The sequence below is a fragment of the Anomaloglossus baeobatrachus genome, chromosome 3 (assembly GCF_048569485.1).
Source record: "Anomaloglossus baeobatrachus isolate aAnoBae1 chromosome 3, aAnoBae1.hap1, whole genome shotgun sequence".
NCBI classification, from domain to species: Eukaryota; Metazoa; Chordata; class Amphibia; order Anura; family Aromobatidae; genus Anomaloglossus; species Anomaloglossus baeobatrachus.
The window spans coordinates 122,802,497-123,090,854 of record NC_134355.1 but is presented as its reverse complement, the minus strand read 5'-3'; the positions used below and the strand labels follow the sequence as shown (position 1 = coordinate 123,090,854).

The 288,358-nt window shown below is 45.9% G+C and overlaps 1 protein-coding gene across 1 annotated transcript; it reads left to right on the top strand.

Moving 5' to 3' along the window:
* The first annotated feature begins 73,828 nt into the window (after positions 1-73,828).
* On the top strand, positions 73,829-244,870 carry ACSS1 (acyl-CoA synthetase short chain family member 1). Its single transcript, XM_075339418.1, has 14 exons — positions 73,829-74,368; positions 99,118-99,214; positions 130,872-131,071; positions 133,271-133,446; positions 140,498-140,650; positions 140,726-140,873; positions 151,659-151,796; positions 154,400-154,492; positions 175,104-175,216; positions 180,527-180,653; positions 186,873-187,000; positions 207,201-207,264; positions 235,041-235,162; positions 243,566-244,870. Exons 1-14 carry the CDS (start codon positions 73,993-73,995, stop codon positions 243,740-243,742), a joined length of 2,112 nt encoding a protein of 703 aa, XP_075195533.1. The 5' UTR covers positions 73,829-73,992; the 3' UTR covers positions 243,743-244,870.
* The last annotated feature ends 43,488 nt before the right edge of the window (positions 244,871-288,358 follow it).

Below are 288,358 nucleotides of genomic sequence, written 5' to 3'. Positions count from 1 at the left end.
CTGCAATTCTGTCAGATAATACTCAATTTCTTCTTGAAAATGATTGCAATCACAAATTCTTTGGTATTATTATCTTCATTTAATTTGTCTTCAATGAAAAAAAAAAAATTCTCATAAAGCCAAATTGGATATAATTCCACACCAAACATAAAAAAGGGGCTGGACAAAAGTATTGGCACTGTTTGAATAATCAATTGATGCTTCACTAATTTGTGTAATTAACAGCACCTGTAACTTACCTGTGGCACCTAACAGGTGTTGGCAATAACTAAATCACACTTGCAGCCAGTTGACATGGATTAAAATTGACTCAACCTCTGTCCTGTGTCCTTGTGTGTACCACATTGAGCATGGAGAAAAGAAAGAAGACCAAAGAACTGTCTGAGGACTTGAGAATCCAAATTGTGAGAAAGCATGAGCTACATGCTTCAAGGCTACATGTCCATCTCCAAAGACCTGAAAGTTCCTGTGTCTACGGTGCGCAGTGTCATCAAGAAGTTTAAAGCCCATGACACTGTGGCTAACCTCCCTAGATGTGGAAGGAAAAGAAAAATTAATGAGAGATTTCAATGCAAGATTGTGCGGATGGTGGATAAAGAACCTCGACTAACATCCAAACAAGTTCAAGCGGCCCTGCAGTCCGAGGGTGCAACAGTGTCAACCCGTACTAGCCGTCGGCGTCTGAATGAAAAGGGACTGTATGGTAGGATACCCAGGAACACCCCACTTCTTAGCCTGAGACACAAAAAAGCCAGGCTGGAGTTTGCCAAAACTTACCTGAGAAAGCCTAAAACGTTTTGGACGAATGTTCTCTGGTCAGATGAGACAAAAGTAGAGCTTTTTGGGAAAAGCCATCAACATGGAGTTTACAGGAAAAAAAAGAGGCATTTAAAGAAAAAAACACGGTCCCTACAGTCAAACATGGTGGAGGTTCCCTGATGTTTTGGGCTTGCTTTGCTGCCTCTGGCACTGGACTGCTTGACCATGTGCATGGCATTATGAAGTCTGAAGACTATCAACAAATTTTGCAGCATAATGTAGGGCTCACTGTGAGAAAGATGGGTCTCCCTCAGAAGTCATGGGTCTTCCAGCAGGACAATGACCCAAAACACACTTCAAAAAGCACTAGAAAGTGGTTTGAGAGAAAGCACTGGAGACTACTAAAGTGGCCAGCAATGAGTCCAGACCTGAATCCCATAGAACACCTGTGAAGAGATCTCAAAATGGCAGTTTGGAGAAGGCACCCTTCAAATCTCAAGAACCTGGAGCAGTTTGCCAAAGAAGAATGGTCTAAAATTCCAGGAGAGCATTGTAAGAAACTCATTGATGGTTCCCGGAAGTTCGCAGTTATTTTGGCTAAAGGTTGTGCAACCAAGTATTAGGCTGAGGGTGTCTGGCCCATTTTTGGAGTTTTGTGTGAAATGATCAATGATTTGATTTTTGTTTCATTCTCTTTTGTGTTTTTTCATTGCAAGCAAAATAAATGAAGATAATAATACCAAAGAATTTGTGATTGCAATCATTTTCAAGAAGAAACTGATTATTATCTGACAGAATTGCAGGGGTGCCAATACTTTTGGCCAGGACTGTAGCTACTTTGAAGAACCTAGAATATAAGACATATTTTCAGTTGTTTCACAATTTTTTGTTAAGTATTTCATTCCACATGTGTTAATTCATAGTTTTTGATGCCTTCAATGTGACTCTACAATTTTCAGAGTCATGAAAATAAAGAAAACTCTGTGAATGAGAAGGTGTGTTCAAACTTATGGCCTGTACTATACAGTCATATGAAAAAGTTTGGGCATCCCTATTAATGTTAACCTTTTTTCTTTATAACAATTTGGGTTTTTGCAACAGTTTCATATATTTAATAACTGATGGACTGAGTAATATTTCTGGATTGAAATGAGGTTTATTGTACTAAGAGAAAATGTGCAATCCGCATTTAAACAAAATTTGACCAGTGCAAAAGTATGGGCACCCTTATCAATTTCTTGATTTGAACACTCCTAACTTCTTTTTACTGACTTACTAAAGCACTAAATTGGTTTTGGAACCTCATTGAGCTTTGAACTTCATAGGCAGGTGTATCCAATCATGAGAAAAGGTATTTAAGGTGGCCACTTGCAAGTTGGTGTCCTATTTGAATCTCCTATGAAGAGTGGCATCATGGGCTCCTCAAAACAACTCTCAAATGATCTGAAAACAAAGATTATGCAACATAGTTGTTCAGGGGAAGGATACAAAAAGTTGTATCAGAGATTTAAACTGTCAGTTTCCACTGTGAGGAACATAGTAAGGAAATGGAGGAACACAGGTACAGTTCTTGTTAAGCCCAGAAGTGGCGGGCCAAGAAAAATATCAGAAAGGCAGAGAAGAAGAATGGTGAGAACAGTCAAAGACAATCCACAGACCACCTCCAAAGACCTGCAGCATCATCTTGCTGCAGATGGTGTCAATGTGCATCAGTCAACAATACAGCGCACGTTGCACAAGTAGAAGCTGTATGGCAGAGTGATGCGAAAGAAGCCGTTTCTGCAAGCACGCCACAAATAGAGTCGCCTGAGGTATGCAAAAGGACATTTGGATAAGCCAGTTACATTTTGGAAGAAGGTCCTGTGGACTGATGAAACAAAGATTGAGTTGTTTGGTCATACAAAAAGGCGTTATGCATGGAGGCAAAAAAACAAGGCATTCCAAGAAAAGCACTTGCTGCCCACAGTAAAATTTGGTGGAGGTTCCATCATGCTTTGGGGCTGTGTGGCCAATGCAGGCACCGGGAATCTTGTTAAAGTTGAGGGTCGCATGGATTCAACTCAGTGTCAGCAGATTCTTGACAATAATGTGCAAGAATCAGTGACGAAGTTGAAGTTACGCAGGGGATGGATATTTCAGCAAGACAATGATCCAAAACACCGCTGCAAATCTACTCAGGCATTCATGCAGAGGAACAATTACAATGTTCTGGAATGGCCATCCCAGTCCCCAGACCAGAATATCATTGAAAATCTGTGGGATGATTTGAAGCGTGCTGTCCATGCTCGGCGACCTTCAAACTTAACTGAACTGGAATTGTTTTGTAAACAGGAATGGTCAAATATACTTTCATCCAGGATCAAGGAACTCATTAAAAGGTACAGGAAGCAACTAGAGGCTGTTATTTTTGCAAAAGGAGGATCTACAAAATATTAATGTCACTTTTATGTTGAGGTGCCCATACTTTTGCACCGGTCAAATTTTGTTTAAATGCGGATTGCACATTTTCTGTTAGTAGAATAAACCTCATTTCAATCCAGAATTATTACTCAGTCCATCAGTTATTAGATATATGAAACTGAAATAGCTGTTGCAAAAACCCAAATTGTTATAAAGAAAAAAGGTTAACATTAATAGGAGTGCCCAAACTTTTTCATATGACTGTATATATATATAATGCTCTACCCTATGGCGCTAATCTGTGTGTCTTCCTGTCACATCACACTAGTCCCCTCCTGGGGCGACAAATAATACTTATTTTATATAAAGAGAACCTGTCAATCAGCGTTTCGGACTCCAGGCAAATAATATCTATGTGACGCCCATGGTCAAAATTGTTGTTACCTCTCGTTTCATGAAAGAAAAACCCACAATGGTCACAGAAATATCTTGAATCTGACAACAGTACTAATAAATAAAAATTCTTTGAAAATGAAAATATGAAAGTTACACATTGCTTTTCAACCATGCTTCCACAGAATTTACAAAAAAATAAAACTCATGAAATAGGCCTGGACAGAAATGATAGTACCCTCCTTAACTTTTGTTGCACAACCGTTTGAGACAATGACTGCAATCAAACGATTCCTGTAACTGTTAATGAGACTTCTGCATCTCTTGACTGTTATTTTGGCCACTCCTCAAGAGAAAACTGCTCCAGTTGTCTCGTGTTTGAAGGTTGCTTTTTCCAGACGACATGTTTCAGCTCTTTCCAAAGTTTCTCAATAAGATTTAGGTCAGGGCTCATAGAATGCACTTCAGAATAGTCCAAAGTTTTCCTCTTAGCCATTCTTGGGTGTTTTTAGCTTTGTGTTTTGGGTCATTATCCTGTTGCAAGACCCATGACCCGTGACTGAGACCAAGCTTTCTGACACTGGGCAGCACATTTCTCTGTAGAATCATCTCTTGATAGTGTTGAGATTTCGTTGTATCCTGCACAGATTCAAGACACCCTGTGTCAGATGCAGCAAAGCAGCCCTAGAACATAACAGAGCCTCATCCATGTTTTACAGTAGGGACAGTGTTCTTTTCTTGATATGCTTAATTTTTCCATTTGTGAAAATAGAGCTAATGTGCCTTGCCAAAAAGTTCAATTTTTGTCTCATGTTTCCATAGAAAATTCTCCCAGAAGCTTTGTGGCTTGTCACCATGTAGTTTGGCAAATTCCAGTCTCGCTTTTTTATATTTTTCTTATCAACAATGGTGTCTTCCTTGGTCGTCTCCCATGAAGTCCACTTTGGTTCAAACAACGACGGAAGGTGCGATCTGACACAGATGTTCCTTGAGCTTGAAGTTCCCCTTTATTCTCTTTAGAAGTTTTTCTGGGCTCTTTTGTTACCCTTCGTATTATCCGTCTTTGATTTGTCATCAATTTTCCTCCTGCGGCCAGGTCCAGGGAGGTTGGCTACAGTCCCATGGATCTTAAATTTTTGTATAATATGTGCAACTTTAGTCACAGTAACATCAAGCTGCTTGAAGATGGTTTTATAACCTTTATCTTTAACATGCTTGTCTATCATTTTCTTTCTAATCTCCTGAGAAAACTCTTTCCATTGCTTCCTTTGGTCCATGTTGAGTGTGGTACACACCATGTCACCAAACAGCACAGTGAGTATCTGTAGCCCTACATACAGGCCCACTGACTGATTATAAGATTGTAGACACCTGTGATGTTAATTAGTGGACACACCTTGATTTAACATGTCCACTTTGTCACATTATTTTCAGGGGTACCATCATTGCTGTCCAGGACTATTTCATGATTTTTATTTTGAAAAAAATTCTGTGGAAGCACGGTTGAAAAGCAATGTCTGACTTTCATTTGTTCATTTTCATAGATTTTTTATTTATTACTTTTGTCAGATTTAACTTTATTCTGTGACCATTGGGGTTTTTTCTTTCATTAAATGAGGGGTACCAACAATTTTGACCACGTGTGTAAGTCACTGTAATGTTGAATAAATCCAGATTTTGTTTTAGCAATCCGTGTTTTACATTTCAGATACATTTCAGAGGAACGCCTTGTCCAATTTTTATGTTGCTTAGCCACACGTAAAGGGGGCTGTATTTGCAGTTACAGGTCTCCAGCCTCTCTGCCTCTTTCCATGCCCACCGCTGAGCTCCTTTCATGACTGACAGGCCCCTTTTCTCTCATTTACCTGCTTTCCTGCCTGAGATCTTGCGCAGGCGCAGCAATTCCTGGGGGTGGTGGAAGAGCAAATTGGTAATCCAGCATTCGCAATGTCTCAGGACCTTAATGCACATGCGCTGCCCCAGGAATGATGGCGTGTGCATGAGATCTTGGGCAGGAAATCAGGTCTTTGAGAGAAGAGTGACTTATCAGTATGTGACGGGAGGCCGGTAGTAGGCAGGAAAAGAGGCAGAGAGATTGGAGAGCTGAAGGTGTGAAGCTGCAGGGCCAAGCCCTCGAAAAAGACAGAAATTTTACCAGTGTGTTTTGTGTGCACTTTGTGATATAAATACATACTACAGTAATTTGGGGCAAACCCATAGTTATTTAGTATTTTTATAAATTACTACTTTTGCACAATAAAGTCACTTGTTTAAAAAAAAAGTATTTGTTTTTGTGTCAGCATAACTTTATTTTTTTGTTGACAGGTATGAGAGCTTGTTTTTTGTTGGTAAAGTTCTAGTGTTCATTAATACTATTATGAGATATTACATTTTCATCACTTTTTATTCCATTCTTTGGAAGGCAATATAAATGTATACAACAATATTGGATTTTTAAAATTCATGTAGTTCACTGTATGTTATAAACAACACGTTCATGTTTTTTCTTCAAGTCGATACTCCTACAGCAAATCTATATAGTGTTTTTTATACATGAAAACATTTTTAACATGTTTGCTTCTGTTTTGCCATGTTTTAGGTCAGATTTTTTTATTGCTATGTTGACGGAGTGAGGACTTTTGTACTTTTTGCAGGACAAATTTTACTTTACATCGGTACAATTTGAGGTACATATGACTTTTTTTTAAAAAAAAAAAGTTACTTTATAGAACTAAATGAAGAAATTCTTGAAATTTCATTCATTTTTTTCTGTTAAATCGGGTTTACTATAATTGACAAGCTAACTTTAGTTGATACATTTTAGCACATATAAAAGAATCACATAAAAATAAGTATTTTTGTTTTGCAATATTGTGAGAGGCATTTTGATTCACTTTTATTCTGTTACTTGGGAGGTGGGCACTGCCTGTTTCTCACCCTTTAAATCCTATGCCGGATTCTGGCCTTTACTGCTGGGGCTCCTGGGTTGTGTCTACTGAGTAGCTGCTGACCATAAAAAACATGTTAAGGGGTTAAATCCAACATGTTAGGTCAGTATCAGAAACAAATGGACAGGAATAAAAGTGAATCTGAATGCATAGTCAAGAAATTTAAAAGGTCAATCAGGAACAATAGTCAAGAATGTCAGGCAGTCCATAGCTGAAACCAGCAAGAACAGTCAATCAGATCAGAAGAGAGAATAGGTATCACAAGTATCTAATAGCTGTAACAGTTGATGGAAGATTTATTTGGAGGACCTAGAGATTCTATTAGCCACTTAAACATTTTATTGGCCTGCTGACTCGATCTAGTAATTGGCCGGTTTGCCAGACCACCTGATTGACAGAGAGAAAGATCAAACAGGCTGAGTGGTCTCCTCTGGACGGTGCTTGACAGAGACAAGTTGGAGGAAGGTAGGTTGAGAACTGTTGCTTGATATCAATGTTGCATACTTATTATGGTGCCCATAGGGTTCTTAAAGGGAACCTGTCATCAGAAATTTAGTTTGAAACCTAAAAGTTTCCCCCTCTGCAGCTCCTGGGCTGCATTCTAGCAAGGTTCCTGTACTTTTTGTGGCCCCTTTTAAACCAAATTAAATACTTTATAAACTTGTACCTTTTGCTATGTAAATTTTGTAAATCGTCCATGGGGGCGGGCTCTCTGGTGACTGTTGCTGTTCCTCCAGCACATTGATGCCGCCCCCCCACACTCCATTTCATCCATCAGGACGCCGCCCAGTGCGCCCGAGGTGCCGCCCACGCCAGGATCGCTGGTGACGTGTGTCACAAGCACCAGATTATGGGCGGCACTGTGATTGCATCGCAAGTGCCCGCCCATAATCTCGTGGACGCGCTTTCCCCCACTGCCTCCAGCGTTCTGCGCAAGCGCTCGCCGGCCAAATGACCTGACATCACCTCCTTCCCATCTTACCCTGCAGCAGGGCAAGATGGAAAAGAGGTGACGTCGTGTCATCTGGCCAGCAAGCGCTTGCGCAGAACGCTGGAGGAAGAGGGGAAAGTGCGGTCACGAGGTTATGGGCGGCACTTGCTGATGACACTCACAGCGCCGCCCATAACCTCGTGCCTGCGCAAAACGTCACCAGTGGTCACACGTGCACACAGTGCACAGTCCCGCTACAGTAGCACAGTGCATACGTGGGACCACGGGCGCCCAGGGGCGGCGTCCTGAGATATGAAATTCAGCGTTGGGGGGTGGCGTAAATCTGCTGGAGGAACAGCAAAGGTCACCAGAGGGCCCGCCCCCATGGACAATTTACAAAATTTACATAGCAAATGGTACAAGTTTATAAAGTATTTAATTTGGTTTAAAAGGGGCCACAAAAAGTACAGGAACCTTGCTAGAATGCAGCCCAGGAGCTGCAGAGGGGGAAACGTTTAGGTTTAAAGTATAATTTCTGATGACAGGTTCCCTTTAATGTGTTTGGTTTTTTTTAAATCAGGGAACCCAGACATTTGTCATGCTAGTGGGGAACTGTGTAAAAAATGTTGTACTTACTGCTCTCTTATGTCATATAAAAGACATAAATAGAAGTGACAAGGACCTCAAATTCAATGGTCAGTATGAGAGCCCAAACAGCCCCCCTACACACAGTATAATAACCCCCAAAAGCCCCTCACACAGAATAATGGTTTCCACAGACCCTCATACAGTATAATGACCCCTGCAACTCCCCACCATCACAGCCCCCCAAACAAAATGAGGACCCACACATCACACCACTCAGTATGAGGGCCCCCACTCAGAATGGAGAGTATAAGGGTCCCCACCAATCCCCTACTTAGTATAACGGTCACCACAGCTCCACACATAGTATGATGCTCCCAAATTTACTGACATTAAAAAAAAACAAAAAAACATTACCTCAGCACACTGCTTAATCAGGCTCACAGAAACAGGTTGAACGGTGGATCACAGAGCTTTCAGCTCCCTGATTCACCATTCTATTTAACGATGAACATGTCCAAAAGATGCGAAGTCCACTAAAATTGTAATGATGGGGGAAACAGCGGGGGCCCGGTGCTAAGCCACACAACGCCACCTCAGATCAAGGGCCCCATAGTGACTGCCACTATGGACAGTATGTCCTTGCATCATATCCAGCATGCTGTATTATGAATGGCAGGCTAGAAGACTGGATGTGTGTATATCATGAAGCATACAATATATACACTATTTATTTATTTTTATTTTACTCACTTATATAGGGCAATTAATTCCACAACGCTTTATAATCATTATCTTCACTGTCCCCATTTGGGCTCACAATCTATATTCCCTATCTGTATGTCTTTGAAGTGTGTAGGAAACCGGAGAACTCCGAGAAAACCGACACAAACATGGGGAGAACATACAAACAGAGCAGATGTTGCCCTTAGTGGGATTTGAACCCAGGATCCCAGTACTATATAGTGATGTATGTTCTATTACACATCTGTCTACAAGCACTACATAATATAGTCAGGGGCGCCATCAAGACAGAGTGATAAACTTTCATCACATCCTATTTCCAGCATTGCTTATTACGATAATGACCCTTTAAGTTTATATGTGAGATGATTAGAAAAACAAGTTCCATAAAAAACAGCCACAAAGTGCCTTGTTATCCTGGGGAAAGCAATGTGTAATTAGACTGACAGTACAATACAGGAGCCCTGAAACATTTCCAACAAAATCCGCTGGCCAACTTGTACATGAATAAAGCACAAAAGCTTTATTAATTGAAATCTGGGTAATTCCCATTTGGATTGAATCCCAAAACAGTTCCACACATGACCTGCATGTTAATAAGCTGACCCATCTGCCTTTAGCTTTCTTCACTTACATAGGACACAAACAGCCATAATTCATGGCTGCTAATTGTGTTTATATTGCGCCGTAGGAGCTACAGTTGTCCATAAATTACCTATTAGAGGACTGATTAATTAGACATTGGTCACACTGCTCAAAAACAAGCTGGAGAATATATAGGTTTCTATCCTGACAGTATACATGAAACATAATGAATAACCTTTGACCAGACCTGAGTAAATTGTGATCTGCTAACCCTTTGGCTTTCCCTGTTCCACCTAAAAACAAGAACAGAAAAATGGACAGAAATGAGATGCAGCATTGGTGCTATGGCGGTTGTAAGGCAGTGGGCACCTTACCCACATAGAGGCGCATTGCCTTTCATTATAAGTTGAAAAATGTAGATGACAATACGTAAACACATCCTGAAAAGGGGTTATCCGCTACAGAAAGCCCCTTTTAGACCAGTGGGGGACACATGGCTCAGTGTCAGAACGATGCAGGTGCAGGAGGTGAGTATACTCTTTTTTTATGAAAAGATGTTTTCCAGTTTTAGCTTTCTTACCTGTCCTCTAGACTCTAGTTACTGGCTGCCAGTAATGACATCATGACTACAGAGCGCATCACCTCTGCAGCCAATCACTGAGCTTAGCAGCTGTCTTGACGTAAACAGCATGAGCCATAGAGCTCAATGATTGACTGCAGCGGTGATGTTCTCTGTAGTTGTGATGTAATTGCTGCAACCAATAAATTGACACCAGAGCAGGGAGGCAGCGCTAGACTCAGGAAGGGTAAGTAACATCCGATTTTATTTCTTTAACCCAGCGGTTGCTATTAGAAGCCAGAAGCCTATAATGGGAAAACACATTCATCCATGTGCGGGCAATTATATATATGTATCTAATACTGCTCTATACAAATTACATGTCATGTGTGCCGCCCCTGCAGCAGTCCGACTGCTCGGATCCAGGGTTGCTGTGGCTCGAGGGTCTCCGGACGCGGCGGCTTGGGGTTACCCGAAAGTCAAAGGGGGGGTAATTTACAGGGGGGGTAAATGTTCGTGACGCCACCCGTGGTTCATGGTAAAGGGAGTACCGCCGCTGCCGATGGGAGTTGGAGTGGGGCAGCCAGATGATGTTCCCTCCACGGGTAGGGGAGGCCCCGGGACTCTGGATAGCGGAGGTGTAGGGGAGTGTGGTGCACACCAGGCAGGGAATTTCAGGGGGAGAGCAGCGTACTCACTCAGGCCGTATGGATGTTGGTGTGACCATTAAGTAGACTCTGACACAGAAGTAAACCAAGTCTCTGGGTGCCGCTGCCACTTTAGGGGGTGCTCGTCCGGGAATCCATTCCTGTGGGTATTGCTGATGGTTCTGGACTTGTCTCCATGCACTAATTTAGAGTGTTCTGAGTGACCCCTCAGCCTGAAGCTTTCGGGGTCCCGCTCCCTATGGTTAGTTAGAGGAGCTGTGCTCTCGATGGCTGACACTTTCGATCTCAATGGGCCGCATAAGCTGGAAAGGCCTATCCCCCTCGTTGTGTTGATGCCTTCGATTTCTGAGCTCTTGGGGAAAGTTCATAAAGAGACTATCCTCCACAGGTTAATTATCAGGTTGCATGAAGCTACTCCCTGATCTAGGGTCCAGTACCCCGACGTGCTCGGTACCAGTTTGGTTACGAGATTTTACAGTGCCGACCGTTCTCCCAAACTAAGTTTGGCACCCCTCTCTAATACCCTATGACCGGGTTTCTGACTCCTCCGGTCCCACACCACGTCTGTGACCTAGCCAACGTCTCCCAGGGAGCTCCAACTCATCCAGCTCCTCACTCTTTGAGGGCTACCACTGTTCTGACTCAGCCCTCCCACCAGTCTGCTTGACTCCTAGGCGGGTGGCCCTGTTCCAGCTAGACCACCCACTGGTGTGCTTGACAGGGTGTGGTGTGAGGTGTGGCTAGGATTTGAATGCTGTTGGAGCAGTACCAAAGGTTAGGATCCCAGAACCATGGGGGATTGAGCTCTGCACAAAAAGAGAAAGGAGTGCAGTACCCTGTGACACCCTGACTAGTTCAGGGGCGTCACGCATGTACTTAATATTTCATATTCTTCTCACTCAATTAACATCATATCATTACTTATCACCCTTAACTCTAAGGTAGACACAATGGCATATCCACAGCCCGCTAATACCACTTACAAAGTGCACTAACCTACAGTCTGCACCACACCGGGTTACTTAGGATGAATAGCGCCATCAGTAAAACCCTATGGCTATGTGTGCACGCTGTGTTTTGGTGCGTTTTTGGCTGAGTTTTGCTGCGTTTTTGTTCACTGCGTTTTTATGCGTTTTTTTATCAGTGAATAATGCCATTAAAGATTGGTGAAGAAAAAAAGATGTAATTTCCTTCATTAATCTGTTCTTCATTCTCCACTAGTCTATGCAGGAGAGCAGACAGCTGCAGAACTACAAGGCTCAGTATGCTCCATCCAGGACTGTATGCTGGAGTGAGAGGCAGGGGGAACAGAACTACAAGGCTCAGCATACTCCATCCACTAGTGTATGCAGGAGAGCAGACAGCAGCTGCAGAACTACAAGGCTCAGCATACTCCATCCACTAGTGTATGCAGGAGAGCAGACAGCAGCTGCAGAACTACAAGGCTCAGAATCCTCCATCCAGGACTATATGCAGGAGTTTTTTGCCCAAAAACGTAAAGCATTAAAAAGAAATGACTTGGGCTTCGCCATATTTTTGTATGGTAGCAAGGTACAGCAGGCAGGTACGGCTGCCCCCAACTCCCAGCTGCCTATATGTACCCGGCTGGGAACCAAAAATATAGGGAAGCCCTTTTTTTTTTTTTAATTATTTCATGAATTTCATGAAAGAATAAAAAAAAAATGACGTGGGCTTCGCCCAATTTTTGTGTTCAGCCAAGTACAACTAGGCAGCTGGGGATTGGAATACGCAGTGCAGGGTGCCCAAGCTTTCTGGGCACCCTCACTGCAAATTACAGTCCGCAGCCACCCCAGAAAATGGTACTTTTATAGGAGCGCACTCTTATGGCGCTGTATCCAACTTTTCCAGCTGCCCTGGTGCCGGGTGGCTCGCAGGGTAATAAGGGGTTAGGGCTAGCTGTGTATTATCAACTGGTCCTAAGCCCGAAATTCATGGTGTCATGCCAATATTAGACATGGCCACCATGAATTTCTAGTAAAGATAAAAAAAACACAACACACAGAAAAATATTTTTATTAGAAATAAAACACAACACAATTAGTGACTCCATCTTTATTGAACTAAAGAACCCCCCTCCCTCCGCAGTAATCCTGGGTCAGAGTCCTGCGATGTCCAATCTGGATCTAATATCATCTGATCGGTTTGCTGGAAAAAAGGCAAAGCGATCAGATGATGTGTCAGGTTCAAGGATGTTAATCGGCGTTTATACAATCAGCTGATACATCAGTAGAAAAAAAAACTACACACCTCTGTGCAGACTCCCGTCCGATGCAGGACCCGGTGGTAATCAGCTGATGCGGTCACCTGACCGCATCAACTGATAGTTTTAGCCGGCCGGGCGGTAAAAAGTCGGTCTCACCGCTGGACTTATACTGTCAACTGATGCCGTCAGGTGACAGCATCAGCTGATCACCGGCAGGTCCTGCAGCCATCGGACGTGTTCTGGGAGTCTGCAGACAGGTGAATATGATATTTTTTTTTGTACTGTTCACTTTTCATTTTGCAGCTGCTTCCACCTACCGGGAGTATTCACGCTTCTGTGTTTACCAACACAATGAATCCTCTTCCTGTACACATGACTGTACTACCCACCCCTTGCGTTTATAGCTGTGTTTTTAGTTATAGAAACACAGCTATATTTGCAATTTGCGTTTTTCATTGCGTTTTTGAACATCCCATGAACTCAATGGGTGAAAAATGCAGGAATAATTGACATGCTGCGTTTTTGTGGGCACCACAAAAACGCAGCTAAAAAAAAAACGCTGTGTGCAGACAGCAAAAATGAAAACTCATAGACTTTGCTGGTGAAGCAAAGTCATGCAGTTTTCTAAACAAAAACGCACCCGGAAAACGCACAAAAATGCGGTAAAAATCACCTAGTGCGCATATTGCCAATTCATGCTATCACCACAAGAACATAAGCCTTCTTAGGCCCATTGGTTGCTAAGCACCAGCGCTTCCTCACATGCCATTGCCACAGTGTGATATATAGTTAGGTCCAGAAATATTTGGACAGTGACACAATTTTCGCGAGTTGGGCTCTGCATGCCACCACATTGGATTTGAAATGAAACCTCTACAACAGAATTCAAGTGCAGATTGTAACGTTTAATTTGAAGGTTTGAACAAAAATATCTGATAGAAATTGTAGGAATTGTACACATTTCTTTACAAACACTCCACATTTTAGGAGGTCAAAAGTAATTGGACAAATAAACAAAACCCAAACAAAATATTTTTATTTTCAATATTTTGTTGCAAATCCTTTGGAGGCAATCACTGCCTTAAGTCTGGAACCCATGGACATCACCAAACGCTGGGTTTCCTCCTTCTTAATGCTTTGCCAGGCCTTTACAGCCGCAGCCTTCAGGTCTTGCTTGTTTGTGGGTCTTTCCGTCTTAAGTCTGGATTTGAGCAAGTGAAATGCATGCTCAATTGGGTTAAGATCTGGTGATTGACTTGGCCATTGCAGAATGTTCCACTTTTTTGCACTCATGAACTCCTGGGTAGCTTTGGCTTTATGCTTGGGGTCATTGTCCATCTGTACTATGAAGCGCCGTCCGATCAACTTTGCGGCATTTGGCTGAATCTGGGCTGAAAGTATATCCCGGTACACTTCAGAATTCATCCGGCTACTCTTGTCTGCTGTTATGTCATCAATAAACACAAGTGACCCAGTGCCATTGAAAGCCATGCATGCCCATGCCATCACGTTGCCTCCACCATGTTTTACAGAGGATGTGGTGTGCCTTGGATCATGTGCCGTTCCCTTTCTTCTCCAAACTTTTTTCTTCCCATCCTTCTGGTACAGGTTGATCTTTGTCTCATCTGTCCATAGAATACTTTTCCAGAACTGAGCTGGCTTCATGAGGTGTTTTTCAGCAAATTTAACTCTGGCCTGTCTATTTTTGGAATTGATGAATGGTTTGCATCTAGATGTGAACCCTTTGTATTTACTTTCATGGAGTCTTCTCTTTACTGTTGACTTAGAGACAGATACACCTACTTCACTGAGAGTGTTCTGGACTTCAGTTGATGTTGTGAACGGGTTCTTCTTCACCAAAGAAAGTATGCGGCGATCATCCACCACTGTTGTCATCTGTGGACGCCCAGGCCTTTTTGAGTTCCCAAGCTCACTAGTCAATTCCTTTTTTCTCAGAATGTACCCGACTGTTGATTTTGCTACTCCAAGCATGTCTGCTATCTCTCTGATGGATTCTTTCTTTTTTTTCAGCCTCAGGATGTTCTGCTTCACCTCAATTGAGAGTTCCTTAGACCGCATGTTGTCTGGTCACAGCAACAGCTTCCAAATGCAAAACCACACACCTGTAATCAACCCCAGACCTTTTAACTACTTCATTGATTACAGGTTAACAAGGGAGACGCCTTCAGAGTTAATTGCAGCCCTTAGAGTCCCTTGTCCAATTACTTTTGGTCCCTTGAAAAAGAGGAGGCTATGCATTACAGAGCTATGATTCCTAAACCCTTTCTCCGATTTGGATGTGAAAACTCTCATATTGCAGCTGGGAGTGTGCACTTTCAGCCCATATTATATATATATAATTGTATTTCTGAACATGTTTTTGTAAACAGCTAAAATAACAAAACTTGTGTCACTGTCCAAATATTTCTGGACCTAACTGTATTACTGAATTCTGTCGTCTTTTTCACAGTTATTGATTGTAAGTCAACAACACTGCTACCGTCACAGCTTGACCATGGACACTCACCATCTACACTCACTATATATATATCTCTCGCTTATATGTGTTGTTATATTTAGTGCTGATGTGACAGTGCTACCTTTGATCCACCCAGGCTGCCATAGTCCATTCATCATTAGCAGTGTCATAGCATGCAGGCACTCTTATTTTGATGTGTTTATACATTATCATTATTACCTATATACCATGTTGCCACCTGAACCACATGAAAGTGGCTACATGCTATTTATCTCTATGTGTGCCTAACCCGGACATGCCCAGGTTTCCCTAGCCACAGAAATGCCCAGTGGATTAGCCCTGCTTTCTCAAGCCCATTTGCCTATATGACAGTTTGTTTTTATTGATCTGTTAAATAAACGTTTGCATGTATATTTTCCAGAACTTGTGTATTGTTTATTAGTGAACACGTACACTTTTTGTTTTATTAATCTTTTATACAAACCATATGATACACCCACCTGATGATATCACAGGATTGGCGCTCCTTTAGACTATTTAAAGGGTTATTTCCAGCTTCCTATGTTAAAGGTGTTGTCCAATCAAATTAATGTTACTGTAGCCACACACTTTGCGCTTTGAGGAGTTGCTGGTTTCAGGTATGTAAGGCTGGTTTCACATCAGCATTTTTTTGCCTTGAGGCAAAAAAATGCAAACTGCATGTGACTGGATCCTGTTAAATTTGAGTTGAACGCATGCAAACGCAAGTGTTAGGCTGCTTTCACACTACGTTTTTTTAACATGCGTCATGAATGTTTTTTTAACGCAAAAATGGATCCAGTGCAAATGCGTTTTCATTTCAATGCATTTGCAATGGACTCGCGTCAACATGCGTTCACATGCGTTTGCGTGCGTTATAGTGAGGATCCAGCGACTTGCAGTTTTTTAACTTTTTTCAAAAACGCTACTTGTAGCGTTTTTGAGCTGCGTCCAAATACTGTTTTCACTGGATCCTGACTATACTGCACGCAAACGCATGTGAATGCTGGCATGCTGATCCTGCTTGCTCTACTGAGCATGCCCAGAAACCAGCCTGGCGTGATCAGTCTCTCTCTCTCCTATCTCTCTCCTCTCTCTCTCCCCCGCCTGAGAGCAGCGGACGCTCGTAACCAAGGTAAATTTCGGGTAACCAAGCAAAGCGCTTTGCTTAGGTACCTGATATTTACCTTGGTTACGTGTGCAGGGAGCAGGCAGTCCGGCTCCAAGCAGCTGCGGACGCTCGTAACCAAGGTAAATATCGGCTAACCAAGCAAAGCGCTTCGCTTAGTTACCCGATGTTTACCTTGGTTACCAGCGTCCGCAGCTGCCAGATGCCAGCTCCCAGTCTATCATGTTCAGTTCCCCTCACTCCCGATTACATGACTCCAATGCCCGCCCATAAACTTGAAGTGACAGGATCCTTCAAAATAACACATGCGTTTGCATGCATTTTTCTTTGTAAAAACAGGATCCACTTTTACAGCAAAATAACGTTCATGACACATGTTAAAAAAACGTAGTGTGAAAGCAGCCTTATTTACTGGATACTGTGACTTGCAGTTTATGAGTCATGTGGTCGGGAATGAGCTGAATGGGGCTGGGCGGGCATTAAAGTCATGTGATCGGGAGTGAGCTGAATCTGCCATGACAGCGTGGATGCAGCTCTGGATGAGAGAGTGAGTGAGAGTGTGTAAGAGTGTGTGTGAGTGTGTGAGAGTGATATTCAGGCCATGTTCTGTACAGCAAACAGGATCTTCCTGCAGCATACAACTGCAACTGTTAAAACCGGATCTGGCGCCCATTGAAACACATTGTAGCTACTGCCGGAATGTACAGGATCCGGTGACATGCAGTTTTTGATAAAAGGTAAAAAACTGCAACTCACCGGATCCTGAGACTACCGCACGCAAACGCATGCAAACGCATGTTGCCGCAAGTCCATCGACATTGCATTGAGCAGACAACGGATCCGGTAAGATGCGTTTTGCGTGTTTTTGCCGACCGGTGTGAAACCAACCTTATATGCATACTCCCGGCCAGAATCCGACCAGAGGGGCAAATCCTCACTCAATGCAATGCAGAGGGGTGCGTTGTTGCACAATGTAAGTGTATTGTGATATGCAGACTCCTTGCCAGAATGTGACCAGAGGGTGCGTCCTCACTCAATGCAAGTGTATTGAGCAATGCCGTGCCCCTCTAGTGGGATACTGACTGGAAGTGTGCAACTGGCAACTCGTAAGTGTCTTCAGACTTATGGAATTAGATGGGACAACACCTTTAAGATAGGAAGCTGGAAACAACCATTTAAATAGACTATAAAGGGCACTTTTGCAGCCGTTCTTGAGATATTGCCACTTTTCTTTTGTTTACAACTTGTGCCTAGGAGACCGACCACCTTTAATATCTAGCTTGAAAGCACTGAGCTAAACCTAGCCAGCATTAGGAGGTAACAACGCGTCTCAGCAATCCTGGCCAGCTTCACAGCAGTGCTGAAAAGCTCAATGGAAAAGAGCTTGTAAGCACTGTGCATGTTCTGCTGTCTAGCAACAGTGGTCATGCTTCATGTCAATGAGCTGTATACAAAAGAAAAGTGTTAATGTCTCAAAAAACAGCTAAAATTGTAATAAACCATATATAGCAACATTTCTTGCTTTTACAAACTTTACTATATCCATCTCTGAAGATGGGAATAATCCTTTAAACCTGTAATGCCAACATGGATAGATGATGTTCTCATCCTGATGAAGGTTGATCTGACCCTGAAACGTGCTGATGTATACATTTCCAATATAGACCCTTCTACATGTCTTCTGTGCCAGCCGATCATTCTTCTGTGGCAGGGCAGCTGGCATATACGTCCTGTTCTTGGATCCTTCCACAACTTTTGCGCACTCTGCACTTGGAAGGAGATGTCACTAAGAGTTATTTGCATTCTTCTTTATTGAATAGCTCTGTACTATTTTGTACTAGCATTTTATCTCATCTTGATAAGCTGCTTTAGATGGTAAGATTACAATAACATACTGGAATAGCTTTACAATAGGTGGTGCAGTGCGCCCTCTAGGGGTAAATCTGTGGTATATTGCAGTAGCAGGAGTGGAAATGAGAGTTCAAGATTTAAGAATTCTATCCGCAGCATAAAGTGAAAATCCGCACTGCAGGTCAATTAATATTGCAGATTTTTAATTAAATCTACTTCTATTTTTTTCCAAAAATCTACAGCAGGTAATTCTCTATATAGAAATAATATAGGTATAATTTTGTGGTGGGATTTTATACATGCCACAACATCTAGAAACCAGGCACTGAATCCTAATGCTAGTTTATTGCTCCATTCAAGGGGTATTCTCAAGTTTGTAACATAGCACCATCATATTCCACAGCGCTTTACAGACATTGTCATCACTGTCCCCATTAGGACTCATAATCTAATTTCCCTATCAGTATGTCTTTGGAGTGTGGGAAGAAAGTGGAGCAGACCCACGCAAACCTGGGAAGAAGATACAAACTCCTTACAGATGTTGTTCTTGGTGGGATTTGAGCCTAGGACCATAGTGCTACAGAACTACAGTGCCAACCCCTGAGCCATCAGTTAACCCCCTCCCTCCACAGGCAGTCCTGAAACATAGCTGGACTGGGGTATTCTCAAGTTTGGAAATTATCTGATATCAGTCGAATATGGGATAATTTCTCAATAACAGTAGGTCCGAACGCTGATGCTCCTACTCATCATGAAAAGCAGGGCAATGAAGAACCCTGTGTGCATGGAGCGTTGGTCCATTATGTGCACATCCACTCCATTCATTCTAATGGGGGTGCCGAAGACCAGCCGAGAGCAGCGCTTGGCTATCCATACCTTTCCATATGAAAATAAAAATGGATGCTCAGCTTTTAGCTGTTGGCCAAACAAGTAACCCAATAACAGGCATGATGTATAAGATATCATAAGATGAATTAGGAATTTTTGCAGTCCTATATAAATTACACATAGTGTACTGCAATATTAATTGTATTAAATGGCAAATTCAACGATATTGATAACACTTCAGGAAACACGAAAATGGCAGAGCCATACTGATGTATTCTACTAATTTGAAAGGTGTGTAATTTGATTCACTAGGGGGCGCTGAAGTACCTGTAAAGCACCTGATTCTAAACCGTATATTCTTTTTGCTGATATCCACTAATTGCCCATTCTGTTCTTTCTGGACACTATAGCTAATTTATTAAATTTATGGGATCTGATACAAGGTACATGATATACAGTACAGACCAAAAGTTTGGACACACCTTCTCAGTCAAAGAGTTTTCTTTATTTTCATGACTCTGAAAATTGTAGATTCACATTGAAGGCAGCAAAACTATGAATTAACACACGTGGAATGAAATACTTAACAAAAAAGTGTATAACAGCTGAAAATATGTCTTCTATTCTATGTTCTTTAAAGTAGCCACCTTTTGCTTTGATTACTGCTTTGCACACTCTTGACATTCTCTTAATGAGCTTCAAGAGGTAGTCACCAGACATGGTTTTCCAACAGTCTTGAAGGAGTTCCCAGAGATGCTTAGCACTTGTTGGCCCTTTTGCCTTCACTCTGCGGTCCAGCTCACCCCAAATTATCTCTATTGGGTTCAGGTCTGGTGACTGTGGAGGCCAGGTCATCTGGCGTAGAACCCCATCACTCTCCTTCTTAGTCAGCTAGCCCTTACACAGCCTGGAGGTGTGTTTGGGGTCATTTTCCTGTTGAAAAATAAATGATGGTCTAACTAAACACAAACCGGATGGAATAGCATGCTGCTGAAAGATGCTGTGGTAGCCATGCTGGTTCTGTATGCCTTCAATTTTGAATAAATCCCCAACAGTGTCACCAGCAAAGCACCCCCACACCATCACACCTCCTCCTCCATGCTTCATGGTGGGAACCAGGCATGTAGAGTCCATCCGTTCACCTTTTCTGCATCGCACAAAGACATGGTGGTTGGATCCAAAGATCTCAAATTTGGACTCATCAGACCAAAGCACAGATTTCCACTGGTCTAATGTCCATTCCTTGTGTTCTTTACCCAAACAAGTCTCTTCTGCTTGTTTCCTGTCCTTAGCAGTGGTTTCCTAGCAGCTATTTTATCATGAAGGCCTGCTGCACAAAGTCTCCTCTTAACAGTTGTTCTAGAGATGTGTCTGCTGCTAGAACTCTGTGTGGCATTGACCTGGTCTCTAATCTCAGCTGTTGTTAACCTGCGATTTCTGAGGCTGGTGGCTCGGATAAACGTATCCTCCACAGCAGAGGTGACTCTTGGTCTTCCTTTCTGGGGCGGTCCTCATGTGAGCCAGTTTCTTTGTAGCGTTTGGTGGTTTTTGCCACTGCATTTGGGGACACTTTCAAAGATTTCCCAATTTTTTGGGCTGACTGACCTTCATTTCTTAAAGTAATGATGGCCACTCGTTTTTCTTTACTTAGCTGCTTTTTTCTTGCCATAATACAAATTCTAACAGTCTATTCAGTAGGACTATCAGCTGTGTATCCACCAGACTTCTGCACAACACAACTGATGGTCCCAACCCCATTTATAAGGCAAGAAATCCCACTTATTAAACCTGATAGGGCACACCTGTGAAGTGAAAACCATTTTGGTGACTACCTCTTGAAGCTCATTAAGAGAATGCCAAGAGTGTGCAAAGCAGTAATCAAATCAAAAGGTGGCTACTTTGAAGAACCTAGAATATAAGACATATTTTCAGTTGTTTCACACTTTTTTGTTAAGTATTTCATTCCACATGTGTTAATTCAAAATTACGATGCCTTCAATGTGAATCTACAATTTTCAGAGTCATGAAAATAAAGAAAACTCTTTGAATGAGAAGGTGTGTCCAAACTTTTGGTCTGTAGTGTACGTGGAGTGTAAAATTCTGTCTTTGCACACACCTTGTCTTGAAAATGCATGGAAGGTCCAACAGCTACGGTATGTTGGTGAAAAAATTTGGAACGGTCAGAATATAGGAAAGCAAAATCTAAAAAATTCTTCAGGTACTAAAGGGTTAATAATGGGACCATTAATGATAAAAATATATACTTTTTTTGTATATTAAATGAGTTTGTCTTTGTGGATTACAGTGACTTTCAGCATCTTCATTTTAATAAAGGAAGACTAATGTGCGTGGGAACAGGATGGAAGATAATGTAACAGTGTGAGCACCATGATACAGCAATCAAAATAGGGGTGCAGGTAAATTTTTACTAATTAAAAAATTAAGTATATATTTTAGATTTTTAAGAAATTTGCAAGGCTGTAATGACTAGTGATGAGCAGACCCGGACTGTAAAAGTCCAGATCCGTGTGGTTTCAAAGATACCCGGGTGCCGGACCCAGCAGTGGAGAAATTAAAAGAAATAAACGAAAAATAAAGAAAATAAGAATGAAACGAGTGCTTCATACTTACCGAGGCTCCGTGTCGGCTGTACGCTGCTCTTACGGCCTCTCCTTCACTTCATGGGCAGCTCATCATTGCTCATCCATAGGCACTGCTTTCCCCGCCCACCGGCTGTTCTGGCATCTGTGATTGGTTGCAATCAGATATGCTCCCAGCCTGTGTGACAGCGTCTGACAGCAACCACTCACAGGTGCTGTCTGCATGTCAGTATCATGGTACAAAAATAAATAAAACAATTGGCATAAGGTCCCCCCATATTATAATACCAAGTACAGATAGACCCCCTGATAAAGGTATCCGAAACGTACGTTGGGGTTGGAGTCCACCATGGTCTCACATGAGTGTTTTGTTCCTGTAGGTAATATCTTATACTCTCCATATACTCAGATGTATCATTTGGACTTATGTATTTTGAATCAGCTGCAAGTATTTACTGCAATCTGGCATAGTACTATCCATTTGAAAACTATTTGTACAATGAGTTTCCTATATGCTCCAGGGTATTTATCCTTATAAGTGCAATAGGAACTGCTTTCCCTTGATTCAGTATCTTTTGGTGCAATATAACGCTATACTATGTGTAATATTCTTAACCCCAAAAATTATTTTAATTTTTTATATATATATATATATATATATATATATATATATATATATACACACACACAATTATTTTGTGCAATATTAATTGTTTTTTTCATGGGCAATATTATTGGGTATGATATATTAATATATAAATATTTATAAATATTTTAACTTAATGATTTGTCTATTCATATCTCTTACCTGGTTTAATATTTAATATCTATTTGCACATCTGCGCCTTAATTAATTAATTCTTTAAACTATCAATATTTGCGCATCGCCTTTGCACTTAGATTTATTTTTGCCCTCTATGTTATTATGTAGTATCTTTCATGTGTGCATTTATTCTTCCACGCATGCTTTTTATTAGGGATTTTTTGTTGTTGTCACTTAACCATTTGATTTCCAGTTCTGTTCATTTAATATATATATTTTTTGTAATAATTATTTTTGGACCATATCTCGTTTTATTTCTTTTCTTGGTTTGGTTTATCTAATGTTACCGAGGGTCTACTATATTTTTTTGTGCAGCATGTTTACATCCCTTATTTAGTTTTATTTTAAACTATTTATATTATTTTGCAGTGGTGGTTGTTACGAATGTTTTTGTTTTGACAAAAATCATTGTATACCAGCACAGATTATGCATATGGCTAGAGAGTGCAACGCCCAGCCATGCGTTTATCTTGGCTGTGTATCAAAATTAGAGGAACCGCATGCTGCTTTTTTTTTTTTAACTATTTAAATAAATAATTTAAAAAAAATATTTTTATACCCAGCCATGATAAAGCCCGACAGCTGGAGGCTGGTATTTTCAGACAGGGGATGCCTATGGTTATTAGGCCCCCAAGCCTAAAATAACAACCGGTAGCTGCCCGAGATTGTCTCATCCATTAGATTTGACAAATTCGGTGCTTTACCAGGCTCTTCCCAACTGCCCTGATGCGGTGGTAATCGGGGTAATGAGGGGTTAATAACAGCGCACAGCTGCCATCAAGCCCAAAATTAGTGATGGGAAGGGGTCTATGAGACTCTCCCATCACTAATCCTATAAGTAAAAAGAAATACACAAATACAGAGAAAAATTCTTTATTTGGAATAAAATACAAAAAAAGACCGTCTTTCACCACTTTATTAACCCGAAAAGTCACCAACGCAGGTCTGACATAATCCACACAAAGGTCACACAACAGTCCTGGCTCTGCTACATACCAGTCTGGAGAGACTGAAAACATGTCCAATCTCTCCAGGCTCTGGAAAACATTGACAAGAAGGACCCGGCTGGCAGCAGTTAGTTCATCGGAGGTCATACTCATACTTGGATTCCCACGGTATAACCTCTGGTGACCTGAAGCACTCCGGCTTAAAGTATGGGGCCATGGCCTGCACCGCACCAACCCTTTAACACTGACAGTGCCGCGCGAGCGTCGGGGAGCACCCCCCTGCTGGCACTGCCACTGTTAAAGTGATACACATCTAGTCATGAACCAGGAGGCTCAGGATGAGTAGATCTCTGCGCCCGCTCACAGAGGAGTACTGCATGTCTCATGAACCAGGAGGCTCACGATGAATAGTGTGCTGCCCCGCTCGCAGCAGCCGAGCTGCTCGGATCCAGACCTTCTATGGGTGGCTCGAGGGTCTCCGGACCCGGGGGTCTCGCGTTCACTTCGATCAAGAAGGGGGTTTGTAGTGGTGGATGTAGGACGTATATGTACGGGCTGAGCCGTATTAAGTTCGTGACGCCACCCACGGTATGTGGTGAGGTTGGACACCACCACTGCAGTGACGGGGCACCCGGGGGAGATGTTATGCAGCAAGTTGTTAACCCCTCCGTGGGTAGGGATGGTGGCCCCAGAACCCGTTGGGGATTGGTGCAGGGAGCTGGGCGACCGCAGGATGCTGGTGTATTCACTATTGAAGGAAACACACGAGTCTCTGGTAAACCAAGGTGATGGTGGTCGGTGCCCGCAGCCGGCTGCGTTCTGGTCCCCCACCCGGCTGGTGGTCTCTGTCTTTCTCCTGCACCTTTGTGTAATGGTGGACTGTCTGTGCTTGCAACTTCAGGAGTCCGCTCCCGGTTGGATGTGGCTTAATGAGCCCTTGCCTGCAGACTCTGGCCCGTGGGATCTCTGAGCCCTGGCGGTGGCCTTTTATCCCCCTCAGTGGGCTGTTGTCTTCTAATAGAGACTTTGACTGGGACAGGACCTCTAGTCCTGGCCTCAATCGGTGAATTAACAAGTTCCAGTAGCTTCTGGACTTGGCTTCAGGGTCTGAGTACCCCCCTGTGTGCTCCGGTTTCCGAGTCGGTTCCGGCGGGCCACTACCCTATCCCGGTCCACCTCGGTTCCACCGAGCCATCTTCCCGGCTCCTGCAGATGGAGACCGCCGTCTGCCTTGTAGCCAATGGCACTAGGGCTCCTACCCAGGCACCGTTCAATTTGGGGTATTCGCCTCTGCTGGAGCTGGGCACAGCTCCAGCCCACATTCCTCTCCATCTTGAACTCTAAACATATCTGTATACTTTCCCGCCCCGGGCTGTCCAGACTCCTTGGTGGGTGTCTTCCAACAGCTTGGTTCCGCCCCCTGGTGTGTCCATCTAGCCCTGAGGGGGGTGACTAGGGCTTTGAGGTTGGCTGATGTCACCTGTGAGGGAAAGGTGTAGTGCAGGGGCCTATCTGTGACTACCTGGCCCGGCCAGGGCATCACACTAGCTCTGCTCATCCTGAACCTCCTGGTTCATGAATAGATGTGTAGCACTCCTCTGTGAGCGGGCACAGAGATCTGCTCATCCTGAACCTCCTGGTTCATGAATAGATGTGCAGCACTCCTCTGTGAGCGGGCACAGAGATCTGCTCATCCTGAACCTCTTGGTTCATGACTAGATGTGGCACTCCTCTCTGTGAACCAGAAGGCCCAGGATGAGCAGATCTCTGTGCCCGCAATGTTTCCTCCTGTCCACTATAATCATGCAAGGGGGAGCCCGTACATTCTAGTATCTACTGTACCTATATTGTTCTAGACGCAGGCAGTGAATGTGTGACCTGAAAGCAGCTTGCCGCCATGACATGGAGCCTTGGTGAGTCTATGGGGACCAGAATCCACCAACATTTTTAATTGCTAGATTCTGGTCCCCAAAAACTTATATGGGTACCGGATTCCAGACCAAATCCGGATTTTTGAAAAAATTTAGAAGGGACCTGCCAGTCCCAGTGATCTGCGAGTCCGCTCATCTCTACCAATGACCCAAACAAGGCAATCTGACAGTACAGGATTTAAGTTTTTAACGAGTTATCTTAAGACCAAAATATCCTAATGGAACCCACAATCACTCCGTCAGAGAAGGATAAGCAAAAGTAAGTTTTTTTAATCACTGGAGTGAGAAAATAAACAAATGCCTGTAGCTAATCCTGTGATCATCGAGGCTTTTAGTGGTCTAAAGTCTTTAACCCAGATAGACTTGAAGAAGGGTTCACTTTAATGGACGTGATCTCTCCCTACATCCCTTGATCTTAATAATGCCTTGAACTATTTTCAGTTCTTTTCAGCTGTTCCTGACCAATATCCTATAGAGACAGTCAGTGACGGCCTGGGGGATTTCAATTAAGCCTTCATGTGTTGATTCAATCAGGAAAACTTAAGCTGTCCGATTGCAGCCAACAACTTTGACAAATCTCCAGTAAATGCACCAACACGTAGGTAAAAATGCAATAAAAGGAAAAATACTTAAATAAAAAGTTGTATACTCTCAAATTATATAAACTTGAACGTTAACCAAGCAGTAACATTAACAGGGCACCTAATGAACAATAAGTTTTACAATTAAAAAACATTGTTTTGTTTAAAATTGTTAATCAGGTAAATGCTGTAGGTGTCTCCAAAAAAATCCATATAATAGCTGTATTTATGCATACGTACAGTCATGGCCAAAAGTTTTGAGAATGCTACAAATATTAATTTTTACAAAGTCTACTGCTTAAGTTTTTCTAATTGCAATTTGCATATACTCCAGAATGTCATAAAGAGTGATCAGCTTAACAGCAATTACTTGCAAAGTCAATATTGGCTAAGAAAATGAACTTTAACCCCCAAAACACATTTCAACAGCATTGCATTCCTGCCTTAAAAGGAGCAGCTAACATTGTTTTAGTGATTGTTCCATTAACACAGGTGTGGGTGTTGAAGAGGACAGGGCTGGCGATCAATCAGTCATGATTAAGTAAGAATGACACCACTGGACACTTTAAAAGGAGACTGGTGCTTGGTATCATTGTTTCTCTTCAGTTAACCATGGTTATCTCTAAAGAAACACGTGCAGCCATCATTGCTCTGCACAAAAATGGCCTAACAGGGAAGAGTATCGCAGCTACAAAGATTGCACCTCAGTCAACAAACTATCGCATCATCAAGAACTTCAAGGCGAGAGCTTCCATTGTTGCCAAGAAGGCTCCAGGGCGCCCTAGAAGGACCAGCAAACGCCAGGACCGTATCTTAAAACTGTTTCAGCTGCGGGATCGGACTACCAGCAATGCCGAGCTAGCTCAACAATGGCAGCAGGCTGGTGTGAGTGCTTCTGCACGCACTGTGAGGTGGAGACTGCTTGAGCAAGGCCTGGTTTCAAGGAGGGCAGCAAAGAAGCCACTTCTCTCCAGAAAAAACATCAGGGACCGACTGATATTCTGCAAAAGGTACAGGGAGTGGACTGCTGAGGACTGGGGTAAAGTCATTTTCTCAGATGAATCCCCTTTTCGATTGTTTGGGACATCTGGAAAACAGCTTATTAGGAGAAGAAGAGGTGAGCACTACCACCAGTCTTGTCTCATGACAACTGTTAAGCATCCTGAAACGATTCATGTGTGGGGTTGCTTCTCAGCCAAGGGAATCGGCTCACTCACAGTCTTGCCTAAAAACACAGCCATGAATAAAGAATGGTACCAGAATGTCCTCCAAGAGCAACTTCTCCCAACTGTCCAAGAGCAGTTTGGCACCCAACAATTCCTTTTCCAGCATGATGGAGCACCTTGCCTTAAAGCAAAGGTGATCACAAAATGGCTCATGGAACAAAACATAGAGATTTTGGGTCCATGGCCTGGAAACTTCCAAGATCTTAATCCCATTGAGAACTTGTGGGCAATCATCAAGAGACGGGTGGACAAACAAAAAACAACAAATTCTGGCAAAATGCAAGCATTGCTTATGCAAGAATGGACAGCTATCAGTCAGGATTATGTCCAGAAGTTGATTGAGAGCATGCCAGGGAGAATTGCAGAGGTCCTGAAGAAGAAAGGTCAACACTGCAAATATTGACCTGCTGCATTAAATCATTCTGTCAATATAACCTTTTGGTACTCATAATATGATTGCAATTATATTTCTGTATGTGATGTAAACATCAGACAAACACAATTAAAAACCAGAGGGCAACAGATCATGTGAAAAAATAATTTTGGTGTCATTCTCAAAACGTTTGGCCATGACTGTATATCAAAGGGGTTAAGACAAGTAATGTGGCATTATACGGTCACCATTCAAGCACTTGAACATAATTATGTATACAGTTTGTATTATGAAAACTGTTGACAGATCTGTTGTAAAGGAAACCTGTATAGGGATGAGTGGACCCAAGTTCGACCAGACTTTAGTCCAATGTTCAATCTGGGTACCCAGACCTGAACCCCATATAAGTAGAGATGAACGGACCCAAAGAAGTTTAGGTTCGCCGCTTTCAGCCAGACTTTAGATAAAGTTCAGTTCGGGATCCAAACTTGACCTGAACTTGATCCTAGAGTTCGAACCCCATTGGAAGTCAATGATTGGGCAGTTCGGCTCTATACCCACATCCAACCAGCCATAAACAGAGCATTTTCAGGGGAGGGAGGGTGGAATTTTTTGGTTTGGGGGGACACTACATCTGAAAACGTTTTTATCCCCAGTAAGAGCCATTCAGAGACTTCTATTGGCTGCCACTGGCCCAAAAACTGAGCATATCTGAGCACCCCAATGCTCGATTGAGTGGTTTGCATACATACAGCACTCAAACACCAAGCTTAGACACTGAGTTTTTTAAAAAGTCCATGTTCACTAATCTCTACATAAAAAGTCAATGGGGACCTGAACTTATGTGCTGTAAAGTAGTTCTAGTAAGGGCTAGGGGGCTGCAAAAAGAAGCAAATGGGGGTAAGAGCAGGACAATTATACATACTGTGTTTCCCCGAAGATAAAACAGCAGTCACATTGCTGTACTGGCCCGCTGTTTAAACAAAATGCATAATCACTTCTTCCCCCATCCACCCTCTGTGCTAGCGTCTGCGATTGATTGCAGTCAGACTACTATACACACCCTCCGCTGTTTAAACAAAATGAATATTCACTGCTTCCCTCGCCCACCCTCTGTGTTTTCTTCTGTGATTGGTTGCAGTCAGTCTGCTGTTGTAGTGCCCCTGAGACTGGTCGCTACAGGTTATATCATTATATCCTTTCCGGGCAGGAAGAGGTTAACCCGGTAAACCGAAAAAACATATATATAGGCTCAAATGCACATCATACCTGCCAAAGTATATGGTCCCAGTACCACGTCCGTGTCCCGACCCCGACACGTGTTTTGCCCTAGCGTCCTCAGGGGGCGTGTGGTCAATAGGGCACATGGGGTTCCCCTTATTTATGATAACCATCCAAGATAAAGAAGACAGATGGGACTGCTATTATCAGGATGGGAAAGGTTATTGGGCCCCTTCCCAGCCTTTGCTTTTTAAAATAAAATATTTTTTTTTCTGTGTCAATATTTTTTATTAACTTTACATTTGCCGAGTTAGTAATGGGGTATCTGATGGGGTATCCATTACTAACCCCTGGGATTGATGTCAGCTGTCAACTCATAGCTGACATCAATCCAAAAGTATTACTCCCGAACTTGAACACAGACTTCCCTGGGAAAACTGTGTTAGCGCTTGAGACACAAACACTAAGCATCCGTTACGAATGCCAAACTTTACCGTTCAGGTTTGGCCTTCACTAAACCTGTCTATCATGCTGTACAAAGGCTAGTAAGACGTAGTACAGCGTAATCCCCACTAGGTGTCAGCAGAGTAGTGAAGGAGAGACAAAGAAACACTGTAACGGAAAGGCAGCTGAAGTACAGCAGAGTAACTTCAGCAGGCAGTAAATAGGCAAACCACCAGGGGGCAATAGAGTAGTCAAACAGTCAGGGTCTAGCCAGGAAAGTTGAGTCACTGCAAAGGGAGGATCAATATATCAAGTCAGAAAACAGAACCAAGTCGGAAGCCATGAGATCAGGTATGCAGAGGGAAACACAACCACAGACAGGAGAGGAAGGCCAGGGACTGGGACAGGCAGATGAACGGCGAAGGGTACCAGTCAGGACACAGTAGCAGGGAGGCAGGACAGATTGGGAACACTCACCAGAGCCAGTATACAAGCTGCAAGGCAGAAAAATATCACTAGCACGGAGCCATAGGTAGAGAGGCAAGATATAGTGTCCTGGGATCCAGAACAAGGCAAGGGAAGTTAACCCCTGACATGGCCAGGCCAGAGCTGGGTGTAACCATCAGCAGGGAAAAGCCGGCCTGGATCATGACACAGTCATAAAAAAATGCAATAAATCGAATGCGGTGCTTCCAATTATATCCAGCCTTGATAGGGTCTTGTTAGATTATTTTAATAAAAAATACATATGTGTTTATATAATAAAACAACACGTTTCGGCTCTATTTCATAGAGGCTTCTTCAGGTTGAAAAAAAAATATGAAACAATGAATAATGTGCACCTAAGTGCTATACCAAATAAATGCAGCATCATTATCAGGTCTAAAAAATCTGTTTAGTAATGTATGCAGTTTGTATTGTGAAATATCTGCATTAAATTTCTAGACAATAATATAAAATCTTATATGTACATTGAATGTACATGTACATGTAGTTTTGTTACCATTTCTCACCCATGTTATATTTTCTCAATGTGTTTTAATAATTTTTATTGCATGAAAAAAACAATTCCGTATAGAACATTAATCAAGATTAAATAGATATAGCGGTAAATCAATGTATGTATGCCATTTGAAATCCTTCTCAAATCCAGTATGCAGTGCAGTAACCTTAATGATTGTCGTAAGTAAAGTCCCTTAATTTATAGTCACAGAAAACACATTTAATGTATTCTCTGTGTCTGTGTGAGTAAAATGTGCCAGCTAACAAAAAGTACAATCATATGAAACAGCAGTTGTCCTATCTTGAAGCCGAGTCTATAAAGTCAGTATGCTCAGCAATTCATGTGATAAGTCCAGATAAAGACTCAATAAGCTCCCAGTGGTATGTAAATTACAGCATTAGTTGTAATATATTATTATTGCTTGAAGGTAACTAAAAACTCTGTGTATTATATTCTAATGTACAATGTTTTTGCTTTTCCTTTGCTTCCTAATTAGTCATTATTAAAAAAAAAGTCTACTAATTTGTTACTCCATAGTGACAGTCCTTTATCTGCCTGATTGCTTGTTAAAACTGATAGAAATCTGTCACTGGCCAGGTCTAAATTATCTATCTACTTCACCCTCTCCTTCCTCTCTGTGTTTGGGCCCCCAGCCTGAAAATAGCAGCCTACAGCCGCCCAGAATTGTTGTGTGACACCCTGGCAAAACCAGATTGTCACAGAGGTTGCACAAATCTCTCAGGTGCAGGACTCCATCCTCCTTCGCATACCAACACAAAGCCACACCCAGGTGCACAACACCAGCCAGTAAAGCCTAGTCACCCTCCATGACAATAAGGACACACCAGTGGGCGGGACCAGGCGGATGGGAGCGCCCACCTAGGGGTCCTGAGGTGTTCTGGGAGGGAACAACATACAGTCAGGGCCAGAAATATTTGGACAGTGACACAAGTTTTGTTATTTTAGCTGTTTACAAAAACATGTTCAGAAATACAATTATATATATAATATGGGCTGAAAGTGCACACTCCCAGCTGCAATATGAGAGTTTTCACATCCAAATCGGAGAAAGGGTTTAGGAATCATAGCTCTGTAATGCATAGCCTCTTCTTTTTCAAGGGACCAAAAGTAATTGGACAAGGGACTCTAAGGGCTGCAATTAACTCTGAAGGCGTCTCCCTCGTTAACCTGTAATCAATGAAGTAGTTAAAAGGTCTGGGGTTGATTACAGGTGTGTGGTTTTGCATTTGGAAGCTGTTGCTGTGACCAGACAACATGCGGTCTAAGGAACTCTCAATTGAGGTGAAGCAGAACATCCTGAGGCTGAAAAAAAAGAAAAAATCCATCGGAGAGATAGCAGACATGCTTGGAGTAGCAAAATCAACAGTCGGGTACATTCTGAGAAAAAAGGAATTGACTGGTGAGCTTGGGAACTCAAAAAGGCCTGGGCGTCCACGGATGACAACAGTGGTGGATGATCGCAGCATACTTCCTTTGGTGAAGAAGAACCCGTTCACAACATCAACTGAAGTCCAGAACACTCTCAGTGAAGTAGGTGTATCTGTCTCTAAGTCAACAGTAAAGAGAAGACTCCATGAAAGTAAATACAAAGGGTTCACATCTAGATGCAAACCATTCATCAATTCCAAAAATAGACAGGCCAGAGTCAAATTTGCTGAAAAACACCTCATGAAGCCAGCTCAGTTCTGGAAAAGTATTCTATGGACAGATGAGACAAAGATCAACCTGTACCAGAATGATGGGAAGAAAAAAGTTTGGAGAAGAAAGGGAACGGCACATGATCCAAGGCACACCACATCCTCTGTAAAACATGGTGGAGGCAACGTGATGGCATGGGCATGCATGGCTTTCAATGGCACTGGGTCACTTGTGTTTATTGATGACATAACAGCAGACAAGAGTAGCCGGATGAATTCTGAAGTGTACAGGGATATACTTTCAGCCCAGATTCAGCCAAATGCCGCAAAGTTGATCGGACGGCGCTTCATAGTACAGATGGACAATGACCCCAAGCATACAGCCAAAGCTACCCAGGAGTTCATGAGTGCAAAAAAGTGGAACATTCTGCAATGACCAAGTCAATCACCAGATCTTAACCCAATTGAGCATGCATTTCACTTGCTCAAATCCAGACTTAAGACGGAAAGACCCACAAACAAGCAAGACCTGAAGGCTGCGGCTGTAAAGGCCTGGCAAAGCATTAAGAAGGAGGAAACCCAGCGTTTGGTGATGTCCATGGGTTCCAGACTTAAGGCAGTGATTGCCTCCAAAGGATTCGCAACAAAATATTGAAAATAAAAATATTTTGTTTGGGTTTTGTTTATTTGTCCAATTACTTTTGACCTCCTAAAATGTGGAGTGTTTGTAAAGAAATGTGTACAATTCCTACAATTTCTATCAGATATTTTTGTTCAAACCTTCAAATTAAACGTTACAATCTGCACTTGAATTCTGTTGTAGAGGTTTCATTTCAAATCCAATGTGGTGGCATGCAGAGCCCAACTCGCGAAAATTGTGTCACTGTCCAAATATTTCTGGACCTAACTGTAGTTGAAGTTGGAGAACAGTACTGACATTTCAAGTGAGAGGAGTGTGGAGTGACAGCAGAGTCAGGGGTTGGGGCCCCTGGACTACCGGACTACTGACTAGGTGGCAGACGGCAAGCAGGACCACAGGCGACGGAGATCCGGTCACGGGAGACCTTAAGTGGACCGGGGCAGGGTTGTAGCCCGCCAGTGTCGACAGCGAAAATCCGGTCCGGAGGCCGTGCACATTCGGGGTGCTTGGACCCTAGGGTGAGGAAGGTTTCAAGCCCCTTGTCAATTAGCCAGCCGGGGACAAGGTTCCAGACCTTGTTCCACCTGTAAGCCCAGTGAGCAAAACGGAAGCCCAACGCGGGAGATAGGGTGTCCTCCAGAACCCACAGAGATCCCACGGGTCAGATTTCGCGGGCCACAGCTCCCAACATACAAAGTTACCGGGAGGGACTTCCCCGTTTCAAGCGGAGTTGTCCCATTGAAGACACAAACACTGAGTGCAGGAGGAAGGGACTTGTTTGCTACATCAGGGTGTGGGACCCGAATACACCCGCCGGAGTCTACCGGTCACTGGCAATTTGGTTTACCACTGGACTCTGTGTGCAATCCTTTGGAACTGTGAGTACACCATCCATCCCTGATCCAACCCTGCATGACACTCTCTGCAGCCATTACTCCCGTTCACCTGGGCCCTAGGACAACACCTCCCCTACCCGTGGAGGGGATTCCATCCTGCTGCCCCACTTCATCAGCCCCGGGCGTCCCATAACCAGGCAGCGGCGGTGCTACCAACTCTCACCACAACCCACGGGTGACGTCACTGACAAACTATTCCCCTGTAAATACACCCTTCCTACGGTTGTGAGGATGGACGGCTGCACGAGCCCAGGTCCGGCTGTCACTTGAGCCACAGTAACGAACCCGGATCCGAGCACCCCCTTGAAGTGGTCTGGCCCCCGTCCGCAACAGTTGGATCCATCAATTAGATGCAACAATCCCAGCACTATACCCGGCTCTTCTTGATTGCCCTAGTGTGGTTACAATCAGGGTAATAAAGGGTTAATCGCAGCCCCCAGCTGGAACTTAGCCCTACATTAGTGATGGGGAGGGTCTTTTACTAATTACTAATCTGTAAGTGAAAGTAAATAAACACAAACACCGAAAAAAATCCTTTATTTGAAATAAATTAGAGAAAAACACCTTCTTTCACCACTTTATTAACCCTCAAAACACCCCTACAGGTCCGACGTAATCCACACGAGGTTCCACGACAATTCCAGCTTTGCTACATCTGAAGTCACATGCTGTTTTTTTAAAATTATTTATTTAAATACGTTTTTTTAAAAGCCGCATGCGGTTACTCCTATTTTGATACACAACCAAGATAAATGCACGGCTGGGGGCTGCAGCCTGTAGCCGTATGCTTTATCTGTGCTGGGTATCATAATATGCATGATGTATTACTGGACCCGCAAACAGCATCTGTGATTGGAAATGTCAGACAAGCTCTCACTCAGCATGGGGGTTCATCTGACTGCAACCAATCACAGATGCTGGTGGGCGGGGAAAGCAGTGCATATGCAATGAAAGTAATGAGCGACCCCGGAAATTAATAAGTGGCCAGGAAGCAGTTACAGCCACTCTAGAGCCTCGATAAGTACAGCCCGCTTGCTTCATTCTTTATTTTTCCTTTATTTTTTTTTATTTCCCAAATTTTTGGATCAATAACTGGAATTCGCTGAGAATTTCGTGCCCAGGTCCGGCACTTGGGTACATTTGAAACTGCGCGGATTTGAACTTTTACCATCGGGGTTCGCCCATCACTAGCAGTGACACAAGTGACTTAGGTAACCTATGCATTTGCCTCTTCCTTCAGGTTCAGAGAGAGGGAGAGGCAGTTACCCAATATTGAATGCTCTGCAGGAAGTGATGGCTCATATCAACAAGAAAACCAAAGGCTAGGACCTTTAACACTAGAACTACTGGACTCGTGACACCTATATAGAAATACATGGTGCAAAGTAGTCAAAATGACTACCTCAGTAGTTCTAGTGTTAAATGCAGTATTAAGAAACCAGCTAGTTGTGGGCCTAAGAGACATTTACCCAAGACAGGCCCTGAAAGAATGATTGCTCCAGAGTCCCAACATGAGTTCCTTGAGGTTGGAGCAGAAGCCAGAGTCCGAGAACAAGATGCTCTGACTGTGGCGGGTATGATCCAAAGTCATGAAGTAACTGCTACAGAGGTATCAAATGTCAAGCCAGACTAGGCCTGGGAGCTATGGTAGGAAGTGTGAGAGATCAGGGGAAATTCTAGAGCATAAGAAAAGCCCCTGCAACTACCCCAGAATCAAATCATGTATCCCAGTTTGAGGAACGACCAGAGAGTATCTATCCCCATCCCAGGGAACAATAATATAGCTCTAGGTCAGAGAGCATACTGCAGAGCTAGTTTCCTGAGTAAGGAGGATTAAAGGCTGCAAATAAGTCCCTTCTAAAAGTCTTACAAAGTGGGTCAAGTCAAACAGATAGAGGATTCGTGTCCTATTGAACATGGGGTCCAGTGACCACAATGTCAGAAGTATATTTCCGTCAACACTTACCCAAAGTCACCCGATCCAGTGGAGACTGAACTATAGACTGATGGCTGCCAACCAGTTTTCCATTCCAGTGGCGGGAGTAGTATGGATGTAGACATGTCTGTGTTAATAATTTGGAAACGTAGAGGATCATGCTAATGAAAGGCCTCATCGGGAGTGGACCTATTGTGACTTTGCAGGTGAATGTCCTGATGGAAGTGGGACAGTAGGACTCAGGACCACCCCAGTAGAAAAGTATTCCAACAGCTGATCTGGGGTAGTCAAAGCCAGAGATTGCTAGAGGCATCTCAGCCTCTAGGAAAAGTAGTGATAAGGCCGCTTTACACGCTGTGATCTCACCCCCATCGGTTGTGCGTCACGGGCAAATCGCTTGCTCGTGGCGCACAACATCGCTCGGACCCGTCACACTACTTACCTGCCTAGCGAGGTCACTGTGACCAGCGAACTGCCTCCTTTCTAAGGGGGCGGTTCGTTCGGCGTCACAGCGGCGTCACTAAGCGGCCGCCCAATAGAAGCGGAGGGGGTGATGAGCGGGACGAATATCCTTCCTTCCTCATTGGTGGCCGCAGGTAAGCAACGATATTTGGGAACTGGACAGCGTGTCAACGAGCAACGATATGGTGAGTATTGTCGCTCATTAATGGTCGCTCCTGCGTGTCACACGCAACGACGTCGCTAAAGAGGTCGGATGTGCGTCACGAATTCCGTGACCCCAACGACATCTCTTTAGCGATATTGTTGTGTGTAAAGCGGCCTATAGCCTCTAATACCACCCTGCTTTTGCCACATGGTCAGAGGGTGCTCACTATGCTGTTCCGGGCCTTGACATCCTTGGAAGGAATGGATGGTCAAACCTCAGAGGACAAGTGATGCCTGCACTACTCGTTGCCTGCACCTTAGGAATTGTATATCAAGGCTGTGCACTGGTGAGATGCCTTAATTTCAATGGGACAAGCCCCGCAAAAGCACAGCGGCTGTGGAGAGAAAGAGACCGTTTGTACCTGCGTCAGGGCAAATTGTATAGAGGGCTCATTAATCGTAAGACGCACGAGAAGGTCTGTCAGATTGTAGTGCCGCAAGCGTATGTGTCCGTGGTTTTGAAAGCTTACCATGATGGAGCAGGACACTTCAGCTGGAAGATGTTAGAGATGCTGCTGAGAGAGCGCTTCTACTGGATCGGAATGAAAGCGTGTATCGAGGCATGGTGTAAGGATTGTGGTCCCTGTGTGCTAAGCAGAAGGGATGGAACCAGCCAGAAAGCCCCGTTGCAGCCAATTATTACCCACCAGCCACTGGAACTTGTCGTTTTGGACCACGTCAAGCTCACACCAAGCCGAAGCCGCTACACCTACGCCCTCACCATCGTAGATCACTACTCCAGGTTCATGGTGGTTTTACCCGTCAAGGATCTCACGGCTTGCAATGCAGCCAAGGTCTTTCAAGCATACTTCTGCCGGTCGCATGGTTACCCGGAGAGGGTGCTCACTGACCAAGGCACTGCCTTTCAAGCGGAAATCTTTCAGGAGTTCTGCAGTTTGCATGGGTGTAAGAAAATCCGTACCACCCCATATCACGCCCAGACCAACGGGATGTGTGAGAAGATCAACCACCTGGTCCTCAACCTCCTCAAGACATTACCTCTCGAACAGCGGAACCAGTGGCCTGAGAAACTACCTGCTCTGGTAGACATGTACAATAACATCCCCAGCAGCTCCACTAAATGCACACCTGCATACCTAATGAGGGCGAGGCCCGGAAGACTGCCAGTGGATCTGGAGTTGGACGTAGAAGCGCCTGAGGCCATCCCGTCAATTACGGGCTGGGACGCCAAGCATCGGAGGCAGTACCAGCAGATCCAGGAATATGTGGAGAGGAACTTGCGCCAGAGCAGAGAAAGACAAGAGCAGCGTTTCAATAGATGAGCCCAGGCTGCCCCCTTTGGACCTGGAGATGTAGTATTGAAGAGGAAGAGAAGACTGCACAAATTGGATGACCAGTGGGAGAGGACCCTGAACGTTATCCAACCCACTGGTCGGGAAGATCAGAAGACGTACCTTGTCAGTCGTGACCAAGGGAAAACTACGACCACTGTTTCCAGGGACCACCTGAAGGAGTGTCCAGAGCCCCTGAAGATGGTGGAGAAGGTTCCCGCTCCCACGCCAGGCGTGGAAAAGAAGAAAGAGGTGATCCACACTATTATGGATTTTCCAGCTGATTGGCCTATGCAGAATGGAGCGGTGATTGTTCCCGTTATAATATTCCCACAACCTGTGGAAGATGCAGAGTCAGAAAGGTCTAGCAGCAGCATGCCAATCCCAGCGCCCAGGGATGCACCTACACCAAGGCCCCGTAGGTCCTTACCAGCTATACCTGACATTAGGGAAGCGGAACCCGTAGTTCACTCTCCCCCACCAGTCCTAAGTGAAGATTGAGGGCTCAGAAGGTCTACACGCCCTAACTTAGGTCAGCCACCACTCAGGTACAGTGAAACTACAATCTAGTGAGTGGTGTCTGCTTGTTGTGTAAAATGAATACCAATCAACTGAATATTTCACCTGATTAAAAGCCAAGATGGTTAAGGTAGCGGTTCCCGGCTATCCCAGTTAAAGTTGAACCCCGTTACCGTTTTACCGTTCAAATATATGAACCATGGCTTTGGACTGGAAAGCCAACCCAAAAACGTTTTGGCCTTGTAAATACCTCCCGACCACCGTTTTTGTCCCGCAGCAGTCTCTGGAGATGCTGATTGAAGGAAGGACCTGTGGTAGAGTCGGCCGAGGCCCAGTCACCACCAAAACTGGTGACTACCCTTCAGGCCAGGGGTCCTCGGACATGGGGCATTTGAGATAGACTGCCGGGTAGGGTACTTTTTACCCGGCCCGTGTGGGCGTCACCCAGACCCGTTCCTGGACTTGGGAAAAGGGGTGCCAACCAAATTTTAGAGGTGGCACCAGGGTCAGGTTTGTTTGGGTGGGCGCAGCAAAAAGGTGGTCCGGTCCGTCCCGTTATGTTTAAATGTGCAACGTTCAAGATATGTGCCTCCCGTAAGGGAAGAAATTGTATATATGTTATTATAATTGTAACCTGTTTTTACCTTTTTCACAGTTCCGGTTAAAATAAAAGGTGGTGGTTGGACAGCTCACAGACGGTCTGTATTAACCAAGGGGGAATGTGACACCCTGGCAAAACCAGGTGGGAAAACAGCCAGTTAAGTTGAGAGGCGTTTGGAGGTTTAAGTGGAAGGAGAAGCTAACAGGTGTCAGGTCGGAGCCCTGACACATTGGCTAGGTGGCAGATGGTGGTCACCACCAGCAGGAGACGGGAAGATAGCTAGGCAGATCCGAGGTGGACCGGGGCAGAGTTGTAGACTGCTGGTACCAACACCGGAGAACCAACGCGAAAACCGTGTGCACCAGGGGGTACTTGGACCCTGAAGCCAGGACCGGCACCGACGGCCTAGCTAATTAACCGATTGAGGGCAGTATTCCAAGTCCTGTCCCAACCTAATTCCCGAAAAGTAGACAACCACCCCCAGAGAAGGATAGGGCATCCGTCAGGGCCCGGTAGATCCCACGTGTCAGCGTCTGACGGGCACGGCTCCCAACCAGAAGACCGGGAGCGAACTCCTGCGTTACACACCGGGAAGTCTACACAAGAAAACACAAAGTGCAGAGGAAAGGGGCAGTGACCATCAGTCCGGGTGTGGGACCAGATACACCCGTCTGCGGCAGCCGGCCACCATCACCTTAGTTTACCAAAAGACTTGTGTGATTGATTCAACAGTGAGTAACTTTCCCGGCCTGACCGGGTGTTCCGACCCCTGCCATTATCATCCCCTGCACAGAGACATTGGGCCCCCCGGGCATCTATCCCTGCTCATGGAGGGGTTAACATCCAGCTGCCAGCCCATCGCCCCTGGGAGCCCCACAACAGCAGCGGTGGTGCTACATCTCACCACGCACCGTGGGTGGTGTCACAGACAGTTTTCAACAACCCCCGTTTAAATACGTCCCCCTTTTTATTGGAAGTGTCCGCGTGACCCCCGGGTCTGGTAGAGTCCCTCGAGCCATACCACAGATCCAGATCCGACCAGCACGGCTGCTGTCACGGGGGAGGAACACCCATGTTCGACGAATAGTTCGCCGCTATTCGACTATTTGCGAATATTCGATGCACAATGTAAGTCTATGGGAAATCCAAATAGTTGCCGAATAGCAACTATTCGGGCTTCCCTATAGACTAAAGGGGGCTTTACACGCTACGATATCGTTAATGTTTTATCGTCGGGGTCACGTTGTTAGTGACGCACATCCGGTGTCATTAACGATATCGTAGCGTGTGACACTTACCAGCGACCTTAAGCGACCTCAAAAATGGTGAAAATCGTTCACCATGGAGAGGTCGTCCCAAAGTCAAAAATCGGTAAGGGTTGTTTATCCAAGTGGTTCATAGCTCCTGCGGCAGCACACATCGCTATGTGTGACACCGCAGGAGTGAGGAACGTCTCCTTACCTGCCACAATGAGGAAGGAAGAGGTGGGCGGGATGTTTACATCACGCTCAGCTCTGCCCCTCCGCTTTGATTGGCCGGCCGCTTAGTGACGTTGCGGTGACGTCGCTGTGATGCCGAACGTCCCTTCCCCTTGAAGGAGGGATTGTTCGGCAGTCACAGCGACCCCGCCGACTAGGTAAGTGCGTGTGACGCTGCTGTAGCGATAATGTTCGCTGCGGCAGCGATCACAAACAAACGCATGCACGACAGGGGCGGGTACTTACACGCTCAATATCGCTACAAATTGCTAGCGATATCGCTACCGTGTAAAGCCCCCTTTAAGCCCGCTTTACACGCTGCAATGTATCTTACAATGTGTCGGTGGGGTCACGTCGTAAGTGACGCACATCCGGCATCGTAAGGTACAATGCAGTGTGTGCGATTGCGATTGAACGGTAAAACGTTCATCGCACACACATCGTTCATTTCTCTAGAATTGAACGTCAGATTGTTCATCGTACCCGTGGTAGCACACATCGCAGTGTGTGACACCCCGGGAACGATGAACAGATCTTACCTGTGTCCTGCGGCTCCTGGCCAGCAATGCGAAAGGAAGGAAGATGTTTATGCTCCGCCCCTCTGCTTCAATTGGCCGGCTGCCACGTGACGTCGCTGTGATGTCGAACGTCCCTCCCACTCCAGGAAGTGGACGTTCGCCGCCCACAGTGAGGTTGTATTGACGGGTAAGTACGTGTGACAGGGGTTAATCATTTGTGCGGCACGTTCAACAAATTGAACGTGCCGCACATACGATGGGGGCGTTGCAAATCGCATACGATATCATATGCGAAATTGCAACGTGTAAAGCAGGCTTTACATTGCGCATCGAATATTCGCATAGTGGCAACCTATTTGTCGAATATTCGCGAAGCCGAATATTGCCGAATATTTGTGATATTCGATCATGCCTAATTGTTAACCCTTTCCTAGTGACTGCTTCTCCCTGCTTTATGGTGGTGTGAGGTGTGAGTAGAACTTACCAGATTAACATCTTCCTTACCGGGGAGGATATAATGATATACCCTGTAGCTACACAATACTCTGTGGTGACTGAAGCCTCAGGGGCGCCACAAAAACAATCCGTTTTTTGGGGGGGCATTACTACCCTCACCTTGTTAGTTATTCCATTCTGCATTTCTCTTATAAATAGTGTTCTTACTTCCATGAATATGAACAACAAACCCCTGTTTTGACTCTTTAGACTCAATCTTAAATGTTAGATTTCCCTCTGCTTCTTTCTCCTCTATGCTCTGCTATCAAATCGTGATGAATCAGCACAGCATCACATGACCAGAAACCAGTAGCATCAGTGCCTGCATTGGTAATTGTGTGATTATCAGTGTGGCTTGCAAACTTATGTATTTTGGCTCAAATACCGACCAATACCTCCTATATTTTATTTATTTTTTTCTGCACCTTATTTTAATGCAGGAAGCACACAAGCTTATCAATGGCTGCATTATAAAGTAGGTGTCTCTCCCTGTGGGCTACACTTATATAGTGCTGGGTAGCTCACCTGATCTAATAGTATGGGCAACAGTAATAGGCTGTAAAGCAGACACAGTGCACTATATGTGTGTGCTAAACACCATGTACAAGCCCTATTTGTGTACAACCTCACTAGTAAGCAACCACCCTGTAAGGGAGTTGGTTAAGGCTGCTTTAACACCTCCGGTTTTAGCAGAGCCGGCCAATCCGGCTCTAAAACCTATGCAACGGATGCGGCGACAAAACCGCATCCTTTGCATAAGTTTTTGACATGCGGCCCATCCGGTTTTTGCCGCTTGCGGCACTCTACTGAGCATGTGCAGTGGAAAAAAAACGCATGCGGCGGCCGGATGCAGTGTTTGCCGCAGGACGCCGCATGCGGCGTCCATAGTCATGCATTGCAAATCGCGCCGCATCGGCCGTAAGCGGCGCGATGCGTTTTTTTGCCAGACAAAAAAACGTGCCAGGCAACGTTCCATCCGGCCGCTGCATCGGCTAAATCTGCCGCATGCGGCAAAAACCGGACCGAACGCAAACCCATGCGGCACAATCCGGCACTAATGAAAGTCTATGCAAAAAAACCGCAACCGGCGGCAAAAAAAAACCAGTTGCGTTTTTTCTGCAAAGCGCCGGATTGTGCCGCACAGGAAAAAACGGATGTGTGAAAGCAGCCTAAGCAGAAGACAAATACTGTTCTGTCCCCACTTAAAGGCGATGGAAGGTGCATAGTTGTGAGAGGTTGTGAGAATCTTACCTTCGTTTTTCCTATAGGTGGGGCAGACAGGACCAGAGTGCTCCAGAGTGAAACATGCACATGCTGAGATGAAACAATGGTGGTTTATTTTCTCCAAAGGTTAGGACATGCAGAGTGCAGTAATCCAAGTACTTGGAATTGTAATTCTCCAGTGATGCTTGCCTCTGAAGCTACTACGTGGTCAGAAGACTTTGCTCCTAGTAGCTCCAATCCAATAAGGGATGTTGTTCTCACAAACTCTGGTTTGGAATGAACCTACCAGGATGTGATGCAAGAGGGTCATCAGACACTCCCATGGGCTGGACAAAAGAAACAGAGGAGCCAAAAGGTCTGACCAGTAGATGGCAGCAGAGACAAGCATGAAAAACATTAAATAACAGTTTTAACTAAGACAAATAGAAACAGCACACTCCCCGTCTGAAATTCACTTTGGGGATTTCACTATTAAGTCCATAATACAACCTGAAAGGAAAGGCATGTTAAATGCAAAAACAAGCTCAATTGAGTCCAAAACAAGAAGGATGGCTCAAAGTTCAGGTCCGGTAGCGTTCATCCTGTAGGGACGCTCTCTATGGGCAAAAGCAGAACAAGTTCGTGGATTGGCCTTGCAAAGGTCTTCGTCTCACCTTTCCTGATGACCTTTAGCTCCACCTTCCGAACATGCCGTCCTGACTAGGCAGTATCCTAGTAATTAGTCCCATAGGCCAGTCAGTCCTTTCTGTGGTCTGCTCTTTCATGAGGACTAGGTCTCCTTCCTTGAGGTTCGGCTTGGGATGTCGCCACTTCTTTCTTCCTTGAAGAATGGTGAGGTATTCCTTCCTCCATCGGTTCCAGAAGTAGTCAGCCAAGTATTGAACCCGTTTCCAGTGTTTTTGATAAGTGTTCGCGTGGGTGAACTCTCCGCTGGGCATTACCGCGTTGTCAGTTTTTTGGGTAATAAGAATAGTAGGAGTCAATATGGTTGGTGTTTGTGGATCCATGGTCACCGGCACAAGGGGTCTTGAATTGATAATGGCTGAGACTTCAGCTAAAAGAGTGACTAGAGTCTCATGTGTGAGTCTTGAGGAATTGACGTCCATTAGCATGGAGTAAAAGATGTTGCGTGAAATCCCGATCATCCTCTCCCAGGAGCCTCCCATGTGAGAACTGTGAGGGGGATTGAAGATCCAGGTGCAACCTTTCTCTGTCAGCTGATCTTGAATAGGTTTGGTGTTGATGTTCAGTTCTCTACATGCACCGACGAAGTTGCTTCCACGGTCAGACCTCAGCTGTTTCACTGGTCCTCTGATGGCAAGGAACCTTCTCAAGGCGTTGATTAGGCTGGAGGTATCCATGGACTCTAACACCTCAATGTGAACGGCTCGAACACTCATGCAGGTGAATAACACAGCCCACCGCTTGCTGTTTGCTTGGCCTCCGCGAGTTCTGCGTGTGGACACCATCCATGGTCCGAAAACGTCTAGGCCCACGTAGGTGAAAGGTGGCTCTGTAGAAAGTCTGTCTGTAGGCAAGTCAACCATTTGCTGGTACAGTTGTTTTCCTCTCGCTTTACGACAGTGCACACAATCGTGTAGTATTTGTGCTACACGTCTCTTCATTCCAATAATCCAGAGGCCTGCAGACCGTAAAGCACCTTCTGTAATTTGCCTGCCTTGGTGTTCAGTCTTTTCATGGTGGTGTCGGATCAGCAAGACTGTAACATGGTGTTTGTTGGGAATGATGAGAGGATTTTGTTCTGCAACTCCAAGATGAGCCTGATTTAAACGACCACCAACTCTCAGTAAGCCGAAACTGTCGATGACTGGGTTTAAATTGGCGAGAGGACTTCTTAATGGAATCTGCTGTTTGTTGTATAAACACTTCCATTCTATGGCAAATTCACTCTGTTGGAGGTGGCGTATTATGAGGGACTCGCTATAGGAGATGTCCTCAGCAGAAAGGGGTTTGTGGCAGACATGCCAGCGATGACAGTCTTTGTTTTTAAGGTCCGTATGATAGCATCTGGCGATGTGCACTAACCTAGCGACAGTCCTGACGAGCCTCATCCAGCTGGAGAAACGTTCAAAACGTTGGCAACCGAGGTTGGAAGTTTTTTCTGCGCTGGTGGCCAGGGTATTGACTTCAGCTCGGACATCTGGATCGTTGTCTGGATCTAGGATGCTGAAGGCTTCCTGGACACCTTCTTCTGACTGTCTCAGCAGGAACTCTGGACCTGTAAGCCAAGAAGAGTTAGCAAAAGAACTTATAGACGTAGGTCTAGTTGCGTGATCTGCTGGTTTCAGTTCGGCTGGTACAGGTTCTGCTAGGTTGTTGCAGACTTCCTTGTCCATAAAGGCGACGCTGTGTTCTCTCATTGCAAGCTTGCTGTTCATAGAACGCTGAGGAGAGTTAAATCTGGTCTGAGCTTGAGCTCGGTTGTTTGGGAGTCTTACCCTGGTAGATCGGAAGGGTAATAGAGAGACCCAATGGTTGGTTTTGTCTTTAGAAAACTCACAATCCATTATTCCGATGAATTCTCTGTCCTCTACTGACAAGGCTACTTTATCATCGTCCTTGGTTGTGAGAAAGACTGATCTTCCCAAGTTGTCGATATGCAGAGAAAAAGCGATGTCAGGTAGCTGTATTGGGTCTGGAGACTTCTCTTTCACTCCATAGTGATGAGGACATGGCTTCAAGCAGGTTGTGCGCCCATCTCCATGCACATAAGTCTTGAAGGAATCAATTTCTGATCGATCAACGTACACATTTCCTATGACTACCCATCCCAAGTCCAGTCTCTGGGTGTATGGTGCATAGTCAGACCCATTACACTGCTGTCGCACCTTGTGTACCCTTAGATTGTCTCTGCCGAGCAGGAGTAGAATCTCTGCGTTATTGTTCAGAGGTGGGATAACACTAGCAAGGTGTCTTAGGTGTGGTTGATGAAATGCAGCTTCTGGGGTAGGAATTTCATTCCTGTGGCTGGGTATTTGGTCACATTCAACGAGCGTTGGTAGAGGTATTTCAGTCTTCCCATTGATAGGAGAAGCAATGAATCCCTGGGCTCTTCTGCTGCTAGTCTCTATGCGACCCGAGCAGGTGTTCAAGGTGTAGGGTTCTGATGGTCCATTAATTCCGAAGGCTTCAAAGAATTTGGTTCCTGCCAGGGACCGGTTGCTTTCGTCTTCTATGATGGCATACACCTTCATTGCCTTTTCTGGATGTCCCTCGGGATAAACCTTGATGAGGCATATTCGGGCACAACATTTCTGTGTTTGGCCCTCTCCACATACCTCTGAGCATGAGCAGGAGACGGCTGTGGTGGTGTCAGTCTGATTCTTGGGCTCCCCGCCATGACTTGGAGTGGGAGTGGTGGTGACTGCAGCCGGTGTGTCTCTAGCTAGCTGGGTTGGGTGCATGGCTGAAACGTGTTTTTCACTATGACACTCCTCACACTTGACGATGGATTTACAGTCCTTGGCAATGTGCTCAAGTGATGCGCAGCATTTGAAACAAATCCCAAGCTCTGTGAGGACTTTCTTGCGCTCCTGTAGGGTTTTGGATCTAAACCCTCTGCACTTGTTCAGTGAATGCGTTTTTTTATGGATGGGACATTCTTGATTGAAAGACTTATCTCGTGATGAGATGGTGTTCTGTTTATCTGTGCGTGCTGCAGGTGATGGTAGCTCAGTCTTCCTAACACTCACAGTGTTCTTAATGTCTCTGCATTTGTGTATGGCACCTTCATACCTTGATGATGATGTTGCAGCTGCCGAAGTGTTGAACTCTAGGAAGTCGAGGCTGGGGTCGTTCCTCATCTGGGCCTGCTCGTCGATGAACTTGCAGAACTGAATAAATGGGGGAAAGGTGACGTCATGCATTCTTTTTTACCTTGAGACTGACGTTGCCCATTTCTCCTGCAGACTGTATGGCAGCTTCACCACGATTGGGTTCACTCCATGGGCTGTATCCAGGTAGCACAGCCCAGACAGACAAGGATCTCTTTTGGCGAGCTCCAGCTCCATGAGCAGATCACTTAGGTCTTGAAGCTTGTGGACTTCTTTAAGGTTGATCTTTGGGATGTCCTGCAGTCTCTTGAATAGGGCTTTCTCTATTGCTTCTGCGCTGCCAAAGGTGCATTCCAGTCTCTGCCATGCAGCAGCGAGACCTGCTTCTGCTTGTCCCACATAGACGGTTCTGAGGCTCTTGATACGGTTTGTAGAGCCTGGGCCCAACCACTTGATCAGGAGGTCGAGCCCTGTTCTGCAGTGAAGTTGAGATTGGCGATGGCTGCCTTGAAAGTTGCTTTCCAGGCCCTGTAGCTCTCTGCACGATCATCAAATTTCGTGAGACTAGTGTTGATTAGCTCTCTGCTCACCATGAACCTGGCAAACTCAGACATATCTGATTTCTCACCACTTGTTGCCATGACGACTCGTAATGCCCCTGGGGCGTATGGGCTGCCTGGCGTGAATGGATGAGATGTTCCCGGGTAAAATGACGTTGCTGCAGGGTTGAGCTGTGGTTTAGCCTCTGTAGATTCTGATGACCGCTGCTTGAGCTGTGGAAGTGGGTCAGGAAACACTTGGTTGTCATCTTGCCGTGGTGACTGTGTTTGAGAGGGCACCTCTTGGTGACTGTTATTAATTTGCTCGGGTGCTTTAGGTGGCACCGGCACTGGTAGAGGTAAGTTGGAAGTTTCGGTGTTGTCGGCTTGGACAGTACTGCAAACTGGGGTTGCTACAGGTAACTGATTCAGTACATAGTCTCTTGTGCGATCAACTGGATTGTCTGCTTCCAGTGGTGGCGAGTGAGCTGGATCAGGACCTTGGATCGATGCTTGCTCAAGTAGTCTCACTTTAGCTAGTGCAACTTCCTCTTCCATCTGTGACCGAAGAATCTTTATCCGAGCCTCCGCTTCTGCCCTTTTGGCTTCTGCTTTAGCAGTTTCTGCCTTTGCAAGGGCTTCTGCTTCTGCCCTTTTGGCTTCTGCTTCTACCCTTTTGGCTTCTGCTTCTGTCCTTTTGGCTTCTTCCTCTACTTCTCTTTCTGTGAAGGAACGTCTCACCTTGGATTCCTCTGCTCATATGCGGGCCTCTAGTATCCTGTCGCTCAGGGCTGAGCTTCTTGAGGATGATGACCCGGATGACCGAGAGGAACGTCTAGATGAGGTTGATCGGTGTGATCTGGTTTCTTGCTGGTGAGAGATACGGTGTTCGGCCTTGTCTATGGCATCTTGCACCTTGGCATCTCTTTCCTTGTCTACCTCTTCTGCCTTGCTCAGGTCTGAAAGAGCTTCATCAACTTTAGAGTCTTTTAGAAAGGTAATGTACCTTGTTGACAGTCTCTTGTATCTTTCATGAGCTGTGTTCAGCCGTTCCAGAGCGGCTTGTAAGCATGCAGCATCACCTGATGAGGATTCAAGTCTTGACATGTAATAGGTGACTCGTTCCCACTGTTCTTCCAGGTGTTCACATGGCTCATCTTTCATAGTGTGATCGTTTTCTGTGACTTTTATTGTGGGTTTGGAAGAGCGCTTCGGTCGGACAACTTGGTCTGCTGAAAGCGTGGGCTCTGCCTCCTGGGCTTCATAATGGACAGTATCAGGTTGTATTTGCTCTGTTTCAGCAGTGGGGAACTGTCCAAGGTCTTTTTTGGCCATTTTGATTTAAGGTGTACTGTCTCTTTAAGAAACTTGACTTTTGAATAGGGGTCCAAAAATTGTTGTGCAGCTCTGCAAGGACTCCCTGATGAGATTCCCAAGGTGTCTTTAGCAAAACTTGGGGTTCGCAGTGCAGCAATGTGCAGTAATGGGGTATAATGTACTGCAAGTCTATAGAAGGAGTATAGCAAGAGAGAAACAGCAGGTGCATAAACTGTCCCTTTACAATGCAAGCAGAGGTGACACAGGACGTGGCAGATGGGAGAGCTTCCCCTTAGGCTTGTCCAGGCATGCACTGTGCAGGCAGACTAGTGCACAAGGCTTGTTGCTAGGCAGATTACATGGGAAGTTACAGGGCTCTTAGGGAAGTTTTTGCTTTGGGCTCTTAAGCAGTCTTCTGACTGTTCTGTCCCCACTTAAAGGCGATGGAAGGCGAATAGTTGTGAGAGGTTGTGAGAATCTTACCTTCGTTTTTCCTATAGGTGGGGCAGACAGGACCAGAGCGCTCCAGAGTGAAACATGCACATGCTGAGATGAAACAATGGTGGTTTATTTTCTCCAAAGGTTAGGACATGCAGAGTGCAGTAATCCAAGTACTTGGCATTGTAATTCTCCAGTGATGCTTGCCTCTGAAGCTACTACGTGGTCAAAAGACTTTGCTCCTAGTAGCTCCAATCCAATAAAGGATGTTGTTCTCACAAACTCTGGTTTGGAATGAACCTACCAGGATGTGATGCAAGAGGGTCATCAGACACTCCCATGGGCTGGACAAAAGAAACAGAGGAGCCGAAAGGTAGATGGCAGCAGAGACAAGCATGAAAAACATTAAATAACAGTTTTAACTAAGACAAATAGAAACAGCACAAATACCACTAACCTCTCATAGTGTCTGCAAGGAAACATCACTATCTGCTGTCCTATAGAAAAAAAAGAGAACAGAAACTAAAAGAGTTGAGTGTGTGTTTAATGGAGAGAAGGTTTTAGGAGACATACCAGGACAAATGAGAGTTGTGTCGCAGGGACTAAATAAGGCCTGATTGGACCAAGAGGAGAGGCATTGTTGCCAGAATCCTATTCCAGGAAGGTCTTGTGGCAGTGAAGTGGGCTTACAGCCCCATGGCCACAAAGGGTCCTAGAGCTTTCAGATCCCAGAGAAGGGCTGACTTTAAAGGAAGATTGGTGACCTAAGCCGAAATGGAGATCCATGACCTGAGCTGAGAGGAAGCTCGGTGACACAAGTTAAGTAGAGGACCCTAGTGCGTGCCAATTGTAGCCCATGATCAGTGCCAGTAGAAGTCCATGATCAGTGCCAGTAGGAGCCCATGATCAGCGCTAGTAGAAGCCTGTGATCCATGCGAATAGAAGCTCGTCATCAGTGCAGATAGACACCCATAATCAGTGCCAGTAGAAGCCCATGATCAGCGTCAATAGAAGGCTATGATCAGCGTCAGTAGAAAGCAATGATCAAAGCCAGTGGAAGCTCATGACCTGCGCCAATAGAAGTACCTGAGGAAAACCAGACTACGCCGGTCAAGGTCCAGAGCCCCAACGTCATGGTCAAGCCACAGACTACATTGGTCAAGATCCAGAGCCCCAACGTCATGGTCAAGCCCCAGACTACATTGGTCAAGATCCAGAGCCAGGCCCTGAGACTGATACGGTATTGAGTGGGGACTTAGGTTATACTTCAGAAAACGAAGTTTGCCAGCAAATAGAGGGTGTGCAGAGATCTCCCAGTTTGGACTTGCAGCCTAGCAAATAGCGTCTCTGACACTGCTAGGACCTGTACACTGTATACTATAGCATTGTTTAGTTAAGTAGGCTATAGTAAGAAATAGAATGATAATAATATTTCCCTGCTAGAAGGATCTGAAGCACAATAACTCAACAGTGACCGTTAGTGATAGGTGTAATACTGTGTAAATAATACTGTGATTGTATTCCAATTATCTGTGTTGCTGATTTATCCTATGTGAAGTAAAATGATTTATCACTGTTACCTGTGTCATATCATTATCTTTCATAATCCTTTATTTGTATAAAATTAATAAAACCATTGTCGGTTCAGTTACCACTGACTTCTCATTCTCTGTGCCGTTGCATCTGATCCATTGCTTTACAACCCACTCTAGGAACTGGTAGGTTGTGAATGCTTGTTTCATCAGCATTTTGCACCTGTGTTGCTTCCACACTTATCATAGAGGGCTGATGCATCCTGCTAGTACATTTGTTTCTGTGACCTGAGCAGGTAAAAACACTTGCCCTTTCTTTGCTGTCTTAAGTAGAGATGAGCGAACCGGTCGTGGTTCGGCTCGAGTTCGGTTCGCCGAACGGGCGTCTCGTTCGAGTTCGGTTCGGCGAACGTTCGACAAACTGAACTCGAACCGCATAGGAAACAATGGCAGGCAATCACAAACACATAAAAACACCTAGAAAACACCCTCAAAGGTGTCCAAAAGGTGACAAACAACTCACAACACAACACAAACACATGGGAAAGTGACAAGGACATATACTCATGCAAAAACAAAAGAGCTGGACAAGGAAAAAGAGGAGGAGACACAGATATATGATTATATGCAAGGAAACATCGATGCCATTAATGTGCAACTTGAGCCCTGCTCATTTTAGGCTTCCAATCTGGATAAATTGCCTGAGCTTGCCACGTACGCCTTGGGGATCTTGTCGTGTCCTGCAGCCAGCATTCTCTCTGAACCTGTCTTCAGTGCTGCTGGGGGTCTGCTGGCAGATAAGCACACGTGTCTGTCCACTGACAATGTGGACATGGCTCTCCAAGGACTTTTCTTCCCCTGGGTCAGCCAGGGGAGGCGAAAGGCACGCGTATTTTTGAGAGTGCTTCATGCAAATCATCTTTTTCTTTTTCAAAAGGGGGGTCAACTGATGCCAGTCAAGTGGGGTGTGTGTGGCCCAATTAGTGGCAACAAGGGAGACTGTGGTTGGAGTCCCCTCGCTGTGTTTCTAAAAGAACCAAGATGAACAAGTCATGGCTCTCAGAGGACTTTTCTTCCCCTGGGTCAGCCAGGGGATGCGAAAGGCACGCGTATTTTTGAGAGTGCTTCATGCAAAGCATCTTTTTCTTTTTCAAAAGGGGGGTCAACTGATGCCAGTCAAGTGGGGTTTGTGTGGCCCAATTAGTGGCAACAAGGAAGACTGTGGTTGGAGTCCCCTCGCTGTGTTTCTAAAAGAACCAAGATGAACAAGTCATGGCTCTCAGAGGACTTTTCTTCCCCTGGGTCAGCCAGGGGATGCGAAAGGCACGCGTATTTTTGAGAGTGCTTCATGCAAAGCATCTTTTTCTTTTTCAAAAGGGGGGTCAACTGATGCCAGTCAAGTGGGGTGTGTGTGGCCCAATTAGTGGCAACAAGGGAGACTGTGGTTGGAGTCCCCTCGCTGTGTTTCTAAAAGAACCAAGATGAACAAGTCATGGCTCTCAGAGGACTTTTCTTCCCCTGGGTCAGCCAGGGGATGCGAAAGGCACGCGTATTTTTGAGAGTGCTTCATGCAAAGCATCTTTGTCTTTTTCAAAAGGGGGGTCAACTGATGCCAGTCAAGTGGGGTGTGTGTGGCCCAATTAGTGGAAACGAGGGAGACTGTGGTTGGAGTCCCCTCGCTTTTGAAAAAAGAACCAAGATGAACAAGTCATGGCTCTCAGAGGACTTTTCTTCCCCTGGGTCATCCAGGGTAGGCGAAAGGCACGCGTATTTTTGAGAGTACTTCATGCAAAGCATCTGTTTCATTTTGAAAAGGGGCATCAACTGATGCCAGTCAAGTGGGGTGTGTGTGGCCCAATTAGTGGCAACGAGGGAGACTGTGGTTGGAGTCCCCTCGCTGTTTTTTACATGATTTTCGAAGTGCATGACATGCCTAAGAAGTTTAGTTTCAGCATCTCAAACTTGTTAGCTACAGAAAGGCTGCCTTTACACCCTTTTGTCACCGAGGATTTTCGAGACCTTATGCCCATTGCAGTGCCCCAAGAGCCGATGGCCATTTGCCACTCCTTCTCCAAGAAAGGGGTGCCCGCGCTAACACAGCAGGTTGCACACAACATCACCGCTTCCTTGAGAATCTCTGTGTGTGACAGGGTGCATTTCACCACAGATACTTGGAACAGTAAGCATGGACAGGGGCGTTACATGTCGCTGACTGGGCACTGGGTAACTATGGTGATAGATGGAGAAGTGTCTGCTGTACAAGTCTTTCCGTCCCCACGAGTTGTGTGCTTAAATCCTTCCTCTGTATGTACAAGTTCCTCCACTGCTTCTGCCTCATCAACCTCGTGTTGTTCCTGCACCTCAGCCCAAACCCTGTGTGGTCAGGCCACCCTTCCTTGTAACTGCACCCAAGGAATCCCACACACCTCCTTACTATGCTGGCAGCAGAGCTCAAGGCCATCAGGCGGTCAAATGTTTACTTTGAAATGTAGGGGAAATGTGAGACACCGCTGAGGAATTGTGGACGGTTAGCTCTGTAAAGTGAGACCGAGTTTCATCAATGGTTGTCTCCACTCAACTAGCAGCCAGGGAATGCCGGGTGCGACAATGATGCTAAACAGTCTGCGGCCCTTCTTCAGGGCAATGTGACACACGTGCCTTGTATGGCTCACGTGTTGAATCCGAATCTCCAGCAATTTTTAAAACACTATCCCGGCCTACATGTCCTTCTGTCGAGGGCACGGTGTAACACCTGCCTGGATTGACACACTCAGACAGGCTGTAAAGGATAGGCTAGAGGGAACCCACTCACCAAGCTGGACCCCCAAAACCCTGAAACCCTTTAATCCCTATACAGTGATGTTGAATGACACAGGGCCCAAGTTGATCAATACCTGTGGAAGGCTGCAGTTCCAGAGAATAGTAGTCATGCAGGGTCAAAACATTAATTGAGGAAGAGGAACAGAATGGGAGGGACAGGACTTAATCAGAAAACAAGCAGAGGTGAAATGCAAATCGGCCAACGAGGTACCTAAACAGCAAGCAGGAAAAGTAGTCAGGTAACAAGTGTGGCGCCCTGGACAAGCCAGGGGCCACAGAGCACAACACCCACACACCCCACACTCCCAGCAGGCACATCAAGGTCAGACACAAAACCCTTGTTGCCTTCCTCCAGGGGCTGATGATCACACCAGGGGGTGGGCCAGGCGGTTGGCCCCGCCCACTGAGGAGTTCACAGTCCTGGAGGCGGGAAAACCAGGCAGATTAGTTTTGGAGAGGAGTGAGGACAGTTGAGAAGTGAAAGTGAGAGAGGAGAAAAGTGACAGCTAAGCAGCCTGAAGTTGGTCCGGGTGTGTGGCCCGGACAGAGCAGCAAGGTTGGCAGACGGTGGTGACCGTCTGCAGGAGTGGCTGATTGAAGTCTACCGTAAGGACCGTGGACGGGCGGCGGCCCGGCAGTACCGGACCGGTACACAAAGAGAAGCCAGCACCATCTGGCAGGGGCTTTTCGGACCCCGGCAAGGCTAGGAGTCGCCGTGAATTTGCCAAATCCATCAGTGAAGGGGACCTCCTGGGTTTCCAAACAGTCAAGTCCCGACAGAAGGCAACCGTCTAACCGAGTGAGAGAGACACCGCCACCGCCAAGGCAACCGTTTCTCAGGGCCAGCGCCTGCGGGCAAAAGGGGCTCCTCCGGCCCATATCCAAGCCGGGGAGCGGGTTACCGGTGGGAACCCATTGGAACCGTACAAACATCTTAGGTGCAGGGAAAGGCAGTTGCCACCAACCTGCCGGGAGCAACAACACCGCAGCCGTCTGTGGGACCCGTCCATCCAGCCGTGTGTTTTACCGAGAACTGTGTCTTCATCATTGGGCTGAGTGAGTACCACTGTGCCGTACGGCACAGCGCTGCCCTCGCAACCCTGCACCTCTCCAGACCCCGTAACCTGCCTGCTATCCATCCCTACCCCATCACCGGGCCCCGGGACAACCAACCCCCGACCAACGGAGGGGAGAACTAACAACCAAGCTGCTCCCAGTCACCGCTCCCAGGATCCCCGTCTAGAGCAGCGGTGGTGTCACCAAAATCACCACAACCGTGGGTGCCGTCACGGACAATATCCATAATCAAAACCCCCACAACCAATCACCCCCTTTTCACTCACGGACGAGGAGCGCCGCTCGAGTCCCCGGGATCCGGCCCACCGCTCGAGCCACCACCGAGCAGCAGCAGCCGCCGCAGCAGCAGCGGCAGCCGGGCCCGAGCAGTGGGAGAGCGCAGCGTCCCCTCCTCTGCCCGCGACACTTGCACACAAACTCATAAAACTAAACTGGGGGTAACAGTAACCAGAGGTTCATAGCTATGTCTGGCAGTGGTCTTCAGACAGGAGGGGCCTAAAAAAGGGTGTTGTGTCTTCCCATTGGTTGTAGCTGAATGATGGTACTTCATCTGTGAGATACCCACCACCTGCATTCAGCCTGTGGTTCTGCATCTGTCAAGGTAACGCATCCCAGTGGGTGAGCATAACCTGTGTCCACCTGCGCCGCTGGCGTCGACTCCTCTCCCATCATCAGCACTATGCACGAAAGGAACACGTTGTCACCTTGCGACAGGAGTACAAATTGGCATAGCGGACTACGGTGGTGACTTAACAGCTGTGTGCGGCAATGATGCAAACATGGCAGCGTGCCTTCGTCAGGCCCATGTGACACACGTGACTTGTATGGCTCACGTGTTTAATCTGATTCTCCAGCAATTTTTAAAACAACATCCCGGCCTACATGGCCTTGTACAGCGGGCACGCTCGCTATGTGCTCACTTCCATCGTTCGCACCCAGTAGCTCAACAACTTTCATCACTCCTGAAGTCTTAAGGTCTGGCGGTTAAACGTCAGAAATGCGATGTTCCGACATGCAGGAATTTTAATCTGCACATGTTGCAGCGTCTGTGGCAGCACCGCAGAGCCCAGCTGAAATACGTTATTATGACGTATACCCTGGGCTAACCTGATCCAGAGGTGGTGCAGATCACGCTGCTGGAGTGGTGTCAGATCAAGGACATATGCACCGTTCTACACAGTTTACAAATGTCGACGCAGATGTTTAACACTGGCGATGACATTCTCAGCGTGACAATTTAGGTCATCTACATGATGGAGCACACTGTAATTATTATTCGGAGTCAGGTGTTGGTCCAAGAGGAAGGGAGGAAGTACTGGAGGAGTCATATGCGGAAGGGATAACGAGATCTACAAGGTCCAGACGTTCAGCGGCACTTTGTCGGCAGTCATGGTACGGTGGGGGAGAGGGATTATCAAGGGAGCATAGCATCAACAAAACAGTTGAGGAAGGTGCAGGAGCCCAGGAAGAAATGGAGGACGAACTGGCGATGGGCATGGAAGAGTCAGCAGATTAGTGAGAACTTGCTCACATTTTGGTTGTGCGAGGTTGTGGGGAGAGGGCAGAGGAAGGAGGCACGATTCTCACCTCTCCGCCACCTTGCTGCACTACTTACAACATGACCCTCGGATTGTACGAATTACAAGTCATGCTGACTACTGGGTTGCCACACTGTTAGATCCCCGGTACAACACAAAATTTTGCGAAATAACTCCTGCCATAGAAAGGGACGCACGTATGCAGGAGTATCAGCAGAAGGTGGTACGCAATCTTACATCTGCTTTTCCACTAAACACCAGTGGTGCACAGAGTGAATCTCATCGCTTTTTCATCGATAGGAGGAAATGGTCTTACTTGTCCACATCTGAGGGACCGAGGGCTGGCTGCTGTGCTGAGACGGCGTTGAGTACGGTGTCTCTGCAGAGTTGCATTTTTGGTCATATACAAACTGAGTTGAAAAAGGACAGATACTGGTGGAAAGGGGAACAGGTGTGTTGGAAAGGGTAAAAAAGTTTGTGTCCGTGGGTTTGGTGGTTAAGCTACATTAACATTTGCTGAAGAAACAACATCTGGTATGGTGGGACTGGCAGATTTGGATAAGGTGGTACATACTATGTTACCGCTATATCAAAAATATTAAGAAGAAAAGAAAGAGAAAGGTAGATATCCCAATCGCCATTCGGTGTCCACCGTGCTCATAGATGGAAAAGGAGAGGTTGGCAACTGGAAGGTTAGGTGGAGGATACAGAGCAGGTTGACTCTCAAACAAATAGTAGCCTGAACTGAGTTAGACGCAACTCGGATCTGGAGACTTGGAGCCCTGTTAGCGTGACAGGGTCCACACGACCACCCAGCCCCGGAACTCCCTGTTAAAAACACAGGGGCCATTGGTTACGCAGTCCGTGTGCGTAGGGGACACACCTGTGGACAGCAGGCGCATCAGCAGCAGCAGGCCTGTTTATGCCACTGGGCTGCACTAGCAGGACTGGTAGGACAGGAGCTGTTCTTAAACGTTCTGCGTTACCAACTGTGGTGGCGGCCTGCATCGATGACCTATCCCTGCCTAACTGTGGCCTAAAGCCGCAATGGGTTCAACACATGGAGGTGTGCTCTTTCGGAGCATAATAGAAGACTGGGTACCTTCTTCTTGGCTCCATCCCCTTTTATAACCTGTGTCCGTCCCAAACCAGGGTGGACCACAATGCACCTCCTGGAGACAAAAGCAGAGTGACACGTCATGAGTGGCATAACTAGCGTCCTATTTTGAACCGCCACTTGAATGATGACCTCATGGCTGCCACAACCAAAACACCTCAACAGTCATCGTCTGACCAACAACAATGAGGTCATAGGGGCGGCCCTCTGCAAGCCTGTTGGGAGTAGCCTGGCCAAATTGTCAGGACACCAGATTCTTTGTGGTCTATATGGGCTCCCCACATCAGGGGCAGGGCCAAAGAGTTCATTACCTGACCTAGCCTCTGATTCAGTAAGTGCCTGAGCATGCTCAGTAGCATGAAATACAGTTTCTGAAAAAAAGACTATCCGCTTCAGCATGCTGTCTAGGCACAACACAGGACTTAGACCCGGCACGGAGTGCAAGTACCTGTGCAAAGAGGCTTTTCTCAGTCAGTGGGAAGCCCCACAGGTGTTGTGTTGGTGCATAACCTTCAGGGACTCCACGTGGAGGAAGAGTCTGGTCACACTTAGGTTGCTTCTTTATATGTATTTTCGTGATGCCACTCTCAGTATTGCGGTCAGTGGGGACCGCCACTGCAGTGTAAGGGGACACCTGGGGCTGATGTTGGGTGCAGTTAGTTTTAGTGGCCTCCCGAGAGTGAGTCAAGCACCAGGGCCCTGTGTAAGTGTGTTGAGCCGCAGGTCGCAGAATGACTCAGGCACAGTCCAAACGAGCATGCGCTGTAGCCCAAAATTAATACTTTGCCTCAGGAATGACACAGTCAGGCAGAGCATGCTCAGTTGGCGAAACACTGGAGTTAGGCTGCGGCTGGGGTAAATCGGCACACAGGAAGGAGCAACTGCGGAAACACTTCGTTCAATTGTGAGGGGAGTCATTGTGGAGTTTGGTGAGGAGTACCATAACGCCAGGGAGCAGCATCCAGTGCCACAGACCAACATTCTTCCGGTGCTGTCTATACTGTTAACCATGATAGGAGCGTAAAGTCTGTATTTATGGCAACTGGACATCACATTACCCGGGTACGGTAGGCTGTGCCCAGACAGTAATGCGTGCACGCAACACTTTGTTTTATTATGAAAACACATATCTGTTCTGGGTAGGACGACTATATAGACAATCACACTTGCTGCCTCTGCACTGTCAAATTGTCACGTACAGTTTAAATCATAGAGGAACAGCGACACATGTTTGCATTGAATGTTGCTTTACAAGATTTGCATGACTGTGTTGCAGAGCTGTGCGGTTTGTATTCACACTGTTATCATCTGCCGTATCTGTGAGGCTTCAGCTAACAAGGGTATTCAGGGTGGGTGATGTGTTTTGTCTATGTTTAGGTAGATAACTGGGAAGCTCTTGTGATGCGCCACTAGTAAGTTGTCTTCGCGCGCACACACACACACACACACACAAACACACAATTACTGCTGCTACGCAGAGGGCTTACCAAGCAGTAGGCAACTGAATAGATTGTTCTATTATTTCAATTTAATGCATGGTTCTTATTGTTTGTTTTCAGAAAGTGAAACAATCATTTATGAACCCAACTACATACAGTGCTTTTCATGTTGCGTAGTTTTGCTGCATACTGTCGATCCCACCAATTACAAGACTAAGGCTATGTGCGCACTTTGCTTTTTACCTGCTTTTTACCTGCTTTTTACCTGCTTTTTCAACTGCAGCGTTTAATGCCAAAATGGTTGTGTTCTGCTTTTCAAGCAAAGTCTATGGGAATTTGGTTTACTTGTCCGCACTATGCAGTTCAAACTGCAGCCTTTTTGTTGCAGAACTTTGGTCAAAAACTCAGCTTTGCAGTGCAAAACCCAAATGGCAAAAACAATTGTCATGTTTTTGTTTTTGCCATTTGGGTTTTGCACTGCAAAGCTGAATTTTTGACCAAAGTTCTGCAACAAAAAGGCTGCAGTTTGAACTGCATAGTGCGGACAAGAAACCCAAATTCCCATAGACTTTGCTTGAAAAGCAGAACACAACCATTTTGGCATTAAACGCTGCAGTTGAAAAAGCAGCAAAAAAGCAGGTAAAAAGCAGGTAAAAAGCAAAGTGCGCACATAGCCTTAAAATGAAGCATAAGTCGCAATGAGAATTTCACTGTGCTACAATGCGGCCTAGCGGGGCTGTGCAACCACCGCCTGCCCCATCAAGTGCATCTGCGTGTTCTTCATCCTCTGTGACTGTGGGGACAGCAGTCACACATGGTTTTTCACACTGAACTTCCACCCCATTACCCGTAAGCGGGAGTGTGATTGGCAGGTCGTCACTTGTTTTGTAAGTGCAAACAGATGTTATTGTTGAGCTGTCAGACATCGAGAGAACCACTATTGGATGAAGGAAACATTATATCCACGCCTGCACCTTCGTCACAGATTGGCTGGATTACCTGCAGTTAATAATTACGTTCCACAAATGGAAAGGAGTGAAGTATGCACAGGTGTTGCACCTTGCTTGGCAGCAAAGGAACAATAACTTAGTATTCCAGACAATTTTATGATGATAGAAAAAGAGTCAGCTCTTTGGGCAAATAAAATAGCGTGACAAAAGTGGGCAGGTGGGTACAGTGGCCGTGTTCTGTGGGTACCAGGACAGTAAGAGAAGCCTCACTTTTTATTCCTCCTAATGATGAAATGCTGTAAATAGCTTGGCACCTGTGGGGCACAAATGGAGTACAACAGCCACTTTTTGTATGCCACTAAGTTGCAGCATTTTTTGCTATTATTATAGCTTTTAAAAACAGAGCAGGAGGGTGTAATGCAGTGGTGCTGCAAATAGCTTTGCACCAGTGGGACACTAATGGAAGTCCAACAGCCACTTTTAGTTTGCCACTAAATGGCAGCATTTTTTGCTATTATTATAGCTTTTAAAAACAGAGCAGGAGGGTGTAATGCAGAGGTGCTGTAAATAGCTTGGCACCTGTGGGGCACAAATGGAGTACAACAGCCACTTTTTGTATGCCACTAAGTTGCAGCAGTTTTTGCTATTATAATGGCTTAGTAACAATGAGCTTGAGTGTGCAATGCAGAGGTGCTGCACATAGATTTGCACCAGTGGGACACTAATGGAAGTCCAACAGCCACTTTTAGGATGCCACTAAGTTTACTCAGTGTTTGCTAGTATAATGGCTTATAACAATGAGTTTGAGTGTGCAATGCAGAGGTGCTGCACATAGATTTGCACCAGTGGGACACTAATGGTAGTCCAACAGCCACTTTTAGGATGCCACTAAGTTTACTCAGTGTTTGCTAGTATAATGGCTTAGTAACAATGAGCTTGAGTGTGCAATGCAGAGGTGCTGCACATAGATTTGCACCAGTGGGACACTAATGGAAGTCCAACAGCCACTTTTAGGATGCCACTAAGTTTACTCAGTGTTTGCTAGTATAATGGCTTATAACAATGAGTTTGAGTGTGCAATGCAGAGGTGCTGCACATAGATTTGCACCAGTGGGACACTAATGGTAGTCCAACAGCCACTTTTAGGATGCCACTAAGTTTACTCAGTGTTTGCTAGTATAATGGCTTAGTAACAATGAGTTTGAGTGTGCAATGCAGAGGTGCTGCACATAGATTTGCACCAGTGGGACACTAATGGAAGTCCAGCAGCCACTTTTAGGATGCCAATAAGTTTACTCAGTGTTTGCTAGTATAATGGCTTAGTAACAATAAGTTTGAGTGTGCAATGCAGAGGTGATGCACATAGATTTTCACCAGTGGGACACTAATGGAAGTCCAACAGCCACTTTTAGGATGCCACTAAGTTTACTCAGTGTTTGCTAGTATAATGGCTTAGTAACAATGAGTTTGAGTGTGCAATGCAGAGGTGCTGCACATAGATTTGAACCAGTGGGACACTAATGGAAGTCCAACAGCCACTTTTAGGATGCCACTAAATTTACTCAGTGTTTGCTAGTATAATGGCTTAGTAACAATGAGTTTGAGTGTGCAATGCAGAGGTGCTGCACATAGATTTGCACCAGTGGGACACTATTGGAAGTCCAACAGCCACTTTTAGGATGCCACTAAGTTTCCTCAGTGTTTGCTAGTATAATGGCTTAGTAACAATGAGTTTGAGTGTGCAATGCAGAGGTGCTGCACATAGGTTTGCACCAGTGGGACACTAATGGAAGTCCAACAGCCACTTTTAGGATGCCACTAAGTTTCCTCAGTGTTTGCTAGTATAATGGCTTAGTAACAATGAGTTTGAGTGTGCAAAGGGCAGGAGGGTACAGTGGCAGGGTTGTGGGTCTGGATAGAGGAAAGGAAGCCTCCCTTTCTATCCATCCTAATGTGGAAATGCAGCGAGGAAATCCCTGACCTTAGCTACACAGACGCTGTCATCTTGTGTAGCTGTTAAAATCTGTTTTCACGGACCTGTCACCTATGGCTCTGACCCTGCCGGTATTAGCCCTTACAAGGACTAATAGAAACTTCTATCCCTATTCTGTATAGCGCTGTGTATAGAGCGTACACAGCAGTATCGGAGATAGGAGCTACGCCAGCAGTGACTGACACCAAGACGCAGAAGGCAGATAATGGCGTGCTGGAGGAAAATGTCCGTTTTTATAATGCATGGACATGTGACATGGACATCCTATCACACATGCCGTTGCTTCTCTGGCTAAAAGTCCACTTAGCTGTGTGTGTGTCTGGGATTGGCTGACATGCTGGCCCGCCCCACTACACGCGCGCGCTTAGGGAAGGAAGACAAGGAAAAAAAAAAATGGCCATTATCCAAACAGCAGTGATCTGAATGCGCTGTTCCCGCACACTATACACTGAAATTTCATAATAGTGTGAGTCACAGAGTGACTTACACTATTACAGCGGAAAGCCAGCTAGGAATTAGCTTGTCTTTTTGCTGCTAGAACCGTTCTCGAACGTATCTAGAACTATCGAGCTTTAGCAAAAAGCTCGAGTTCTAGTTCGATCTAGAACAGCCCCCAAAAATCACTCGAGCCGCGAACTGGAGAACCTCGAACCGCGAACCGCGCTCAACTCTAGTCTCAAGACAGTGCGATTATCCTCTCCTCTATATTCTCTTGAATAAAGCAATCTAATATATAAAGCTGTGTGTGTGTGTGTGTGTGTGTGTGTGTGTGTGTGTGTGTGTGTGTATGTATCCCCGCTAAAGGAATTTGCACCATCGCATTTACAATCACGAAATTTTGCACAGATGCCTCATGTGACTCAGGGAACATCATAGAATATGTTTTGACGGGAAAATATAACCCTGCTCTTTACAGTTACTCTCCAAAAAACCTGCCTCCATTAAAGTCAATGGAGCTTGGAGCTACAGGTAATTATTAGCAGCTTTGATTGGTTGCTATAGGAACAAAGGACATTTATAGTATAAGAAACATATGTGTGAGGTAATATGATGTCGGTGGGGAGATAGATAGAGAGAGACAGACAGGGATAGAGACAGATAGATGGGGAAAGAGACAGACCTGGAACGAGACAGACACAGAAATAGAGAGAGACAGACAGGGAAAGAGAGACAGGGAAAGATACAGACAGAGACAGGCAGAGACAGACAGACAGAGAGACAAAGAGACAGACAGCTAGGGAAAGATACATGTGTTGCGGGCGGGGGCCAGACCGTAGCTAAGGGGCTGCTCGGGGTGGCTCGAGTGGGGACCGGACCCGGGCTCGAGCAGCGGTCCGCCGCCCACAAGTGAAAAGGGGTTATTTACAAGGGAAATTGTCTGTGACGCCACCCGTGGGTTGCGGTGATGTGATGGTGGCACTGCCGCTGCCTCTGGGGACCGTGCCCGGGACTGATGGAGCGGGGCAGCAAGGTGGGATTCCCTCCACGGGTAAGGGAGTTGTAGTCCCGGGGCCCAGTTGGGAGCTGTAGTGGTGGCAGGGATTGCAGGGAATAGTACACTCACAGCTCGGTTGTCCTGGTGCTGGATGAGGCTGTATTGATGTGGAGGGTCAGTACTCTGACTCACTGATGTGGTGAGTTCAATAAACATAGAATCTTTTGTAAACCAAATTGCTGGTAACTGGTGCCCTCGGCTGCTGTAAGGACGGGCCCCTCACCCAGGGGTGTAATACGGGTGCTCTTCTCCTGCCTGAGGTCTGTGTCTGCTCCGTGCACAGGTCCGGACCGGGTCCCGACAGTTGGCACCGGGGGGCCACTACCCTGTCCCGGTCCACTTCGGGTCCCCACAAGCGGCTGGCCTATTCTTGAGGCCCTTACTGCACCTCTTCCCAAGCTCCACACCAAAGCTCCTTCCAGACTCTACGCTTCCTGCAGACTGACTGCTCACTGCAAACTGGAAACACCCTATATAGTTTCCTCCCAGACACTTCAGACTTCTCAACTCCGCCCACTGGTGTTGTGTGTCACTGTGTTAGAAACTCCCCAAGGGAGAGTGAGATCTGCACCAGAAAGATGGATGCAAACCTCTGTGACACCCTGGTTTTGCCAGGGCGGCACACATGTAGCACCCAGGGATATAGGGCACTCGATTCCAGGCAGTGCAGGTTTTGGGAATGTCACGGTGGTGGCCGTTACCCGGTTCCGTGCCCTGGGCCCTTTTTGTAATGGGGATATTTACAGGGAAGACTAAGATAATGTTCACATGTGACGCCACTTGCGGTGTTGCGGCTAAGTGTAGAGAGCCGCCGCTGCAGAATGTCTCTACTAGGGCTGGTGGTATTGGCAGCTAGAATGGTAGACCCTCCACAAATAGGGTTTTGCCCCAGAGGGTGTATGGTGTAGTGGGCGTCGGAAGAAGGTAGTCCACACAGGTGTTCAGTGCAACTGGTTTACTCACTGCTGGTAGATGTTGACTGGTTGCCCGATGCCGGCTGGTTTCGCCTCCAGGTCCCCTTCGTCCCAGTGATAGTTTAGTTCTCTGGTACCTTCTTCCCCTGCACCTGTCTCTGGTAAGTGGGTCCCTGTCGTATGGAACAACTGGAGGTCCCCGCTTCATGGCCCGCCCACCTCTGTCCGTCCGACGGCAGAGTAAACCCCGCGGGGCTGTAGTCTCTGGTCCTGTCCCCGGCTCTCCCATTGCCACTGAGTCATCGGATTCCCTTGGGTCAGCAAGGTCCTTGATAGTCCCCTCGCTGTGCAGGTGCCAACAGGTCGCCCTGGAGCTTCCTACTGTCCCAGGGTCCTGCACCCCATCGGTGCACAGCTCTGGAAGTACTCCACTGGCAACCACTTCTCCTGGGTAGAAGGTCACCGCCAACCCGCGACAGACCGTCTCCTCTGTCAATTCTCTCACTGTCTCGCTTCACTCACTACTGTCTTCCTCTGTTCTGCCTACTCTCCACAGTATGACCCTCCCACCTGGTCAACTAGTGGACTGAATTGGCTCCACCTCTAGGCGGCCATCCATTGGTCCCATCTTAGCTGCGTACCATTGTATGGGGGATTGTTGGGGAAAACTGGGATTAAATGGGTTTTGTTGGTACCGGCACTGAGGTTCTGGGTCCCTAAGGAGGTAGGCCCTGCATCCTTTTGGGGATGCAAAACCTTGTAGCACCCTGATGGTTTCAGGGGCGCTACATAAAGACAGACAGGGAAAAGACACAGACAGTTATAAACCAAATTCAATGAAGACAGGAGTATTAGAGCAAAAAAACAAAAGAAAGAATTCCAAAAATAGATATTTATTAGTATTCAATATTAAAATCATTAACTATAAAAAGCTATATTGCTACTCAATGTCTACTCAGTATAGACCGGTCACGTGAGGTGGGTGTGGAGAGTGGTAGAGACGATTTGTGAGATGAGTGATGGTAATCTCTTAGTTGTAGTTTTACAAGGTAGTCGTCCTATGATTATAGGGGGGGGGGTTCTATCCCTCCCTATTGCCTACCTGTAATGCCTGATAGGAGCCACAGACTCAGACTGGCTGTAAGGGGAATCTAGTGAAAAGCCACTCACAAAGCAGGACCCCAAGAACTCTGCAACCCTTTAACCCCTGTACAGGGATTTGTAATTACACAGAGCCTCAGAGATCGCTACCTGTGGTAGACTGTAGTCCGTGGTCGTCAGGCAGGGTCAAAATCCAGGAGATGCAAAACCGGAACAGAATCGGCAGGCAAGGGCGTAGTAAGGAGACAAAGCAGGGGTCAAATCCGGAACTGGCAGCAAGGTACAAAAACGACAGGCAGGAGGGTAGTCAAACACAAGCAAGGTCAGCGCACAGGAATCACAATACAAACAGCACATGAGCCAGGAGAACAGAACTATCACTGGCAGTGGTCATGTGACAGGAGGGGGAATAAGAAGGGTGTGGTGTCTTCCCATAGGCTGCAGGTGAATGTTGGCCACTTCAGCCGGGAGACACACGCCACCTACAGTCAGCCAGTGGTACTGCAGGTTCCAGGGAAACCCAGCCTAGTGGATGAGCGGAGCCTGTGCTCCGCAGAGCCACGGGCACCGACTCCTCTCCCATCACCACCACTATCCATGGTGGGAACATGGTGTCGTCTGGCGATCGGAGCAGAAGTCGCAGGAGCGGACTCCGGTGGGGGCGTGACACTGTGCTCCGCAGAACCACGGGCACCGACTCCTCTCCCATCACCAGCACTATCCATGGTGGGAACATGGCGTCATCTGGCGATCGGAGCAGAAGTTGCAGGAGCGGACTCCGATGGGGACGTGACACTACCTACCAGCGGAGGTGCAACATAAAGTATTGGGTGCCCCCTGCTCTTCGTCGTCCCTCCCTATTCTCTCCCTGCAACCCGCTAGTTGCCAAAGGAAGCACCCACCACCAAAAAAAAGATAAATAATGCCAGTTGTCACAGGTCAACAGATATTACTTTACTAAGGTTGCCATAAATATGACAGCCGTAATCCAGCTGCACAGACAATTAAGCCCGCACAGTCATAAAAAAGGGGTAATTTATATATGTAATCACACTAAGTCTAGAAAGAGATAATAACAAATCCCAGCAGGGATGACTTATCTGCTGGGACCATCCAGTGACATATCCCGATGCGTTTCCCCCTATATGTTTGCTTAGGGGTTCATCAGGGGAAGTTCAAAGGGTTTCATATCCAATCCAAAATATTTCCTCTAGACAAAAATATAATTTCCAAAATCAAATACAATGTAATGTCCAAAAACAACGCACATTCTCAGAGAGGACAGCTATTAAAGGCCGGACAAAGTGAAGTCACATACCTTGGACAGTCTGATACACTTGCAACCATAAAGCGACATCAATGGCCTATGATAGAGGGCAGGTCGTCTTCCATGCGGTGACTGGTTGTGCTGCAGGTATAGTAGATCCCACGGTGCCGTCTACCTGCAGGAGGCACCTGCCATCACTCATCTCACAAATCATCTCTACCACTCTCAACACCCACTTCACGTGACCGGTCTATACTGAGTAGACATTGAGAAGCAATATAGCTTTTTATAGTTAATGATTTTAATATTGAATACTAATAAATATCTATTTTTGGAGTTCTTTCTTTTGCTTTTTTGCTCTAATACTCCTGTCTTCATTGAATTTGGTTTATAACTGTCTGTATCTTTCCCTGTCTGTCTTTATGTAGTGCCCCTGAAACCATCAGGGTGCTACAAGGTTTTGCATCCCCAAAAGGATGCAGGGCCTACCTCTTTAGGGACCCAGAACCTCAGTGCCGGTACCAACAACAGCTTTTTATAGTTAATGATTTTAATATTGAATACTAATAAATATCTATTTTAGGAAAGATACAGACAGACAGGGAAAGATACAGACAGACAGAAAAAGAGACAGACAGGGAAAGAGACAGACAGACAGAGACAGGCAGAGACAGACAGACATAGAGACTGACGAAGAAACAGACAGACACAGACAAAGAGACAGACACAGAAAAAGAGACAGACAGGGAAAGACAGGGAAAAATACAGACAAGGAAAGAGATAGAGAGAAAGAGACAGACAGATAGAGAGACAGGCAGGGAAAGAGACAGGCAGGGAAAGAGACAGGCAGGGAAAGAGACAGACAGGGAAAGAGACAGACAGACAAAGAGATAGAGAGACATAGAGAGAGAGAGAGACAGACAGAGAGGGATACAGACAGAGACTGGGAGAGATAAAAAGAGACAGTTACTATCCCGGGCAACACCGGGTACTACAGCTAGTATATTATAATTATACAGTCAAGAGGTCTTCAAGGGATTTTCCAACTTCATAAAACCACTGTCCACAGATGGGGCATGGGGCAGTGGGTTTCTGAAACTGGAAAATCACTTTAAATTCTATATTATAACTGTATGAAACTAGTTGTAAATTCATCTTTATAAGTTGTGATATATTTTTCTCTCCTTGCAAAATGGGCATTTCTGTATGCTAAATATCTCATTTTTCTTAGATTTCCCTTAGCAGTAATGCAGGTTTATATTCACACATTCATAGTTTTCATACATTAGCATTTCAGAGTGCAAACTGTCTTTTTTTGCAAAAGTTATAGGCAGACGTGGAAAAAATGCTGGAAAGTAAGAATGCTTTAAAAAATAGAGGTGATAACAGTTTATTTTTTATCAATTAGCAAATACAATGTAACTTAACAAAAGAGAAAACTAAATCAGAATATTATTAGGTGTTACCACACTTTGCTTTCAAAATAGTATCAAAGCATCAATTTATCTACAGTAGGTACAGTTTATGCGCCTGTCCCGACTGGGCAGGGCTCTACCTCCTTCCCCTATGGCCGCTGTCCTTTGCTCTGCTCCACGTCAGGTTTTACAAGTGACCCGGCATACCCTTATGATATCATCTCTCTTGTCCTTTCAAGGCCCTTTGGGGCACAGTGTCTTAATTCAGAACTGTGTCCTACAGATGTGATTTTGAACTCTTATTATAACCAAGTGTTTCTTGTTATCTTTTCAGACTTCTATGAGCTCTACAACATACCAGCTGGTTAACTCATTTGTTGCCATAAGCCTCTTGAACTGTTATTCGAGTCTGTTTTCATTACTTGCATCTGCTACTGTTTAATCAATTTACTGCTGTGAACATCTTTGAACTTTTATTGGAGTATGTTCACATTACCTACACCTATGTACTCCTTCAGACTTGCCATTTTCTTACATCTGCCATCATGGTTCTGTGGCTTCCCTGCTTTGCCAGTGTGCTATCCATCATTGCCAATCAAAAAAGATCTGTGGAGCCTCTGTTAGGAGTCTTGACACAGAAAATAGCCAGATATCCCTACGGAAGGACCCAGCCAAGGAGTGGCTCTTTTTAGGAGACCACCATAACCACCATATTTAGTTGCCCATTTAGTCAATATCCAACTCTTTGACGAATTTAAAGATATGACAAGGGAAATACCAAGGCCAGGTATCCATCCACAGACAGCTGTTTCGGGGTATTGCCCCTCATCAGTGTGGACTAGGATTCTGGCTAGGAGGGAGCAATGCCTAGTAAACCAGGAAGACAACACAAACACTAATCTCGGGAGACCAGCGAGAGAAAACACTGCCGGCAGCCAGCAAAGGCGCTCAACACAGTGAAATCCTAGGTGCATTGCCCCCTGGGAAGTATGCAAATCAAAAAAGGTCTGTGGAGCCTCTGTTAGGAGTCTCGGCACAGAAAATAGCCAGATATCCCTCCGGGAAGGACCCAGCCAACGGAGTCATCCACACTCGCCGGCATTCTGGTTCTGAGCAGGTGTACTTTGATCTGCCCTGAGCAGATCAAAGTATTGTAGTGCACCTGCGCATGACCTGCGAGTGTGTATGACGTAGCCGCGTCATGCACACAGGCTTCAGAGAGAGGACGAAGATGGCCGAAAGAGGAGGCGCCCGCACCAGACAACGGAGACACCCATTAGGCCCTATTCCACAGCAGAGCGACCGTTAGGTAAATATTACAAAGTTTTTTTTATGTTGTCACAGCAGCCTGGGCTCTTACATACAGCATGTTAGAATGCTGTATATAAGAGCCCGATGGTGGTGGCCACAGCTTATAGTCCAAAAAAGTGGTGACAGGTTCCCTTTAAGATTGTTCTGTCCCCATACATTATACATGTTATCAGCAGCACATTCCCTGTTTACACAAATGATGTGCAACCTTTAATGACTTTTATGCTGGTATAAACCATCCAACCAAGCAACAAATGGGGGTTTGGCTTGTTCAACGATTGCTGACATGTTTACACCAGGAGATAAGAAATGCTCAGTGCAACTGCTGGTGTAATGACAAAAAATAGGGTGTCTCCAGGTCAAACTGGGTGTAATATCTATGAAGAGTGAGAAACATTTACATTTTCACACCATTCATGAAAAGTAAAATGGAGCCAACTGGAGTGGTGTTCCTGTTCTACAGACCCCCAAACAGCTACAGCTAATGCTTCAGCTGTGCTACACTTACACGCATACACTATGATAAACACACACTCCACGCTACACACACTCGATGCTACACACACTCTATGCCACACACACACACTCCATGCTACTCATACACACACACTCCATGCTACACACACACACACACACACACACTCCATGCTACACACAAACATTCCATGCTACACACACTCCATACTACACACACTCCATGCTACACACACACACTTCATGCTACACACACACTCCACGCTACACACACACACACACACTCCATGCTACACACACTCTCCATGTTACACACACACTACATGCCACACACACACACACATGCACTACATTCAACACACACACACTACATAGTACACACACTTCATGCCACACACACTCCATGCTACACATACACACACATACACACACACACTCTCTATTCATGCTGTGCGCACAATCACAGATGCTCCATACCACACATGTGCTGCACACACACACTCACTTCAAGCTGTGCACACAAACACACACTCTATGCCCCACATTCAGACATACAAACGCACACACTCTATGCCACACATTCACACACACAATCGCACGCACTCTATGCTACATGAACGGAAAGAGTGAATAGGACATTGTAGAAGCTAGAAAGGAGGACCTACTTCTAGTGCTCATTCATGACATACTAGTCTCATCCTAGAAGACACCCCAGCCTCTTTGGCTACTTTCACACTTGCGTTGAACGGTATCCGTTGCATTGCGTTGTGTAACGGATGCAACGGATGTGTTGCATATAGTGACACAACGGATGCAACGGATGCTGCAAAACAACGCAATTCGTTTTGATTTTTTTTTTTTTTTTTCCCGGTTTTACCAGCGGCAGACTATAGTGAACGATCAGCTGATCGTTCCCTGCAGCCGGCCGCTGGGTGATCAGCTGATTGCTCCCAGTAGACGGCCGCCGGGTGATCAGCTGATCGCTCCCGCCCGCCGGGTGATCAGCTGATCGCTCCCGGCTGCCGGGTGATCAGCTGATCGCTCCCGGCTGCCGGCTGCCGGGTGATCAGCTGATCGCTCCCGGCCGCCGGGTGATCAGCTGATCGCTCCCGGCCGCCGGGTGATCAGCTGATCGCTCCCGGCCGCCGGGTGATCAGCTGATCGCTCCCTGCAGCCGGCCGCCGGGTGATCAGCTGATCGCTCCCTGCAGCCGGCCGCCGGGTGATCAGCTGATCGCTCCCTGCAGCCGGCCGCCGGGTGATCAGCTGATCGCTCCCTGCAGCCGGCCGCCGGGTGATCAGCTGATCGCTCCCTGCAGCCGGCCGCCGGGTGATCAGCTGATCGCTCCCTGCAGCCGGCTGCCGGGTGATCAGCTGATCGCTCCCGGCCGCCGGGTGATCAGCTGATCGCTCCCTGCAGCCGGCCGCCGGGTGATCAGCTGATCGCTGTCACTTGCCGGCGCCCGGGCATGCCGGCGGGCGGGCGCTCAGCTGAGCGCTGTGACTTGCCGGCGGCCGGGCATGCTGGTGGCCGGTCATTCAGCTGAGCGCTGTCGCTTGCCGACGGCCGGGCGCTCAGCTGAACGTTCGGCCACCGCGAGCCAAAATAAAGTTTGATTTAAAAAAAAAAAAAAAAAAAAAAAAAAAAAGAGCATGCGCAGTGAAATCCAGAGGATTCCGCTGCTCAAAATAACGTTACATGCTGCGTTCCTCCCGCTGGGCGGAAGCAACGGAGCGTCGCCCAGCGGAAGCAACGCAGCTCCTTTTGGTACAATCCGTCAACCATACAAGTCTATGGGAAACAGCGGAATCCGTTAACGGATTCCGCTGTTTCCCAAAAGGGCGGATTGTAACGGAAGGAAAATAACGCAAGTGTGAAAGTACCCTTTCCTCCTCTTCAGTTACTCCAGACTACAGGGTGAAGAACTATAGGCCATGTGACCGTCCATGGTGTAATCAAATGTCTTCGGCTCCTACCCATTTAAACCCTTCTAAGTTCAAAAACAATATCAACAATACAGGACGGATATTACTAATGCAATCCCTTGTTTGTAAACAAGGCATCCCAGTGACTAACTGGCCCACAAAATCTGCAGTTGTTTTGGGGAGTCGCAGAGGGACTCTTTGGAGTTGGGAATGTCAGCTCATCTCCTAGGTCAGGTCCTGGTTCCAGATACGCAGCTCAGACACCTTGGCAATCAGAGGATTCATAAAACAAATGGATTCCAGCTCTGGAAGAACTGGACCACATAGACATATATCATAAAACTTGACATTTATTTATTTATTTAATTAAAATTGCAACGTGGTCAAGACATAAGGACATCAAAACATGAGGAAGGGACAAAAACCTACACGTTTCAGTCTAGGCCTTAATCATGAAAATATGGGAAGCAATGCATTTTATGCAACACACATAAGATACATATCTCGCTGGAAATTTTTATCTCAATATATATCGTGTAGTCCATCGGAATCATGTCCAGAGAGCCATTTACAGACACATGCCATGTATGTGTTGCGCTCCAGGGCAGCCGGGCTGCTCGGATCCGGCTGGTTCGTGGCTCGAGGGGTACCGGATTCTGGGGCACCGTCGACCAGTTTTAAATGAAAAATAAAAATTAAAATATAGGGTTCCCACTGGGGATGATGGATGGGTTTTAGCATGGATGGTGGAGCCCTCTGCGAGCAGGGCTTTCCCCAGGAGTAGGTGAAGGGTTAACGTGGCGGCGCACGGCAATAACTCAGTCCAGACAGAGTGGGCAGTTTGATGGTATTTACTCACTGGTTCGATGCCCTGAGACGTACTGGATTCCAGGTGCGCCCATGTCCTGATGTCTGTGCCTGTCAACCTGGTGCCACTCTCCACCTGTGAACTCCTGTGTATGTGGGTCCTCCCTGGCGTGGAGCACTTGGAGGTCCTCCTGGTGTCTGGGTCCTGCTGCAGGCAGCTTGGACTATTTAAGGGTATGTGTCTCGGTCCCCACTTTGCTGCTGATGCCTCGGACGTTAGTGGTGGCAGATGGGTCCTGGAAACCCACCCGTCTGGCAGAATTAACAGAGGGCTTGAAGTCCTGGTCTGTTCTGGGGATCTGCACCACTGCGTGCAAAGTACTGTGAGCTTTGGATGTCCACCCCACAGGGTTCCTCTGTCCCTGGGGCTTGCTCTCTCACTCCACAGCTACTTTCTTCCTCTGAGTGGCTGTTCTTACTCCTTCTATGTGTCTCAAGGGTTTATGGTCTGTCTTGACACTTTTCTTACAACTCCTCTCACTCTCTCCTCCAACTCCTAACTTCAACTCCCTACTACTTCCTGTCTTCTACAGACTACTCACACTCCCCAGGTCACTTTTCTCCTACCCCCAGCTCTGGTCTCTTCCTCCCAGTTGGCTGCCTGCTATCTAAAAGCCACGTCACACTAAGCAACATCGCTAGCAACATCGCTGCTGAGGCACGACTTGCTAGCTTTGTTGCTGTGTGTGACATCCAGCAACAACCTGGCCCCTGCTGTGAGGTCGCCGGTTGTTGCTGAATGTCCTGGACCATTTTTTAGTTGTTGCTCTCCCGCTGTGAAGCACAGATCGCTGTGTGTGACAGCGACAGAGCAACAACTAAATGTGCAGGCAGCAGGAGCCGGCTTCTGCGGACGCTGGTAACCAATGTAAATATCGGGTAACCAAAAAGCCCTTTCCTTGGTTACCCGATATTTACCTTCGTTACCAGCGTCCGCCGCTCTCATGCTGTCAGTGCCGGCTCCCTGCTCCCTGCACACATAGCCAGACTACACATCGGAGTGCAGGGAGCCAGCGCAAAGCGGTGTGCGCTGGTAACCAAGGTAAATATCGGGTTGGTTACCCGATATTTACCTTAGTTACCAAGCGCAGCATTGCTTCCACGCGTCGCTGCTGGCTGGGGGCTGGTCACTGGTGAGATCTGCCTGTGTGACAGCTCACCAGCAACCCGTGTAGCGACGCTCCAGCGATCCCTGCCAGGTCAGGTTGCTGGTGGGATCGCTGGAGCGTCGCTTAGTGTGACGGTACCTTAAGGCTGCTTTCACACATCTGTTTTTGTGGCATCAGGCAGGATCCGGCGAAAAAACAGATCAGTTGCATTATGCATTAGTTTTTTCCATCAGTTCCTTCAGTTTTTTGACGGATCCGTTGTGATACTACGCATGCTCAGTTCAAAAAACCGGATCCGGTGGCCGGATCCGTTTTTTTTGCTGTATTACGCTGGATCCAGCGTCCATAGGCTTCCATTATAAAACACGGATCCGGCGCAATCCATTTTTTTTCCAGAGACAAAAAACATTCACTTCAACGTTCCATCCGGCCGCCAGACAAGCAAGGTTTGCCGGCGAAATCCGGATGTAAGGATGCAAGGCCATCAGGCACAATCCGGCGCTAATAGAAGTCTATGGGGGAAAAAACGGATCCGGCGGCAACAGACGCCGGATCCGTTTTTTCATGTTTTTGCCGGATTGTGCCTGATGCCAAAAAACTGATGTGTGAAAGCAGCCTAACAGTGCCCAGCCCTGACATCTGGCTAGGTGAGGCTCCCAGCCGGGTACAGCGAGTGTAAATGTGCTGGTGTTTGTGTCATGACTGGCACAGTCATGTAGGACCTGAGCTGTTACCTTAATTGTTACCTTATTTTTGTGACACCTGATTACCTAAGGGGCGTCACATATGCCACAATTATTTTTTGTTCGATTTTGTATGAATCCAGGAGGAAATGCTTCTGCACAATATCAAATTCATAAAAATCAGTGTGATCCAAGGGATCGGGGAAATAAATAGAAGTCGTAAAACCGTAAATTCCTAAACGACTGACATATATTGTATGTATCATACATTGCTCCATGTAGTGGGTTTTCATGAAGCTGTATGTGCAGACAATAGGCAGATCTTTACTCCAGATCATGAATACTACTATTGAGGAATCTGTCTGCAGAAAATCCCCTACCATGGCAGGAATCAGGAGACAAGCCCACCACCACAAGGAAACTCTGAAGACTCCGCTACCGGACATTTATCATCTGCACATGGATGATACAGGGGCAATGATCTGCAGCAGAGGCGCAGAAAGTTTCTTGTACATTTCCTGGATATGAAATAAGGAGGAGCTGTGGCTGGTGTAACTCTAGCACACAGCAGATGGTTTTGCAGTTGCAGTTATCATCAGCACAGAAACTTCCATCTGGGAACCTGGTGCAACTTTTTCATTCTTTGCTTTTCCAAAGTTATGGTGTTATTATAAATCCATCTTTATAACTCGTATGTAATCACCATGGCAGCAAATCTAACAAGCAGACTACTCTTCCATCAGCTACTCATCAAACAGCAGGGACCTGCAAGAAGCTGCCCCTGGAGAAGACTTGGGGTGAGACACTGCGCCTCATACCAGAAGCAGAAGGTGCAACCATCTTACCAGAGCCCAGGACCCCAATGGGACGTCCATTCCTATATGCCAGAATCCACCGCCCTCCCCAATGTCCAGACCTTCCAGGATCTCGTGCAGTTCTCACATGATGACCCTGAGACATTTTGGGGTGTTCTTGCCAGGGAAAGGCTGACCTGGGTAACACCACACCAGACAGTCAGAGACTGCGACTTCAATGAAGGCCGGGTCAAATGGTTCCTTGGTGGAAAGCTGAATGTATCTGGTGAGTCTTAGTATCACATTCTGGGTGTAGGGGGTGATTTATATATATATATATATATATATATATATATATATATATATATATATATATATATATATATATATATATATACATACATATATATGTATATATATATACATATATATATATATATAATGTTCCCTTTATTTTTTGAGCAATATATATATATATATATATATATATATATATACATATATATAACAGGATGGGTGGGTGTTGCGTCTCGTCATATCATTGGCTTAGGATGGTTCTTTAATGTATCAATTTTTAATGTTTCCTTTAAATCATAAGCTGTGCAGCAGAAAGAGTTAATATTATCATTATAATGGGACAATGGCAGAACATTACTTATTATTTAACTATGTTAATATTATATAATATTTGATCAGTGTCATCCATAGCTCTGATCATGTTGGAGTATTATATTCTCGATGCCCTTTAATAAGGATACAGTGTATGAGCCCAGCCTGGGTCTCCATATGGAATGCATCAATGTATCTACATGGAGGATCACTCAGGTCATTGCTGTCACAGGCAGGGCCCACCCTTTCTGCCGTTGGGTAAAACTTCAAGGTGTTTTTTTTAATGCACAAAAAAAAGTTTTTCAGCCAATTTAAGATGTTTGTGGGAACCGAAAGGGTTAAAAAGTGTCTTGGGTTTGTCTTGGCCTGAACAACAGTGACACTGCTTGTGCTGCCCTCACTAAGGAGGGATGGGCTCGGATCCTGCAGCTGATTGGCTAAGATCGTATAGGAGTGGGCGTGTCCCAGCCCTGATTCCGGAGCCCCTTGTGCCGGAGTCACGTGCTGCCTGTATAATGTATGTGGCGCCCGCCCGCAGCGATGTTCGGGGATGGCACAGCCGGGGCAATGGCGCTGCCAGCAGGAGCCCGGACCTAGTGTTCATCGCCTTTTATGAGCGTACACGTTATCCCCGGATCATACATGGGCACAGGCAGCTGGCATGGCTGCAGTGTACTGTCTATGGGCGCAGGCAGCTGGCATGGCCGCAGTGTACTGTCTATTGTGCTTTATGTAAATGTGTTCCTGTGAAGAGGCACAGCGGGGTGTGGCGCACGGGATTGCCCATTGTAGGGGTGTGTGCAGCCTTATTAGCATGGTGCATGATGTACACAAGGCACAGTGTGATCCTGACCGCAATCTTGTTCTTTGCAGAATTGCTCAATATTTTGCATAAGAAAAAAAGAACATAAATCATGTCATTTCCTTTTTTTTTTGACATACAGTGAGAACAACCTGATGAAATCTGCAGAGTGTGAATGAGGCTTTAATCCCACGCCCAGGCGATTTTCAGTTTTTCTTTTATTTGCTCCCCTTCTTCCAAGAGCCGTAACTTTTTTATTTTTCCGTCAATCTTGCCATATAAGAGTTTGTTTTTTGCAGGATGAGTTGTACTTTTAAATGAAACGATAAGTTTTACTATATAGTGTACTGGAAACCGACAAAAAAATTCCAAGTGCAAAAAAAGTGCAATTGCACGATGGTTTTCGGGGCATTTTATTCACAGTGTTCACTGTATGGTAAGGCTATGTGCGCACGTAGCGTCTGGCAATGCAGAAATTTCTGCAGCGATTTGAACAGCACACGTGCGCTTCAAATCGCTGCAGAAAGAGTCCGTAGTGAAAAAAAAAAAAAGCCAATTCCATGCGCTCTGAGTGCAGCCCCTCCCATAGACAGATCAGGAGCTGCAGGCAGAGCGCAGGAAAGAAGTGACATGTCACTTCTTAGAACGCGCGTTTCGGGCAGCAGCCGAAGCGCTGCTCTCTAATACGCCATGTGCGCACATCTCCTGCATAATCTTCATAGATTATGCTGGGGACGCAGGACGCATGCAGTTACACTGCGGTACAGATCGCAGCGTAACTGCATGCAAATGCATAACGTGCGCACATAGCCTAATAGATGAATCAGCATGATGCCTGAGGTTGGTACGAGTTCATAGATACCAAACATGTTTAGGTTTACTTTTATCTAAGGGGTAAAAAAAATTCAGAAGTTTGTCCAAAAAAAGTGGCGCGTTCTTTGCTCAATTTTCCGTGACCCATAGCGTTCTCATTTTTCGGAATCTATAGGTCAGTGATGGCTTGTTTTTGCGTCTTGAGCTGACGTTTTTAATGGTACTACTTTTGTACAGATGCTACGTTTTGATCACATGTTATTGCATTTTGCGCAAAATTTGCGATGACTAAAAACGTAATTTTGGCATTTTGATTTTGTTGCCGCTTTTTTTTTATTTTTTTAACCCTTTAATTTTCAATGGGGAGATTGGGGGTGAGAGAGGGGCTAAAGACAGAGGGAGAAATCAGAGACAAAAGGAGGTGCTAGAGGCAGAGCTCTCCCCCTCTTCCCTCTTCTATCTACATAGAATCTCATCAGCACCAATTGCCATCTCCTATCTCAGTAATGGGAAAGTCTTCACTAAATACAGATTTTACCTCAGAATTGAGAATTTTGATAATGACTGATCAATTCTGGCAGAGAAAGAAGCAGATTTCCCTGATAACATATATTACACTGTTGCTTATTTTCATGTGTACTATGATTTATGGAAGTAAAAAAAACTTAAAATGATGGTTGTGCTTGAAATGGCTCAATGTGTTTTAGATTATGTGCATTCTTACAGTAGAGTCTTGGCTGTCTTCCGTGGCCATAATTATTCTCCGGGAAGGAATCTTCAGTAGTAGTATAATTCCAAATGTGGCGCCCCTGACCTGGTCAGGCACCACAGAGTATTGCACCCATGCGGGAGCAATGCTTCCAGGTAATCTCCAAAGGCCAGGATGAGGTGCACACACAAACATATAGTGATCAGGCCTCCCACATCACCAGAGGGGACCCTTGGGTAGCCAGAAGGGGTTAACTTTCAATTCCCAGCTAGGGGTGTGTTCAGGGGCTGGTTGCTAGGAAGCAGGGCAGAGAGAGAGAGGAGGAAGTGAGGGAGTCGAGAGGAAGTGGTTGAAGTGTATGGAGGGGGAGCAGAGAAGCTCCCGTGCAGACAGGTCCTGAGGAGTGCTGTAGCTGAAAGCGGAGGAGAACGGAGTACTGTGGGTCGGCCTGAAGAGCATCCAGAGAAAGAGGGGTGGCTGAGTACGGAGATCCCAGTATCCGAGCACACAAGGGGAACTAGGTCCCCAGTACAGGCAGCAGATCATCCAGAGCTGCTTAACCTACAGGTTGGGGGGGTACTTCATGCCCTCACCACGACTACACAGAGCTTGAGCCAAGCAGCACACCAGGCCCATAAGGGGACAGGGCCAGAAGCCATCCCACCAAGGCCACGCTGCCGGCAGACGAGCCAGAGAGAGGGGAGCAGGGTGGTAACAGCTTCCCTGGAGGGGTCCTACTACGCTTCAAGCAAAGGATCCTTCTAAAACAGAAAGAGTGCAAGGAAGGCGAGTGGACAGCTACCCTCAGAACGGCCTCCTGGAATTCCTGGTTCCACCTGGTTATCACAGTGTCGCCCGGGCATCTCACCGTGACCTCCAAACAGTGAGTAAACACGTTAAAAGACTTCTTGGACTGTGTTTGAGTCATTCTGCGACTTGTGGTACTACAAACCCACACCGGGCCCTGGGGCTTGCCTCACTCTCAGGAGGCTACTATATCCGACTGCACCCACCATCAGCCCCAGGCGTCCCCTAACCTGCAGTGGCGGTCCCCACTGACCGCAATACTGAGAGTGGCGTCACGATCAAAACTGAAGATTCCCTACCTGTGACCAGCACCAGCTACGTGGAGTCCCTGAAGGTATGCACTGATACAACACCTGTGGGGCTTCACATCTTCTGGCGTCACGAACAGGATAAGGACTAGACCTGTTCAGACAGGTGACCGTGTGCCTCAGAGGTCCGACCGCAAAAATTGAACCGCCGCCATATTGCCATCTTCAAAAGCGCGCGCTGCAGCCCGCGCGAGGGAGAAGAGCACCGCCCACGAAGAGGTGTGGCCGCCCCAGAATTCCCACAATTCAGAGAGCGTTCTGACCCAGTAAGTGGAAAGGGAGCGCGCAGATTTCTGAAGAAAAATGGACGCTGCAGGAGGTAATGCCCCTGGTCAGGGCGACGCAGCCCAAGCGATGCCAGCCCCTGTCGCGCTGGACGCCGCAGCGCCTGGTGCCGGTGCCGCGGTCGCAGCTGCGCCGGCCGAGGTCGCCCCCATAATGCCAGTGTCCTTGTTGTATGCCCCAGGGGCGCAATGGCTGCCTCAATACGCCGGTAAAATAGACACGCTGACCGGGTTTAAGAAAAAGATCAACACCCTGCTAGACATGCACGCGATGACTGGTAAGCAGAGGGCCGCTGTGGTGCTGGGACAATTGACTGGAGCAGCAGAATTGGAAGCTGAGTCCTGGGCCAATGATGACCGGAGCTCTGTTGAGACCATCTTTGCCAAACTAGCAGCTGCTTTTGAACACCGCACAGAGGGAGAGCTGAGAACGGACTTCTATCACTGCCGTCAGAAGCCCCAAGATAGTATAAGAGACTATGCCCTCAGGCTGCAGGCTGCACTACGGGCTCTCAAGCTGGTGGACCCTGTCAGTGACCAGGAAGGAAACCGGATGATGAAGGAACAATTCCTGCGGGGCCTGCGCTCTCCTGAGGATGGGAAGCAGATGAAGCTGTGGTCCCTAGAACACCCCGACGTGGACTTTGCCATTCTGAAAGACCGGGCAGTGAAAGCACTCCAACCCCCTGTGGACACAGACCCTGCCAGTTCCACGGCTGCAGGGGCGGAATCCTCCACGCAGGCCCTGATGACTGCAAAAGGACTCAACGCGCCAGCAGAGACCATAAGTACGCTATCCTCCCAAGTGCAGCAGCTCACTAAGGACGTCGCACAAATCCTGAAAGCAATGCAGTTGCCCTCAGAGACCAAAGTCCCTCATCAGATCCTGCTAGCCGACAACCCAGAGGACGTCCCTTGGATGCGGAGGAGAAGGGGTCCCCCAACTCGAGGCAGGAGCAGTGATCGCTATGACTCAGCTGGACAACCCATCTGTCGTCGTTGCCAGAAGGCAGGTCACTATGCAAGGGCCTGTCCTTTAAACGAGTCAAACCTGGGGCCGAGGGCCAGTCCTCAGGATTAAGAAGATCAGGCCCAAGTCGCTGCTGTGATCAGTACGTGGGTGGACGTCCTGTCCTGTCCATCGTCTTGGACGGGATCCCTACCCCGGCATTATTGGACACCGGCTCTCAGGTCACCACGATCCCGCATGTCCTTTATCGGAGGTTTTGGTCGGACGGCGATCTCCGACCACCGGACCCCTCCCTCACCATCTATGCTGCCAACGGACAACCTATAGACCAGATCGGGGTCAAAGAGGTAACCATAAAGGTGGGAAGGCAGGAAATGAAGGGACAAGGACTGATTGTTGTGGACACTGATGTTAGAGAAAGGAACCCGCAAATGATTTTAGGCACTAATGTCATAGAAAATTGCCTAGGGGAAGTGTTGTTGTTGCTTCACCAGATTGTTGAAGGTGCTGACGGCAGGTCGCAAAGAGCCTTGCAAAAGGAGATCCGAATCATTCTGAGGAAGCAACAGGTAAAACAGACTGGCGGTGAGATTGGTAGTGTACGGGTGATGGATGCTAACCCCATTGTGATACCCCCACGGAGTGAAATGATGATGTGGTGTAGAGCAGCGGTAGGTCTCAGAGGACAAGATTACCAGGCTGTACTAGAGTCCACTCATTCAGACCACTGGCCCACGATTCTGACAGCCAGGGGGGTAGTTGATGTACACAAGGGACGAGTGCCTGTACGAGTGTTGAACTGTGGGGAGGAGGAAGCCAGACTACCAAGGTACGCTACCATAGCCAAACTGTTTACATGCTCAGATGACGCCATAACACCTGTAGGTCCCCTGACACAAGCTGACTCAAAAGAGGGTGAGACCTCCCAAAAGCAGTTAGAAGATTGGTGCCAGAAACTACACGTGGGGACTGACTCTACACCCGACTACCAGAAACATGGGGTTTACAGGGTCGTGCAGGAATACGAGCAGGTCTTTAGTAAGAACCCACTAGACTTTGGTAGGATCAAAGGGGTGCAACATCACATACCCACAGGCAGTCATCCTCCCATTAAGGAAAGACATAGGCCTATTCCACCAGCCCATTACCAGCGCACAAAGGACATGCTGAAGGACATGAAGGAGGCAGGAGTCATAAGGGACAGTTGCAGCCCCTGGGCAGCTCCCCTAGTCCTGGTGAGGAAGAAGGATGGCACGATGAGGATGTGTGTGGATTACAGACGGATAAATCAGATAACACACAAGGATGCCTACCCTTTGCCAAGGATAGAGGAATCCCTCGCTGCCTTGAAAACCTCTAACTACTTTTCTACCCTAGATCTTACTAGTGGCTACTGGCAAGTATTTGTAGCAGAAGAAGATCGGGAGAAGACGGCCTTCACCACCCCAATGGGCCTCTGTGAGTTCAACAGCATGCCATTTGGACTCTGCAATGCCCCCGGGACCTTCCAGAGGCTTATGGAATGCTGCCTAGGGCACCTCAACTTTGAAACCGTCCTGCTCTACCTGGATGATGTCATCGTGTACTCCAAGACCTACGAGGACCACCTGAAACACCTGGCTGAAGTCTTTGAAGCACTATCCCGATATGGAATGAAGCTGAAACCATCCAAGTGCCATTTACTGAAGCCAAAGGTCCAGTACCTAGGTCACGTGGTCAGTGCAGAAGGAGTAGCACCGGACCCAGAGAAGGTCACAGTCATCCAGGAATGGCCCACACCTACTACCGTCCGGGAGGTACGTCAGTTCCTTGGCTTGGTAGGCTACTACAGAAGGTTCATCAAGGGCTACACGAAAATGGCAGCGCCTTTGCAAGAGCTCCTGGTAGGCCACCCAAAGAAGAGAGGAAAGATCTCCGGCCCGCCATTTCACTGGGGAGAAGCAGAAGAACACTCCTTCAGACAAATGAAAGGGGCCTTGACGGGTGAAGAGATCCTAGCCTACCCTGACTACGGTCTGCCATTCGTACTGTACACAGATGCCAGTAATGTGGGACTGGGAGCAGTGCTTTCACAGGTGCAGGGAGGCAAAGAGCGTGTGATTGCTTACGCCAGCAGGAAGCTCAGGCCTACTGAAAGAAACCCGGAGAATTATAGCTCATTCAAGCTAGAGTTCCTGGCCATGGTATGGGCTATCACAGAGCGGTTCAAGCACTACCTGGCAGCCACCAAATTCACTGTCTTCACGGACAACAACCCCCTGACCCACTTGGATACTGCTAAATTGGGTGCCATGGAGCAGCGTTGGGTAGCCCGACTGGCGAATTATGACTTTACTGTCAAGTATCGAGCTGGCCGCAAGAACGGCAACGCAGATGCTCTGTCCAGGATGCCTCACCTAGCAGACGAGGGTGAAGATGTAGATGATCTTGAAGAGATTGAGCTGCCAGCGTTCCATCGCCATGGAGCAAAACAGTGTCGGCAGTCGCGTGCCAACCGCCAAGAGGTGACCCTGAACCCACTACCTCACTACAACTGGAAGGAGACCCAGGAAAATGATCCAGCGGTAGGCTTGGTAAAGAAACTGATCAGCCAGCCGGGCGCCAGCCTTGACAAAGGAGCCCCACCTGAGGCACAGTACCTATGGAAGGAGAGGGGTCGATTATTCATCTATCAAGACAAACTTTACAGGAGCATCATTGACCCGAGGACGCATGAGAAGGTGTGGCAAGTGATTGTACCACAGAAGGATACGAGGATGGTGCTAGAAGCCTATCACAATGGTGCAGGCCACTTTGGTTGGAAGAAACTGGAGGCCCTACTTAAAGTAAGATTCTACTGGGTGGGCATGAGATCTGCCCTAGAGAAGTGGTGTCGAAACTGCGGGCCTTGCAATCTTAGAAGAAAAGACCAGCACCGCCAGAGAGCACCACTCCAGCCCATCCAAACTAAACGGCCCCTGGAGATCGTGGCCCTGGACCATGTAAAGTTGGCACCCAGCAGACAAGGCTACAACTACGCTCTCACTATGGTTGACCACTACTCCAGATTCCTGGTAGTAGTACCAGTCAAGGACTTGACAGGTCAAACTGCAGCCAAAGCTTTCCAGACACACTTCTGTCGACCACATGGCTATCCAGATCAAGTGCTCACTGACCAAGGACCAGCCTTTGAAGCTGAAGTGTTTAAGGAGTTTTGTAACCTATACGGCTGCCAGAAGATCCGTACTACGCCTTACCATCCTCAGACCAATGGCATGTGTGAGAAGATGAACCACATCATTCTCGATCTTCTGAAGACGCTCCCATTGGAGGAACGAAGTCAGTGGCCAGAAAAACTGCCCGATCTAGTGGACATGTATAACAACATCCCTGTGAGTTCCACGAACTGCACACCGGCATACCTGATGAGGGCCAGACCAGGGAGGTTGCCAGTAGATCTGGAAATGGGAGTTGAGACCCCTGAAGACCATCAACAAGGTGATGATTGGGATTCCAACCGCCAAACCCAATACAAGAAAGTACAAGAGTGTGTGGAGCGAAGCCTGACTCAGCAGCGTGAGAAACAAGAAAAGGCCTACAATCGAAAAGCACCTGCTGTTCCTTTGATGCCAGGAGATATAGTTCTCAAGGGAAAGAGAAGGCGTCATAAACTTGACAATCACTGGGAAGAAGAACCCTATACTGTGTTACCATCAACGCTTAGCAATGAAAAGACATGCCTTATCAGCAAAGATGGAGGAAAAACAACAGCTGTCGTTTCTAGAGATCGCCTAAAGAAATGTCCTGAACAACTAAGAATCCCTGAAGAAATTCCCAACCCTTTGCCAGTTCAAGAACCAAAAGAAAGGATGATCCATACTGCGCTTGGAGATTTTCCAGCAAGTTGGCCTCAATACAATGGAGCAGTTGTTATTCCAGTCATTACATTCACTCAATCTAGAGAAGTAGGAGACCTAGAAGCACCTGTTCAGAACCTAGAAGTGCCAAATGTAGCTGAAGCAGAAAACCACGCATTGGTATCAGTACCCAGTACACCCAGAATTCACATTGAGACACATACATCGGGTGGGAGGACACAACCTCAGACAGATGACAGTATAGTACTGCGTAGATCAACCCGCAGCAACTTTGGTCAGCTCCCATTACGCTATAGACAAAGTACAGTTTAGTTCAAAGTGACTGTATGAAATGTAATGTTTAACCTGTTTATAGTTAAGCAACGTTTAAGCGAAATGTGCCCACAAGGACTATTGTGAGACCTTCTTAAAATGTTAGACCACTGGTTATGAACTGGCTTTAACCACAAACTTTTGTATTGTAAAAAGTTGCCTTCTTGGTACCAACCCCAGAGTCTGCCTGTTGAGGGGCATGGCTCTGCACCAACAAGGGGGCACGCCTGTTTATGGGGCCTGCCCTCCAACACTCGGAAGCGGGTACGCCTGTTTATGGGGCCTACCTTACACCACTCCCCTCAGGAGAGGAAGATTGGAGGAAAGGTCTGGGGAATGTGATGGCCCAGACCTGGTTACCAAAAGGACCGGTGACCTACCTCCTGGAGGTTTCTGGGTGGGTTCGGACATGTGGGTGGTTGGTGGTGGAATGGTACCTGGCATGTTTAAATGTAAATAATTGCCCCTGCGTGGGAAAAGTTTGTATTTACCTTTTTCTCTTGTCTTTGCAGCCCGAGGACGTGCTGATGATAACTAAGGGGGAATGTGGCGCCCCTGACCTGGTCAGGCACCACAGAGTATTGCACCCATGCGGGAGCAATGCTTCCAGGTAATCTCCAAAGGCCAGGATGAGGTGCACACACAAACATATAGTGATCAGGCCTCCCACATCACCAGAGGGGACCCTTGGGTAGCCAGAAGGGGTTAACTTTCAATTCCCAGCTAGGGGTGTGTTCAGGGGCTGGTTGCTAGGAAGCAGGGCAGAGAGAGAGAGGAGGAAGTGAGGGAGTCGAGAGGAAGTGGTTGAAGTGTATGGAGGGGGAGCAGAGAAGCTCCCGTGCAGACAGGTCCTGAGGAGTGCTGTAGCTGAAAGCGGAGGAGAACGGAGTACTGTGGGTCGGCCTGAAGAGCATCCAGAGAAAGAGGGGTGGCTGAGTACGGAGATCCCAGTATCCGAGCACACAAGGGGAACTAGGTCCCCAGTACAGGCAGCAGATCATCCAGAGCTGCTTAACCTACAGGTTGGGGGGGTACTTCATGCCCTCACCACGACTACACAGAGCTTGAGCCAAGCAGCACACCAGGCCCATAAGGGGACAGGGCCAGAAGCCATCCCACCAAGGCCACGCTGCCGGCAGACGAGCCAGAGAGAGGGGAGCAGGGTGGTAACAGCTTCCCTGGAGGGGTCCTACTACGCTTCAAGCAAAGGATCCTCCTAAAACAGAAAGAGTGCAAGGAAGGCGAGTGGACAGCTACCCTCAGAACGGCCTCCTGGAATTCCTGGTTCCACCTGGTTATCACAGTGTCGCCCGGGCATCTCACCGTGACCTCCAAACAGTGAGTAAACACGTTAAAAGACTTCTTGGACTGTGTTTGAGTCATTCTGCGACTTGTGGTACTACAAACCCACACCGGGCCCTGGGGCTTGCCTCACTCTCAGGAGGCTACTATATCCGACTGCACCCACCATCAGCCCCAGGCGTCCCCTAACCTGCAGTGGCGGTCCCCACTGACCGCAATACTGAGAGTGGCGTCACGATCAAAACTGAAGATTCCCTACCTGTGACCAGCACCAGCTACGTGGAGTCCCTGAAGGTATGCACTGATACAACACCTGTGGGGCTTCACACAAAGACGATCTTGTATTTCAGTATAAAGTTTAACTGAGGATACCTAATTTTTATTTACTTACTCACAGTTATATTGTTGGTAATAGAGGATGCAAAATCACTGCTTTGTTCAGAATTACGTCACCATCCTCATTCTTGGCAAAGCTTTGCTGCATTATTTAAAGGGAACCTGTCACCATAAAAATGCAGTCTAGTCTGCAGGCATCATGCTATAGAGCAGGGGGACCTGAGAAGATTGATATAAAGTTTTCAGAGAAAAGATTCAGTATAACCTGTGTTTTAATAAGATAAACCTCTGGTCTTTCTGGGACTTTCAGTTCTGTGGACTTATCAGTAATTGACAGCTTTCTTTGTATATGAGTGCATATAGAGATAGCTGTCAATCAATGATAGGACCGCCCACTGAACCAAAAATCCCAGAAATAACAGAGGTTGCATTGCACATACCTGTGTGACTGGCGCCCTATGTAAAATCTCATTAGTGTGCAAGTTAACTACCTGCAACCAACCCCTCCATGACTTGGTATGCTGAGAGTGGCTGTCTCATGGGTATTCTGCACCTGTGTTACCCCCACCTTTATCATAAGGGACCGGCTGTATCCTGTGAGTACATCTGCCATTTTGACCTGTGTTGGCTGGTGGCTTTTTTTCTGGTGAGTGTTTTTGATTTTTTTTCTGAATTTATGTCCTTCTCAGTGAATTATTATAACAAAACCTCTCACCCCATTGAGAATGAATTGAGAGGCAGTACACGTGATCAAACACCTCTCTATTCACATGGGCCCGGTTCTTGGGATTGGTGGGGGTCTTAGACCCTCAGCCATCAGGAAGTTATGCTCAATCTGATGCCCAAAATTAAAGAGAACCAGGCAGATCCAATATGCCCCCCTAATCACGAGCAGTTCTGGGTGCACATTGCTAATCTCTGCCGAACCGTCCCTGTATACACTAGCATAGATAAAGAGATCTTCAGAAAAAGTGTTTCTAAAGATTTTTCATCTTATGCATCAGCGCGGGGATTAGTCCCAAGCAGTGCCGGACTGGCCACCGGAGGAAGCGCCAGTTCAGTCCTGCAAATCCTGAGTTCAGTCCAGGCTACACGCCGGAGCTCAGGTGAGAGCTCCGGAGTTCAATGCAGGTAACCGCAGCCAGGCCTGGTATTACTGACATTTCCTCTGGTAGCCAGTCCGACACTGGTCCCAAGCGTTTTAGTTCCCCTGACTAGCTGCCCTTTTAGTATGTTAGCATGCCCATAGGGGTGTACTAACATGCTATTTAATGCAGCATCACCAGCGGTGGCGTGCGTAACTGTGTTCACTGTGACTGCGCTTCTGAATGCCGACACTTCCAGTCATGCGCAGTAGACTTCTCTGAAGTCGGGACGCGTATGCCCGGCTTCATTCTGCACATGACCAGAAGTGCCGGGCATTCAGAAGCGCTGTCACAGCGACCACAGGTACGCACGCCACCGCTGATGACGCTGGATTGAGTAGCATTTTAGTACGCCCCTGTGGGCATGCTAACATGCTAAGAGGGCGGCTAGTTGGGAGATATAATGCCCTTGGGACTAGTCCCCGCGTTCATTAGCATAAGATAAAAGACCTTTAGAAATACTTCTTATACAGATCCCTTCATCTATGCTGCTAGATACAGGGACGGTTAGGCAGGGATTAGCAATATGCACCCACAACTGCTCATGGTCCTGAGTGCATATTGCACCTGACAGGTTCCCTTTAACTACAATAAAGTAGAAACTCTATTTTGTAAGGTTCTCCCACACATACAAAAACTTTTAGATCTAAAGCAAAACTATCACTTGATTGATGCTGCCCAAATCACATGCTTCATGATTCTGAGCTTGGCCGCATGATCACAGCCAAGTATGTTTTTCTTGAAATGCCCCAGCATTTGACAACCATAGGAAAGATGTGGCTAGTTTGGACCTGCCCTTGGCCAACTTCTCTCCGCACCGGTCTAATTCATTGACAGGTCTCTTTTTATCTATGCAGATGGGAGAGAGCTGTTAATCAACTAGACTGGTCATGGAGAAGACAGCCAGGGGCAGCTCCGGATTAGTCACATCTATTCTTATGGTTTGATTCTGAAAAATAATTTTTGCTCTGATTCTTTTTGCTTGTGGTTTGGGAAACATGAATTGAGTGACAGGTTCCCTTTAAACTAGGGAATTAAAGCCACCAATCACCAGGATTTTTCTATATAACCTAAAGCCAGTGCTTTACTGGCACTGTCAGGCTGATTCTATACATACAATTAGTTGTCAGCTTGGATGTATAGGTTTTGAAACACAATCAAGTAAAGTTTGTAAAATCAACTTTTTGAGTGACAGCAGCTGCAGAAGCGAATAGCTGGGGTGGGTATTCATAGTTATCCCCTCCCCCTGTTATTTTTGCTAACTCTATTATAGAATCAATTTAGTTTGTGACTAAAAGGACCTGTGCTGATGTCATACCCATGTGACCAGAAGGAATGAGGCCTCAGCCAAAATAGCTGATACCAGGAAGCAACATTTTTCTGTTGGCTGAGACCCCGCCCCTTCTGGTCACATGGGTATGATATCAGCACAGGTCCTTTTAGTCACAAACTAAATCAATTCTATAATAGAATTAGCAAAAGTAATAGGGGGATGGGATAACTATGAAAACCCCTCAACTATCAGCTGCTGTCATTCAACAAGCTGCTAATTTTACAAACTTTACTTGCTTGAGTTTCAAAACCTATACATCTTAGCTGTCAACTAAAGGGATGTATAGAATCAGCCTGATAGTGCCAGTATAGCACTGGCTTTAGGTTATATACAAAAATCCTGATGATTCTTTAAAGCAGAAAGTAAAACACCTATATGGGGACAAAAACGTACCCCTCCTTGCCCTCTTTATATTCAAGCAGCTATTCCCCTCTAATCAAGCAACTAATGGCTGATCTCTGCACGTGAGACCACAAATCCCTCTCTTAGATTGGACGTATCAATTATTATAAATCCATACAATAGAGGTATATCAAATGTACACAAGTATTGGATTAGAGAACACGGCACCATCTTGCACTGTAAATACTATGTTGTTGCCCTGAAACTGGAAACCAGTTCCCCTTTCCCAGCATGGCTCCATAGAGACTCTGATATAGTCTAGTGTTATATAGTGTTGGAGCAGATGTGTTACATGTAATTATTATTCAAGCATTGTGCCCAAAGGTGCATGATTACTTTCATTAAGGTTATAATTAATGTCATCCCTTTAGATTCACATCTGTTTCCCGTAAGGCTATGTGCCCACGGGAGCCTGTTTGTGCGGATTTTTCCGCGGAAAACCTGCAGATTTTTCTGGATTTTCCAGATAAATCCGCAGGTTTTAGCATGTACAGGCACTTCCCATGTTATCCTATGGGACATGGGGAGTGCTGTGTCCACGCTGCGGAAAGTGCGGTGCCGAACATACTGCGGATGTAGGCATCCGCATGTATAATTGCATGTCAATTATTCATGCGGAATTACCTGCGGATGTCCCGGACCTCCGCTATGGAGATGAGAGGCCGAGACGTCCGCACGTAAGCCTCGTGAATGTCCGCATGTTTCCCGCAGCTATTCCGCTGTAATCTAGCAGCTAAAAATAGCTGTGGACGCCGGTGGGCAGCTGCGGGAAACATGCGCTCGTACCTGCGGATACATCCGCAGGTACGAGCGCCCGTGGGCACATAGCCTTACTCTTGAGAATATTGTAGTTGATATTTGCAGATATACTATTTTGAATGTTATATTTGCCAACTGTCCTAGAAAGTCCTGCAGTCTCCCTGAAAAAGGTGAGACCTCCTGGACCAGTTGTCAGATCTCTTGCGCCTCACAGAGGTCTTCCAGTAAGCGGTGCTTCCCGAAGGTTTATTTATTTAAAATGTAGCGCTGTCATATTCAACAGCGCTTTACAAACATCATTCATCATCATCATTGTCCCCATTAGGACTCACAATCTAAATTTCCTATCAGTATGTCTTTAGAGACTAGGAAGATACTAGAGTTCCTGTTACATGGTCTGTCGGTGGTCTCCTGGCAGCTCTAATACGGCTACTACAGGCAGGTTTAGAGCAAGCCACAATGTATATTAGATCCCAGGGATTGTCTCGGCTTTCACCATTTAACCCCTGTACAGGTATCTGGGCTTACACAAGGGCCCTGCGCTAGACCTACAAAGTCAGCTCTTGGCCATTGGTGCAGGCTGGTGGAATGGTACTGGACAAAACAAGGAGGACAGTCAAGGTACAAAATTGAAAAGCAAAAGAATCGTCATGAAACAGGCAGACAATAAGAATATAACGATCAAACAGGAGCAGCTATCACACGACTGAACCAGAGTGGAAACTAACTATATCTTGCATATCTCTGCATGAGGCTGGGAGCATGGCCTATGCCTCCTAGACTTTCTGGGCTGATGTCTCTTCCCATAGAATGAATAAGGCCAATGTCGCAGAAGCAGGTCATGTAGATGGTTTTGCTTTGAAGCAATATTTTTAATGTACCTGGATCATTTTAAGCTATATTAATAAATTGGTGAAGTTTTATATCCAAATGGTAGAATACGTTTGTTATCTTTGCCTGTAGAAGGTGGGATGGCACCCAAAGAAATCCCATGAACATACAAACTCCTTGCAGATGTTGTCCTTGCTAACACTTGTTCACCTGTGATAGTTTCTTGTGTGTGGCACCAAGACGCTTCTTCATCAGATTGAGTATCAATGTCCAGATGCATATTAAGCTTATATTAAAAGGAGATGTAGAAGGATTCGTCCCATAAAAGGACTGTAAAATGTAGGTGCTGCTCTCCAGAATCCCTGTAGAATCCCTGTAGGACCATATCAACAATATAGCAGAGAAGTTGTAGATGGCGGCCTCCACTAGAAGTTGACTTTTCAACTAATCTAGTATTTGGATGGAGATTAGCTACTAACTAATCGAGTTGTTTATAGCTATTTTGCGTGAAAACCCCCAGTCTTGATGAATCAGCCCTATATGTATAACCAGACATTACTGCTCCACACAGTTGGAGGAGGAGCATTATAGCATAAATAGACAAAACGTCTCTTGTCACCCGGAGTCTGGACGTCCACAGAAATTGTATAGTGCATAGTGACATGGTGAAATCTGTGCCTGATACTGTATTCTTATCTATTGTTCCTGTATAGATCTGGCATACCTCAGATGAATTAATTAAAAATAGTAGCCTTAGGAATTTTTATTACATAATCTATAGATTTTAGAATCTGCACTTTGCCACAGTTTGCTGGAAGGACCTAAACCATACCTTGCCATTCCTTTAAAAAGCATGTCAGTTAATAAATTTGGTACATCTCTGTTCGCACCAGGAATTACGGTAAATATGCAGGTTATGAGCAATAAAAATTGGCCAACATTTAGTTTATGTAAATTAACAAAAATCTGTCTGTCCTTGGGAGGCTTAGGGGTGCTTCACACATAGCGAGATCGCTACCGAAATCACTGCTACGTCACGTTTTTGGTGACGCAACAGTGACCTCATTAGCGATCTCGCTGTGTGTGACACTGAGCAGCGATCTGGCCCCTGCTGCGAGATCGCTGCTCGTTACACACAGCCCTGGTTCGTTTTCTTCAAAGGCGCTCTCCCGCTGTGACGCACACATCGCTGTGTGTGACAGCGAGAGAGCGACAAAATGAAGCGAGCAGGGAGCAGGAGCCGGCATCTGGCAGCTGTGGTAAGCTGTAACCAGGGTAAACATCAGGTAACCAAGGGAAGCCCTTTCCCTGGTTACCCGATATTTACCTTCGTTACCAGCCTCCACCGCTCTCGCTGCCAGTGCCGGCTCCCTGCTCTGTGCACATGTAGCTGCAGTACACATCAGGTAATTAACCCGATGTGTACTGTAGCTAGGAGTGCAGGGAGCCAGCGCTAAGCAGTGTGCGCGGCTCCCTGCTCTCTGCACATGTAGCTGCAGTACATGTGGCGCCCCTGAGGCTTCCGTCGCCACAGGTCATTGCACCCCATCCAGCGGTGTGATGCCCCATTCTGGGAGAGGAAGAGAGTGAACTCCGGTCCCCTGGTAAATCCACACTACACCCATTGCTAGGAACACACTGGGACCAGGGAAAGTGGCAGACAACCCTCCCATGCTGCATGCTGGGAGGGGCCGTAAGACCCATCCCTGCTCCTATAGGGTACAGCATAGCAACTGGGGAGGTGGGAGGAGCCATCTGAGAGCAGACACAGAGAGGAAGGTCAAGTTTACTCAGTTTACCTCAGGGAGTGAGAGAGTGAGGAGCCAGCATGTAGTTGGAGAAGAAGAACGAGAGAAAGGAGGGAGGAGGAGGCCTGCTGGAGGCAGGCAAGGAGAAGAAAAGAGAAAGAAAGCTCCAAGTCAGACAGGAGCAGAGAAACAGCCAGAGACGCTTCCTGGTGAAGATCCTGGGACTCGGAGGGTCCAGGTGACACCACGTAGAAGACAGAAGGAGTCGCAGGGCCACGGGTAGTCTGTATAGCTGTCGGGGCAGTTTAGAGCTACGGTGGCCTGGTCCACAATAACATCGGTGGAGGGATCAAGCTGCAGCAGGGGACGGTCCCTAGAGACTGGAGGAGTGCAAAGATCATCTCCAAACAGTAAAAACCGAGGCCCAGGGAACGTTGTAGACTCCCCGGGCCAGAACCCATAGCAGAACTTCCAGAAAAGGGGTAATCAGCCGACAGGTGACCCCCCAGCCTGGAGGCTGTAGTGGAGGCCAAGCCAGGTTTATCCTATTAAAGGCAAGGCTAAGGAAGACAGCCGAAGAAAGAGACACTTAAGAGAAGGGTACCGGCTTTTACTCTCAGAATCACCCAGAAACGGCGGAGGTCCCTGACAGTGGTCCCAGCAGTCCAAGGGTCCCTACAGTACTGTGACAAGAAGTGTGACTAAAGAACTTGAACTGCACTCTTGGAGTGGTCTCTGTTATTCCAGCTGCATAGACATTCACAAGCACCAACTGTGCCCCGGGCATTGCTCCACCTGTGGGGAGCAGTACCACCATTGCTGCCATAACATCATCCCGGTGGCCTCACACAGCAGCGGCGGCTTAATAGCCACATACCACAGGTGGCGTCACGAACAAAAACTTTAATTCAAGCCACATATTTTACTGACACCCACCAGGGCCACGGAGTCGGGCCCAGCCACCACTGACTTCCACCGGACTAGTCCGGCCCGGCACCGGGTGTCCCATAGCCCTGGGGTGGGCGAGTCATACACATCGGGTTAATTAACCCGATGTGTACTGTAGCTAGGAGAGCAAGGAGCCAGCGCTAAGCAGTGTGCGCGGCTCCCTGCTCTCGGCACATGTAGCGATGTTATGATCGCTGCTGCGCCGCTGTGTTTGACAGCTAAGCAGCGATCATAACAGCGACTTACAAGGTCGCTGTTACATCACAGAAAATGGTGACGTAACAGCAACGTCGTTGTCGCTGTCGCTATGTGTGAACCCAGCCTAAAGGGGGCTTTACACGCTGCGACATCGCTAATGCTTAGTCGTTGGGGTCACGGAATTGGTGACGCACATCCGGCCGCATTAGCGATGTTGCTGCATGTGACACCGATGAGCGATTTTGCATCGTTGCAAAAACGTGCAAAATCGCTCATCGGTGACATGGGGGTCCATTCTCGATTATCGTTACTGCAGCAGTAACGATGTAGTTCGTCGCTCCTGCGGCAGCACACATCGCTATGTGTGACGCCGCAGGAACGAGGAAGCTCTCCTTACCTGCCTCCCGGCCGCTATGAGGAAGGAAGGAGGTGGGCGGGATGTTACGTCCCGCTCATCTCCGCCCCTCCGCTGCTATTGGGCGGCCGCTCAGTGACGTCGCTGTGACGCTGCACGGATCGCCCCATTAGAAAGGAGGCGGTTCGCCGGTCACAGCGACGTCGCCGGGCAGGTAAGTATGTGTGACGGGTCTGGGCAATGTTGTGCGGCACGGGCAGCGATTTGCCCGTGTCGTGCAACAGATGGGGGCGGGTACTCACACTAGCGATATCGGGACCGATATCGCAGTGTGTAAAGTAGCCTTTAGTCCCCTTTCACTAAGCTAACCTTTCACTTTACTAATCACTTAGGGAATCTTTCAGCAGACTTTCACCGCCTAACTATTTCTACAGTGCTGGCCAAAAGTATTGGCACCTCTGCAATTCTTTCAGATAATACTCAGTTTCTTCTTTAAAATTATTACAATCACAAATTCTTTGGTATTATTATCTTCATTTAATTTGTCTTCAATGAAAAAAAATAAAAAAAGTTGTCATAAAGCCAAATTAGATATAATTCCACACCAAACATAAAAAAGGGGGTGGACAAAAGTATTGGCACTGTTTGAAAAATCATGTGATGCTTCTCTAATTTGTGTAATTAACAGCACCTGTAACTTACCTGTGGCACCTAACAGGTGTTGACAATAACTAAATCACACTTGCAGCCAGTTGACATGGATTAAAGTTGACTCAACCTCTGTCCTGTGTCCTTGTGTGTACCATATTGAGCATGTAGAAAAGAAAGAAGACCAAAGAACTGTCTGAGGCCTTGAGAATCCAAATTGTGAGGAAGCATGAGCAATCTCAAGGCTACAAGTCTATCTCCAAAGACCTGAAAGTTCCTGTGTCTACGGTGCGCAGTGTCATCAAGAAGTTTAAAGCCCATGGCACTGTGGCTAACCTTCCTAGATGTGGAAGGAAAAGAAAAATTGCAGAGAGATTTCAACGCAAGATTGTGCGGATGGTGGATAAAGAACCTCGACTAACATCCAAACAAGTTCAAGCTGCCCTGCAGTCCGAGGATATAACAGTGTCAACCCGTACTATCCGTCGGCATCTGAATGAAAAGGGACTGTATGGTAGGATACCCAGGAAGACCCCACTTTTTACTCCGAGACATAAAAAAGCAAGGCTGGAGTTTGCCAAAACTTACCTGAGAAAGCCTAAAACGTTTTGGAAGAATGTTCTCTGATCAGATGAGACAAAAGTAGAGCTTTTTGGGAAAAGCCATCAACATAGAGTTTACAGGAAAAAAAAAGAGGCATTCAAAGAAAAGAACACGGTCCCTACAGTCAAACATGGCGGAGGTTCCCTGATGTTTTGGGGTTGCTTTGCTGCCTCTGGCACTGGACTGCTTGACCGTGTGCATGGCATTATGAAGTCTGAAGACTACCAACAAATTTTGCAGCATACTGTAGGGCCTAGTGTGAGAAAGCTGGGTCTCCCTCAGAGGTCATGGGTCTTCCAGCAGGACAATGACCCAAAACACACTTCAAAAAGCATTAGAAAATGGTTTGAGAGAAAGCACTGGAGACTACTAAAGTGGCCAGCAATGAGTCAAGACCTGAATCCCATAGAACACCTGTGGAGAGATCTCAAAATGGCAGTTTGGAGAAGGCCCCCTTCAAATCTCAGGGAACCGGAGCAGTTTGCCAAAGAAGAATGGTCTAAAATCCAAGCAGAGCATTGTAAGAAACTCATTGATGGTTACCGGAAGCGGTTGTTCGCAGTTATTTTGGCTAAAGGTTGTGCAATCAAGTATTAGGCTAAGGGTGCCAATACTTTTGTCTGGCCCATTTTTAGAGTTTTGTGTGAAATGATCAATGATTTGATTTTTGTTTCATTCTCTTTTGTGTTTTTTCATTGCAAGCAAAATAAATGAAGAAAATAATACCAAAGAATTTGTGATTGCAATCATTTTCAAGAAGAAACTGAGTATTATCTGACAGAATTGCAGGGGCGCCATTACTTTTGGCCAGCACTGTATGTGCATGTAGATTTTACAAAGACAAGTTCTGCAATACCTTTACATGGCCAGTCTGTTCCTCTGTTTGAGAAATCAACATTTGAATTCATCTGTAAATGAAGCCGATGGACTCTTGGTAGATCTAAAGCCCGTTTCACTCCAGTATAACAATGACTGTGGGATAGCGGGGAACCGGGACCCCTAAACTGTCTCTTAAGCTAGGGAACCCTATGCTATTCCGAATCTCAAAGATACTACTGATGGTGAAGATGCCTGAGTCTCCTTCCTGGCATTGCTCCTGACCAGATCTGATCTGATACGGAAACTACAAAATATCAGGGGTAAGCTCAACGACACTACCAAGTAATAAGCACCACTATCTCCAGAAAGTCTTGGACCCCACACCTCACAGACCAACAAAGAACAAACTGTAGCTGGCATGGGTGGAAGGATTCAACCAGCATAAATAGGAGGGGAGCAGATGTGATAGGCCTCCACACAACATGTGATGAAAGGAGCAAGCAGATCAGCAGAGATTAAAGGGTACTATACACGCTGCGATATCGCTAGCATCGGCTAGCGATGTCGAGCGCGATAGCACCTGCCTCCATCGTACGGCCGATATGTTGTGATTGCTGCCGTAGCGAACATTATTGTTACGGCAGCATCACACGCACAAACCTGCTCTGCGACGTCGCTGTGACCGACGAACCACCTCCTTTCTAAGGGCGGCGGTTCGTTCAGCGTCACAGCGACGTCACAGCAGCGTCACTGAACCGCCACCCAATAGAAAAAGAGGGGAGGAGATGAGCGGCCGGAACATGCCGCCCACCTCCTTCCTTCCTCCTTTTCCGGTAGACGCAGGTAAGGAGATGTTTGTCGTTCCAGTGGCGTCACACATAGCAATGTGTGCTGCCGCAGGAACGACAAACAACATCGTTACTGCAGCAGCAATGATATTTGGTAAGGGACCCCCATGTCACCGATGAGCGATTTTGAACGTTTTTGCGACAATTCAAAAATCGCTCAAAGGTGTCACACGCAACGACATCGCTAATGCGGCCGGATGTGAGTCACAAATTCCGTGACACCAACGAGATTGCTTTAGCGATCTCGTAGCGTGTAAAGCCACCTTAACTCTTGTTAGCCTGCCTATGAATCAGCACTCAGCAGGTTGACACCCGAGTCTGTCTGTCTTGATCCCAGACACCAGAGAAACCATCGGGTGGAGTGTCAGAATCTGCAATCTCAACAGAGCCTAATGTCGCCATGACAGTGGGCGAAGTTTGTGCAAAACTCCATGCATAATCCAACTCTATTACCCACCTTACACTGGCTACTCCTAATTGACTGATGGCTCTATTGCCTAAAGTCAAACAGCATAGAGGCTGTCAGTCGAGCAAGAGGAGGCGGCTCTGTGCAGGGAATAGAGCTGGAGTGACAGCGGTGTTAGATATATCATAATCATTTAATCTCATTTGTATAGCAATTCAAATGCTGATTTTTCATTAGTGGAGGAACGGACTGGCCATGTAAAGGTATTGCTAGACTTGTCTTTGAGAGAGCTACATATATATAGTTTGGGCTGTGAAATACAGTACTTTAACGGTGACGAGAAGCAAAAAATTGTTGCAAATATTTCTACAAAAGTAGAACAATTTATTTTTAAGTCAGGAAAGTAGGGCACAGTTTTACCCCACTACCCATATCTTTATTTCTGCACTGAAGATATTTTACTGAGGTTAGTGCAGGCTTTTACCTGAAGCAAATACAAAAAAGGCAAACCTAACAAGGAATGAAGCGCGATTCTACAAAAAGCACTATTAGTAGCTATACATCTGCATATCTTGATTTCTGCTCCATACAATACCACAATCTACTACACTATTTCATATAGAAGCATACAGCTAAAACATATACTGTAAGTAAAGTCTATGTATCCATGATGGCCTATGGGTGACATATGCCACTAAATGAAAGAACAGAACATCAGCAGGCATATCTAGGAGTCATACGTTGGAGGGATATGTTGTGAAATCCTTCCAGGCTATTCCACCAGCATTCCCTGACAATGCGGTGTAAGTGCACCTGAAATTTACAACAATTTTTGCAAAATCACATTTTGTCTTCTTGATAAATGTTACTCGATCTACCTGGAAAAGACACACTTTATAATCATAACTCTTTCCTGTTGTCAAAGGAAATTCCACTGAAAAATTCTTTGGACTGAACGGTATGAAATTTTCCTTTTTCCATAGTCAGTTTCTGAGAATTTACGGTCTGAGAGCTTGTCTGTGTTCTGCAGTTACAGAAGATTGCTGTGACTACTTTTCTGGGCCTTGCATGATTGACAGATGGTTAGGTTGGCATGGCTCAACAGGCCGCCTGCCAGAACAACAACATGACCTGTTGGGGACCCCAGCGGCCATCGTGGAATGTAATGGACCAACAACAAGCGGCTTATAGAGGCAGCCAGGAGTGAGCCGGAGGGGACCTGACAATCCTATTAAACTCCAGAATGGACTCGCGGAAATATGAAGAAATTGCTTCTGTACTTTAGTCCACAAACATATCTCAGACTTCAGGACTATGGCTCCTACAGCTCTTCCTGCTCTACATTGGGCTCAAATGCTTATGTAATCTGTGTAATAAAATGAATGTTTAGTGTGAAATCATGTCAAAGGACTGGAAGAAACTGTTTTCTGTGAACCCGTGTACACATTATGGACAATGTGGACATATTTCCAACTGATGAGGTATAACTGAGGAACGTCACTGCCAGGAATAAATTCCAATGGATCTAAGTAGGCACTAACAGACCTCATGAACTTTAATGGAGCTTGTTAGGTTTGCAGTATTTTTCTAGGCAAGAATATTTCTCTAATCAGAGAGCTCGATCAAACCTTAAAAGGGTGGTTCACTACTCTGCAATAGTGGCCACATCCCTGTAAAACTGATAGGTAAGGCTTTTTCTAAATACATTGTTCAACCAATTCAGCCTTTGAGTAGCACTATTGCGGTCCGCTCATCACATTAAGTGACCCCCCCGGGCTCTGTGGCCGCTGAGATCCGGTGATGTCACATCAACTTCCTGTTGACCCAACATCCCCGAGCCCGGGCCCCAGACTTCCTGAGTGACTGGGCTGTGGGCAGCGTTTCACCGCTCATCACAGCCCAGCATCACAGCACAGCATGTTGCATGTGCTCTCAATCACTGCAGTGCACCGCAAGCAGGAGTGATGCTGGGCCGTGATGAGCAGTGAAATATCACCCACAGCTCAATAACTTAGGAAAACTGGGGGCGGCCACAGTGATGTCAGGTAAACTGGAAGAGGTCACGGAGCCCGGGGGGGGGTCATTTCATGAGGATGAATGGACCGCAATAGCACCACTCACAGGCAGAATTGGCAACACAAGGTATTTAGAAAAAGCTTTCCCTATCAGTTTTACAGGGATGTGGCCACTATTGCAGAGTAGTGAACCATCCCATTAGAGGTTAAACCTCCCAGCAGACTTATTCTATCCTAGACATAGGGTCCATTTTATTATTGTATTTGCACCTTTTTATCTTTAGTTTTATTTAATGTTTTTCCACCTGTTTTTCGATTGAGACTAATTCTTTTAATTTGCACATATTTCTATTTTGTATGTGTACCCCAACTGGCATGCTTTTTTGTACACCTGAAATTTTGGTGCACTTTTGTAAAATGTGTGAATTTTTGCCTCTAAAAAGTAACAAGAAATATCCAAGACAAAAATAAAGACCATTTTTTGACTTTGAGAAAAATTCTTGAACCGAGTGTGCCATCTTGCAGAATTTGGTGGAAAAAATGATAAGGAATACCACAAGACATAAAGTGCGACTTAACCCCTTCTTTCCTGGAAATCATGAATAAAAACTATAGTTTCAAAAAGACTCGGGCATTGGTAGAAATGTCTGCCATATGCTTTTCTCTGACTCTGCTTGATCGACGGGTCTCTTCCTGTTTGTAGGTATAAATGTCAGCATGCTAATTCCGCCATTATTTCATGATGTCATGGCAGGATGAGTCTGATTTCAGGCTCTTTGATGATTGATACTACTGACATATATATTTTATATTTGTATTTGTACATGTTTTCAGATTTTCTAATGCTAAACCCTTTCTCCATTGCTAGTGAATTGTCTAGACAAGCATGTGCATCAATGTCCAGAAAGAGTTGCATTAATTTGGGAAAGGGATGAGCCGGGGACTCATGTGAAGATCACATACAGGTAGGTCACTTTTACATATTTTGTGTTTCATTCTTACTAAACCTCCTTCTTGTCTCTTCAATTCTAATTAGAATAAAAATGATAGAATTTGAGCTGTGTGTACAAAACATATGAATGTCATTTTCTATAGCTGTTGCAAAACATGTGAATGTCTACATCATAAACAGTGATGTTATCATTGTACGTGTGTCATCTCATTAGTATATTATGATGATACCTTTTCATTGAGTTTTTGACCCTAGCGTAAAGGGCACGTTACACACTACGATATGTCTAACGATATGTCGTCGGGGGTCACGTCGTTGGTGACGCACATCCGGCATCGTTTGACATATCGTAGCGTGTGACAGCTACGAGCGTTTGTGATTGAGCAAAAATACTCACCTTATCGTTGCTCGTTGACACGTCGCGTTCATCGTTCCAAGGGAAGCACACATCGCTCCGTGTGACACCCCGGGAACGATGAACTGCAGCTTACCTGCGTCCTGCCGGCAATGCGGAAGGAAGGAGGTGGGCGGAATGTTATGTCCCGCTCATCTCCGCCCCTCCGCTTCTATTGGTCGGCCGCTGTGTGACGTCGCTGTGACGCCGAACGTCCCTCTCCCTTCAAGAAGAGGATGTTCACCGCCCACAGCGAGGTCATTTGGAAGGTAAGTACATGTGACAGGCGATTACGACTTTGTGCGACACGGGCAAATGCAATCGCACGACATATCGACATGTGTAAAGCGGGCTTTAGGGATGGGCTTCAAATCTTCTCAAAGGGAACCTGTCAAGCTATTATGGGGTTAATCTGCAGGTTAATAGTGTTTGAAACCTACTTGTCGCCTGCACATTGAATCCTGCTTCTGGGAGGAAATTAACTTTAATCCTCCCGGCAGTGTTCACGATTCAGTTACAGGGAGGCGCCGGTGTAGATTCAGTCACTGCTATATCATGAGCGGTGGCTGTAATTGTGCGCCCCCACACAGACTGTCAGCTGGTTCCAATACTGAGCAGCTGTCAGTTAGTGTGGGGGGCGTGGTTACAGCTTCTGCTTTCCATACACAGAGCAGTGACTGAACCCGTGCTGTCCCCCTGACTGAAATCTGAACACTGCCGGGAGGATTAAAGTTAATTTCCTCCCAGCAGCGGGGTTCAATGTGCAGGCACCAGGCAGGTTCCAAACACTGTTAACTTGCAGATTAACCTCATATCTGCAGGTTAATAGCATTTTTTCATGTGACAAGTTCCCTTTAAATCAGAGGTTTCTTTTTTTGGACCTATGGGCACCATTATTGTGTCAGAACCAGTGGTGTTTGGGTGGGCTAGTTAAGACCTGTTTATTGTCTAGTTTTGGTGCAGTTTTCCAGCCGAGGTTACCCACTTCTATTTGACTTATGTTACTTTTGCCGTAGGCCTTCATGATGGAAAGTATCTTGTAAAATGTCAGGAATTACATAGATATGAGTTCTCAAAAATGAAACCCATATATAAAGGTTTGATTTATGCACCGAGCTACATATATTATATGACAATAAACGTGCTATACCTAAAATTCATGTCTTCTATATTTGTACAGACATGATAGTAATGGCCCAGTCTGTTGAGATTGGTCCAGTTTGTTGCTTTTCCTCTCGTAGAGCTAGTGTGATGGAGTATAATTCAGTATGCAATTTAATGATACATAGAAACATGATACAATATAAAATATTCTTGGCTATCAGCTAACACTTTCATACATGTCCAAATTGTCTTCGGACTTAAAAAAAAAAAAAAAAACCCCAAAAAAACAACCAAAAAGCAGCATGTCTGTTATCAATAGTAGGCAGATCTGTATAGTGTGTATTGAGCAGACGCAGCACTGGGTGGAGGTCGGCCACAGCATGAAGCCTGGTCAGCAAAGAGACGGAATGGAGATTAATCCAGGGTAACCAGTGACCTTCTACATCTAATATGCAGGCCATGTGCACTGGAGAACCTGCCGCTTTCTACAGCTTTTTATACAGCTTATGAGTATTTTAAGTAGCTAAGAATAACCCGTATTATGGTAGCTCATGTGCATATGTTTAGTACTCACAGCAGATTTTTTTATGCTGCAAAATCCAGAGTGTCGGCAGGAAAAATGCTGCGTAAGGCCCGTTTCACACGTCAGTGAAAAACAGTGACGTTTTTCACTGGCGTGTAAAACACGCACATGTCCCTGCATGTGCCGTGAATCTCGGCACACGTGGGTTGTCTAAGTGCAATCCGGGCTCCGTTCTCCGTGGCCCGTGATTGCACTTAGAAATCAACTCGCCAGCGCCCGCTCCCGCTGTCCATGGTGCTGATCGCTCCCGCGGTGCAGCATCCGGCCGGCGGTGACCTCCGCAGCAGCTGCTTCCAGGTCGGCTGTGTCGCGCATAATGAATATGCGCAACAGTAATCAGCCGGCACAGAAGCAGCAGGGACAACGGGCTGCAGAGGACATCGCTGGACGCCGGGTGAGTTAAAATGTTTATTATTTTAAATGCACGTTTTTTTCTGGCACGTGTTTCACGGACCACACCACTGCGTAGTCTGTGGAACATCAGTGATGCCAGAAAAAAATGGACATGTCTCCCTGCAGCAATCACGCACACGCGGGTACGCCGCACGGAGACACGTGCAGTGAAAAATTACTGACGTGTGAGCAGACCCATTCATTATAATGTGTCTGCGTATGTCAGTGATTCTGGTACGTTTAAAAAAAGCACAAACGTCCCAGAATCACTGACGTGTGAAAGGAGCCTAAAATGCACACTTTTTTGCATGCGTCTATGATGTGTTTTTTTTTGTCATTCATTTGAATAACTAAAAAATGCTGGAAAACTGCTGAAAGAATTGACATGCTGCAGATTTGAAAAATGCTTTGAAGGTTGAAGGCTGCAGCAAAAAAACATAAAAATAGGAAAAAAGCAATGTGTGAACAAGCCCTTCGTATCAGAGAAAGCCTTTTCATTTATGGATCTCTTTGGATATGCATTTTTTTTGTTTGTTCGGAAGTACTTGCATCATCCATTGTCTATACCAGGGGTCGGGAATCATTTTTTACTGAGAGAGCCATGAATGCCACATATTTATAAATGTAATTCTGTGAGAGCCATACTCACCAGGGGGGGGTGGCGGTTGGGGAGTTGCCCAGAAGGTCCGAGGAGGCAGGTTAGGCGATGGTGCGGGCACGGAGGAGGGGGTGTTGCGGCTCAAGAGAGGGAGTGTGCAGAGGGTAGGCGATACTGCTGCAGTATCTTGGGGTGTCATGGCGGCAGGCGTCATTGATCTGCCGACGGGCTGCTTTGAAACTCCCTCTTGCTCCCTCTTGAGCTTGACTTCAAGAAAATGGCCGTGGCACAGGTGCGGATGGACGCGATGGACTTCAAGAAAATTGCCGCAGAATCCTATCTGCGCATGCGCTGCCTCCGCAACCATTTTCTTGAAGTTGATCTCAACAACTGCGGGAGATTCAAAGCAGATTGCAGTCTACCGGCAGTATCGCTGACCCTGCGTCGCCACTGATGCCCTGGTAAGCCATATGCGGTTTGTAAGACGCACCACCATTTTCCCTCAGTTTTGGGGGAAAAAAGGGCATCTTACAAACTGGAAAATAAGGTATTTTTTTCTATTAAAGATTTGTCTGCAAGCCAGATGGAGTCATCAAAGAAGCCACATCGGGCTCGTGAGCTATAGGTTCCCGAACCCTGCTCTATACAAACCAACCAACATCTTTTTTTCCCAAAAGACGATGATGAGTCATGATATACAGACTGCGGGGCGAAACAAACGAGTCTTGGCGTGATATTTGAGTTTTTTTATTCACCAACACATTTTGGCACTGAACCGATGCCTTTCTCAAGGTATAATTAAGAAATGATTCATCTTTTTTTGGAAAATTAACCTCTGAAGGATCTCTCTCCTCCAGCCATGAGGCAGTAGCAATGGATTTTTATGCTTCTATAGGTGTTGTATCCTCCCATTGTATCACCCTATTCTGTGCACTATTGTCCCTTTTTTTATTTGAACAACTTTTTTGCCATCTGTTAGTGATGAGTGATCTCTACCATGCGTAGGAGCTTGGTACTTAAAATGGGCAGGTTGAAGACTTGGACGGTCTTGACTCCACTATTAAACATAATGGAAGTCAATGGGAAACTCAAGCATTTGTCCGGAAGATCTTGCAAAAAAAAAATTCAAGTTTCCCATTGACTTCCATTATACTCGGTACTCAAGGCGAACCCGTCTGTGTGTCCGACCTCCTCGTTACGAGTACTGAGCACCCGAGCATGGTAGTGTTCGCTCATCACTAGCATCTCTATATTTCTATGGTCTTTTCACACAAGCTGATCATCAGGCAGGTAAATGTTATTAGGGAACTTTCCTTATCATTAATCCATGTAAACATTTCTACCGAGCAAAGGACTTATGAGCTAATGTTCCTTTCCATCTCATGTTTTATGCAAAAATATAAATCATGTTGCGATGGCAGATTATCACACATTGTAAATAGGAATATGTTGTCAGCAATAATGAAGTTGTATGCTAATGATCATATTAACACTTGTTAGGTGAGTGTAGTGCTAGTGATTGCTGCATGGAAATGGAGCAAAGCGAGCACTATGTGATGTTGTTGAAACGACCCTTATTAAACATGGGTTTCTGATAGCTAACAGATAGGAGAACTCTTGAGTAGACGTGAGCGGAACTGTGGAAGTTTGGTTTGGCGCGTTCATCCGGATAAACTTCAGTTCTGGACCCGGACTTGACCTGTACCCCAATAGAAGTAATTAATTGGGCAGTTAAGCTCTTCACTATGCAGCCAAACTTGAACAGAATACGTCCGGGGGAGGGTGGGCGAGGTTTTTCCATTTCTTTTTTTTTTGGTGCACACTACATCTGATAACATTCTTGTTACTCCCAGGGCGAGCCATCCAAACACTGCAAGGGGCTCGCACTGGGCTGAGCACCGAGCGTACTCGAGCACACCCATGCTCATTCAAGTGGTTTACATACGTAAAGTTCCCGAACTCCGAACTCGAACTGTGTTTTTTAAGTAAAGTCCTTGTTTGGTACAGACACCAAACTTTACGTTTCAGGTTCGCTCATCTCTACTCTTGAGCTTCTTCCCACAAGGTTATATACTTGTCACAGTGTTTTAGAAAGTACCGATTGTTATTAGTAAGTCAGATATCTTTGTCATCGAATGCAGGGCATGTTGTGCCACAACTTTATGGGCAGAACGCCTCCTTTTTATAAACCAGTTTGGCAACTACCATTTGTTAGAAATGTCAACAAATGAACAATGCACTTAAAAGAGGAGGTGTCAAAGATAGTTGTAATTTTTTTCATTACATTTTGTGACGTTTAGCTCTTTATTATATCTTTCAGAACAGTTATTTGAACTCTTAAGGTGGCTTTACACGCTACGCTGGGGTCACGGAATTTGTGACGCACATCCGGCCGCTTTAGCGATGTTTTTGTGTGTGACACCTATGAGCGATTTTTGAATAGTCGCAAAAACGTTCAAAATCGCTCATCGGTGACATGCCCCCCTCTTCCCAATTATCGTTGCTGCTGCAGTAACGATGATGTTTGTCGTTCCTACGGCAGCACACATCGCTATGTGTGACGCCGCTGGAACAGCAAACATCTCCTTACCTGCATCCACCGATAAAGGAGGAAGGAAGGAGGTGGGCGGCATGTTCCGGCCGCTCATCTCCGGCCCTCCTTTTCTATTGGGCGGCGGTTCAGTGACGCTGCTGTCACGTCGCTGTGACGCTGAACGAACCGCCCCCTTAGAAAGGAGGCGGTTCGCCGGTCACAGCGACGTTGCAGCACAGATATGTGCGTGTGACGCTGCCGTAGCGATAATGTTCGCTACGGCAGCGTTCACCACATATCGTGCCTCCCGACGGGGGCGGGTGCTATCGCACGCGACATCGCTAGCCGATGCTAGCGATGTCGCAACTTGTAAAGCCCACCTTAGGTTATGTGTCCATGCTACGTTTTTTTGACGCTGAGTTTTTGGCCGCTAAAAACGCACAAAAACACATAAAACCACACCCGCTGCAAAAACGCGCAAAAAAATGCACTGGTAAAAACGCATGCGTTTTGGTGCGGCTTTGGCTGCGTTTTGCTGCGTTTTTCATCTCTGCGCTTTTTTGCGTTTTTCCAATGCATTGCATGGGGGAAAACGCAGAAAAACGCAGGAAAGAATTGACATGTCCATTTTTTTTTTTTTTAAGCTCAAAAACGCAGCTTAAAAAAAAAGTGGTGTGAGGACAGCAAAAATTAAAACTCATAGACTTTGCTGGGGAAGCAAAGTCATGCAGTTTTGAGCCCAAAAACACACCCGAAAAACGCGCAAAAGCGCAGCGAAAAACGCACTGTGCAGACATAGCCTTAGGATTCCACACGCTCTTCATTAGAACTCTTCTTGCAAAGGTTCTATAATTCTTGTATTGTGGAATCATTCATAAACTAATTTACACATTTCAACATGTCAGGACAAATCAGACATCATCTATCTGACCTATAGCCTAAAGACAGATTTCTTTACTTTTTTATATGTAGTATTGTGAAAATGTTTTAGGCAGGTGTGAAAAAAATGCTGCAAAGCAAGAATGCTTTCCAAAATACAACTGTTATTACTGTAGTTTATTTCTATCAATTAACAAAATGAAAAGTAAATGAACAAAAGAGAAACTTAAGTCAAATCAATATTTGATGTGACCAGCCCTTGCCTTCAAAACATCATTAATTCTTCAAGTACACAGTTTCTGAAGGAACATTTCAGGGAGATTGTTCCAAACATCTTGTAGAACAAACCACAGATATTCTGTGATCTAAGCTTTTGTAACTCCTTTTGTCTCTTTATATAATTTCAGACAGATGTGTCTTTCATCTGCTGCACTAAAGCCCCACACCCGCCCCCATCGTTTGTGCGGCACGGGCAATTTGATGCCCATGTCGCACAAAGTTGTAATCCCCCGTCACACGTACTTACTTTCCAAACAACCTCGCTGTGGGTGGTGAACATCCACTTCCTGAAGGGGGAGGGACGTTCGGCGTCACAGCGACGTCACACAGCGGCCGGCCAATAGTAGCGGAGGGGCGGAGATGAGCGGGACATAACATCCTGACCACCTCCTTACTTCCGCATTGCCGGCGGGACGCAGGTAAGATGCAGTTCATCGTTCCTGGGGTGTCACACGGAGCGATGTGTGCTGCCCCGGGAACGATGAACAACCGGCGCACAGAAGGACGTTCGATTTTTAGAAAATGAGCGACGTGTCAACGAGCAACGATAAGGTGAGTATTTTTGCTCGATCACAGATGCTCGTAGCTGTCACACGCTACGATATGTCAAACGATGCCAGATGTGCGTCACTTAGGACGTGACCCCGACGACATAACATTAGATATATTGTAGCGTGTAACGTGCCCTTTAGTCTCTTTGGCAGACCGCTGCATAAACAGTTCTCAACATCTCAACTTTAGTTCTTCTTCCAAAGAGGGAGGGGAGATCATACTGCATGTGGAAAATCATACTGTGTTTTGGCTGTGGGGGGACATCATACTGTGTGGGGGCTGTGTGGCCTCATAATGTCTGTTAGGGCATTATTCTGTGGAGCAGATATTACTGTGGGGGGCTCATAATGAGTGTGAGGGAGTAGTGCATGCATCTATGGATGCATTGTCTGGGAGGCACTACAGGAGAATTATACACTGTGTGCAGAATTATTAGGCAAATGAGTATTTTGATCACATGATGCTTTTTATACATGTTGTCCTACTCCAAGCTGTATAGGCTTGAGAGCCAACTACCAATTAAGTAAATCAGGTGATATGCATCTCTGTAATGAGAAGGGGTGTGGTGTAATGACATCAACACCCTATATAAGGTGTGCTTAATTATTAGGCCACTTCCTTCCCTTTGGCAAAATGGGTCAGAAGAGAGATTTGACGGGCTCTAAAAAGTCTAAAGTTGTGAGATGTCTTGCAGAGGGATGCAGCAGTCTAGAAATTGCCAAACCTTTGAAGCGTAATCACCGAACAATCAAGCGTTTCATGGCAAATAGCCAACAGGGTCTCAAGAAGCGTGTTGGGCAAAAAAGGCGCAAAATAACTGCCCATGAATTGAGGAAAATCAAGCGTAAAGCTGCCAATATGCTCTTTGCCACCAGTTTGGCCATATTTCAGAGCTGCAACGTTACTGGTGTATCAAAACGCACAAGCTGTGTCATACTCCGAGACATGGCCAAGGTAAGGAAGGCTGAAAAACGACCACCTTTGAAAAAGAAACATAAGATAAAACGTCAAGACTGGGCCAAGAAATATCTTAAGACTGATTTTTCAAAGGTTTTATGGACTGATGAAATGAGAGTGACTCTTGATGGGCCAGATGGATGGGCCAGAGGCTGAATCAGTAAAGGGCAGAGAGCTCCACTCCAACTCAGATGCCAGCAAGGTGGAGGTGGGGTACTGGTATGGGCTGGTATCATCAAAGATGAACTTTTGGGACCTTTTTAAGTTGAGGATGGAGTGAAGCTCAACTCCCAGACCTACTGCCACTTTCTGGAAGACAACTTCTTCAAGCAGTGGTACAGGAAGAAGGCGGTATCGTTCAAGAAAAACATGATTTTCATGCAGGACAATGCTCCATCACATGCATCCAACTACTCCACAGCGTGGTTGGCCAGTAAAGGTCTAAAAGATGAAAAAATAATGACATGGCCCCCTTGTTCACATGATCTGAACCCCATAGAGAACCTGTGGTCCCTCATAAAATATAAGATCTACAGGGAGGGAAAACAGTACACCTCTTGGAGCAGTGTCTGGGAGACTGTGGTGGCTGCTGCACGCAATGTTGATTGTAAATAGATCAAGCAACTGACATAATCTATACATGGTAGGCTGCTGAGTGTCATTATAAAAAAGGTGGCTATATTGGTCACTAATTATTTTGGGTTTTATATTTGCATGTCAGAAATGTTTATTTCTAAATTTTGTGCAGTTATATTGGTTTACCTGGTGAAAATAAACAAGTGAGATGGGAATATATTTGTTTTTTATTAAGTTGCCTAATAATTGTGCACTGTAATAGTCACCTGCATAAACAGATATCCTCCTAAGATAGCCAAATCTAAAAAAAAACAACACTCCAACTTCCAAAAATATTAAGCTTTGATATTTATGAGTCTTCTGGGTTAATTGAGAACATAGTTGTTGATCAATAATAAAAAAAAATCCTCTAAAATACAACTTGCCTAATAATTCTGCACACAGTGTACTGTGCTGAGGGCACTATGGGACATCATATTGTGCTAGGGGCACTGTGAGGACATCATAATGTTTTGGGGCAGTGAGGCAACATACTGGGTTGGGAGCACAGTGGGGCACAGTGGGGTCATCATAATGTGCATATGTGAGGTACTGTGGGAGAATTCACTGTCAGAATATTATAATGTATGTGGAGGACATTTTGGGGGTTTCATACTGTTTAGGGACCATTAAAGGGGTATTGAAGTGAGTGCGTATTCTGCCGTAACCCTGCTGAAAATTTTACGGTAGCCCAATTAGGACTTTTGCTATGAGCCCAATGATTTTTGTAGGGCCAGGTGCCTAGGGTATGGTAGAGGAAATATGCCTGTGGCTTTAGTCTACCTGTGATAGAAGTAATTTAAAGAAGCCCTCCCATGAAGATTGTTTTTAAAAATATCCGTGTATATGTGCATGTAGCATAGGGTGTGGGTGTTAATATAGTCACCTACCACGTCTTCTCTGGAATCCAGTGCTGTTCTGCTGCTCTTCCCAGTGACATCACCGCTCTTCTGACTCTCCGGGTCACACTGTGCTCTGTGTGATCTGGTAGTGTCTTTTAAAATTTAAGTCTATATCCAGCGTCAGAACAAGGCTTCATAGGCTTACACTGTAAAAGAGACTTCCACTCACACGTAAAACATAGAGTGAGGCGGCAAGTCTGAAGAGAGGTGACGTCACTGAGAAGAGAAGCAGAACAGAGCTGGATCCAGGAGAAGGTGGCGGTAGGTGACTACAGTAACGCATACACACTACATTTCATACACATATACACAGATTTATTAAAAAAACCCCCAAAAAAACAGGCTTTTTTTAATGTTGGCAGTAATAATCAAGCTTAAATGGAAATGTGTAAATTAGAATGAGGCATAAGATTTAGATTTGGGAAGTGGCACATGACTTTACGGAGACAAAAAGAAATTATGGTAACCCTGAACCTATATACCTATTGTAAATGATTGGAAATCATTTATCAATATTGGCATCAATGTGATACCTGCTTTTGATTTGTAGTTTGCTAATTGTTTGGACACATTATATATAACAAATAGGTGTAAAGTCGAATTGTTTGACTTCTTAATCTTTAAATGATTAAAGGCCGCTTTACACGCAACGACATCGCTAACGAGGTGTTGTTGGGGTCACGGAATTCGTGACGCACATCCGGCCTCGTTAGCGACGTCATTGCGTGTGAAACGCACGAACGACCGTTAATGATCAAAATTACTCACCATATCGTTGACCGTTGTCCAGTTGTTCCTTTCCCGAATATCGTTGCTGGTGCAGGAGGCAGGTTGTTCGTCGTTCCTGAGGCAGCACACATCGCTATGTGTGACACCGCAGGAACGAAGAGGATCACCGTACATGCGGCCGCCCGCAATGAGGGAGGAAGGAGGTGGGCGGGATGTTCGGCCTGCTCATCTCCGCCCCTCCGCTTCTATTGGGCGGCCGCTTAGTGACATCGCTGTGACGAACGAACTGCCCCCTTAGAAAGGAGGCGGTTCACCGGCCACAGCGACGTCGCTAGGCAGGTAAGTATGTGTGACTGGTGTTAGCGATGTTGTGTGCCACGGGCAGCGATTTGCCAGTGACGCACAACCGACGGGGGCGGGTACGCTTGCTAGCGATATCAATAGCGGTAGCGATATCGCAGAGTGTAAAGTGCCCTTAACAGTTGTGTAGACAATACAGCTTCATTTCTTTGTCAGAATGTGTTATCCTGTTATCCTATCCCTTTAAGAGCTCATTGAAGATCAAAAAGAGGAACGGCCTGAACAATTTGGCAAGAATGAACTTGATGAGATCGCACACCGAGATGTTTGCTTTACAGATGACTTGACACATTACCTGATTGTGGATTTTTCAGGAAATTCTAAATATTCAAAGGAACTAGTTTATATAAATGTTGGCGTTCTCAGTGAGATTTTTCTATGACACCTTGCCCTCAGGCCCTTCTGTCATTTATAATTCTACTCTTCATTATATATAAAGTTAAATAAGGTAATTCTAAAAGGGTTAACATTTTTTTTCAGTGATTAGTAGAGAACAAGGTTTCAAATTTTGGCAACTCACAAAGGCGGATACGTCACTCTGTGGGCGACTCAGAACCGACAAGAGGCATTACTTGTAATATATGTAGTAGTGGGACAGAAAGATGAACCAGACTTGATGTTGTAACACTCGTACAAGTGATGAATGAGTGGCATTTATACCTTTGAAGGGTAATCCAGGTTAGGCCGATGTGACACTTGCAAGTGCCTCGCGTGAGTCTCACAGTGCATCGCCCGTCACGGCCGCACACTCTCCTCACAGGAGCGGGTCGGTTGCATGTATCTCTACGCAGCTGAGACGCTCTTGTGAGGAGAGTGTGAGTCCATGACGGGTGATGCACCACGAGATTCGCGCGAGATACACGTGAGGCACTCGCAAGTGTGACGCCAGCCTTAGGCTCTGTTCAGACATGCGAAAGCTCTTTTCTGTCACACTCAAGTGGTGTTTTTGATGGTCATAATAATTTTTACAAAAAGGAACAACACATAATACCTGTCAAATTTACCTATGCTCCAATAGGAACCTCGGACTGCGATATTTTTTAAAGTAACAAAATTTCTGCTAGATACCATATTTTTCAGACTATAAGTCAGGTGTGACTTGGACAACAGAAAATAAGAAAAAATTATTACTATTAAAACTACTCCGGTGATGTAAAATTGTGTAGGCGTATTGGCACTAATTTTGGTGGTCTAAATCTGTGCTCAATTCTTGGTGCTGTAGGAGAGAGGAGTAGGGGGTAATGAATTATTTCAAGGTAATAGAAGTACCGTATGTTTGTTTTATAAGACACATCGGATTATAAGATGATCCTCAAATTTAGAGAAAAAAAGGTAAGAAATAAAATATGGGGTCCATCTTGTAATACGGTGGTGTCTTACTGGGGGGTGCCAGCGGTGGTGGAGCGGGGTTACAAGAGGCAGGGGCGGTGGTGAAATAGGACAATGTAGCTGGTGGTGTGGCGGGTGTCCCAGATGCTTGCAGTGCGTGCTGTGAGGCAGGAACATCCAGAAACTGTCAGCAGTGCGGGCTTCAAAGAAATGGCACCCAGAGTAGGCGCGTGCGCAGATTGAGCTATCGGCTCAATGACAAGCCAAGATCTCATCTGCGCACGCACCACTTCCGGGCACCATTTTCCTTAAGTCCGCTGCTGGGAGATCAATGGGAAAGAGGCGGCGTGTGCGTAGATGAGATCTTGATCCGAGAGCTCCATCTGTGCACACGCCAACTCCAGGCGCCATTATTTGAAGTTTGCACCAATGACATTTTCAGGATGGCCTCTGCCTCACTGCCTGCAGCAAGCACCATCACTGCCCCCAGCTCACAGTGCACAGCCCGCAGCACTGCCCCTGCCTCCTGTGACCATTCTCCACCACCCCCACGTAAGCTACAATCTCCTTAAGAGACGCACCCTTCATTTTCCTCCTGAATTTTTTTCGGGAAAAATATGTCTTATAATCTGAAAAATATGGTATATAAGGAGGGTTGTACCTAAAAATAAATATTATACACTGTCCCCAATAGTGACCTAACAAAGGGCTCACATAGTTTACGTTGATTGTCTTATAACAAAATTCATAAAGAGAACAAGTTCATTTATTGTGGAACCATTGATGTGCCTGGTCTCTTATACTGTATGTGTAATGTCTTTCATTTATCCACTTAAACTTCTTATACACAATTTAGTCATCTGTACACTTTAGAAGTTATTCTAATTTACGCACCATAAAAGATGCCTATTGCAGATTTTCTATCGAGCAGTGTCGTACTACTCTGATTTTCTGTGCCCTTCATGACCACACATAGATGTGAGCAAACAAGGACGACATCACATATGTATCTTATGGTATATGTTGCACAGACAGAGAATAGAAATGCAGGAGATCGGCTTTTGTATGGGAGACTGTGACTCTTCTACTAAGTGTAAACGATGTGGCCGTTTTATTTTTTTTCAGCTGGTGCTCCAAAGATCCATTCTATTAACCCTCATGTGGACACCAGCTTTACCTAACCTGCTACAAGCTCAGGTCAGTCTCTCCTGCTCAGAATTAAAGGGAACCTGTCAGGTGCAATATGCATCCAGGACCACGAGCAGTTCCGGGTGCATATTGCTAATCCCTGCCTAACAGTCCCTGTATACACTAGCATAGATAAAGGGATCTTTATAAAAAGTATTTCTAAAGATCTTTTATCTTATGCTAATGAGCTCGGGGACTAGTCTCAAGGGTGTTATATCCCCCAACTAGTCCGCCCTTTTAGCATGTTAGCATACTCACAGGGGTGTACTAACATGCTATTCAATTCAGCATCATCAGCGGTGCCGCATGTACCTGTATCCACTGTGACCGCGCTTCTGAATGTCGGGCACTTCCGGGCATGCGCAGTATGAAGCTGGGTGTATGCGTCCTGCCTTCAGAGAGGTCTACTGCGCATGACCGGAAGTGCCAGGACATTCAGCTCAGTTTTCACTGCGGACACAGGTATGCTGGGCACCGCTGGTGATGCTGAATTGAGTAGCTTGTTATCCCGCCCCTGTGGGCGTGTTAACATGCTAAGAGGGCGGACTAGTCGGGGGATATAACATATAATGTCGCGGGCGGAGGAGGGGACGCCGCGCTCTCACACTGCTCGGGTCCGGCTGGCACTGCGGCCTGCTGCTGCTGCTCGGTGGCTCGAGCGATGGGCCGGATCCCGGGGACTCGAGCGGCGCTCCTCGCCCGTGAGTTAAAGGGGATTGGGTTTTGGGATAGTTTATTGTCCGTGACGCCACCCACGGTTGTGGTGATTAAGTGGACACCACCGCTGCTCTGTCTGGGGAGCCCGGGAGTGGTGGTATGGAGCAGCCAGTTGTTGGTTTGCCCCTCCGTGGGTAGGGGTGTTGGTGATCCCGGGGCCCAGTGATGGGGTTGGTATGGTGGACAGGCGGGTATGGGGCCTGTGGAGGTGCAGGGGCAGCGCTGTGCCGCACGGCACGGAGGTACTCACTCAGCCAGTAAACACGACACAGTTCTCGGTAAACAAACGGCTGGTTGGACGGGTCCCTCGGACGGTTACGGTGCTGCGGTTCCCTGCAGTTAGCGGTGACGGTCTCTTCCCTGCACCTATGTAAAGTCTCTTGGTAGCAATGGGTCCCCACCGGTTACCCACTCCTCGGCTTCAATCTGGGCCGAAGGAGCCCTACTTTGCCCGCAGGCGCTGGCCCTGGGAAACTGGTGCCCTGGCGGTGGCGGTGTCTCCCCTTCACGGTCGGGCTGTTGCCTTCAATCGGGACTTGGTTGTTAGGAGACAGAGGTCCCCTTCACTGACGGATTTAGCAAATTATGGCGACTCCTAGCCTTGCCGGGATCCGAAAGGCCCCTGCCCTGGTGCTGACTGTTCTTCGTATACTGCTCCAGTACCGCCGGGTCACCACCCGTCCGCGGTCCTTCCAGCAACCTCCAAACAGTCCCCCTGCAGACTATCACCGCCGTCTGCTGACCTTGCTGTCACAGTCCGGGGCACACACCCGGACCAACTTCAGGCTTTACTACTCTCACTTTTCTGTCACTTCAGCTTCTCTCCTTTTACTTCCTTCTACTTGACTGTTTACTCCTTCACTTCCCTTGCTTAACTGTCTGATTCTTCCCGCCTCCAGGGCTGTGAACTCCTCGGTGGGCGGAGCCCACCGCCTGGCCCACCCCCTGGTGTGGACATCAGCCCCTGGAGGAAGGCAACAAGGATTTTAGGTTAGCTTAGTGTTCCTGCAGGGAATGTGGGGTGCATGTGTGAAGCCCCACAGGTGTAGTGTCGGTGCATTACCTTCAGGGACTCCACTCGGCTGGATCCTGTCACAGGTAGGAAATCTTCTACTTGTCGTGACGCCACTCTCAGTATTGCGGCCAGTAGGGACCGCCACTGCAGGTTGAGGGACGCCTGGGGCTGATGGTGAGTGCAGTTAGTTGGAATAGCCTCCTGAGAGTGAGGCAAGCCCCAGGGCCCTGTGTAGGTGCGTAGTACCACAAGGCGCAGAATAACTCCACACAGGCAGAATGTCTTTCAGGGTTTTTACTCACTTCAGGTGGCAGGGTGAGTAACCCGGGCGTAGCTGGGATGAACCAGGCGGGAACCAGGTGTCCTTCAGGCTGACTTGTGAGGGTGACTACTAACTCGCCTTCCTTAGCCCTTGGTGGTTTGGGGTGACCCCGACTTTGAGTCCCTATGGGGGTCACCCAGGGAAGTTGCTGAAGCCTCACTCCCCTTCGTTCGCCGTGTGCTTGTCGCCTGGGCCAGATCACTCCAGCTGCTTGCCTCCTGTGACCTATGGGCCCTAACTGTGGCTACGTGGCTGCGGCTTTTGTGGTGTTGTGGTGTGGGCTTTGAGAGCCCCACACCGGCAGGTTTAGCAAAAGAAAGCTGGATCTATCTCCGCTTCGGGATCTGCCGCCCGTTTGGGCCTGGTGCTCTCTAGCAGTCTCCTTACTTCCCACTCCGTTGCTCTCTCTCTAGCTGAAGATGGATTTCGGGTAGCACTCCTAGGTGACCGTTCTCCCCCGTCGGTAGCCACTGCGCGGGCGCTGTTAGACAGCAACAGCCCCACAGGTCTGCTCCTCACTGAGCCCTATGGAGTTCTGCTCTAACTGACTCACTGCCCCTCCTCTCCTGTTCTTGCCTACGCCACCTAGCAACCAGATTCTCTTACCACACCCCTTGAGAGGAGATGGAGGCTTTTGGCCCCCTCCACTATTCCAGTGAAGGTCAAGGCTTTTCCCCCTCCTGGGATCCCCAGGGGTCCTCTCATGGGTACATGTGTGAGACCTGATCACTATGCGCCTGTGTACCACACCCCTGTCAGCCTTCTGGATTACCTGTATTGTACTGTCCCCAGCATGGGTGCAGTACTCAGTGGTGCCTGACCAGGTCAGGGGCGCCACACATGTGATGTTGTGACCTGTGACCCCTGGCTTGCCCAGGGCGTCACAATAACATTAGCATGAATAAAGATCTTTAGAAATACTTTTTCTAATGATCCCTTTATGTATGCTACTAAATACAGGGACAGTTAGGCAGAGATTAGCATTATACACCCAGAACTGCTCGTGGTTCTGGGTACATATTGGACCTGACAGGTTCCCATTAGAAAGAGATAACAATGTAATCTCAGCCATAGTAGCACAGTGCTTATGAATGCTCTACCCTGTGATTTAAGGAAGCAGTCCGGGAGGTCTGGTACTACTGACCTTAAGCTGGTGTCACACACAGCGACAACGACAACGACGTCGCTGCTACGTCACAATTTTCTGTGACGTTGCAGCGACGTCCCGTCGCTGTCGCTGTGTGTGACATCCAGCAACGACCTGGCCCCTGCTGTGAGGTCGCCGGTCGTTGCTGAATGTCCAGCTTCATTTTTTGGTCGTCACTCTCCCGCTGTGACACACACATCGCTGTGTGTGACAGCGAGAGAGCGACGAAATGAAGCGAGCAGGGAGCAGGAGCTGGCGTCTGGCAGCTGCGGTAAGCTGTAACCAGCGTAAACATCGGGTAACCAAGGGAAGGCCTTTCCCTGGTTACCCGATATTTACCTTCGTTACCAGCCTCCGCCCTTGCTGCCAGTGCCGGCTCCTGCAATGTGACATGTGGCTGCAGTACACATTGGGTAATTAACCCGATGTGTACTGTAGCTAGGAGAGCAAGAAGCCAGCGCTAAGCAGTGTGCGCGGCTCCCTGCTCTCTGCACTGTGACATGTAGCTGCAGTACACATCGGGTTAATTAACCCGATGTGTACTGTACTTAGGAGAGCAAGGAGCCAGCGCTAAGCGCGGCTCCCTGCTCTCTGCACTGTGACATGTAGCTGCAGCACACATCGGGTTAATTAACCCGATGTGTACTGTACCTAGGAGAGCAAGGAGCCAGCGCTAAGCGCGGCTCCCTGCTCTCTGCACATGTAGCACAGCGACGTTATGATCGCTGCTTCTGCTGTGTTTGACAGCTAAGCAGCGATCATAACAGCGACTTACAAGGTCGCTGCTACGTCACAGAAAATGGTGACGTAACAGCGACGTCGTTGTCGCTGTCGCTTAGTGTGAACCCAGCTTTACTGACTACAGACTATAAGTGGCACAATAAATGTTAGCAAGATGTTATCTTGTTAAAAAATACAAGTTAATTTTTCCCACCAAAACAATGGACTACAAAAGATAAGATACATATCGAATGGAGCGACAGGAAAAAGTACATCGGGTGCAAACACGAGGTGATGTGATTTATTTGATCCAGTTTTGCCATGTTTAATATCTTACCTTTAGTCCCTGTGTGGTCTTTTGTGTGGACGCATCAAGTCTGGGTCTCCTATACTTAGGAGTGAGACATAGACCTTCATGCCATAGTATGCAGCATTTTATATGGAGGATATTTTGCATATTTATAAACTCTTGTACTTTATTGGATATCTATGTATAGCGTTTTATTTTTTATTATTAATTCAAAGAATTTTCTAAGAATGACTAATTTATGCACTAAACATTTTATCCTACATATCTACCTCTGTCATTAGTGATTTTGCATTATTGTACAAAATAATCTATATATTAGAGGATGGTGATAGAAGCTGTGTGAGTGACACAAGCGCCACCCCTGATAACGATTCATTTGAGGGTGGTGATAGAAGCTGTGTGGTGTCACTCACTATTTCTATCTTCCGCCCATGATGAGATCTTGTTTCACAGTTAGAAGCTGTGGTGACAAACATGGAAGCAATTAGCGGGTGCTGCACTCACCGCTCCCACAGTTTCTATCAGGGCCTTAGATCTAGGACATCTTCAAAGGGCAGCAGTGAAAAAAACAGTATAAGGCCCTGTGTGCACACTGCGTTTTTACCTGCTTTTTTTTTTGCGTTTTTGCTGCAGAAATTTCTTGAGAAAATGGCTGTAACCGTTCTGCAGACATTCCCCAGCAAAACCTATGGAAAAAAAAATACCTGTGCGCACACTGCGTTTTTTTCTCAAGAACATTCTTTCTGCAGAATTTCGTAAGAAAAGGAATGTGCAGGTCACTTCGTTTGTTTAGGTACCGCCGTTTTTTGCCATAGATAATGGTAAAACAATGCAGGGACCAACCTGCGGAAAAACCGCATCAAAAATTCATTAAAAACGCATGCGTTATTGGTGCGGTTTTTGAACGCAAGTGCGCTAATCTTTCAGACTCTTGAGAAATTTCTTGAGAAAAATCGTTTTTCTAGTGCGCACAGGGCCTAAAGTAATTTCAGTGCTGCCCCAGCCCCGATGATGTGTTTCTCCGGGAAGGGCAATAGATGCTGCTGAGAAGTGAGTTCAGCGCCAGTATCCTCTGAGACCCATTAAGACTCCTTTAAAATGAAGAGTCACAGAAACTAATGTGAAAAACATTAACGAGATAGGGAGAAGTGTAGGGCATTTATAATACAGTAATGCTACTACGAAAGTATTAGGGTGTAAAAATAGATATTTAGAAAGGACATTTTAGGTACCATACTACCCTTTTAACTAGCCGTTCTCCCCTTTCAACAAAAAAGGAAGGAAGGGAGTGGCAGGGAGATGCCCCATGTGTGTCACCATGTGCTGTGTCTGAAGGCTACCATAAATATTAGGCTGGAGTCACACTTTCGTGCATCGGATCGAACTGCCCGGACCGGCTGTCTTTTCATCTGCAGGAGCGGCTCCGCTGTATGTATTTCTATGATGCTGACCCGCTCCAGTCATGACAGCCGCGGCCGGTCTGGGCAGTGCAATCCGATACTCGCACGAGTCACACGCAAGTGTGACTCCAGCCTTAAGGGGGCTTTACACGCAACAACATCGCTAACGAGATGTCATTGGGGTCATGGAATTCGTGACGCACATCCGGTTTCATTAGCATCGTCGTTGCGTGTGAAACGTGCTAACGATCAAAATTACTCACCTAATCGTTGATCGTTGTCACGTCGTTCTAATCCCAAATATCGTTGATGGTGCTGGACGCAGGTTGTTCGTCGTTCCTGAGGCAGCACACATCGTTGCGTGTGACACCCCAGGAACGAGGAACAACACCTTACCTGCGTCCTCCGGCAACGAGCTGGGTGTGTCTTTCTTTCAGCTGCTTCTCCGCCCCTCCGCTTCTATTGGACGGCTGCCGTGTGACGTCGCTGTGACGCCGCATGAACCGCCCCTTTAGAAAGGAGGCGGTTTGCCGGCCACAACCATGTCGCTAGGCAGGTAAGTCCGTGTGACGGGTCCGAGCGATGCTGTGCGCCACGGGCAGCGATTTGCCTGTGACGCACAACCGACAGGGGCGGTTGCTTTCACCAGCGACATCGCTAGCGATGTCGCTGCATGTAAAGCAGCCTTTAGACAAATGTCTGTTGAATCTGCCAATATCGATGGGTTCAGCCGACAGACTAATGTGTATGGATATGCTGTTTGAGTGATGGTCAGGAGAGATGTTGATCATTCATGTCCGATTTCGGACTGCCCATCGCATTGTTCTCCCTGAGATAAGCTGCCGGTCAGCATATATGACCAGCCTTACTCTGATTAGGGATTGATTTCATATTCATTATTAGGGATGATCGAATATCACAAATATTCGGCAATATTTGGCTTTGCGAATATTCGATGGATAGGTCGCCGCTATGCGAATATTCGATGCGCAACGTAAGTCTATGGGAAGCCTGAATAGTTGCCATTTGGCAACTATTCGGGTTTCCCATAGACTTACAGTGCGCATCGAATATTCGCAAATAGTTGAATAGCGGCGACCTATTTGTCGAATATGGGCGTAGCCGAATATTCGAGGTATTCGATCATCCCTATTCATTATGTTTGGCCAGTTGTCAGTACATAACTTGCTTTGGTGGCTTTATTTTAGCTGTACGCCTGTGTGCATATTTTTGTACTATTGCGGCATTTGTATAGAATTATTTTTTGTCTTATTTGTGTTATCTAATAAAAGTATATTAGGTTAAGGTTTTGTTTGTTGTTACGCCACACTGATCTTCTACTATGAGACATCATGGTCTGGTCTGACTGGTATCTGGCTTGAAAGAATGCTGAACTGTGTAGAATTTCCATTCTGGGAGGGATATTTGGGGGTTTCGTAAGTCTTTTGAAACTTGCATACTGGGTCATGTACAAGACTATAAGTAACAAAAGCTCGTATGCTGCAGTAAAGTGCTCTGCCCGTGCTCATTGACTGATTCAGCGTCGCCTGCTGGGACTGAGCACAAAGCTGCAGAGCTATTTTGAAAAGCAGGACTTGGTGCCAAGTTTCCAGTGTCATGGGGTTATGTGTTCTTCTTAGCAACAAGAGGTTGTGTAGGAAAGAATGTATGCCACTTGAATGCAAATGAATGTAATGTTTAAGGCACAAGTGTGTTTGGATAGTCTGTACGACTAAAGAAGGTGCCACTTATAACGTGTTATGTAATGTACCGGTAATAGTTTTATTTCATTTCATATCTCATGAAAAATAAAAACAAGCTTTACATGCTCATATATATTCTTTAATTTCATGTACAAAATGGGGCCTCATTCATCAGATGATGTGTGCCACAATTTTTCATCCGAGAACTGAAAGACATGTTGTCTTCAACCGGCTCCCACTAAGGCTGCTTTCACACATCCGGCTTGAGCTGTGCGGCTCAATCCGGCTGTGCAAGCTATGCAACGGATGCGGTGAAAACACCGCATCCTTTGCATAAGTTTTTCCCATGCGGCCCGTCCGGTTTTTGCCGCTTGCGGCATGCTACTGAGCATGTGCAGTGGCAAAAACCCCATGCGGGGGCCGGATGCGGTTTTTGCCGCATCCGGCCGCCATAGGCATGCATTGAAAAATGTGCCGCATCGGCCGGATGCGGCGCGATGCGGGTTTTTTTGCCGCACGGAAAAACGTGCCAGGCAACGTTCCATCCGGCCGCCGCATCGGCTAAATCTGCCAAAAACCGGATGGAACGCAAGGCCATGCGGCACAATGCGGCACTAATTAAAGTCTATGCAGGAAAAACGCAACCGGCAGCAAAAAAGACCGGTTGCGATTTTCCTGCAAAGTGCCGGATTGTGCCGCATTGCAGAAACCGGAGGTGTGAAAGCAGCCTAATTGTTGGACAGAAGAACCATTGGATTTTTCTTTCTTCCTTCCACGATATGTCCGAACTTTTCTTTGAATTAGTTCTTTAGTAAGAAAAAACAACTGGTCAACGCAAAGAAGTTTCCTCTTTGAGACGACCACTCACATGGGAGAATACGTAGTTTATAATGGAACTTAATCTTGTTCATGGGAAATCCGGAAAATGGGGTTTTCCTGGAGGTTTAATTATATAAATGTAGTTTGCTTATTCGTAGAAATCTGTTGGTAACAAAAGTGATCTGTTGTCTCGTTTAGGCTGAAACGAATGGTGACTGTCTACGTGCAGCTCAAGGCCGGATCAGACTAGTCCTGCTATATCTATTTTCCATTTCCCTCAAGCAAATTTCTAAACAGAGGTGACTTTGCATGATACATATGCAATGTCAGTACAAGCTGATCTATATACTAGATTGCCACTGATATTCAGTCCTCTATATATGAAATATGCCTTGGGCTACCTAAAAAAGTTGTCATATGTAGTTGTAACCCATTGATATTAAAGACTTACCTTGAAACAATTAAAAGGTATGCAGGAAAGTCAAAGACAGTATTGCTTTCTGCCAAAAACAGCTTAACTGCTGTATATGAACTGTATCTGGTTCAGAAAAACAAAATAAAGCATGGAAGGGTATGTCCACACAATAGGCCCGTTGCATCAAGACTGTTCACGCTAGACTTGATAAATGAGTTGGCTGAAGTCAGATGCTCCTGATTCATGAAGGGATGCCTCTTTATGGCTCTGGAGTGTCTGACTAGTGGTGTGCACCTTTGTGCATTACGCCAGAAATCTCACTCCATTCAGGTACCAGAGTAAGATTTCTGGGGTAAGAACCACCACAGCCCGTCAGGAATAAGACGAGCAAGGAGGCGTCCCGCCCCACATCTCACTTCTCAACATGTTTTTTTTTTCTTCGTTAAGCGTTATTTTTTGTTTCTTTTTTTATTATTATTTCCTGAGCATTTTTTCAGACTTGTTTTGGTTGCCAGCTTTATTTTTTAAGGTTTTTCCAATGGTTTATGTAAAGTCTTTTTTAATGTTGTTTTCTGGTAATTTTGTTCCACTCCATTAAATACCGGAGAAACTGCTAGTGGTTTTTAAAGCAAAACTGATAGCAAAACCGTCCAATAGTTAAGGCCTCTTTACACGCTGCGATATCGGTACCGATATCGCTAGCGTGGGTACCCGCCCCCATCTGTTGTGCGACACTGGCAAATCGCTGCCCGTGCCGCACAACATCGCCCAGACCCGTCACACTACTTACCTGCCCGGCGACGTCGCTGTGACCGGCGAACCGCCTCCTTTCTAAGGGGGCGGTTCGTTCAGCGTCACAGCGACGTCACAGCTGCGTCACTGAACCGCCGCCCAATAGAAGCGGAGGGGCGGAGATTAGCGGGACGTAAAATCCCGCCCACCTCCTTCCTTCCGCATTGTGGCCGGGAGGCAGATAAGGAGAGCTTCCTCGTTCCTCGGTGTCACACGGAACAACCTCGTTACTGCTGCAGTAACGATTTTTAAGAATGGACCCCATGTCACCGATGAGCGATTTTGCACGTTTTTGCAACGATGCAAAATCGCTCGTAGGTGTCACATGCAACGGCATCGCTAATGCGGCCGGATGTGCGTCACCAATTCCGTGACCCCAACGAGTTCGCATTAGCGATGTCGTAGCGTGTAAAGCCCCCTTTACTATTGAGTAGAGATGATCCGTGGAAGTTCGGTTCGGCGGGTTCAACCGGACTTTAGATAAAGTTCAGATCGGGACTTGGACTTGACCTGAACCCCAATGGAAGTCACTAATTGCGCGGTCCGGGTCTCCACCCAGATACAGCCAGCCATAAACAGATCACGTCTGGGGGGGAAGGGTGTTGGGGTATTTTTGGTGCACACTACATCTGATAACACTAATTTTACCTCCAGTGCAAGCCATTCAGAGACTGCAAGCGGCTCACACTGGGCTGAGCACTGAGGGTACCTGAGCACAGTGGTTAGCATACGTAAAGCATCCGAACTCTGAACCCAAACACTTTTGCAAAGCTTGTGTTGAGTACAAGCACCAAACTTTACTGTTCGGGTTTGCTCATCTCTACTATGGACTATAGACTTGTATTGTAAAGAACAGAGCATCTTAGGAGATGAAAATACCAGAAGAATGGTATGGTTTCCATGGCAGAATCCACCTGAAAGACGTCACATATGCTAAACGGATGAAGCAGGTATGGAGTTTACATTCAGATTCTTTACTAATCTTATAAATAAAAAAAAATGTATGCATGTATTTTCAGATGCCACATGTCAGGAACTATTCTCACCAGCTTAGTTGTAAGCATGAAGCTTAAAACTAAGTTGCAATACCGACATGGACAACAGAGGTTGGAAAGCAGCCATGTTTTTCTAACCTCATAAACTCCTTAAGGGTTGTGATGATCATTTCTGACCTAGCTTGTAGTCAATGTGACGTGGCTAAATTGCCAAGAAGTACATTCCATTACCGAACCCAAAATCTATAGAAAAATGGATGATCTTTAAACTTTAATTTTAGTTTTAACAAGCTTTGCGTGACATTATATGACAGCCTCCTTCACTATACCTTGCTCATCACATCAGTATAATCTTACCTATTTCTCAAGCAAGAGGATAGTTACGGTATATAAATGTAGGAAGGTCATGTTTTATGAGCTACACATGATATACAATATAAACAATACGTCACATACCCAATAACATGTACATAGTAAGTCCTAATCAATGATTTGTTTGCCAAGAACATGTCATGATTTAAAAATTATGAGCTACGATCTGTGAAAATTTTATTGTTTACTCTAATACGTTTTTCAAATGCTTTGAAGAAGGTTGAAATAAATGTATAGAATCACATATTGTCTTTACTATTGATTTAATTAAAAATCATTATGTCACGGCCAGCTGGAAATATCAGGTTTAGATGCAGTTCTTTTTAAGCTGAAGTCAGAAATAAATTTCTCATGAAAGAGAATTTACTGGCTTCGGGTATGATTCTAGTCTAAAAGGAGCCGGTCATAATGACCCCAGAAAGGTAAAGTATCACTACATTCAGGGTCAACATAAATTATAGCCTTTAGGCTTCAATTACACATGCAATTTTTGAGGAAGTTTAAGGAGACAAAGATAAATGCATAGGAATGGGAAATATAGAGGAAGGACTTAAAGAGGTTGTCCACTACTTTTACATTAATGGCCTATCGATAGGTTATCAATGTCTGATCAGCCAGGGTCCGACACCCTGCACCCCCACTGATCAGCTGTTCTAGGTGCCGGCAGCAGCAGGCAGGCGGAAATGCTCAGCTCCGGAGCTGCTCTGTCAACTGAGCTGTTGCGGCCAGGTACTGTACGTCTGCCTTCCATTCAAATCAATAGGAGGCAGATGTACCATACCCGTCCAGTGCCCATCAGAAGACGAGGCAGCTCCGGAACTGAGAATTTCCAGCTGCCTGCTGCTGCCGGTGGCACAGAGAATGGCTGATCGTGGGGCTGCAGTGTGTTGAAACCCAGCCGATCAGACATTGTTGACCTATCCTTAGGATAGGTCATCAATGTTAAAGTAGTGGCCAAACTCTTTAACCTGGTTTGTCCTAAAAAAATTAATCAGGACTTTACTTTTAACTGCATCAGAAACTAGCCTTAGTTTCTAGCATTAAATGAAACCAGTCACCAGGTTAAAAGTTGCAAGTAGCTATGGGCGAACCCGAACTGTAAAGTTTGGGATCTGTACCGAACACATAATGTTTGTGCACACGATCCCAAACACAAGTTTTCCTGGAAAGCTCATGTTACAGTTCGGGTCCAGTTCGGGTCCAGGGGCTGTAAAAAAAGAATTATGATTACACTTACAGGTCCCATGGTACGTCCTGCAGACCCGCTCAGCCGCTGTCTTCCGGACGCTTCTGCTTTTGGGTGTGATCATTAACTTCCGGTGGTATTCACTGCACTTCTCGTCACTTGGCAGTTTTCAGCTTTTTCCGACCGTGTTCGCGGTGACGTCAGGGTTCACCCGAGTCCATGGGCCATGGACTCGATTAGAAATAAAACAGAAGACATTTAGGACTCCATCTTTATTACCCCCCCAAAAAAAACACGACTTAGTCCAAAGGTGGGCAAGCATCTTCAGTTCTGCTACATCTGTGCACGAAGACAAACACAAGTCTGCTCACACAGACTCAGCTGAAAGCTGTCAGAGACTTCACCCGAGTGCACAGCTGAGGCTTGCGTATGACTCCTGCAAGTCTCGCATCAGTATCACCCAGCACAGCGCACACTCTCCTGATAGGAGCGCCTCAACTGTATGGAAATACATGCAGCCGACCTGCTCCTGTAAGGAGAGTGTGTGCCGTGCTGGGTGATACAGTTTCGAGACTCGCACAGTGACAGTCAAAGTTCAATCGATTTCATGGCTCATGAACTCGGGTGAACCCTGACGTCACCGCGAACACGGACAAAAACAGCTGAAGACTACCGAGTGACGAGCAGTATAGTGAATACCCCTGGAAGTTAATGATCGGAAGCAGAAGCGGCCAGGAGACAGAGTCTGCAGGACGCGTCGCAGGAGCGGTGAGTATAATTACAATGTTTATTATTAACCCCTCTGCCCCATCTCATAACTGTAAAGTCCAAGTTTCGGGGTTCAGACACAAGTTCCCGTTATCTCAGAACCCGAACTTGAAATTTACAAAATGTTCGGGCGAGTCTCCCGAACATCAACATCGGGGGGGTTCGCCCATCACTAGTTGCAAGTTTTTGCTCTGTTGATAAGATCCTTAAAGGGAACCAATCACCTGGATTTTTGTATGTAACCTAAAGCCAGTGCTATACTGGCACTATCAGGCTGATTCTCTACATATATTTAGTTGTCAGCTCAGATATTTAGGTTTTGAAATCCAAGAAAGTAAAGTTTATAAAATCATCAGCTTCTTGAGTGACAGCAGCTGAGATAGGGGATGGCAGTTGTTACTGATGAGATTCTATGTAGATAGAAGGGGCGGAGCTCTGCCTCTAGCTCCTCCCACTTCCCATCATCATAGACTCTCATCACCAACTGTCATCTCCTATCTCAGTAATGGGAAAGTCTTCACTGAATACATATTTTACCTCAGAATTGAGAATGTTAATAATGACTGATCAATTCTGGCAGGAAAGAAGCAAATTTGTCTGATATGATATATTACAGAGTTGATTCTTTTTCATGTGTGCTATTGATTTATGAGATTAAAAATTGAAACAACGGTTATGCTTTAAATGTTATCAAAATTTCCCGATGCCCACTATAGATGTTATATAATGGAAAAGCCCCACAGCAGTATGACGAATTAGGGACAATCCTGGTGCAGTTACCATCAGCTGGGTGATTTGTGATGATTTTGGAGCCTAAGGGGGTAGCAGAACCAATGTTTATTTATGGGACGTTAGTGAAATATTACCTGATAACATAGAAATGAATGGACGATTATCCATGAGCTGGAGATGTGATCGCTTGTTACTGTGAGACAAATACAATTCAGGATCCGTTTCTTTTTGTTTTACTGTGAAGAAAAAAGTCAAGATAATGTTGTGCGTCATACGGAAAATAAACAGTCACAGTACAATGTCATAACAAGTGACATTCACAATGCTGAAATCAGTCACAGAGTAATATAGGCAGAGCTGTAATAACCGGTCTGCAGTTCGGAGGATTGCGGTATGTATAGAGCGCTAGTAATCTTCTGTATGCAGGTAGTCATTAGCCAAGAATAGCAGGTCCGTTCCTAGAAACAGTTGGAAGGAGCAGTACAGTTCAAGTACAGTACAAAGGACTCAGGAATACAGTAATAGACCGTCCTGCAGATGACAGGTATGTGTCCCCATCAATACCGGACATGCAGAAATTGTCTTGTGAGGCTTGTCATCAGGAGCAACCATAATATTCATCACTGGCCTGTGTCCTCTCATTATGGTGTCCATTAATAATACCAATGCTGTATTTCTACATGAGTGCAAAGGAAACTTGAGGTGCAGCTGACAGTGAGGGGTCAGGTCAATGATTTGGTTTTATAACTTCCCTGGTAAAAATGACAGCAGTGATCTGGATTGGCATTTATAAGGGTGAGTGCCCAGTGTTTTGGATTTAGCGTATTTTTGCTACATCTAAAACTCTGCATTGTACAGTTGCAGCAAAGTGAATGGGATGTAAAGAAATCTCATTCCCGCCGTACTTCTTTTCTCCGTAGTGTAAACTTACATGTGGCTTTCCGAGTTACAGCATGTCAGCTTATGCTTGAGGAGACGCTAGTGTGCTCAGCGGGAGAACAAAGTGAAAATCTGCAGTGTCAGTAACCTTGATCGTGGGCACAGACAGCGTGATCTACCACCCATGATGCTAGCATCTCTAGAAGAGAAAGCACACTTCATCCAGAACCCTGGGACTCCGGATCACGGGCATGTACCCTAAGGCCACGTGAACCCGTTAAGTATTTGGATAGTTTTTTACCTCAATATTTGTAGCTAATAGCAGGAGTGGAATATTCAGAGGAAAAGTATAATAGTAACACTGGCACCACTTCTGTATTTATCACCCACTCCTGGTTTTGGCTACAAATACTGAGGTAAAAATTCACCAAATACTCAACGTGTGCACGTGGCCTTATTGTGTGTATATATTATTGTGATTAAGACCACATGCACACAGTGAGTATTTGGTGAGTTTTTACCTCAGTATTTGTAAGCCAAAACTAGGAGTGGGTGATAAATACAGAAGTGGTGACATGTTTCTATTATACTTTTCCTTTGATTGTTCCACTGTTGGTTTTGGCTACAAATACTGAGGTAAAAAAATGCACCAAATACTCAGCATATACCTGTGGCCTAAGAGGTTTTCCAAGCTTTAGATTGTGACACTGAATCCTTAGAATAGGTTCTGAATATTAGATTGGTGGAAGTCCTACTCCCACCAGTCCCACCGGTCTGTTAATTAAAATAGCTGTGACATTCCCCTCCGTTGTTCCGTAGGCACAGCACCATACATATAGAGGTGTGCCTGGTGTTGCGGTCAGTCCCATTCTTGAATGGGACATAGCAGTAGAGAGCGTCAGTATAAGGTGGTAAACAAAGTACCAACTGAGGCTCCTTGACCCCTATAATCAATTGATCAGTATGGCTATGGGTGTTGGGTACCAACCTATCTGATATTGATGACCTAGTAGAAGTCATCAATAGGAAATTCTATAAACCCCTTTAGCCTTTCTTTTTATTCCATCTTACTATATTGATACATTAATTATACCACTGTTATAGTGATGTCTGTCTCAGTGTATTTTTCCTTTGAATAAGAGCTATCTGTAAGAACAGCTACAGTGACTGCTTGGCCAGACCTTGTCGTGTATGAATGGGACAGCCTACGAAGGAGGCAGCCAAAGCTGCTTAAAAACATTTGTTCTCGCTCTTATTGGGGTCTCTTTCCTTTTTGATATCCATATGCTTCAATAAGGTATTGGGACAGAGGTTGCTTTGTTGAGACAATAACTGGCAAAGAAGTCCTATCCATTAGGCAAACCAGCATATCAACTTGGCAGTTGTCGCAAGCAGAGGAAAAGCTCTTGAAAATTAAAAAAATAAAATAAAAAATAAAAATCAATACTTTCAAAGGAGTCATAGTTAGTATAGAAAATGGAAGCAGGCATTCTAGACAATTTTTCTAGAAACATTTTCACAGTGTTCCTTGACATTGGTATGTCAGATATGTATCATTACACGTATCATTTTGGGCTCTGTACCATCTGATGTTCCATACAAAGACTCCCTGTAACTAGTGTTGAGCGAGTTATGCTGTTAGCGAGTACTGTCCGCTACTTGCATATTCATTACGAGTAGCAGGAACAATGTAAGTCAATGGGAAATATTCGCTAAGTAGCGAGTAACCCGAAAGCCGTATTATTCACTACTCGCAAGAAAAGTACGGCTTTCGGGTTACTTGCTACTTAGCGAGTATTTCCTATTAACTTACATTGCGCCCGCAACTCGTAACGAATATGCGAGTAGCGGCCAGTACTCGCTAACAGAACATCATAGCGAGTATGAATAGTCAACTACTCGCTTAACCCGTCACACCCAGTGGGGGGTATTGTAAGGCACACATTTAGCTATAGAGGGGAATTAAATTGGACAGTTATAACATTAGGGGTATTAGGAAGTAGATGTTTCGAACTTGTGCACAGTTTTGTTAGATAAGTTTTAGGATTTGATATTCTAAATTTCAAGGGTATCCAGATATTTTTTTGCATTACTTAGTGCTAAATTATATTGTGCTTTCTGTTACTATGTGCACACAGGTAGAGCCATTATACAGAGCATTCTTATCATTAATCTGACTTGTCATTGTAATGGTCAGACAATGTATGTGTTATTTGTAGTCAAAGACTTGAAAATACAAGACACTCCTACAGTAATAATATGTAACAATAATGAGAAGTGTGCACTTATTTACAAGCGTAACACTGCTAATGTAATGCCACGTGCTTATACACACTACAGCTGTACAGAAGAAATAGTGCACAAAAGCGAAGTTACAAACTAATAGGGTTAGGGGTACTTTTTTTGCCCAAGCTTTTCTGCCCAAAATTAGCATCGATGAACGACATAGCAAATCGATTGGCTTTTGTTTATCTGCATTCATATCAGGCATTGTACAAAGCAAATGGTGATAAATGATCATTACTGTTCATACTCATACATTTCATTATGTTTGCAATTATATGCTGCTGACAACTGCTAATTTGTATGTCTGCATAGGGCTTAGTGATACATTGCAGCACAACATAAGTGAGGGTACTGCAACAGCGACAAGCTAGTTGCAAAAAGCACAACCTCCAGATTTTTTTGTGACTTGCTTGATGCAGTTGCACTACTCTCAGGGTCAGAATTTTGGCCCCAAATATTTGTATCGCGCTGTGATGTAGCAGGGGCATAGAGTGAAATTTAGTCATACGATGGCTGTCGTAGCCAAAGTCACTGTGTTGTCCTATCCTAAATATGTGGTCAGTCAATCAGTTTGTTGATCGCGGGCTGGTCATGAGCAGTAATTAGGAATCAGTGTACTATGGAAGGGTCCTAACTTCATATAATCCAAGAGAGAAAATATCCAACTACAGAGATAAGACATCTGCAGCATGTCAATTGTTTCTGCATTTTTTTCCTGCGTATATAATCCACTGCAGTGCTCGAGTTCAATCACTGCAGTGGATTATATCTGACAGTGCTGGACTTGCAGCACTGACACTTTGCCTCACCCACCATGCATCTAGCATGGTGTGTGAGGCGATCCATAGCTCAGTAACTGGGGGTGGTCATGGGGACGACCCAGGATTGCCATGGCAGCGATCGGGTCCCTGTGATCTCTGGGACCCGATTGCCAGGGAGAGGTAAGCGATCTCCCCCCCCGCCTCCTGAATGCTGCGATCACATTGATCGCAGCATTCAGAGGGTTAAACTGTCGGGAGTGGTACGGGCACTGTTCTAGGCAGTGAGAGCCAGGTCTCAGCCGCAACATCAGCCGGAGACCCGGCAGCGATTGTGGGGGTACAGCGCATGAACCCCTAGGATTTCCATGTCTATAAAAAAACGCGATAAAAAAACATTTGTTTTTTTGCTTTGTTTTTCCTGCCAAAACAAATATGCACACAAATCTGCTACATGGGCACATACCCTAATATGCTTATGTGAACCCAGCCTAAAGATATATTCCAGTCTTCAAGTATTATAACCTTTCCAACGGAACAAGTTACACCCATCACTTCAAGACCACAGCCAGGAGGAGGTGATAAGGTGATTCAGGAGGCCAAGTACACACGACCCCTGACACTGCATTGACTGCCAGTGATGATATAGATTATAACAGCCAAGTGCAGAGCCTGGTTGTCCTCATCAGTGCCGTAAGCTTCATTCAACATCATATGATGAACGGTGAGGTCCCAATCTGAAAATTATTACCTATGAATGGTAACCCCTTCATTTTATTATTGGACGCTAATGATGTATATGTAACACATCTGATTAAATTATTATTATTATTATTATTATTCCTATACAAATGCTCATTATTCTGATCTGCCACTGTAAAATACTATGTTCATATAATGGATTTTTAGGACAAAAGTAATGTCTTTATTCCTCTATAGGGAGCTTCTTGACACCACATGCCGAATTGCCAACACATTAAAAAAGTATGGAATTAAAAAAGGTGACAGAGTGGCCATCTACATGCCGGTTTCACCTCTGGCTGTGGCTTCAATGTTGGCTTGTGCAAGAATTGGAGCTGTTCATACTGTTGTCTTTGCTGGCTTCAGTGCTGAGTCCTTGGCTGGACGAATTAATGACGGTAAGTTTCATGGTTTCATGGTTTTTAAGGTTTGATGGTTGACTTAAAGCCCCCGTCACATTTAGCGACTTACCAGCGATCCCAAAAACGACACGACCTGATAAGGATCGCTGGTAAGTTGCTGGGAGGTCGCTGGTGAGATGTCACAGTCAGACCTTACCAACGACTCAGTAACGATACAGGTCGCAGTAGCAACCTGTATAACGATCTCTGCTGTCATTGGGACCCTGTCACACAGTGTCAAACACAGTGATGCGTCCTGCCCATCAGGACATCGCCTTTGAAGAAAATGGTCCAGGACATTCAGCATCGACCGGCGACCTCACAGCAGGGGCCAGGTTGTTGCTGGATGTCACACATAACGAGATCGCTAGCGAGAAACCGTGACTCAGCAGCGCTGTCGCTAGCGATGTCGCTTAGTGAGATGTGGCCTTAACCTAAAATAACCCAAAAACCTAATGGGGCAGATAGTAAACTCCATATTAGAGGAAAAAATTAATTCACAACTTTTATTTGCACATTATCTCAAAATACTTTTTAAACATGCTAGGTTCCCCTTAGACATTAGGACTTGTTGGTTGTATCCTCTAAAATGTAATGTGTAGCTGATTAGCCACAGTTTATGCAGTTCAAAGCTTTGTGTTTGTAGCATGCAAATCCGGACACCAAAAAGATTTCCTGTTACAATACAAAAAATTCCAAACACACAATGGAAAGTTGGGACCCCAAATAAGTATTGTAGGTATAAAATGGTCAATATCTTTTACATTTGGCAAATGCGCCATCTGTTAGAGACCTTACATGAATAATTTGTCAATATCATATAATTTGCTCTACAGAGCTATTAAACTAAAGGCCACGAGTCCCAAAGTAAAGCTGTTCATATTTATAGAGAATTGCCATATTGCATTATTGCCCAATTAAAAACATTTTTTTGTAGTGTCAACCAAAGCAGGACTAAACAGTGCCAAAAAGAATAGTGCCATACAGTGCGTATAGGAGCCTTGTTCTACAGTCCTGATTGTAACAACTAAATTAGTGGAACTGGTGAAACCCCATGTATTTCATCCTCCAGTTCTTCTGATAACCAGCACCAGATGTGTCTAGCAGTCGGCTATAGTTTATCCCAACTGCTTCATAGAATTCTTAAAAGGAATTGTCTGGCAAGTAAAAATTCCCCACCGCTTCCACTCAAACACTGCCCGATCTCCTGCTGGTCTTCACTTCTACAGCAGCGATGAAGTCCTAGCACAGAGATATATGACCAAGTTATGCTCCGCAGGGTAATGTGAATGATTAGGAATAAATGCATATGATTTATAGATTCTGTCTTGTGAATACGGCAGAGTAACACTCGCCTGTGCTATCTTTCATGGCTTCTCAAGTTCCTAGTCACTTAGTCATGATTCTATTTAGGTTCGTGAATGTGTTCCATCATCATATCAGGCAATTCAGAGTAATTCAAGTCAACGAGACTGTCACAGCTACCGGGCACCTCTTATGCTGACCGGGCTCCATGTATAAATATTAGTGCACAATCACTTCATACTGTAGTTCTAATTTTTCTAATGGAATGTCTGTTTGTCAAGCTCTCTGTCTGATTTGTCTATTATGTGTATATACCTTAAATATGTGTGTCTAAGAGCTGCAAATTAGTAGAAAGTTATCCTTGTCATGTAAAAATATGTTATTAACCTACAGAGAAGGGGTTAATCTGCAGGTTAATAGCCATCCAAAACTGCTTGCCTACTACACTGAAAGCCTAACTGCCAGAAGGAAATTAACTTTTATTCCTCCTGACAGCCTCTGGCTTTCAGTCATAGAGGCTCTGCTTCAGTCATTGCTCAGTACGTATTATGTGGCATCCATTCACCACACCCTAGCCCTGACTGACAGCTGGCTCAGCACTGATGCACTGCAGAGCTGGCTGTCAGTCACTGCCGGACATGGTTACAGCCACTGCTCACTAGCTGAAGCCGCACCTCTATGACTGAAAGCCAGAGGCACTTGAGGTGACTAAACTTTTCTAAATAGCTTCTAATATAAATTCTGTATAAACTGTACAGTCAGGTTCCAGCTTTCTCAGAAGTGAAATGAGCATATTCTTATAATACATCAGTTACATTTGTGTCTATGAGACTATGTTTTTTTTCCAACAAATAAATGGAAACATGACTTGTCTTCACATTATTTCAACAGCTAACTGCAAAGCTGTCTTCACCTTCAACCAAGGACTGAGGGGTGGACGAGTGACAGAGCTCAAGAAGACCGTGGATGAAGCTGTCAAGAGTTGTCCATCAATTAAACATGTCTTTGTTGCACAGAGGACAGACAACAAAGTCCACATGGGTAATCTTGACATACCTCTGGAAGAAGTACGTCTTATACATGTGTGCCTGTGCTACATAAAATGGTGCACATGCCAAATGTTTTCTTTTTGGAAAAACTCTTATATGTAACATACATATAACAAAGCAGGTCATACAAAACACAAATTATACATAGAACAAGACTAAAGGCCTTTATACACATTAGATGAAAGTTGACCATGTTTATGTGTATGGTTTTCTTCTGAAAAATAATGTTGGGGAAGAGAAGGATTGTGAAAGTTGGATTCTAGTTTCATGGGAGATAAACTGCTACCAAATGAATCTGGCAGCAGGTTTCTCCTCTCTTCCCGTTAAAAAGACATTAACACCTGACCGAGGCAAGTGCTCATGTGTGGTGGAAATTGGTGATATAGTGATCAGTTGAAAGGCCATGTGGCATTTATCAGTCTCATGTGTATGGTCAACTGTAGTCTACAATATGTGATGTGCTTTATCAAAAACCTCTAGATTGGTAATTTCCCTCCACAAGACGCTTTAACAGAAGGATTTTGACTTACATACATTTTGGCAAACTGCAGTCTAGCTTTTATATCTCTCTGTGTCAGCAGTGGGGTCTTCCTGGATCTCCTGCCATAGTGTTTCATTTCATTCAAATGTGGGATGATGGTTTGTGGTGATGCTAATGCTCCCTGAACCTGCAAGACAGCTTGAATCGATTTGGAACCTGATTGGGGCTGCTTATTCACATTCGGGCTATCCCGCATTGCTACTTTTCTTCACTTTTCTCTGCTGTCCACGTCCAGAGAGATTAGCTACGGTGCCAAGAGTTTTAAACGTCTTGATTGTGTTGCACACTGTGGACAAAGGAACAACAAGATCTCTGGAGATGGACTTGTAACCTTGAGATTGTTGATATTTTTGAACAATTTTGGTTCTCAAGTCCTTAGACAGTTCTCTTTTCCTCTTTCTGTTCTCCAAGCTTAGAGTGTTATACATAATGCAAAGATTAAGTCAACTTCTCTTTTTATCTAGCTTCATATTGTCCACACCTGTTACTTGCCACAGGTGAGTTTGAACGAGCATCACATGCTTGAAACTAAGGGGCACTTTGCACACTACGACATCGCAAGCCGATGCTGCGATGCCGAGCGCGATAGTCCCCGCCCCCGTCGCAGCTGCGATATCATGGTGATAGCTGGCGTAGCGAACATTATCGCTACGCCAGCTTCACATGCACTCACCTGCCTGTGACGTCGCTCTGGCCGGCGACTCGCCTCCTTATTAAGGGGGTGGGTTGTGCGACGTCATAGCGACGTCACACGGCAGGTGGCCAATAGAAGCGGAGGGGCGGAGATGAGCGGGACATAAAACATCCCGCCCACCTCCTTCCTTCGCATTGCGGCCGGGACGCAGGTAGGAGATGTTCCTCGCTCCTGCAGCTTCATACACAGCGATGTGTGGTGCCGCAGGAACAAGGAACAACATCGTAACATCGGTCATTCCCAATTCATGGAAATGACCGAGGCTACACCGATGATACGATTATGACACTTTTGCGCTCGTTAATCGTATCAAAAATGCTTTACACACTACGATATCGCCTGCGACGCCGGATGTGCGTCCTTTCAATTTGACCCCACCGACATCGCACCTGTGATGTCGTAGTGTGCAAAGTGCCCCTAAGTGGTTTACCCACAATTTTGTAAAGGTGCCAATAATTTTGTCCAAAATGCCTTTTCTTCTTTGATTGTTGGGTTGACCCAATACACACAAAAGCAATAAACATGTCTTTAACAAAATATGTGTAATTGCAATCTTCTGGGAGAAACACTTAATTTTCTCGAACAATTTCAAGGGTGCCAACACTTTCACTCATGACATATACAGTGGTGTGAAAAAGTGTTTGTCCCATTATGATTTCTTATTCTTTTGCATGTTTTTCACACTTAAATGTTGCAGATCACCAAACAAATATCAATATTAGACAAAGATAACACACGTAGATACAGAATGCAGTTTAAAAATGAAGCTCTTTATTATCAAGAGAAAAAGAAATCCAAACCTACAGGACCCTGTGTGAAAAAGTGATTGTCTGAAAAAGTGGTCGCCCTTCCCCCCTTAAAACATAAATTAACTGGTTTATCACAACTTTAGTAAGCTGAGTTTGATTTCTGTAGGCGCAAGCAGGCCTGATTACTGCCACAACTGTTCTCAATCAAGAAATCACTTACATAGGACCTGCCTGACAAAATAAAGTAGACCAAAAGATCCTCAAAAGCTATACATCATGCCGTGATCCAAAGAAATTCAAGAACAAATGAGAAACAAAGTAATTGAGATCAATCAGTCTGGAAAAGGTTATGAAGCCATTTCTACTCCAGCGAACCAGTGAGAGCCATTTTCCACTGATTGCGAAAACATGGAACAGTGGTGAACCTTCGTATAAGTGGCCGGCCAACCAAAATTACCCCAAGAGCGCAGTGATGACTCATCAAAGAGGTCACAAAACACCCCGCAACAACATACAAAGAACTGCAGGCTTTACTTGCCTCAGTTAAGGTCAGTGTTCATGATTCCACCATAAGTAAGAGACTGGGCTAAAATGGCCTGCATGGCATAGTTCCAAGACAAAAATTACTGCTGAGCAAAAAGAACGTAATGGCTCACCTCAGTTTTGCCAGAAAACATCTTGATGATCCCCAACACTTTTGGGAGAATACTTTGTGGACTGACGAGACAAGTTGAATGTTTTGGAAGATGTATGTCCCATTACATCTGGCATAAAAGTAACACAGCATTTCAGAAAAGGAACATCATACCAACAGTACAATATGGTGATGGTAGTGTGATGGTCTGCGGCTCTTTTACTACTTCAAGTCCTGTAAGACTTGCTGTGGTAAAGAGAACCATGAATTCTGCTGTCTACCAAAAAATCCTGAAGGAGAATGTCCGGCCATCTGTTGGTGACCTCAAGCCATAGCTCACTTGGGTTATGCAACAGGACAATGATCCAAAAGTCAACAAATCCACCCCTGTATGGCTTAAGAAAAACAAAATTAAGACTTTTGAGTGGCCTAGTCAAAGTCCTAACCTTAATCCGATTGAGATGCTGTCGCATGACCTTAAAAAGGTGGTTCCTGATTGGAAACCCTCCAATGTGGCTGAATTACTACAATTCTGCAAAATTCCTGGGTCAGAATTCCTCAAGACCATTGTAAAAGACTTATTGCGAGTTATTGCAACCGCTTGATTGCAGTTGTTGTTGCTAAGTGTGACACAACCAGTTATTGGGTTTAGGAGGCAATCACTTTTTCATTCAGGGCCCTGTAGGCTTGGATTTAGTTTTTCCGTTAATTGTAAATACCTCCACTTATAAACAGAATTTTGTGTTTACTTTTGTTATCTTTGTATAATATATTTTCTTTTCGTGATCTGAAACATTTAAGTGTGACAAACATGCAAAAGAATAGGAAATCAGAAAGGGGGCAATCAGTTTTTCACACTACTCTAACTAGCTATCTACTGTATCTAACTAAACACACATATCTTTGTATATATATATATATATATATATATATATATATATACAGTACTGATCAAAAGTTTGGACACACCTTCTCATCTCTAGAACAACTGTTAAGAGGAGACTTTGTGCAGCAGGCCTTCATGGTAAAATAGGTGCAAGGAAACCACTGCTAAAGACAGGCAACAAGCAGAAGAGACTTTTTGGGCTAAAGAACACAAGGAATGGACATTAGACCATTGGAAATCTGTGCTTTGGTCTGATGAGTCAAAATTTGAGATCTTTGGATCCAACCATCGTGTCTTTGTATAAAATGTGAATGGATGGACTCTACATGCCTGGATCCCACCGTGAAGCATGGAGGAGGAAGTGTGATGGTGTGGGGGTGCTTTGCTGGTGACACTGTTGGGGATTTATTCAAAATTGAAGGCATACAGAGCCAGCATGGCTACCACTATCTTGCAGCGGCATGCTATTCCATCCGGTTTGCGTTTAGTTGGACCATCATTTATTTTTCAATAGGACAATGACCCCAAACATACCTCCAGGCTGTGTAAGGGATATTTGACTAAGAAGGAGAGTGATGGGGTGCTACGCCAGATGACCTGGTCTCCACAGTCACCAGACCTGAACCCAATCGAGATGGTTTGGGGTGAGCTGGACTGCAGAGTGAAGGCAAAAGGGCCAACAAGTGCTAAGCATCTCTGGGAACTCCTTCAAGACTGTTGGAAAACCATTTCCAGTGACTACCTCTTGAAGCTCATCAAGAGAATGCCAAGAGTGTGCAAAGCAGTAATCAAAGCAAAAGGTGGCTATTTTGAAGAACCTAGAATAGAAGACATATTTTCAGTTGTTTCACACTGTAAGTATTTCATTTCACATGTTTTAATTTATAGTATTGATGCCTTCAATATGAATCTACAATTTTCAGAGTCCTGAAAATAAAGAAAACTCTTTGAATGAGAAGGTGTGTCCAAACTTTTGGTCTGTACTATATATATATATATATATATATATATATATATATATATATATATATATATATATATATATATTTTGCTTTCAAAGCTACTGAAATTAGATTCCACTGTGTTGAAATCTTTGTGTAGAAATATTGGCCTATGCTGAGGGAATGGTTTCTCATAGTTGCCACAAATCAGTTGGAGGTACTGACATGCTGTGAACAGCCCGTTCTACCTTGTTCAGAGATGCTTATAAGATTGAGGTCTGGGGACTGTGATGGATGAGAAAGCAGGGGAAACTCTCGGACATGTTTCTATAACCAATTCATAACAATAAAACCCTTGTGGAATGGTACATTATTCATCTGAAAGTGTCCTTCTGCCATTGGGCACATAGCTTCCATAAAGGGATGAACTTTGCTGGCCCTAATGCTTAGGTAAACCATTTGATCATTTTCCCCACATCAACTTGAACTTTTGACATAGGATAGGAAGGGTCCATTCATTAAATTCTGTTTCTGCTAAATGCTGACCCTCCTATCAGCAAGATGGTAACATATCTGGTTTCATCTGATCAGGAATATTAAGCCATTGCTCAATGATCCAACTTTTTTTTGCTGTTTGGCTCCATTGATCTCCTATTATATCCTATCCATGTTGAGGTAAAACCAGTTGTCCATCCCGGCTCGTTAGTTGGAGCACCGGCGTTTGTGGCTACAATTTATTTGACTGTACACTGCCATTTTGTCAGTTCTATTCTTCACATCCTCCTCTGACCCCTTTCTTTGATTAGTTCTTTGCATCCACAGGATCTGCCTTCCCTATTTATTTTTGCTTGATCACAGCATTCTTGATATAAGCGGGCTTTACACGCTACGATATCGTTAATGAATTATCGTCGGGGTCACGGTGTTTGTGACTCACATCCAGCGTCATTAATGATATTGCAGTGTGTGACACTTATGAGCGACCTTACCGATCGCAAAAACGGTCAAAATCGTTTGCCGCGGAGAGGTCGTCCTGAAACAAAAAATTTGTTTTCTTCTTATTAGCGATATTATTCCTCGTTTCTGCGGCAGCACACATCGCTATGTGTGACACCGCAGGAGCGACGAACATCTCCTTACCTGTCTCCACCGGCAATGGGAAAGGAAGGAGGTGGGCGGGATGTTACGACCCGCTCATCTCCGCCACTCCGCTTCTATTGGACGCCTGCCGTGTGACATCACTGTGACGCCGCACGAACCGCCCCCTTAGAAAGGAGGCGGTTCGCCGGCCAGAGCGACGTTGCAGGGCAGGTAAGTCCGTGTGACGGGCTTAAGCGAGGTTGTGCGGCACGGGCAGCGATTTGCCCGTGTCGCACAACCGACGGGGGCGGGTACGATCACTTGCGATCTCGCTAGCGATATCGTAGTGTGTAAAGCCCGCTATACTCTTGACAACGTTGCAGCAGAAAGTCCAACAAGGTTGGCAATTTATTAAATACTGGCCATCGCCAGTCTAATATGGATTTTCACTAAAATTGATCAATAGAAACTTGCTCACTGCTTATATTCTGCACTGGGGGTCACATCACATATCTAATTTCCAAACAGGAAAGTTTCCGTTTTGAAAGGACAAGTGTCTCTAATAAAGTGGCCATAGAGTGTATAGACCAAGTCATAGTTACTCTGGTTCTTTGCATTAAATGGGTTTTCCAATTTCAGGAAAGTGGACCCTAAAAACTATAAAATACCTAAAACAACAAACAGCAGGCACTCACCCGAGACTCCAGCACCGACTCCCTGTTGTGTTTTGGCTGCATCAGTGATGTCTGTTCTGTCCGCACTTAAAGGCGATGGAAGGTGCGTAGTTGTGAGAGGTTGTGAGAATCTTACCTTCGTTTTTCCTATAGGTGGGGCAGACAGGACCAGAGCGCTCCAGAGTGAAACATGCACATACTGAGATGAAACAATGGTGGTTTATTTTCTCCAAAGGTTAGGACATGCAGAGTGCAGTAATCCAAGTACTTGGCATTGTAATTCTCCAGTGATGCTTGCCTCTGAAGCTACTACGTGGTCAGAAGACTTTGCTCCTAGTAGCTCCAATCCAATAAGGGATGTTGTTCTCACAAACTCTGGTTTGGAATGAACATACCAGGATGTGATGCAAGAGGGTCATCAGACACTCCCATGGGCTGGGCAAAAGAAACAGAGGAGCTGAAAGGTCTGACCAGTAGATGGCAGCAGAGACAAGCATGAAAAACATTAAATAACAGTGTTAACTAAAACAAATAGAAACAGCACAATGTCATGTTGACAGATCCTATAACTGTTGTAATCAACCACTGAGCTCATGTGTTCTATTTCGGCAGTCACTGAGCTTAGTGATTTGACTAAAACAGTGATACATGCTATCGATGTGAAGTCAAATAACCGCTGCAGCCAAACACTGAGACTGGAGCAGGTGTAGAGATCTGCCACTGGACATCGGCAGGGAGAGTACGTGCTGTGTTTGTTATTATAGGTATTTTAGAATGAGGTCCACTTTTCTGAAAGAGGAAAACCCCTTTAATGCACAAGTTTGCAAATTTTCTCTGATGACAGATATCAGTTTGTACATATTTTGGTAGGAAATGGCCAAAACAGAACCAGTGTGCCCTCCAGAAACTATGGACAGTGAAGATATGTTATTTATGCTGTATACGTCTGGCAGCACCGGAAAGCCAAAGGGAGTTGTGCACACACAGGCTGGGTATTTGCTGTATGCTTCCCTAACGCACAAGGTAAGTGTATGTAGGCGATGTGGCTTCATAATATCACACACGGTTTATTATCACTAATAGCTGTTTCCCTGATAGTACGTCTTTGACTACAAACAAGGAGATGTGTTTGGATGCGTTGCGGACATTGGCTGGATTACTGGGCATAGCTATGTCGTCTATGGACCACTCTGCAATGGAGCCACCACTGTCCTGTTCGAGAGCACTCCAATATATCCAGATCCAGGTGAAGAGATGAGGTTTATGAGCGTATTTCCTTCTGTTATTCAAATGACTTGTTATTAGTTTAGGTAGAGGTGTTATCTGTAGTGATTAGTGCCTCAAATAGCAACGTAAGATAATGTGGCCATATGTAATCTGCGAGATAAGCAGTATATTCATTCATATAAGTGGCAGAGAGGAAGGATCATTTCCAGATGTCAGATAGAAAGTCCGGGCTGCAAACATGTTTTTATGAATTGAAATTGTACATAAGATACCCAGCACGTGTGGCCACCTACAAAGGGTGTTTTATCCAGTATAGCAGGAAGGGGCTAATGTTTATCCTTGTTTAGAAAGCTGGCTTTTAGATCAGGCAATGCACCATGGGAAAAAAGTATGCAAATTATCTCTCTTTCAGAAGAAAGAAAGGTGTCTAAAGCTGGGTTTACACACTGCAACATCTCAAACGACATCGCTGTAACGTCACCGGTTTTGTGACGCAATAGCGATGTCGTTTGCGATGTTGCAGTGTGTGAAACACATCAGCGACCTGGCCCCTGCTGTGAAGTTGCTGATCGCTACAAATCGTTCAGGACCATTCCTAGGTCCTTTGTTTCCCGCTGTGCAGCATGCATCGCTACAAAGTTTCAGTGTGTGAAAGACTTTGCAGCGACTTTGTTAGCAACTTCCCTTTCAAAAAGCTGCTTATCAACGTCCCCAACAACCAGCTAGGTCGCTCTGCAGGTCCGGATCGCTGTTGCGTTGTTGGCCAGGTTTGCCTGTTTGACAGCTCACCAGAGACTCAACAGAGACTTAGGGAGGTCGCTGTTACGTCACAAAACCGGTGACGTTACAGCGATGTCCTTTGCGATGTTGCAGTGTGTAAACCCAGCTTTACAAGTGCCACTTATTGGAGATGGCTACCTTGCAGTGGCAGACACAGAGATTAGAAGGCCCCTGTACAAGAAAAATATATGGGTCCTTTGCTGTCCAATAGCTCAACTTAATACCCAATTCCATCTGCTCTGATGCGGCCCCCTTGCCCGTTGGACCCCTATGGAGTTGCACAGATTGAACCAATGGTATGTTTGCCCCTGCTACCCTGTAAGACAGTGTCCAACCCCATAGTGAGCCTTCTAATATGATGAAGGGTATAAGCAAAATCAATCTCCTTCTATAAGAGGGTGCAAGACCCATGTGCTCCTGTCGAGCCCCGGAAACGCTGTGTCGGTGCCTTACCTTCAGGGACTCCGCTGTCAGTCTGGATCTTGTCACAGGTAGGAAACCTTCTTTCTTGATTGTCGTGACGCCACTCTCAGATTTGCGGTCAGTGGGGACCGCCCCTGCAGGTTAAGGGATGCCTGGGGCTGATGGTGGGTGCAGTCAGTTGTGATAGCCTCCTGAGAGTGAGGCAAGCCCCAGGGCCCTGTGTAGGTGTGTAGAACTACAAGGCGCAGAATGACTCCACACAAGCAGGATGTCTTTCAGGGTTTTTACTCACAGTTGATGGCAGGGTGAGTGACCCGGGCATAGCTGGGATGAACCAAGTGGGAACCAGGTATCCTTCCGGCTGACTTCTGATGGTGACTACCAACTCGCCTTCCTTAGCCCTTGGTGGTTTGGGGTAACCCCGACTTTTAGTCCCTATGGGGGTCACCCAGGGAAGATGCTGCAGCCTCTCTCCCCTTCGTTTGCCGTTTGCTTGTCGCCTGGACCAGGCCACTCCAGCTACTTGCCTCCTGTGACCTATGGGCCCTATCTGTGGCTACGTGGCTGCGGCTTTTGTGGTGTTGTGGCGTGGGCTTTGAGAGCCCCACACCGGCAGGTTTAGCAAAAGAAAGCTGGATCTATCTCCGCTTCGGGATCTGCCGCCCGTTTGGGCCTGGTACTCCCTAGCAGTCTCCTTACTTCCCACTCCGTGCTCTCTCTCTAGCTGAGATGGGTTTCGGGTAGCACTCCTAGTTGACCGTTCTCCCCCGTCGGTAGCCACTGCGCGGACGCTGTCAGACTACAGCAGCCCACGGGATCTGCTCCTCTCTCGAGCTCCCTGGACTCTGCACTGAACTGGCTCACTGCTCCTCCTCTCCTGTTCTTGCCTACGCCACCTAGCAACCAGACTCTCTTACCACACCCCTTGAGAGGAGATGGAGGCTTTTGGCCCCCTCCACTATTCCAGTGGAGGTGAAGGCTTTTCCCCCTCCTGGGATCCCCAGGGGTCCTCTCAAAGGTACATGTGTGAGGCCTGATCACTATGCGCCTGTGTAGTCACACCTCGGTCAGCCTTCTGGATTACCTGTATTGTACTGTCCCCAGCATGGGTGCAGTACTCAGTGGTGCCTGACCAGGTCAGGGGCGCCACATTCCCCCTTAGTTATCACCAGCACGTCCTCGGGCTGCAAGACAACATTTTAAAATGCATAAAACATTAAAACATGTAAAACATTTTAAGATCACCAGGTACCATACATCACCACCCTCCACCCACAAGTCCGTTAACCCACCCAAAAACCCTTTTCACGTTGGCCGCGCCTTCAGCCACTTCTGGCAGGATGTAGAGGCGGCTTTCATGGGCTGGTGGTTTTTCAGGGTATACCTGGCCTGGTGGATCCGCGCCTTCAGCCTCTTCTGGCAGGATGTAGAGGCGGCCTCCACAGTTGGTGCTAACCAGGTACCCTCTTTGTGGTGGAGAGCCAGGCCCCATAAACAGGCATGCTCTCTGGTTGCAGGTGAGCCAAGGCCCCATAAACGGACGTGCTCCCTGGTTGCAGACGAGCCAAGCCCCTAAACAGGCTGACTCTGGTGGTGGTGCCTCTGGTGTAACTATTTACACTGCGAGAGTTTGTGGCTATAGCCAGTTCATAGCCTTAAGGTTCATTTCTCACATTAGTTTATGTGGGCACATCTCTTAAACTTGTAAACGTTGCAAACTTCAAACTGGTCAAAACAGTAACTTGGTGTACTTTACTTTATGCAGATTCCTCCTTACCAGGGCTTGGGCCTGTAGGGCTGCGGCACCTGTTGGTTTCTCCATCTTGGTCATCAATGGGTTCCTTTTCTTTTCTTTCCTCTGTATCTTCTGTATCTGTTTCTTTCTCTGTATCTGTTTCTTTTTCTGTAGGACATGGTGTTACGTCTAGCGCATACCACCCTCTTTCTCCTTGATGCATGGTAAACTGTACGGAGTCTCCTGTATGCAGGTTCCTTCCAGGATGTCCTCTGGGCAAATTAGCTCTGACGTCTCTCCTATTGACAAAAATGCCTTCTTTGATACCAGGTGCAACGATGAACCCGTATCCTGACTTCAGGCTAAAGTCTTCCACAATTCCTCTACAAAGGGGTCCTCTGACCTGTGCTTTGGCTCTTCTCAGGAACCGTTTCTCCTTCAAGTCTCTGGCCGTTATTTCATCTTTCTGCTCTGGGGATGGCGGTGCAGGAGACAACTGGGTTCTGCTACGGCGCCGTGTCTTGCGGGCTTGATTCTGCTGGGCTGTTACTTCAATGCCTGCAGGCCCCCAGGTGAGGTTTCTGGTCAGATCTTCGTCAGCAGACGGTGTCAGGTCTTCTTCATCCCAGCGGGAATATGGCAGCATCTCTGGCTCTGGGCATGGGTCCACAGCTGGTGGCTCCTGAGTCAACTCCTCAACTTCCTGGCCTCCTCTCCCCCTTAGTTCTTCTTGGCACTCCTTTGGTGGCGGTGCTGGGGATGGACTTCCTTCAGCAGGCCCAGGCGGGGGACTCTTTGGCGTGATTGCTGCAGGGGTTGCCGGAATCCTCTTGGGGGTGTGCGGAGGGAGTATGTACTGGTCCACCAACCATTGTGGAAACTTGGCCTCCATGTCAGCCTTCAGCTGCCAGTATGCGGGGTCCTCCCCCAGCGTGGGCTTTCCAGCAGGGACCTCTTTGGACTGGGGAGCGGTGTCTGCTCTGGCCTTGCAGGCCGGGGTTAATGATGATGCAATCTTATCTTGGCGGGCCGCGCCTGGCATGGCGGCGGCCTGGTCTTGGCGGGCCGCGCCCTGCATGGCGGCGGCCTGGGTCGGCGTCGCTGTTGCAGTGGGCTCTGTGCAGGCTGAGCTGGCCGTCGCTGCAGCAGTCTGGGCTTGGCGGGCCGCGCCTGGCGTGGCTGCGGCCTGGTTCAGCACCTCACTTGCGGCACGGACGAGCGTTGCTGCGGCGGTGGGGTCTTGGCGGGCCGGGCCTAGTAGGGCGGCGGCCTGGGTCAGCGTTACGCCTGCGGCGCGGATGAGGGTCGCGGTGGCAGCCGGTTCTTTGCGGGCCGGGCAGGGCATCGCTGCAGGGACCGGGTCTTGGTGGGCCGAGCAGGGCATCGCTGCAGGGACCGGGTCTTGGTGGGCCGAGCAGGGCATCGCTGCGGCGGCCTGGGCTTGGCGGGCCGCACCTGGCGTGGCTGCGGCCTGGCTCAGCGTCGCCGCGCCGGGCGCCTCTTCAGGGACCGCGGGCGTGGCAGCAGGGGTCGGGGCATCCGGGCCGGCAGGGGTAATACTGGACTCACCCATCGGTGGCAGCATCGGGGTCTGAGTCGTTGCCACTCGGTCTGGCGCTCGGCGCGCGGCTCTCCCTTCATAGGCCTGAACCGCGGCAGCCATCTCCAGAAGTTCCATGCGTTCTTCTCTGATCTGCTCCACGACCCGGGTCTCCAGTCGGTCGCAGAACTGGGCCAGCTCCCGATACCACCAGGCAGCGGAGCCCGGTTCTGGGTTTCTGCGGTCAGACGCCATTTCTTCTGCGCCCTCTTCTGCACGATTTCCCAGCAGTGGACTCGTCGTTGCCTCTAGTAGCAAGCTGTTCAGTTTCCGCTCTGCCTCTTTCAGCAGCTCCTCTCCCAGCAGCAGGCTTCTGGCTCCCTTTCTGTCCCGACGTCTCTCGACGCTTCCGCTCTCTTTACAAGCGAGGTCAGAACTCTGCAGGGGATCTCTGGGTAGCCACACCTCTTCGTGGGCGGTAACTTCTTCCAGCGCGGGCTGCTGTTGTTTTTCAGCGCGCTTTTCATGGTGGCAATATGGCGGCGCTTCCAATTTTTCAAGCGGACCGCCCAGGCACATGGTCACCTGTCTGAACAGGTCTAGTCCTTATCCTGTTCGTGACGCCAGATGTCGAGCCCCGGAAACGCTGTGTCGGTGCATTACCTTCAGGGACTCCGCTGTCAGTCTGGATCTTGTCACAGGTAGGAAACCTTCTTTCTTGATTGTCGTGACGCCACTCTCAGATTTGCGGTCAGTGGGGACCGCCCCTGCAGGTTAAGGGATGCCTGGGGCTGATGGTGGGTGCAGTCAGTTGTGATAGCCTCCTGAGAGTGAGGCAAGCCCCAGGGCCCTGTGTAGGTGTGTAGAACTACAAGGCGCAGAATGACTCCACACAAGCAGGATGTCTTTCAGGGTTTTTACTCACAGTTGATGGCAGGGTGAGTGACCCGGGCATAGCTGGGATGAACCAAGTGGGAACCAGGTATCCTTCAGGCTGACTTCTGATGGTGACTACCAACTCGCCTTCCTTAGCCCTTGGTGGTTTGGGGTAACCCCGACTTTTAGTCCCTATGGGGGTCACCCAGGGAAGATGCTGCAGCCTCTCTCCCCTTCGTTTGCCGTTTGCTTGTCGCCTGGACCAGGCCACTCCAGCTACTTGCCTCCTGTGACCTATGGGCCCTATCTGTGGCTACGTGGCTGCGGCTTTTGTGGTGTTGTGGCGTGGGCTTTGAGAGCCCCACACCGGCAGGTTTAGCAAAAGAAAGCTGGATCTATCTCCGCTTCGGGATCTGCCGCCCGTTTGGGCCTGGTACTCCCTAGCAGTCTCCTTACTTCCCACTCCGTGCTCTCTCTCTAGCTGAGATGGGTTTCGGGTAGCACTCCTAGTTGACCGTTCTCCCCCGTCGGTAGCCACTGCGCGGACGCTGTCAGACTACAGCAGCCCACGGGATCTGCTCCTCTCTCGAGCTCCCTGGACTCTGCACTGAACTGGCTCACTGCTCCTCCTCTCCTGTTCTTGCCTACGCCACCTAGCAACCAGACTCTCTTACCACACCCCTTGAGAGGAGATGGAGGCTTTTGGCCCCCTCCACTATTCCAGTGGAGGTGAAGGCTTTTCCCCCTCCTGGGATCCCCAGGGGTCCTCTCAAAGGTACATGTGTGAGGCCTGATCACTATGCGCCTGTGTAGTCACACCTCGGTCAGCCTTCTGGATTACCTGTATTGTACTGTCCCCAGCATGGGTGCAGTACTCAGTGGTGCCTGACCAGGTCAGGGGCGCCACACTCCCACCCTCAAGACAATGGTTAAGCTTAAATTATAATAATGTCAACTGTATTTATGTGTGTATTGTGTTCCTGCCTAGAGTGTAAGTGTGGCCATCTAGTGGCTTGTTCGAGGTACTGCTTACTGATAAAGTGAATAGGTTCCGCCTTGTGACAGGAGAACTTAGGCAGTGAACAGTTAAGTTCTGTGTGTCGCCCTCAGGGGGAGGAGCTAGCTGCAGGATACAGCTTGACTCCATCCTAGTCTGTCAGTCGAGTAGGATTTAGAGTGAGAAAAGCTGTACTAGTGGGTACTATAGTGTTTAGGAGAAGTGTGCAAGCCCAACAGATACCTTAGGGTACCGTCACACTTTAGCGACGCACCAGCGATCCCACCAGTGATCTCACCTGGTCAGGATCACTGGTGCGTTGCTGCATGGTCGCTGGTGAGCTGTCAAACAGGCATATCTCACTAGCGACCAGTGACCAGCCCCCAGCCAGCAGCGACGTGGAAGCGATGCTGCGCTTGCAGGGAGCCGGCGTCTGGAAGCTGCGGACACTGGTAACCACGGTAAACATTGGGTATGGTTACCCGATATTTACCTTTGTTACCAGCACACACCGCTTAGCGCTGGCTCCCTACACTCGTAGCCACAGTAGACATCAGGTTAATAAGCAAACCTTTGCTTATTTAGCCGATGTGTAATCCGGCTACGTGTGCAGGGAGCAGGGAGCCGGCACTGGCAGCGTGAGAGCGGCGGATGCTAGTAACTAAGGTAAATATTGGGTACCACCTTGGTTACCCGATGTTTATTTTGGTTACAGCTTACCGCAGGCTGCCAGACGCTGGCTCCCTGCTCCCTGCACATTCAGATCTTTGCTCTCTCGCTGTCACACACAGCGATGTGTGCTTAACAGCGGGAGAGCAACAATAAAAAAAATGAACCAGCAGTGTGTGCATCGAGCAGCGATCTTACAGCAGGGGCCAGATCGCTGCTCAGTGTCACACACAGCGAGATCGCTAATGAGGTCACTGCTGCGTCACAAAAACCGTGACTCAGCAGCGATCTCGCTAGCGATCTCGCTATGTGAGAAGTACCCCTTAGTCTGAAGAAATTGGGTGCTTGTGGCAACCGTTACCTGATCCTTAAGGTCACCCCGGGAACAGAGCACATAGGAAGGACTCAAGTCTGGGACGATTGAGGTCACCTCCATACCGCAGTCGTGAGGACTAGTCCCAAATTCTAGAGAGGATTCCTGGGTAGCGGACTGACTCCAGCTGTACTAGTCCCAAAGTGGAGGTTTGGCATAGACCTGGGCGAACAGGTCACCATGCAATCACCAGTAGACGAGCCTTGTCCGGTAGTGGTTGAAACTGTTATACAGCATGGGACCCTGTGAGTGGGATGAGACCATGGCCATGCGGGACTCTGACTTTATTGTGTGAAACTGTGGTGCCAGACATAAATGAGGATGTACAAATAGCAGCAGTAGTACCAGTAACTATGGAGCAGCCTGTGGTAGAACTGTGGCTTGAAGTTAAATGTACTGTACCGAAAATATTCAAGTGTTGTGCCCACAGTAATGATATGACAGTAGTACTGTGTGTAACTGTTAGTAAATGACTGTGAAGAAAGAAACACGAATCCATTCTTATGGCTCCCCAGTGGGAAAATCCTGGTCTGCATGAGGGCCTTATCACAGATATAGCTTGCACACACAAAGTCCACACACGCAGCCAGGATCACCACGACCAATCCCTTCCTCCTTGCTCTGTGGAGGTGGCCGTAGCGCGGACCAAAGAAACAGGACTGCCAAGGCGCCCCTCGCTCGTGACTACTGCCCCGCGCTACCTTGACATCACTTCAAAACAAAAAGACACCAATCTGCAGATGGTTCTTGCTCTTCATCATTATTAAAGGGTCTAATATTGACTTATCGGATAGCTCTTTTAACTTTTGGTGGGCCTGTTTGCATCCAGTTTCAGAGGTTATTGTATCACATTATGGGGTACTGTTGAGAACCACCCAATCCTTAAAATGAATGAGCCACAGCGCTAGGGTAGTTAACAGCTCATAAACTGATTTTTCACTGCACAACAACTCTCTCTGCCATAAAACAGCTTGACTTACTTGACATCAATAGAGTGGTGTTCCAATATCCTGCACACCGGCGGGCTGGGAGCACCGCTTTGCATGAGAACTGCCAAAATGTCATGTTTCTTTGATCACCCCCACACACACAGATTAAATGTTATGGCATATGCTAGCTCAATGCCACAAAATTATTAAAGGCAACTTGCCATCTTGGAAAACACTATGTACCTGCAGATACTGTATAGCGTAAATCGGCAAGCTAATAGTGTTCCAATTCTATCCAGCCACCATAATGCAAGTGCAGCTACCAGGAGAAAGTGAACTTATTTCTTCCCTGGAGACACTGGCTTACAGTCTTAAGGAGGCGCATGGAGCAGCTACAGTCACCACTCACAGCACCACAGAGTATAGTGAGCAGTGACACTAGTCGCTCTGGACACATACTCCTGACTGAAAGCCAGTAGCTCATGAGAGGAAAAAAGTTCAGTTTTTCCTGGTAGCTGCACTTTCACAAAGATGACTGGACAGCATTGTAATGGAGGTTTTGGCCTATAAATACTATTACTAGTTTTTTCTAAAGTGACATGTTCCCTTTAAATGGAGATACCCTTTTTAATTATTTACAAGGTTTATATTTAAAATAAATATACGGTAGTCCTGCAAATATGATAGAATGAAATATACTGTCAATTTAAATGGTGGTTGGAATCAAATTAAGATCATTTTTCTTTTAAGGAATCTGTCATCAACTTTTTGCTACTCCATCTGGGAAAAGCAGGATGAAGGGGCACAGACCCTGATTACAGCAATATATCACCCACTTTACTGGGTGCTGCAGCTTTGCTAACTACAAATCTAGCAGTTCTCTGAATACTGAGCTCTCTATAACCCTGTCCACACCATTGATTGGCGGTTTACTGCCTATGCACAGTGTGCACAGAAAACTGCCAATTAGTGGTGGAAGTGTGGTTGCATTATCTAGCAGCAGGTTTACTTTTCCTCTAGTGATAATCTGCAGATAAGGCTAAGTTCACAGTTCCGTTGTTTTGCATCAGTCACAATCCGTCTCCTTGAGGAATTACGGTATCCTGCAAAATATTTTGCAGGAATCCTGTTTTTCCCCATAGGCTTCTATTAGTGACGGATTGTGACTGATGATGCTGCGTTGCATCCGCTGCGTCGCGGTCAGTCGTTTTTTAACTGACCGCCGAGCGGGAGCAACGCAGCCTGTAACATTTTTTGAGCAGCGCGATCCGTAGGATTTTGCTGCGCATGCGCTCTCTGGCTCCCCGCCCCCGTAACCAGGATAAACATCGGGTAACCAAGCAATGCGCTTTGGTTAGTTACCCGATATTTACAGTGGTTATGGGAGCAGGGAGCCCGCGCTGAGCGGTGTACGCTGGTATCCAAGATAAATATCGGGTAACCAAGCAAAAAGTGCTTTGCTTTTAGTTACCCGATATTTACCCTGGATACAGTGTGCAAGGAGGCCGACACTTCACCACTCGGCTCCGCCCCCTCCTGCACTCCGCATGTGTACACACACACTCACACACACACTCACTCACACTCACACACACACACACACACTCACTCACTTGTCCCCAGCCCTGCAGTCCACGCGGCACTGACGTCCTCAGCTCCACGGCCCCGCTCGGCTCCGCCCCCTCACGCTCCGCCCCCCTCCCGCACTCCGCATGTACACACACACACACACACACACACACTCACCTGTCCCCAGCCATGCAGACCGCGGCACTGACGTCCTCAACACCGTCCCCCACACACAACGGAGTCCGACAAAGAAATTCTTTTCTTTGTCACCGTTGTCATCCGTTGTACAACGCATCAGTCACATGCGTCAAGCAACGCATGTGACTGATGCAAAACAATAGAAGTGTGAACTTAGCCTAAAACAGTAGTTTTGATAAATCTCTGCTGTTCATCGATTGGATGGTGAAACAATGGATGATGGTAATTTACCCCATGTTACCACTTCCTTGGCTGTGTCCACTTCTGTGCAGACGCTGAACTCACCGATTACATGCGTAGGTGCACGGAGGAGGACCTTCTGCATCTAGGCGTTAAGCTATGGAACGGCCTTATTCCTAATTAATATGTAGAATGGGGTTGAGCGACTCCTTACAAATACAAAGCTCATCAAACATTCTTTTCTAAACATATTGACTTTGCAGAATTTATGAGATTGGATAGCTGCCATTTTGTGGTGTCATTCAATGGTTAACTTTTTAAAAGAAAAGTCTCATGATTTCGAGTGGTTATTCGTTACAGAATTTATTTTATGCCAGGCAGCTTTTACAAAACCTCTTGTGACTTTTATTACTGTATATTATGTTTTAATATGAAAGCATCACATTTACAAGGGAACTAAAATGTACTGCCATAAAGTGTAACATGGACGACTGAGATGACGTTTACTATAAAGAATATTACTAACGTTCCTCAGGTCGATATTGGGAGATGGTGGAGAGGTTGAGGATTAATCAGTTTTATGGCGCACCAACGGCAATACGCCTCCTGCTCAAATATGGAGATGAATGGGTGAAGAAATACGATCGGTCATCTTTGAAAATGTTGGGCTCAGGTAGGAGATTAATTTAATACCTACATTTATATACGTTGTAAGAAAACCTATAAATGGGTTGTCCCATAAACAACATCACTTTTCTCCAAGGTATCTGATAAATGTATGATCTGTGAGGTCCAAGCACCATAAACCCTGCTTTTCACTAGAACTGGGGTCTCAAAGTTTCAATAACGTATTGGTGAGCATGTGCGACCACTGCTCCATTTACTGTATGTAACTTAGTGGTCGCACATGCTCATCACCACTCCACTCACACAGGGGACTCCGGTTCTCTTGCTCGGTGGGGAACCTTGCAATCAAAATGTATGTAATTATATATATATATGTGCGTGTGTGCGTGTGTGCGTGTGTGTGTGTGTGTGTGTATAAATATTTATATACACGCACACATACAGTATACTGTATGTGTGTGTGTATATATATATATATATATGTATATATATATATAATAATATATATATATATATATATATATATATATATATATATACATCATACATTGTGATTGCAGGGGCCCCCACAGATCAAGAGAACCAGAGTCCCCTATGTGAGTAGAGTGGTGATGAGCATGTGCGGCCATGTTTCGAGACCTGTAACAATTGACATTCTTGGTCAATGGGGCTGTGTGAGGGCTTGTTTTTGCCCTGAGCTGATGTTTTTATCTATACTGTGATGAGGTAGATACGATGTTATGATCGTCTGTTATTCCATTTTTTTATGTCGATGCGTTGGCCGAAAAAAAAAATAATTCTGCCATTTGTTTTTTTTTCTTGTCACGCCATTTACCGATCATGTTAATTTATTTTATATTTTCATAGAGCAGGCTTTTACAAATACCGTGATACCAAATATGTGTATTTTTTTGTATTTCTTCATTTTTAATGGGAGAGAAGGGGGTGATTTGAATTTGTTTTTATATATATATATATATATATATTTTTTTTTTTCATTCATTTAAAGTAATTTTTTTTACTTTCTACTGTATTTGATAGGGTATTGCTATGTATAGTAAAAATCATGGTCTTTTATGAATGGCAATAACAACCTGGCTTTCACTGGAGTACCGTCATGACAGGCACTGAGGTCTTCAGCAGGCCCCCAGCTGTTATGGCAATCCATTGCGATTGTGTCACAGGCATGCCGATGTGTGCATAGAACGACATGCCTTCCCCGCTGCTGCTCATGAAATGCTTCTTTAACACATTGACAGCAGCATTTATTAGCTTAACAGCCACCAGCAGAGGTCCACCCACGTCTGTTAGAGGCAGATGATGGTTGAATAACACAGCCATCATCTGCTGGGACAGATGCTGGCTAGGCTTGCGAGCCTGCATCAAAGCCAGGGAGTCAGCATATGATGTACTAGTACATCATATGTCGGTAAGGAGTTAAGCTAGATTCATACCTCTGTCTGACCATCTCTTAGAAGACTCTGTCACAGGTTTCATAGTTTTCACCAGACGTAAAAGTCTCCTAAATCTGGGTTCTCACAAGGGTTTTAAATATCATCAAACTTTGATACATAAAACAGTTTTTTCTTATTTGTCATCCTTCTGCAATACATTTTTATACAGCAGCAGTTATTAAAAATGTACAAGGCCAAATACCGTTTCCTATATTAAAGAATTGCAATGTATCTGTAAAAATACATAAATTTGCCTCTATGGAATCTGATTATTTTTGCGCACCCATAGACTTGAATAGACAGGTTTCATCCAACAGATGGAAGAAACTAGTGCACGCAGCAATTTTTTCATGCACAGATTCAGACTGATAAGAATTGCTGATCCGCTTTGCCCCATTAAATAACATTGCTGTCTATGTGATATCCGTTTTTAAAAAGCACTCGGACCCAAAATAAGGTCATGTGAAATTAGCCTGATAGGAACTAAAGGAACCCATTATGGTCCATGATGTCAATCTGGTGATACTTTCTCCTACATACTCTCCGTTTTTCTCTTCCTATAATGGAACAGAAAAGTGGAATTCCTAATGTAGGTAAGAACCAGCCCACCATAATTCATCTTTCATTGAATTCTTTTACTTTTGTATTTTGAATACTACACACAAAGAAATGTATTACTGTGTGCGGTATACGGAATATGCAGTATGGTTTTTTTGTGAACGTCACGAAGAATAACATATTTCCTCCATTGTTTCTATGAGTCAGATTGTTGGAACAATGTAGTAGAACAGTCAATAAAAAATATTGTCTTGTATATATCTCACTTTAACATTCGCAGGTTATAAAACACGAAAAGAAACAGAATGAAGCTGTTGGTTAAATATTGCACATTCACGAGACCGCAGAGGATCAGGAATTCACATGCAGGTTAATCGAGTTTGGTAGTTGGTAGTATTATACATCACACTTCACAAGGGACAGAAATTCCTGCTGTCATTATCAAAACACTAGAGAAACAAACACATTACTGGGACCCGCTTGAGTCGTGTGATATTGTCACATGCTTTGGAAAAAGTTGCCCTTTCTGAACTTGTTTCTCCTTGTCCCGCTCCATCACGTAACAACTGCCATTAATCCAAGCAATGCAAATAGTAGCAGAGACTTCGGTTTCATTAATCATCTTTTTTCATTTCAGTGGGTGAACCAATAAATCATGAAGCTTGGCAATGGTTTTACAATGTGGTCGGGGATCGAAGGTGCGATCTTGTGGACACATGGTGGCAAACAGGTAAATCATTCTGATAAGTGAGACTGTCTACAGAGATCAGATATGAAATATCTATACAATGGAACATTTAGACAAGTCAATTGTGTCCCATCAATACACCTTAATGAGCACTGATCAAGTATGTCCAACAGCTCGCATGCTGGTCTACAGGCCAGTGATGAGAACAGAACGATCGTTAATATGATCATATTGTCTCCATAGAGCATCTTCTCTTTTCATGGGATGATATGCTGCCAATAATGCGGATTTTTATACCAGATTAAAGGATCTGATCCCACGATGAAGGAACATTTGATTGTTTGTTGAGTGATCACTAGTGATGAGCGAGTGTATTTGCCAGTGTTCGATACTTGATCAAGCATCAGGGTGCTTTTATACTCGAATGTGCTCGGCTAAGTATCGCAAGTGCTCGAATGTGTCTTCCATGAAACAAGAACACAAAGAGCCAGCTCTCTTCGCTGAATAGTGGGATCCAGCACCCCAGTGCAAGCCACTTGCAGTGTCTGAAGAACTCTACAGGGGGAAGAGCCAAACTGTCCAATCATTGACTTCTATTATACTCGTTACTCAAGTTGAGCAATATCAGAGCATCGGACCTACCCAGCTTGAGTAACAAGTAGTGCTTGCCCATTTCTAGTGATCACTCATATTTATGCAGGGTGATTATAGACAATAAGCCTTTTATAAATGCTTCTTCACCGAGGAGGCAGGGTAGGCGATACTGCGGGCATGAAGGAGGGGGTGTCGCAGCTCAAGAGGATCAGTGTGTGGAGGGTTGGCAATACTGCTGCAGGCTCATGGGGTGTCACAACGCTTGCGCAGATCGACCGATGGACTTCAAGAAAATGGCCGCGGAGTCTTATCTGAGCACGTGCCGCCTCCGCGGCTATTTTCATGAAGTCAATCTCGTCAACTGCGGGAGATTCAAAGCAGCCAACCGGCAGATCCTCGTTGCCGCGACACCCCACGAGCCCGCAGTATCGCCAACCCTGCACCACCACTGCTGCTCCAGTAAGCCATATGCAGTTTGTAATACACCCCCCCATTTTTCCCCCAGTTTTTTGGAAAAAAAAGTGCGTCTTACAAACCGGAAAATAAAGTATTTTTTTATTAAAGATTTGTCTGCTAGCCAGATGCAGCCATCAAAAGAGCCACATCTGTTCCCGACCCCTGCTCTAGTGTCTAATTTCCCTTTACACAGTGTAGAACATGCCGTTTGCTATGTATCCAAATATTTTCTCCAACATACAGACCCAATTATATTATATACAACTCATATTCTCGGATAAATAGTCACTAGGTTAGATATCAAACATACAGTTATAGACTGTTGGAAACATTTTCTAGTAATCAGACTCCGAGTCCAAACTAGTGCATTGCCAATTGCACCTGCCACTTTCCTATAAATAGGTCAACCCTGTTTTCAACTATTTGAACTTGAAATATTTTTTTTTCTGACATCATTTGGGTAAAGTTAGTGAAACTAAATTGTGAAGCTTTTTAACATAGCACCAGACACCTTCTGCTCCTCATCTAAAGCTGCCATCTCTGAATATCCTCCCACTTGAGTCCCCTAAGGGGTACTTCTTACATAGCGAGATCGCTGCTGAGTCACGTTTTTTGTGACGTACCAGTGACCTCATCAGCGATCTCGTTGTGTGTGACACTAAGCAGCGACCTGGCCCCTGCTGTGAAATCGCTGATCGTTACACACAGTGCTGGTTTATTTTTTGCTCGTTGCTCTCCTGCTGTGAAGCACACATCACTGTGTTTGACAGCGAGAGAGCAACAATTTGAATGTGCAGGGAGCAGAGAGCCGGCGTCTGGAAGCTGCGGATGCTGGTAACCAAGGTACACATCAGGTAACTAAGCGAAGCGCTTTGCTTGGTTACCCGATATTTACCTTGGTTACTAGCGTACGCCGCTCTCAGGCTGCCAGTGCCGGCTCCCTGCTCCTTGCACACGTAGCCAGAGTACACATCGGGTAACTAAGCAAAGCGCTTTGCTTAGTAACCCAATGTGTACCCTGGCTACGAGTGCAGGGAGCCAGCGCTAAGCGGTGTGCGCTGGTAACCCGATATTTACCTTGGTTACCAAGCGCAGCATCGTTTCCACGAGTCGCTGCAAGCTGGTGGTTGGTCACTGTTCACTGGTGAGATCCGCCTGATTGACAGCTCACCAGCGACCATGCAGCGACGCACCAGCGATCCTGACCAGGTCATATCGTGGTCGGAATCGCTGGTACGTCATTTAGTGAGACGGTACCCTTAGTTTAGGTAGTTTTTTTTATTCTCTAGCTGTAAATGCAAATCGATCCATACCTGTGGTCAGCTTTTTTTCAACAAAGGGCTCGAATAAAAAGTGAGGGTTTCTTCAGTTAGTTCTTCAAATATAAATATCTGTAATTGATCTCACTTACCGTAAATCACTAAACATAAATATGGATGTATAAAATAAAACTAAAAGAAAAAATACAAAAAAAAATGTATCTCACTAATGTCAGCATAGGGTTGAACAGATATACACTATGGGCAGGGGAATGGGCCCGTTGGCATTTTAAAAAGGAAAAAAATTGATTATTTTTTCTTCTAGATTGCATGTAAATAATTGATTCCGGATTATTAAGGAAGGGGGGTTACAAACCACAGAGGACATTGACATACTGGTGAATGATTTGCTAGAGGAAACTTATGATGAACCCCTCACTTCAAAAATGACTTGTTGGACAACAAGACCCTCATATTCTTGTTAGGGCAATTTTGCATTGTTTTTTGCAGTATCTATTTGTCTTATGGTCCGAAAAATCTCCTTGCACCCAATGGAGCCCAAAAGAGTGTTAGCTGGTACACGTCCATATGCCTTATTTTCTACTGTATGACTAGCATAGTTGGCAGAGGTATCCAATAAAAAAGTGTACTGTGCCATATTTTTTATTATTATTTTGCACAGTGGGTGTCTATGAATTAAGCATCACACTATAATGTTATACTGTGACTTCTGCAGCAGATATACATAGGGGAAACTACAAAATCCAATGTGAAGGCAGCCTTAAATAGGGGCCTATGTCTGTACTTTCAGGCTTTAGCACCACACTGTAGATAATTAACATGCACAAGCCCTATATAGAATAATCTGGTTACTTTATCGCTGGTCTGTAAAGTTCACATGCCTTTTTGAATATCTTCTCCAGTACAGGAATTTTCCACTACAGAGTATTCTTTCCATATGACTGTTATTGTAATGTAGCACCTCTTATGATATGTAATATTAGACACAAACTCAATGTTATTGAAGTGACCATTGTGTTTAATATTTTTAATTTTTCAAATTCTGCTAAGTATTTTCTATGATTCTTGGAGACTTGTCTTAAAGAGTAGTTGTCGTTTTAATTTTTATTTCATAAATTAATAGTACACATGAGGAGGATCTAGAGGTAGATAGAGCCCCTCACTCCTTCTCCTCACCCCTCACTCCTTGTTACCCCTCACTCCTTATCCTCACCCCTCACTCCTTGTTACCCCTCACTCCTTCTCCTCGCCCCTCACGCCTCCTCCTCACCTCTCACTCCTTCTTGCCACTCACTCCTGCTTGCCCTTCACCCTTCACTTCTCCTCGCCCCTTACTCCTTCTTCTCGCCCCTCACCCTTCTCTTCTCCTCACCCCTCACTCCTCCTCTCCCCTCATTCCTCATTCTCGCCCCTCACTCCTTCTTGCCACTCACTCCTACTTGCTCCTCACCCTTTACTTCTCCTCTCCTTTTACTTCCCCTTTCCCCTCACTCCTCCTTGCCCCTCACTCCTCCCCCTCACCCCTCCTGTTTGCTCCTCACCCCTCCTATTTGCTCCTCACCCCTCATTCTCGCCCCTCCTCCTCCTCGCCCCTCACTCCTTGCCACTCACCCTTTACTTCTCTCCCCTCACTCCTCCTTGCCCTTAACTCCTCCCCCTCACCCCTCCTCTTTGCTTCTCACGCCTCCTCTTTGCTCCTCACTCCTCCTCTTCGCCACTTACTCCTCCTCTTCACCACTCACTCCTCCTCCTGCCACTCACTCCTCCTCCTCGCCTCTCACTCCTCCCCACTCACTCCTCCTCATCCTTGCCACTCACTCCTCCTCCTCGCCCCTCAATCCTCCTCCTTGCCCCTCAATCCTCCTCTTTGCCCCTCAATCCTTCTCCTCAGCTTTCCCCTCTTCACATAATCTCATCTGTAACAACTGCCAAACTCCTATCTCAGTAATGGGAAAGTCTTCACTGAATACAGATTTTACCTGTAAACTGAGAATTTTGAAAATGAATGAGAATGACCCCTCCAGGAAGAGAAAGAAGAAGATTTCTTTGATAAAGATATACAAGTGCATCTCAATAAATTAGAATATCATCAAAAAGTTAATTTATTTCAGTAATTCAATACAAAAAGGGAAACACATATATAATATAGAGTCATTACACACAGAGTGATGTATTTCAAGTGTTTATTTCTGTTAATGATGATGATTATGGCTTACCGCCAATGAAAACCCAAAAGTCATTATATCGGAAAATTAGAATAATTACCACAAAACACCTGTAAAGGCTTCTTAAGTATTTAAAATGGTTCCTTAGTCTGTTTCAGTAAACTACACAATCATGCTTGATAGATGTCCAGAAGGCAGTCATTGACACACTGTTACGAACCGGCGTCGCCATAGCCGCAAGCAGCCTGCTGCGGCTCCTGTTGCGCCCAGGCGCCGGCTGCCGTTCTTGGCCGTGCCTCGGGTCGTCCAGTTGGGTGTTCCTTCCACCACGTCTAAGTGTGGAGAGGCGGCTAGTGCGAATGCGTGCGCCGATTTACCCCAGCCAGAGTCTAAGCCCGGTGTTTTGCCTAGTGAGCATGCTCAGCCTGATTGTGGTATGTCTGAGACTAAGTCCTCCGTTCAGGCTACTAAGCATGCTCCCACAATTAACCCTAACAGCCTCTTTGCACAGGTACTTGGACTTCGTGCTGTGTCTAAGTTCTGGGATGTGCCTACTGAGCATGCTCAAACTGATAGTCTGCTTTCTGAGCCTGTTGCTCAGGCTACTGGGCATGCTCAGGCACTTAGTGCAACAGAGGCTAGGTCCGGTAAGGACCTCACTGAGCATGTCCGTGAGGTGGCAGGCCCTGATAGGGCAGAGGGTGTCAGGTGTCCTGATGACGTGGCAACTCGCAGAGGGAATGGCTCGCAGAGGCCCACCCCTATGATCTGGCACCTCAGTATTGGTCGTCAGACGATGACTGGTGAAGTGTTTGGGGCGTGGCTGCCATGAGGTCATCAATGATGTGGCGGTTCCGGATAGGTCGCATGTGACGTCACTGATGACATGGCACTCTGCTATTGGACCTTGGTGGTTCCACCCTGGGTTTGGGGCGGACCCAGGTTATAAAAGGGGCTGGAGACAACATGGAGGTGCGCAGTCTTCACTTTTGCTCAGTCAGAGCACACCTCCATGTTAGAGCCTCATTGCGGCATAAGCCTATGTTGGGAAGCGGTAGGTAGGGTTAGGCGAACGGTGCCTGTCACGCCAAGATTCGTGGCTCGTCTCATCAGGGTCAGGCGCCGTGCTTCCCTCCTGCCATTCCAGTCTTGCTATAGCAGCCCAGTGGCGTTAACTGGGCTGCGGCTGCTGTGCTTCCTGTCCGATTGTGCCCCCTACGCACACGGACAACGCACCTGCTGCGCCACCTGTCCGATTGTGCCTCCTACGCACACGGACAACGCACCTGCTGCGCCACCTGTCCGATTGTGCCCCCTACGCACACGGACAATGCACCTGCTGCGCCACCTGTCCGGTTGTGCCCTCTACGCGCACGGACAGCGTACCCCAGGACCCCTGTGGAGTTAACAGGGTGTTCCTTATCCTCCTCGGCTTCCCGGTCAACGCTACTGGTGTACCCATCGGCCTGACGTGTCCTACACACGCGGCTGACAGGGCACTTTCGTGGCAGTTTTCCGGTCAACACTACCTGGTTACCACCCGGCCTGACGTGTTTCCTGCACACGTGGTTGGTGTAGCGCTAGGTGCACCAAAACGCTAATCGGGTTGTCATCCGGTCTGACGTGTCCCAACACACGTGACCGGTTCCCAGAGTTCCTGGGTTATCTCAGAGCCATCCAGCTCTATAGTCTCCGCCTAACCCTCAGGTGCCAGCAGCTCCTTTGTCATCTGGAGCACGGTGGGCCCCGACTGGCGATTAGGATATATACCCCCTGGTCCTAATCTGCCGGTCCCCCCGTAACACACACTCCACAAGGAGGGTAAGCCACAAAAGGTCATTGCTAAAGAAGCTGGCTGTTCACAGAGTGCTGTATCCAAGCATATTAATGGAGAGTTGAGTGAAAGGAAAAAGTGTGGTGGAAAAAGGTGCAAAAGCAAACGGGATAACCGCAGCCTTGATAGGATTGTTAAGAAAAAGCCATTCAAATATTCGAGGGAGATTCACAAGGAGTGGACTGCTGCTGGAGTCAGTGCTTCAAGAGCCACCATACACAAATGTATCCAGGACATGGGCTACAACTGTTGCATTCCTTGCGTCAAGCCACTCATAACCAATAGAGGACACCAGAAGCGTCTTACCTGGGCCAAGGGGAAAAAGAACTGGACTGTTGCTCAGTGGTCCAAGGTGTTGTTTTCAAATGAAAGTAAATTTTGCATTTCATTGGGAAATCAGGGTCCCACAGTAAGGAGGAAGAGTGGAGAGGCCACAATCCAAGCTGCTTGAGGTCTAGTGTGAAGTCTCCACAATCAGTGATGGTTTGGGGAGCCATGTCATCTGCTGGTGTAGGTCCACTGTGTTTTATCAAGACCAAAGTCAGCGCAGCCATCTACCAGGAAATTTTAAAGCACTTCATGCTTCCCTCTGCCGACAAGCTTTTTGGAGATGGAAATTTAATTTTCCAGGAGAAGCCGGCACCTGTCCACACTGCCAAAAGTATCAATACCTGGTTTAATAACCACAGTATCACTGTGCTTGATTGGCCAGCAAACTCGCCTGGGAATCTATGGGGTATTGTCAAGAGTAAGATGAGAGATACCAGACCCAATAATGCAGACAAGCTGAAGGCTGCTATCAAAGCAATCTGGGCTTCCATAACAGATGATGCAGTAATTCATACAAAAGGAGCCCCGATCAAGTATTGAGGGCATTTACTGTACAGACTTTTCAGTAGGCGCCAATATTTCCGAGTTTAAAATCATTTTTCAGTTGGTCTTATATAATATTCTAATTTTCTGAGATAATGACTTTTGGGTTTTCATTGGCTGTAAGCCATAATCATCAACATTAACAGAAATGATCACTTGACATAGATCACTCTGTGTGTAATGACTCTACGTAAGATATGCGTTTCCTTTTTTTGTATTGAATTACTGAAATAAATTAACTTTTTGATGATATTCTAATTTATCGAGATACACTTGTATTACAAGGTTTCCTATTTTCATGTGAATTATTGACTTCACAATGGATAACTCTGGTGGCTGACAGACCACCCCCCATTTGACCACATTATGGGTCAGTTGGATTGTGTTGTGGTGTTCATTATTATGATGGGAAGAATAATGCTGCTTCCTTTCCTAAGGGAGTCTCTGATGCAGATATGAATATAGGTAGTCTTGAACTGGCTATATACATTGTTTAGCTGTAGGCCGCAAACCATCATTTGGCTAACAACTATCTCTCTCCCGACTCCTCCAACAGAGCAAGCTGTGCAGTGTTTTCTAGGAGAAAGACTATCAGACTCAGGAGGTGGCTTATCTAACCATGAATAAAAGGATTATCATCAGTCTGAAACTGAACACACTGGATCTACCTCCCCAGACATCATCTGTCAGTGGATAGTCAGGGGGTCTCCATACACATTAGACTGTCAGCTGTGCCCAGCACGTTTGGCTGATATTAGTTTAATGTGTATGGGAGCCTTAAGCCAATGGAAGATTCTTCTGACAGAGCTTATCTCTGAGAACAAGTGGATTTGGCTGTTCAAGCAAACATCCCAATTCTTGCCAGAATTCTTCTCTTCTCCTTTTTTTGGGGATTTTTAAAAAAATCCTATCTAGATACAGTAAATGGGGTGGTCCAAAGTCTGAAGAAATTTCAATCTAGATCTAATTATTCCCCCCTTCCTCATTCCTGTCTGATGACGCTTCATTTGAGGATCCCAGTGCATGATGTGACACTCAAATGAAGCGTCATTGGGGGCAGAGGCTGTGGTCACTGTCACAGCTTCTGCCTTTCCTTGAAATTAAATGTCATCAGTGATGCTTGCTTCAGGGGCTGCTCTGTTTCTGCTCTGTCACCAGCTGCTCTCTGTGCGATCTGTTGCCGGCTCAGATCAGTAGAGCCAACAATACACAGCAGTGTGCACTGTCAGTACCTGTGGGCATTCAGAGACCAGCGTAACGCTGTTCTCTGCACGCAGTCGGATACTTTGAACGCATTGATAGCGCGCGCTGCTCTGTGTTGCTGACTCTACTGATCTGAGCCGGCAACAGATTGCACAGTGAGCAAGTAGGGCCAGAGCAAGAACAGAGTAGCCCCTGAAGCAAGCATCACTGATGATGCTTTATTTCAGGTAGGGGGCGCAGAAGCCGTTATAGTGAAATAAAAGTTGGCATCTTGGATTTTTCCAACCAGTGATCAGCACAGACTGCATTATTGGGCAAAAAAAATACAATATTAGCCAATATAATCTGAGATGTGTTTGGGGTCATAGACAAATGTTCTTTTGTTTGACCAATGAGGGATCATTCGTCAGCATGCTGTAATCTAATGCATACAGGGGCGGTTCTATTATACAGGATATGTCATCGCAGTAAACCATTTATTTGTCAGATTAACAGTCTGAACATATTGACTTAGATAAGTCAGGTGATGAGAAAGTATGTATCCTGAAGGTCTAGGGAAAGTGAAAAATTCATTATTCTGACAATAAAAGAGATAAGGATAATGGATCCCATGCTTCCATCACAGTGTGTAGGAAAATCACTGTAGCAAGTCAAGCAAAGTAGAGCTGCTTACATTCTTCATATACACTATTATCTTAGCAAATAAAAAATGTCTCAGTGTACCAGAAGCAGCCATGGATACAATGTCTGCTGTCAAATAGAAAGTAACATTTGGACAATAAAAGATAATGTGATAAGGCTGTGAATTGTATGCAGTGTATGTCAGTACAAATGTATGGACATATTGTTCATATCATAATGGCTCAGCTGACAGTGATTACATGAGGCCATTACAAGAAGAAATTTCATTCATAATGCACAGATTGTTGTAGGCATTATTGTGAGAATGTCACCATAAAATAACTGTTCAGACCAAGCAAAGACGCTCGGTGCACCCTTGGTGTGGCCAAACAGTCCATTGCATCTTCCCATTCTTGTTTTCTCTGTGCCGAGTGTTTGTGCTTGGCTTGAAGAGTCGCTCTGTGTTTCCAGACTTCCTTTAAGGCTGGGGCACACAACCGTGTTTTCTCCATTTGTACACAGAGAACTGTGGAAAGAAAGCGCAAAATAGGGTCTTATCTGAGAAATACGTGGGGTAATTAAAGAAATTCACTCACCCCGTAAGTTGTGAGAGTCACAACCACTGAGCAGGCAATAAACACGGCCAACGGCAGCAGCACCCAAAACGGCTGATAACAGAGAATGGTGAAGTAGGGCTTGCAAGGCTGCGCCAAATGACCACTCTGAATATGGAGAGTTAATGTTCCTTTATTTCATCTTTAGGTCGACGCGTTTCCGGAGTCTCAGCTCCCTTCCTCAGGACACACAGGACAAAAGTACATCAAATCTGCTAAAACATGAGGACTGCCGAATATATGTACATTCCGTCACGATGATGTCAAAGCCCACCCTCTTCCAAAAAAAAAAAGGGCGGGAATGACACATCAGAAAAAAACAACAAAAAACATGACAGTAAAAATCATGAACAAAGGAAACATTACATATCAAAATATCATCATATTATCCAAATGGGAACGAAATAAAATCAATAAAAGACTTTAATAAAAAGAAAAAAAGTGTATGTGTATTATTGTGTGTTAAAGATAAAATACGGGAAATGAACTCTGCAATGCCAAGCTGCTCTGCAGCGGTCTCGAACCCCTGAGAATATAACTCTTTTCCCAAACCGGGTTGCATCTTAAGGGAGAAACAATGTCTCCACCTTAGAAGTCCCGAAAATGCCTTTGAAAGTCAAGTATAGAGAGGAGTATCTCTGAGAGTGAAGCTGTGAGATGATACGTATAATTCCGAGTGTTAACGTGCAAAAACTGCGTAAGTCAACGTCAAGTACCTAGGCAGGGGTGAGGAAAGTTCAGAGCGTGGGAAAAAAGTGAGTGCGCATGTCAGAAAAAAGGTCCGGAGCTTGTTAAGACAAGGTGAAGAAAGTTCAAAGCGTGGGAAAAAAGGGGGAGTGCGCATGTCAAAGAAAAAAGAACCAGTCAGTCTTCCAATCTCCGTGCAGAGGATGATCTGCCGGTTTACATCGAAAGTCCTTATTGCAGACCCCGTGAAAAAAACCCCTTCTCCCTTAAGATGCAACCCGGTTTGGGAAAAGAGTTATATTCTCAGGGGTTCGAGACCGCTGCAGAGCAGCTTGGCATTGCAGAGTTCATTTCCCGTATTTTATCTTTAACACACAATAATACACATACACTTTTTTTCTTTTTATTAAAGTCTTTTATTGATTTTATTTCGTTCCCATTTGGATAATATGATGATATTTTGATATGTAATGTTTCCTTTGTTCATGATTTTTACTGTCATGTTTTTTGTTGTTTTTTTCTGATGTGTCATTCCCGCCCTTTTTTTTTGGAAGAGGGTGGGCTTTGACGTCATCGTGACGGAATGTACATATATTCGGCAGTCCTCATGTTTTAGCAGATTTGATGTACTTTTGTCCTGTGTGTCCTGAGGAAGGGAGCTGAGACTCCGGAAACGCGTCGACCTAAAGATGAAATAAAGGAACATTAACTCTCCATATTCAGAGTGGTCATTTGGCGCAGCCTTGCAAGCCCTACTTCACCATTCTCTGTTTTCTCCATTTGTGAAAAATGTTCCGATCAGACTCCTATTGATCAGAGTGGGATCCGTTTTTCTCAGATGTGGAGAAGAATAAAAGAAAACATATTTTCATCTTCTTCATTCCGTCAATCTGTGAAAATTGGACCGTACTCGAATAACAAATTTATTCATTGACCCATAGACTTGAATGGCCAAGTGTGATCTGATTTACAGAGGAAAATTGTACCTGGTGTGATTTTTTTTGTCCTCAGACTACTTGGTCTGAGGAAAAAATTGAGCTTCTGCACTGACTGATTGGATATCATTGGTCATCTGCATAAGTCCTTATAGTAAGTGGTTCAGTGATACCCACACTATACGGCTCGGGTGTTTAGGAACCTTCATTTAGGGTTCTTCATTCATCTGTCTGTCCTCTATATCTTTAATACCACTTCATAGTTTCTCAGCAATCTTTAACCAGATCAGTCACAAAACTGCATATATTATTAAATAGATGCTTTGTAAAAATCTGGTGATGATCGTCATTGATACCATTTACCTTTACATCATCTACTCTTCTACTCCACATTCACTGAGCTATGGAGTTCCCTCATATCTCTGGGCCAGTTCATGTTTTAATACAACTTTTACTTTAACATAAATCCTTTGGGAAATGGGTAACACCAGCAAACACAATTTGTTTCGACGATTGTAAAATGTCACCTTAGCAAGAACATCAACCTGGCTTCAGGAGACATGAAGGTCATGAAATGCTTCCTGGGAAATATGATTTGCAAATCGCTTCTTCACAGAGGAGGTAAACAAGAACTCTTATATTCTACGTGGCAATATTGACCCCATTAAAGAGACTTGCTATATGACTTAGAAAATTATGCCAAGCCATAAACTCCGTCTTCAGTTTTTACAGCAAATAACTGTCGGATGGTACTTGCCAGTTCCCAGTCATCATCCTTTTGAGAATCAAGACCTGGCGTTAACCTATGTATCGCTCTCTATATCTGTTGCCCTCTTAGGTTACCACACTTATTAGGTTCACTCATTGCTTCATCTTTTTATCGCTAGGTTCTGGTAAAGAATTGGTTGGCTTACTCTTCCCGGCACAGAGTCTTCACCGTTACACCACTCTGTGACTGGATGGCTCTAACAAGTGCACTACTTACTGTTCTGCATTCACAAAACTAATGGTGAAAAAACTCCAAATCTCTACAGGGCTCTGTATGAGGATGGGACACTAATGACGCCATACAACTCAGGACCTAACCTTTTCTGCAGAAACCATCCCATTGCATGTATGGAAGCATTTTTAGTTGCAGAAATTTTGGCTGCCATGTGTGAACATACCCTAAAGGGGGCTTTACACGCAACAACATCGCTAACGAGATGGCGTTGGGGTCACAGTATTCGTGACGCACATCTGGCCTCATTAGCGACTTTGTTGTGTATGACACATACAAGCGACCGCTAACGATCAAAAATACTCACCTAATCTTAGGTTGATCGTTGACACATCGTTCAAATCCCAAATATCGTTGATGGTGCAGGACGCAGGTTGTTCGTCGTTCCTGAGGCAGCACACATCGCTACATGTGACACCCCAGGAATGACGAACAACACTGTACTTGCTTCCTCCGGCAAAGAGGCGGGCGTGACTTTCATTCCGCTGCTCTCCGTCCCTCTGCTTCTATTGGACGCTTGCCGTGTGACGTCGCTGTGACGCCGCACAAACCGCCCCCTTAGAAAAGAGGCAGTTCGCCGGCCACAGCGACGTTGTTAGGTAGGTAAGTGCATGTGACGGGTACTAGCGATATTGTGCGCCACGGGCAGCGATTTGCCAGTGACGCACAAACGACGGGGGACACTAGCGATGTCGCTGCGTGTAAAGCCCCCTTTAGGGTGGTGAAGCAAAAGTAGGGTAGTTGACATCTCGCCTAAGCCCTGGTTTTGGTAGATGGACCTATGTACTATGAATGACCAGTGATAGGTGAAGAGCCTGATTTCACGTGCCATAGGCCGTGGAGCCATGACTGTACATCCATCTACATAATAATGCTGAAGAAAAGCAAATTATAAAAGTATCCAAAAAATGAAGTCAAATATCATTCTAAAACTAGATTCATTAAAAAATACACAAAACAATAAAAAAACAAGTAATAAAATAACCTCAATGATAGAATAACAATTATCTCACAGATATTATGCTGCTAGTGAAATGAATATAGGAGGCAGATTTTGAAAATGATAATATATTTTAGTTCCCATAATGCAATGTCACCGACATTTGTCCAGAAGGGGTTAATTGTCAGTGCGGAGAGATAAGCATCATGTGTATTAAGCATCGCTGCCTTCCAAGGGACCTACTGTACCAATTACAGTTGAGCTTCATTTAAGGAGATTTCAAGCGATTAAGTTACGGTAATTAGTGGGGTCTCATTTGCATGTACTTAGTCAAATTAATTTGTAGAGATTTGTGTAATATCTTTTTAATTTGTTAAGTGGTCCTCGTGGATCCCGATGAATTTCGGTTGTAAACATTACATTCCTATCTCTAACGTCTCTGTTATTTTCTATTCCTCATAGTCATATTGGCTATTTGGCCAAAGTAAATTTTTAAGGGTCCAATTAAGTTAGATCCTGCAGCAGGAAATCTCTGAACACATCTAATTCGGATCTACCCAGAATGAGAATGATTAAGATTTGTGGTGGTAGGACAGCATAATCTCAGGATGCAGATAATGGGCAGCATAGCCTAATACTGAGTAATAAAAGTAATTTGGTGCCCTAAAGCTCTTTAAATATTCACTTTGCTTCTTTACTGATAAGGCAGAGGATAATTCTTTCCCTGGATAAATGAGTTCACTTTGCCGAGGCTTTAGTTAATTGTTAAAAAATGGCTGCTTACTATGTAACAGTGCATTTTTTTCTTAATGAAAGGGCCGAGAGATTTGTGATTTCATTTGTGACTAAGACAAAGCCCTGAGCATGTCACGTAATCCTAGAAATAGGAATTCAACCATATTCTAATGACATCTTTATATATATATATATATATATAAAATGTGTGTGTGTGTATATTATATATATATATATATATATATATATATATATATATATTTGGGCACCCCTGGCCAAAATTACTGTTCTTGTGAACAGTTAAACAATTGAACATACAATGATCCCTAACAAGCATTTAGGTGAACATTTCCTTTGTAGTTTAGGCAAATATATATTCAGTACATACACATATATATGTATAGCTAGAAAGAAAATCCAGCAAAGACTTGGAAACACTGGTGCTGTAATAAAACTTATACTTTATTTGTGATATCCATAAAAAGTAAACACGACCCACAAGGCTCAGGAACAACAAAGTATGGTTATTAGAAGATATCGCAGATGGGACTACGCGTTTCCGCGGCCTTGTCCGCCTTCCTCACGGTCCTAACCTAGTCTGCTCTTTGTGAATGGAGCCATATGAATGGCAGTCTCCACTGAAAACAGTGCATGTGATTACAAACAGTCGTGTGCAAGGCCTTGTGTACCGGGTGAGTCTGAACTCAGGTGGCTTGTAGGCTGGAGCTGGACTTTCACTTACTTGTATGAATATATGTGTATATATATATATATATATATATATATAATATTTTCATCTTTTACATTTTTTAAATTACCGAAAAAGGAAGATGGGTCAATGCAAAAGTTTGCATAAATAAATAAATAAGGAGACAAGCGCAATATGAGAAGCATCCATGGATGAATTTAGGTATTTAAATATTTAGAATTGCTCACCTTTGCAGGTTGTGCGCCCCCGCACAACTCCAGTGAAAGCTTATCAGTCTGGAGAAACCCTCCGTTCTGATTCCAGTGTCCAGGCTTATTGAATCCAGACTTGTGGTATCGTTGTCGGCTCCTGAGCTCCACCGGCACCTTGGAATTCAGGTTTTCCTCCACTATCCTAGAGTTCCCAGCTGGATTCTATAATGGGTTAGCAGGTCCTTTGCAGCTACTATCGAATCCCATTTGGGGAGTGGGTATATGGAAAAAAGTTCTTTCGGTCTAATGTAAGGTACCTGATGAAAGCATATCTGCTGAAACGCGTTGTATTAATAGGAGCATATACTCATTGAAGTACAACAAATAATACCAGCAAGTGTCCTTTTTGCGCTACATTAGACCGAAAGAACTTTTTTCCATATAATGCAAAAGTTTGGGCATGCAGCATGGTGGTTAATACCGAGTGGCACCCTCTTTTGGTAAGTATCATAGATTGTAATGTAACCGCTTTTTGTAGCCAGCCAAGAGTCTTTTCACCCTAGAACGCCTACCTGGGGCTTCGCAGGCCTGCTAGTTTACTTATTTTCTACGGTAGATTTATATGGTTGCGCATTCTAGGGTTGATTCTTGTTGGAAGGATTTTCATCCATTCATTGTAATAGTCTTCCAGTTCTGTGAGATTCCTGGCTCGTCTTGCATGCACTGCTCTTTTGAGGTCTAACCACAGATTTTTCATGATGTTCAGATCAGGGGACTGAGATGGCCATTTTCAGCTTGCACCTTTTGAGGTAGTCTATTGTGGATTTTGATGTGTGTTTCAGATATTCCATGTCACGTTGTACTATAGTAGCACTGAAGCTAGCTGGAGGGGCAGCTTCAATGTGCAGTAGCAGACAAGCCCACTAGAGGGCAAAGGAGTAGTCGACAAGCCAGGTCTGCAACAGGAGGTCTTGTCATTAGCAAAGGAGAGAGGAAATTGTGGTCAGGTGGAAGCTAAGCGGTCGGAAGCCGAGAGGGAGAAGAGGGATACAAAGAGGACTCACGTCAAGATGAGGTAGCAGGGAAACAAGACTGATCAAGGTACACTCATGAGAGCTAGATGTGCACGCTGCCGAACAGAAACTATTACTAACGATGGTCCGGAGGTGCAGCGCCAGCATATAGCGGTCTGCCCTTTGGAACGATGCAAAATGAAATTAACCCCTCACATGACTTTTACCAAGTCGATAAGAACCTGCCATGGCTCAGCGGTAACTGAGCCAAACCAATATCATGACATTCCATTGTAGAAGACATCCTATTTTCAACTTCGGCTTTTTTACAGATGGTGTTATGTTTTCATCAAGGATTTGTTGAAATTTTGCATTTAATCCATTTTTCCCTCTTCCCATAAAATGTTCCCCGTGACATTGGCTGCAATACAACCCCAAAACATGACTGATCCACCTCCATGCTTAATGGTTGGCGAGCTATTCTTTTACTGAAATGCTATGCACTTTTTTCTCCACACATACTTTTATCATTGTGGCCAAAGAGTTCTATTTTAATCTCATCGGTCCACAGGACTTGTTTCCAAAATGCATCAGGCTTGTTTAGATGTTCTTTTGCATGCTTCTGTGTATACTTCTTTGCATACTGCTATGAAGGCCATATTTGTGCAGGTGTCTCTGAATAGCAGAATAATGTACCACAACTCCAGAGTTGCTAAATCTTCCTGAAGGTCTATTGCAATCAAGCGGGGGTTCTGATTGGTCTTTCTAGCAATCCTATAATCAGTTTTAACAGGAATTTTGCTTTGTCTTCCAGGCCTTATCTTGACCTTCACTATTCCTGTTAGCTGTCATTTCTTAATTACATTTCAAACTGAGGAAAGGGCAACTTGAAAATGCTCTCCTGCTTTGTGGCCCTTCACCATCTTCATTTTCAGAGTGCTAGGCAGCTTCTTAAGGCCCTGTCACACACAGAGATAAATCTGCGGCATATCTGTGGTTGCAGTGAAATTGTGGACAATCAGTGCCAGGTTTGTGGCTGTGTACAAATGGAACAATATGTCCAAGATTTCACTGCAACCACAGATCTGCCAAAGATGTATCTCTGTGTGTAATGGGGCCTTTAGAAGAACCCATGGCTGCTGTTTTTTGGCACAAGGTTAGAGGAGGCTGGGTTTTTATAAAGCTGTGAAATTTGCATCACCTGCCTTTCCTGATGATGATAATGAACAAGTTGTAACCCTAGCAAGCTAATTAAGGTCTGAAACCTTGGTCAAAGTTATCTGAGCACACAAATCTCCAAGGATGCCCAAACGTTTGCATTGGCCCATTTTTCTTTTGTAATTTTTGAAATGTAAGATGAAAATACTTTTATTTATTTTTGCCTAATATAAAAAAGAAATGTTTCATCTCTAACTTTATGGTTTTTAGAGATCACTTCATTTTCAACTTGCTTAACTGTTCACAATAACAACAAAATACATATAACTGCACTCTAAAATGCTAGCAATGAATAAGGGAACTCTGATATTGCATTACTGGCATAGGAATACTTGAAAAAGAGATATTTAGCTTATGTATTGGCCAATGCATGTGAGCCTGTAACCAGCGAAAAGGTATAGCTCAGGGGTCTCAAACACGCGGCCCGCGGGCCGCATGCGGCCCCTCAGGGTAGTTCGTGCGGCCACCAGGCCCGTGCCCCTGGTCACAATCGCGGCAGGTGCAGAGGCTGCAGCCACTGTCTGCACTTTATGTCAGATGAATGTGTTGCTGGCGCTCCGCTCTCGCGCCGGCAATACAATCATCTCACATAAATCACTGACAGTGACACTGCAGCTGCCGCGATAGTGACCGGGGGCACGGGCCTGGAGGCCGCACAAAGCAGAGATGAGGCAGCGGAGGGGGCGCGGGACAGGTGAGAAGAATGGTGTGTTTGTGTGTGTTGGACGTTATCCCCTTAGCGACCTATGACGTACTGGGTACGTTACGGCTCTCTGATACTAAGGACCCATGACATACCCAGTACGTCATGGTGAAATCGCGGCCCCGGTTTCTGCGATGGCTGCAAATACCTTAGATTCGGGGAGGAGGGGACCTCAGGAGGGGTGGTGTCTCCTCCCCGGACCTACGGAGGCTGTGATTGGCTGAGCGGCGTTCGTCAGCCAATCACAGCAACTAATGTTTCAGCCATTGAAAATCGCTGAAACATTGAAATCCAGCCAAGATCAGGGCAGCTGTAGCCCTGATCATTGGCTGGAGCTGGGTGACCTGTGTTTCACCTGCCCCCAGCTCTGATTGGAGAGACCGGCCTTGTGACCGATCTCCAATCACTGTGGATCTGGGCCGGAGACCGCCCCCTCAGCTTCACTCCGGCATGTGTGGAAGGTATGTGGAAGGTGAGTGGAGCTTCTGACTCATTACTACAGGATGGGGACAAAGTGCGCACATTACTATGAGATGGGGATAAGGCTGGGGACATTACTATAGGATTGGGACATTACAAGGATGGGCACAATACTATTGGATGGGGACATTATTACTATAGTATGGGGACATTAGGATAGGGACTAGGATGGGCACATTACTAAAGGATAGGGACTAGGATGGGCACATTACTATAGGATAGGGACTAGGATGGGCACATTACTATAGGATAGGGACTAGGATAGGCACATGACTATAGGATGGGGACAAGGCTGGGGACATTACTATAGGATGGGAACAAGGTGGGCACAGTACTATAGGATGGGGACATTACTACAGGATGGGGACAAGGTGGGCACATTACTGCAGGATAGGGACATTACTATAAGGGGACAAGGATGGGAATATTACTATAGAATAGGGATAATGCTGGGGACATTACTATAGGGTGGGGACAAGGTTGGCACATTACTAAAGGATGTGCACATTATTATAGAATGGGGACAGTACTATAGGATGGGGACATTGCTACAAGGGGACAAGGATGGGGAACATTACTATAAGATGGGGGACATTACTATAGGATGGGGACAAGGATGAACACATTACTATAGGATGGGGACAAGGATGAACACATTACTATAGGATGGGGACAAGGATGAACACATTACTATAGGATATGGACTAGGATGGGCACATTACTATAGGATAGGGACTAGGATGGGCACATGACTATAGGATGGGGACAAGGCTGGGGACATTACTATAGGATGGGGACAAGGTGGGCACAGTACTATAGGATGGGGACATTACTACAGGATGGGGACAAGGTGGGCACATTACTGTAGGATAGGGACATTACTACAAGGGGACTAGGATGGGCACATTACTATAGAATAGGGATAATGCTGGGGACATTACTATAGGGTGGGGACAAGGTTGGCACATTACTAAAGGATGGGCACATTACTATAGAATGGGGACAGTACTATAGGATGGGGACATTGCTACAAGGGGACAAGGATGGGGAACATTACTATAAGATGGGGGACATTACTATAGTATGGGGACAAGGATGAACACATTACTATAGGATGGGGATAAGGATGAACACATTACTATAGGATGGGGACAAGGATGAACACATTACTATAGGATGGGGATAAGGATGAACACATTACTATAGGATGGGGACAAGGATGAACACATTACTATAGGATGGGGACAAGGATGGGGAACATTACTTTAGGATGGGGACAAGGATGAACACATTACTGTGGGATGGGGACTAGGATGGGGCACATAACTACAAGGGGACAAGGATGAGCACATTACTGCAAAATGGGGACAAGGATGGGGAACATTACTTTAGGATGGGGACAAGGATGAGCACATTACTGTGGGATGGGGACTAGGATGGGGCACAATACTACAAGGGGACAAGGATGGGCACGTTACAACAATATGGGGAACATTACTAAAAGATATTGGTCAAAATTTCTATATAGTGCTAATTGTAAGACTATTAGTTACAAGAAAGGGATAAAATGTAAAAAAAAAAAAAAGTTTATATTTAAACAAAGAATGTGCACGTTTGGTTTGCTATAATGATCATGTTGAAAATCAGTGATCCCAAGGTGTGTAAAAAAATAAATAATATATATATATATATATATATATATATATATATATAGATAGATATATATATATATATATATATATATATATATATATATATATATATATATATATATATAAAATATATGGTACCAATAAAAATGTCACTTTGTCCTGCAAAGAATGCGGCCCCCCAAATAATTTTTTTCCTCTGTGCGGCCCATACACCCAGCCGAGTTTGAGACCCCTGGTATAGCTCAATGTACTGGGACCCTAACTGAAATGCCTCTACCTGGGTTAAAAACCTACATGTCTGGGCAGCTAGAATCAAGCTATAAAGGGGAATGAACACAGCCTGGTTACAGGGCGGAGTGCTCAATCAGAAAGAAATGCACTACAAATATATCAAAAAGACTGACTGGTGCTAGCTGAAAACATAAAATAACTACACAACACATACAGCTGCACTCTAAAATGCTAACAGTGATTAAGGGAACTCTGGTATTGGATTACTGCTATAGGAATATCTGAAAAAAGAGATAGATGGGAGAGTCGTGGCCTGTCCATGCATTGTGATCCAACATCTGACCGAATTGAATGGCTGTTTATACGAGCCCTAAATGAGAGTTCAACTTTAGGGTTGATAAATTTTGATTCAATATTTCTTGTTGGATCTTAACTTTCCCGAAACAAGAACAGATTTCATGTACCATATCTATCTCCAGATTGTAATGTTAAACCAATCATTGTCATCATGTTTTACAGAAACTGGAGGCATCTGTATTGCACCTCGTCCTTCAGAGCATGATGCTGAGATCACCCCAGCAATGGCTATGAGACCTTTCTTTGGGATAAGACCCACACTTCTAAATGAAAACGTAAGTGATGCACCTCAAGACTATCATTGACAAATATAACCAGGGTCAGACTGGAGTGTCTTGAGAAATTGACTCTAGGGTCCCACTCTAATCTGTACACCATTATTATTGAGCGTTGACAGTAAAATACAGGCGGCTCCTGCTCATCTACTGTGCACATACCATAACTGGGATGTACTATTGTGGTAGTTTGCATTAAATACGTTCTCTGGTGAAAACAAGTTATCATTGATCCATAGAATTGGTGATAACTTATTAATAGGTGGAATCCGATCACTGGAAACCACACCAATTGAAAGAATAGGAAACTTTTATCCCTGACAAGGCACTTTTATCCCTATTTTAAAATGCAGCAGCAGGTCATATATATGACCGCAGCTCTAGTCATTCTCTTGGGGGTTGCAAGAAAAAAACAAGTACAGCGCTCTCAGCCACTGAGTAAAGGAATGGATCAATGGTTGAGTCGAACATGACCCACAGTCTAATGGGGTTAAAAGTTCCCCATGCTGATGATCGGTGCAATCTCAGCAGCCACCGATGAATAAGCTATATTTTATCCTGTGGAAAGGTGATCACTTGTTTTCACAGGAGAACCCCTGTAAGTGCATTTCTGCGGCTGTATAACAGTCACAGGGCAAAGAGGGGTTTAACTTCTAAGTATTTAATTGCTAATGGAAAGAAAGAACCTTCTCCTATTTAATATTAGAGAGAACAAATGACCTCCATACTTAACAAAATACACTATACTAAGACTAATAATGTCACATACAAGGGACAAATAACACCACATCATGACCAGACCACATAATACCACCAACACATAGTGACCGAATAATACAATACTGATCATGAATAAAAATAACAATATTAATAACACTAATAGTACCACCATTATAGACAGGAGCTTTGTACATAGTGCATAGTGTATTTGGGGTGGGCAATGAATTTTTCCTAGGGGCAACATGAGCGATCAAATCCGTATCCTGAAATTATTTTTTCTCAATATTAATATTAACATATTCATAATATTTTATAAATATTGAATATTAATATTAATTGTGCCACTTAATATTGAGCAAAATAAGTATGCTGACACCCCCATATATAGCATGACCTCACACAGCTCCCTATATACAGTATGATCTCCATACAGGCTCCCTATATACAATATGATTCCCACACAGCCCCATATATACAGCATGATTCTCACAGCACCCATCTACACATGATCCGTACACAACCCTCCTATCTACAGGATGAGCCTACACACAGCCCCCATATATAGCATAAGCCCACACGTATCCCCCCTATATACAGCATGAGCCCACACAACCCCATTTACATCATGAGCCCACACACAGCCCCATTTTATACAGCATAAACCTACACACAGCCTCTCTATATACAGCATGAGCCAACGCACAGCTCCCCTATATACAGTATGAGCCCACACACAGCTCACCTATATACTGTACATCATGAGCCTACACACAGCTCCCCTATATACAGTATGAGCCCACACATTGCTTTTCTATATACAGTATGAGCCTTCACATAGCTACCCCATGTACAGCATAACCCCTCGCATAGCTCCCCTATAGACAGCATGTGCCCAAACATAGCTCCCCTATATACAGTATGAGCCTTCACATAGCTACCCTATGTACAGCATAACCCCACGCACAGCTCTTCTATATACAGCATGATCCCACACACAGCTCACCTATATACATCATGAGCCTACACACAGCTCCCCTATATACAGTATGAGTCCATACATTGCTCCTCTATATATAGTATGAGCCTTTACATAGCTATCCTATGTACAGAATAACCCCATGCATAGCTCCCCTATAGACAACATGTGCCCAAACATAGCAACTCCCCCTATATCCAGTATGAACCCACACATAGCCCACCTTTATACAGCATGAGCCCCAAAATTGTCCCCTGTAGACAGTATTAGCCCCTATATGCAGTATGAGCCACACATAGTGCCCTATAGACAGTATTAACCCGCTATACACAGTATTAGGCACCATATAGCCTCCTATGTACCAACTGTGTAGAAAAAAACCCAGAAAATAAAAACAACACATACTCTCCTTGCTCCTGTTCCCAAGTGGCATCCTCTTGCTGATTCCTCTCACCGACACAGTGTGTGGTGCATGGCAGTGACGTCATGCCAGTTTTAAACTGCTGAAGACCAGTTATCAGCAGATCACTTGTACATTCTGTTCGGGTTCCCATCGGGCATCATCCTGTATCCCACTGGGCCAGACCGACGCTGAATATAACTTTGTTTCTATTGTGTTTCCTTCTTTTCGTACATCTGTGCTACTTAAGGCCCCGTCACATGCTGCGATATATCTAACGATATGTCGGCTGGGTCACGGAATTTATGACGCACATCCGGCATCGTTAGAGATATCATAGCGTGTGACATCTCCGAACGACTGTTAACGAGCAAAAATACTCACCTTATCGTTGCTCGTTGACACGTCGTTGATTTTCATAATGTCGTTCCTCCTTCTGCGTGCCGGTTGTTCATCGTTCCCGAGGCAGCACACATTGCTACGTGTGACACCCCGGGAACGACGAACACAGTTTACCTGCGGCCGCCGGCAATGTGGAAGGAAGGAGGTGGGCGGGATGTTACGTCCCGCTCACCTCCGCCCCTCTGCTTCTATTGGGAGGCCACTGTGTGACGTCGCTGTGACGCCGAACGTCCTTCCCCCTTCAGGAAGAGGATGTTCGCCGCCCACAGCGACGTCGTTAGAGAGGTAGTACATGTGACGGGGTTAATGACATTGTGCGCCACGGGCAACTAATTGTCCGTGACGCACAAACGACGGGGCGGGTGCGATCGCTCATGCGATCGCACGATATATCGTCGCATGTGACGGGGCCTTAAGCCCTAATTCTGCAGACTGGCTATCAATCAGATGTCATTGGGTGGTTCTTCTTAAAGGGAATCTGTCAGCTGATTTTGTCTGAGAGCAGCGTAATGTAGGCAAAGAGACATTGAATCCAACAATATATCACTTAGATAACTGGGTTTAGCAGTTATGACTTGTTGTGAGCGAGCACTACCATGCTCGGGTGCTTGGTACTTGTATTGAGTAGATCGGACACTCTGACCCGAGCATTGTAGTGCTTGCTCATCACTAGTTCTGATACAATCAGAGTTCATAGATTTAGCCGCTCAGCATAGCTGAAAAAGCTGCCCTCGCCCACATCAAGCTCTCTATATACAATGTCTATAGACAGTAAGCTGCTAATCTTAAAAAGAGGACAGAGTTGGACAACATGGCTTGAGCCAGCAAGTCACAGCAATGATAATGTCCTAATGATAAAACACTCAGTTTAAGTAACATGGGTTGGCTTGTTGATGTTTTGGCTAAAAAGCTGAAGTGTGTTTTTGGAAACATCATACCTGACTGAACTGACTCATCCGGGCACTAATCAAGAATGTTTGATAAGCTGGACCTTTGCTTTGAATTCCTGTCTGATGTAAAGGCCCCGTCACACTAAGCAACATCGCTAGCAACATCGCTGGTAACGAACAACTTTTGTGACGTTGCTAGTGATGTTGCTGTGTGTGACATCCAGCAACAACCTGGCCCCTGCTGTGAGGTCGTTGGTTGTTGCTGAATGTCCTGGGCCATTTTTTAGTTGTTGCTGTCCTGCTGTGAAGCACAGATCGCTGTGTGTGACAGCGAGACAGCAACAACTAATGTGCAGGCAGCAGGGAGCCAGCTTCTGCGGAGGCTGGTAACCAATGTAAACATCGGGTAACCAAGAAGCCCTGTCCTTGGTTACCCGATATTTACCTTTGATACCAGCCTCCTCCGCTCTCACTGTCAGTGCCGGCTCCTGCTCTGTGCACATGTAGCTGCAGCACACATCAGGTAATTAACCCGATGTGTGCTGTAACTAGGAGAGCAAGGAGCCAGCGCTAAGCATTGTGCGCTGCTCCCTGCTCTGTGCACATTTAGCTGCAGCACACATCAGGTTAATTAACCTGATGTGTGCTGTAACTAGGAAACTGGGGGCTGGTCACTGGTGAGCTCACCAGCAACTCGTGTAGCCACGCTCCAGCGATCCCTGCCAGGTCAGGTTGCTGGTGGGATCGCTGGAGCGTCGCAGTGTGACATCTCACCAGCAACCTCCTAGCAACTTACCAGCGATCCCTATCGTTGTTGGGATCGCTGGTAAGTTGCTTAGTGTGACTGGACCTTAGGACTGTGTGTTTATTTACTTTGCTATCAGTGAGATTAAAACACTGAGTTAGGGGTACTTCTCACATAGCGAGATCGCTGCTGAGTCACAGTTTTTGTGACGCACCAGTGACATCATTAGCGATCTCGCTGTGTGTGACACTGAGCAGCGATTTGGCCCCTGCTGTGAAATCGCTGCTCGTTACACACAGTGCTGGTTCATTTTTTGGACGTTGCTCTCCCGCTGTGAAGCACACATCGCTGTGTTTGACAGCGAGAGAGCAACGATCTGAATGTGCAGAGAGCCGGCTTCTGGCAGCTGCGGTAAGCTGTAACCAGGGTAAATATCGGGTAACCAAGTGAAGCCCTTTGCTTGGTTACCCGATATTTACCTTGGTTACTAGCGTACACCGCTCTGAGGCTGCCAGCGCCGGCTCCCTGCTCCCTGCACACGTAGCCGGAGTACACATCGGGTAAATAAGCAAAGCAGTTTGCTTATTAACCCGATGTGTAATTTGGCTAGTAGTGCAGGGAGCCAGCGCTAAGCGGTGTGCGCTGGTAACCAAGGTAAATATCGGGTAACCAAGCAAAGTGCTTTGCTTGGTTACCCGATATTTACCTTAGTTACCAAGCGCAGCATCGCAACCCAATGTTTACCGTGGTTACCAGTGTCCGCAGCTTCCAGACGCCGGCTCCCTGCAAGCGCAGCATCGCTTCCACGTCGCTGCTGGCTGGGGGCTGGTCACTGGTCGCTGGTGAGATCTGCCTGATTGACAGCTCACCAGCGACCATGTAGCAACGCACCAGCGATCCTGACCAGATCCGATCGCTGGTGGGATTGCTGGAGCATCGCTAAAGTGTGACGGTACCCTTAGACTGAAAACCTGTGTGTATCTCTTTTCTGCGTACCTGTCATTGCCTACCCGAGCTAATTCTTCATATCAGATACGGATTTATACAATGTATATGATTAGACCATTTTGATATTTTAACATTACAATACATTTTTGCCATAGATGAATATTTTCAAATAGATTAGATACCATCATAGAGTTTGATCAGTTGTAATATAATTAATTTCTGTTACCAGGGCAAGGTCATTGAAGGTGGTGATGTGTCCGGTGCACTCTGTATTGCCCAACCATGGCCTGGTATGGCCCGCACCATATACGGAGACCACCAGAGATTTATAGATGCGTATTTCAAGACATATCCAGGTAATAGCCGCAGTGTTTCTCATAAGTTAAATATATTTTTAGTATCTCCCATATATATTTTGTAATTGTTATAGTCTCAAAGTGCAGTTTTTATTTGTTGTGAACAGTTAGATAATGTAAAATAAAGCAGTCATTTAACATATACAATACCAATCACAAGTCTGGACATACCTGTTCATACAGTGATTATTCTTGTACTTACTGGAATGTAGATATTGTAGATTCAGAATGAAAGGAGTAAAACTGCAACTATGAAGAAACACATGGAAACAAGGAATAAAGAAACACGTGTGAAACAAACTAAAATGAATGTTCAAACTTAGGTTTCTTAAAGTACTTCAGTTTTACTCTGCTGACAGCTTTACACCTCCTTGGCATACTCTCAAGCAGCTTCATCAAAATCCACTGCACAAGGACGCCTCGTCAAGATTTCATCTGTGGCATCACCAGCCTTTAGAAAGTGTTTTTGACCATCAGGTGTGTCTTGAAGAGACAATATGGATATACAGAGCTGAGCCTTATTCCTCATCTGTTCTATGCCAGAATATGGCAAGAATCACTCAATTAAGAAACGAGAAATAATATCATTATTTGAAGACATGAAACTCCATCATTCTGGAAAATTGCTAAAAAAACCATCAGATGTTAAAAGAAATCGACTATCATGAAAACCGCCCCAGGTAAGTAAGACCAAGAATGACTTCTGCTGCAGAGGATAAGTTTATCAGAGTTACCAACCTCAGAAAATGCAAATTGCCAGTATCTCAGATCAGAAGCAGATGTCGCGGGCGGAGGAGGGGACACCGCGCTCTCCCACTGCTCGAGTCCGGCTGCCGCGGCTGCTGCGGCCTGCTGCTGCTCGATGGCTCGAGCGATGGGCCGGATCCCGGGGACTCTAAGGGCGCTCCTCGCCCGTGAGTGAAAGGGGGTTTTTGGGTGTGGGGATTGGTTATTGTCCGTGACGCCACCCACGGTTGTGGTGATTTGCTGACACCACCGCTGCTCTGTATGGGGATCCCGGGAAGGATGGTATGGAGCAGCCAGTTGTTGTGTTGCCCCTCCGTGGGTAGGGTTTGGTGATCCCGGGGCCCAGTGATTAGGTGGGTGATGCAGGGCTTGGTGGGGTGCAGGGACGCGGGGGGCAGCGCTGTGCCTTGCGGCACTGTGGTACTCACTCAGCCTGAGACGTTGACACAGTTTTTGGTAAAACACACGGCTGGAAAGACGGTTCCCACGGACGACTGCACTTGCTTTCCCCAGTAGGTGACGGTGACGGTCCCTCTGTCCTGCACCTAAGTTGATGATGGTTGCGATGGGTTCCCACCGGTAACCCGCTCCCCGACTTGGATATGGGCCGGAGGAGCCCTACTTTGCCCGCAGGCGCTGGCCCTGAGAAACTGGTGCCCTGGAGGTGGCGGTGTCTCTCCGTTACGGTTGGACTGTTGCCTTCAATCGGGACTTGGTTGTTTGGAGACAGACGTCCCCTTCACTGACGGATTTGGCAAATTATGGCGACTCCTAGCCTTGCCGGGATCCGAAAGGCCCCTGCCCTGGTGCTGACTGTTCTTCATATACTGCTCCAGACCGCCGGGCCACTACCCGTCCGCGGTCCTTCCAGCAACCTCCGAGCAGTCACCCCTGCGGACTATCACCGCCGTCTTCTGACCTTGCTGTCACAGCCCGGGGCACACACCCGGACCAACTTCAGGCTTTACTACTGTCACTTTTCTGTCACTTCAGCTTTTCTCGTTAGCTCCACTACTACTTCCTTCTACTTTACTCCCCTAACTTGAACTGCCTGGTTCCTCCCGCCTCCAGGGCTGTGAACTCCTCAGTGGGCGGAGCCAACTGCCTGGCCCACCCCCTGGTGTGAACATCAACCCTGGAGGAAGGCAACAAGGATTTTGGTAGCCTTGATGTTCCTAACTGGGGTGTAGGGTGTGGTGGTGTTATGACCTGTGGCCACTGGCTTGCCCAGGGCGTCACACAGACATATCATTGGTATGATGTAAGATATACTGACCAGGAAATCTAGATATAATTTGATTGTTTAGTCATCAAGATTGTTAGTCCTTTAGCGTTACCCAGGGTGCATCACGTGGAGGCGGACTAACATTGCACCCCATATCATTGGGCCCGAGAGGTAAGAGGGCCCAGTTCCACCTCCAAAGCAAGTAGAATTCTGCATTATGATGAGCTATTGGACGTCAAAGGGCCCTATGTTGTTCTCGCACAGAGGTCCTCTTCTGTCTGAATCCACCAATGCCACAGATAACAGCCCTCATAATTGATGCACAGACATCAAGTAACAGACATTTAACATCAGCTGTCTAGAGGAGCCTGCATGAAGTAGACCTTTATGCTGAATAGCTGCAAAGACGTCACTACTGAGGACTGAAGACAAGAAGCGACTTGATTGGTCCTATCAACACAAGATTTTTTTGTACCACCTGTCTTTGTGAAATGCATAAAAAGTGAGCAAGTGTTTTTTTTGCATGTGAGGTAACTACTGTGAATCATGGAAGATGAGGTGTGATGGTGGGGGTGCTTTGCTGGTAGCACTGATTTTTTTTCTAAAATCAAGGTACAGTTAATTTGCATGGCTTCCACAGTATTCTGCAATGACATGCGATCCCATCCAATATGGTTTGCACTTAGTTGAACCATCATTTTTTTTGGAACAAGACAATGACCAAAAGCACAATTTCAGGCTATGTAAAGGCTATGTGTCTAAGGCTATGTGCCCACGCTGCGGATTTTGCGCGGATTTTGCGCGGATTTTGCCGCGGATTTGCTGCGGATTTCCCGAAAATCTGCAGCAGCGGCACTTCCAAGCCATTTCAATGGCATTTTGGAAATCCTGTGTCCATGCTGCGGATTTTTCCGCTGCGGATTTGCCGCGGATTTTGATCCGGAAAAATCTGCAGCATGTCAATTGTTTGGTGCAGATTTGGTGCGGATTTTTGGTTTTGAATGGGGAAAAAAAAATCCGCATCAAAATCCGCGGCAAATCCGCGGCAAATCCGCGGGTGCGGATTTGCCGTGAAAGTCGCGGATTTTCAGGCAGAAAAATCCGCAGGTACCTTCTACCGTGGACACATAGCCTAAGAGGGAGAGCGATGGTGCTGTGTCAGATGACATGGCCACCTTAATCACCTGACCTAAACCAATTGAAATGGTTTGAGATGAGCTGGATCGCAAAGTAAAGGCAAAGCAGCCAATTAAGTGCTGTGTTCCTTTGGGAGCTCCTTCAAGACTGTTAGAAGCCAGCTGACAACTGATGAAGCTACTTAAGAGAATGCCAAAGTGAAGTAAAGCTGTCATCAGAGTAAAAGAGGAGTACTTTCAGGAACCTTTAACACAAATTCTGATTTGTTTCACTCATGTTTATTTACTCCTTGTTTTCATATATGACCCTTTGCGGTTTTGCGGCCTTCAGTCTAATTCTACAATATACACATTCCAGTAAGAACAAGGAGAACTATTGCATGAATGAGTGTGTCCAAACCTTTGATCAATAAAATGTTTTTATAAAATAAGATATTGTATATATTATGACAATATGGCATCACCACCTTTTGGGTTGGCACAAAAAGAACCCAATACAGTGAATTAGGTTCAAAACTTGATACAAGGTTTATTATCTTCATACAAAGCAAAACAAGTACAGTACATCATAGCACAAGTATTAATCCGTGGACGTCTCGCCACTAACTGGAAACCCAAACTGGCTGTAAACCTATCGTCCAGCACCTCAGCACAATATGGTCTATACCATTTTTCTGGATTCCCAGATTGGGGGCCACAGTGAACCTTTTTGAAAGAGCCCGTACAGCTTGTAAGTAATATTTTATAGCCCAAGCCCTCAACTTTCTATATGGAATTTTCTTTCCACTCCATTCCTCCTTCTTTTCAAGGTTCTTTAAACCCCCCAATACAGAAGAAAACAATATGTTCTCTAACACAACACATCCCAAATGTCACTTCGTGTAGCTGTGTCCTCTTAGATCAAAGGACTCCTATCTTATACGTAGGGAGGTGTTTCATTTCTTGTAACCAACCATTCTTCGGAAGTACCGGTATATGGTTCTTATCTAATAATAGCAGATTATTGTACTGGTTAAAGATTAATATGCTGAGTTTATATCATATTTGACATTTCGCTGCTCTTTTTTTCGTGAGAATAGCACAGTCATAATTGATAAGAATGTATATCAGAAATCACTGATAAAGCCTGAGACAGCCATTCATAAAATAAAGTCTGTGTTTAGAAAACCTTACTATATTAAATGCTTTCACAAATTGTAATTGTGCATGTTAAAGGGAACCTGTCACCAGATTTGTCCCATTATAAGCTGCAGCCACCACCAGTGAGCCCTTATATACAGCATTCTTGAATACTGTATATGAGAGCCCAGACCGCTCTGTACAGTGGCGTAACTAGAGTTCGAAGGACCCCGGTGCACAGACAGGAAGAGGCTGGAGGGGGTGGAGTCATGCACTGTTCGGCTATTTGTATTAAAACTAGTACAGGAACAGCGCAGCTCTTCTCTCACTGAGCGGAGCCAGCTGCTGCCCTGCAGGGCTGCGTCGGGCCCCTAACCTGCCGGACCTGGTCGCAGTCGCAACCTCTGCGACTGCGGTTTTACGCTTCTGGCTTTGCATAACATAAGAAAAAACATTTTATTATACTCATCTGTGGGGTGGTCGGGTCCAATGGGCGCCACTTGTCTTAGTCCGGTGCCTCCTCTCTTCTTTCCATTGCCATCCTCCTTCCCAACTCTGTGTGGATGACGTGTCCCACCTCATCCACTGAGAGGCCGCCATTGTGCTCCAGCGCATGTGCACTTCTCTCTTCCCTGCCGATGGCAGATCAAAGTATTGTAGTGCGCATGCACGGGTGTTCTTTGACCCTGCACATTGCATTACTGTATTTTGCTCTGCTCATAGCAGGGTTAAGTGCGCGTGCACAGGAGCGCAATGGCGACCTCTGTGTGGATGACGTAGGATGTGTCATCCACACTGAGCTGGGAAGGATGACTGTGAAGGAGATAGGAGGCACTGGACTGAAAGGCCATTTACACGCTGCGACATCGCTAACGATATATTGTCGTGGTCACGGAGTTTGTGACGCACATCCGGCATCGTTAGCGATGGCTATATATATACTTCATGCAGCATTTGCTTGGACCTGTCCCGCCCACAGCCATGACTCAGTCATGGGTACGGGACTGCAATAGACCAGGTGAGTGCTGCTGAGAGCAGTTCTGCTATTTATATGTGAGGCCGCATGGCACATTTTATAAAAATATTTTAGTGTAGGACTGCTTCAAATGAGATTTGCCGTGACGTGGCGAAGCAGCTCAAGAAATTGCAATTTTTTGCCAAAAATCTCAAAAAAATTTTTATAATGCAGTTTGGAATATTTGATGCCTTAGTGCACATTGGTGCTGGCTCTTTGTTGTTTCATCGTTAGCGACATCGCAGCGTGTGACAGGCTGGAGCGAAACTTAAACTATCGCTAAAGAGGCAAAAATCGTTTGTCTGAGAGAGGTTGTTTATTTATGAAAAATCATTGTCTGGTCAGTAGCGATGTTGTTCCTCGTTCCTGCGGCATCACACATCGCTATGTGTGACACCGCAGGAACGACGAACATCTCCTTACCTCCGTCCGCCGGCAATGAGGAAGGAAGGAGGTGGGCGCTATGTTCCGCCCGCTCATCTCCGCCCCTCCTCTGCTATTGGATGGCTGCCGTGTGATGTCGCTGTGACGCCGCAAGAACCGCCCCCTTAGAAAGGAGGCAGTTCGCCGGCAACACCGACGTCGCAGGGAAGGTAAGTAGCGTGATGGGTGTAAACGATGTTGTGCACCACGGGCAGCGATTTGCCCATGACGCACAACCGACGGGGGCGGGTACGCTCGCTAGCGATATCAGTACCGATATCGCAGTGTGTAAAGCACCCTTGAGACCAGCAATGCACATCAGACTCAACCGCCCCACAGATGAGTATAATAAAAACTGTTTTTACATTATGGTGCACTTTACTTCAGGCGGCTTTTGTTTAAGACTGGCCTATAAAGCAACAGTCTTAATAATTCCCCCTCAATGGGCTTTGGAGTAAACATTCCCTCCTGTCTATTCTCCTATTCTCAATAACTGTGATTACGGTATAACTTGCTTCATGCACGCTACGTGACATTTTTCCCACCTGTTTCAGGCTATTATTTTACGGGTGATGGAGCTTATAGGTCAAATAAAGGCCACTATCAGATAACGGGTAGAATGGATGACGTCATAAACATCAGTGGGCACAGACTTGGCACTGCAGAGATTGAAGATGCATTGGTATGTATGTCCAAACTATTTTTTTTAAAGTAATTGTTTTTGTATCTACAATAGTAATTGATGTTGAGCTAATCTGTCAAGACTCAAATTTGGCAGATACTGTGCCTTGCGAAAATATTCAGCCCCCTTTAATTTTTTAACCTTTTCCCACATTTCAGGCTTCAAACATAAAGATAAAAAATTTTAATGTTATGGTGAAAAATCAACAACAAGTGGGACACAAGTGTGAAGTTGAAGGAAATTTATTGCTTATTTTAAACTTTTGTTAAAATTAAAAAACTGAAAATTGGGGCGTGCAATATTATTCGGCCCCTTTAAATTTAATACTTTGTAGCGCCACCTTTTGCTGTGATTACAGCTGCAGTCGCTTGGGGTATGTCTCTATCAGTTTTGTACATCGAGAGACCGAAATTCTTGCCCATTCTTCCTTTACAAACAGCTCGAGCTGAGTGAGGTTGGATGGAGAGCGTTTGTGAACAGCAGTTTTCAGCTCTTTCCACAGATTCTCGATTGGATTAATGTCTGGACTTTGACTTGGCCATTCTAACAACTGGATACGTTTTTGTGTGATCCATTCCATTGTAGATTTTGCTTTATTTTTGGGATCATTGTCTTGTTAGAAGAGAAATCCCCGTCCCAGTCTCAGGTCTTTTGCAGACTCCAACAGGTTTTCTTCAAGAATGGTCCTGTATTTGGCTCCATCCAACTTCCCATCAATTTAACCATCTTCCCTGTCCCTTCCCTGTCCCAAACCATGATGCTGCCTCCACCATGTTTTACAGTGGGGATGGTGTGTTCAGGGTGATGAGCTGTGTTGCTTTTACGCCAAACATATCATTTGGCATTGTGCCCAAAAAGTTCGATTTTGGTTTCATCTGACCAGAGTACCTTCTTCCACATGTTTGGTGTGTCTCCCAGGTGGTATGTGGCAAAGTGTAAATGACACTTTTTATGGATATCTTTGAAAAATGGCTTTCTTCTTGCCACTCTTCCATAAAGGCCAGATTTGTGCAGTGTACGACTGATTGTTGTCCTATGGACAGACTCTCCCACCTCAGCTGTAGATCTCTGCAGTTCATCCAGAGTGATCATGGGCCTCTTGGCTGCATCTCTGATCAGTCTTCTCCTTGTTTGAGATGAAATTTTTGAGGGACGGCTGGGTCTTTGTAGATTTGCAGTGGTATGATACTCCTTGCATTTCAATATGATCGCTTGCACAGTGCTTCTTGGGATGTTTGAAGTTTTGGAAATCTTTTTGTAACCAAATCCAGCTTTATACTTCTCCACAACAGTATCACGGACCTGCCTGTTGTGTTTCTTGGTCTTCATGATGCTCTCTGTGCTTTAACCCCTTAACGACCCATGACGTACTGAATACGTCATGGATCGTGTGCCGGTAAGCCCCGCCCCCTGCCGCCGGTCGGCGGCGGCGAGACGCGCACATATCAGCTGTTATCAACAGCTGATATGTGTGCCTGCTAGCCGCGGGTGGAATCGCTTCCACCCGCGGCCATTAACCCCTTACATTTCGCTGCCAAAGTCTTGGCAGCGATATGTATATGGGCGCCGCCATGACAGTGACTTACCCCGCCCCCGCCGGAAGTCACGTGACATGATCACGTGACTTTCGGCGGTTGCCATGGTAGCACAGGGTCATGTGATGACGCCTGTGGCTAACATGAGTCACTTCCTCTCAATGCCGGAATACAGCCGGCATTGAAAGTGAAGCAGCAAATCTGCAGTTCTCAGCTCTGTAGCTGAGATCTGCAGATAGTGCAGAGCGATCAGATTGCTGATCGCAATAGCCCCCTAGGGGGACTAGTAAAATAAACAAAAAAAGTAAAAAAAAAAGTTTTAAAAAATTAAAAAAAATAAAAAAACCTAAAAGTTCAAATCACCCCCCTTTCACCCCATTGAAAATTAAAGGGTTAAAAAAATAAAAAATACACACATATTTGGTATCGCCACATTCAGAAATGCCCGATCTATCAAAATATAAAATCAATGAATCTGATCAGTAAACGGCGTAGCGTCAAAAAAATTCCAAACGCCAAAATTACGTTTTTTGGTCGCCGCAAATTTTGCGCAAAATGCAATAACAGGCGATCAAAACGTAGCATCTGCGCAAAAATGGTACCGTTAAGAACGTCAGGTCGAGACGCAAAAAATAAGCCATCACTGAGCCTCAGATCCTGAAAAATGAGAACGCTACGGGTTTTGGAAAATGGCGCAAAACGTGCACCACGTTTTTTGGACAAGCTTGTGAATTTTTTTTAACCCCTTAGATACAAGTAAACCTATACATGTTTGGTGTCTATAAACTCGCACCGACCTGAGGCATCATACCCACACATCAGTTTTACCATATAGTGAACACGGCGAATAAAATATCCCAAAAACTATTGTACAATCCCACTTTTTTTGCAATTTTTCCGCACTTGGAATTTTTTTGCTGTTTTCCAGTACACTATATGGTAAACCTTATGGTTTCATTTAAAAGTACAACTCGTCCCGCAAAAAACAAGCCCTCATATGGCAAGATTGATGGAAAAATAAAAAAGTTACGCCTCTCGGAAGAAGGGGAGCAAAAAACAAAAACGCAAAAACGGAAAGTGCCCGGGGGCTGAAGGGGTTAAACAGAACACTGCAAATATCACAGAGGAGATGCATTTATACGGAGACTTGATTACACACAGGGGGATTATATTTATCATCATCAGTCATTTAGGACAACATTGGATCATTCAGAGGTCCTCAATGAACTTCTGGAGTGAGTTTGCTGCACTGAAAGAAAAGGGGCCAAATAATATTGCACACCACACGTTTCAGTTTTTTAATTTTAACAAAAGTTAAAAATAAGCAATACATTTTGTTCAACTTCACAATTGTGTGCCACTTGTTGTTGATTCTTCACCATAACATTTAAATTTTTTATCTTTATGTTTGAAACCTGAAATGTGTGAAAAGTTTAAAAAATTCAAGGGGGCCGAATACTTTCGCAAGACACTGTATGCTTGAATTAGGCTGGCAAATTCAATTTCCATTAAATGTATTCAATATAAATTGAATGTAATAATAATCATCTTTATTTCTGTAGCGCCAGCATATTCCACAGCGTTGTACAATGCAGAGGCTCATATACAGTGGGAAAAATAATTATTTAATCCCTTGCTGATTTTTTTAAGTTTGCCCACTGACAAAGACATGAACAGTCTATAATTTTAAGGGTAGGTTTATATTAACAGTGAGAGATGGAGTATCCAAAGTAAAATCAAGAAAATCACAATGTCTAAATGATATAAATGTATTTGCATTTTGCATAGAGAAATAAGTATTTGATCCCTCTGGCAAACAAGACTTAATATCTGATGCCAAAACCCTTGTTGGCAAGCAAAGCAGCCAAACGTTTTTGTAGTTAATGATGAGGTTTGCGCACATGTCAGGAGGAATTTTGGTCCACTCCTCTTTCCACATCATCACTAAATCATTAAGATTTTGAAGCTGTTCTTTTGGCATATTGGAGCTTCAGCTCCCTCCATAGGTTTTCTATGGGATTAAGGTCTGGAGACTGGCTAAGCCTCTCCATGACCTTAATGTGCTTCTTTTTGAACCACTCCTTTTTTGCCTTGGCTGTATGTTTTGGGTCAGTGTCGTAATGGAAGGCCCAACCATGACCAATTTTTATTGTCCTGGGGGAGGGAAGGAGGTTGCCACTCATTTTATGGTACATGGCTCCATACATTGTCCCATTGTTGTGGTGAAGTAGTTCTGTGCCCTTAGCAGAGAAACACCCCCAAAACATAATGTTTCCACCTCCATGCTTGACAGTGGGGACGATATTCTTTGGGTCATAGCCGTGTCAGGAAAAGGAAAAGGGAGAAAAGGACACCCCCTTTCCCAGAGGCGAGACTCGCTCTCTAGTGCCCCCCTTATTGGCAGGCCAATTGTGGGATTGCCAGACGATAAGCAATGAGGCCACTATTCTACTACTATGCCGATTATTGAAGGGCTCCCGGTGAGAGTCAAGTATATATTACCCCGACTCCTGCGAGCAGAATATAACTAATCCTCCCTTGATCTCACTGGTCACCACAACATTGATCCTTGGCATAAATTCGCTGCCACCAATCGACTACGATAACTATTAAGCCAAGCACACGGACATGGGAATTACGTATTGAGATAAAAGAAACAGCTCAAGATTAACTTTTATTTTTAATTGCCTTAAGGGCACACTAGATACTACAATATATACAGAATGGAATTTACAGAATATATATATATATATATATGTCAGAATACATTTACAGATAAAATATGGATTACAAGCAGATATACAGATGTATCAATTACTTTATTCCCTAGCTGACACGGGGGGCGCTGTGTAGCCACACGTTTCCTGAATCTTACCCCATGTGTATTACACAATGCACCTGAAGAAGAACAACCCAAAATGTCTGCCCTGTGGTTATCAATCTCGCCACATTCCATGTCCCCTCCCACCAGTGACCTCAGACTGGGTTGGCCTTCTACTTATCCAGGTAAAGTATGGATTTCAGTTTTCGTTCACAGCTGTGCCCCTGATTATCTTACATGGAAGATATGACCATTATATTTCTCCTTATTAATTGATCTATCCATAGACAGTAAATAGGATATGTCCGTGGGCTTTCTTCGGGGATTTATTAATTATTGATGGCTCTGCACGTTGCACAATTTTGCCGAAATATGTGTTACGTGCATCTGGCCATCAGGAATCTGAAAAGTGCCTATCTAATTTGTTTAGGCGACATACTCCCCAATAATGTAACTCTTCTAATGGCCCTGCAGTGTCTGGAGCCAATTTTTAGAAGATAGGTTATAAACCTGGGTTATCCTCCCACCTCTTGTGCAGGACAATTCAATCCATAGGGCGCCTGCTGGCTCAGGAACTGTCCTAATTGAATTTTGACATCTTGAGTTCTAGCAGAGCTACAAGGGGGCTTGGGGGTATGTAGAGTGACAACTGACTGACCGTTGTCATAACTCTCATAACATATCACAGCATAATCCTCACAGGCAATATTTCTCTTCCTCCAAACACGGCAAATTGAGTTAATGACAAAGAGATCAATTTTTGTCTCATCTGACCACAGCACTTTCTCCCAGTCACTCTTAGAATCATCCAGGTGTTCATTAACCCTAGAACGCGCAACCATAGAAATCTACTGTGGCGCCCCTGACCTGGTCAGGCACCACTGAGTACTGCACCCATGCTGGGGACAGTACAATACAGGTAATCCAGAAGGCTGACAGGGGTGTGGTACACAGGCGCATAGTAATCAGCTCTCACACATGTACCCATGAGAGGACCCCTGGGGATCCCAGGAGGGGGAAAAGCCTTGACCTTCACTGGAATAGTGGAGGGGGCCAAAAGCCTCCATCTCCTCTCAAGGGGTGTGGTAAGAGAGTCTGGTTGCTAGGTGGCGTAGGCAAGAACAGGAGAGGAGGGGCAGTGAGTCAGTTAGGGCAGAACTCCATAGGGCTCAGTGAGGAGCAGACCTGTGGGGCTGTTGCTGTCTAACAGCGTCCGCGCAGTGGCTACCGACGGGGGAGAACGGTCAACTAGGAGTGCTACCCGAAATCCATCTTCAGCTAGAGAGAGAGCAACGGAGTGGGAAGTAAGGAGACTGCTAGAGAGTACCAGGCCCAAACGGGCGGCAGATCCCGAAGCGGAGATAGATCCAGCTTTCTTTTGCTAAACCTGCCGGTGTGGGGCTCTCAAAGCCCACGCCACAACACCACAAAAGCCGCAGCCACGTAGCCACAGTTAGGGCCCATAGCTCACAGGAGGCAAGAAGCTGGAGTGATCTGGCCCAGGCAACAAGCACACGGCAAACGAAGGGGAGTGAGGCTGCAGCAACTTCCCTGGGTGACCCCCATAGGGACTCAAAGTCGGGGTCACCCCAAACCACCAAGGGCTAAGGAAGGCGAGTTAGTAGTCACCCTCACAAGTCAGCCTGAAGGACACCTGGTTCCCGCCTGGTTCATCCCAGCTACGCCCGGGTTACTCACCCTGCCACCTGAAGTGAGTAAAAACCCTGAAAGACATTCTGCCTGTGTGGAGTTATTCTGCGCCTTGTGGTACTACGCACCTACATCGGGCCCTGGGGCTTGCCTCACTCTCAGGAGGCTATTTCAACTAACTGCACATACCATCAGCCCCAGGCGACCCTCAACCTGCAGTGGCGGTCCCTACTGGCCGCAATACTGAGAGTGGCGTCACGACAAGAAGAAGATCTCCTACCTGTGACCAGATCCAGCTACGTGGAGTCCCTGAAGGTAATGCACCGACACTACACCTGTGGGGCTTCACATCTGGCGTCACGAACAGGATAAGGACTAGACCTGTTCAGACAGGTGACCATGTGCCTGGGCGGTCCGCTTGAAAAATTGGAAGCGCCGCCATATTGCCACCATGAAAAGCGCGCTGAAAAACAACAGCAGCCCGCGCTGGAAGAAGTTACCGCCCACGAAGAGGTGTGGCTACCCAGAGATCCCCTGCAGAGTTCTGACCTCGCTTGTGAAGAGAGCGGAAGCGTCCAGAGACGTCGGGACAGAAAGGGAGCCACAAGCCTGCTGCTGGGAGAGGAGCTGCTGAAAGAGGCAGAGCGGAAACTGAACAGCTTGCTACTAGAGGCAACGGCGAGTCCACTGCTGGGAAATCGTGCAGGAGAGGGCGCAGAAGAAATGGCGTCTGACCGCAGAAACCCAGAACCGGGCTCCGCTGCCTGGTGGTATCGGGAGCTGGCCCAGTTCTGCGACCGACTGGAGACCCGGGTCGTGGAGCAGATCAGAGAAGAACGCATGGAACTTCTGGAGATGGCTGCCGCGGTTCAGGCCTATGAGAGGGGAACCGCACGACGAGTGCCAGACAGGACGGCGACGACTCAGACCCCGATGCTGCCACCGATGGGTGAGTCCAGTATTACCCCTGCCGGCCCGGATGCCCCGACCCCTGCTGCCACGCCCGCGGTCCCTGAAGAGGCGCCCGGCGCGGCGACGCTGAGCCAAGCCGCAGCCACGCCAGGTGCGGCCCGCCAAGCCCCGGCCGCCGCAGCGATGCCCTGCTCGGCCCGCCAAGACCCGGCCGCCGCAGCGATGCCCTGCTCGGCCCGCCAAGCCCAGGCCGCCGCAGCGATGCCCTGCGCGGCCCGCCAAGCCCCGGCCGCCGCAGCGATGCCCTGCTCGGCCCACCAAGACCCGGTCCCTGCAGCGACGCCCAGCCCAGCCTGCACAGATCCCATCGCAGCTGCGACGCCGATCCAGGCCGCCGCCATACAGGGCGCGGCCCGCCAAGACCAGGCCGCCGCCACGCCAGGCTCGGCCCGCCAAGACCAGGCCGCCGCCATACAGGGCGCGGCCCGCCAAGACCAGGCCGCCGCCATACAGGGCGCGGCCCGCAAAGAGATTGCATCACCATTTACCCCGGCCTGCAAGGCCAGAGCAGACACCGCTCCCCAGTCCAAAGAGGTCCCTGCTAGAAAGTCCCTGATAGGAGAGGACCCCGAATACTGGCGGCTGAAGGCTGACATGGAGGCCAAGTTTCCACAATGGTTGGTGGACCGGTACATGCTCCCTCCGCATACCCCCAAGAGGATTCCAGCAACCCCTGCAGCAACCACGCCAAAGAGTCCCCCGCCTGGGCCTGCTGAAGAAAGCCCATTCCCAGCACTGCCACCAAAGGAGTGCCAAGAAGAACTAAGGGGGAGAGGAGGCCAGGAAGCTGAGGAGCTGACTCCGGAGCCACCGGCAGTGGAGCAATACTCAGAGCCGGAGATGTTACCCTATTCCCGTTGGGATGAGGAGGACTTGACACCGTCTGCTGATGAAGACCAGCCCAGAAACCTCACCTGGGGCCCTGCAGGCATTGAGGTAACAGCCCAGCAGAACCCAGCCCGCAAGACCAGGCGTCGCAACAGAACAACGCTGTCCCCTGCACCACAGTCTCCAGAGCAGAGAGAAGTCACGGCCAGAGACCTACAAGAAAAACGGTTCCTGAGAAGAGCCAAAGCACAGGTCAGAGGACCCCTTTGTAGAGGAATTGTGGAAGACTTTAGCCTAAAGTCAGGATACGGGTTCATTGTTGCACCTGGTATCAAAGAAGGTATCTTCGTCAATAGAAGAGATGTGAGAGCTCATCTGCCCAGAGGACACCCTGGCAGAAACTTAAAAATGGGAGACTCCGTACAGTTTACCCTGCATCAAGGCGAAAGAGGCTGGTACGCGCTAGATGTAGTACCATGTCCCAAAGAAGAAAGGAAAGACAGTAATAAAGAAAGAAAAGACCAAAGACCTAATGATGAGACCACTACAGATGAGGAAAAAGGTCAAGAAACCAACAGGTGCCGCAGCCCTACAGGCCCAAGCCCTGGTGAAGAGGAGTCTGCATAAGTTCAAGTAAAGTACAGCAAGTTTTGACCAGTTGGAAAGTTTGTTTTGCAACGTTTTAAAAGTTCAAGTATGTGCCCACATAAACTTGTGTGAGAAAACCATAAACCTTAAGGCTATGAACTGGCTATAGCCACAAACTCTCGCAGTGTAAATAGTTACACCAGAGGGCACCACCACCACCAGAGTCAGCCTATTTAGGGGCTTGGCTCGTCTGCAACCAGGGAGCACGTCCGTATATAGGGCCTTGGCTTACCTGCAACCAGAGAGCATGCCTGTTTATGGGGCCTGGCTCTCCACCACAAAGAGGGTACCTGGTCAGCACCAACTGTGGAGGCCGCCTCTGCATCCTGCCAGAAGAGGCTGAAGGCGCGGATCCACCAGGCCAGGTATACCCTGAAACCACCAGCCCATGTAAGCCGCCTCTACATCCTGCCAGAAGTGGCTGAAGTCGCGGCCAACGTGAAAGGATTTTGGGTGGGTTAACGGACTTGTGGGTGGAGGGTGGTGATGTATGGTACCTGGTGCTTTTAAAAATGTTTTACATGTTTTAATGTTTTATGCATTTTAAAATGTTGTCTTGCAGCCCGAGGACGTGCTGGTGATAACTAAGGGGGAATGTGGCGCCCCTGACCTGGTCAGGCACCACTGAGTACTGCACCCATGCTGGGGACAGTACAATACAGGTAATCCAGAAGGCTGACAGGGGTGTGGTACACAGGCGCATAGTAATCAGCTCTCACACATGTACCCATGAGAGGACCCCTGGGGATCCCAGGAGGGGGAAAAGCCTTGACCTTCACTGGAATAGTGGAGGGGGCCAAAAGCCTCCATCTCCTCTCAAGGGGTGTGGTAAGAGAGTCTGGTTGCTAGGTGGCGTAGGCAAGAACAGGAGAGGAGGGGCAGTGAGTCAGTTAGGGCAGAACTCCATAGGGCTCAGTGAGGAGCAGACCTGTGGGGCTGTTGCTGTCTAACAGCGTCCGCGCAGTGGCTACCGACGGGGGAGAACGGTCAACTAGGAGTGCTACCCGAAATCCATCTTCAGCTAGAGAGAGAGCAACGGAGTGGGAAGTAAGGAGACTGCTAGAGAGTACCAGGCCCAAACGGGCGGCAGATCCCGAAGCGGAGATAGATCCAGCTTTCTTTTGCTAAACCTGCCGGTGTGGGGCTCTCAAAGCCCACGCCACAACACCACAAAAGCCGCAGCCACGTAGCCACAGTTAGGGCCCATAGCTCACAGGAGGCAAGAAGCTGGAGTGATCTGGCCCAGGCAACAAGCACACGGCAAACGAAGGGGAGTGAGGCTGCAACAACTTCCCTGGGTGACCCCCATAGGGACTCAAAGTCGGGGTCACCCCAAACCACCAAGGGCTAAGGAAGGCGAGTTAGTAGTCACCCTCACAAGTCAGCCTGAAGGACACCTGGTTCCCGCCTGGTTCATCCCAGCTACGCCCGGGTTACTCACCCTGCCACCTGAAGTGAGTAAAAACCCTGAAAGACATTCTGCCTGTGTGGAGTTATTCTGCGCCTTGTGGTACTACGCACCTACATCGGGCCCTGGGGCTTGCCTCACTCTCAGGAGGCTATTTCAACTAACTGCACATACCATCAGCCCCAGGCGACCCTCAACCTGCAGTGGCGGTCCCTACTGGCCGCAATACTGAGAGTGGCGTCACGACAAGAAGAAGATCTCCTACCTGTGACCAGATCCAGCTACGTGGAGTCCCTGAAGGTAATGCACCGACACTACACCTGTGGGGCTTCACACTACCATAGAAAACAAGTGACCTAGCAGGCCTGCGAGGCCCCAGGTATGCGTCCTTGGGTTAGCAAACTTCAGACAGGCCTGCACATGTGCCTTCTTTTGCAGTGGGACTTTGCGGGCACTGCAGGATTTTAATCCATTACGGCACAATGTGTTACCGATGGTTTTCTTGGTGACAGTGGTCCCAGCTGCCTTGAAATCATTAACATGTTCCCCCTGTGTAGTTTTAGGCTGATCTCTGACTCTCCTCATAATCTTAGATACCACACGTGGTGAGATTTTGCATAGTGTCCCTGATCAATGTTGATTGACACTCTTTTTGTATTTCTTTAATTTTCTTACTATTGCACCAACAGTTGTCTCCTTCTCACCCAGCATCTTGCTTATGGTTTTGTAGCCCATTCCAGCTTTGTGCAGGTCTATGATCTTGTCTCTGGCATCCTTAGAAAGTTCTTTGGTCTTGCCCATGTTGTAGAGGTTGGAGTCTGACTGATTAACTGAGTCTATGGACAGGAGTCTTTCATGCAGGTGACAATTTAACACAACTGTCTTTAATGCAGGTAACAAGTTCATTAGGAGCGTCTAAGTGGTCTGTAGGAGCCAGAATGTGACGCCCCTGGACTATCGGGTCGTCACAGGGTATTGCACAATCTGCCCTACCGTGCAATATCTGCCTCCTCCTTGGTTGTGGGTCCCCAATTACTTGGTGTTGCCTACATCAGCTGATTAAAGTCCTAAAGTACACTCTGCACCACACCCACCAGACACACCAGTGGACAGCCTGAGTGGAATAGGGTCGCCCACTTGGGGGTTGGTAAGGGGAGGTCAGAAGTGTCAGTCAGTGGAGAGTTGAGTGTGGGAAGTGAATCAGAGAGGAGGTCAGGAGCCGGGCTCCTTGGAGACACCTAGGTAGCAGACGGTGATCTGGACCTAGTAGGACCTGGACCCCCGGTCGCAGGGGATCATAACAAAGGGCACGGAACTGTCGAGGAGGACAGCCAGCGGCCTTGTACTATCACCGGGCTGGGACCAGGGCACGACGGGGTACGTTGACCCTAGGTCAGGGAGTAGCTTCCGGCAATGTGATAATTTACCCGACGAGAACGGAGCCTTCAAGATCCGCTCTCCACCCACTCCAAAATCGGGGTACTAGCGCAATGAGGGGGATAGGGCTTTCCACAAAAACGGTCCAGAAAATCCCAAGCGTGAACCCTGAGAGCAAGCTCCCACAGTTAGCCATACTGGGGAGCGTGACCCGACTAGCTCCATACTACCGGGACCAACAAAGAAGTGAACTTAGTGCTAGGAGGAAGGTCATGGATCACTAGGCAGTACCATTGGGGACGGGACCCGAACTAGCTCCCCTCAGCAGCAGCGGTATCCAGAACTTTGGTTTATCCAGTTGTCGGTGTCAGTTTACTGGACTGAGTGAGTAAGAAAGTGACCCCCTTCGCACCCAACGGCACTCCCCAGACATCATCACCAAGTCCCCTTACCCGTGGAGGGTTCTAACACCTGGCACCCCACTCCATCACCCCCGGGTACTCTCAACTGCAGCGGTGGTACTCCACATTACCACATACCACGGGTGGCGTCACAAACTCTAAACACAATCCCCTGTAAATACCCCCTTCATTTGAGTGGCTGCATGACCCCCGGCTCCAGACACCCCTCGAGCCACTGCAGATCCGGATCCGAGCAGCCCGGCTGCAGGCACGGGGGCGGCACAAGAACACTTAATGGTTGGTAGGGGAACAAATACTTATTTCTCTCTTCAATATGCAAATACATTTATATCATTTATACAATGTGATTTTCTGGATTTTATTTTTGATTTTCTAACTCTCACTGTTAAAATTAACCTACCCTTAAAATCATAGACTGGTCATGTCTTTGTCAGTGGGCAAACTTACAATATCAGCAAGGGATCAAATATTTATTTCCCCCACTGTACATACATAAGTAAAGGTCCAGTCACACTAAGCAACTTACCAGCGATCCCAACAACGATAGGGATCGCTGGTAAGTTGCTAAAAGGTTGCTGGTGAGATGTCACACTGCGACGCTCCAGCGATCCCACCAGCAACCTGACCTGGCAGGGATCGCTGGAGCGTGGCTACACAAGTTGCTGGTGAGCTCACCAGCAACCAGTGACCAGCCCCCAGCGCAGCGTGGAAGATGCTGTGCTTGGTAACTAAGGTAAATATCGGGTAACCAACCCGATATTTACCTTGGTTACCACCGCACGGAGCTACACGTGCAGAGAGCAGGGAGCAGCGCACACTGAGCGCTGGCTCCCTGCTCTCCTACAGCACACATCGGGTTAATTACCCGATGTGTGCTGCAGCTAAATGTGCACAGAGCAGGGAGCAGCGCACACTGAGCGCTGGCTCCCTGCTCTCCTACAGCACACATCGGGTTAATTACCCGATGTGTGCTGCAGCTAAATGTGCACAGAGCAGGAGCCGGCAGCACAGGCAGTGAGAGCGGCGGAGGCTGGTATCAAAGGTAAATATCGGGTAACCAGGGACAGGGCTTCTTGGTTACCCGATATTTACATTGGTTACCAGCCTCCGCAGAAGCCGGCTCCTGCTGCCTGCACATTTAGTTGTTGCTGTCTCGCTGTCACACACAGCGATCTGTGCTTCACAGCGGGACAGCAACAACTAAAAAATGGCCCAGGACATTCAGCAACAACCAACGACCTCACAGCAGGGGCCAGGTTGTTGCTGGATGTCACACTAAGCAACATCGCTAGCAACGTCACAAAAGTTGTTCGTTAGCAGCGATGTTGCTAGCGATGTTGCTTAGTGTGACGGGGCCTTTACCATTGTGGAAGATACAATAATTAAACTACAATAAGAGCTTACAATCTACAATGGTGTGAAGTGGAGGTGACACAAGGTTCAAGAGCTTATATACAATGACGGTCCAGCCATTTCAAAGAAATGGGAGATACTGTAGATAAAGACTGCACGAGCCAGTCACCAGCCAATCTTTGTAATGTTTAAGGGTACCTTCACACTTTAGCGATGCAGCAGCGATCCGACCAGCGATCTGACCTGGTCAGGATCGCTGCTGCATCGCTACATGGTCGCTGGTGAGCTGTCAAACAGGCAGATCTCACCAGTGACCAGTGACCAGCCCCCAGCCAGCAGCGACGTGCAAGCGACGCTGCACTTGCACGGAGCCGGCGTCTGGAAGCTGCGGACACTGGTAACTAAGGTAAACATCGGGTATGGTTACCCGATGTTTACCTTAGTTACCAGCTCACACCGCTTAACTTAGCGTGTGCAGGGAGCAGGAGCCGGCACTGGCAGCGTGAGAGCTGCGGAGGCTGGTAACGAAGGTAAATATCGGGTAACCACCTTGGTTACCTGATGTTTACCTTGGTTACAGCTTACCGCAGGCTGTCAGACGCCGGCTCCTGCTCCCTGCACATTTAGGATTGTTGATCTCTCGCTGTCACACACAGCGATGTGTGCTTATCAGCGAGAGAGCAACAATAAAAAAACGAACCAGGGCTGTGTGTAACGAGCAGCGATCTCACAGCAGGGGCCAGATCGCTGCTCAGTGTCACACACAGCGAGATCGCTAATGAGGTCACAAAAAACGTGACTCAGCAGCGATCTCAGTAGCGATCTCGCTGTATGTGAAGTACCCCTAAGGGTGCAATGGAGTTTGATGGATAATTATGTTCTGAGAAATGGTGCAGGGGATATATATGAATTGACTTCGATTAGGGAGGGTACTAGCCCATCCTAAAGAGATATGTTTTTAGGGAGCGTCTGAAGCTGTGCAAGTTGTGGACCATCCTAGTTTCTTGAGCTTTTGGTGAGTTTTTACCTCGTTATTTGTTTAGCTAAAACCAGGAGTGGAACGTTCAGATCAAAAGTATAATAGAAGCATAGGCATCACTTTTGAATTTTTTACCGACTCCTGCTCTTGGCTTACAAATACTGAGGTAAAAAACTCACCAATTACTCAACCTGTGCATGTGGCCTAAGGGCGGCTTTGCACACTACGACATCGCAGGTGCGATGTCGGTGGGGTCAAATCGAAAGTGACGCACATCCGGCGTCACTTGCGATGTCGTAGTGTGTAAATCCTAGATGATACGATTAACAAGCGCAAAAGCGTCGTTATCGTATCATCGGTGCAGGCTCCGACATTTCCATAATGCCGGTGCCGCGACAGGTACGATGTTGTTCCTCGTTCCTGCGGCAGCACACATCGCTGTGTGTGAAGCCGCAGGAACGAGGAACATCTCCTTACCTGCCGCCGGCGGCTATACGGAAGAAAGGAGGTGGGCGGGATGTTTACATCCTGCTCATCTCCGCCCCTCCGCCGCCATTGGCCGCCTGCCGTGTGATGTCGCTGTGACGCCGCACGACCCGCCCCCTTAGGAAGGAGGCGGGTCGCCGGCCAGAGCAATGGTCGCAGGGCAGGTGAGTGCATGTGAAGCTGGCGTAGCGATAATTACCTGCTATCACAAGATATCGTACCTGCGACGGGGGCGGGGACTATCGCGTGCGACATCGCAGCATCGGCTTGCGATGTCACAACGTGCAAAGCCCGCCTAAGAGCTACTTGCAAAAGCATTAGTTACAATCAGGTTCTGGCTCTGTAATACAGTTAGATCCAGAAATATTTGGACAGTGACACAATTTTCGCGAGTTGGGCTCTGCATGCCACCACATTGGATTTGAAATGAAACCTCTACAACAGAATTCAAGTGCAGATTGTAACGTTTAATTTGAAGGTTTGAACAAAAATATCTGATAGAAATTGTAGGAATTGTACACATTTCTTTACAAACACTCCACATTTTAGGAGGTCAAAAGTAATTGGACAAATAAACCAAACCCAAACAAAATATTTTTATTTTCAATATTTTGTTGCGAATCCTTTGGAGGCAATCACTGCCTTAAGTCTGGAACCCATGGACATCACCAAACGCTGGGTTTCCTCCTTCTTAATGCTTTGCCAGGCCTTTACAGCTGCAGCCTTCAGATCTTGCTTGTTTGTGGGTCTTTCCGTCTTAAGTCTGGATTTGAGCAAGTGAAATGCATGCTCAATTGGGTTAAGATCTGGTGATTGACTTGGCCATTGCAGAATGTTCCACTTTTTTGCACTCATGAACTCCTGGGTAGCTTTGGCTGTATGCTTGGGGTCATTGTCCATCTGTACTATCAAGCGCCGTCCGATCAACTTTGCGGCATTTGGCTGAAAGTATATCTCGGTACACTTCAGAATTCATCCGGCTACTCTTGTCTGCTGTTATGTGATCAATAAACACAAGTGACCCAGTGCCATTGAAAGCCATGCATGCCCATGCCATCACGTTGCCTCCACCATGTTTTACAGAGGATGTGGTGTGCCTTGGATCATGTGCCGTTCCCTTTCTTCTCCAAACTTTTTTCTTCCCATCATTCTGGTACAGGTTGATCTTTGTCTCATCTGTCCATAGAATACTTTTCCAGAACTGAGCTGGCTTCATGAGGTGTTTTTCAGCAAATTTAACTCTGGCCTGTCTATTTTTGGAATTGATGAATGGTTTGCATCTAGATGTGAACCCTTTGTTTTTACTTTCATGGAGTCTTCTCTTTACTGTTGACTTAGAGACAGATACACCTACTTCACTGAGAGTGTTCTGGACTTCGGTTGATGTTGTGAACGGGTTCTTCTTCACCAAAGAAAGTATGCGGCGATCATCCACCACTGTTGTCATCCGTGGACGCCCAGGCCTTTTTGAGTTCCCAAGCTCACCAGTCAATTCCTTTTTTCTCAGAATGTACCCGACTGTTGATTTTGCTACTCCAAGCATGTCTGCTATCTCTCTGATGGATTTTTTCTTTTTTTTCAGCCTCAGGATGTTCTGCTTCACCTGAATTGAGAGTTCCTTAGACCGCATGTTGTCTGGTCACAGCAAAAGCTTCCAAATGCAAAACCACACACCTGTAATCAACCCCAGACCTTTTAACTACTTCATTGATTACAGGTTAACGAGGGAGACGCCTTCAGAGTTAATTGCAGCCCTTAGAGTCCCTTGTCCAATTACTTTTGGTCCCTTGAAAAAGAGGAGGCTATGCATTACAGAGCTATGATTCCTAAACCCTTTCTCCGATTTGGATGTGAAAACTCTCATATTGCAGCTGGGAATGTGCACTTTCAGCCCATATTATATAAATAATTGTATTTCTGAACATGTTTTTTGTAAACAGCTAAAATAACAAAACTTGTGTCACTGTCCAAATATTTCTGGACCTAACTGTACATCCGATAACCTCGATATATGAAGCAGGCTCAGCTGCTGAGCCTGCTCCATGCAGTGCTGGATCACTTCAACAATGCTTGTTTAGTGGCAGTTACAAAGGCTGCCACCCAAAGTGTTGCCCAAAAAGCTGTCATATAAAAAGTTATTTTTTTTCTCATCAAAATTACTGATATTTTAATGCAATCCAATAGATCTTATTTTGTTTAAATGAGGTCTGTCAAGTGTTGTTTATCAGTCTTATGATGAATCTGGCACTGCGATGTGGTGTCTCTTATAAATGAACACTGTGAAACAGATGTAAGCAGAATATTACCATGACCCAGGATAATGGTTGTGGTCTATATGATATATCCAAATTACAGGTTGGTCATTAATACCAGGACACGTCTTAAGGCCCCTTTACACACTGAAACTTTCTAGCAATCCCACCAGCGATCCTGACCTGGCCGGGATGGCTGGAAAGTCGCTGGTGAGCTGTCAAACAGGCAGATCTGGCCAACGACGCAGCAGCGATACGGACCTGTAGAACGACCTAGCTGGTCGTTGGGGACATGTCACACAGCAAGGGAAAGGGAATGCTATAGCACGCTGGGTTCTAAGTCGCTAACGATTTCGTTGTAACGGTGTCAAACACACCGATGCATGCTGCGCAGCGGGAAACAAAGGACCAACCAAAAAATGGTCCTGAAAGATTTGTAGCAGTAGCGACCTCACAGCGGGGGCGGTCGCTGATGCGTGTCACATACTGCAAAGTCGCTGGGGAGGTCGCTATTACGTCACAAAACTGGTGACGTTACAGCGATATCGCTAGCGATGTTGCAGTGTGTAAAGGGGCCTTTACACTCTGCGTACAAGGACTTTTTTCAAAGCATCAAGGTCAGTGGATGTTTGTAACAGAAAGATATGTCTTATTGATAAAGAAGATACCTTTGCCTTATCACTCCTCACGTGAAATGGCATGTGTTACCTAACCTGTGATACCAAGAATAGATTACATAATGATCTATGCAATATTATATCTACAGAGTTATCCCAGCATAATTTCCCACGTTATCCTTTACTTTAAATTGTGATAGTGGACAAATACACATAGTTGGGGTCATTAATTATTACTAAAAAAAGTGTGAGTGGGAACAGTTACACATTGCTGGTGCCTATATCTTTATTATACCGTGTGAGTGGAGACATACATATTGCTGGTGCCTATATCTTTATTATACCGTTTGAGTGGAGACAGATACATATTGCTGGTGCCTATATCTTTATTATACCGTGAAAGTGAGGACACATACACATTGCTGGTGCCTATATCTTTATTATACCGTGTGAGTGGAGACATACATATTGCTGGTGCCTATATCTTTATTATACCGTGAAAGTGGGGACAGATACACATTACTGGTGCCTATATCTTTATTATACCGTATGAGTGGAGACAGATACACATTGCTGGTGCCTATATCTTTGTTATACCGTGTGAGTGGAGACAGATATGTGGCGCCCCTGACCTGGTCAGGCACCACTGAGTACTGCACCCATGCTGGGGACAGTACAACACAGGTAATCCAGAAGGCTGACTGGGGTGTGGAACACAGGCGCATAGTGATCAGGTCTCACACATGTACCCATGAGAGGACCCCTGGGGATCCCAGGAGGGGGAAAAGCCTTCACCTTCACTGGAATAGTGGAGGGGGCCAAAAGCCTCCATCTCCTCTCAAGGGGTGTGGTAAGAGAGTCTGGTTGCTAGGTGGCGTAGGCAGGCACAAAAAGGGAAAAGAGAAGGAGGAGTAAACAGTCTAGAGTCTGCAGCAGAGTGTGGAGGAGTGAGGAGCAGGAAAGTGAAGCTCAGACAGGAGCAGCAGTGAAGGTCCCAGATGTGAGCCGGTTCAGAGCAGAGTCCAGGGAGCTCCGAGGAGAGCTGACCCCTTCCCCTGGGCTGCTGGAGTCTGACAGCGTCCGCGCAGTGGCTACCGACGGGGGAGAACGGTCAACTAGGAGTGCTACCCGAAACCCATCTCAGCTAGAGAGAAGAGCACGGAGTGGGAAGTAAGGAGACTGCTGGAGAGTACCAGGCCCAAACGGGCGGCAGATCCCGAAGCGGAGATAGATCCAGCTTTCTTTTGCTAAACCTGCCGGTGTGGGGCTCTCAAAGCCCACGCCACAACACCACAAAAAGCCGCAGCCACGTAGCCACAGTTAGGGCCCATAGCTCACAGGAGGCAAGAAGCTGGAGTGATCTGGCCCAGGCAACAAGCACACGGCAAACGAAGGGGAGTGAGGCTTCAGCAACTTCCCTGGGTGACCCCCATAGGGACTCAAAGTCGGGGTCACCCCAAACCACCAAGGGCTAAGGAAGGCGAGTTAGTAGTCACCCTCACAAGTCAGCCTGAAGGACACCTGGTTCCCGCCTGGTTCATCCCAGCTACGCCCGGGTTACTCACCCTGCCACCTGAAGTGAGTAAAAACCCTGAAAGACATTCTGCCTGTGTGGAGTTATCCTGCGCCTTGTGGTACTACGCACCTACATCGGGCCCTGGGGCTTGCCTCACTCTCAGGAGGCTATTCCAACTAACTGCACATACCATCAGCCCCAGGCGACCCTCAACCTGCAGTGGCGGTCCCTACTGGCCGCAATACTGAGAGTGGCGTCACGACAAGAAGAAGATCTCCTACCTGTGACCAGATCCAGCCGAGTGGAGTCCCTGAAGGTAATGCACCGACACATCACTGGTGGGGCTTCACAGATACACATTACTGGTGCCTATATCTTTATTATACCGTATGAGTGGAGACAGATACACATTGCTGGTGCCTATATCTTTATTATACTGTGTGAGTGGGTTCAGATACACATTGCTGGTGCCTATATCTTTATTATACCGTGTGAGTGGAGACAGATACACATTGCTGGTGCCTATATCTTTATTATACCGTGTGAGTGGAGACAGATACACATTACTGGTGCCTATATCTTTATTATACCATGTGAGTGGGAACAGATACACATTGCTGGTGCCTATATCTTTATTATAGCATGTGAGTGGGGACATATACACATTACTGGTTTCTATATACTTTATTATAACTTGTGAGTGGGAACAGATACACATTACTGGTGCCTATATCTTTATTATACCATATGAGTGGGGACAGATACACATTGCTGGTGCCTTTATATTTATTATAACGTGTGAGTGGGGACAGATACACATTACTAGTGTATATGAAGACAAAATTTTGTTTTGCACAAAGCCACTTCTAGCCATTAATCACACCTTTCTATAAAGTACTTTATTGCAGCAGAATAGATTATATTTTTATGAGGCCAATATGGATAAAACCGTAAATAAAATTCCAGTTCTTGACTCTTTTCTCTTACCATTTCATTACTTAGAAATAAGTCCCCACTGCGCTATAGTCCCCTTCAGTAGGAGTCACGTTAAGGATGTCATCTTTTCCATCGTCTTCTAATCAGAACGTTCAACACCCAATGTGTTTACAAACTGCTAGATATTTCTAACTGTAGTTGCAGTCTTAGCCGTAGCAGCTGATGACCATGGGAGTCATGTCTATGGCCTCCTGTAAGCCTTCAATGTGGTATTGATATTTCTTTTAAGGGATGATGAGAAATCAGGAAATCTGCTTAACAAAAGATCTCAATGCCAAACACATGGCATAAGCCATATTAATGTGTGACACTAATAGAATTCATCTGTTTCACTTTTTAGGATGAACATCCAGATGTTCCAGAAACCGCTGTCATTGGTTTTCCTCATGACATCAAAGGAGAAGGTACATTATCCTGAATATCAAAATGGCATTTACTGTCATTTATTAAATTTGAACATAGAAGGGAATATCCTGTAATGTTTTATTGCTATTTTACAGCTTTATATTTCATACATATATGATGCGCCCTCCGAGGCCTGGGGAGACTCGTTACCGGGCCGCAGTTCTGCTGCTGGGGCCCTGCGGTGGCCAGGAACGGTTCTGTGACTCCGGCGGAGTCGTTTAATAAAGATGTAGGGGATGATGGGAGTTATTTGTGATGCCATCTGTGGTGTGCAGCAAGTTTGGGTGCCGCCGCTGGAAGATAGGGACCTCTGGGGCTGATGGTGATGCAGCTTGGATGGTGTAGCTCTCCACAGGTACAACTGAGCCCCAGGGCGGATGGGGGTGGTAGTAGTCTATTATGGTGGGCGCAGGCGAGTAATGGAGCGACTCAGGGAGGCAGTCAATAGATGTTTACTCATTGTAGCCGGTTACACAAGCCGTGGACCACCCTTGGAGTGCCGGGATTCACCGTGATGGGCTCCAGCTGATCCCGGGTAGTTCGGAGGTTGAGTCCGATGCACCTTTCTAAAGTGTTCGCTTTCCCTGGTCGGCTTCTGCGCTGGCTTCGCCCTTCTGCCTTGCGCCCTCGCTCACTGAACCTGTTCAGTGCCCGTGAACCCTGTTGGGCGGCGTGGAGCTCTATCCCTTTGGTCCTTTTGGGTCACTTTCAAGTATTTCGTGTGCGGTGGTAGCCTCGGTTCTTGAAGACACCTCAGCCCCTGGTTTCACTAGGGAGCCCGTGGGTTACATCTCCTCTAGCCTGGGGACCAGTCCCCGTGTTGCGACCGTATCCTTGCCTGCGTTGATTATACAGTGGAACCTTGGATTACGATCATAATTGGTTTTGGGAGTGTGCTCTTAAACCAAGTTACTCTTATATCAAAGCAAATTTTCCCATAGGAAATAAATGAAATACAGACAATTTGTTTCACAACCCAAAAATATTTACTGCATTTATACAAACTTATTACAGTAATACAAAATAATGTACAGTATTCATATAAAATTATTACAGTACACTAATACAAAATACTGTACAGTAAAAACATATAAAACAGATTAAACTGCACGTTAGCTTACAATAGAATTATTGCTGTGCGGAAGGTACACTATAGAGAGAAAAATTATGTATAAATATCATTTTATTCTAATACAATACATAAAAAAAACACACCCCAAATCTATTCTCCCCAAAATAAGGGCAGAACTAAACAAATGTGGGGTAGGAATACTGCACAGGCAATTAGATTACAGTACAAGCAATGGTCTGTACTGACTAGCAGAATGAATGTACAATACTGTATCCACAAATGCAAATTAATAGACATGCTATATAGTATATACTGTACTATACAATGGTATAATGTATACAGTACTTATGTACAGAATGTTACCTTCAGAGCGCAATGAAAGAACGGAACCGGAAGTGTACACGGTGAGTATTTGCTCTTATTGCAAAGCATTGCTCTTAAACCAATTTATAAATTTGTAAAAAGCTTTGCTTGTCTTGCAAAACGCTCTCAAACCAAATTACTCTTAATCCAAGGTTCCACTGTATATGGAACAAGTCCATAGGGTAGTATTGGATTCCTGTGGCCTCTGGGACCCTTCTTGCTATACCTGGGCCGAGCGGTACCAGCTCCAGACCACAGGTCTTGTCTCCTCCACTCCTCGGACTAGACTCTTTCGCCTTTTTCTGACTGTACACTACACCTCTGTTCCCACTCAGCTGACTCCACCCAATGGTCTGGTTCGGGTATAATCACGCCCTAACCAGGGTTGGTGATGTGTTGCTCAGTGAGTGTGTGCTGTGCTTTTGCATGAACCGGCTTTGACCTTCTCCTTACCATGGATGGAATACCACACCTGTGGCTGAGGTGCAGTACCTGTGTGGCAACTGAAGCCTCAGGGGTGCCACACATACATATATACATAGATTTTACAGCATACACATTACATTAAATGCTATTAATACTGTGACTATTTTGCAGTTTTAATGCCAATACATTAGTCAGATTATCTTTCTATTACTTACTTTTTCTCATGCATCCGTTTTCATAAAATTCCTAGTTATATTTGACAGTAATGGAGTCCTGGTGTATATGTACTGGGGTTTCCCTTACCCATCACCACTGATTGTCATCTTTCTCCCAATACTGCACATAGGGAGACAGCTGTCAATCAGGGGCAGGTGGGTGAAACCAATACTCATGAATATTGCAACATCAGCATCATCCGTGCATTGTGGACAGAACTCCAAGTAATACCGCAGTCTAGTGATAGAATCAGGTTCTCTAACATTATATTGTAGTCAGATAGGGCAGCATTATCCAGGTGACACATTGCCTTTAAACACATTTGCTAACTCGCTTGAAGACATTTAAGAGAACCTGAATACAGTGGAACCTCTCTTAAAGAGTAACCCAGTTAACGAGAATTTCGCTTAACAAGCAAAGCTTGCTGTAAATTTATAACTCGGTTTACGAGAAAGCTTTGCTGTACGAGCAAAATCCTCACCGCACACACTTCCGGTTCTGTACATCCACCGCGCTCTGACCCCCTCTTGCAGTCCACACAAACACACACAAGCATGCACAAAACACACACAAACAAACACGCACACACATACAGTATTATGCTCACCTTAACTTCCGTTTCATCGCCGGCCTCATGGTTCTTGAAGTTACCTGGTACATCGCGACGAGGGAGGAATCCTCGCGGCGAACTACAAGACCCAGGAGGCCGGCGATGGAACAGAAGGTAAGGTGAGCATAATATGTATACCTTCCGTTCCATTGCTGGCCTCCTGGGTCTTGTAGTTCGCCTCTCCAGGATGTGTATCAGCAAGCATCGCGACGAGGCAGGAACTTCCCCTGTCAGCCGCTACTCAAAGGCAGCGCGCTGACCAATCAGAGGCAAGTGGCTCCTGCCTTTGACGTTAGAGCTCTGGGTGCGGAAGTTCCTCCCTCATCATGATGGTTACCCGATACACAGCCCGTACTAGCGAACAGCAAGTCCAAGGAGGCCGGTGATGGAACGGAAGGTAAGGTGAGCATAATATGTGCGTGTGCGTGCGTGCGTGCTTGTGTGTGTTTGTGCGTGTTTGTGTGAGTTTGTGCATATGTGGAATGCACAATAGGGGACCAGGATGGGACGTTTAACAAGTTGTTGAACGAATTGTCTGCATTGCAATGATTTCCTATGGGAAATCTTGCTTTGCTGAATGAGTAACTTGGTTAACAAGCACATTCCCAGAACAGATTGTTCTCGTTAACCAAGGTTCCACTGTACATGAGAAGCTGTAAATGTAGTCGTCAGAGTGGATTTGGTTCTTGCAAGGACTTAACTTGGATAAATCTTGTGGATTAATATGTAACTAATTTGGGTTCACATGACAAGACACATAAAGGCAGTGGGAGCACGAGACTGAGCGTAGCTCTAAGTGACAAATTACTTTTTCATTGGATTTCTGTGTATTTATATTATTATAGGCTGAATATTAAGACAGTCAGTTTTTCTTGTATTTTGTCTAAAGCGACCAACATTTCTCCAGAATTCTTCATTGTGCTGTTCTTCTGATATTTCTTGTGTAAATGTATGATTAATTTAATATCTGGGTGTTTTACACCCTCCAGCATTTGGAAATTACAACCATGAACGCTCTCCTAATAAATATGTATGTCAAGTTTTACATATGAAACAATTATCCTAGCCTGCAAATCTCCAAAAATAAGCTATAGATGCCCCACAATAGTGTGTGCCAGCTACAGACCAATGAGGCTCTCTTGGAAGTCAGCTACAATTAGAGGAACTTACATCATGGGGTTATGGCCCTAGAGTCAAGTCATTGAGTTGTCGAGCCCTGTATATGTCACGCCCAGGGATATGGGGTACTCTGTCCCGGGCAGTATTTGTCTTGGGAATGTCACTGGGGTGGCCCTTGCCCTGTTTCGTGCCCTGGGTCCTTTTTGTAATGGGGTGTATTTACAGTGGATTTAGGTTAGTGTTCATACGTGACGCCACTTGCGGCTATATATATATGGAGCCGCTGCTGCAGAATGTCACTACTGTAGCTGATGGTAATTGCAGCCTGGATGGAAGGCCCTCCGCAAGCAGGGCCGGGCCCCAGAGGTTAGGTGTAATGATGGGTGTCGGAAGAAGGTAGTCCACACAAGAGTTCAGTGCAACTGGGTTTTTACTCACTGTTGCTGGTGGCTAACATTTGTCATTTTTATACTAGAACATTTCAGTGAATTATAAACTGTCTCTTACCCTTTCATTTGCTTCCCCCATGGTGGGCTAGTCCGAACGCTTAAAAGGAATCAGTCAGCAGGTTTTTGCTATGTAAGCTGAAGCCAGCATGCTGCAAGTGTTAACACAGTAAGGCGGGCTTTACACGCTGCGACATCACTAGCAATTGCTAGCGATGTCGAGAGCGATAGCACCCGCCGCTGTCGTACATGCGATATCTGGTGCTTGCTGCCATAGCGAACATAATCGCTATGGCAGCTTCACACGCACATACCTGGTCGGCGACGTCGCTGTGACCGCCGAACAATCCCTCCTTCAAGGGGGAGGTGCGTTCGGCGTCACAGCAACGTCACCGCGACGTCACTAAGCGGCCGGCCAATAGAAGCGGAGGGGCGTAGATGAACGGGACATAACATTCCGCCCACCTCCTTCCTTCCGCATTGCCGGTGGACGCAGGTAAGGAGATGTTTGTTGTTCCTGCGGTTTCACACACAGCGATGTGTGGTGCCGCAGGAGCGACGAACAACATCGTACCTGCAGCAGTAACGACATTATGGAAATAAACGACGTGACACAGATCAGCGATTTTTTACGCTTTTGCGTTCGTTCATCGTCGCACCTAGGATTTACACGTTGCAATGTCACTACCGGCGCCGGATGTGCGTCACTAACGACGGCCCCGACGATATATCGGTAGCGATGTCACAGCGTGTAAAGCCCGCCTTAGTTTAGGAAGGCCTGTTGTATTACAATTCAAGCTTTTGTTTCTTTGCTATGTTTATTTAAACAGAAAGACATTTATTATTACAGGATTAGTAACTCATGTGCAAGGCAGTCTGACATGCCACCTGCTGTGTTTGACACCTCATTGTCAATCTACCATCTCTATAAAGAGCCTGGTGTGGCCAGAGACAGCGCTTTGGACTTTGCTACATGACTAAAGCTAAAAACGGCTGCAGACAGTAATCTAAGTGATACATTATTGGATTTAGGATCTCTTTGCCTACATCATGCTGCTCTCAGATGAGGGAGAAAAAACTTGCTGACAGATTCCCTTTAACTGTTACTGACCCTGCAGTCCAGCAACTTTCTAAACAAGTGCTATGCAACAAGTTATTACATACAATACACATTATAAGCTATACCTTACATTATAAATCACATTACCAACACTACATATCACACGGTTACACATTACAATTCACAAAAGACGCAGGACATTATTCACATTACACAACACAATACAGAGGTGTCCTCAGGGGCAGGAACCCAACAGCAAGAGTCCACAACCCTTACTGGGATAGCGGGGAGGGTCCGAAAATCAGGACTGTCCTTCTGTATCTGGGATGATTGAGAGCTATGTCTCAAACTGTGAAAATGCCGGCAGTGCGGGGACTTTAAATCACGTCCAGGGGCATAGCTGCGAGCCATGAACCTGAACTAATCTCAGTGAATCAATGCTTCACTGGACGTGTGTTAGTTCATTAGCATTCAACGAGCTTCTGTATAACTTTTTTATTTTTCCATCAATATAGCTGTAATTTAATTAATTAATTTTACCATATAGTGTGCAGGAAAATAGGGAAAACAAATCCAAGTTCAGTGAAATTGCAAAAAAAGTGCAATTCCATAATTGTTTTTGTTTTTTTTTTTATACCATGTTCACTATATGGTAAAACTTACCTGGCAATATGATTCTTCAGGTCAGTACATAGGTACCAGATATGTATAGTTTTATATTTATTTAAGTGGTAAAAGAAAATTTTTGTCACCATTTCCTGAGAACTGTAATGTGTTCATTTTTCAGGATGGGGCAAGTGATGGCTTATTTTTTGTGCCCTCGGCTGAAGTTTTGTTTTCACTGATACTATTTTTGGATAGATCCTTTTGTTCGTCTCTTATTGTATTTTAGCAATTTTACAGCAACACAAAAAAACAAAGTTCTTGCATTTAAAATTTTTTTTGCTAAGCTGTTCATCTATTGGATTAATCTATTTTATATTTTGATAGATCGGACATTTCTGAACACATTTATTTTTTTTATTGTTTTATTTTAAATGGGGCAAAAGGGGGGTGATTTGAACTTTTGTTTTTTATTTTTATTTCATATTTTTTTAAAACTTTTTTTTTTAAAAAAAACATTTTACTGCATTTTCTAGTTTCTTTAGGGGATTTGAAGTTCCAATCATCTGTTCGCTTGTGTTGTACAAAGCAGAACAGCACCAGTGCTTTGTATAATAGAAATCACGATCTCCTATGAACTCTGGCTCTCAGTTGGCGGTCACAGGAGGACCATAATGACAGACACAGGGGTCATCAGCTGACCCCCGGCTGTCAAAACAGCCCATCAGCATCCTGCAATCACGTCACGGGTACAAAAATGGGAGTGGCAAATGATGCGCCCCTATTGGCGCGTGTTAAATCCCGCCGCTAAAGTTTGACAGTAGATTTTAACTGATTAGTTAGCAGATGATTCATCCGCATCTGTTAGAGACACATGACGGATGATCAGGTCAGCCGTCACTTGCACAGAAAGATGCGTGTTCAGCGTGCGAGCCTGAAAAGATGCCTGAAAAATCACTCAAAAAAACTTGAAAGACTCTTCCTTCTATTTATTCCTATTGCAAAACGCCTTTGCTTTTCATATGTTCAGTTTTTCGCATGTTATTCTTCTGCTTTAGTTTTTGAAAAATGCCTGCTAGGAGAAAATAAGCACATTTCATTTCTTTGAAGCATAAGCTAATATGCTTCAAACCAGGTACTCTCCAATTAGAAGGCTTCTAAATATATTTTAGGGGAAAAAAATAGTCCAAAAATGCTTGAAAAACTATTCAAAACGGCTTCAGGAAACAAAAAAACCCACCAAAAATTGCCCAAAGAAGGAATGATTTCCAGTAAAAACTGCATAAAAAAAAAAGCTAAAATCATCGCAGGAACCTGATCGGTTCCATATGATTTACTATTAGCCACTCTCAATCTACATGCAATTGTTAAAGAAAGCAATAAGTAAAAAGAAACATAAGACCTAAACATTTGCAGCGATATTTCATTATTTCTTGCACAGCTCTGCAGGTGACGACAGACATGACCTCCTCAACGTCTTACTTAACCTAACACTCCACTTATCAACTTAGCATAATCGTGTCAGTCAAAACATGTATGAAATGTGAGACACGGCCCAGTGAAATCATCTCAAGGACAGTTCAGAGAGTTCTTAGCATGACTCATGTAAGGGGTTACGTAGGGTGCTAATTTATGGAAACTCCTTACCAAAGACTAAGCTAATGAGTAACCCTCATAAAAGTACAGCACCTATGGTACAAAATCCCGCTGTGCTTCACAACTACTGTCATAAATGATTATCACATGTCAATGGAAGCTTTCTTTATGGCTACCAAACCACTTGGGAAATTAAATAGGAGGGAATACGGCAGCATTGATAGTAAGGCTAGGTTCGCACACTGCGTCTTTTTGATGCTGCGTTTTTGGCCGCTAAAAACGCACAAAAAACGCACCTGCGTCGAAAAAACGCATCAAAAAACGCATGCATTTTTGCCGCGATTTGGTGCGTTTTTGGCTGCGTTTTGCTGCGTTTTTGATCTCTGCGTTTTGCTGCGTTTTTCAAATGCATTGCATGGGCGGAAAACGCAGAAAAACGCAGGAAAGAACTGACATGTCCATTTTTTTTTTTAACTCAAAAACGCAGGGAAAAAAACCAGATGTGTGCGGACAGCAAAAATTAAAACTCATAGACTTTGCTGGGGAAGCAAAGTCCTGCAGTTTTAAGGTCAAAAACGCACCCAAAAAACGCGCAAAAACGCCGCGAAAAACGCACTGTGCGCACATAGCCTAAGAATTCAGAATATAATCATACTTTCCAAACAACCTCAACCAATGACTCCCATATTAGCCACTATTTACTGTGTATTTTGGACCTTAAAGACAAAACATTTTTTTTTTGCTATTTTCATTGTCGTATTTCAAGTGTCATGCCTCTTGTGTTTTGTGGGACAAGTTGTATTTTTCAGTGGTATGATTGTGGAATACAAATCATTTATTTTTCCCACAGTTTACTATGCAGTTGAAATTACAAATTAACATCATCCTGGACCAAATAAGTATATATTATATACATACGTACAGTGCCTTGCGAAAGTATTCAGCCGTTTTGAAATTTTCAACCTTTTCCCACATTCCAGGCTTCAAACATAAAGAAAAAAAAATGTAATTGTATGCTGAAGAATCAACAAGTGGGACACAATTGTGAAGTTGAATGAAATTTATTGCTTATTTTAAACTTTTGTAAAAAATAAACTGAAAATTGGGGCTTACAATATTATTCGTCCCCTTTAAGTTAATACTTTGTAGCGCCACCTTTTGCTGCGATTACAGCTGCAAGTCGCTTGGGGTATGTCTCTATCAGTTTTGCACATCGAGAGACTGAAATTCTTGCCCATTCTTCCTTTGCAAATAGCTGGAGCTGAGTTAAGTTGGGTGGAGAGCGTTTGTGAACAGCAGTTTTCAGCTCTTTCCACAGATTCTCGATTGCATTCAGATCTGGACTTTGACTTGGCCATTCTAACACCTGGATACGTTTATTTGTGATCCATTCTATTGTAGATTTTGCTTTATGTTTGGGATCGTTGTCTTGTTGGAAGACAAATCTCCGTCCCAGTCTCAGGTCTTTTGCAGACTCCAACATGTTTTCTTCAAGAAAGGTCCTATGTTTGGCTCCATCCATCTTCCCATCAATTTTAACCATCTTCCCTGTCCCTGCTGAAGAAAAGCAGGCCCAAACCATGATGATGCTACCTACCACCATGTTTGACAGTGGGGATGGAGTGTTCAGGGTGATGAGCTGTGTTGCTTTTATGCCAAACATATCGTTTGGCATTGTGACCAAAAAGTTCGATTTTGGTTTCATCTGACCAGAGCACCTTCTTCCACATATTTGGTGTGTCTCCCAGGTGGCTTGTGGCAAACTTTAAACAACACTTTTTATGGATATCTTCGAGAAATGGCTTACTTCTTGTCACTCTTCCACAAAGGCCAGATTTGTGCAGTGTACGACTGATTGTTGTCCTATGGACAGACTCTTCCACCTCAGCTGTATATCTCTGCAGTTTATCCAGAGTGATCATGGGCCTCTTGGCTGCAACTCTGATCAGTCTTCTCCTTGTTTGAGATGAAAGTTTGGATGGACGGCCGGGTCTTGGTAGATTTGCAATGGTATGATACTCCTTCCATTTCAATATGATCGCTTGCACAGTGCTCATTGGGATGTTTAAAGTTGGGGAAATCTTTTTGTAACCAAATCCGGCTTTAAACGTCTCCACAACAGTATCACGGACCTGCCTGTTGTGTTCCTTGGTCTTCATGATGCTCTCTGTGCTTTAAACAGAACACTGAGACTATCACAGAGCAGGTGCATTTATACGGAGACTTGATTACACACAGGTAGCCTATATGTATCATCATCAGTCATTTAGGACAACATTGGATCATTCAGAGATCCTCAATGAACTTCTGGAGTGAGTTTGCTGCACTGAAAGTAAAGGGGACGAATAATATTGCACGACCCAATTTGCAGTTTATTTTTTTCTTACAAAAGTTTAAAATAAGCAATAAGTTCGTTCAACTTCACAATTGTGTCCCCCTTGTTGTTGATTCTTCACCATAACATTAACATTTTTTTCTTTATGTTTGAAGTCTGAAATGTGGGGAAAGGTTGAAAAATTCAAGGGGGCCGAATACTTTCACAAGGCACTAGAGAGAGGGTGGGAGCCAGCACTGCCTGAGAATGGTATGCAAAAAAATATTTTTTTAGTGTAAATTCACAATTATTCCAACAGTACTATAATGCAAATTGAGATTTTTAGCAAATGATTGATCAATAATTTGAGCCGCCCCTGCCAACGTCAAGGCAAATATCTATAGGGGGCCCTACCTATATATATTTTCAATGTGCCATACGGCTAACTAATTAAATTAAAAGCAGAACCATATTAAAACACACATATACCTGATACATGTCAGAACTGCTCCCATGCTGCAAAGACAGGCTAAACTGGCAGTGCTGGCTCCCCCCCCAATCTCTGTTGTACTTTGGTTTGGTGGTTGACTCCCGCCATGCCGTGCACGCTTGACTTTGGTTTGAATATTCCTTCTGTTTATATCTACATATATATAATTTGGTGTCTGTTCACACACAGCTACCACGCCCTTTTCCACAGGCATTGTTATTTAGGCACCATATGCTTGGGCCTGTTCCGCCTTCATTCATGGCTGCGGGGTGAGCACTGTGAGGGCTACTTCTGACATTGTCCCAGTGTGTGCGGCATACAGCTGCACGTGCTGGGACGTGGACTGCCTTTATTCGCAGTTTTGCATATCTTTGCAGCATGGGAGCGGTTCTGACATGTATCAGGTATAATGTGTGTTTTAATATGGTTCTGCTTTTAATTTAATTAGTGAGCCGTATGGCACATTGAAGATATAAATATAGGTAGGACCCGCCTATAGAGATTTGCCTTGACGTTGGCAGGGGTGGCTCAAATTATTGATCAATCATTTGCTAAAAATCTCAATTTTTCATTATAGTACAGTTGGAATAATTGTGAATTTACACTAAAAAAATATTTTTTTGCATAGCATTCTCAGGCAGTGCTGGCTCCCCCCTCTCTCTTTCGCAAGGCTTTGTATATTTACAATGCTTAACGCATCCTTCTGTCCAAAGTTAGGGTGGAACCGTTTAATTGGTCAAAGGGCCTATTTTTTTCTTTTTTATTTAAAAAAAAAAGTTAACAGCATAAGTAACTGGGGCCTCATTTATGAGAATTGCCTACCAGAAAGATCGTTCTGGTTGCCTATAGCAACCAGACTGCAGCTTTCAACATTAAAGCTGCTGAGGTAAACTGACAGCCGAGCTCTGATTGGTTGCTATGGACAACTAGGTCCTTATGAAGCAAAACCAATAATCTTCTTTTCTCTAGAAAACGATGAACACGTTCTGTCCAAAGCCGAGCTGGTGCAATGCTGTGTTCAGTGCTGGCCGCCACCTCCACCCGCCCACTCTATTGTCATGGTGAGGAAGGGGAGAAGCAAGGATCTGCCCGCCCACATCACATTTGTCATGGTGAGGGAGGTTAGCAGAGTGCGGACGTCACATGACCTGATGATGACTGCACCTGCATGGAGGCTCAGGCTTCTGACTGGCATGCTGTGTTGCAGGGCACGGGCTGTGTGGTCAGGGTTACGGGATGCAGGGGCTTGGCTTCTGCAGTGGGGATTGTGGAGTCTCCATGGAGGCTGCACTTGGCTGTGTGTTTAAAGAGGCCAGCGGTGGTGTCTCTAGGACGTCTGTGCAGCAGGAGGTACAGCAGTGCGGGGGCTGGCCAAGGTTACTGATGTCACTGCGCCGACCAAAAGGGTGTGCACTGCTGCTCTCTGTTATCTGCAAACACACACACACACACACACACACACACACGCAGCCAATTCACTGATGTCACCTCCGCCGACCACCGCACGCTGCTGCTTTCTGTTATCTGCCAATACATACATATTCATTTACTATATAATGCTGAAAGTGTCCTTCTGTCCCAAGCCGGGATTAAACCGTTTGACCAGTGCATGCGCAGTGCTTTGTTCACGTTGTAGTTGAATTCTTCAATAAAAGGGTGCCAGAATCAGCGCATGCGTATACCGCCAACACTGGCGCCATTTTATTGAAGACATTGTCTGTCTGAGTATCACTGAGTCCGGGACCATTTTATTGAATAATTCTACTACAATGTAAACATAGCAAATGCGTACACGCTGGACATAGGGATGATGGTGGCTGCTGTGGTGCAAAATTTAAATAAAGGGGAGGAAAGCAGTCAGGGGAGGAATTGATGAAAAAAGACCCCATCCAAAAAGTCGCATCTTGATGCTAAATCATGACACCCGATTACAGCATGGGTTTAATAGCTAATATATGTGTAAATATATCTATGCATATATATATATATATATATATATATATATATATATACAGTCATATGAAAACGTTTGGGCACCCCTATTAATGTTAACCTTTTTTCTTTATAACAATTTGGGTTTTTGCAACAGCTATTTCAGTTTCATGTATCTAATAACTGATGGACTGAGTAATATTTCTGGATTGAAATGAGGTTTATTGTACTAACAGAAAATGTGCAATACGCATTTAAACAAAATTTGACCAGTGCAAAAGTATGGGCACCCTTATCAATTTCTTGATTTGAACACTCCTAACTACTTTTTACTGACTTACTAAAGCACTAAATTGGTTTTGTAACCTCATTGAGCTTTGAACTTCATACGCAAGTGTTTCCAATCATGAGAAAAGGTTTTTAAGGTGGCCACTTGCAAGTTGTTCTCCTATTTGAATCTCCTATGAAGAGTGGCATCATGGGCTCCTCAAAACAACTCTCAAAGGATCTGAAAACAAAGATTATTCAACATAGTTGTTCAGAGGAAGGATACAAAAAGTTATCTCAGAGATTTAAACTGTCAGTTTCCACTGTGAGGAACATAGTAAGGAAATGGAAGAACACAGGTACAGTTCTTGTTAAGCCCAGAAGTGGCAGGCCAAGAAAAATATCAGAAAGGAGAAGAAGAATAGTGAGAACAGTAAAGGACAATCAACAGACCACCTCCAAAGACCAGCAGCATCATCTTGCTGCAGATGGTGTCAATGTGCATCGGTCAATAATACAGCGCACGTTGCACAAGGAGAAGCTATATGGGAGAGTGATGCGAAAGAAGCCGTTTCTGCAAACACGCCACAAACAGAGTCGCCTGAGGTATGCAAAAGCACATTTGGACAAGCCAGTTACATTTCGACGAAGGTCCTGTGGACTGATGAAACAAAGGTTGAGTTGTTTGGTCATACAAAAAGGCGTTATGCATGGAGGCAAAAAACCACGGCATTCCAAGAAAAGCACTTGCTACCCCCAGTAAAATTTGGTGGAGGTTCCATCATGCTTTGGGGTTGTGTGGCCAATGCCGGCACTGGGAATCTTGTTAAAGTTGAGCGTCGCATGGATTCAACTCAGTATCAGCAGATTCTTGACAACAATGTGCAAGAATCAGTGACGAAGTTGAAGTTACGCAGGGGATGGATATTTCAGCAAGACAATGATCCAAAACACCGCTCCAAATCTACTCAGGCATTCATGCAGAGGAACAATTACAATGTTCTGGAATGGCCATCACAGTCCCCAGACCTGAATATCATTGAACATCTGTGGGATGATTTGAATCGGCTGTCCATGCTTGGCGACCATCAAACTTAACTGAACTGGAAGTGTTTTGTAAACAGGAATGGTCAAATATACCTTCATCCAGAATCCAGGAACTCATTAAAAGCTACAGGAAGAGACTAGAGGCTGTTATTTTTGCAAAAGGAGGATCTACAAAATATTAATGTCACTTTTATGTTGAGGTGCCCATAGTTTTGCACCGCTCAAATTTTGTTTAAATGTGGATTGCACATTTTCTGTTAGTACAATAAACCTTATTTCAATCCAGAAATATTACTGAGTCCATCAGTTATTAGATATATGAAACTGAAATAGCTGTTGCAAAAACCCAAATTGTTATAAAGAAAAAAGGTTAACATTAATAAGGGTGCCCAAACTTTTTCATATGACTGTATATATATGTCGCGGGCGGAGGAGGGGACGCTGCGCTCTCCCACTGCTCGGGTCCGGCTGCCGCTGCTGCTGCGGCCTCTGCTGCTCGGTTGCTCGAGCGATGGGCCGGATCCCGGGGACTCGAGCGGTGCTCCTCGCCCGTGAGTGAAAAGGGGATTGGTATTGGGGATTTATTGTCCGTGACGCCACCCACGGTTGTGGTGATTGTGTGGACACCACCGCTGCTCTGTATGGGGATCCCGGGAGCGGTGACAGGGAGCAGCTTTGTTGTTATTTCTCCCCTCCGTGGGTAGGGGGTTGGTTGTCCTGGGGCCCGGTGATGGGGTAGGGATGGATGGCAGGCCTGGTGCGGGGCCTGGTGAGGTGCAGGGTCGCGGGGGCAGCGTTGTGCCGCACGGCACGGTGGTACTCACTCAGCCTGAGACGTTGACACAGTTGTCGGTAAAACACACGGCTGGAAAGACGGTTCCCACGGACGGCTGCTGTTGCTTTTCCCCGGTAGTTGGCGGTGACGGTCTCTGTCCCTGCACCTAGTGTAATGTTGGTAGCGATGGGTTCCCACCGGTAACCCGCTCCCCGACTTGAACATGGGCCGGAGGAGCCCCTCTTTGCCCGCAGGCACTGGCCCTTAGAAACTGGTGCCATGGTGGTGGTGGTGTCTCTCTCCTACGGTTGGACTGTTGCCTTCAACCGGGACTTGGCTGTTGGGAGACCTGGAGGTCCCCTTCACTGACGGATTTGGCAAATTCACGGCGACTCCTAGCCTTGCCGGGATCCGAAAGGCCCCTGCCAATGGTGCTGGCTTTTCTTCGTATACCGTTCCGGTACCGCCGGGCCACCACCCGTCCACGGTCCTTTCGGCAACCTCCGATCAGCCTCTCCTGCAAACGGTCACCACCGTCTGCTAACCTTGCTGTCTCAGTCCGGGGCACACACCCAGACAAACTTCAGGCTTTCAAACTGTCACTTTCTCCTTCACTTCAACTCCTCTCTCTTGCTCCTCTACCACTTCACTCTAACCTCAACTTCAGCTCCAACTAATCTGCCTGGTTTTCCCGCCTCCAGGACTGTGAACTCCTCGGTGGGCGGAGCCAACCGCCTGGCCCACCCCCTGGTGTGGACATCAGGCCCTGGAGGAAGGCAACAAGGATTTTTGATCTAGCTTAGGTGTACCTATCCGGGGTGTAGGGTGTGGTGGTGTCATGACCTGTGACCCCTGGCTTGCCCAGGGCATCACATTCCCCCTTAGCAAAATGCAGACCGTCCGCGGGCTGCCCGTCCAACACCGGTTTTATTTTTCTGAAAAAGATAAAACATAATACAAATAGAATAACATCATCCCACAACGGGAGGCACTTTTCTTAAACGTTACGGTAACGGTTGCGGCTGCCGCTCTCTCCCACCCAAGTAACCTGGCCCTGATGCTGCCCCTAAGAAACAGGCAGCACCCCTTGACCCCAGTCCTGAACCAAGTCACCCGAGCGGGATCTGTCCTTCCCCTCCAGAGGGTAGTCACCGGTTCCGGTGGTGGTTGGGCCCCAGCCTGCTCCACTGCGGGCCCTCCCTCCAACCTGTCTCTCCGGAGGCGGTAACGGTTAGCTGCAACAACACATATTTATTTACATGCCACTAACGTTTGTGGTTGCCCTGCAAGTTCACGGGCTTGTCCGTAAGGAGTCCCTTACGCAACTTTAAACGGTCCCCACGGGGATAACGGTGAAGGCAACGGCCGGTTTCAAATCACGGTTGCAGACAATCAGATGAATCTTCAGTAATCATTTTCATCATTTTCAAGAACTTTCAACACTTTAAAACTTTTAAACACACAGGTGGTCCCAACGGGGACGGTGCAACGGTGCTCCGCTGCCATCACTGTGCACTTCCATCCTCCTCACCCGGCTCTGGGTGGAAGAACACGGGCACCAGCCCCTCCAGCGCATAGCAAACGCGGCGAGGAAGGGCTGCCCGATACCCGTTGTTCCCACTCCAGGGGATGTAAGTGGCCTCCGTGCCCTGCAGAGCGACGACTCCTTCATCTTCTTCCGAAATGGGCTCGGTGTCAGGCCCGGAATCACTATCGTCCATCTCTGCGCCAGGCGGGTGGCCGCCAGCTGCCGCAGCTTCCAGGCTCGCTAATTCTCGGCCACTGTGACAAAGGGGTGTACGCCCGACGTGCCAGGTGCAGCGCGGTGCACGGGCAAGGAGGACGGAGGCGGCATGGGGGACAGAGGTAGACCGGGTCCCTCAGCCACAACGGCCGGTCCCTCGGGGACACAGGGGCGTGGTTCACTCACCAGCTCCTCCACCATGGCCTCCATTTCATACACCCGTGCAACTGCAGCTACGTCCTCCACCTCCGCGGTCCACTGCTCCATCAGCCTGCAGATCTGGTTCCGGTAGTGTCGGCAGATCCCCGCCGTTCGGGCCCTCAGCCATGCCGCTGTTCCGGGCACCGGCTCGGTAGCCTCCGCATAGCTAGGTGGAGCGGACATTCTTTGCAGGGGTCAGCGGATCGTGGGGTCCCGGCGTTCCTATCGGGACAGCCGCGGCTACATACGACCAGTTGCCATTTCGTCCCCCTTAGCCTCTTTCCGGCCCCTCCTCTATCGGGGCGGGTTTTTGGCCTTCGCGCCTCCACTACTCGAGGAGACGCTCGAGCGGGAACTTTTCGCGCCAAAGATGGCGGCTTCTGAAATTTTTCGGCCGGACACCTCCGGCGGCAACAAGGCGCACCTCTACCCAACGGCAGAGCGGTAAGATCCTGTTCGTAACGCCAAGTTGTCGCGGGAGGAGGAGGGGACGCTGCGCTCTCCCACTGCTCGGGTCCGGCTGCCGCTGCTGCTGCGGCGTCTGCTGCTCGGTGGCTCGAGCGATGGGCTGGATCCCGGGGACTCGAGCGTCGCTCCTCGCCCGTGAGTGAAAAGGGGATTGGTATTGGGGATTTATTGTCCGTGACGCCACCCACGGTTGTGGTGATTGTGTGGACACCACCGCTGCTCTGTATGGGGATCCCGGGAGCGGTGACAGGGAGCAGCTTTGTTGTTATTTCTCCCCTCCGTGGGTAGGGGGTTGGTTGTCCTGGGGCCCGGTGATGGGGTAGGGATGGATGGCAGGCCTGGTGCGGGGCCTGGTGAGGTGCAGGGTCGCGGGGGCAGCGCTGTGCCGCACGGCACGGTGGTACTCACTCAGCCTGAGACGTCGACACAGTTCTCGGTAAAACACACGGCTGGAAAGACGGTTCCCACGGACGGCTGCTGTTGCTTTTCCCCGGTAGTTGGCGGTGACGGTCTCTGTCCCTGCACCTAGTGTAATGTTGGTAGCGATGGGTTACCACCGGTAACCCGCTCCCCAACTTGAACATGGGCTGGAAGAGCCCCTCTTTGCCCGCAGGCACTGGCCCTGAGAAACTGGTGCCTTGGCGGTGTCTCTCTCCTACGGTTGGACTGTTGCCTTCAACCGGGACTTGGCTGTTGGGAGACCCGGAGGTCCCCTCACTGACGGATTTGGCAAATTCACGGCGACTCCTAGCCTTGCCGGGATCCGAAAGGCTCCTGCCAATGGTGCTGGCTTTTCTTCGTATACCGTTCCGGTACCGCCGGGCCACCACCCGTCCACGGTCCTTTCGGCAACCTTCGATCAGCCTCTCCTGCAGACAGTCACCACCGTCTGCTAACCTTGCTGTCTCAGTCCGGGGCACACACCCAAACCAACTTCAGGCTTTCAAACTGTCACTTTCTCCTTCACTTCAACTCCTCTCTCTTGCTCCTCTACCACTTCACTCTAACCTCAACTTCAGCTCCAACTAATCTGCCTGGTTTTCCCGCCTCCAGGACTGTGAACTCCTCGGTGGGCGGAGCCAACCGCCTGGCCCACCCCCTGGTGTGGACATCAGCCCCTGGAGGAAGGCAACAAGGATTTTTGGTCTAGCTTAGGTGTACCTATCCGGGGTGTAGGGTGTGGTGGTGTCATGACCTGTGACCCCTGGCTTGCCCAGGGCGTTTTATATATATATATATATATATATATATATATATATATATATAATATATATATATATACAGTACAGACCAAACGTTTGGACACCCATTCAAATAGTTTTCTTTATTTTCATGACTCTGAAAATTGTAGATTCACATTGAAGGCATCAAAACTATGAATTAACACTTGTGGAATGAAATACTAAACAAAAAAGTGTGAAACAACTGAAAATATGTGTTATATTCTAGGTTCTTCAAAGTAGCCACCTTTTGCTTTGATTACTGCTTTGCACACTCTTGGCATTCTCTTGATGAGCTTCAAGAGGTAGTCACCAGAAATGGTCTTCCAACAGTCTTGAAGGAGTTCCCAGAGATGCTTAGCACTTATTGGCCCTTTTGCCTTCACTCTGTGGTCCAGCTAACCCTTAAACCATCTCGATGGGGTTCAGGTCTGGTGACTGTGGAGGCCAGGTCATCTGGTGTAGCACCCCATCACTCTCCTTCTTAGTCAAATAGCTCTTACACAGCCTGGAGGTGTGTTTGGGGTTATTGTCCTGTTGAAAAATAAATGATGGTCCAACTAAATGCAAAACGGATGGAATGACATGCCGCTGCAAGATGCTGTGGTAGCCATGCTGGTTAAGTATGTTTTCAATTTTGAATAAATCCCCAACAGTGTCACCAGCAAAGCACCCCCACACCATCACACCTCCTCCTCCATGCTTCAAGGTGAGAACCAGGCATGTAGAGTCCATCCGTTCACCTTTTCTGCTTCGCAGAAAGACACAGTAGTTGGATCCAAAGATCTCAAATTTGGATTTATCAGACCAAAGCTTAGATTTCCACTGGTCTAATGTCCATTTCTTGTGTTCTTTAGCCCAAACAAGTCTCTTCTGCTTGTTGCCTGTCCTTAGCAGTGGTTTCCTAGCAGCTATTTTACCATGAAGGCCCACTGCACAAAGTCTCCTCTTAACAGTTGTTCTAGAGATGTGTCTGCTGCTAGAACTCTGGCATTGGCCTGGTCTCTAATCTGAGCTGCTGTTAACCTGCGATTTCTGAGGCTGGTGACTCGGATAAACTTATCCTCCGCAGCAGAGGTGACTCTTGGTCTTCCTTTCCTGGGTAGGTCCTCCTGTGAGTCAGTTTCTTTGTAGTATTTGATGGTTTTTGCCACTGCACTTGGGGACACTTTCAAAGTTTTCCCAATTTTTTCAGAACGACTGACCTTCATTTCTTAAAGTAATGATGGCCACTCGTTTTTCTTTACTTAGCTGCTTTTTTCTTGCCATAATACAAATTCTCACAGTCTATTCAGTAGGACTATCAGCTGTGTATCCACCAGACTTCTGCACAACACAACTGATGGTCCCAATCTCATTTATAAGGCAAGAAATCCCACTTATTAAACCTGACAGGGCACACCTGTGAAGTGAAAACTATATCTGGTGACTACCTCTTGAAGCTCATCAAGAGAATGCCAAGAGTGTGCAAAGCAGTAATCAAAGCAAAAGGTGGCTACTTTGAAGAACCTAGAATATAAGACATATTTTAAGTTGTTTCACAATTTTTTTTTAAGTATTTCATTCCAAATGTGTTAATTCATAGTTTTGATGCCTTCAATGTGAATCTACAATTTTCAGTCATGAAAATAAAGAAAACTCTTTGAATGAGAAGGTATATACATACATACATATATATATATATATATAAAAATAAATTATTTCTATTTCTATTCTGCATATGCACATTGAATGGTGGTAATTAAGGGTTTAAGATGTCACAGCCTTATCAGGGTTATCTAAGATTAGAAAAAAAAATTTGCTTTTTTTCCTTCCATGATCATCACCTTTTTTTTCCATCACCTGTGTCTTACTGAAGCTGGCCTGCAATACCATACCAATACCAAGACAATGGACAAATGTGGCGCTGTGTGTAGAAAACATTCAAGCCCATTTTTCTAAAAAGTATAAAATGTATTTTTAATAAGGAATCATGATGACTTAAACAGGAATCATGCTTGTGCACCAAGAAAAGCAGTGTCTGTTAAGGTGAGAAGGCTGTTAATCTTTTATCTAAATCACCCATGTGTTGAACAATTTACCCACATTTACTGCTCAGTGCATTTACTTTACACAGTGCATAGTTTTCTGCCATTAACACAGAGTTTATTGCACTGAGGACTGGTGAATGCAGCTAAGAAAGCTATGCCAGTATGCTAACCGTATTGGAGAATGCTGGTGCCCTTAGAGGCCTGGAATGTGTCCTTCAATAGGAAAAGATGAATGAAGCGGAGCGAATTTTGTCCACCCCATCTCATAATTACCAAAGAACTTCACATATTTCTGAAGTTTCCAAAACATTCTTCAACCATTTCCTCCAAACTTTATCCCTAGTCCTATGAGAGTTATGTGATATTTGTGGCTAGAGAATTCCACGAGTAACCCAAAAGCAGTATCTAAACTGAGATAACAGAGATGAAGCTTCTCAGAGGAGCAGAATCTGAATATGGATCTGTGTTGCCCAGGGTTAGGGGATACTCGGTCCCAGGCGGTGTATAATTGGGGAATGTCACTTGGTGGCCGTTGCCTGGTCCTGTGCCCTGGGTGCTTTTTAAAAGGGGAATATTTACAGGGGATTTTGAATAAATTTCACACGTGACGCCACTTGCGGCTATGGGGATGGAGCCGCCGCTGCACAGTTCTTGATACTGGGGCTGGTGTTAATGGCAGCCTGGATGTTAGGCCCTCCACAAGCATGGCCAGTCCCCAGAGGATAGGTGATGTAAACGGGCGTACAAAGAAGGCAAGCCACACACTGGGTTGCAGTATAACTGGTTCTTTTACTCACTTTCAGTTGTAACTGGTCACCCTGGGAAGGCTGGTTGCAACCACAGGTCCTCTTAGTCCCAGTGCCGGTTTAGTGACCTGGAGGTTTCTTTCCCCTGCACCTGTCTTTGGTTGGTGGGTTCCCGTGGCTTGGAGCGGCTGGGGGTCCCCTCCTGGTCGTCTCTTAAAGCAGTCCGTATGACGGTAACTTGAACTCTGTGGGGTTGGAGTCTCTGATCCTGTCCCCGGTTATCCTGTTGCTACTGTGTCCCGTACATCAAGGTCAGTGAGGTCCTTGATGGTCCCCTCACTGTGCAGATTTTATTAGGTCTGCCTGGAGCTTTTGACCGATTTAGGATTCTGTATCCCATCGGTGCGTGATTACGGGAGTACTCCACCGGAAACCAACCGCCTGGGCCCTCAGGTCACTGTCACACTCCTGTCAGTGTGTCTGCCCACGATTCACTGCCACTTCAGACTCCCTTTCTCACTCTGTCACCGACTCTCGCAGACTGACTACTTTCTTTCTGACTGTCCACTGTCTGCCCTTCCTACCTGGTCGTCTAGTGGACTGGATTGGCTCCACCCCAGAGTGGCCATCCATTGGTCCAACCCTAGCCTGGTACCAGTTTATGGGGATTTTGGGGAAAAACAGGGATTAACTGGACTGTTTGGTTGTGACCGGAATTGGTCTTCTGGGTAACCTGGGGGTAGGCCCTGCATCCTGGTGGGGATGCAGTACCTTGTTTCTCCCTGATGGTCTCAGGGGCGCTACAGATCAAGAACACTATGACAGTTGGGAGATTAAGCCAGGAGTAGGACCAGGAGTCAAAAGCAGAACCCAAACATCCTTCTCCAAACAAATTGGTGTAAATCAGATAGGAGAACCTGGTCCTTTAGCCACATAAGTAATTTGTGGTCACTGCACAGGTGCCCTGAGAACTGCCTCCTATATACCGACATTTGCAGCTCTTCTTTTGCTTAGCCGGCCTGGCACAACGTCACATATTTTTCACGCCAACATGATGACATTGCGCTAGGACAGCTAATCAAAAGGAGAATGATGCTGGGAGGTAGGAGGAAGTTCTTAAGGCTCATGTCCAGAAGCCACAAATTACTAACATGGTCTAGGTCCTGGGAATCAATTTACACCAACTATACACAGAAATCAACCAGAAGGACAGGCAAGAAGTTAGCCAATGAAGACACACAGGACAGAGAAAATGAATACCATAAGAACAGGACCATCACTGGATTTAGGAGGAAATTAATTGCCTCGAAAAACTGCATTAGGTACGTAATATATGACAATGCGACTGCAGGGATTTTATAGGCTGATGAGAAGTGAGCACCAAAGTCACCTGTGTTAATGGAGCCGTATAGTACTTCTATAGGAGTAGCAAAGAGCATGTGTGACCAATATTTCCATACATTGGGACTCTCAATCTCATCTCTTGTGTTGGTCCCAGCAGTTGGACCCTCAGAAATCTTAAATTTATTATCTAAACTGTGGATAGGTGCTAAATGTTTTTTATAGAACATCCCCTTTAGGCAATAAAAGCCACTGTTAATAGAGAGAAGTACCTATGTACTTACCTCAGATGGCAGAAAAAAATAATAGGAGACCCATAACATCGCTTGTAGCAATATCAGCCATGATCTACGCAACAACTAAGAGATTCAGATTTGACTTTGGGTATGTTCACACTTATATTACAAAACATGGAGTTTAGCATTTCAAATCCAATTACAATCCACATTACATGCCCCAGTATCATGTAATGTGATTGTTGAAGACTTGGGTTGTCATTGCACCCAGGGGTCTACTGAACACCTGAGTTGCATCCATCTTGGCGCTTCTTTGAAGTACAGCCATGAGCATAGCTTCATAGAAGACTGTTTTTTTTCCACTCAATCCCAAAATATTTAAGTATTGGGATATGTAGTACAAGCGGTTAAATCCCCTATGGGGACTAAAAGATCTTATTCCATGAGGACTAAAAATTACAGTGTAAAGTAAAATAAAGAGTTTTTACGAATATAACAAAAATAAATCAAATCATACCCTTTCTTTTCCAAAGTTAGAAATTAAGAAATTATTTTTTTAAAAAAAGGATATTTGGTATTGTCTTTTGTATGAAAGTCAGATCTCTAAAAATATAAATCTATTTAACCTACAAATTCACAAACATTTCCGGTTTCCATTTGCAAAACCTCTGCCAAAATAGGAAAGAAAGTAATAGTCACATGTGTAGTAGTAAAGTCACATAAAATATCCAGTATGTAAGAACAGGCAGAGGGATTTGAACCTTTAGGCTCTGTTCTCACTAGAAAAAGGATTTTTTTCAAGAAATTTCTCGAGAGTCTGAAAGATTAGCGCACTTGCGGTTAAAAAGCGCACCAAAAACCGCATGCATTTTTACCGCATTTTTGTGCGTTTTTGGTGACGTTTTTCCGCAGGTTGGTCCCTGCGGTTTTTTACCACTATCTATGGTAATAAATGCAGGTACCTGCAGAAAAGAAGTGACATGCTCATTCTTTTTCTCAAGAAGTTCTGCAGAAAGAATGTTCTTGAGAAAAAAACGCAGTGTGCGCACAGCTAAATTTTTCCATAGGTTTTGCTGGGGAATGTCTGCAGAAAGGTTACAACCATTTTCGAAATTTTTGCAGCAAAAACGCAAAAAAATGCGGATAAAAACGCAGTGTGTGAACAAGGCCTTATAGTTTTTGACAGAGTTTAGATTGGAATACATTTTTATCTCCTGGAGTACCCCTTTAAATACTCTTGACCATTACTGTATGTTGTATAGATACCATCTATATTTTTGTCTCTTTTTCAGTGCATCAAATACAACTTTTTATACATAGCTTACAGACACTTTAGCATATGAGCATGTGGGTAAGAGCAACCACCTCCTACATACACACAAAAGCAGCATGTCATCATTCATTTAACAGAATACCCTGTTGATTATTATTATATAGAAATGTGCCGCTCTGGCGCAGACCGGGGTGGTCGTGGCTCGAGGGGTCCGTAACCTAGGCTCGGCACTCACTCCGATCCTTGAAAAGGGATTATTTACAGGGGAGCAGTTTTTAACGCCACCTGCGGGTTGCGGTAATGGGAGTACCGCCGCTGCTGTAAGGAGTACCGGGGTAGATGGTGTGGAGCAGCAAGGTGTCAGTCCCTCCGCAGGTAGGGAAGGCCCCGGCCTCTGGGGTTTTTGGTGAGATGTTTGGGAGCACAGGGTGCAGGGGAACCAGGGTACTCACTGTGGGTAGTCGTGGTGCAGAATGAGGATTATAAAGCAGACGCTCACACTGAAGATAAACCAAAGACTCTTGTGCATCACAGTTTCTACAGGGGAGCCCGTCCAGGTGTCCGCTCCCACCGGTGTCACTGGGTATTCCGGAGCCGCCTCCATGCACAAGTTAGTTAACTGTGTGGCCCCTTGGCGTGAAGCTTTTGGGGCCCCGCTCACTATATTTGTAATGTAGCGGTGCTCTTGATGGCTGGCACTTGGGATTTTAGTGGACCACGTTACTGGAAAGCCCTATCCCCCGTGGTGTGCTGTCGCCTTCAATCTCTGAGCTCCTAGGGAAGTTCATAAAGAGACTCTCCCTCTCAGGTTAATTATCAGGACGGATGAACCTGCTCCTGACCTAGGGTCCTGTACCCCGTCGTGCTCGGTACCAATCAGTTCTTTTGGATTTCTGATGCCGACAGTCCTCCTAGACTATGTCCGTCGCACCCTTCCAATCTCGCCGCCACCGGTCCCCGACTCCTCTGGTCCCGGACCACCGTCTGTGACCCAACCGTGGTCTAGCTCCCCGAAAGCTACTACCCCAGCTCCTCACTCATTGAGGGCTCTCACTAAACTCCTCGACTTGACTGACTAGAACTTCTCTCCCACCAGTCTTCCTCACCCCTAGGTGAGTGACCTTATTCCGCTTAACCAACCCACTGGTGTGTCTGACAGGTTGTGATGTGAGGTGTGATTAGGATTTGTGCTGATGTTAGTGACACCGGCTTCTTAAGCACCTGGAACCAGGGAGGGTGGATCCTGCACCCTTGGTAAGGATTGCAGTACCCTGTGGCACCATGATATATTCAGGGGTGCCACAGAAACATAGGTACATTTGTGAATGAAGGTAATGTAATATTCAGCTTGTAGCTGAAGTCTAGATTGGCAGCATTCCCAGTTGTCCATGACCTATAAAAACTTTAATTTAATAAATGTTTCAAGTTCTTCTGAATCCTGAGGTTTACAATTTCCTGAGTAAATAAATGATATGCAGCCAAGGATAAGCGTCATCTCTGACCAAAGTCTTTTACTTGTTATTCGTTTTAATAGAAGGGACAGTCCATTATCTATAAACTGGTTATCGCTTTTGATCACTTTCCAACTTCGATTTGATTATGCTTTCTCAGCCCGTCTTAATCTGTCTCTTGGAGTCTAGCCAGTTTTCAATTAGGTGTGGGGAGTAATGGCCCATTTAGGAGAGCCAATAATTGGTCAATGAGCGTACATAGGAATGCTTGTTCACACACAGGTGGACACACAATTGGTGCAACCTGTGCAGCCGCACTGGGGCCAAGGGGTAAGGAGGCCTATTTCTACCTCCAAAGCAGGTTCTTGCACTGGGGCCCGCTGTGTCTGTGTCTGCTCCTGCGTTTACGATGAACAAAATGATCATACTTCGAGCGCGATGATTTTTTATGCATGCATCATAATTATCAGGAACACATCGCCCCATGTTATCAGGATATGTCCTGCCAATAACATGATGTAATACATCATATTAGTGATTGTTCAGTCTCCATTACTGTGTAAACAAGCCAGTAAACAATCGCTTTGTATACATCTGATCTGCAGTCCTCTAGTCAGCAACGTATCTCTGAAGTTCACTGTCTGATTCTTTGGTTTTCTTCAAAGTGCTTAATCCTTTTCCCTATGGGAGAGGAGACGGGAGGCCCTCATACAGGTGAAATGGTTTGTTCCTCTTAAATTGCCAGATTTAGCCAACTTTTTTTGTAACATATGGGGGTCTCAAGATGGGACTAATAGAGACTTTAGAGTTACCAGTGTGCTAAAAAGCAAAAATGTTAAATGTGAATAAAGAGTGTGAAATCATTTTACAGATGTATTTAAAGATCTCACTTTAAGACAGATTAATTTATTAACTAAAAATGGTGACGTTGATGAAGCAACTTCTATAATGAGAAGGAACCTGACCTTGCATTACTAGTGCCACCAATTCCTCAGAGGGTTCTAATTGTGAGATTCTATAATTCTCCTACTATTTATGCCAGTTAGGGGGGTATCTTGAAGCTCTTGATGCCCCCCCTACCATGCTCTATATAAACTGTGTGCAGAATTATTAGGCAAATGAGTATTTTGATCACGATACTTTTTATACATGTTGTCCTACTCCAAGCTGTATAGGCTTGAGAGTCAACTACCAATTAAGTAAATCAGGTGATGTGCATCTCTGTAATGAGGAGGGGTGTGGTGTAATGACATCAACACCCTATATATTATTAGGCAACTTCCTTTCCTTTGGCAAAATTGGTCAGAAGAGAGATTTGACGGGCTTTGAAAAGTCCAAAATTGTGAGATGTCTTGCAGAGGGATGCAGCAGTTTTGAAATTGCCAAACTTTTGAAAAGTGATCACCGAACAATCAAGCGTTTCTTGGCAAATAGCCAACAGGGTCGCAAGAAGCGTGTTGAGCAAAAAAGGCACAAAATAACTACCCATGAATTGAGGAAAATCCAGCGTGAAGCTGCCAAGATGCCATTTGCCACCAGTTTGGCTATATTTCAGAGCTGCAACGTTACTGGAGTATCAAAAAGCACAAGGTGTGCCATACTCCGGGACATGGCCAAGGTAAGGAAGGCTGAAAAACGACCACCTATGAACAAGAAACATAAGATAAAATGTCAAGACTGAGCCAAGAAATATCTTGAGACTGATTTTTCAAAGGTTTTATGGACTGATGAAATGAGTGACTCTTGATGGGCCAGAGGCTGGATCAGTAATGGGCAGAGAGCTCCACTCCGACTCAGGCGCCAGCAAGGTGGAGGTGTGGTACTGGTATGGGCTAGTATTTTCAAAAATGAACTTGTGGGACATTTTCGGGTTGAGGATTGAGTGAAACTCAACTCTCAGACCCACTGCCAGTTTCTGAAAGACAACGTCTTCAAGCAGTGGTACAGGAAGAATTCAGTATCGTTCAAGAAAAACATAATTTTTGTGCAGGACAATGCTCCATCACATGCATCCAACTACTCCACAGCGTGGCTGGCCAGACAAGGTCTAAAAGATGAAAAAATAATGACATGCCCCCCTTGTTCACCTGATCTGAACCCCATAGAGAACCTGTGGTCCCTCATAAAATGTGAGATCTACAGGGAGGGAAAACAGTACACCTCTCGGAACAGTGTCTGGGAGGCTGTGGTGGCTGCTGCACGCTATGCAGAATCTATGGATGGTAGGCTATTGAGTGTCATCATAAAGAAAGGTGACTATATTGGTCACTAATTTTTTGGGGTTTTGTTTTTGCATGTCAGAAATGTTTATTTCTAAATTTTGTGCAGTTATATTGGTTTACCTGGTGAAAATAAACAAGTGAGATGAGAATATATTTGGTTTTTATTAAGTTGCCTAATAATTCTGCACAGTAATATTTACCTGCACAAACAGATATCCTCCTAAGATAGCCAAATCTAAAAAAACTTCAACTTCCAAAAATATTAAGCTTTGATATTTTTGAGTCTTTTGGGTTGATTGAGAATATAGTTGTTGATCACTAATAAAAAAACCCCTCTAAAATACAACTTGCCTAATAATTCTGCCATGGTGTACAGTATTGATTTTGTCTCATGTCACCCTTAGCTCCGCAGACACCAAAGCCCAGGTGAACGGCTATCCTTGTTTCCCCTATAGATGCCATCCAGATGCCAATTAACTTTAAATTTCTTTTATTTATTTCTTTCAGCTGCATTTGCTTTTGTTGTATTAAAAGAAGGAACTACAGTCAGTGAAAAAGCCATAATAGAGGATCTGAAAGCTATAGTGGCCACAAAAATAGCAAAGTACGCCATACCTGACCATATCCTGGTAAGTTACATTTAGAAAGGAAGTTTTGGGCTAGATGATCCAAATTCAAAATTTTATGAACTGTTGATTTACGTCAGATTGTCAATGGGTTTAATTAGGTTTTTGGGTACTGCATAATTCAAGGTGAAAAGTTAGAATGGTGGAATATTATACGTTTTTGTAAAGAGACCAAGGGGAAAATACTTAAGGGTATTGCATGGGAAGAATGGCTGATGATGATGCTTCTTCTCTGGAGAGCTGAGACGTCCACACATAACTTTTGTGAAATGGTCTCAATTCCAGGCAGACCTCCAATGTAATCTGTGTGTGTGTGTGTGTGTGTGTGTGTAGGTGGGGAAAAGGGCTGGTGTACACAGCCTAAATAACTATCTGACCTGCTAATGATCATGGCTGGCTACTGATAGGGTCTTGCACTTCATCCAGGGTTGAGGGCCACAAAAGTTACATGCTGTTTTTATGTTGCCTCCCAGGCAGTGAGTGTTTCAAAATGGTGCCCTCCATGCAATACCATCATGGATTGGGAGCTTGTCCTGCCTCTACATTTTTCCAGGGTGTGTTAAATGGTCAGGGTTCATCCACTGTTGGTCTGGTATATGAGGCTAAAAACAATGCAGCTGTACCGCCCCGCATCCTCGGCTGCGGCCGCCGAGCCGCTCGGATCCGTGCTCGCGTTCTACGGGTGGTGGCTCAAGCCTCTCACGGACCCGGGGGTCACGTCGCTCTGCAAGGGGGGTTGGCGTTACACACGGGGGATGCGGGTATTTGGTTTTGGGACGATTGTTCGTGACGCCACCCATGGGTTGTGGTGATGGTGGACACCACCACTGCGATGAAGGTACGGGGACTCCCGAGAGCGGTGTAGTGGCGCAGCTATGTGTTGACCCCTCCGTGGGTAGGGGATGTTGGTCCCGGGGCCCGGTGGTGCAAGGGCCGCGGTGCAGGGCGGTGCGGTGCCTGATGGCACTGGTGTACTCATGATTAAACCACACAGAGTCACTGGTAAACCAAACGAAGGTATGAATGGGGCCAGCACTTGGCTTCAGCTTCCTAGTCGGGTTGGCAATGTCCGCCTTTCTCCTGCACCTATGTTGTAGTTTGACCACTGTGCCTGAGCACTGGTAGTCTGCTCCCCGGCGTGTAGATGTCGGAGGAGCTCCTTTGCCCGCAGGCGCTGGCCCTTGGATCTCTGACCTTTGGCAGTGGCTACTATCCGGACGGGTTGGGCTGTTGCCTTCAAACAGGACTTTGGTGGGAATGAACCCCTGAGGTCCAGACTGCAATCAGTTAATTCGACTATGGTGGTGGCTTATAGCCTAGTTCGGGGTCTGAGTACCCTGCCTGGTGCTCCGGTATCCTGTTAGCTCCCCGGTTCGGTTCCAGCTGGCCACCACTCTGTCCCGGTCCCTCACGGTTCCGCTGGTCGTGTTCCCGGTCTCCTGCAGGCGGCCACTGCCGTCTGCTTGCCTGACTGTTTCACTCCACTGTACTGCACTCTACTGTGTGCTGACCTCCACTCCTAACTTCATCTCCTTGTGTTCTCTCTGCCTCAGGCCAGCAGACTCCTCGGGGGCGTGTCTTTCCACCTGACTCCGCCCACCTGGTGTGCCTGTCTAACACTGAGGGAGGCAATCAAGTCTTTATGGTTGACTGATGGTACCTTTCTAGTGTGGGGGTGTATGTGGTGATGTTGTGACCTGTGACCCCTGGGGTCCAGGGCGTCACATTCCCCCTTGTGTAATGCAGACCGTCCGCGGGCTGCTTTTCATTTCTTCCCTTATGGGAGGCACATCACTTGAACCGTTGCAAACGGGAAAACATTTTTAATAACATTAACGGGGACGGGTCCTTCCGCTTTCCCACCCAAGCAACCTGAACCTTGATGCTGCCACTAAGAAACAGGCAGCACCCCTTTTCCCCAGTCTGGAAAACGGGAACTGGCCTAGGCCACCCAAGCGGGAACGGGTACGGTGCTACGCACCCGGCAGTCCTTCAGAGGCCCCACGTCCAAGGGGACCCCTGACCCGGAGAATGGTCACTGGTCCCGGTGGTGACCGGACCCCAGCCTGCTCTGCTGCGGGTCCTTCCTCCAACCAGCCTCTCTGGGTACTGGCAATTGCGGGAAGGGGCAGTTGGGGACTATTTACAAACCCGATAGTTTTTGGGTGGCTTGCATGTTCTCAGCCTTGTCTTTGGGAAGGGAAATGGTGACAACATCAGTCCCAATGGGGACGGGCACTTCAGCAGCCAACGGGCTACCAGAAAATCAACTGTTGGTCCAAACGGGGACTGTCACTGTTGACAACGGGAGTCCGCTGCCTTATTTTAGGTCTCCTTCTTCATATTCCTCCTTCAGCTCCACATCGGGGCTATATGGCGGGGGAGGGGACTGGGGCCGCCCAGAAACGCCGCAGCTCGCCCTTCTTCTGACATCAACAGCGAACCAGCCCCTCTCCCCACAGTGGTGGGTGTAGGAGACCAGCTCACCGACTTTCAGGTCACGATCCAGGTGACCCAGGGGCAGGTGATGGTAAACATCCCTCCGGGAGAAAAAGACCTCGGCCTCCAGGCCCAGTTCGTATATGAACCCCCATCCACGCTGGGGGCAAAACCGCCGGACCTGGCCCTCGTAGGTCTGGCCCCGCACCCGGTATGTTGCATTCCGGAGATTCTCTTTTTCCCGGATGGTGCGGGCCAGTACTGCGGCCTTCTCCTTTTCACGGGCCTCAATCTCCCGGCCCGTCTGGTTCAGCTGCCGCTCCCAGTATGGGATTTCCGCATGCTCCTTCTGCGTGGGGGTCGGGCCCAGTCGGCGCTCCCCGATGCTGTCTACAACCGGCACCATCGGTGTTGGGGAGCCCCGCTGTGTCGCGGCCTGTCTTGCTGCCTTGCAGCGACATCCCTCCTCTGCCTCAGCCAAGGCCTGGAGCTTGGGAGCGGCCAGCCTCACCTTCCGGGCCTCCTGCCGGTCAGCGTTCAGCATTCTTCGGGCCGGGTGAACTGCTGGGGCCTCTTCGGGCGTGGTCACTTCCAGGACCTGCGGCTCCTCACGGGAAACGGGCACCTTCCAGGGCAACGGGATCGGTGTCGACTGGGCAAGCGGCTGTCCGTGGGCCACGTCTACAGGCCTGTGCTCGCGGGCAGGTACGGGGGAACCCGCTGCCGGTGTCGGGGGCAACGGACCGATCGGTGGAGCAACAGCGACCGGTATGGGCGGTGGGGGACGCAGCAGGGTGAGTGGGAGCAGACCGGGTCCCTTGGCAGCAGTAGCCGTTCCCTCTGGGACATAGGGACGTGGGTCGCTTACCCGCTCCTCCAACACTGCCTCCACCTCACGTGCCCGCACGGCCGCAGCTACCTCCTCCATCTCGGCCACCCATCCTTCCACGAGGAGCTGGACTTGGGCCTGCAGACGGCGCCTCATCTGCGCTGTCCGGGCTTCCACCCACGCCGCTGTTCCGGGCGTGGGCTCCGGGGCTCCAGGCTTGCTAGACGGGGCGGACATGCTTCTTGCTCGGGATCCAGGAACAAGACGGGTGCAGAGTCCTGGCGTCCCTGCTTCTCATCCCCGAGATCACATGAGGCCAGCTCCTCGCCCGCCCCCCTTGTTTTTTCTACAGTACTTCTCTCTTTGGGGGCGGGGCTTTACTTTCGCGCCTCCACTGCTTGGGGAAGACGACTCGAGCGGGAAACCTTCGCGCCCAAGATGGCGGATCTTCAGATTTTTCAGCGAGACGCCGCTGACGGGGATTACAAGACGCACTTCTACCGGTAAGTAGACTGGTTCTATCCTGTTCGTGACGCCAGAAGAGTCGATATGTACCGCCCTGCGGCCTCGGCTGCTGCCGCCGAGCCGCTCGGATCCGTGCTCGCGTTCTACGGGTGGTGGCTCGAGCCTCTCACGGACGTGGGGGGTCACGTCGCTCTGCAAGGGGGGTTGGCGTTACACACGGGGGATGCGGGTATTTGGTTTTGGGACGATTGTTCGTGACGCCACCCACGGGTCGTGGTGATGGTGGACACCACCGCTGCGATGAAGGTACGGGGACTTCCGGGAGCGGTGTAGTGGCGCAGCTAGGTGTTGACCCCTCCGTGGGTAGGGGATGTTGGTCCCGGGGCCCAGTGGTGCGAGGGCCGCGGTGCAGGGTGCAGGGTTGCGGTGCAGCGCGGTGCGGTGCCTGATGGCACTGATGTACTCACGATTAAACCACACAGAGTCACTGGTAAACCAAACGAAGGTATGAACAGGGCCCGCAGCTGGCTGCAGCTTCCTAGTCGGCTTGGCAATGTCCGCCTTTCTCCTGCACCTATGTTGTAGTTTGACCACTGTGTCTGAGCACTGGTAGTCCGCTCCCTGGCGTGTAGATGTCGGAGGAGCTCCTTTGCCCGCAGGCGCTGGCCCTTGGATCTCTGGCCTTTGGCGGTAGCTACTATCCGGATGGGTTGGGCTGTTGCCTTCAAATGGGACTTTGGTGGGAATGAACTCCTGAGGTCCAGACTGCAATCAGTTAATTCGACTATGGTGGTGGCTTATAGCCTAGTTCGGGGTCTGAGTACCCTGCCTGGTGCCCCGGTATCCTGTTAGCTCCCCGGTTCGGTTCCGGCTGGCCACTACCCTGTCCTGGTCCCTCACAGTTCCGCTGGTCGTGTTCCCGGCTCCTGCAGGTGGCCACTGCCGTCTGCCTGCCTGACTGTTTCACTCCACTCCACTGTACTGCACTCTACTGTGTGCTGACCTCCGCTCCTAACTTCATCTCCTTGTGCTGTCTCTGCCTCAGGCCAGCAGACTCCTCGGGGGGCGTGTCTTTCCATCTGACTCCGCCCACCTGATGTGCCTGTCTAACACTGAGGGAGCCAATCAAGTCTTTATGGTTGACTGATGGTACCTTTCTAGTGTGGGGGTGTATGTGGTGATGTTGTGACCTGTGACCCCTGGGGTCCAGGGCGTCACACAGCCATCCAAAAAAAACAGATTGTAGCCTAAGCAGGATTACGTACAGTGGCTGTGCAGTGCTGCATCTAGTGAGGAGAACCAACTAGGCCAAGGAGAGACTACATTGGTGAAGACAGTGTAAGACTACATTGGGGTAGAAGGCTCACAGAGATGCTCTGCTGCAGACTATTAGTGAGAGGGAGTCTATCTTTGAAGTGATCAGATGGAGTAATGTAAATACTGGAGCTTGACGTAAACATGTTCTTATTCCGGTGCCAGGCAGAGCTCTCTGCTCAATTATTTATGATGTGGTCATGGGGGCCTCTGGTAATGCCAGTTCTCCCTTACTTAGTTATATAGTTACATAGGTTGACAAAAGACCTAGGTCCATCTAGTTCAACCTTCCGCAACCATTATAGATTTTGTCATTGTCTTTTATAACCGACAATGTTGTGTGTACTGAGAAAATCATCCAGCCCTAATTTAAAAGCTGTTATAGTATCTGCCATTATCTTGTGGTAGGGCAGTCTACAGTCTGACTGCTCTGACTGTAAAGAACCTTTTCATATTTAGCTGCCGGAATTGCTTTTCTTCCACTCGCATTGAGTACCCTCTGGTCCTTAGTATTGTCTTTGGAAGGAATAAGTCAAGGACCACACATGTATTTATACAAATAAATGAGATCTCCTCTGATCTAAACAGATCTAAGCTAAACAAATCTAACTTTTTCAACCTCTCATCATATAGGAGGTCTTCCATTCCTTGTAGTAGTCTAGTTACCCACCTTTGAACTGACTCTAACTTTTGAATGTCCTTTTTAAAATGTGGAGCCGAAAACTGGATCCCATATTCCAGATATGGTCTTACAAGTGATTTATAGAGGGGTAACAATACGTTGGGTTCACGGGATCTAATCTCTCTTTTTGTACACCCTAGAATCTTGTTTGCTTTAGCAGCTGCTGCTTGACTTTGAGTGCTGCTGCTCAGCTTATTTGTTGTGAGAATACCCAAGTCCTTCTCCTGTTCTGTAGTCTCGAGTTTCCTTCCATTTAATGTATACGCAGCTATAGGATTACTCCGTCCTAGGTGCATTACTTTACATTTATCAACATTAAATCTCATTTGCCAAGTATCTGCCCATTCTGACATCTTATCCAGATCTTTTTGTAATATTGTACTATCAAGTTTTTAATATCCTACATAGTTTTGTGCCATCAGCAAAAACTGACATTTTACTATCAATCCCATCCACAAGGTTATTAATAAAGAGATTAAAAAGAATTGGTCCTAGCACAGATCCCTACGGCACCCCACTGCTGACTATTGCCCATTTAGAGAATGCACCATTTATGACTACTTTTTGTTTCCTATCTTTTAGCCAATTCCTTAGCCAGTTACATATAGTTTCCTGTAGTACTTGCTTCTGGAGCTTCAGTATAAGGCTATGTGCACACGTTGTGTAGTGTCCATGCTGAAAAATCTGCAGCGATTTGGCAGTGCATGTGCACTTCAAATTGCTGCAGAAATACTGTGTAATGGATGCAGTGTGTCTGCAGAATAGATGTCGATATCATGAGCTCTGGATGCTGCCTCTCCCATAGACAGAGTGGGAGCTGCATCCAAAGCGCACCAAATAAGTGACATGTTACTTTTATGAGTCCAGCGATTTGGATCAAAATTTCAGCATGGAAATTGCTGCGCTCTCAAACGCAACGTGCAGATGGATTATGCACAATCTTCATAGATTCTGCTGGGGACACAGGATGCATGCGTTTATGTTGCAGTGCAATATGCAGCATAAACGCGTGATATTTCGCAATGTGCACACATAGCCTAAAGGTCCAGTCACACTAAGCAACTTACCAGCGATCCCAACAACGATAGGGATCGCTGGTAAGTTGCTAGGAGGTTGCTGGTGAGATGTCACACTGCGACGCTCCAGCGATCCCACCAGCAACCTGACCTGGCAGGGATCGCTGGAGCGTCGCTACACGAGTTGCTGGTGAGCTCACCAGCAACCAGTGACAAGTCCCCAGCGCTGCGTGGAAGATGCTGCGCTTGGTAACTAAGGTAAATATCGGGTAACCAACCCGATATTTACCTTGGTTACCACCGCACGGAGCTATACGTGCAGAGAGCAGGGAGCAGCGCACACTGAGCGCTGGCTCCCTGCTCTCCTAGTTACAGCACACATCGGGTTAATTACCCGATGTGTGCTGCAGCTACATGTGCACAGAGCAGGGAGCAGCGCACAATGCTTAGCGCTGGCTCCTTGCTCTCCTAGTTACAGCACACATCGGGTTAATTACCCGATGTGTGCTGCAGCTAAATGTGCACAGAGCAGGGAGCAGCGCACAATGCTTAGCGCTGGCTCCTTGCTCTCCTAGTTACAGCACACATCGGGTTAATTAACCCGATGTGTGCTGCAGCTACATGTGCACAGAGCAGGAGCCGGCACTGACAGTGAGAGCGGCGGAGGCTGGTAACAAAGGTAAATATCGGGTAACCAAGGACAGGGCTTCTTGGTTACCCGATGTTTACATTGGTTACCAGCCTCCGCAGAAGCCGGCTCCTGCTGCCTGCACATTTAGTTGTTGCTGTCTCGCTGAAACACACAGCGATCTGTGCTTCACAGCGGGACAGCAACAACTAAAAAATGGCCCAGGACATTCAGCAACAACCAACGACCTCACAGCAGGGGCCAGGTTGTTGCTGGATGTCACACACAGCAACATCGCTAGCAACGTCACAAAAGTTGTTCGTTAGCAGCGATGTTGCTAGCGATGTTGCTTAGTGTGACGGGGCCTTAAGGCTATTATGTGGTACAGTATCAAATGCCTTTGCAAAGTCCAAATAAATCACATCAGCTGCATTACCAATATCCAGGTTTGCACTTACCCCCTCATAGAACCCCAACATGTTGGTTAGACACGACTTATCTTTCATGAATCCATGAGGGCTGTCAGTTATTATATTATTTTCTGCAATATATTTTTGCATGTCATTCCTTAAAATGCCCTCAAAAACTTTGCATACTACTGATGTCAGACTTACTGGACGGTAGTTGCCTGAATCCACCCTCTTACCTTTCTTAAATATTGGTACACATCAGCAATCCTCCAATCCTGAGGCACCAACCTTCAGACTATAAGATGCAAAAAAAATGTAAGCATAATTTCTTTTTCTTATTAATATGTTGGTGTTATAGCCCAAAAAGGATAAAAGCTGGTGTGTGTGTGTGTGTGTGTGTGTGTGTGTGTGTGTGTAGGTGGGGAAAGAGCTGGTGTACACAGCCCAAATAACCTAGCATTTCAACACCTTAGGTCCTCATGTCTTGCTCGACATTTTCTCCTTTTATTCCTGGTTTGTTTTAACATTTCTTCATCTGAAATGAAGATGGATATTCTTCTTTTGTTTTTGTATGATGAAACATAGTAATTATACATAACGTTCAAACTTTCTCTCCCCGGCAGATGGTGAAGCGACTTCCAAAAACACGTTCAGGAAAAATAATGCGGCGTCTGCTGAGGAAAATTGCTACTGGCTACACAGAAGATCTTGGAGACATAACCACACTGGAGGATCCAAGCATCATCGATGAAATACTGGAGGCATATGAGAAACTCAAGGCAGAGGAGACCGCCAAATAACAACCTGATAACTGTTGGCACTCGATATAAACATTAGAGTTATTGATTAAATCGCCTTCCAAATAATGAACAGATCAATTTTATTTTCGTCGTCACAAAGTTTTTGTAGAATTTTAATTGTACATACAGTCTGTAAAAAAAAATCATTAGCTACCTACTATAGAGTTCTGTAAAATAGCAGAAGACGATCAGGATAAATTGCGGTTCCTCTGAGCTGCCTCAATGAAACAGAAGGACTCCAAATGGATTAAATTGAAAATGGTGTATGTCTACGCGTTTCAAGGCAATCCAGCCCCTTCCTCAGGACAAAACCGTAGCATACAGCATACCCCTATTGTAGCCAGTTAAGACCCTGTTGCACTTTTTTCTGCCTTTGTTTTCTCTTATACCTATGAGCAGAAACATAAAGTCTAATTTATCATATGCCTTATCAGCAATAACAAACGCACCAACCAATGTCATATACAGCTATAACCAGCCACACTGAGCAAACAAAGACAATGGGGGCAGAACTGCTGGAATATGTAGCCATAAAACATTCTCTGGTTACAGTAAGCTGGAAGCAAGCAGAGCTGTTAGCAAGACAAGTAACTGTTATGGGGGCTATGGAAGACGAGGGACAACATCATGTTGCTCCATCCTTCTTATCAATGAGTACTGTGAACCTGCAGAAAACTCCCTTATGTTTTACAGGAGATGGAAGAGAGAGTCAACAACCACCAGAGTGGCCTGATATACGGAGGGCATTGTGACCTGAAGAGGAGGGGAGCCAGCACTGCCTATGAATGGCATGCAACAATGAAAACATAAAATAATAATATTCTTAAATTCATTCCGACTATAACAATTCAATGAGATTTTTTGCAAATGATTGATCAATGATTTGAGCCCCCCTGCCACGTCACGGCAATTCTCTATAGGGAGGTCCCTACACCTGGGCTGCCTTTATGCGCAGTTGTCAGTCCTTGCAGCATGGGAGCGGTTCAGACATGTCTCGGGTAAGTGGTGTTCTTATATGGTCCTGCTCATTATATGAGACCATATGGTACGATAATAAGTTATAACATAGTGTAGGGACCCCCCTATAGAGATTTGCCATGACGTGGCAGGGGGGGCTCAAATCATTGATCAATCATTTGCAAAAAATCTCATTTGAATTGTTACAGTAGGAATGAATTTGTGAATATTACACTTTTTATTTTTTCATTGTTTCATGTCATTCATAAGCAGTGCTGGCTCCCCTCCTCTTTGCATTGTGACCTGAACGAGCACAGAAGGGGATCTAAATACACTATAGTTACAGACCCTACATTGCTCTTAGTCTGCCCAACACAACTAACCAAATTTTACCAGGGTGCAATACTATTAAGAGTTGGAATCATCACATGGAATCAAATGCACCAGAGACGACTATATGAACCATAATCAGGCCTTAACATTGAGGACCAGGTATCTCATTCTGATGGACTGCCTTTAGGCATGTACATCTGAGGAAAAAGCTGTCCTTCAAAGTGCCTTCCAGATTCTAATGTTAATGACCCATCTTTCATGATACTTGTGTAATGTGAATGGGTGAGCGACTGAACGATGTGCCCAAAATCGTTTAGGCGAGCCAAATGAACTCAGTGGCGGCAGCAGACAACTGGAATGCTCAGTTCCAGAGCTGCTTGGTCTTCTGATAGCAGGCGTGGAATAGGAGGCCAATGTGTAGTACCCAGCCGAGGCCACTATTAGAAGGCAGAGCAGCTCCAAAACTGAGCATTTCCGACTGCCCGCTGGCGTTCCTGGGACCGAGAACAGCTGATTGGCGGGGGTGCAGTGTGTTGGACCCCAGCTTATCAGACATTGATGACCTATCCCAAAGATAGGCCATCAATGTAAAAGTAGTGGACAACCCCCTTCAACCATTTTATGCACAATTCTCATCCCATATGAATATTTGTCTTTCACCGTTTGCACGCCGTGTGTTACGATCTGATCCTTCATCGTTTATCCTGCTCATGTAAAAGAATCTTCACTGGGGTTGTCCAGAATTTGTTAAACAAATGGCCACAATGTTGGGTTTAAAGGGGTGGTTCACCCATATTTTTATTGTCTAGATCGATATTATATTGAGAAACAATGTTTCTCTCAAATACCTTATGTTGTCAATAGTGCCTGTGAGAGGCGCTATTGCAGACCGCTGCTCCCCGTCCAGTGACGTACCCGTCCAATGCTGCCACGTCACATCCGTGCGGCCGGCTACATTCTTCTTCCAGACTCTGAGCTGTGAGCGGCGTTTCACCGCTTGTCACAGCCCATCTGCTCCCCCCTCCTCCTCCCTCCTCCCTCCTAGCACAGCAGCACGACGCGTCTCCTGCTCCCCCCTCCTCCTCCCTCCTCCCTCCTAGCACGGCACATCTCCTGCTCCCCCCTCCCTCCTCCCTCCTCGCAGAATGCTGCAAGCAAGAGACGCGCTGTGAGGGAGGAGGAGCAGGGAGAAGATGGGCTCAGAACGCAGCCGGCCGCACGGATGTGACGTGGCAGCATTGGACGGGTACGTCACTGGACGGGGAGCAGCGGTCTGCAATAGCGCCTCTCACAGGCACTATTGACAACATAAGGTATTTGAGAGAAACATTGTTTCTCAATATAATATCGATCTAGACAATAAAAAATATGGGTGAACCACCCCTTTAAGTAAAAATAATTTCTTGCCTTGTAAATCCCCCACCATTCCATGCGGCAGCTGCGGTAGTCCCACATGTCTTTGTTGATTATGTGTATTTGTGACAGCTTCAGCTAATCAGTGGCCTCAACAGTCCTGTGCCATACATGCTACCGTCATCGCCAATGATTGGATGTAATTGTCGTCACTGGCGCATGGTCGTCACAAGATCACTGCATAACAATTTACAAAGACCAGAGGGACCATTAAATCAATAGCTTAGGAACAAAGAGGGAGTTTTAGCTAAATTATAGATATTTTCTTGATCACATTTCCTGCCTTTAAGAATTTTTTTTTATTTAAAGTTTGTATAAGCTCAAACTGTCTTTACTAAATTTTGGAAAAGGGTGCAAACATCACCGATCCATGGATACATTGGGTAATAGTTCAAGAGTATGTCAGCCTTGCTTAAAATGTGAAAATACCTAGAATCTCAATGTTTCAAGTCAAATTGTTTCATGTTTAAATGTGCCATGTCATATTATGTACAGAGCCTTAAAGGCACATAAAACAGTTATTTTTTTTGTTCCTATGTGTATCTAATAATACAATATAGTTTAATAATGAATACTGCTCTATTGCCAAAACTTCAGAGCCAGTGTCAGAATCGAGGAAGCTCCGTGAATACATATGTTCACCTTCCCCCTTCTCTCTGTGTTGGCACACAATGAAGGAGGCTGACCGGTTCACTTTTAAAGCCCCTTACACTATCTTTGCATCTTTGCTTCAATATTGCATAGAAGGGCTGGCTCAGCTATTGACCAAACCTGGTCATTGCCCATCTTTTGCATGTCACCAACATAAACAGAGATGGAAGGCGGAACAAATTTGGAAAGGGAAATTCCTGGACTCTGGCACTGAAATGGTTAATGGAGCAGTGTTAATATTTAATCTATAATAGTACTTTTTATTATTATATCCACAACCCCTTCAGCAACGTGAATCATGCACCATGGAAACGGTCAATAAATTATCATTTCGAAAATGTGGACGTCCTTTGGTGGCAATTTCCAATTTCCTTATGTCCAAAATTAGAAAATCTGAACTTAAAATGATTGGTAAAGTTACTAACAAAGCTATTCAATATTTTCTATTTTGTCACTGCAGTAAGGTGACAACACAGAAGTTCAACTTTATTAGTTAATCTGTCACACAGTTTTTTTTCTATAATTTATCCGTTAATTTAAAAATGAAAACCAGAATGATTGCATTCATTGTTACTATTGCAAAAATTTCTGCTGCAACAAAAACAGAAAATGACAATACCTTTGTAAGTAAAACTAAAATATATCCCGAATGATTTTTATTGAGGTCATTTCTGATTTATTAATATATAAAAATGGTGGAAATCTTTAAGATCATGAAGAATAGCAGCAGTATATGCCGCAAAGAAAGATGCACATGTAGAAGAATTTCTAATTGGATGAACTCATATAAAGTGACAATGCAGAGTAAAGAATAGGATTCAATCAGACCAACCCCTTCTAATTATTTGGATAGATATGGGTTGGATAGAAAGTAATATCCTAATATTGGGTTATAGAAATAGATCTCAATTCGCATTATTTTGAAAAGAGAAATGATCATTTTGTTTTCTCTTTTCATTTGTATAATATGCCAAAAAGATGTTGATCATGAACTAGAAATGAACACACTTGGACATTAACCAGATAAAATGCATCCTTTTTATGCATTTGTTGCTCACCTTGGGAAGCTATGGGACAACCGCACTTGTAGAGTTTATCCAGCTGCTGCTCCGCTGGTTGGAATAATCCAATACCAGTACACTTCAAAAATGTAGTCTGTATGCTGCGCTGCTGGTAAAGATATTTCAGGAAGCAGATGTATTAGAATCAATTGCAGGTCATGCTCAACGCGTTTCCAGGTCGAACCAACTGCTTCTTCAGGAGAACCACAATCATAAATCATAATTGTGTTTCTCCAAGAGAGCAAGAGGTTGGTTCGACCTAGAAACGCGCTGAGAATAAACTGCAGCTGAATCTTACATTGCTACATCCTGGAATTTGTTCACCCGCAGCGCAGCATACCAACACTATTTTTTTTAAAGTAAAATTATGTTTGCTATTTTATTGCATCAATGTAGAATTCTATTGGTTGGAAAGGTCAAAGAGTTCAGGTAAAATGAATTTTCAATAAAGTATATTTACTGTTACTATTTCTATGTGTTATTTTTTTTTCTCTATGAGAGGTAATGTGACATCACACACTGTGTAATGGGTTTTACTCACTCATGCGAGGTAGACTCAGGAACATACTATCTCTTTACAAGTACAGACGATTTAGTAAATCAGCATATACCTCTCCATAAACGCAAACACAGTACCTCTTCCAGCTTAAAGGCACACACACGGATTTCAGGGTTTGGATACGCCTCTCCACGGACGTATTCTGCTGATCAGATGAAGCAAACCCTCTTTTCCTAGGGAGTCCCTTCAGAGAGGTTACTGTTCCTCTATTCTGAGTCCAGTAGTCTCTTCACTCTCTCAGAGGCTGCTCCTGAGATACCCGGATTTCTAGTCCGTAATGTTCGCGGTACGCCCACAGAGGAGGTATAGCAACCTTCAAACACTCACAACTGATTGAAGTGAACCCTCCCCTTCCTCAGCTGGGGTTCCTTCCAGAGTCTTCAACTTCTATGAGCTTAGCAATAGTGATGGGCGATCCCGACCTGTAAAGATCGGGGATCGTACCGATCACATAGTGATTGTGTACATGATCCTGATCACGAGCTTTCCTGGGAAGTTCGTGTTATAGATCAGATCAAGATCGGTTCCAGGGGCTGTAAAAAAAAAAAAGAACATTATTAAAAAACATAATGATCATACTTCCAGGTCCCCCGACGCGTCCTGCAGACTCTGTCTCCCTGCCACTTTTGCTTCCGAGTTCGATCATTGCTGTACCTCTGGTAATCAGCACTGACTTACAGGACCTTCAATGACGTCATAGTCATGTGACCAATCAGGTGTGAATGTTATACAGACACTGGCTTACAGACTGGTCAAGGGACTATGACGTCATCGAAGGTCCTTTTAACTGAACTTTGACTGTCACTGTGCGAGTGTCACATCACGGTGCACAATCTCCCCACAGAAGCAGGTCGGATACATATATTTCCATGCAGCTGAGCCGCTCCTGTCCGGAGGTTGTCAGGCCGTGCAGGGTGATGCCAATGTGAGACTACACGAGTCATACCCTCAGTGTCAGCCTGCTTCACGCTCTGTACAGAGTGTTGTAGCAGAGCTAACAATGCTCTCTGCTTCTCACTGTGAATAGACTATCTGTACAGAGTGATGAAGCAGAGTTGACATTGCTGTCCCTGTGGATTACATGGGAGTAAGGATTGTTTTTATAATAAAGATGGAGTCTCTAAATGTTTATTTTGTTTTATTTGTAATAAAAAATCTTTTTTCTCTGTGTTGTTTTTTTTTTTTTTTACTGTTTCCTAGAAATTCATGGTGGCCGTGTCTAATGTGGCATGACACCATGAATTTCGTGCTTAGTACCATCTGAGAATACAAAGCTGATATTAACCCCTTTATTACCCAGCGTGCCACCGCCACCAGGGCAACTGAACGAGCCAGGTATAGCGCCTGGAAATGGCGCTAAGAAACAACGCGCCATTTCCAGGGGCGACTGTGGGCTGCGGAGAATCCCAGCTGCCAGCTGCCTGGCTTTACCTGACTGGCAATCAAAATACGGTGGGAGCCCACGCATTTTTTTTATTATTTTTTAAATAATTAAAAAGAATTAATGGGCTTCCTGTATTTTGATCACCAGCCAAGGTAAAGCCAGGCAGATGGGGATGGTAGCCCGTAGCCGTCCGCTTTATCTGCGCTGAGAATCAAAAATACCACTGAGCACTATGTCATTTTTTTAATGATTTATTTTTATACAATTTTATATTGTGTACCTACTGTATATGTACAGTATATACAGCTCTGGCAAAAATTAAGAGACCACTGCAAAATTTTCAGTTTTTCTGATTTTTCCTCTTTATAGGTATATTTTTGAGTGAACTGTAAATTGTTGTTTTATTCTATAAACTACTCACAGGGATCCGTCGCCAGTTTTGGAATGCTCCTGCTTTTGATTCTGCTGCTTCATTTGATGCATTGTCAACAAAGTACAGTGGAAGAGTAGAAGCTGCTCTGTCAAAGTGACATTGCTGGAAGATGCAGAATTGATGGTAGGAGTGGTCCGTAATCGCTCTGAGCCAGCAGAGATTGGTGTCAGGTTGAATAGTAAGTAGTTAGCAATTACCTGCCTATACGTTCTTAGGGAAAGGAAAGAGGGAAAATCTAGCTCACCCACCGACTCAATAGAAGCAAGAGAAATCCGTTAGACAAAACGTGAAGATTCAATGGATATGAAAAAAGTTCCAGCTTCTTAAGTAATCCAATTGCATAGTCTGTCCACTTTGTCTTGTATGAATATATACACTGTCATGGTTCGCCTCCCCGTCCACATGGCTAGGGGGCGGAGCCTTCTCCCGGGCCTCACTTCCGGACCCTGTATGCTTTAAAAGCTGACATTTCCAGTGAACCAGCGCCGGCTATAAGCTTAGCACTGCTTTGCCTGTGATTGCTGGTCCTGTGAGTGATATCCTGATCTGTCTGTTCCTGTGCCCCCGTGCCCTTGTCTGTGTTCCGTCCCCTGGTCATCCCTTCTGTCCTTTGTCCCCTCTCCTATTTCCCCACTCGGTTGCTTCCTCCGGTACTGACCTTGGCCTGACTTTGACTCTGCTTCTACTCGTTCCTCCGGTCCTACTTCTGCCCGTACGGTGTTTGACCCAGCCTGCTTGACTATTCCTTGCATGCTCTGCAGCTCTGCTTCTCAGCTGTGCTTTGAGGCAGTGTATGAGAATGCTGTGTATTCACTTCCTGGTTCTCATTGCTCTGTGTAGTGTCTTCTGCTGCAGAGCTCTGGCTCCCCCTGGTGGCAGCATTACATACATGGTCATTTTCATGAATAGTGAGCTTGAAAAAGAATGCATGTTGGTGTTCGAAACTATTTGCTTTTTTTTTTTTTTAAACATCTTTTTATTGAATTTTAACCGAATTTCTTTTACAATCTGCTCTTATACAACATGACATTATAATCAAAACAGTCCCGCCCACCCCTCCCCCCGCTCTGTGTGCGACCAGAAGCAACTTAAAATGGTAACTTATGTAATTGGTATGTGTCCATTGAGCAGTTCAAGAAGGTACCAAGAGGTCTGTCCAAACTGAGATTTAAGTCTATGCTTAAGCACTGTAGCCAAGTTAGGTATAAATAAAGACCATGTTTCAAAGAAACGCTTAGTCAGCTTCTCCTTATTCGACAGTGCATCCAGCCAGTCCATTTTGAATATGAACATTAGTTTTGTTTGGATAAACGCTAGAGAGGGTGCTTCAGGATTTACCCAGAGATGTAGGATACTTTTCCTAGTGGCCGAGGCCCAAATAGTTAACATTTCCCTGGTACCTCTCGGAAGACTTTGTTGAGCCTCCTCCAACATGTTAAAAATCGCCCACTGTGGTGTCAGAGCAAACTGAATATTGTATGTGTTTTGTAAGACTGAGTGAACGCTTCTCCATACTCCCTGTATCTGAACACAGTCCCATAAGTGGTGAAACAGGTCAGTGTCTCTTATGCCACATTTAGAACAAGAGTATAAGGCATTTGTGTCCATTTTTGATTGAATATTTGGAGTAATGTATGCTCTATGTAGAATCATCAAGGCCATATCTGTGTAGCTACTGGACAACAGAAATTTACGTTGCAACAGCGTGGCTTGTAAAAAATCCTTTACCTCGAACTCTGGCATGTCTACCTTCCATTTTGCTGGACCTGTTGTTTTCCCCTCCCATGTCCAAACTGTTCGCAACATTGAATAAACCTGACTAGTCGAGGACGCCTGGCTTCTTGCCCTCCTAAGAAAGTTATCCACACTTCCTCCAAGATCTCCCTTTGGCTTGTCAACAAGATATTTTTGTGCCAAGCTACGCGCCTGAAGAAAAAGAAAAGGCTGACCCACAAAAGCTGGAAATCGGTGTGCCGCCTTCTCGTAAGAAAGCAACGACCAATCAGGCTCCATTAGATCTGCAGCATAAGCACAACCCTGCATTGACAATGTTTCATAAATCCTCGGAGGGCGACCCTGGAGGAATCTCGGATTTCCAATAAAGGGTTGAAATGGGGAACTTGAAGTGTTAGTTTTACCAAGTTTCCTCACCTTCCTCCACGTTTGTATAGTATGCCATAGTGTTGGATGATCCCTAACCTCACTCGGTATTTCCTCGTTCCCTAAATGCAGCAATGCTGTTAACGAGACTTGTGAACATAGCTGTTGTTCCAATTGTACATTGGCAAAGTGAGATACTCCTCGCACTCAGTCCACCACATATCTAAAATTTGCTGCTAGATTATATCTGCCCAGATCTGGAAGATTTATGCCCCTGCCCCTTTTGGTAATTGAAGCTTGATTAAGCTGATCCTAGTACGCCCCTTGTGCCCCCAAATGAATTTTCCAAAGGATGAATTTAGTATCTTAATATCTGATTTGCGTAGAAGCAATGGGAGAGTCTGAAATAAGAACATTATTTTGGGGAATGCTACCATTTTAATTAAGTGACATCGGCCCGAAAAGGATATTTTCAGATGTTTCCAAGATTGGAGTAGATGTATTAATGAATTTATAAGAGGCTTATAATTAATTTGATATAGTAACAAGGGGTTTTCTGGGAGCTGAATCCCCAAATATTTAATGGACCTGGTACACCACAGGAAGGGAAATAAGTTATCAATTTTACCCGATTTGTACATTGCCAATGCCTCAGTTTTTTTGTAATTTACCCTGAAGCCTGAGGCCTTTCCAAAATTATTCAATGTGTTCATTATCTCTGGAATCGCTTGAGAGGGATTGGCAATAAACAATAAAATATCATCGGCAAAAGCCAAAAGTTTAATTGTTGTCCCACCGACTCTCATGCCCTGAAATATTGCTAAATTATGTAGGGTCCTCAACATTGGGTCCAGAGCCAAATTAAACAATAAAGGTGACAAGGGACACCCCTGCCTCGTTCCCCTCTGTACCTCAAATGGCTCAGAGAATGTATTATTTATAGATAGTCTGGATTTGGGTTCTGTGTATATCATCTTGACTGCTTCGCAAAACCAGGATCCCGCCTGACGACATGCCAAAAGATTATGTAAATAGGCCCAAGAGACCCTGTCAAAGGCCTTGTCCGCATCAAGGCTAACTACTATATGTTTGGTACATCTATGCTTCCTACTATAAGAGATAGCCCCAATAGCCGTCCTGATGTTATAGGTGATGGATTTCCCGTGCACGAATCCCGTTTGGAAGGGCAGAATAAGATCTGGAATCACTTGTTGTAATCTACCAGCTAGTATTTTAGTAAAGATTTTAAAATCAGAGTTGAGTAATGAGATGGGTCTGTATCCCTCCACCTGTAGTGGGTCTTTTCCTGGCTTAGGTAATACTATAATGTTTGCCTCATTGAACCTGTCGGGAATTATTCTATCTGTGACTATCTTATTATACACTGCACATAGATGAGGACCGATAGAGGCTCCCAAGATCTTATAATATTCGTTACTAAATCCGTCGGGCCCTGGGCTTTTGGCTAGTTTAAGAGTGCCAATAGTTTTTACTATTTCTGAAATATTTATAGGGGCGTTTAGTACTACTCTTTGTTCCTCTGTCAAGATGGGCGCTACGGTACCATGGATAAAATCAGCTTCCCCGTCAACCTCCCTCGGTTCCGCCTCATACAGCGAGCCAAAGAATGCCCTGAACTCCTCCACTATTTCCTCATCTTTTATTACCATGGTACCATCTTTCTTTTTAATTTTGTGGATTCTAGTGGTTGTTCTAAAGGGTTTGGTCAAAGAAGCTAGTAATTTCCCAGGTTTGTTGCCCCATTTAAAGTATTTATGTTTCTGATAGTCCAGGTTACTAAGTGCCATCTCATGGGCCAAGGTGTCCGCCGCCTCCTTGGCCTCTAAGAAATGTTGTTTTGTCGCATCCGTGTTGTTATTTTTAAAATCTTTATATGCCTGCGTGAGAAGTTTTTGTGCTGATATAGTTTGTTCCAGGAGCTTTTTTCTCTTATGGCTGACATATGATATTATCTGACCTCTTACTACTGCCTTGGAGGCAGCCCAATACAAACCAGCGTCCCCACTATGCTCGTGATTATCCTTCTCATAAAAGCTCCAGTAGTTTTGTAAAGAAGCTTTGAAATCCTCAGATTGATATAAATATGAAGGAAACCTCCACCTTCTTTCCCGTAGTATTGTGGTAGATAATAACAAATTAAAAGTAACCGGTGCATGATCCGAAATACAGATGTCTAGGATGTTGGAGGAAAGTAAATGTGGCATCAGTGCTGGGCTTAGTAGCCAATAGTCAATCCGTGTATGTAAGTCATGGACATGTGAATAAAATGTATAATCTTTATCTATTGGGTGCTGCATGCGCCATGTGTCTATTAGTCCCAATTGATTGACGAGATATTGCAAACCTCTATGGAGCGCCAATAGAGGAGATGGCTGGGGACTTGACCTGTCTAAAATTCCATCATGAGCCTCATTGAAATCTCCGCCTACAATTAAATTAGTCATATCCCAACCTGTGATACTTTCGATCAATCTGGCTCTGAACTGTGGATCAGGAATATTTGGTGCATATATGTTTGCTAAGTTGTAGATAGTGCCCTCTATCTTCACTTTCACCAATATTATTCTCCCCATAGGGTCCTCTGAAACCTCCAGAACTTCATGACTAATATGCTTATTGATCAATATAGCTACCCCTCTTTGTTTTCTCGTAAATGACGCTTCTGCGCATACGGCATATTTTCTGCTGTGAAGAAATGGGTGATTGCCCTTCATCCAGTGTGTTTCCTGTAAGAAGACAATATGGCAATTTAAACGATGTAGATAATTTTAAACTTTTTTCCTCTTAATAGGAGAGTTTAACCCGTTAACATTCCAGGAGCACCAATACAGCGATTTAATCGTGGACACATTTGTGCTCTCTGTGTTAGTCATTTATCCTATTCCAGAAGGAGGAATTAATTGTAAAATTATAAACAACCTATTTGGGTTCCCTCGTCCATCCCAGCGAGTAAACGCGACAACCCATATGAGAGCTAAACTAAAGGTATGCACGCAGAGCCCCCTAACCCCTTCCCATCTAAACAAAAACCTTAATCTAATGGCAATGTCACCTGCCTCTCTGGCAGTCCTGACACTGAAATAAAAAAGGAAAAACAGAATGAACATCAGAACTGTAGCACAGTGACGTCTCCGATTTAAGTGTCTATGTTGACTGCTGGCGAAGCTCCATTTTCCTGAAGAAGGTAATTTAAAGCCAACTTAGGATCTTCAAAAGTCCAATTCTTTCCCCCTGTAGTGAAGCGTAGAACAGCAGGATACAGTAGACTGAAGCGAATATTTTTTTCCGCCAATATTTTGCATACTGGATTGTAGGCTTTGCGTCTTGTTGTCAAGGCTGCTGAGTAATCATGGAACAAAAGCAGTTTAGAGTTATTGTAGGTAAGTGAGCGATTTTTTCTAAATGCTGTCAGCAATCTGATCTTGTCTTGGAAGTCCAGGACCTTAAAAATTACTTGTCTGGGTCTGACCTCTCCATCATTTCGAGGTGGGCCCACTCTGTGGGCCCTTTCAATAGCAATTGGCCCCGACTTTAGATACAATTTCAAAGCTCCTGGTAGCCATTCTGAAGTGAGTTTCAGTAGATCAGCTTGCCGAACCGATTCAGGGACGCCCACCAACCTTAAATTATTGCGTCTGGACCTGTTTTCAAGATCATCTACCTTGTCCAGCAATACAGCAATGTCCTTATTCCTGCTCTCCAGCATCTCTGAAATTTCCTTTACAGAGTCCTCCATGTCAGAGACCCTCTGCTCCACATCTGTTAGCCTTGAACCCTGGGCATTAACTTGGGTGACTATAATGTCTAATGAAGACTGGAAGGCTGCCAGCCGCCCATCAATCACCGGCATCAAGAGATCCGTGATGGCCTTAGCAGTGTCCTGGGGTGGGTCTGTAGTTGCCTCAGGGGAAGCCCCTGGTGATGGGGGTGCATTTTGGTTTCGTCTTTGCGGTCTAATTCCTTTACTTGGTTGTGTGGCATTGCTCTTACCCACACATTTATCCATAGTAAGAACTGTAAATATGGAGCTTCTTTAGAGACTGTGGTGACATCAAAATAACATAAGCTTAATTACATCTGTGTGGTAAACTTGGCTGTTTCACAATTATTTCCACGCTGTGTATGAGAGTATATAGATGTTACTTGAAAAAGACCAGTCAGAAGGGCAGGAGGCAGGCCAGATGACTGATCCCACTTCTTTTTGTTTTTCACCCTCTTCTATACTGTCAGTGCTGGTGAAGTAGGGGTTAATCAAGTTGAGCTGTGATGCACTTCAGGCTTATCTGCCTCTGTTTACTGTTGCAGATTACAGGCCTTGTGCAGCAGCCATATAAGATGAGACCTGCAGGGATGTATCTGCCCCTTCCACAGCCCCCTGTTTATCTCCTGACCTGCTCTCACAGCCGAATGTCTCCAGGGGCTCTCAGCTCCCCCCTCACTCACAGTATCTCAGACGGTGGGCCTGTCCACGGAGCTCTGTGTGACAGGTAAACACAGCGTGCAGTCCTGTTTGCTGAGCTTGCTGCTGCTCAGTGTTTCACTATTTCTTCTGTGGCAGGGAGGGGAGTGTGTGAGAGTTCACTGAAAACTATGGCTGCCGCTGGAAGCACTTCAGTCCCCCTCCCTGTCTCCTTCTGGATGTTAGTGCCCGATATTTAACCCCTCTCTTACCAGATCCCGGGTGCTTTCCATTTGCAGTGGCACAGCTGCAGGGGGAGCAGGGAGGATGGGCAGCGTTCCTCTGTGCAGCACAGCCCACAGCCTGCAGCCTGGTGCTTTGTGTCAGAGCACTCCTTTCTTTGTGGTGCAGCATACACCTTTCACCTCCGGAGTATCAGGAGAGCCGGGCCTGATGTGCGCCCCTTGTCCTGGCCTTATCCCTGCAGCCTTGAGATGTTAGGATGGGCCTGGATAACGTTTTTGGCCTAGGCTGCTGCAGGAGCTCATGATAAAAGCAGCTACCTCGTAGCTCCGCCTCCCGGAAGTCCGAAACTCTTTGCTTTTATCATGGATTTTTAAAAATATTTTGGAACAAAATTTTGGCTTTCTTGAGAAGCTAGAACTTTCTTTACATCTATTGTAAGTTCTTAGGTCTATAGTGCCAGACGACACTATTAAAACCTAAGGGGATCAGCATGAAACAAATGACACCCTGAAGACAAACTTTGGACTTCGGTTTTATACCCGAGTTTAATCCATTTTTAACTAAGACACAATGGATACCTGCTTCAGTGAAAAAATACAGAAGCAGCTAGGATGACAACTGAGAGAAAAAAAAAAATCGATGTGTCTGTGACGCCCTGGACAAGCCAGGTAGTCACAGATAGAGCCACGCACAACACCTGTCCCCTCACTAGGTAACACCAGCCAACCACATAAAACCCTAGTCACCTCCCTCAGAGCTGGATGGACACACCAGTGGGCGGAACCAGGTGGTTGACCATGCCCACCGAGAAGTCAGAGAGCCTGAGGCAGGAAACACAGTTCAGTGTAGTCTGAGAGTGCAGTTTGAAAGTTCAGTGGAGGAGGTCAGGCCTGTGTGACAGGCCTGTGACAGACTGACAGGTGCCAGGGTAGGAGCCCTGGTACCTTTGGCTAGGAGGCATACGGAGGCCTCTGCCTGCAGGAGCCGAGAAGATGGCTCGGTGGAACCGTGGTGGATCAGGACAGGGTAGTGGCCCGCCGGTACCGACCCGGGGAACCGACTCAAAAACCGGAGCACAAGAGGGGGTACTCAGACTCTGAAACGAGGTCTAAAAACTACTGGACTGAGTTAATTAACTGATTGCGGTCTGGACTTTAGATCCTTTCCCACCCAAAGTCCCTCATAGAAGACAACAGCCCAACGAGGGGGAAAAGCAGCCACCGCCACGGCTCAGAGATCCCACGGGCCAGCGTCTGCAGGCAAACAGGCTCTTCCATCTCCAAAGACCTGAAAGTTCCTGTGTCTACGGTGCGCAGTGTCATCAAGAAGTTTAAAGCCCATGGCACTGTGGCTAACCTCCCTAGATGTGGAAGGAAAAGAAAAATTGACAAGAGATTTCAACGCAAGATTGTGCGGATGGTGGATAAAGAACCTCGACTAACATCCAAAAAAGTTCAAGATGCCCTGCAGTCCGAGGGTGCAACAGTGTCAACCTGTACTATCCGCCGGCGTCTGAATGAAAAGGGACTGTATAGTAGGATACCCAGGAAGACCCCACTTCTTACCCCGAGACATAAAAATGCCAGGCTGGAGTTTGCCAAAACTTACCTGAGAAAGCCTAAAACGTTTTGGAAGAATGTTCTCTGGTCAGATGAGACAAAAGTAGAGCTTTTTTGGGAAAAGCCATCAACATAGAGTTTACAGGAAAAAAAAGAGGCATTCAAAGAAAAGAACACGGTCCCTACAGTCAAACATGGTGGAGGTTCCCTGATGTTTTGGGGTTGCTTTGCTGCCTCTGGCACTGGACTGCTTGACTGTGTGCATGGCATTATGAAGTCTGAAGACTACCAACAAATTTTGCAGCATAATGTAGGGCCCAGTGTGAGAAAGCTGGGTCTTCCTCAGAGGTCATGGGTCTTCCAGCAGGACAATGACCCAAAATACACTGCAAAAAGCACTAGAAAATGGTTTGATAGAAAGCACTGGAGACTACTAAAGTGGCCAGCAATGAGTCCAGACCTAAATCCTATAGAACACCTGTGGCGAGATATCAAAATGGCAGTTTGGAGAAGGCACCCTTCAAATCCCAGGGACCTGGAGCAGTTTGCCAAAGAAGAATGGTCTAAAATTCCAGGAGAGCATTGTAAGAAACTCATTGATGGTTACTGGAAGCGGTTGTTCGCAGTAAATTTGGCTAAAGGTTGTGCAACCAAGTATTAGGCTAAGGGTGCCAATACTTTTGTCTGGCCCATTTTTTGAGTTTTGTGTGAAATGATCAATGATTTGATTTTTGTTTCATTCACTTTTGTGTTTTTTCATTGCAAGCAAAATAAATGAAGAAAATAATACCAAAGAATTTGCGGTTGCAATCATTTTCAAGAAGAAACCTAGTATTATCTGACAGAATTGCAGGGGTGCCAATACTTTTGGCCAGCACTGTAATGTCCAGAGTATAACAACTTATGGTCTCAGCCAATAAATGCAAAAGATGCATATTGCACATTAGATACCATAGCTCCACAAGGATTAAATGAAGTTTGTAACCTTAATGTATTCCCGTATAATCTCTGCTCTTTGTACAGTCTGTTTAATAATATATTAATTTTCATTTATAGTACAATAGATGGGTGGTGGTAAACAGGTGTGCTCCGCTCTTTAAACAAATGAAAACGGGTAGAGAAAGCTTGAGAAAGGGGACCCCCCCGAAACGTTGCATCATAGGTGTGCAGCACCTAATTGATCGCGGGGTCAGCCTAACGAACGGGAGTCACCGGATGATCCATACTGCAACAAGCAGATTCAGCGTCAGTGAGTGTCCAGCGGACTATGGCCATTGTGCACTATGCGTGAAAGGCCTGCAGTGCACTTTATTATTCTACCTTATAACAGAGATAGCATTTATAGGCAGATACCATAAGTTGATATACCCTAGACATTATGTGCTTTTCTGCTGGCACCAGAAACAAATGGACTTAATACTATAAAGGTGCAGATATAAGCAGAGGAAAGAAACTCCTGATGTCTACTCCGTTGTACCTATAATGTATATGTAAAAATTGTCTGAAGATAAAAAATCTAAAAGTAAAATTATTATAAATTTTTGCACAATAAATTTTATACTGATATTCTTTATTATTGGTATTTTAAAGCTACTGGAAGAAAGCTGCTGTGACGGTATTACGGTGTGTATCTGAGCCCAATGTATTATACTTACACAGTGGCAAGATGGATGGCAACATGTGGAAAAAACCCGGATCGTTTCTCACAGATGTAAAAATGTACACGCCTCAACAAAGGCTAAACTCACACATCCATTCTCCTTATCTGTGTGCTATCCCTTTTATGAACAATATTTTAACCCATAAATGTTAATGGAATCATTAACTCGCTCATATTTAACAGACCTTTGTGTCCATTCCAGTCAACTCAACTGCATGTCCTATTCTCATCTGTTTTTGCGGGGAAGACTTTGCAGTTTAAAGGCCCTGTTACACGCAACGACATATCTAACGATATGTCGTCGGGGTCATGGAATTCGTGACGCACATCCAGCATCGTTAGCGACGTTGTTGCGTATAACAGCTCCGAACGTCTGTTAATGATCAAAAATACTCACCTTATCGTTGATCGTTGACACGTCGTTCATTTTCAAAATCTCGTTGGTCATTGTGGACATAGGTTGTTCGTCGTTCCTGAGGCAGCACACATCGCAATGTCTGACACCCCGGGAACGACAAGCAACAGCTTACCTGCGTCCTCCGGCAACGAGGTGGGCGTGTCTTTCCTTCAGCTGTTCTCCGGCCCTCCGCATCTATTGGCCGCCTGCCAAGGGACGTCGATGTGACGCCGAATGGACCGCCCCTCCTTAGAAAGGAGGCGGTTCGCCGGCCACAGCGACGTCGCTAGGCAGGTAAGTCCCTGTGACGGGTCCTAACGATGTTGTGCGCCACGGACAGCGATTTGCTTGTGACGCACAACCGACGGGGGTGGGTGCTGTGTGTAAAGCCCCCTTAAGTTTATGGGGATCCATCAATAAAGGACGGAAATCAGTAGACATAAAGTAATAAAGTGTAAAGTAATAGAATTTTTTTTTTACCTAAATTGGATGTAAAACAGAGGCAAAAAAATTGGCAGATGAGCGAAAAATAATCTTTTTTAATGAATGGAAAAATGAAAATGGAAATGTGAATGTGGCCTTAAAGATCTTCTTTATTTAAACAGAGGACCAAACTGGAGCAGCTAGTTCTAAGCCCGGTGAGCTGTGGTGGGTGAACAATGAACACAGCTAGTAGACTGACCAGGATTTTCTAAGAAACATAGATGGGATGAGAAGCTAGGAGGACCCGGTTATCTTAAAGGGTAAAGGAGTCTTTATTTTTTCCATTGGGTAAACAGCACATCTGCTAGTCCTTTTAAAAATTTTTTGGCAGAAATGTTGAAGGTTTGTTCCTTGGTGGTGAAAGCCTGCAAAGAGTAGGTCATGGCAGGCATCTTTTTTGGACAACGGGGGGCCATTGACCTCTTTTTGATTAAAGGGCTACAATATGTGAATGATTTGTGTTGTTCCCACTATGGATATCCCAAGAAACAAGATTTTAAATTAAAACAGGAGACTGTAATTGGTTAAATATGTAATTTAAAGCCAAGACAGAGCTTACACCTTGTGGTACTGAAGGAAAAAAGATATCCAGTAACTCCATACTGATAGCCTTTGATATTTATGAAAAGATATACCATAGTTAAACAGGTTCTTTAAGCATACTGTATAATATTGATGATGACCTTTCCCTAGGATAGGTCATCAATCTTAGATTGGTGGCAGTACAACATCTGATCTGACACTCCGAACAACCATCTTCTAGAAGCTCCTACTCAAGAGAATTGGAGCTGAACTGCAGTACCTAATGGCGGCTGCTCCACATTCAACAGCACCGCATTGCCAAATCTTCTAGGAGCTTATTGGCGGTGATGCCCAACTGTCAGACTTTAGCGAGCTCATATTGGTGACGTATCCTAAGGATAGGTCATTTTATTTCTGCCCTTATAATTTTATTTAATAAAAAGGCTGCCGAGTCCATTATTTTGTATTGGCATGCAGAAGGAGTATTTTTCCTGAAATGGGGACCTCTAGGTAGCACAATGTATGCCCAATTATTCTACAATGCCCGGCATTTATGGGCAAGCTTTGACATATTCTGTGCCTGTTTTAGTGAAGTTTTAGTGAAGCAAGACTAAAATAGTTTTCATTTTCCCTCGAAGTTTATGGAATAATTCTCACAAAGCTCTATGACACTATTAATAGACTGCATGACATGGAGAGGGAGGAAGTGGGATGATAGATGGAAAGCTTGACTTTTATCCAGGGTTTGTTTCACATAATAGATATTCCTGCTTTACAATGTTTGGCATGCCAAGTGTAATATACTATTTATATACTACAAGAAACATGTGTTCTGCAATAGGAAGGAGACTATACAGACATTAATATAACACATACATAATCACGTTAAAATTTACTGTATGAAGACATTTTATTGGCAAGCAATGTAAATAGGATTTCAGGAAATGGTATCAAACCTGCAATTACGTTTCAGGGGAGAACTTTTCTCCTTGCGGAGACTGGCAAACCAATCTGTCTCCGCAAGGAGAAAAGTTCTCCCCTCTGCAAATTGAGGTTCTGATCTGGCATAAATCTTAAGTCATATTAAAAGGCTCGTTATAAAGAGTCACTTTTGACTTTTAGGATTGCTTCTTCCAATAGATGGCACCAGAGTTCGTCTCCTTCCTCCCTGAAGAGACAATTTCAATTACTTTCAGAATTTTAAGTTTCTACACACTGTATTTAAGTATTTATGGGGCTGATTCTCAGAGTACCTATTTGCACTGTAGAGTGTCAATTTAGACTAACCTACACCATCTAAATTAATAATAAAGCAAAATCATAGTTTAAAAAGACACTTATTCAGGCTCTAAGTTTTGGATTTATCGGGTATTGTAGAAGATGATTTAAGGGGGTGAACTACAAGTGGCCAGACTGTACCTGCCCCTTTTACATAGTTGTCTTATTATATTTTCAGTGCATAGCACTGTGAGGAACGTAATGTGCCTAATAAGTGTAATGATGACCTACGTGATGATGCTACTTAGTACTATAATGTATTCTTTATGGGATATACTCACGGCCACAGGCACCGGCACCACTGCAGTGTTCAGTAGGAACTGCCAAATCTTTGTCGACACCCGAAACTGCATTGTTGAATGTCATGCTGCAGAAGAGGGTGCAAGTTAAAAGACCATTATGGGTGCCCATGCCAGACTTACTGGTGAAGTTTGAAATGCCAACAGTGTTACACTGCAGCTTCTGTAGATAGGGATGAGATGTGTCCATATAACATGTGGAGTTAGCACTTCTGATACGTTTTTGTGCAGTGAGTACATGAAAAGCAGCAAGACCTGCTGGAAAAGAGTGCAGAAGTCATGGCCTAGTCACCTACCATCGAACATGTCTGCATGTACACCAACTCATACTCTGGCTCACTTTCTTTTTTTTTTGTAGTCTCTTGTACTCAGTACAAATAAGGTGCGGCCCCCTTCTCAGTGAGCTGGGCATTTCATCTAGTGCTTCCCATGGCTGTGTGGCATCCATACAGCTCTGGTGGACCCATACAGCTCTAGGGGGCCCATACAACACTACTACTCCTATTCATCTGTGGGACAGGAGCGCAGCACCTCATGCACTAGCTCTACCCACAAATGAACTTCAATACATATGCACGCAGCGTTCAGCAGTGAACGCTGTGTGCAAGTGTTAGGTTTAAAGGGCCAGCAGCCAAGAAAGTGCAGCTACTGGCCTCAGAACTGCGGTCCCTGGAACTCGGCCTGGAGGCCGCAGAACTGATCACCGCCCTTGATGACAGCGAGTGGGGCCCCGGCTGGAACACCAAGGGACTTGACAGCATATAATGAGCCTGTAAAAGGAATAACGCCAGCAGAACAACTTGATCTGTGTGTAAGAGCTTGGCACTTGACAAGGTTTATTGTTTTGAAGACTTTTGAGTATAAAGGCCCCGTTACACTCTACGATACAGTTAGGTCCAGAAATATTTGGACAGTGACACAATTTTCGCGAGTTGGGCTCTGCATGCCACCACATTGGATTTGAAATGAAATCTCTACAACAGAATTCAAGTGCAGATTGTAACGTTTAATTTGAAGGTTTGAACAAAAATATCTGATAGAAATTGTAGGAATTGTACACATTTCTTTACAAACACTCCACATTTTAGGAGGTCAAAAGTAATTGGACAAATAAACCAAACCCAAACAAAATATTTTTATTTTCAATATTTTGTTGCGAATCCTTTGGAGGCAATCACTGCCTTAAGTCTGGAACCCATGGACATCACCAAACGCTGGGTTTCCTCCTTCTTAATGCTTTGCCAGGCCTTTGCAGCCGCAGCCTTCAGGTCTTGCTTGTTTGTGGGTCTTTCCGTCTTAAGTCTGGATTTGAGCAAGTGAAATGCATGCTCAATTGGGTTAAGATCTGGTGATTGACTTGGCCATTGCAGAATATTCCACTTTTTTGCACTCATGAACTCCTGGGTAGCTTTGGCTGTATGCTTGGGGTCATTGTCCATCTGTACTATGAAGCGCCGTCTGATCAACTTTGCGGCATTTGGCTGAATCTGGGCTGAAAGTATATCCCGGTACACTTCAGAATTCATCCGGCTACTCTTGTCTGCTGTTATGTCATCAATAAACACAAGTGACCAAGTGCCATTGAAAGCCATGCATGCCCATGCCATCACGTTGCCTCCACCATGTTTTACAGAGGATGTGGTGTGCCTTGGATCATGTGCCGTTCCCTTTCTTCTCCAAACTTTTTTCTTCCCATCATTCTGGTACAGGTTGATCTTTGTCTCATCTGTCCATAGAATACTTTTCCAGAACTGAGCTGGCTTCATGAGGTGTTTTTCAGCAAATTTAACTCTGGCCTGTCTATTTTTGGAATTGATGAATGGTTTGCATCTAGATGTGAACCCTTTGTATTTACTTTCATGGAGTCTTCTCGTTACTGTTGACTTAGAGACAGATACACCTACTTCACTGAGAGTGTTCTGGACTTCAGTTGATGTTGTGAACGGGTTCTTCTTCACCAAAGAAAGTATGCGGCGATCATCCACCACTGTTGTCATCCGTGGACGCCCAGGCCTTTTTGAGTTCCCAAGCTCACCAGTCAATTCCTTTTTTCTCAGAATGTACCCGACTGTTGATTTTGCTACTCCAAGCATGTCTGCTATCTCTCTGATGGATTTTTTCTTTTTTTTCAGCCTCAGGATGTTCTGCTTCACCTCAATTGAGAGTTCCTTAGACCGCATGTTGTCTGGTCACAGCAACAGCTTCCAAATGCAAAACCACACACCTGTAATCAACCCCAGACCTTTTAACTACTTCATTGATTACAGGTTAACGAGGGAGATGCCCTTCAGAGTTAATTGCAGCCCTTAGAGTCCCTTGTCCAATTACTTTTGGTCCCTTTAAAAAGAGGAGGCTATGCATTACAGAGCTATGATTCCTAAACCCTTTGTCCGATTTGGATGTGAAAACTCTCATATTGCAGCTGGGAGTGTGCACTTTCAGCCCATATTATATATATAATTGTATTTCTGAACATGTTTTTGTAAACAGCTAAAATAACAAAACTTGTGTCACTGTCCAAATATTTCTGGACCTAACTGTATATCGGGCGATATACTGTCAGGGTCACGGATTCCGTGACGCACATCCGGCATCGTTTGACATATCGTAGCGTGTGACAGCTACGAGCGACTGTTAACGAGCAAAAATACTCACCTTATCGTTGCTCGTTGACGCGTCGTTCATTTTCAAAATATCGGTCACATTCCTGGATGCAGGTTGTTCGGCGTTCCTGAGGCAGCACACATTGCTCCGTGTGACACCTCAGGAACGACGAACACAGTTTACCTGCGTCCCGCCGGCAATGAGGAAGGAAGAAGGTGGGTGGGATGTTACGTCCCGCTCATCTCCGCCCCTCCACTTCTATTGGGCGGCTGCTGTGTGACGTCGCTGTGACGCCGAACGTCCCACCCCCTTCAGGAAGAGGATGTTTGCCGCCCACAGCGAGGTTTCTTCGGGAGGTAAATACGTGTGACAGGGGTGACCGACTTTGTGCGACACAGGCAACAAATTGCCCGTGAAGCACAAACGATGGGGGCGGGTGCGATCGCACATGTGATTGCACGATAAATCGACGTGTGTAACAGGGCCTTAATTCTTTTGTCTGCTTTTCTAGGTGAAGCGTCTATCCACCATATACTACAGCACTGTACTGTATGTAAAGTGATGAACAAGAAATATACCATACTAGTACTTTGACCTCCAGGCAAAGAGAGTGCAAAAAGAAAAAGCTATTCTGTGAAGTTCAAGAAAGGAACTGTGGAGATAATTCAGGGCAAACATCTTACTGCTTTCTGCAAAGAGAAAATGTTGGAAATCCGAATGGTTCGAAAATGGCGAACAGAGTATGATAACCTCAGTCAACAGGGTACAAGGAAAATGCTAAGAAGAGCAGATTGGAGACACTTATTTCCTGAGCTGGAAGACATGACCTGTGTATGGGTTGTTAACAGAAGAGCAAAGGTTTAGTTTTGCTTTGGTCTTGACTATATTTGAATAAATATAATCAGAATCATCTGGAGCAAAAGTACCATTGAGAATGAATCTAAAATGAAAAAGAATAAACTCCAAGACAATATAATTCCTACATTAAAGATTATGGAGTAAAAACATCCCCCAAAAATACAAAAAATATTTTGAAATAAGAATCAAATTTTATTTCAAAGTATAATAAACAATAACTATAACAATTAAACTTATCTGTAGGCAAAAAGAAAATGGATTAAAACACTCCCAAAATACATAGTACTAGAGGGATACATGTAAGCATATAATGTTATTCATACAATATATTGTATAACCCCAACAAGACCACTGACCGGGCAGCTATAAGATATAGTGCACATAAGCATAAAACAAATAGTATGATGCCAGACCTTAAAATACCTGATGTCATCAGAAAAGGTCACAATACTGTGTATAGTATCATTGAAGGGTGGCATAGACTTAAAGTAGTGTGCCGAACTTAATGAACTCACACCAATGGTAGGAGTAATTGCAAAATCAAGATTAAAAAGTAAGATCCTGCTTACCCATTATACCCTGTAGTGGGAAGAGATGACCATGGACCTCATGAGCCATTCTAAGTATATTAATATGTGGCGCCCCTGACCCGATCAGGCACCACTGAGTACTGCACCCATGCTGGGAGAGAACTTCCAGGTAATCATAAGGGCCAGAATGAGGTGTGTACGCACAGACACATAGCAACCAGGTCTCCCACACCTTTAGAGGGGACCCTTGGGTAGTCTCCAGAGAGGGCTAGCTTTCAAATCTTTTCAAGGGGTGTAGTAGAGGGGCTGGGAGCTAAAGTGCAGAGGTTATCAGGAAAGGAGTGGAGCGAGCCAGTCTGCTAGTGGTGAGCGGCGGTTGCGAGGAGATACGCGCGCTCACACTAATCAGACCCTGTGCGGTGTAGTGACAGTTAGCGGGGGAGAACGGTCACCTGGTCAGTCAGAGAGAAGTGTCCGGGGTGACTAGGCACGTACGAGGAACAGGTCCCTAGAGCAGACTCCAGTTTAACTATCTGCTAAACCTGCCGGTGAGGGGAACTGCAGGTGCCTCCCCAACCTTACAGAGTCCAATCCTCAGCAGCAACAGAGCCTGAAGCCGTCTCACTTGGTCCACGCTGCCGGCAAACGGGCCAAACACAGGGGAGAAAAGGCAGTTGCGACTCCCTGGATAGACCCCATGGTACTTCAAGTCAGGGATTATCCGAGCACAGAGTGCTAGGAAGGCGAGCTAACAGGTTATCCTCAGACTGGCCCGAAGGAACCCTGGTCTTACTGGTTAATCGCAGCAACGCCCGGGTCAGCTCACAATAACACCTAAGTGAGTAAAAAGCAGTTGAAAGACTTTTGGACTCAGCCTGTCTTATTCCGGGATCCGCTACACTGCTCACCCGAGCCCCTGGGGCCTGCCTCACTCACAGGAGGCTACATCATTTGGCTGCAGACCCCATCAGCCCCAGACGCTCATAAAACCTGCAGCGGCGGTCATTCACATTACTGACCGCAAGCCGTGAGTGGCGTCACGATTATATATATATATATATATATATATATATAACACTGACATTACCTGTTGCCAAATCGAACAAGTCCTGTGGCATCCCCGAACAGGATCATCACCCCTGGGGCGTCACAAATACATCACCAGAATCACCATAAATACATGAACAGAGCAACCATCAGTATATGCATATAGCACCATAATCAATATCCATACATGAGCAAAGCACCAGAACTATCAGGACATGAATACAGCACCAGAACTACCATTTGTACATGAATATAATACCAAAGCCATAAGTACATGAATACATCACCAGAATTACCATCAGTACATGAATTAATCGCCAAAGTTAGTACAATATCATATCACCCCTATATTAATCAGTATAGCATAAGCCTATAAGTTGTTGTTAACAGCCATCATCAGACTGCAGACCGGTGGGATTTTAACCCAGGAGCTCAGTGATGCAAAGCAACAGAGCTAATTACTGAGCCATTCTGCTGTCCATTGTCCACCTTTATGAGGTATAACTGTCACACTGTCCTTTTCTTTAGTTTCCTCCCATGCTGACTCCTTTCCATACTGGGCTCCCTCCTCACACTAAGGGGTACTTTGCACACTACGACATCGCAGGTGCGATGTCGGTGGGGTCAAATTGAAAGTGACGCACATCCGGCATCGCAGGCGACATCGTAGTGTGTAAAGCCTAGATGATACGATTAACGAGCGCAAAAGCATCGTAATCGTATCATCGGTGTAGCGTCGGCGTAATCCATAATTACGCTGACGCGATGGTCCGATGTTGTTCCTCGTTCCTGCGGCAGCACACATCGCTGTGTGAAGCCGCAGGAGTGAGGTACATGTCCTACCGGCGTCACCGCGGCTCCCGTAGGATATGCGGAAGGGAGAAGGTGGGCGGGATGTTTACATCCCGCTCATCTCCGCCCCTCCGCTTCTATTGGCCGCCTGCCGTGTGACGTCGCAGTGACGCCGTACGACCCGCCCCCTTAATAAGGAGGCGGGTCGCGGCCAGAGCAGCGTCCCAGGACAGGTGAGTCCATGTGAAGCTGCCGTAGCGATAATATTCGCTAAGGCAGCTATCACAAGGATATCGCAGCTGCGACGGGGCGGGGACTATCGCGCTTGGCATCGCAGCATCGGCTTGCAATGTCGCAGCGTGCAAAGCCCGCCTACATCCCATCATACTGCCCAATCTCTATATTGTGCCCCCTCCTCACACCTTTCCCTTCATGCCATTTCCCTTTAATAAAAATCACTTGTTTCTTTATCTAGATTGAAGCACATACCTTTACGTTTACTCCTCGTCATTTCATAGTAGTGACATCAGCAATGGGATTAGGTGACCTCATCACGCTTCTGCATATTGCTTTGACCCCAGATGTTCTGGTGCTTAGATCTTCAATTGTATTCATGTTTGAAAGACGTGAAAGTGATTGACAGCAGGGGTCTGGCGTCACACTGCTTCTTCGTGTTATCAGTTCAACAACTGGTTTGTAGAATGGCCAAATCCCCCTCTTGGGTAGCGACAAAATACTGCTTTCCTTGAGACACCACTTACTGCCACCTGAGATGAGAGTTATGCCCCTCCAAAAAAGAAGCAAAGAGTATTATTCCTATAAGCATCTGCATGTTAGCCGTAGGTTTGCCACCCATCAGGGTTGAGGTGACTGCAACACCAGATTGAATCTGTATGATTCCTGCAAGTGAAGAGGTTTGCAACCCCAGATACAGTGATGAGACAGGTGTCTGACTATGAGGCAATGATATGTGGTAACTAAGTGAGCAAGGTACAACGGTTTACAAGATTGCCAGAGTCACGAAAGCAGTGCACAGCTGTCAAGATACAGTACAGGTGACTGTGAAAAGTGGCTGAACCAAGCACTCAGAAAAAATGTGCTTTGATGTACTAATGGTAAATATGGCAGCGTGAAGGAAGAGCTGCTGAGGAGATTGCCAACAGGCAATATATATTGTTGTAAGTGCAAGCCCACTGTTGTAGTACATACAAACTGTTTTATTCTGCTTAAGACATTGTCTCTTGTGAGAATATTTGTAAATATGTCCCTGTATATCATGAGTAAGGAAACTATTCAAGCACCAAGGACCACACAATACCAGTTATTAATCACCTCTTACAAGCTGCGGGGAAAACCCCATTAATATCAGATTACTGGCTGGTTCTATTGAAAATCCATTTGATCAAATTCATATGGGCAACAATAACTAAAACTAAATATTACATCTCCATATTACAGTGCAACCTTCATACTAGGTTAATAATTCAGTTATTTAATGTTTTTATTTTTGAATTATTATTACTGTTCTTGTTACTCTTACCAGTATTATCACTATATGATCTTCTATAGGTCACCACAAATTTCATAGTTAACATCTTTATATTTTTCACATTTATGTCTTTATTGCAGCACATGGTTTTGTAACATTTTTTTGCCAATATAGAATAGTACATGTGCGCCATCTGGTGTCTTTCTTGAATACTACTGCACTTAAAGGGGACATGTTACACTGAATATGAAGTATGATCCACAGGCAGCAGGTACCTAGAAGATTGATTTAATATAATTCAGTTGGTTGAATTCCAGAAATAAAAGGTCTGCATTCATATTCATATCCACTATTTTGTTTATTACTGGATTATTAGATTATTTGAATTGAACATAGAATACTGAGCCAAACTAAACAACCAGCCTTTAATTCCAAAACCAATTATTAATACGGTAGATTGTCTTTCAGAGTAGAGCATTTCGAAAACTGTTAAAAAAAATTACTAGCATCTATGGAAGAGTAGTAGATACAATGTAAGGAACATGATACCTTTGTTCACTAAATAACAATTTTTTTCACCCCTTCTGCAACTTTTCGGCATCAGATGAATCATAAAATCATAGACTGATAGAGTTGGAAGGGACCTCAAGGGACATCGGGTCAAACTTCCTGTGACCACAGGTTTTCCTAAATCATTCCAGCTATATTTGGACTTGAAGATTTCCATTGACAGAGAGCTCTCTACCTCCCATGGCTGCCTGTTCTACTCTCTGAATATGGTGCAAAAATTTCAGCATCAAATCTGCATCTCTTGGCAAAAAATGTGGTTTTCTGCCAGGAGAACTAGGTCTGTTAACTCAGTAACCTCACCTTGGGTGAGGTCACTGAGTTTACTGAGGTCACCGGAGGTCAGGTTACCTGCGATCATAGGTGGAGGACTGTGGGAACCTCCAGCTGTAAGCGCAAAAAATGTAATAATTTATCAGGGGGATGTAATAATCCAGCAGGAGGAGACGGAGACCCCTGGAGTATGTAAGGTGATAGTAAATTTATTATACTGGTATGGGGAGCTGGCACTCTAATAATGCTGGGAAACTGAAGAATCTACTAGGTGTATCTGGCTCTACCAGTGGATCAAAAGGGGATAGTTGTACGAGTCGGGGTCAGGAGACTGGCTCAGGAGACTGCGTGGTACCAGGGATGAGGCGGAGTCAGAGTCAAGGGAGAGCCGGGTCAGAAGCCGAGAGAGAACATCAGGGACCAGGGGAGAACAATTACCGAAGTCTGTCACTTGCCAAGGTCGGGAGCCGGGAGAGCAGGTAGTAGTGAGGAAACACAGAGACTGAATAACCAAAAGGGGACCATAGGGGAAGGTCAGGAAGAACGGACGTGGTAAGGAGTATAGGAGTCAGGGAGGACGAACGTGGTGTGGAGGATGGGAGTCAGGAAGTACTGACAAGGTAAATGAACAGGATTAGGCAACTTACAGAGACCAGCGAACATACTGCAAGGCAGAACTATAACTGGTGCCGCATGAATGGAATGACCCCAAGATAAAGCGTCATGATCCTGGAAATGAGGCACGGAGGGGAGGCTCCTCCCACAGACCACGCTCCATGGAACACTGACAGCCATGAGTCATGACAAATAACTTGAGTAACGTCATCACACATCACTGCGGCTCAATCTCTGCCTGAAGCAAACAGTGGACAGTCATGTTCTATGGCCGTCTCTTGTTACTTCCGATGTAGCAGAGTTGGAATCGTCGTGGGATCTATTGTGGGATTATGTCTTGGTGTTTTGGGGGGTTAATAAAGGGGTGAGAGTGTTTTTTTTTTTAATTTAATGTCAAATAAAGAATTTTTTTGGTGTTTGTGTTTATTTTTTTCCCTTACAGATTAGTAATGGGGGGTTTCATATGCACCTCCCATTACTAATCTAGGGCTTAATGGCAGCTGTGGGCTTTTATTAATCAGTTTATTATCCCAACTGTCACCACACCAGAGCAATCAGGAAGAGCTGGGTAAAGTTCTGGGATTGTCACATCTAATAGATTGTCACATCTAATAGATGTGACAAACCTGGGTGGCTGCAGGTTGCTATTGTTAGGCTGGGGCAGCCCAAGCATGGGCCTCCACAGTCTGAGAATACCAACTCTCAGCTGTAGGCTTTATCATGGCTGGGTATCAAAATTGGGGAGAACTACATGCAGGGCCAACCTTGATATTTATTAAAGTGAACTTGTGAGGTGCAATATGCACCCAGAGCCACAAACAGTTCTGGGTGCATATTGCTAATCCCTGCCTAACTGTCCCTGTATACACTAGCATAGATAAAGAGATCTTTAGAAAAAGTATTTCTAAAGATCTTATCTGGTATGCTAATGAGCGAGGTGACTAGTCCCCTGGGCATTAGTTCCCCTGGATAGACAGCTCCATTAGCACGTTAGTACTCCCCTGTGGGTGTACTAACATGCTAATGAATGTGCAGAATCAGAGGATGATCTCACTCACCTCTCCGGGGTCATCACCGCCTGACACTGGATTTCGGTTCAGTGCACATGACCCTGGGGTTCTAGTCATGTGCACTATGAAGCCGGGTGTACGCGTCCTGGCTTCAAACTGAAGTTTGACAAACTCCGGGGTCATGCGCACTGAGCCAAAATCCAGCGTCGGGCTGTGATGGCAGCGACGAGATGAGTGCGATCATTCTCTGACGCTGCACATTCATTAGCATGTTAGCACACCCACAGGGGCGTACTAACATGCTAATGGAGCCGACTAGCCAGGGGAACTAACGCCCAGGGAACTAGTCTCTTCGCTCATTACCATACGATAAAACATCTTTAAGAAATACTTTTTCTAAATATCTCTTTATCTATGCTAGTGTATACAGGGACAGTTAGGCAGGGATTAGCAATATGCACCCAGAACTGCTCGTGGTCCTGAGTGCATATTGCACCTGACAGGTTCCCTTTAAAACAATATCTACTCTACAATTGAAGAATTGCAACAATGAACTTTTTCATATGGAAACAAACTTAAAGGGGTTTTCCCACGAACAAAGTACATTTTAAGTAATTGATCTTAGAATAATATAAGTTCCACAATTGGATGTGTTAAAAAGATGTTCCTGTCCTGACATAATCTTATAAGTGTGCCCCTATAAATGAGTACAGCATGTTTTTTTTTAATAAACTACAGCCAGGGTCAGACATTTTCTGAAAAGGAACAACTCCTTTAAGGGGAGGAGGGGGGCGTCATTTTATTACAAGGTGTGTATATGATTATACTCAAGGGGACTCAAGGTGTGTATGTGATTATACTTGTAGGAGGCGCCATTTTACAACTATGGGTGCATGTGATTATACTCCAATGTATGTGATTCATACAGAGAACAATCGAGCAGGAAAATAATGTACCCCAACTCAGGAACATATTCATGCATGTACAAGTATATGCAATGAGTATTTTCTCTTCCACCATCCTGTCCACCGCACCACCCCAAATTTGTCCTGATCGAGGAAAATTAAGTCTCAAAAACGCATTGACAATAAAAAAAATCAACAATTTTATCATCTCTGGATTGGTGTTTCTTCCACAGCACATTCCCCGTTCATCTTCGGTTCCTTATTTCTCCTTGAGGTGCTGCAGCAGCCATTTACACGCTTCAATAGTGGTTGTGACCGGTCACAACTACTCAAGGTGAGCCTCACACCAGAATTCTCTTTGTATTACGGATAATACCCTATTTGCACTCCTCTGTCTTTCTAGTTTCTCCCTAACTAAAAGTTTCATGAATGGAGAAGAGACAGCAAGTACAACTAACCTGCTCTATCCCTGCGGAGTCCCCCTTTGATGTCTGGTAGCCATCATCCTTTTCTCCAGGGCCAAATGTAGTCAATCACTCTGCTTGCCAGACTTGGCCCATGTACCAGAGCTTGACATGTTCGCTGTAGATGCACTGCAGAGTAATTAGACGTTAATTAAGGCATCTTTAAACTGATAAAATGATAATGGTCCTTCCAAGTTGATTTTATAGGCTTCTGTACAAAGGAACAATGCCAGTCATTCAAGGGTTAATCCTATAGAACACAGAGGGACTTTCTAGCCATTGAAGCATCAATAATAAACAGCTGTGGTAACTACGGCAACAGTGCTGATGTCATAAATACATATATCTATGTCATAAAAATGATTCTGAAACTAAAGAGCAGACACAGTATGAGGAGGCGTCATACTTGATGTGTCTGGAGACCTGGAGCTTCATCACTCCACAATAAGGGAGGAAGGGGACATCCACCTAGCCAGCTGGATCAGCCATACCGCCTAGCCAGCCAGATCAGCCAAATCGCCTAGCCAGCTGGATCAGCCATACCGCCTAGCCAGCCAGATCAGCCCAACTAATCCTAGCGATCAATGGGGTGCCAGATGTTGCAGCCAGATCTCCGTCATGTCCAGTACAAGCCACCTTCACCTTTTATGCGTACAGCCTGGAGAGGTCCATTAGGCTTTCTCCATTCGGCGCTCACACAGGGCTCCTACTTTGAGCTTCTCCATTACTGTTTATTTTCTGCTTATGTAACAGTGTAACTGTGTGACTATGTGATGTCACTGCTGTCATATCTATAGTGGATGTATATTATGTCTCACTGTAAATATGATACAATGTACACATTCTGATACAATTTGCTGTTACGTGTCGGCATTAACCTTCTAAGCCCAAGGGAAGGGCCGTCATCCAGCCATGGTTCCCTAGAGGTTTCCTCCACAGGGGGTTTTCCTCTCCTGAGCGCTGAAGGATGATTCTTCGTGAGTCGGAGGTTTGCCATTTTCAGTGTCTTTTTCATAGTAATTGGCGGCTTCTAAATTTCAGACACTGGATGAAATAATAATAATAATGAGATTTGTAATAAAATTCGGTTTATTTAAAATCCAATAAAAGTGTTTTGTGCGTTTCTTTCACAATCTTGGGCTGGTGGGATTTTCTTGGGAATCAGGATCCAACATTTATGCCCAAGCCATGAAGCCAGATATAGAGCCGCTGCATCTTTAACCCTGTGCTGGAAAATCGGAGTAGCGATGAGAAGCATTGCTGTACAATTAGCACAAATTCACACTCATCCTTGGACTCAGATAATGGGGGTGGTTTATGAATAGTATTGAAAGCTGCATGAATTTACTAATTCAGTAATAAAGAGTGACTTTGATAACTTTTCTCACACATGACATGAATTTCTTGGCACAACTTGTTCGTAAAATTTTAAAAAATTCTATATGGAACGAACAAGCTACTGACACAACTTTACATAAGGTGCCTATGGAGTGTTTACTATACAACGCACAACTGTACACTTCTCAATACTGAAATTCAACAGGAAGGACATGCTGGAAGGTTATACAACTTTAGGAAAAAGCAAGTGTTGCTAAGATCTGCAAATGATCACATTTTCTAGCACCTAGCTTCAATCGGTGGCATGTAGAAGAGGCATAAAAGCCAGATTGAAAGCCATTTTTTTAACCATATGAAATCTCAATACCAGATTAAGTCTTGAGGGATGATTGTGCGATGCCTCCTGTTCGTTAACATGCCAGTTATCACCACGTGTCACAGGCTGCGAGGGACAGAATCCTTGTCATGTGAGACCTTGGTTTATTACTCTTACAGATTGCTACATGCACAGGTCGAGATGTCAGCTCTCTTCAACATTGCATGTCCCAGTGGTTAGGAGAACAGTGACAGTGGAGTCACAGCAAGAGGTGCCAAGGCAAACCTCTGCATGGACGGATCATCAGGTTAGAATAGGTCTGTACTGCAAGTGAAATTAGATGTCACATACAATGCTTAAAGCGCCAAACAGTGTCTACACAAACCATCAGTAGAACATTGTAGGACATTGGGCTATGAGACAAACATCTACTACAAGTGTCCCATTGACATCACACTACCAGTCTCAAAGGCTATCATGGTGCAGAGCAAGACGGCAATGAAGACTGGAATGGAGGTCTGTCCTCTTAAGGAATGAGTCCAACTTTTGTCTTGTACACCATGATAGCTTGATATGGAGACCATGTGGGCAACACCATTAAAAGGCCTTCACAACATAATATCACACTGGTTCAAATCCTGAGATAATGGTGGGGGTGGCATATACAGTAACCAGACCCCTCTAGTCTTTATTCCAAATTCTCATCTCTTGTAATAAGCAGCACTCGGCTGTTTCTTACAGGACTAAACAAGTTGCCCTCATATTAATGCGGTTGTGGAACCAGTGGTACGACCATTACTCCAAGAGGACCTGAAGCCATTTTTCAACATGACAACACCAGCCTGCATGTTGATCATGCTACTGTGAGCAGCCCGCGTAACCTCAATGTGCTAACATTGTCTACAGCATCTCCGGACTTGTCTCCCATCAGGCACATCAGGGACATCATTGTTCGGTAATTGCCAAGAAAGCTGCCAGCAGCGAATCTTGATAATTTACTATAACTGTAGAAAACACATTTGTATCGCACATCCCAAATCCCAAATTGATCTAGTGCCGCTAAGCGAAAATTTACAAAAATGTACATGAGGTTCTTAACCCCTTCACGACCGGCTGATTTTGCGCTTTCCATTTTTTTCGCCATTCTACTTCCAAGAGACGTAACTTTTTTTTATTTTTCAGTCAATCTGGTCATGTGAGTTCTCGCTTTACCATATAGTGTCCTGTAAAACGGCAATAAAACTCCAAACGCAGAAAAATTGCAAAAAAAGTACACTATTGTTTTTGAGATATTTTATTCATTGTGTTCACTATATGCTAAAATTGATGTGTCATTGTGATGCCTGAGGAGGTTGGTGCGAGGTCTTAGACACTAAACATGAATAGTTTTAATTTTATCTAAGGGGTTAAAAAAAAAATCAGAAGTTTGTCTGAAAAACGTGGTGTATGTTTTACGCCATTTTCCGTGACCCGTAGAGTTCTCATTTTTCGGAATCTATGGCTCACTGATGGCTTATTTTTTGCGTCTGAGGCTGACGGCTTTAAATGGTACCATTTTTGCGCAAATGATACATTTTGATCGCTTGTTATTGCATTTTGCAAATTTGTGGAGACAAAAAAACAATGTTGCCGTTTGGAATTTTTTTGCCGCTATGCCGTTTACCGATCAGATTAATTGATTTTATATTTTGATAAATCGGACATTTCTGAACGCGGCGATACCAAATGTGTATATATTTTTTATCCATTTAATTTTCAATGGGGTGAAAGGGGGGTGATTTGAACTTTTACATTTTTCTATTGTTGTTTTTTTTAATAGTCCCCCTAGAGGGCAATAAGGATCAGCTGTCTGATCACTGGTTCCTTTCTCACGATCAGCGCAGCATCACTCAGATCAGGAGAAAAGCTCTTCTCTAGTAATAAGCAGTACCCGGCTGTTTCTTACAGGACTTGAGTCAAGTGAGCTATAGAAGTCATCACATGACCCTGTGCTACCATGACAACCATCGGATCCACATGATCATGTGCCGCCCCCGCGTCAGCAGCCGGGCTGCTCGGATACGGATCCACGGTGGCTCAAGGCATCTCCAGACCCGGGGGTCGGGGTCGCGCAGCCACTCGGATAAAAGGGGGAGTATTTACATGGGATGGTATGGTTAAAGTTCGTGACGCCACCCATGGTGCGTTGTAAGATGGAGTATTACCGCTGCGATTGGGAGTACCCGGTGGCAAGGGTGTGGGTAGCTAGGTGTTTAACCCCTCCACGATCCATGGCTGACATAAGAGTCTCCAATTCATTCATTTTGTTTGCAAAACTTCTTGCATTTTCCAGCAGACATTTAGGTATTAGAACATTTATTACTCCTACTCACCTCCCTACTTTTCATACATGTCCCAACCCCCCTAAACCCTCATTGACCTCTACTGTCTCATTTTCTCTATACCCTCTTTTACGCAACTATTCTCCCACCCACCAGATCCTAGTTTAAAAACTTCCTCCATCCGTCTGACCATTTTCTCCCCCAGCACAGCTGCACCCTCCTCATTGAGGTGCAGCCCGTCCCTACTGTAGAGCCTGTAGCTGACAGAGAAGTCGTCCCAGTTCTCCATGAACCCAAACCCTTCCTTCCTGCACCAATTTTGATGCTTAGTATTTAACTCCCTAAGCTACTGCTGTCTTTCTAGTGACATTCGTGGCACCAGTAGTATTTCTGAAAACACCACCTTGGAGGTCCTGCACTTTAGCTTTTCTCCTAGTTCCCAGTAGTCATTTTTAAGGCCCTTCCACCTCCCTTTAACTTGGTTATTGGTACCAGTTCACGATGTCGGCGTCAGATGACCCTGTCTGTCTTCCTAATTATAGAGCCCCCTACCACCAACATCTGTCTGACCTTTGCTGCACTCCCATTTCTCGCATTCCTACAACAGTCATTTTAATGGTTGATATGGGACAAAGTCCTGCTGTAGTGATCCGAATCCTGGGCCTGCATCCCCAATATCAGCCAAACAGGCATATTTACTAGGTTGTGCCAGACCAGTACTAGGCTGATTGTTTTCCCCCTACCGCTTTTTCTGTTACTCAGCTACCTACCTCTGGGTCCTGATCTTCCCCACCTCCACCCACCTCCATATCACTGGCCCCAGCCAGGGCCGCTCAGTGAGCTCTAAACTCCTCTCCAGGTTTGCAATGCTCATGAGTGTTGCAAGCTGCATATTTAGATCAGTTACCTGGGCTTCCAAATATGCTGGCAACGAGCACAGTCATATTCACCCTCAAACAACTGTTCAAGGCATGCATACATCTGACAAGATACACACCTGATAGCATTGTCCATGGAGCACCTATTAAATGGGGATAAACAGTACAGATAAAAGCAGAAAAACTATGGAAAACTAGTAAATAAAACACCAACCTATGCTCATGTGTGAAACTATATTGTGTTTCACTTTGGACTTATTTGTAGCCCCACCACTTAAGACCCGCAGCACACATCTGTTTAATTTGTACGTGTGCGGTACGTATTTGCACGTACCGGAGACCCATGTTGTTCTATGGTAGATGGCACACACGCGTAAAATCACACGGAACGTGTGTCCGTGTGATAAGTACATGTGTGCACTTTTCTACACGGACAACATGTCTGTTTTTGGCTGGCATCACGCAGGCACGGACCCGCTAAAGTCTATGGGTCAGTGCCTGCAGAGACCGCACACGGAGTATGTCCGTGTTCAGCACGTTTCGCGCGTGTGCGTTTTTACACTAGCGATCTTATTTTTTTTTTTTTAAATTAAATTCAGTATACTTACCTTTTTTTCTGCTGTTCTCAGTCATACTTACATTGGCGCTCGGTTTTTTTCTTCCCCCGGCTCATACCGCTCCCCGATCACCAGTGCGGCGAGGAACAGCTGTGCAGAGAATACGCAGCAACAATTACTTTGAAAATGCCGGCCGCTTATTAATCAATCTCGTATTCCCTGCTTTTCCCACCCACCGGCGCCTATGATTGGTTGCAGTCAGACATGCCCCCCACGCTGAGTGACAGGTGTCACACTGTACCCAATCACAGCAGCCGGTGGGCGTGTCTATACTGTGCAGTAAATTAAATAAATAATTAAAAAAAACGGCGTGCGGTCCCCCCCCATTTTAATACCAGCCAGATAAAGCCATACGGCTGAAGGCTGGTATTCTCAGGATGGGGAGCCCCACGTTATGGGGAGCCCCCAGCCTAACAATATCAGTCAGCTGCCGCCCAGAATTGCCGCATACATTATATGCGACAGTTCTGGGACTGTACCCGGCTCTTCCCAATTTGCCCTGGTGCGTTGGCAAATCGGGGTAATAAGGAGTTTTTGGCAGCCCATAGCTGCCACTAAATCCTAGATTAATCATGTCAGGCGTCTCCCCGAGATACCTTCCATGATTAATCTGTAAGTGACAGTAAATAAACACACACACCCGAAAAAATCCTTTATTAGAAATAAAAAACACAAACATATACCCTGGTTCACCACTTTAATAACCCCGAGAAAGCCCTCCATGTCCGGCGTAATCCAGGATGCTCCAGCGTCGCATCCAGCTCTGCTGCATGGAGGTGACCGGAGCTGCAGAAGACACCGCCGCTCCTGTCACCTCCACGCAGCTAATGAAGGCAATAGCGCGATCAGCTGAGCTGTCACTGAGGTTACTCGCGGCCAACGCTGAATACAGCTGATCGCGCTATTGCCTTCATTAGCTGTGTGGAGGTGACAGGAGCGGCGGTGTCTTTGCAGCTCCGGTGACCTCCATGCAGCAGAGCTGGATGCGACGCTGGAGCATCCTGGATTACGCCGGACATGGAGGGTTTTTTCGGGCTTATTAAAGTGGTGAACCAGGGTATATGTTTGTGTTTTTTATTTCTAATAAAGGATTTTTTCGGGTGTGTGTGTGTTTATTTACTGTCACTTACAGATTAATCATGGAAGGTATCTCGGGGAGACGCCTGACATGATTAATCTAGGACTTATTGGCAGCTATGGGCTGCCAAAAACTCCTTATTACCCCGATTTGCCAACGCACCAGGGCAAATTGGGAAGAGCCGGGTACAGTCCCAGAACTGTCGCATATAATGTATGCGGCAATTCTGGGCGGCAGCTGACTGATATTGTTAGGCTGGGGGGCTCCCCATAACGTGGGGCTCCCCATCCTGAGAATACCAGCCTTCAGCCGTATGGCTTTATCTGGCTGGTATTAAAATGGGGGGGGACCGCACGCCGTTTTTTTTAATTATTTATTTATTTTACTGCACAGTATAGACACGCCCACCGGCTGCTGTGATTGGGTGCAGTGAGACAGCTGTCACTCAGCGTGGGGGGCGTGTCTGACTGCAACCAATCATAGGCGCCGGTGGGTGGGGAAAGCAGGGAATATGAGATTGATTAATGAGCGGCCGGCATTTTCAAAGTAATTGTTGCCGCGTATTCTCTGCACAGCTGTTTCTCGCCGCGCTGGTGATCGGGGAGCGGTAAGTATGAGAGAGGGCTGCTAACTTCAGTCACTCGGGGGATTACCGGTCACTGGTGAATCCTTCACAGGTGACCGCTAATCAGTACGCGGCACACAAACAGAGCCACGGCATGACAATGAAGTCGGGTGAAGTTCACCCGAGTTCATTCTCATCGCGCAACTCTGTCTGCTGTCAGCCGACATGTAGTAACGACATTGTGTGTTGCACAAACGGACATTCCACACGGACATTCCACGTACACATACACGGGCATTTTACACACAAACACGGACATTTTACACGTACACACGGCTCGCATACGCCATCACACGGATGCCATACGTACCGGAGAAACGCCCCAAAAATACGGAACACGGACCTGAGAAACGGACTGTGTCATACGGACGTTTTTTTTGCGGAAGTGTGTTTTAGGCCTAAAATGCAGCCCTCACTTAGGAGTCACAGGTGTGGCTGCTACAACATTATAACCTGACTGCTAAAGGGTTAGTCCCATCTACAAGATCCTCTCACATATGTAGCAGGCGTAATAATAATAATATTAGCAAGTGCCTCCAATTAGAAATGTAGTATAGTTCTCCTGATATAGTCATATCTCTTACCTCATGTGCAGGGCATTGCAGCTTAGGTATCCACATAAGTGCATAGTATAACACAATATTATAATAAGGAGAACTATACTAGATTTCTAATTGGAGGTATTTGCTAATATTATTATTATTTTTAATAATAATAATAAATATTATTATTACACCTACTACATATGGGGATAGGATCTTGGAGATCCCCCCCACGGACAATACCCCAGACCAATACAACAATCACACAGTTATCACAAATTATGATATTGTGTTATACTACGCACTTATCTGCAGCCCCGGCACTTAAAATACAGGCCTCGCTTAGGACTCACTGGGACCTGTAGTTCTCCAACCAACAAGTAACAGGTATGGCTGCTACAAACACTTAAATCGCATGACACTAAGGATATGTGCACATGTAGCAGATTTGTGTGCAGTTTTTCTGCACAAAAAACGACGTTTTGGCAGGAAAAGAGCAGCTGAAAAATGTGCATTTTTTATCGTGTTTGCGTGTTTTTTCGTGTTTTTTTTTAGTCATAACAATCGCGAGGGTTCAGGCACTGTACCTCCACGATCACCGCCGGGTCTCTGAATGATGTTACAGCTGGGACCCGGCTCTCACTGCCCGGAACAGTGCCTGCGCCACTACCGGCAGTTTAACCCCATGAGTGCTCCGATCAATGCGATGGCAGCATTCAGGAGGCAGGATGAGGTATCACTTACCTCTCCTGGGCGATTGGGTCCCTCTAATGCAGAGGTGGGCAATTAATTTTCCCATGGGGCCGCATGAGAAATTGGGATGGTTTTAGAGGGCCGGACTAATGTAATTAGCTCAGTTCTACCCAATACTGAATATATACTATCCTTCATAAACAAACAGTAAGTTAAACAATAATAACATTCAATGAAAATGTGGTGGGCATACACATTACTGGGGTCAGTGGGGGGGCATACACATTACTGGAATCGGTGGGGGGCATACACATTACTGGGATCGGTGGGGGGGCATACACATTACTGGGGTCAGTGGGGGGGCATACACATTACTGGGGTCAGTGGGGGGGCATACACATTACTGGGATCGGTGGGGGGGGGCATACACATTACTGGGATCGGTGGGGGGGCATACACATTACTGGGGTCAGTGGGGGGCATACACATTACTGGCGTCAGTGGGAGGCATACACATTATTGGGGTCAGTGGGGGGCATACACATTACTGGGGTCAGTAAGTGGCATAGATATTACTGGGGTCATACACATTACTGGGGCCTGTGAAGCATACATACTGGCCCTGGTGTTCTGTGGAGCATACAAACTGGCCATGGTGGCCAGTGGAGCATACATACTAGCCCTGGTGGCCAGTGGAGCAGACATACTGACAGTGGTAACCAGTGGAGCATACATACTGACAGTGGTGGCCAGTGGAGCATACATACTGACAGTGGTGGCCAGTGGAGCATACATACTGACAGTGGTGGCTAGTGGGGCATGCATACTGACAGTGGTGACTAGTGGGGCATGCATACTCACAGTGGTGGCTAGTGGGGCATGCATACTCACAGTGTTGGCTAGTGGGGCATGCATACTCACAGTGGTGGCTAGTGGGGCATGCATACTCACAGTGGTGGCCAGTGGAGCATGCATACTAACAGTGGTGGCTAGTGGGGCATGCATACTCACAGTGGTGGCCAGTGGAGCATGCATACTCACAGTGGTGACTAGTGGGGCATGCATACTCACAGTGGTGACTAGTGGGGCATGCATACTCACAGTGGTGGCTAGTTGGGCATGCATACTCACAGTGGTGGCTAGTGGGGCATACATACTCACAGTGGTGGCTAGTGGGGCATGCATACTGGCCCTGGGGGGGCTGAGGGCACAGGCAGGCAGCACTGCAGCAGCAGAGCCTGAGGGCTTTTCTGGCTGCTTTCTCTGAGTCCCCTGTGTGTCTGCTTCCGCTATTGCAGGCACAGGGGGGACCTGAGAAGACACAAGCGCTGCTCCCCTGCTCCCCCCTCCTGCAGGCACTCTGCTCTCTCTGCTGCTACTGGTGCACTTACCTCAGTTTGTAGAACAGACGTTCTTGAAGGAGCCGCTGTGTAGATAAGCCGGTCACGTGAGGATCCTGGGTAGAAGGGGCAGGCCGAGGGGGCATGGCCAGCATCGAGAGAGCAGGAGGAGGGGACAAGGGAGGCATCCGAGGAGTGTGTGTGTCCAGCATTGAAGGGGCGTGGACGACATCAAAAGGGGGCGTGGCTACCAATATAGATGCCGTAGAAAGCATCCAGAGGGGGCATGACCGGCAGAGTGGGGGCGTGGCAGCTGCTTATCACTGCACTGCGGGATGCATAGCTCCCGGCAATGAGAGCGAAGCTGAGGCATAGATCAGGCCACGCCTCCAACTCTCAGCAAGACGGGCGGGCCGGTCACAGACAGTAGGCGTGCCGCATCCGGCCCACGGGCCGCCCCTTGCCCAGGTCTGCTCTAATGCCATCAAAGTGACTTGATTGCTGCCATGGCAACCCTTGGTCATCACCATGACAACGCTAAATTACTGAGCTACTGATCGCCTCACAGATCATGCCCTATGTATGGTGTGTGAAGTGAAGTATCAGTGCTGCGACTGTAGTGATCAAGCACTGCAGTGTATTATAGAAACACAGAAAAAACAGAATGAATTGACATGCTGCTTCTTTTTTCAGCAACAAAAAGAAGCTACATGTGCACAGCAAGTCAGGATTCTCATAGACTTTGCTGGCATGCGTTTTTCCTTACAGTATTGATTAAAATCTGCAAGGAAAAAAGCATGATAAAAAGCAGCAAAAAAGATCCTTTTTATGATATTGCATTGAACTATGAACGTATCTGCAGCCGGACCCTTCCCTCTGCCTCCTTTTCACCCTGGCCCCCCTGATGTGTTTTCTGCATTTACAGTATCCAGTGAATGAATGCTGTTAACAATAATCAGTTGCTTGGTGTGATAATCTGCACTACTCCTGTAAAGCTACCACTAGGGGGTGTTGGGACTCAGGTGGAGGAAGAGTTTCTGAATGCAGAAAGACAGAGGCCCACTAGATGTCGCTAACACAAGCGCAGGGATAGTCAGTCAGCTAAGGTCTGTGCCGAGATGTCACGTCTGTACCGAGGGGTAAGCAAGCCAAAGTCCAAGAACAAAACCGAGGTCGGAGACCGGGAGAACAAGTAAGTGTACCGCCCCCGTGCCATCGGCCGAGCCGCTTGGATCCGTGGCTCGAGGGGTCTCCGGACCCGGGGGTTCGCGCGGACACTCAAATTCAAAAGAGAGGGGGATAGATATGTACAGGGGATGTGTACGTTCGTGACGCCACCCATGGTGCGTGGTAATGTAGGAGTCCACCGCTGCTGTTGGGGAGCCCGGTGGCGATGATGTAGCAGCAGGATGTTTAACCCCTCCGTGGGTAGGGGGTTTGTGCCCTGGGGCCCATTGGGTGTTGGCGAATGGGGTGCCGTTGGGTAGAGGAAAAGTGGCTTTTCAGCGTACTCACTCAGTCCAAGAATAACAACTCCAACAGCTTGTGAACCAGAATTCTGAGCACCGCTGCAGCATGGAGGGAGCACGTGTGGATCTGTGCCCTTGGTGTTGCTGTGAGCCTGTGGCCTTTTCCGTGGCACCTTCTCACTAGTTGAACCCTCAAGCTTGAAACTTTTCGGGTCCCGCTCACCCGTATGGCTAACGGAGTGAGCTTGCTCTCAGGGTTCATGCGTAGGATTTCTTTGAACTGTATTTGGGAAAGTCCTATCCCATCGGTGCGCTAGTACCCCGATTTTGGAGCGGGTTGGGGATGAATCTTGAAGTCTTCACCCCCGTCGGGTAAATTACCGGGACGCCTGAAGCTACTTCCCGGCCTAGGGTCCACGTACTCCTTCGTGCCCTGGCCCCTGCCCGGTGATGGCTCAAGGCTGCCCTCCTCGGCAGTCCGTGCCCCTTGACGCGATCCCCTGCGACCGAGGTTCCAGCTCCTACCAGGCCCAGACCAACGTCTGACACCTAGTAAATTTCAGGAGCCCTGTTCCGGACCAGTGACCTCTCCCTCTCGGAGAGTCACCTTCCACTCCTACTCCTTTCACTCCTGTTTCATTTCTCTGTCACTTTCTCACTTCTCCCTACCAACCTCCCATGTGGGCAGCCCTATTCCCTTCAGGCCCCCAATGGTGTGTCTAGTGGGTTCGGTGCAAAGTGTTCTTAGGATTTTGACTGGCTAAGCTGTTAGCAACACCAATGGACCAGGATCCGGACCAGGATCCGTAACCAAGGAGAAGTGGATACTGTGCAGTAGGACAGATTGCACAATACCCTGTGACAACCTGATAGGCCAGGGCATCACATAAGCACAAGGGAGGGAGCGGAGGTTGGGACATGGAATGGGACCAGGGTCAGGAAGACAGGGAAGACAGACTGAGTAGGAGAAGCAGAGGTCAAGGAGAACGGTACTGGGTAGCAGGACTTGATCAGAGTACACTCACGAGAACCAGTTGCATGCTGTAGAGCAGGAACTATTACTGGTGGCGTCCCGGAGGTAACAACAGCAAGATATGGTGGCTCAACCTCCGGAACGATGCACGGCCGAACAGGCCCCTCCCCTCGGATCTAACCTTGGAGACAACATATATGCACTGGCTCTGCAGAGTTAAAGCCATGCTAATTTCATGACAACTCCAGATTCCTTTGTATTTGGATTTAGGTGCCTTTTTATATGACTACCAATAAACATTTCTATATATTATAGATATCTTGTTTTTATGGTTTTTTTCTTCTTCTATATGTTGGTTGCTTTTTACAGTACCAGCAAAATGTATAAGATTTCAAAAATCTCCTGCATTATTGCTTTATTGTTCCTTGACTGAATTGGAAAACTGGCATTTTCTGAAAACATGCATCATGTCTATTCTTTCAGCGTTTACGTGACCACGGAAAGCAATGAAGAAGTGAAAAAAAAAACGCAGCAAAAAAAAACACAACCATGCGTTTTTGGTGAATAAAACTAACTTTATGAAACATGCACTGTTGTCAAATGTCAAACATAATCTGCACCAAAAAATGCAACAAAACCTGTTTTTTGTTAGCAGCTTCTTTCCTGCCAAAAGAGGTTGCCTGCAGAAACGAAAAAATTGGAAATAACAATGAAATATTTTTCAAGGAGAGAATTTATAAGCCATATATATATGATCTATACCCTCTTTGTCCCAGAATGTAAATAAAATCTTGAATATGGACAGTATAACTTGACTGCATAGCTCGCAAACATCTCAGAATTAGCAGGACTGTCCCGATTTGAGGGCTAAGTCCCATAGTCAGGATTTTGTGCAGACTTCCTCTCATCTCTCCAACTCCATAGATCCTTATCGGGGGCATGGTCAGCATATCTCTGCAGCCACTTAGGCGGGCTTTGCACGTTGCGACATCGCAAGCCGATGCTGCGATGTCGCACGCGATAGTCCCCGCCCCCGAAGCAGGTTCGATATCGTGTGATAGCTGGCGTAGCGAAAATTATCGCTACGCCAGCTTCACATACACTCACCTGCCCTGCGACCGTCGCTCTGGCCGGCGACCCACCTCCTTCCTAAGGGGGCGGGTCGTGCGGCGTCATAGCGATGTCACACCGCAGGCGGCCAATAGTGGCGGAGGGGCGGAGATGAGCAGGATGTAAACATCCCGCCCACCTCCTTCCTTCCGTAGAGCCGCTTTTGCGCTCGTTTATCGTATCATCTAGGATTTACACACTACGACATCGCAAGTGACGCCGGATGTGCGTCACTTTCGATTTGACCCCACCGACATCGCACCTGCGATGTCGTAGTGTGCAAAGCCGCCCTTATACTACATAAACAATTCTCCTCTTCTCTGATCTCCCGAGGACTCAAACTCATAACCTTAATGTTCCTCCATGTTCACAGGCAACAGCTGCACAAAGGAGCCACAGCTCACATT

What these genes read in the sequence shown, in the direction of transcription:
- ACSS1 (XM_075339418.1), top strand. Translation starts at nt 73,993, where the DNA reads ATGGCAGCAAATCTAACAAGCAGACTACTCTTCCATCAGCTACTCATC. An exon ending in TCCAATATATCCAGATCCAG is followed by an intron (nt 140,874 to 151,658) that starts GTGAAGAGATGA and finishes AACGTTCCTCAG; the next exon opens with GTCGATATTGGGAGATGGTG. An exon ending in CCATACCTGACCATATCCTG is followed by an intron (nt 235,163 to 243,565) that starts GTAAGTTACATT and finishes TCTCCCCGGCAG; the next exon opens with ATGGTGAAGCGACTTCCAAA.